The 288,358-nt window shown below is 44.9% G+C and overlaps 1 protein-coding gene and 1 long non-coding RNA gene across 3 annotated transcripts; one reads left to right on the top strand and one right to left on the bottom strand.

The window, feature by feature from the left end:
• Positions 1 to 69,237: 69,237 nt before the first annotated feature.
• LOC137433936 (uncharacterized) lies at positions 69,238 to 99,428 on the bottom strand. The gene is made up of 3 exons (XR_010985759.2): positions 99,228 to 99,428; positions 69,734 to 69,854; positions 69,238 to 69,623 (listed from the first exon to the last, which is right to left on the bottom strand). It is a non-coding gene; the product is annotated as an uncharacterized LOC137433936 (long non-coding RNA).
• AHR (aryl hydrocarbon receptor) lies at positions 99,017 to 274,816 on the top strand. Of its 2 annotated transcripts, none has more exons than XM_078785917.1 (12): positions 99,017 to 99,238; positions 99,401 to 99,489; positions 100,780 to 100,967; positions 170,511 to 170,608; positions 180,405 to 180,494; positions 184,829 to 184,940; positions 189,192 to 189,322; positions 190,081 to 190,283; positions 191,192 to 191,301; positions 220,454 to 220,595; positions 223,206 to 224,826; positions 272,609 to 274,816. In XM_078785917.1, exons 2-12 carry the CDS (start codon positions 99,434 to 99,436, stop codon positions 272,702 to 272,704), a joined length of 2,847 nt encoding a protein of 948 aa, XP_078642043.1. In that variant the 5' UTR covers positions 99,017 to 99,238; positions 99,401 to 99,433; the 3' UTR covers positions 272,705 to 274,816. The 2 variants fall into 2 exon arrangements, with proteins under 2 accessions (XP_078642043.1, XP_078642044.1); XM_078785918.1 differs by having other exon boundaries at positions 99,019 to 99,238; positions 99,395 to 99,489.
• Positions 274,817 to 288,358: the final 13,542 nt, after the last annotated feature.

Below are 288,358 nucleotides of genomic sequence, written 5' to 3'. Positions count from 1 at the left end.
GGACCAGCGGGGATCCGAACCACGGCGGTTTCGAAAGAACCGCCGTACGCGATCCACGCTGTGCCTCGCTTGGAACGGCCGCGTCCGGGCTCCACTAGGCGGAGCGGGCAGCCCGATAGGAAGGGTCGTCATGGCGACCACTTTCTATTGAGACGTGCCGGCAGGTCGAGATCGGGACATTGGATGGCTCCACGCCGAGGTGGTGCGTGGGATCTCGGCCCGGGTAAGCCCCCGTCCCTGCACCGAGTGCCGGACGCATCCAGCCGCCGGCACCAAAGAACCCGCGTTCATTGCTCGGCTGTACGAAGCCGAGCTTTAGAAGGGAATTGGCGCACCGAGAGGACCTAATAAGTAGACGGGTGATGAGGATAGTGTTTTGGCCCAGAAATTAGAAGAAAAAAAAAGCAAAATTTGATGATTGGTACAGTGATTGGCAGATGAATGACAAATTTTTGATTTGTTGGAATTTGGTAAGCAAAATTTATAGTAAGAGATGCCCCATGTGATGGGATGGCCAATCCACCATCCCTCACAAGTGGGGCAAATGCGCTATAGCTTATGGGGTTGATGGCAGTGAAAACTAGCCCGGGTGGGTTAGGATATATCGTGTGTAGGGATCTAGCGAAGATGACATTAGGTAACGTTAAGGTTAGTTAGTGACAAGGATACCTGTAGTGGGGACGCAGGTAGAGTAGAGTGGATTATAATGACGTGGGAGCGCAATAGTTTAAAGGGACGACTGGGAAGCGCAAGTTTCAGAGGGGAGTAGTTAGCTGAGATGATGCCGTGTGTTTGAGGATTGAACAGGTGTGATTGCACAGGTGTGCAACTGAACAGGTGAATGGAGCAGTGTATGAGGGAGTAGTGGTGATTGCATGTTGTGTTGACCAAATGGTCCAGGAAGAAAGGAGGGTGCAGGTGGCACCAGGTGTGAGGGCACAGGTGTGCAACAGCAGGTATGGAGAATGGTAGTATGGAATAAATGGTATGGAGTATTGGAATGGATGGTCGTGGAGTGAGTATGGTGGAAATTGTGGAGTGGAGTGGATGGTGCGAAGGTGTGAATGGGGGAAGAGTGGACCCCCATCACGGATACCTGGGGCGGGTAGTGTAAGTGTTAGGTAGAGGGTACAGGTAAATTGTGGTTGGATATTGGCATCTGTGGTGCGGGTGAAAGAATGGTCTTTGGATGGGTGCATTAGTGTTGTGGAAATGGCTGGGCGTGTAGCCTGTTAGTGTGTGTAGTTGGTTTGGGCGCTCCACCACTGTGAGGATGTTGGCCAGGTGAGGCCGCAGGTGGGCTCTGGGAGCCGGTAGTAGTTGTTGTGGATGGGGCCCGAGGATCCGGAGGACGGACCCGGGTAGCCCAGTGCCAGAGGGCACCAAGGGGTGACAGAGCCAGGAGAGGGCCTTCCCCAGTTAGTTAGGTTAGGGTGAGGAGCTAGGTAAGCTCGGGTGGCAACTGCAGTGGTGGAGGTGTGCAGGTGGGTAGACCTGCTGGGAGAGCTACACGTCGCAGCCCAGAAATTGTGCGAGGGCACCGGGAGATGAATCGGGGGAGTGAGACCCCAAATTGAGAAGCACCACAGTTTGGTCAATGGGAATTGGTTTTTAGAACCCATAGTGTAAGTGGCCAATGGATTGGCAGGGAAAGACCCCGGGTAGTGTAAAGTGTGTTAATGTCATTTAGAAAGTAGTTAGGATGAAGTCTCCTCGCACCATCTGCATCCACTCACCTGAGGTGACAGGTACTCCGCAACATGCCATGTTTGATTATTTTTTACTGTGCAAATGTTTGGATTGTGAGACGCATCATGACGTGGGTGGGACATTGTGCTTTGATGTTCCATCTCTTCCTCCTTATGAGGATTGATGATGAATTTGGTGATGGCAAATTTTGAAGTAGAGGGATTGTGGAGACGCATTTGGTATAGAGGAAATATGGGGAGACGTGACAGTAGTGACGAATTTGTAAATGTGTAGATTTTTGTACATATGGGGTAAGGGCAAGGGTAGGGTAGGTGACAGGGGGGTGACGTACGGTAGGGACGAGCTTTCTCATTTCGCTCTCCGTACGCATTTCGCCTTGCATTGCCTTTTTGATGTGTACCCTTGTGACCTTACCCCTCGCTCAATTGTCTTTCCCCTTTTGTCTCCCACATGACCTGTGCGCCATGGGGCGCCGAGGGGAGCGTGCGTGGGTCGGCCATTGTGCGCCCGGAATTCCCAGAACCAGCTGTCTGCATCGATGCACCACATTATGGACCACATGCGTGTGGCCGAGCACCACTAATGGACCCCATGGGTTGGGGCATGGCCCCTCTGCTGGAACCGGCCATGAGGGCCCGAAATCTTGCTGGCGGACCTTGGCCACAGGGCACCGATGCCACACAGGTGAAGCACACGTAGTCGGCCCTGTGGGCCATAAATAAAGAAAATAAAAAGGACACATTGGGCACACTTTATTGAAAATAGGCCGCCAGTAAGCAAAGCAAAAGAATGACAACATCTGGAAGACCAAATAATAATAACCAGCAGAGGGAGCCGAAGAGCAAGAGACCACCTGCAGGGTTAGGGGTTGTTGATTTTATTTTGATTGAACATTGATGAACAATGGTGACTGCACCGATTGGTGCTTGGGTGTGTATTGGTGCGTTTTTGGGTGCTTTCATGGTGCATTGATGCAGAGCAGACTGTCTCCCCCCAAGAAAGAACAATCACAGGTCCTGGGTTAGTTTTGTAAATAAAAATAGCGTCATTGTAAATAATGCTTCCCACCGTCAGTGTGTAGTTTGAAGACCATTCCGCAATTCGGTTAACTGTGGGCGTAAGTCTGTTAGGCAGGGTGCAATGGAGCAGCGGGACACATTTATTTATGTTTTAAAACTGTCGCACTCAGGGTCAGGTTAAAAATAGAGGGAACTACACCTACGTGTCACACTAAAAATAAAAGTTGTAGGCCCGGGACGTGCCTAAGAGGAGGAGGGTGCAGTGTTGCGGAGATGAGGACTGTATTTTTTTTGATTGTGTGCTGTATTATTATTATTATTGTTTATTCTGCGCCCCCCCTACCTCCGGAGCTGTGTAAAGGTGAAAGGGCATCCCATAATTAGTCCACAAGCATACACGTCAGCCAAGTAATAGAATACCCCTGTTGATAGCTATCTCTTATTCTGTGTTTTAGGGTAAGGCTGTGTCTCCCATTAATTGAAGTACTCCATTGCACCAGTGAAAGAGAATAGATCCCCTTTCATTCCCATCCCCAAAATCCCCATTTCCTTCACATCCCCTTTCGTCATTGCCGAGCCTCGATTGCCCATATTACATCCCCTCCAAAACCACCATTGACCATGTGCTCGAGTCGGGGAAGAAAGGCGTGTCTCCACCTCGTCATAGAGGGGAGGAGGGGCGTGCCCGCCCGTCGTCATCAAGGGCGGAGCCCGAGGGTCGCGCGACCAACCAGGGCCGAGGTGAGCACCCCGATGGGCGTGTCCAAAAGGCCGGCGGCTTAATCGCCGGAGGCGCTATAAAAGGCGCGCACGCAAGTGAGTCGTGAGTCGGTCATCAAGCAAGGAGAGTGGTGAAGAGTCAGTCAGTAGAGTCGGTGGTCAGTTGGTTGCGGTGAGGAGTCGGTGGTGGTGGTCAGTTGGTTGCGTTGGTTGCGGTGAGGAGTCGGTGGTAAAGAGTGAACGAACGCACAAGAAAGAGTTGAGGGTTTGGACCAGACGCGTCAGACGAGGCCCGGCAAAGCACGCGACGTCCACAGCAGCCACAACAGCAGCGTGGGGCCTGAACGGCGGCTGCTAAACGCGCCGGTTGTGCTGCAGGACCCCCCTTGGACCTTCCTCTCCCTCCAGCCATCCACCTCCTGCCATTCCATCCTTCTTGTGTACGTGAGTTTGTTTTGTTTGTTCTGTCCCTGGGTATTTAATTAAGTCTGTAGGTAAGCTAATATTTGCACTGTGTCACCTGCGTCTTATGTGCTTGTAAATAAACGTGACTGCTTTCTTTTTGCTTATGTGTGTAAATAGTCAAAAATTCAGTAGTATTTCCAAACCTTTCTTTGCCTTCGTTTTCCTCTTTGCATTCGTCGTTTTAGTCTTTTCCCTCATTGAGCAGCTGCGGTGCGATCCGGCCAACGTTTGGGTGGAATCGGGTGAGTCGGGGATCCTGTAACGGTCGCGGTCGGACCATCCACTCGGCCCATCATAACATCTAAACCGCGATCAGTAACAATATGTATTACGGTTTTTAGAACCTTCACTTTGTAAATTTTAGTAAATGTTCCCTTATAAATCATCCCCTGTAAATATCCCCATTATTTGGCTTTATTAAAGATCGCACCCGAGTTAGTCCATGCACAACACGTAGAGCACCATAGGACCTCTCTGCAGTTATTTCATTATTATGTGTTTCCGTTAAGGATCTGTTCCCAATAGTTGAATCTGCGTTGCAGTAATCAAATAAGATAGGCCCCTTCAATTTCCCCAATCGCCTCTCCCGCTCTTCAAAGTGCAGTAGCGGTAGGGCAGCGTTCGCTGCCGTTTGCCTTGGGCTGTTTGCTGGCACCAAGCCGCCATTACGCACGCGGTCTCAAGCCGAGGAAAAAGGGGGCGGAACACCAGAACAAGGTGTGGCACGTCAGCTCACCATCAGAGGTGGAGCCAGCGAGCCCTTGCCGGCCAACCAGCGCCGAGGTGAGCCGACCGGTAGGCGTGTCATCGGAGCCGGTGGCTTGATACAAGAACGGACAATAAAAGCGGCTGCGAGGGACTGCTTCAGGAGATGAGGTGAGAAGGAGGAGATGAGGTGAGAAGGAGATGAGATGAGTGAGAGGGAAACGAGTGTGAAGGATCGTGAGGCAGAAGAGTGGGTCCGCTGACATTACGCGATCTATTCACATTGTCAGTACACGTGAAAATATACGTGCAGCTGCCGCCGGGTTTCGCCTAAAGCCCGGAGCGTGGACTGGAGCCAACCTCGACGCTGTGCATTTGCCTGGACCTTTCTGCCCTGCCGTCTGCCTGGACCTTCTCCTCCTTCCAGTCATTCCTTCCTGCCATTCCCTGTCCGTGTGAGTCTGTTTGTTTTGTCCGGGGTTATAATATAAGACTTTTAAGGCTGCCCTGTGTACCTGCTTCTTCCTCTTCCTGTACAGTCCTACCTTTCGTTTCTTCCTTGGTTTTGGTTTTGTATATAATTAATAAATTACACCTGTTCCTTCTTATTCTTTGGGTTTTCCTCTCATCCGGCCGCTTTAGTCTTTTCCCTGATTGAATACCTGTGGCGCGATTTTGGCCAAATGCTCGGAGTCGGGTTAGTCCTTTGTTAATGGCTCGAGCTGCGGATGCTAAACCGCTCGGCAATCTTCCATCTTATCCGCGGTTCGAGCAGGGACTCATTTCCCTGCTTTGCGGAGAGATTGGTGAAGGTATTTGGGAAATCCTTGACCAATCACCCTGGCCAATCTCATCCCGCAAAGGAGCGAGATAGTTCCAGGACTCGGACGGCCAGCTTAAAAGACGAGGGGATTAAACCCCCCTCGGTAAGGGGAGTGCCGAAACCGAGATCCATAACAATTATTGGTAGTCAGGAGTTGGGATCTGGAACCTGGGACTAAATTTATTTAGACCAAATTTTGGACACCAATTGTTACTATTGGCCATAACAATTGGTGTCGAGGAGTCGGGATTTGGACCCAAACCAAAATTTTAAAACATCTTTAAAAATTTGGTCAAAAATTTACAAGCGGCCGAAATTTTATTAAAACATCTAAATTTTAAAATCGTGCCATGGATGATCAAGGCGATCGGGTGCCGGTAGGGGAGAATGAAGAGTTAGAGTCGACCCAGGACCCCAGGGAGGAGAAGGGGGAGGTAGAGGAGGAGGATAAAGGAGGTGTAACAGTGGGGGTTGCAGGCACACAAAATGGCGGCGCCTCGCACGTGGCGGCGAGAGCCGCGCCCGCTGTACCAGCGGGCTTTGACATGCAGGCCCTCATGGCGCAGCTACAGGCAGTCATCCAAATGGAAATGGGAAACCAAATGGGGGGGTTAAGTAGAGAGATGGGAGCAATGAGGGACGAAGCAAGGGGTACCAGTGAGCAATTGAGAAACGAGATGGGAAACCAAATTGGAGGATGGGAAGATAGAATGGGGGAGCGATTAGAAAGCAAATTAGGGGGGCTAGGAAGCAAATTGGAGGGCATAAATGGCCAAGCCAAAGAAATTAACAAGGGGTTGGCGAGGGGGCAAGCCAGGTATGAGATAAAGCAGGTGGAGAGGGAGAGAGACCGCAGAGTGGGCGAAGAGGTCGCGGGGGTACGCGACGAGGTAGCGCGGTGTGAGAAGCGTGGAGAAAGCGAGTTGGCGCAAAGCGCAGGTAACTGGCCCGGAGTAGAGATCGCGACCGGGGTATGGGGAAGACGGCGCCTGCTGAGGTGGAAAAGGAAATTTTATTAGAGCCAGCGGTCGTCGAGGGAAAAGAAGATAAAGGAAAAGAATTAATTCAAATGGGAAAAGAAACCGAACAAATAGTCGAAATTAAAATTGAAAAGACGACGGAGGTAGCCCAGGAATTGAAGGGAGGAATGGAAATTGCCCAAAGTCTGTGCTCGCATCATGATGTTGTGCTGCATAATCCTTATAAAGATTTGCAGGTGCGTGTGGAGCGAAGAAGAAGAACCCCGAAGGTGAGACGGGCTGTGTATGGTGCTAAGAGGTTATGCGGGAAGGTGTTTAGCGCAAAAAGAATTTTCGCGCGTTTGGGATCGAGACGGCACCCGGGCGCTCGTAAAAGGTCCGTGGTGCGCGTTATGAATGGCAATGGCGCGCATGTACGAATGGCGCAGAGCGTGAGTGTGATACCGGGTGCGAGCGAGAATGCACGTCGGAGTGTATGTGTGATGCGAGTGATAAGGAGAGTGAGATGGATGAGGAGCGGGTGCGAGGAGGCACACCTGAGTTGGTTGTGGCACGTGTGCGGGAGGGCACATCGGAGCGCGTGAGTGGGTATGTGCAGGAGTGCACACCCGTGGTGAGTGTTACGGAGGACGTAACAGGGGAAGAAAGGTGTGTGATAAGATAACAGAGTGTGCGAATGGTGGAATGGATGCGCAAGGATGTGCGCGAGTAGAGTGTGTGGAATGCATGAGAGGCGCTGAGACGCCGGGTTTTGCGAGTATGAAAGGGGTAGTGAATGGGTGTGAGAATGCAAAGCGAGCATCGACGTTCACCGGGGCAGCGGTTAGGCCAACGTATAGCCGATGCGAGCTCCCGGTCAGTGCCGGGCGGTGTGGGCTGCGGGAGCCGGCGGGGATCGGTGTCGCGTCGCTCCTGTTTGGAGCGTCATGCACGATTCGCGCCGGGCCCCGCCCCGCACGGTCGAGTCCGCGCTTTGCCGGGCAAGGCGACCGGCCCGGTTCGAGGGGAGGTAGGAGGGGTCGGAACGGCGCCCCCTTGTGGTGGTGGCATTCCACCCGGGCAAGGTTGGCCCACCGCGCATGGGAGCGAAAGGCCCCGCGTAGGGATGGTGCTTTGAACCTTGGCCCAACCAAACCTCCTCCCCTGAATCGAATGCTGGACGGACCCAACCGCAGTAGACAAACCACCCGCATTCATTGCTCGGCTTTGCGAAGCCGCGCTTTGAGAATGTAATTTCCCGCACCGAGGCTCGAAGTTTAATGGACGATGGTAGGGATAGTGAATTTGATTGGCAAATTGGATTGGCAAATTTGATTGGTAAAAATGATTGGCAGTAATGATTGGCAAATTTGACTGGGAAAATTTGATGGGCAAAATTTGATGGGTATATGGTATAATGGGAGATGCCCGATGTGGAGGGATGGCAAATCTGCCATCCTTCCCATCCTACCAGAGCACATGAGCATTAGTTATGGGGTTTTGGCTGTGCAAACTAGCCCGGGAGGGTTAGGTTATTGTTAGGATTTAGAAAGATGACCATAGGTAACTGTAGAGTTAAGTAGCGGCATGTACCTGTAGAGGGGACGTAGCAGATTAGTGGATTATAATGACGTGGGTGCGCTTAGTATAAGGGAAGACTGGGGAGCGCGAGTTTCAGAAGGGAGTAGTCAGCTTAGATGATGCAGGGTGTGTGCAGGAAGTTCTTTGTGGTGAGCATGATGATTGGCATGATTGTGCATTGAGCAGAGTATGGTGAAAGGTGTGATTGTGAGTTGTATTGAATGAATGGTCCTGGAGGAGAGACGGGTGCAAGTGCCACCATGTGTACAGGTGACACCAGGTGTGTGGGCACAGGTGTGCAGGTGAAGCACAGGTGTATGGAGAATGGTTGGATGAAATGAAGGGCATGGAATACATGGAGTGGGGAATAGATGGTCTGGAGTGAATGGAGCATGGAGTAAATGGAGTATGGAATGGATGGTGTGGAGTGAGTAGTGTGGGATATGTGGAGTGGAGTGGTTGGTGCGAAAGGAGTGGATGGGGAAGATGGGCCCCTTCACGAATACCCGGGGAGGGTAGTTTAAAAGTAGGTAGAGGGAGTAGGTAAATTGTGGTTGGATATTGACAACTGTGGTGCGTGTAGTAGAATGAAGTGCTTGGATGGGTGCATTATTGTGAGTGAAATGGCTGGGCGTGTGGCCTGTCAGAGGGATGATTAAATGGGCACTCCGCCACTGTTAGTCTGTCGGCCAGGTGAGGCCGCAGGTAGGCTCTGGGAGCCAGTTAGTGAGTTATCCAATGGGGCCCGAGGATCCAGAGGAGGACCCGGGTAGCCCGACGCCAGAGAGGGCGGTAGTGGGGTAAGGGAGCCAGAGGGCCTTCCCCAGGTAGGTTAGGGTGAGGAGCAGGTAAGCTCGGGTGGCGACATACAGTGGCAGAGGTGTGCAGGTGAGCGGACCTGCTGGTGAGCCACACGACCCAGCCCCGAAATTGTGTGAGGGCACAGGGGGAAAGAATCGGGGGAGTGAGACCCCAAATTGGAGAGCACCACAGTATGTTCAATGGGAGTTCGGTTCTTAGAACCGCATAGAGTAATGATGGCCAATGGTTTTGCAGGGAAAGACCCCGGGTAGTGTAAAGTGTGGTTATGTCATTTAGAGGTATCGTTTAGGATTGGAAATCTCTTCGCACCATCCGCATCCACTCACCAAGGTGATATGACTCCACACGAGGTTTTGCAAATATTTGGTATGTAAGGCGCATTCGTGACGTGGGTGAGACATTGCTTGTGTTCCATCTCTTCCTCCTTAGGAGGGATTGATGATAAATTTGGTTTAAGACGGATTGATGAGGAAGTGGGATTGATGAGGAATTTGGTTTAGGGGAGATATGGGGAAGACAAGACGTAGCGACGGATTTGTAAATTGTGTAGATACGGGGAGGGTCAAGGGGTAGGGTAGGTGACATGGGGGAGTGACGAATGCTAGGGACGAGCTTTCTTAGCTTGCTCTCCCGCGCTCTCCATGTTGCATTATCTGGTATTAATGTGTGCTCTTGCGGCCTTGCCCCGCTGCTTTGCTTGTCCTCCTTCCCCCACTCATGGACTTGTTTCTTTTTGGCCCGGGGGGAGTGCGCAGGTGACTGCAGTTGTGTGCCCACACCTCCGCTGCCTCCGGCCTGCACTGGTACACCACTTATGGACCACACGTTCTGTGGCCTAGCACCACCTTATGGACCCCACGTTTTGGGGCCTGGCACCTCTGCTGGGGACCGGTCATTGCTGCCAGCAGCATCTTGGTTGCGGACCACTGTGTTTTGGGTGGCACCTATGCCATGCAGGTGGACCACCTTAGTTGGCCCTGCTGGCTGTAAAATAAAAAAGTGGACGCGGTTTGTGCCCCTTTTTATTTATTAAATAGGCAGCAAGCCGGAACATCAAGACGCCCAGAAACATCAGCCCAGCAGCCAGCGGCCCAGCGGAGAAGAAGCCATTTGATTATTTGAAATGTATATGACTGTGCTTTTTTTTTGTGCATTTTCTTTGTGATGGTGCTTTATGGTGCTTGTGGTGCATTTTGTTAATTGGTGCATATGGTATGGTGTATCAGTGCAGTGCAGTGCAGTATTTTCCTTCTTTTCAAAACCATCTGCTTTTGTTTCCCAAAAAGACAGGTCCTGGGTTCGAGTTGTAAATAATCAAAATAGTAGTCTTGTAAATAACATGCTCCCCACCGGCTAAATGTGTAGATTTGAAGACCATTCCGCAATTCGGTTAGTCTGTGAAAATGAGTCTGTTAGGTAGAATGCAACGCAGCAGGCGGGACATACTTAATTGTTAAAACTGTCGCACTCAGGGTGAGGTTAAAAGTAGAGGGTTACCACACCTGTGTCACATTAAATTAAAGTTTTTTCAGACTGGGACGGGCCTGGAGGAAAGGAGGGTGCAGTGTTGCGGTTTTAGAACCCCTCACTTGTAAATACTTGTAAATAATTCTTGTAAATAATTCTCTTCATTTAATAAGGTCGCACCCATAGTTAGTCCACGAGCAACACGTAGGACACCATAGGAACCTTATAGTTATTTCCTTAGTCTGTGTTTAGGTAAGGCTGTGTTCCCAATAGTTGCATCTGCATTGTATTAATTAAATAAGATAGGTCCTTTTCCATTCCATTCATTTTGCGGCTTGACTCTCTCCAAATTGTGGTATGCGCCTCTGCTCGCCCAGCAGCATTCGCTGCCTGGCTCAAAACGCCATTACGCACGCGGTCAAGCTGGAGAAGAAGGGCGGAGCGCCGGGAGGAGGCGTGGCCCCCTGTCAACTCATCATCAAAGGTGGAGCCAGCGAGCCCTCGCCAACCAACCAGGGCTGAGGTGAGCTCGCTGGTGGGCGTAGCCCTATGAAGCGCGGCTTAATCGATGCCCGCGTTATATAATGGCGAGCAGAAAGCCCTTTGACGGACTGCGGATGGGGCCTGAAGCTGCGCCACGCTCTCGTACGAACGGCGTGCTGGGACTCGCATGGACTTCTTGGGATTCGGATTCGCACGGCCTTGGTGAAAGAGCACACTGAGTAACATCTGCGCGAGGGTACCCTCTGAGATACGAACAGTACGAAAGAGAGAGTTGAGAGTACTGGTATTACGTACGCATCCCAGTTTCCCCCGCTATATTCTTAAGGTCCGGTCGCGCGCAAATGATACGAAGGCGCCTACCATTCTTCGCCACGGACCTGGAGCTTGGACCGAGGCCGGATCTCGTCGCCTGGAACCATCTACTTGGACCTTCCTCTCCTACCACTACCCTCCCGTGTAAGTCTGTTTGTTCGTCCTGGGGTTAAGTAAGACTGTATAGGTAAGGTTGCCCTGTGTCTGCTTCTTCTTCCTTTGTACATTCTTCCCTTTTGTTTCCTCTTTGATTGTTGTAATAAATCCTGTGTTCTTCCTTACCCTTTTGGTTTCTTCTCCATTCAATCGCTTTAGTCTTTTCTCTCCATTGGGTACCTGCGGCACGATTTGGCCAACTGCTCAGGAACGGGTTTAGTTCCTTTGTTAATGGCTCGGACTTCGGATTGCTAAACCGCTCGGCAATTACCATCATATCCGTGGTTCGAGCAGGAATTATCTCCCTGCTTTGCGGTCGGATTGGCACTCAGGTATTTGGGACTCCATTGACCAACCACCCTGGCCAATCTCGACCGGAAAGGAGCGTTATAATTTCCAGGATCGGGGGGGACGGCCAGCTTAAAAGACAAGGGGGTTAACTCCCCCCGCCCCCCTTGGTAAGGGGAACGCCGACCCCCGAATCCGCAACAATATATATATATATATATATATATATATATATCTATATATATATCTATAATTCCAGTAATCTCTGTGTGTATGTTTGTATGTTTGTATGTTTGTATGTTTGTATGTCTGTGACCGCTGTTTCTCGACAACCACGGGTCCGATATACTTTAAACTTGCCAGGTATATTGCTGGGGACCCGAGGATGTGCCTTTTCAAGGTTCCATATTAATCGGAGAAGTAGTTACCGAGCTATGTCCAAAAAACGATTCAACCAATCAGAGAGCAGCGAGCTATCACGTGTGCCGAACGTGGCGAACAGACTCTGCCTCGGACGGCACATTTGAGAGCGTATTCATTTATTTCACGTTGGAAAACTATGTTGCCGTTAAACTATGTTTTAAAACTAATAAAAACTAATTTGCGATTCATCGTATTCATCGCTTCACATTTGCGACAGTGAAGACTTCACTTCCGGCAGCCAATCACAGAACGCGTTGTTGCGAGCCCGAGAGCCTGCGCCATTACGGTTCGTAATTCGATTTCTTCCGGAGAAAATAATAATTTCTCGATTTCTTATGCGCATTATTTCTCCCAATTCAGTCAGAGCGAAGGGCGGAAGCGAAGAGCGTTGTTTTTTTTGTTTACGGGCGTACGGGCGGGGTAGAGCGTACGGGTAGCGTTTTTTTTTTTTTTTGGCAAGGAACAGGCACCCACGTACGGGCATGCCCTAGTATATATAAAACACAGTTTGTGTGTGTGTGTGTGTGTGTGTGTGTGTAATGTTACCGATAGACTCCTAAACGGAGAGGCTCACGTACTTGATATTTGGCACAAACATGGCCATTGAGCCTGGGAAGAACATGGCCGACCTAAAAATTTATTTCATAATATTTTCTTTACCATATTTTTACCTCAGCGCATTTCAGCGAGGAATATTATGACCGGAATGGCAGAGCAGCGCGCTGATTCGCTCAGAGGGATCACGTGATGTTCCTTGCCACCATTAACTCAGTTACGCGTTCGCACGTATTTCAGAGCGAAAAGCGATTGCGTTTTTTCACATTTCAGCGAGGAACATTGCCATTCACACCACATAGGTTTTTTTCCCTTTCATCTTTAGATCCACATTTTTTGCCATAACGTAGCGCATTATGGCTCTCCCCCCCTCCCCCTACCCCTCCCCCCTCTCCTCCCCTCCCCCCTCCCCCTCTTCTCCCTCACGTTTATACACGGAATGCCGGGTACTTACCCCCCCCTCTTCTCCCCTCCCCTCCTCTCGTTGACCTTGGAGACCTTTAAAAACTGGGAAGATTGAAAAGACCCAAAACACCTCGACGAGCGAAAATACCCCAAAGACTCAAAATACCGAAAAGACACAAAGATCCCGAAGACCATTAAAGACCACGAAGACCCTAAAGACCCCAAAGACCCATTAGAGTTAGACCCTTTAGACCCATTAAACCAGCTTGGACCCTTGACCATTTAGAGCTCTACATCACTCACCTGGACCTTTTTTATTACAAACTAGATGAATGCACCCGGCGTTGTCCGGGTTCTTTTTGAATGAATTTAATCTTCTGTACATAGGTCTGACGCGAGCCCAGTATCAGTTAGTGCTCAACGATTCCTTGTTCTTTCTTCTGTCAGGCCCCACGAGAGAGAATTTTGAAAGCATGTGTTGCAATCAGTCAGATCGTCCTATTAAGTGCATAAGTTGTACTTCAAGAGAATTTTGAAAGAAGAAGAAGATTTATTGCGAAATGGGCCCAGCCCGGCCGAGGTGGGCCTCGACCGGCCTCGCCACCTAGCCTATAACCTTCCCTGGGCCCGTCCCGACATTTTTTATTTCAGAAGTTTCCTCCTATCTTTCACCGTTCAGGAGATTAGCGCGTGAAGACAAACAAAAAACAAACAAACAAACAAAAACTTTCTTTTATATGTATAGATAGAAGATAGAAGACAGAAGATTAAAGATAGATAAAGATAGATATAAAATATAAAAGAAGACAAATTACAAATAAATTTGTACAAAATAAATGTTTGTATTACAATTGGTGGAAATCATGACAACATAGAAACTCAAGTTCAGTCAGGTCATTATCCTCAGTTAAAACAAGCCTGTGCCTCTGCGGTAACGTGTAGTGAGGCAAGTGTAGCGTGCTTACCTCAACTCTATGTTTGCTTCACAATCTAGCTATGAAACTCCCCCTTTCCCCCCTCTTCCACATACAATCTAGGCCTTCCTGAATTTGATCAACATCCTCTTTTATAAACTACCTTCCCTCCAAGCTGATCATCTTGTAGGTAAGGTAGATGACATGGCATCTGCAAACTTCTGCAAATAAGGGACATGATAGGCCATTTTCATGTCATCTACGAATTGTCCTCTCCAAGCTTCATTCAATCTGCAAATTTGGAGAGCCTACTCTTATCCCCACAGGCCAAATCATTTAGATAGATTCTAAAAAATAATCGTCCTAGTTACTAATCACTGAGGTACCCCACTACGGCACTACATCCAACCTCCCATCACTCAGCCAGTTTCTAATCCAGTGAGAGACAACCTTAACAACTCTGCATGCACTAAACATACCTAGCAATCCCTAGCATCATTTTATGTGCACGAACCATACCTGATGATGTTTGATGTTTTGCACATGCGCAAGATTGGAGGTCACGTTTTTTCGAAGCTGTCCATGCGCTCACGCTTTCGAAGTTAAGTAATTTTCACAATTGTGTTTTTGTCGAAACTGTATCTATCTTTCGGTGTGTGTACCTATAGTGTCTTTAGTAAGATTCTCGGTGTTAATTTTTCATACATGTATACAAAATCGTCGGTTAATTCGTGTCGCGTATTCTGAGGCCTAGTAGGCTACCGTGTCCGAACTTGAGGCTTTGTTTTTCTCTCAGCGGTTCGTCGATTGCGTTGCAATTACTTTCGTTCTCTGTTTTTTGTCCCAGTCTGTCACCCTATACTTCCTTGTTTAAAATCTCAACTCAAAAAAGAAAAAATTTTTTTTCCTTCTCTGTTCTTATTCGTTGTTCTTATTTGTTCGTTCGTTCTTCGATCACGTTGTTCGTGATCACGTGATCAAGTTGTTAAAAATGTTTAAACTTTCCCCTGAAGAACTGTATTCTGTCGTATATTATAACACCTTTTTCTTCTTCTTCTATAAAAGGATGCTTTCGACTTGCTCACCAAATCTATTCATTCCAAAAAAAAATTCCATCTCTTACAGTTCCTTTTTTCTACATTCCCGAAACTCTCCTGCACTCCACCCCTCCTTCAGTGTCCTCAAACGTATTTTAGACTCGAAGGTCTCAAGAAACTCATTTTGCAATAAATAGTCAGGTTCACTATGTTAACAAATATAATTTCGTTCAAAATTTTGGTAGATTAGCAAAACTATACATTTTTGGAATATTCAGAGCATGAGGAATCCAAAAATTAATGTTTACATTTGCGTAGACACCTTTGCGAAAATGACACTCAGGACAGTGATGAAGATAGTCAGGTTCACTATGTTAACAAATATAATTTCTTTCAAAATTTTGGGATTAGCAAACCTGTACATTTTTGGAATCTTCAGAGCATGGAGAATCTGAAAATCAATGTTGGCATTTGCACAGACACCTGCATGGCCGCCATTTTGGATTTTGAAAATGGCCGCCATAAAATACATATTTTGCGCAATCTCGGCTTCTAGTCAACCTAGAGACTTAATTAAATATGCTAATCCTATGTTTTCTGGGTCAAGGAATCCAATAAAGGCCTCAAAATAGTGCTCAGGATTATAGAAAAGCAACAATCAAAGGTAATTGAAAACCATTGTCTTTATATTTGTGATATAACTGTATTACATAATACATGATATTGCAAGTCCTTTGAAGTTATAGGTTGTTATAGGAAGTTATAGGTAGTATCAGATTGAACTATAAGTCATATACACAGGATCTACGAGGTCTATACCGTTCAGGAATATGCTTTTACAGATCTTCATCACTGTCCTGAGTGTCATTTTCGCAAAGGTGTCTACGCAAATGTAAACATTAATTTTTGGATTCCTCATGCTCTGAATATTCCAAAAATGTATAGTTTTGCTAATCTACCAAAATTTTGAACGAAAAAACATAGTGAACCTGACTAAAATGTTCGTTTCCCATTAATCGTACCCTTTTCAAAATCCAATCTCACCCCTCCCCTCCAAATCTTCCCCATCACCCCTTCCCTCCAAAACTTCCCCATCACCCCTACCCTCCAAAACTTCCCCATCACCCCTCCCCTTCAAATCTACCCCCTTGCCCCTCCCCTCCAAATCTTCCCCATCACCCATCTCTTTCAAATATTCCCCCTCCACCCTCCCCTCCAAATCTTCCACATCACCCATCCCTTTCAAATTTTCCCCCTTGCCCCTCCCCTCCAAATATTCCCCATCACCCCTTCCCTCCAAAACGTCCCCATCACCCCTCCCCTCCAAAACTTCCCCATCACCCCTCCCCTCCAAATCTACCGCCTTGCCCCTCCCCTCCAAATCTTCCCCATCACCCATCTCTTTCAAATATTCCCCCTCGCCCCTCCCCTCCAAATATTCCCCATCACCCATCCCTTTCAAATCTTCCCCCTTGCCCCTCCCCTCCAAAGCTTCCCCATCACCCCTTCTCTCCAAAACGTCCCTATCACCCCTCCCCTCCAAAACTTCCCCATCACCCCTCCCCTCCAAATCTACCCCCTTGCCCCTCCTCTCCAAATCTTCCCCATCACCCATCCCTTTCAAATCTCCCCCCTTGCCCCTTCCTCCTAAACTCCCCCCACACCCTTCCCCTCCGAGACTCTCCCTCGCTCCTCCCCTCCTAGACTCCCCTCTCACCCCTCCTCCTCAAAGCATCCTCCCCGCTTCTCCCTTCCAACTTTCACCTTCATCTCCCCCAACTTTCTGCCTCGCTCTTCTCCCTCCTCAAATAACACCTCACTGTGCCTCACCCAATCACCATCAAACCTTTTGTCCGCCCCATTCTTCCCTTTCTCCAAGCTATTCTGAAATCTCTGACACACCTTCAACAGCTCTCCCTACCTCTTTCTCCTCTTCCACATCTTACCCTACCCCTCCCCCCCCCCCCCTGTTCTGTATCCGATGCTCCCCTTACCTCTTCATTAACGGTATGGACCTCAAACATCCGGGGCCTTCGCTCAAACTTGACTAATCTCTCCATACAGGTTGCTTCTGACAAACCAGACGTGATTTACTTAACAGAAACTTTCCTCCTTCGTGATGTCTCTGATTCCTTTGTATCTCTCCCAGGTTACTCCCTCCTCCGGTATGATAAACCTGAGCCTCGTCCTGGAGGTGGGGTTGCAATCTTTATAAAAAAAACTCTCTTCCTCACTCGCCCTGCACTGCCCTCTCTCCACATCACCCCCAGGAATACCTTTGGCTACGGCTTCCCCTTCGCTCCCACCTTTTGTTCATATGTGTGTTGTACCGTCCACCAAACAGTGATGATTCCATCTACATCTCGCTGTCTGATAATATGGACCAACTTCTATCTACCCATCCCAACTCTCTCTTCCTCATATGTGGTGATTTCAATTGTCACCATGCCAGTTGGCTGGGTGTGGGCACCTCTCTCACCAGCCATGGCTCTTCAGCAAAGGACTTCTGCGACTCACTGGGACTGACACAATCTGTCAATTTCCCGACCTGGATCTCAGTCAACGGAGCATCTTCTCTTCTGGACTTGGTTATGACTAACTTCGCTGAAAATGTCTGCTGCTCTTCTTCTGCTCCAATCGGCTCATCTGATCATGTGCTTGTTAAAGTGGACATCTCTCTGACCATTCTCAGAGAGCCTCCTCAGCGTCGACGAGTCTGGCATTTCACTCAGGCCAACTGGCACGGTCTTCAAGCTGCCATAAATCATCTGGACTGGTCTCCCATCTCTACCTCCTCTGACATCAACTCATCATGGGAATTCTTCCAAAGTAAATTGCTCTCTCTCATGCACAGATTTATCCCATCTCATCTTCAGTTGTCATACCCTTCCTCCCATCCATGGTACATGGAATCTTGAGGTGAGGCTGTTGCCCAGAAACAACTTGCTTTCGTCTCCTGGAAAGCAAATCCAACGGAAGGAAATCTCATTTCCTTTCACAAAGCCCGAAACAAGTGTGTGTCCACCGTCAGGAGAGCCAGGAAACAATATCTCTCCGTTCTCAAGACCAAACTCTCTATCTGTCTCCCTCTTCCAAATCCTGGTGGCGTCTGGTCAAATCTGTTTCTGGTGTTTGTTCCCCCTCCATCCCCTCCCTCACCTCAAGCGGCTACACGGCTGACACCGCACGTGAAAAATCTGAATGCCTCAACTCTGTGTTTGCCTCTAAATCTTGTGTCCCAAACCCATCCCTCTCTGTACCCACCATACCCAGTCATACCCAGCTGCTCCTGAACTCTGTGTCCTTTCCTCCTGACAAGGTGGAAAAGTTTTCCTGCAACCCTCGACTCTGATTCTGCAACTGGACCTGACGGCATCAGCCCACGGGTCCCAAAATCCTGTTCTTCCGCTCTTTCACTCCCTCTCTCTGTTCTCTTCACCCTCTCTTTTGCTCAAAGTCATGAGCCATCTGCTTGGAAATCAGCCAACATCACCGCTTTGCACAAAAAAGGTGCCAAAACAGATCTTAGCAACTACAGACCAATCAGCCTTCTCACAATTATCAGCAAAGTCATGGAATCCATCATTGCTTCAGATATGAAATCTTTCCTCTTCTCCAAAGGCTTGATCTCTGATCATCAATTTGGTTTCAGACCTGGTCAGTCTACTCTGGACATGCTGCTTCTGCTTTCTCAACAATGAATGGAGGTCCTCAATGCCAAACAGGAAATTAGAGCTGTCTCCCTTGACATATCACGTGCCTTCGATACGGTCTGGCACCCCGCTCTGCTCAGCAAACTCTCCTCCTTTGGTATCCATGGAAATCTCCACGCATGGCTGGCGGACTTCCTCTCTAGTCGTCGTCAACGTGTGGCCCCGAATGGGTTTCTCTCATCTCCTCTTCCTGTTCAGGCTGGAGTTCCCCAAGGCAGTGTTCTGGGCCCTGTGCTTTTTCTGGTCTTCATCAATGATCTCTCTGACTCTCTTGAAAATTCTCTCTATCTCTTTGCTGATGACTCTACTCTCTGTCGCTCCATTCCTCATCCCACAGATTGGCAGTCTGCAGCCTCCTCACTCTCTGCAGACCTGGACAAAATCAAAGACTGGGCAAACAAGTGGAACATGTCTTTCAATCCTGACAAATCTCACACTCTTACGATGTCTCTCCGAAAAGACCAACTGGACAACCCTCCCATCCACTTTCTGAATAATCCTCCAAGAAGTTCTGTCACTCAAGCTTTTGGGTCTCACTATCTGCCATGATCTTTCCTGGGAAAACCACTTTTAAAATCTGGCCTCCAAAGCCAGTCGCCGACTGGGCATCCTCCGTCGTGCGAAGTCCTTCCTTGGCACACCTGAGCTCCTCACCACATACAAGGCTTTCATCCGCAGCTCAATGGAAACCTGTTCTCCCATCTGGGCTGGTGCTCCTGCCTCACACCTAGCTCGTCTTCACGCTCTTGAAACCAAAGCGTTCAGAATCATTGGAATCTCCCGCGATGAAGCTAACTCCAAGGGCCTTTCACTCACTCACCGCAGGCAGGTTGGTGGTCTTTCCGTCTTCTACCGACTCCTCTCTGGCCTTGCCCCCCAGCTCTCTCTGGGCTCTGTCCCCCAAATATTCCTACAGGTCGCACAAGATCTGCCTGCAACCCTCTTATGGTTAAACTGCCAAAATCAAGATTCTCTGCTCACCTTCACTCCTTCATTCCTTTTTGCTCCCGCCTCTGGAACAAACTCCCTCACTCTCTTCAATCCCACTCTACCCTCCAGGTCTTTAAAACAGCTGTTCACCACCATCTCTTATCTTCCCCCATCCAAAACCTTGATCTTTTCTACCCCCGCTAATTTCACTCCAAATCCACTTTTTTGAAATACCAACTTCTGTCCTGGAAGTCCTTGGTGTCCTTGTGTTTTATACTTCCCCCACCCCCTCCCCCCTTCCCACGCCTCCTCCCCCCAAGCCCTCTCCCTCCCACACATCTCCCTGCTCTCAAATGTTGTGTTTGTGTGCTTCCCCTTCTCTCCCCATCTTGTCCTTCCGCTCCCTCTTTTTATATATTTTGTTTGTCTGGTTGATTTGTTTGTGAAATAAATGTTAGCTCTTTCACGAGCCTCGATTCACTATACAAAAAAAAAAAAAAAAATGTGGTAGCTTATCAAATACCTTTACCAGAAAGACAGCCTAGAGACCAACACACATGACTGAGCTGTCTCACCTAGGCTTGAATATCGGCCCACCTACAGTCACATGAAAAAGTAAGTACACCCCATGTAAAGTTTTGACCTTTTCAACATATTTCAACATACAGCTATTTGATCTTCATTTCAACAATATTGATAGATAACGGTGATATAATATAACAAATATCATGAAAAATTTACATTTTGTAGTCCATTGAATAATTTAAATAAACATAAATGCAAATTTCGCATGTGGAATAAGTAAGTACATGCCATGAAATGTTTTTTAAAATCTTTTTAACATATGTGGACATATCAATATTTGATCTTCATTTAAACAGTATCTATAGATAAAGGTGATCTAATTGAACAAAAAACAATGAAAAATTAACTTTGCAATATTTTATTCAACAAAAAATTAACAGAGATGCCATTTCCTTCTGTGGAAAAGGTAAGTGCACCCTTGGCTCTAATAGGTTGTATTGCCCCCTTTGGCAGAAACAACCTCAAGTCGGCGTTTCTTATAACTGTCTACCAGTCTCTGACATCGACTGGGAGAAATTTTTGCCCACTCCTCCATGCAGAATTCTTTCAGCTGTGCGATGCTTGAGGGGTTTCTTGCATGCACAGCTCGTTTCAAATCCCCCCACAACATCTCGATGGGATTTAGATCCGGGCTTTGACTTGGCCATTCCAGAACCCTCCATTCCTTTCTTTTCAGCCATTCCTTGGTGGATTTACTGGTATGTTTAGGGTCATTGTCATGTTGCAAGGTCCACCTTCGGTTGAGCTTCAACTTTCCGACAGATGGCCTCACATTATCCTCAAGCACCGTCTGGTACAATGAAGAATTCATAGTGGATTATATGATGGTGAGCTGCCCAGGCCCTGATGCAGCAAAGCTGCCCCAAACCATAATATTTCCACCACCATGCTTTACAGTTGGTATCAGGTTCTTGTGGTCAAATGCTGTCTTTGGGTTTCGCCAAACACATCTTCTGGTACTGTGGCCAAATAGCTCTACTTTTGACTCATCTGTCCAGAGCACATTGTTCCAGAAGTGCTGGTCTTTGCCTCGGTGTTCATTGGCAAACTTTATTCTTGCCCTGATGTTCTTTCTGGACAGCAAAGGTTTCCTCCTGGCACACCTCCCATGTAGATCAAATTTGTGCAGCCTCTTTCTAATGTTAGACTCATGCACTTGGACATCAACAGTGGCAAGAGCTACCTGTATGTCTTGTAATGACATTCTGGGGTTCTTAGAGACTTCTTTCAGCATCTTGCGGTCTGCTCTTGGGCTGAACTTGCTGGGGCGGCCTGGCCTGAACAAGTTTGCAGTTGTTTGGAATCTTCTCCACTTGTAGATGATCTTCCGGACAGTCGAATGATTGATTTCAAATTGTATGGCGATCTTTTTAAATCCCTTCCCAGACTCGTAGGCATCTATAACCTTCTTTCTGAAGGCCTCAGAGAGCTCTTTTGATCTAGGCATGGTGACGCCGCACTCTTCAACAACAAAAAGCAAACCAAACTAAATGTCTGATGTTTAAATAAGACAGGTTCCTCCAAGATCCTCTCTAACGATGTTCTAATCATTTGCACCTGAGCTGGTGCACCTGAATCTAATTTTAGGTATTTGAAGTAGTGATAAATGTAGGGGTGCACTTACTTTTTCACGTGACTGTATAACTTTTCACCCTGATGATTCACATGCAGGGCGATAACATCAAAGTGTGCATTGTCCGAACGATAAATGTTAAACTGGGTGTCTTGTTTACTGCCATTAGTTGGTGGCCATTGAATATCTCACGATGTCCTTCACCAAAAGTAGGAGAGCTATCATCTGCACGCTGGCCAAATTCCAAATTCCTCTTCTGACCTACTGGGGTCACTGACTGCATTGGCAGCAGAGCCACACTTCTCGCAAACTACAACCACTTACTGCATCTGAAAGAAGAAGAAGAAGAAATGCCTTCAAAAAGTCTAAATATGATGCATCTACCATACTTCCCTCAGCCACCAAATCAGAACCAGCTTCCGAGAACTCCAATAAATTTGTTAAACATGATCTCCCTTTTGTTAAATCCATGATGACTGATGATAATATGATTAGTTTAATGTTATCTCAATGGTTCCCATTTCAATCCTCCATTAAAATGTTTAACATCTTCCCTACAAATTAAGTTATACTAATAGGCCTATAGTACTTGAGTTCCTTTGTGGATCTTTTCTTTAAAGAGTAATTTTTCGCTTCAATTTCATAAACGGATTAATTATATATTTAAAAATCAAGGATAACTTTTTATTTGATTGTAATCAGTAAATGAATAATTTTAACACTTTTTTGCTGGATTGTATTTCTAATAATTAGGCTTTAATAATTGTTTTGCTAAGAGTAGGCATTCCAAATCATAAAATAAAAATGTTATGAGTACTGGGTGGAATATAATATTTTTCTTTCTACTTTAATGATAGTTCGAGTAAAAGTTCGTTTTACAGAATTTAGGGTTCGGGATAATAGAGTAAAGCTATCGGATTTCAAGAAGCTTTGAAGGAGAGAGGGAGAGAGGGAGAGAGGGAAAGAGGGGGAGAGAGGGAGAGAGAGGGAGAGAGAGGGGGAGAGAGGGAGAGAGAGGGAGAGAGAGGGAGAGAGAGGGAGAGAGAGGGAGAGAGAGAGTGGGAGAGAGGGAGAGAGAGGGAGAGAGAGGGAGAGAGAGAGGGAGAGAGGAAGAGAGGGAGAGAGGGGGAGAGAGAGGGAGAGAATGAGAGTGGGAGAGAGTGAGAGGGAGAGAGGGGGAGAATGGGAGAGAGGGAGAGAGGGAGAGAAGGAGAGAGGGGGAGAGAGAGGGATAGAGGGAGAGAATGAGAGTGGGAGAGAGGGTGGGAGTGTGGGAGAGTGGGAGAGAGGGAGAGAGTGGGAGAGAGGGAGGGAGAGAATGAGAGTGGGAGAGAGTGGGAGTGTGGGAGAATGGGAGAGAGGAAGAGAAGGAGAGAGGGAGAGAAGGAGAGAGGGAGGGAGAGAGAGGAAGAGAGGGAGAGAGAGGGATAGAGGGAGAGAATGAGAGTGGGAGAGAGACAGACAGACACAGACAGACACGTGCTATAGTTTTGGATAGGCTGGCAGGACCAGGAGGGCATTGAGCATCACAAAAATGGGCAACCTTCAAGGAGCAAATGAGGAGGGTGCAGAGTAAATATATTACAATGAGATGCAAGTCAAGAAGCAGAAAGAGACAAAGGTGGTTGAACAGGGAGGGTCTATAAGGATGACCTTGTGGGTAAAGCAGAAGGCTGTTTCTCCAAATGGACCATCTCAACAAACCCTAACATCTATTTCCTTGAGGAAGAGGGGTGGAGGAGAAGGAGAGGAGGGGGAGGAGGATAAGGGGAGGGGTCAGGAGGAGAGGAGGGAAGGAGAGGAGAGGAGGGGAAGGGGTGAACGGTAGGATGGGGCAGGAGGGGAAGGGAGGACGAGGAGGAGAAGGGAGGAGGAGGAGGAGGGAAGGGATGAAGGAGAGGAGGGAAGGAGAGAAATAAGGGGGACGGGGCAGGAGAGGAGGAGAGGGGAGAAGGGGGAGGGGCAGGAGGGGAGGAGGCAGAGGAGGAGGGGAAGGAGAGAAGGAGTGGTATGAGGGGGGTGGGGCAGAAGAGGAGGGGAAGGAGGCGAGGGGAGAAGGAGGAGGGGAGGAGGCAGGAGGAGAGGGGAGAGGAGGCGGGAGGGGAGGAGAGGGGAGGAGGAGGCAGGAGGGGAGAGGAGGCGAGGGGAGAAGGAGGAGGAGGCAGAAGGAGAGGAGGCGAGGGGAGGAGGAGGCAGGAGGAGAGGGGAGAGGAGGAGGGAAAGGAGACGTCAAAACGATTTTCTTTTTATAAAAAACACGATTTATGTTCAAATGTCATGAGGAAACACCCACGGCTGCAGGGAAAATGTATGACCGCCATGAAACGACAAAGACAAGGACATTATATGTAAATCTGTGCCAAGTTTCACTGAAGTAGGACCGACCATTGGGTCATGCTGGGGGAAAACATTTCGAACCCTCCCTCCATTTATAACATCAAAACTTCCGCTTCAATCACATGACATTACTGAAGTTTAAACATCATTGCTGTAAAAAAATAAAAATAAAAATCGTTATCAACATATGTCCGTAAGAGCTGCGCTGGACAAGTAATCAGACGTGAAACAAACTTTGATCCTTTCACAAACCGAGAAGTTTTTATCGCAGGTAAAACGATGTGCCTCGGGAGGTTGCCTGAACGATGTGTTCCTCGGGAGGTTGCCTGAACGATGTGCCTCGAGAGGTTGCCTGAACGATGTGCCTCGAGAGGTTGCCTGAACGATGTGCCTCGGGAGGTTGCCTGAACGATGTGCCTCGGGAGGTTGCCTGAACGATGTTCCTCGGGAGGTTGCCTGAACGATGTGCCTCGGGAGGTTGCCTGAACGATGTGCCTCGGGAGGCTGCCTGAACGATGTGCCTCGGGAGGTTGCCTGAACGATGTGCCTCGGGAGGTTGCCTGAACGATGTGCCTCGGGCGGTTGCCTGAACGATGTGCCTCGGGAGGTTGCCTGAACGATGTGCCTCGGGAGGTTGCCTGAACGATGTGCCTCGGGAGGTTGCCTGAACGATGTGCCTCGGGAGGCTGCCTGAGAGTGAGACCATCTGACATTTAAAGGAACGCACTTTGCCAAAAAGTGACCGGAAAGCGATCCGTGCTTACATTGAGCTAAACGCTACATCCTCTATTATGATAAACAGGATTGATGGCCGATTAGGAAAAGACGTTCATTTAAGTTTTGTTTAGTTGCCCGTTGTAAATTTAGCTCTGGGGATATTTGTGTGCCTCCAGTTGGTACATCCTGCTAATACTTTCAACATTTCTTTCGCTTTAATCCTCCGATCATGACTGCAGTTTCCCAACTTTCCCGGAATCTAATTGAACGCGATCGTCTTGCTGGGGAACCACCAGTTTCAAAAAGCAGGATATTTCACTCAATGTCGGCTTCTTGCTGAGCATTCGCTTGTAGCCCAGGAGCATTAGCCAAAAATGAATGGGACACCTAGAAGAAATTAGTAGAAAGCTGATTTTTTTGCACAGAGCTCCAGAATACCATGTGGATACCCACAGTACAAAGTCCCACGAGTCCCACCTTGTGGCATTTTCAAAATCCAAAATTCAAAATCGGCTTGTTCTTGTCACCTGACAAACTCCTCCCCCAAATGTTGTCCAAATCCGTCCATACCTTTTAAAACATCGTGCTGTATGTATTTTTTGGCCCTATATCTCAATGATGGCGAATCACTTTGAAAACTAAAAAAATATCTTCCCGAAACCTTAAAGTAAGGATAATTGAACACAAATTGTCGACGTATCGAAAAGTTTATTCACCTTGATAAAAGGATTTGCAACCCAGGACGTGACATGTGCATTCTCTTTGAAACATCTCTCATTAAAATATCACCTCATTGTTAGCTTTCACATAACTAGGGCATGCCCGTACTATATATATATCTAAAATTATATCCCCCCCCCCCCCTCTATTTACATGAAATGGTTTGGTCCATTCGCAAAGCCAAAGCGAACGGCTTGCGAGTACGGTGACAATCCCCCCCCTCTATTTACATGAAATGGTTTGGTCCAAAGCGAACGGCTTGCGAGTACGGTGACAATCCCCCCCCCTCTATTTACATGAAATGGTTTGGTCCAAAGCGAACGGCTTGCGGAGTTTGGTAAAGAAATCGCCATAGCTCGGTAACTACTTCTCCGATTAATATGAAACCTTGAAAAGGCACATCCTCGGGTCCCCAGCAATATACCTGGCAAGTTTCAAGTATATCGGACCCGTGGTTGTCGAGAAACAGCGGTCACAGACAAACACACAGACACACAGACATACACACAGACACACAGACATACACACAGACACACACACAGAGATTACTGGAATTATAGATAGATGTAGGCATTGTAACACAGCTTTAGCAAAATACCACGACCTTTTAATGTTGCGTTCAGTGCAAACCCTCTCCGAGAGTACTGTATTCCTATATTTTTCCACCCTTCATTACCTCCGCCTCCAAAGGTGTATGGAGGATTGGAGGTCATGTTTTCACCCCTGCCTGTTTGTTTGTGAACAAAATATCTCAAAAGGTTGTGGACGGATTCGGAAGAGTTTTAGCGTTTGTCACAAGGACGAAATGATTCGATTTTGGTGAAGATCCGGATCCGGCTAGTAGAATTTTTAGAGTGATTCTTCATCATTGGGAGATTGGGCCAAAAACGTTACATATCAGGATATCTCAAAAAGTTGTGGATGGATTTGGACAAAACTTGGTGGACCAAGTTTCATTGGGTGTGTGACAAGGATAAATAGATTCGATTTTGGTGAATATCTGAATATGGATTCGGATATGAGAATTATTTAAATTTTGGCAGAGTTTTGTGGCACGAATTGTGGCACGAAAATGCCACAAGGTGGGACTCGTGGGACTTTATATTGTGGGCATCCACATGGTATTCTGAAGCTCTGTACAAAAAAAATCAGCTTTCTACTAATTTCTTCTAGGTCCTAACCTAATGCTCCTGGGCTATTGCGGTGTTAAACCACCTTCTGGGTGATGCGGATTTAAGTCTGAACATCTGCGGTGCTGGCAGAACCAAGCATCTCAAAACAGAAACACTTTCGAAGAAGAAGCTCTCCCAACAAGATGGCGCAGAAACGACGAACTTACCTTCGAGCCGTCCGTTGGCTGGGTTCGATCCCCGACCAGGGAGGGCGTTAGGCTGGGTATTCCGTGTGCTACAGTTAGTTGCTGGGCGTCGAATATCCAAGGGAGTCTTTCAACGAAGAGTAGACAGACTTTTTTCCCGGTGCCCTGGCCAAATTCCTGCCTTAACGTACAGGGAGAACTACATCAGCTGCGAAGCTCTGCTTCCAGACAATGATGCAAACAGCAAACATGTGCTACGTGTGAGAGAAAAAGAAAACTTTCTGGCGAACGGAGCGAACGTCGTCGTCGTTGATTTATCGGTGAGAAGGCAGATAGCTCAGAAGAGGTTCACGCTTTCAACCGGAAATAATGCAACAGTAAAATTAAGGTTAATATTTCCCAACTTGACTTTACCAGCTTACCTGGTCCACTGCCTGATTAAGGCCTCCCTCAACATGGTCCATTCCGTTGCATTCAATGCAACTTAAGGGCATTGCACTGAAGTGTCTCCATTTAGTTTTCGGTCCACATCTCCTTCCTGGGCCTTCTCGAGCTTTACAGTTTGGAATTGCTGTTGTCGACTGATTGTCCCCATTCTTCTTGCTACGTGTCCAGGCCTGTTACATTTTAGCTTTTTGATTGAATCCGTTTCCTTTTGTGTAACTGCCGGTTGTGCCAAGCCGCTGTCTTTCCATGCCTCCATGTGTAGTGATCCAATTTTTCCTCCATGTTCTCTGTTAGAGACCATGTTTCACTGCCATACTCCATTACTAGGAGAGCACACTGTTTGTGTGATTTCAAAACTGTTTATTTGATTTCAAATAACTTGTTTGTTCTCCATTTGCAACAAGCGCAGCTCAAGCAAAGTTATACTTGCACTTTGCAGCAAAACATTGAATCATTCCTCTTTCACAACTAGCTGGTATTACAAGACATCTCAGAGTGGTTTGATTGTGTTTAAATCGGGAGTTTTGGGTGGTCCCTGTGGATTTTCTGTGTCGTTATCCTCAAATTGATTCTTGCCAGGCAGAGCCCCATGGCTGGTGAGGGCAGGAATTTGGAGTTGACTCACGGTGCGGTGATAACTCAACTACTCTTTGCGCGAGTCACAAATGTCACAATTAAGATACGTACTTTTAGAAAGGACTTCCTGCTTTTGGGACGGTTCGGGTTTGCATGTGCTCTCATTAGTTTTGGTCATGTACTGTACTGAACTTAACCTTAAGTTGTGCAGTTGAAGATCAATCCACACCAGAAAGAAGTCCGCCTGCAAATGTTATCCTGTTGCTTTAAAAAGAGTGTTGCATCATAGAGTATACCATCCTTTTGGAGTGGGCATTGCGTTGGCTGTCCTTTGTGCCTAATAAACACTTGTGGAGGTTAACAACCCCACAGTGCTGTCTGAAAACAATGGGCCTCTCTTTTCAGGTATTCTGGCCAAAAATCTAAAGTCCTGCCTCTTGATCTACAGAATTACCGCCATTCTTGGTCATCACAGTCTCTACATTTATTACCCCACGCACGCGAAGCACAAAGCGGGCATGAGCAATAGGTCACACAGTCTGTCTTTCTGTTTGTCTGCAGTCTATGATTGAGGAACTACTTAATTTCAATTCAATTTAACATGTTGAACACTGCAGAACATGAATCGGAACATGATTAGGAACAAAAGCTGCATTTCAGCAGTACTTTGGCTCTGAATTTGGCAACTTGTATGGCATCTCCACCTGAGCAAGAATGCGCACTTGCGGTAAAGCAATTGTTTCAGTCTGTTTGACTGTCTGGCGGTCAAACAAAATTTTAAATAATTCCAAAACAGGAACCTTACTGTTTTTAGGCACGTCATAAAGGACACAGACAACATGCATAACTAAGGTGGTGTTTTTTTAAAAATAAACAAGCATTCTGGGTATTGCGCTGCAATACATGTCCCCGACCGGCAGTCTGTCGTCTGAAAAACTGTTGGGGAAATTACCAAAGTTCAAAGTACCATAACTTTGTCAAAAATGATCGAAACGTCATGAAGTTCGAACTTGATCTGTAACTTATCATGAGGAAACCATGTACCAAGTTTGAAATCATTAGCATTAAAAGTTTAGGAAAAAAAATCCGGAAAACTGTTCTTTGCGTGACGGATGGACGGACGGACGGACAGTGACAGACGGAGGGATGGAGGGACGAAGTGCAAACCTATAGTCCCCTCCGGTGTACACCGGTAGGGGACTAATAAGGTGGTGCAAAATACTCTGCATCAACGGCGGTAAACTTCCGAAAAAAGTATTTTTTCCTCCAGCTATTAAACCTTTATTAGTCCCCTACCGGTTTTGGTTTGCACGCCAAAACAATGGTTTACAACAAACAATGGTTTTGGTTTACAATAGTTTTGCACGCCGTCCCTCCATCTGTCCGTCTTTCCGTCTGTCTGTCAGTCTGTCAGTCCGTCCGTCAGTCCGTCACGCAAAGAACAGTTTTCTGGACTTTTTTTCTAAACTCTTAATGCTAATGATTTCAAACTTGGTACATGGTTTCCTTATGATAAGTTACAGATCAAGTTCGAACTTTACGACGTTTCGATCATTTTTGACAAAGTTATGGCACTTTGTTTATTCTAGAGTTCTCCTCAAGCCGCACCGCACGCCCTCAGCCTCGTCTGTGAACGTCAAAAGCGCGACACAGCGCACGCTTTCGGGAGGGGCAGAGCCAAGCCGAGCAACATATATATACACATCGATCATTGATCGTGAACCGGAAAATATAATAAATTACTGATATTTAGCGACTCGAAAGGTTCTTTATCAACAACTTATTTTCTCGTGCTTCTGCTGACCTGTCTGCAAGGTGTATAAATCGAAGTCCCGAGTGCGAATCACAGGTGAGCCCGTCCTGAGGTAATTAGCGATTGGGAACGATTCAGAACCTGTGGGTAAATAACCCTTGGTAAGTTCTCCAACAGTTTTCCGGACGACAGACTGCCGGTAGGGGACATGTATTGCAGCGCAATACTCAGAATGCTTGTTTTATTCAAAATTGTAGTATATGTTGTGTACCACACAGCAGCTTGCTGGCACTAACAAAAACGTCCAGTTTACCAGTAGTTGGACAAGGCATTACGCCATTTCATACCCTCTCAACAAATCCAATTTGCAACTAACGCTCTCATTGTTGGGGAATATTTACATTGAGTCAAAATTCTGCCTTTTTTTTTGGCATACAGGATCGAGGCTCGTGAAAGAGCTAAGATTTATCACACAAAAAAAATCAAACAGCCACAAAAAACATATAATAAGGGTAGAGGTAGACAAGATGGGGAGAGAAGGGGAAGCACACAAACACAACATTTGAGAGCAGGGACATCGGGAGATCTGTGGGAGGGCTTGGGGGGAGGAGGCGTGGGAAGGGGGGGAGGGGTGGGAGAAGTATAAAACTCAAGGACACCAAGGACTTCCAGGAAAGAAGTTGGTATATCAAAAAAGTGAATCTGCGGTGAAATTAGCAGGGGTAGAAAAGATCAAGGTTTCGGATGGGGGAAGATAGGAGATCGTGGTGAACAGCTGTTTTAAAGACCTGGAGGGTGGAGTGGGATTGAAGCGAGCGAGGGAGTTTGTTCCAGAGGCGGGAGAAAAGAGGAATGAAGGAGTGAAGGTGAGCAGAGAGTCTTGATTTTGGCAGTTTAACCTTAAGAGGGTTGCAGGCAGATCTTGTGCGACCTGCAGGAATATTTGGGGGACAGAGCCCAGAGAGAGCTGGGGGGGGCAAGGCCAGAGAGGAGTCGGTAGAAGACGGAAAGACCACCAACCTGCCTGCGGTGAGTGAGTGATAAGCCCTTGGAGTTAGCTTCATCACGGGAGATTCCAATGATTCTGAAAGCTTTGGTTGCAACAGCGTGAAGCCGAGCTAGGTGTGAGGCAGGAGCACCGGCCCAGAGGGGAGAGCAGTATTCCATTGAGCTGCGGATGAAAGCCTTGTATGTGGTGAGGAGCTCAGGTGTGCCAAGGAAGGACTTCGCACGACAGAGGATGCCCAGTCGGCGACTGGCTTTGGAGGCCAGATTTGAAATGTGGTTTTCCCAGGAAAGATCATGGCAGATAGTGAGACCCAAAAGCTTGAGTGACAGAACTTCTTGGAGAGGATTATTCAGAAAGTGGATGGGAGGGTTGTTCAGTCAGTCTTTTCGGAGAGACACAGTAAGAGTGTGAGATTTGTCAGGATTGAAAGACATGTTCCACTTGTTTGACCAGTCTGTGATTTTGTCCAGGCCTGCAGAGAGTGAGGAGGCTGCAGACTGCCGATCTGATGGATGAGGAATGGAGCGGCAGAGCGTGGAGTCATCAACAAAGAGATAGAGAGGATTTTCCAGAGAGTCAGAGAGATCATTGATGAAGACCAGAAAAAGCACAGGGCCCAGAACACTGCCTTGGGGAACTCCAGCCTGAACAGGAAGGGGAGATGAGAGAAAACCATTCAGGGCCACACGTCGATGACGACTAGAAAGGAAGTCCGCAAGCCAAGCGTGGAGATTTCCATGGATACCAAAGGAGGAGAGTTTGGTGAGCAGAGCGTGGTGCCAGACCGTATCGAAGGCACGTGATATGTCAAGGGAGACAGCTCTAATTTCCTGTTTGGCATTGAGGACCTCCATCCATTGTTGAGACAGCAGAAGCAGCATGTCCAGAGTAGAGTGACCTGGTCTGAAACCAAGTTCATGATCAGAGATCAAGCCATTGGAGAAGGGGAAAGATTTGATATCCAAAGCAATGATGGATTCCATGACTTTGCTGATAATTGGGAGAAGGCTGATTGGTCTGTCGTTGCAAGGATCTGTTTTTGCACCTTTTTGTGTAAAGCGGTGATGTTGGCTGATTTTCAAGGTGATGGCAGATGACCTTGAGCAAAAGAGAGGGTAAAGAGAACAGAGAGAGACAGTGAAAGAGCGGAAGAACAGGATTTTAGGACCCGTGGGCTGATGCCGTCAGGTCCAGTTGCAGAATCAGAGTCGAGGGTTGACAATATATAGGAAATATAGATCATGCTCTGAAACGCAAAGCAAGAGTTGAAAAGACTCTTGCTATGTCCTTTTTCTTAAGACTGTGCAGGGTAAGGTGTTCTATGAACTCTCCAGTTAATATAACAAATAACGATGAGAGAGAGAGAGTGAGAGAGAGAAATTCCACATTGTGGGGTTGGCCATGGGGAATTATTATGCTCTAATAATTTTTCTGGAACCGGCCTGCCAGGGCTGACATTTGAAGTTTGTTCAGGGTGCTGGCGATAACTCATCTACTCTTCACAAAGGATGCTTCTGGAATCATTCAGTTCCACACAACAACCGGTGCTGGTAGATGAGTCATCGGGCTGAACATCCATCCAATGGACGGACAAAGAGATAGAGAGGATTTTCAAGAGAGTCAGAGAGATCATTAATGAAGACCAGAAAAAGCACAGGGTCCAGAACACTGCCTTGCGGAACTCCAGCCTGAACAGGAAGATGAGGTGAGAGAAACCCATTCAGGGCCACACGTTGACTACGACTAGATAGGGAGACCATTGCGGTCCATTGCGGAAGAGAGGAAGTCTACCATTGATGCGTTACCCTGTATGCAAAACAACAGGGTGACAGTGTATGGCTGGATTGGTATTGGAATCCAGGCTAGATAGATCCAGTCTGCACCCCTCTAAGCTATGACATGGGCCATATGTAACAGCACCCAGAGCAAAGAATGCTATCATTTGTACTCGTTGTTGGGTGTCTAATATTGAGAGTTAATTTGTAGATTTGTAATTAAATGAGTTAACTAGAACGGCAATTGCTGGAGCGCATACCTTAGCCAGGCTGAAATTTTTTATCCGACTGATAGGCCGGATCTGGATAAGGACCTGAACCAAAATCTAATCGGCTTCTTCTTGTTGCCTAAACAACTCATCCACCAAGTTTTGTCTTAACTCATCCAAATCATTTTGAAATATAATGCTACATAGCGTTTTATGCTCTATCACTCAATCGGGAAGAATCACTTGGAACTTTTTTTAAATCCTCCTGGCTCCTATCCGAATCCGTATTGGAAACACACCCAAACTGTCCACCAGGTTTCATCCGAATCCGTCCGTAACTATTTGAGATATCCTGTTCACAAACAAACAAAGACGGACAGGGTTGAAAAATAACCTCCGTGCACCTTCGGTGGTGGAGATAACAGGGAGAAAAAGACATAAAATGTCATGGCCCCCGTGGTTTTCATAGTTTTCCTGTACGGAGGGAGTTAACGGCCACCAGCTCGCCAACTTTGGTCGGATTACACAACAAAATCTTCTGCATATGTAAGCCATCATTCCTTCTTTGTGTGCCAAGTTTGAACATGATCAGTAAATGCATGTCCGAGAAACAGTTGACGACGTTTTCAATATTTTTTACAACTAAAATGGCCGCCAGTCTACCAGTCGGCCATCTTTAAGATCGCAAAATAAAGTGAGGTGCACGTGTATGCCAGCCTGTGCTGCGCTGGTGCCAAGAGTGAACAAAATCGGACAACAATCCCCCCCATCCCCTTCCCGTGCCTCCTCCCCCAAGCCCTCTCCCTCCCACAGATCTCTCGATGTATGTATGCTCTCAAATGTTGCACTTGTGTTTCCCTCTCTCTCCCCATCTTGTCTCCCGCTCCCTTTATCTCATGTTTTATGTGTCAGTTTGTCTTTTTGTGATTAATGTTAGCTCTCACACGAGCCTCGATCTTGTAAAAATAAAAGAATAAAAATTAAAATGCATGGTCAAGAAATGGTTGGGGACACGTTTAAGTAACAAAATGGCCGCCAGTCAGCCATATTGTATCTGATCTAGAAAGAAAATGACGTGCATATGTAAGCGATCATTCATTAATCAATGTCATAAGTTTGGACAACATCGGTAAATACATGTGTGAGAAATGGTTGAGGACGTGTTCAACATCCGGGGTTTTTTTTACCACTAAAATGGCCGCCTGCCGGCCATATTTGATTGCGTAACAAAACAAAATGATGTGCGTATGTATACAATCATGTGTTGTCTTCATGCCAACTACCAAGCATGAACAAAATCTGTCCACACATCTCCAATATATGGTTGCGGACACACGGATGGACAGATGGACGGACAGGCGAGACCCAATCCATAAGCCCCCATTCCAAAGTCTAATGGGAGCTAAATAAAATGGTGAAAGCAAAGTATATTTTGGAATACTGTACTAGAGAAATTATTTTCACCATAAAGTGATCCTAATATTATCCTATAACTGTTATATCATCCTAACATGATCATTCCACGAGCATGATATAATCTTGTGAGTGAGTTTACAGCATAGAAGAATGGCTTGATGCATTTATGTCGTATTGAGTGTGGTTTTGATGTTGTTTCATCTGATATTCAATCAAAAAGAATAATGGTGCCTTTCTCTACCCAATCTCACTACCCAATCTCTATGTGTGCCTTTCTCTACCCAATCAGAAATGACCTTTAGGTCAAGAATTCCGAGCAGTTTATGAAATTCTTACCAGCGTGCTCCAATGGCAAAGGCTCCCTCCCACCTGAAATACTTTAAGAAAGACTCCACAAGTAATACTGGAGAGAAAGTTTTGTTATTGTATCCTTTGTTCCAGGATCACACAAGGCTTTGGAGTTTAAAACGTAAATAAGTTTCAAATTATAAGATGTAGATTTTCCAACAACGCAGAGGTTAAGTATCCATCATGGAGCTGCAAAAATCGCTCGTTCATTGTAAGGAGAAATTGGTGCCAAGAAATGACTTGGCGTACAACAGTACACCCAGACAGTGTCTGCTTTTCAGGCCAGCTTGAAGATATGATCCATCCAAGAAGAGTCTTGGCTCGCAGTGATACTGACAGAGTATTCACTGGATCGCGGCCATTGACTAACAACAGCAAATGATGTGAAGATTTTCTGAGAAATCTTTTAGATCTAAAGTGGCGACATGCGAATTAGGAAAAGCTGAAGTTTAAAATCAAAGCTGGAAGTGACCTGGAATTTCTCTGTATCAGCACACAGTAAGTGGCTGAAAAAATACTGCCCAGCACCAGGTAGGGACATAAGCAAGGTGGGTTCTACAGGTTGCCCAAAATGGTGTGTGTGTGTGTGTGTGTGTGTGTGTGTGTGTGTGTGTGTGTGTATGTGTATGTATGTATGCATGTGTGTGTATGCATGTGTGTGTATGTGTGTGTGTATGTGCATGTGTATGTGTATTAGGGTGGACCACAGATATATGTAATATTTAATACTATTAAAACATCCACGCTCCACAAGGCTGCCCTTGTTCCTCTGTTTATAAAGATCATATGAACCAAATATGAGGTCAATTGGAACTTATTTAGAGGCTGCTCAAAAATAACATTTTTTATTTATCCTGTTTTTTTCAGATGGCAGAAACTCGCAGCTCTTCCACAGTTTGGTTGCTGGGAAAGTCTGAAAAGGAAATAATATGTGGTGGACTACCAACCAAAGGACACACATTGCAGAAAATGGTGTACCATCACGTACAAGAACACCATACAGTTCGTGAAAGTGCCAAACTTAGTGTACAAGCTGTGTGTGCATACTGTGAGAAAGCACGAATTCCAGTGCAGAGAGTAGATTCCTGTGAGCGCCAACTTTTGAAGTTGTATGATGCCTACAAACTGGTAAAGAAAAATAGAAGCAAGACATTCAAAAACTATAGAGTGAAGGAGCAGATGTTCAAAGATGATCTTCAATCCCTCTTCGATATCTCACCAAATGATGCGCTTGAGAAAATGACGAATGAAGAAGACAAAGCGTTCCTTATCATGCAGCGTGAGGATCCCTCAAGTTCACGTATGGGATCTGTGGACAACACTCTGGCAGTGAAGGAGAACAGAAAGCGTATCAGGCTTGAGAATGAAGATAAAAGAAAGAAGAAACATGCTGCTGAGACTCCAACAGCAATGCAATCTGTTCCATCAACATCGGCTGTGGTTGATGATGATGATGATGAGTCTGAGATTGAAAGCTCCGATTCAGGGGACAATGAATTCAAACTCCAAAGTCCATCTTCTGTCAAACAGGCGAAAAAGGCTCCCATCAAGGTGATCACTCCAGCAATCGTGGCAACTCTGGACAGAGTAAATCTCTCAGATCGGCGTGCCGTGTTTGTGGCCAGTGCTTTTGCACAATCTCTTGGTCATACCATTGAAGACATTTCTCTGTCACGCAGTGGAATTCGTCATGCTCTAATTTGTGGAAGGGAAATAATGGCCACTGAAGAAAAGGCAAATTTCTCATGTAATAGCCCACTCCTACTACACTGGGATGGGAAACTGCTCCCTGATTATACTGGCAATCACAAAGAATCTGTTGATCGGGTAGCGATACTTGTAACTGGTATGAATACCGAGAAGTTGCTTGGAGTCCCAAAAATTCCCCAAGGCACTGGTGTAGCACAAGCAAATGCATGCATACAACTTCTTGAGGAGTGGAATGTCAAACAGTTGGTGAAAGGCATAGTGTTGACACCACTGCATCCAACACAGGGCTGAGAAACGGCGCATGTACCCTCATTGAAGCAGCTTTGTATGCTAAGCTTGTCTGGATTGCATGTCATCATCATGTGTTTGAAGTAATGCTCTCTGATGTTACAACTAAATCATAGGACCCACTAGCGGACCTGAGGTCAGACTGTTCAAGAGGTTTCAGAAACAGTGGCCTTTAATTGACAAGAAGAGGTTCCAAGTAGAAGATAAAATATTTTCCAATAACCTTGTTGAACGTCAGAATATGATACATTTTTATGCAGCTGCACTCGAAGAACAACACCCACGTGATGACAATGAAGAACTTCTGAGACTATGCCATACATTTCTGGGTGGATGTGAGGCCAGAGGTGAAATTCCATGCCCCAGGAGCTATGCACAATGCCGCTGGATGATGAAAACCATATATGCTCTCAAGATGGTTCTCTTCAAAGACCAAATAAAGCTAACATCATGTGAATTGAAGGGAATCACACAGATTGCTCTTTTTGTTGCACTTGTGTATGCGAGATTCTGGCATGAGGCGCCACTACCCACAAAGGCACCTCTCAATGATCTGCTTCTTCTTTCAACCCTTGATTCTTACCCAGATGTGGTTGTCCGTGAAACTGCTGTCAAAGCATTCACTAGACACCTCTGGTATTTGTCAGAACACCTTGCTGCATTAGCTCTTTTTGATAGCCGAGTGGATGATGAGACAAAGGCAAAGATGGTGAAGAACTTCAAGCGGGCTCCAAAGCCAAACAATCTTCATAGGATAGATGCTTTAGCCTTCAGGCTTTCTGACTCAGTGGACACCTACATCACAAGTCGATCTCTTGAATTATTTGGTGTTGTCATCTCAGAGTCTGACAAAGAAGTATCACTGAGGTTTCTGGAAAAGGAGCCACACCTCTGGAACACAGACAACTCATACCAAGAGCTCGAGAAGAAGATGCGCAGCATGAAGGTTATCAATGACTGTGCTGAGCGAGGTGTTGCTCTCATCCAAACTTTCCATGACACTCTGACCAAGAATGAAGAGCAGAAGCAATTTGTGTTGAGAGTTGTGAAACTTCATCGTGAAAACTTTCCAGTGTCAACCAAAGCCATCTTGTCAAAGAAGTAGGCAATGTTTTGAAACACAAGTTTCTGAAAACAATGTTACGTAAAATCATTCAAATTATGTGTATTCTGATGTTTACTTTGTTTTAATTGTTCTGATAGATTTGTTTTATCGTCTCTGATAGATATTTTATATTTTCTGATGGATGATTTATTTTTTCTGATAAATGATTTATTGTCAAATTAATACATGAATGTTGAATCTACTGTTTTGTTTTTAATCTTAATTTGACTATATGAATGAACATTGAACAATGAACAATGAACAATTGAACATACATGTACATTGTACAATGGTACATTGCCCGTGATGGTACATTGTACATAATTATTTATTAGTTTACAAACAAATAACAACAATAACAATAATAAATAATTTGAGTAATTGAAAATAGATAATTATCAAAAAATTGATGTATGATGCAAAAAATTCTGTATCTTATTATTCATTAAAATTTGTCAACATTTTGAGAAACCTCTAAATATTGTCCAATCAAGCTCCAATTTTAACCACAAACTACTGTCTTCAATAGGAATAGGGGCAGGCTTGTGGAGAAATGAAAATCCAATCTTCAAATTTTTGGACCACACATATGTATGTACAGTCACGTGAAAAAGTAAGTACACCCCATGTAAAGTTTTGACTTTTTCAACATATTTCAACATACAGCTATTTGATCTTCATTTCAACAATATTGAAAGATAAAGGTGATATAATATAACAAATATCATGAAACATTCACATTTTGTAGTCCATTGTATAATTTAAATAAACATAAATGCAAATTTCGCATGTGGAAAAAGTAAGTACACCCTTGGCTTTAACAGGTGGTATTGCCCCCTTTGGCAGAAACAACCTCAAGTAGGCGTTTCTTATAACTGTCTACCAGTCTCTGACATCGCTGGGAGAAATTTTTTCCCACTCCTCCATGCAGAATTCTTTCAGCTGTGCGATGTTTGAGGGGTTTCTTGCATGCACAGCTCGTTTCAAATCCCCCCACAACATCTCGATGGGATTTAGATCTGGGCTTTGACTTGGCCATTCCAGAACACTCCATTGCTTTCTTTTCAGCCATTCCTTGGTGGATTTACTGGTATGTTTAGGGTCATTGTCATGTTGCAAGGTCCACCTTCGGTTGAGCTTCAACTTTCCGACAGATGGCCTCACATTATCCTCAAGCACCCACTGGTACAATTAAGAATTAATAGTGGTTTCTATGATGGTGAGCTGCCCAGGCCCTGATGCAGCAAAGCTGCCACAAACCATAATATTTCCACCACCATGCTTTACAGTGGTATCAAGTTCTTGTGGTCAAATGCTGTCTTTGGTTTTCGCCAAACATGTATTCTGGTACTATAGCCAAATAGCTCTATCTTTGACTCATCTGTCCAGAGCACATTGTTCCAGAAGTGCAGGTCTTTGCGTCGGTGTTCATTGGCAAACCTTAGTCTTGCCCTGATGTTCTTTCTGGACAGCAAAGATTTCCTCCTGGCACACGTCCCATGTAGATCAAATTTGTGAAGCCTCTTTTAATGGTAGACTCGTGCACTTTGACATCAACAGTGGCAAGAGCTAGCTGTAGGTCCCGTGATGACATTCTGGAGTTCTTAGAGACTTCTTTCAGTATCTTGCGGTCTGCTCTCGGGCTGAACTTGCTGGGGGCAGCCTGGCCTGAACAAGTTGGCAGTTGTTTGGAGTCTTCTCTACTTGTAGATGATCTTCCGGACAGTCGAATGATTGATTTCAAATTGTTTGGAGATCTTTTTAAATCCCTTCACAGAATCGTAGGCATCTATAATCTTCTTTCTGAAGGTATCAGAGAGCTCTTTTGATCTAGGTATGGTGACGCCGCACACGTCAACAACAAAGAGCAAACCAAACTAAATGTCTGAGGTTTAAATAAGACAGGTTCCTCCAAGATCCTCTCTGACGATGTTCTAATGATTTGCACCTGAGCTGATGCACCTGATTCTAATTTTAGGTATTTGAAGTTGTGATAAATGTAGGAGTGTACTTACTTTTTCCACATGCGAAATTTGCATTGATGTTTATTTAAATTATACAATGGACTACAAAATGTAAATGTTTCATGATATTTGTTATATTGTTGCGGATCTCCCGAAGCCGGTTCCACATTACAAAGGGGGGATTAAACCCCTTTTTTCCCCTGGGTCTTCATGTCCACGAGGCCAAATCGCCACTTCCGCAGCAAGCGTGAAAAAGGGTATCGGGTCGACGCCGCACATACCTTTAACCCACGCTGCCACGAAAGCGGGGACCGAACCTCGCACAAGCCACGCTTAATCGAGTACACCCGAGCGGTATGCGTATCATGTGACTCGTGCCGTTACTTTTATGGAACCCGATTCGAGCGGTTCTCGTCGTACCATGCGAGGCAAATCAATGGAAGGGACGGGAACGGTCAAATAAGAGGAATAACACAATTTATTTCCACAATGTACAATGGTCAGGATGAAGGAAAGGGGACACAGAGCAGAAGCTTAACCAATTTAACTTATCCCCAGATACAGGGCCCACTCCCGCACACGGGGAGAAGAAGAGAAGAAGTCCGCGCGCCAAACGCGCTTTGCCTTCAGTCGCTCCAGGACAGCTCGCCCGGCGTGGCCCTCTGGCGGTCACGGCACGTATGCAGGAGAAGGCAGGCAGGAGGAGATCGCGCGTATGTGGCCCGGCACGGGTCGTCTTCTCGAACCCGCGATTAATACAGCGCGGAGCGGAGGGCATGGGGCAGTTTCATGTACCGCGCGGCTATTTCAGTGATCAAATCCAACACTCCGATTCTGAACGGAACTCAAACTCATGGGCTGCGCGACTCTTAACTCAACTCAACTGCCTGTGCACACGACTCTGACTCAATCCATCCCTCAACCCAAACTCAGAACTCTCAACTCAGGGGCTCCGACTTGACTCTCAACTGAGGCGGGGGGCTCGGAGCAGGGTTTTATGGCCCCGCCCCACAGTCTCACCCGAATGTTCCATGCTCCGCCTCCCGTTGCCGTGGTAAGCCACTCTCAACTCAGGGGCTCCGACTTGACTCTCAACTGAGGCGGGGGGCTCGGAGCAGGGTTTTATGTCCCCTTGAGCCCTGATTGGCGGCTCGTTGCTTACCGGCCACTCCCTCTGCAGCGCCTCCCTTCGGCCTTGCCAGACTTGTTGAAGGCCTACCACATGGCATTTCCAGCCCAAAAGACCGCCATACTCACGGGCCTGCTCAACGCAAAACGAACACAGGAAAGGACTACGCTTACATTCACTAAGAAATAACTGAACTATCGCGAGGCTTCATGTTGTGGTGCGTCTACCTACGAGGGGGATTATCCTTTATTCCAAAACCGTAACAATATTATATCACCTTTATCTATCAATATTGTTGAAATTAAGATCAAATAGCTGTATGTTGAAACATGTTTAAAAAGGTAAAACTTTACATGGGGTGTACTTACTTTTTCACGTGACTGTATGTGTATTATGTGTGAATGAGTGTATGTGTGTATGTGTACGTGTATGTGTAAGTGTGTGTGTGTATGTGTGCGTGTGTGTGTGTGTGTATGTATGTGTGTGTGTGTGTGTGTGTGTGTGTGTATATGTGTATGTATGTGTAAGTGTGTGTGTGTATGTACGTGTGTGTGTATGTACGCGTGCGTGTGTGTGTGTGTGTGTGTGTGTACGTGTGTGTGTGTGTGTGTGTTTGTGTTTGTGTGTGTGTGTGTGTGTGTGTAAGTGTGTGTATGTACATGTGTGTGTGTATGTACGTGTGTGTTTCTATGTGTGTGTGTGTGTGTGTATGTGTAAGTGTGTGTGTGTGTATGTGTAAGTGTGTATGTGTGTGTGTATATGTACGTGTGTGTGTTACGGATTCGTCACTTCCGCTGTTGTGGTTTTTCTCCACTTGAAAGATTTCTGATTCTAGGTACTATTATTGTCTTCCAAAGGTTTATTGTTTATGAACAGTTATTAAAAGTTAAAAAGGTTAACTTAAAATGATACAGGAAATCGTGCCCCGGAAAACGAGGAGCGAAGAAGAAGAGGTTGTGAGGAAAAGGTCGAAGAAGAAACGTGTCTTGAAGCTCCGTTGCGAGCGTGGTCGAGCGAACGGCGTCGAGGGAACTTTGAGTCCATGAAAAGAATCTCATGCGACTGGTGATATCGCCGGAGTATTGTGGAGCCTGCGTAGTCGGGTATCGGCATTGAGATTCTGGAGAATCCTTGCCTAGAAGCGCCGGCTCGAGTGAGAGCCGTCCGCCATTTCGCCCTGCGCGCTGCCTTCATCGGAAAAGGTTTTTGGCGCTTTGGCTGGGCTTATCCTCCGGTGGTTTGCCGGGGACGGCTGTGCAATAAAGCGGCGTTTGAGGAGTACACGGCGATTTTGCCGATTGAACGGCAAACGTGCATGTCGGCGCGCGTCTTTGGAGATTTTCCATGCTCCCGCGAGTTTGCTGGGTGTTGGACCACGTGACTTCTGTGTCGTTTCGACCGTCTACGCCTCGGTTGCACTTGATCGGACATTGTTCCAACGATTGCCGGAGCGAATCAACTTCGTCTTGAAGGTTATAGAGACATTGAAGATGTTCTTTCCATGTACTGGGAACAGTGAGTTCGATTACTTTAATCGATGGTACTGAAGGAACTGCGCTCCAACGCGAGTCGAAAGAATTGACGCGACCAAAGACGGAATTCGTCCGAGTTGCTTTATTGAAACAAAACAGCTCAGGTATTCTGCCAAGCCCGTTTTTCAGGCAACAATATATATACACATTTATGTCGGGAAGTTTGCCCAGCAAAAGCTATACCGGGCATGCCCGGGTGTCAAGGGCGAGCCTTGGAAAGGCGAGTCTGGACCTGCCCGGGCGTGTTTGGCTGCGGCCTGGCAAGTCGAGGCTGGGCGTGCCCGGGCGCTCTGGGCGAGCACTGGAAAGGCGATAGCGGGCATGCCCGGACGCTCTGGGCGAGCCCTGGAAAGGCGATAGCGGGCATGCCCGGACGCTCTGGGCGTGCCCTGGAAAGGCGATAGCGGGCATGCCCGGACGCTCTGGGCGAGCCCTGGAAAGGCGATAGCGGGCATGCCCGGACGCTCTGGGCGAGCCCTGGAAAGGTGATAGCGGGCATGCCCGGACGCTCTGGGCGAGCCCTGGAAAGGCGATAGCGGGCATGCCCGGACGCTCTGGGCGAGCCCTGGAAAGGCGATAGCGGGCATGCCCGGACGCTCTGGGCGAGCCCTGGAAAGGCGAGAGCGGGCATGCCCGGGAAAGACGAGACCGGGCGTGCCCGGGAGGTTCGGGCGTGCCCGGGAACAGTGAGTCCGGGCATGCCCGGGAGAGGCGCGTCTGGCCGTGTTCTGGCCGGTGCAAGGCGATTATGTACATCCAGCGGTAACCGCTACACACGCCCCTCCAGAATCGACCTGCACCGGCAGGGTCAATTTAAGGGGGGTCCGGATGACCCGGCCGAAGCGACCCCTGGAGGGTCGTGGGGAGGGGTCTGACGTGGTGGTGGGTGGTCGAGCGGGGGGAACTGTGGACGGGGGGCGGCCTCGCCGCGGAGGAAGGGCCAACCGTGGTGGTCGGTCGACGTCCATGTGCGCCGGTTTGAGGCGGTCCACAGAAATCCGGTCCGGCCGGCCGCCGAAGTCGACGATGAAAGACTTGTCGCCCCGTCGCAGGACCCGGAAGGGCCCGTCGTACGGCGGCCGGAGTGGCCCCCGGTGCGCGTCATGATGCACAAAGACGTACTCCGCTGTGCGAAGCGCCGGGGGGACGTAGGACTGGGGGCCACCGTGGCGGGACGTCGGCACGGGGGCAAATCGTCGGGCGGCCTCCTGGAGGTCCGAGCGCTGGCGAGCGGCGGACCAGGGACTGGTAGCGTCAGGCACGAATTCGCCCGGGACGCGGAGTGGCTGGCCGTAGACGAGCTCGGCGGCGGACGCCTGGAGGTCTTCCTTGGGGGCCGTGCGAAGGCCCAAAAGGACCCACGGCAACCGGTCAGCCCAACCGTCGTCCTGAAGGCTGGCCATGAGTGCGGCCTTCATGGAGCAGTGAAACCGCTCGCACAACCCATTGGCTTGGGGGTGGTAGGCCGTGGTGCGGTGCAGCGTGACCCCCAACGAACGGGCGACCGCGCTCCAAAGCTCAGACGTGAACTGTGGGCCGCGGTCGGATGAGATGTCCGCTGGTGCGCCGAAGCGCGCGACCCAGGTGGCGATGAACGCCTGCGCCACGTCGGCGGTGGTGGTGGAGGTGAGGGGCACGGCCTCCGGCCACCTGGTGGTCCTGTCCACCATGGTGAGCAGGTGGGTGAACCCCCGCGAGGGGGGCAGGGGACCCACCAGGTCCACGTGGACGTGGTCGAAACGCCGTTCAGGCACGGCGAAAGGTGCCAGCGGGGCCTGGGTGTGGCGGTGGACCTTGGCTCGCTGGCAGGCCGTGCAGGCGTTGGCCCAGTCGCGGATGTTTCGTCGAAGGCCGTGCCAGACGAAACGCGCCGACACCAGCTGCTGAGAAGCTTTCCGGCCCGGGTGAGAAAGGCCGTGGATGGAGGCGAAGATGCGGCGCTGCCAGGAAACGGGCACGATGGGGCGAGGCTGGCCCTGGGAGACGTCGCAGAGCAGGACGGTGCCCGCGAAGGGGATGTCGGCCAGGCGGAGGCCCGTGTCCGCCACGCGGAGTGCCTGCACCAAGGCGTCGGTGGTCTGGTCGGCCGCCATGAGCGTGAAGTCCACGCCGAGGTGGACCGCGTTCGCGCTGGCCCGCGAAAGGCAGTCGGCCACGGCGTTGTCTTTGCCGGCGACGTGCTGGATGTCCGTGGTGAACTCCGACACGGCGGAGAGGTGGCGCTGCTGGCGTGCCGACCACGGCTCCGTGACCTTAGCCATTGCGTAGACCAACGGCTTGTGGTCGACGAAAACCGTGAACGGGCGGCCCTCCAGGAGGTGTCGGAAATGGCGAACGGCCAGGAATAGCCCGAGCAGCTCGCGGTCGAACGTGCTGTAGTTTAACTCGTTCGGCCGGAGTTGCCGGCTGAAAAAAGCGAGTGGCTGCCAAACCCCGTCCACCCATTGCTCATGGACGGCGCCCACCGCGTAGTTGGAGGCGTCCGTAGTGAGGGCAATGGGCGCGTTGAGCACCGGGTGAGCCAGCAGCGTTGCGTCGGCGAGGGCCCGTTTGGCACTGGCGAAGGCCGCGTCCATGGCCGCGGACCAAACAATGTCATGCTTGGCCGGCTTGCCCCAGAGGGCCTCGTAAAGGGGCCGCATGAGCTGAGCAGCGTGGGGCACGAATCGGTGATAAAAATTCACCATGCCGAGGAACTCTTGGAGGGCCTTGATGGAACGGGGACGCGGGAACGTGGTGATGGCCTCGACCTTGGTCGGCAGCGGCACGGCCCCGGTCTTGATGATGCGGTGGCCCAAAAAGTCAACGGTCGTCGCGCCGAAGTGGCATTTGACCGGGTTGACAATTAAGCCGTGCTCGCTGAGGCGACCGAACAGTGTTCGGAGGTGGAGGAGGTGCTCGGCGCGGGACGTGCTGGTGACGAGGATGTCGTCCAGATAGACGAAAAGAAATGGCAGGTCGCGCAGCACGCCGTCCATCAAGCGTTGGAACGCCTGGGCCGCGTTCTTGAGGCCAAACGGCATCCGCAAAAATTCGAACAGGCCGAACGGCGTGATGACGGCCGTCTTCGGGACGTCGGCCGCCCGGACAGGTACCTGGTGGTAGCCCCGTATCAGGTCAATTTTCAAAAAGATGACCCGTCCCGCCAAACGGGCGGAAAAGTCCTGAATATGCGGGATCGGGTACCTGTCGGGGGTGGTAGCGTCATTGAGACGGCGGTAGTCGCCACACGGGCGCCATCCACCCCCCGGCTTTGGCACGATGTGCAGTGGCGAGGCCCACGCGCTATCGGAGCGCCGCACGATGCCGAGGTGCTCCAACGCGTCGAATTCGGCCTTTGCCATGGCGAGCTTGGCTGGGTCGAGGCGGCGGGCCCTGGCGTAGACCGGCGGGCCCGTAGTGGGTATGTGGTGCTCGATCCCGTGCCGCACCGCGACGGCCGAAAACGTCGGCCGCGTGAGGGCCGGGAATTCCACGAGCAGGCGAGCGAACTCGTTTGTTGCCGGGAGGGCGCACGCCAGTTCGGTCGGCGCGGAGCTGCTCATTGTGCACGCCAGGGAGCTGAAGGTCTCGGCGTGGACAAGGCGACGTCGTTTGACGTCGACCAGCAGCCCGTGCGCGCAGAGGAAGTCGGCGCCCAGCAAAGCCACGGGGACGCTGGCGGTAACAAAAGTCCATTGAAAGCGCTGGCTGCCGAAGCAGAGGGTGACGACGCGTGGGCCGAAAGTGCGTATGGCCGAGCCATTAGCAGCGACCAAAGAGGGGCCGCAAACTGCGTCCAGCCTGTCCTGCTCGGAGGCAGGTATGACGCTCAGTTGGGCGCCGGTGTCGCACAGGAAACGCCGTCCAGACGCTTTGTCCCGAATAAACAGCAAGTTGCCCGAGTGGCCGGCGCTCATGGCTGGGAATGAACGCCGGCCCGGCCGTTTCCCGACCTGCCGAAAGTGCACGGGGGCCGGCACGTCCGAGCCTTGTGTCCGAACCTGGCGTGGTAATAACACCACGCCCGGTCAGGTGGAGGCCCCGGCCGTCGTGTCGGAAGCGGGCGGTGCGGCGTGGCGGCCGCCAGTTGCACCGGCAGTTCGGCCTCCAACCGCGCAGGGCGCTCGGGCGTCGTGGGCGTCGCCTCGGACGGCGGCGGGCTCCAGGTAACCGCGCCGATGTGCTGGCCGCCGAGGAGATCTTATCGGCTTCCCTGGCGAGGGCGCGGGAATCCGTGATCAACGTGCCAGCCAGGGCGAGGCGTACCGGGTTAGGCAGCTGACGGAGGAACAGCTCCTGGAACAGGAATGCCGGAGAGTGCTCGCCGAGCAACGAGAGCATATAGTCCATGCGCTCGGACGGGCGCGTGTCGCCGAGCTCGGGCAGGTCAAGCAGGCGCCGTGCGCGTGCTGCCGGTGAGAGGGCGAAAGCGCCGAGGAGGAGCGTCTTCAGCGCGTCGTATTTGTCAGCAGCCGGCGGGTGCTGGAGGAGGCTCAAGGCGCGGGCCGCGGTGGTGGAACCGAGCGCCGCCACAACATGGTGGAAGCGGGTGTTGTCCGCGGTGATGCCTCGCAGGGCGAACTGGGAGTCCGCCTGGGCGAACCAAACAGTCGCGTGAGTCTCCCAGAAGGTAGGCAGTTTAAGCGTCACTGCCATATCCATGTCGGTAGGTCACCAATGAAGGAACTGCGCTCCAACGCGAGTCGAAAGAATTGACGCGACCAAAGACGGAATTCGTCCGAGTTGCTTTATTGAAACAAAACAGCTCAGGTATTCTGCCAAGCCCGTTTTTCAGGCAACAATATATATACACATTTATGTCGGGAAGTTTGCCCGGCAAAAGCTATACCGGGCATGCCCGGGTGTCAAGGGCGAGCCTTGGAAAGGCGAGTCTGGACCTGCCCGGGCGTGTTTGGCTGCGGCCTGGCAAGTCGAGGCTGGGCGTGCCCGGGCGCTCTGGGCGAGCACTGGAAAGGCGATAGCGGGCATGCCCGGACGCTCTGGGCGAGCCCTGGAAAGGCGATAGCGGGCATGCCCGGACGCTCTGGGCGTGCCCTGGAAAGGCGATAGCGGGCATGCCCGGACGCTCTGGGCGAGCCCTGGAAAGGCGATAGCGGGCATGCCCGGACGCTCTGGGCGAGCCCTGGAAAGGCGATAGCGGGCATGCCCGGACGCTCTGGGCGAGCCCTGGAAAGGCGATAGCGGGCATGCCCGGACGCTCTGGGCGAGCCCTGGAAAGGCGAGAGCGGGCATGCCCGGGAAAGACGAGACCGGGCGTGCCCGGGAGGTTCGGGCGTGCCCGGGAACAGTGAGTCCGGGCATGCCCGGGAGAGGCGCGTCTGGCCGTGTTCTGGCCGGTGCAAGGCGATTATGTACATCCAGCGGTAACCGCTACAGTACCATCCTAAGATATTGATTGTATGGTGGCTGGCTATCAGGGTTGTATCATAATTCCTGTGTGATTTTTAATATATTCTTTTTGTTGATAACCATTGGTGTGGTTTCGATCTTCATTTTGACACGGAGTAATCAATTTCTTTTCTGCCGTGACTCCACCCGGGGTTCGGGGGTATACCGAGACCAAGGGGTCGGGGAGGAGCACATAACAGTGTGTGTGTGTGTGTGTGTGTGTTTGTGTATGTGTGTGTGTATGTATATGTACGTGTGTGTGTGTATGTACGTGTGTGTGTATGTACGTGTGTGTGTGTGTGTGTGTGTGTGTACAAGGATTGTTTGCCATTGGAAGATAGGGCTCATTTTTTTTTTTAACATTATCTTCTGTATATTCTATATCTAACATTGTGATATGAAAATAGTTTTCATATTTGTTGTAAATGTAGTTTAAACTCGTGGTTATGCGTTAGAGCGGTGTATTTTGTTAACAGCGTCGTCTTCAAGATTCTTTTTTTTTCTTTCTAATAAAGACATATTCTGTCATTTTAAAACCACCAAAGTGTGTATTCGGTTTCCACGTTTCATAAAATGTATCGTTTGATACGTATAACGCTTTAAAACTGTTTCTTTTTTTCTTTTTCTTTTTACCTCAGAAGAGATATCAACATTTACCTCAGCGAATGTCAATCGCGGTGTCAGTATTTGATGAACTTATAAAGACTTAGGTGAGTTATAAGTGTGACCAGCATGTGCACGGGATTCTTCCCAGAAGAATGAGTGGTCGCATTAGCTTGTACGACTTAAAATGAGCGAGTTTTGTTTTGACGTTTGGGGCAGTTTTACATGTTGTATCCCTAAGGAATGAAACGACGTTTTCCTGGCTTACAATTTTATTTGAAGTCACACATGCCTCAAAATACACACTTATATAGAATTGAACGCTGAATCCGAAAATGCAAGTGAAATTGTGTTGTTTTTTTTAAACATTATCTTCTGTATATTCTAAATACCGGTATATATCTGTGCAGTGTCTGTCTTGTGTTGTCTTGTCTTGTGTTGTCCCTGAACTACTCCCTCAAACTTTTGTGAAATCGTACTATTCCAACTTGACCCACGGCGGGAGTATGTGCTCTACTGAGTGGCGTTCTACTTTTTTGAAATAAATTCACTTAATGGTGTTGTATTGTGGTGCTGTGCACACACGATTCGTTTGCCAAGAAGGTAGGCCACAACGCGTTGTACAAACTGAAATGCTTTATTAACAGCTCGCACGTAAGCACTGGGCGGGCTCGACTATCGAGCCCGCATATATGTCCCGGGGCCACGCCTTGCCCCCGGGTGTGGCCAGTCGGCCGAAAGGCGGGGCATGTCCTCAGTTCCACCCTGTGCCTCGTGAAGCCTTCGCTCCAGGTGTGGCCCGAGCTGCGCTTCCACGCCCGGACGCTCGCGCCACCCACTGGTGCACGGAATTATTGCCCACTGACAATGTGTCCGCCACACGCGCCCCCCCAGAATTCCCGGGCACCTGAAGGGTGAGCTTGCGGGGAAGCCGGATGACCCGGCCAAAACGCCCTCTGGCGATGCGTGCAGGGCTGGGGGGTAGCGGGGCTGGGGGGTGCCGGGGGTCTGCCCGCCGGGGGGCGGCCTCAACGCGGAGGCAGAGCTGCTGGCGGGGGGTGGTCCAGGTCGAGGTGGCCCGGCTTGAGGCGGTCCACGGAGATACGATCTGGAGTACCGCCGATGTCCACGGTGAAATGTTTGTCCCCGGTCTCCAGCACGCAGAAGGGCCCGTCGTACGGGGGCTGCAGCGGTGCCCGGTGGGCGTCGTGCCGGACGAAAACGTACTCCGCCGTGCGAAGCTCCGGGGTGACGTGGGAGGACGGGCAACCGTGGTGTGCCGTCGGCACCGGGGCGAACCTCCTGGCGGTCTCCTCCAGGGTGGAGCGCTGTTGCGCCGTGGAGTCGGGGATAAATTCGCCCGGTACCCGCAGTGGTTGTCCGAAGACCAGCTCCGCCGAGGACGCGCCAGGTCGTCCTTGGGCGCCGTCCTGAGGCCCAGCAGGACCATGGGGAGCCTGTCGGCCCAGCTGCCATCGCGGAGGCTGGACCGGAGCGCGGCCTTCATTGAGCGATGAAAGCGCTCGCACAGGCCGTTGGCCTGGGGGTGGTAGGCCGTGGTGCGGTGCAGCTTGACGCCGAGCCCTTGCGCCACCGCTTCCCAGAGCTCCGAGGTGAACTGGGGGCCGCGGTCGGACGAGATGTCCGAGGGGGCGCCGAACCGGACAACCCACGTGGCGATGAAGCTTGCGCGACGTCAGCCGCAGCCGTCGCCGCCAATGGCACTGCCTCCGGCCACCGGGTGGTGCGGTCCACCATGGTGAGGAGGTGGGTGAAACCCCGCGAGGGGGGCAGAGGTCCCACCAAGTCGACGTGGACGTGGTCGAACCGACGCTTGGGCACCGTAAACGGGGCCAACGGGGCCTGGGTGTGGCGGTGGACCTTTGCGCACTGGCACACGAGGCACGTCCTGGCCCAGTCGCGGACGTTCTTCCTGAGGCCATGCCAGACGAACTTCGCCGCGACGTGCTTCTGGGAGGCCTTCGTGCCCGGGTGGGACAGGCCGTGGATGGCGTCAAAAACCGGGCGCTGCCAACCAGCGGGCACGATGGGGCGAGGCCGGCCGAGGGAGACGTCGCACAAGAGGGCAGTGCCCACGACGTCGAACGGCACCTCGGTGACTCGGAGGCCCGTGACGGCGGTCCACAAGGCCTGGACGTCGGGGTCGGCGGTCTGGCCCTCCACCATCCAGGCATAGTCGATCCTGAGGTGGACCGCGTGTGCGAAGGACCGGGAAAGGCAATCCGCCACCGGGTTGTCCTTACCCGCGACATGACGGATGTTCGTCGTGTACTCGGACACGGCCGAGAGGTGACGCTGCTGCCTGGCCGACCACGGCTCGGCGACCTTGCCCATCGCGAAAACCAGTGGCTTGTGGTCGACGAAGGCCGTGAACGCACGGCCCTCGAGAAGATGGCGGAAGTGTCGGACCGCCAGGTGGAGCCCGAGAAGCTCACGATCGAAGGTGCTGTACCGGCGTTCGTGCGGGCGAAGCTGCCGGCTAAAAAACGCCAGCGGCTGCCAAGCACCACTCACCCACTGCTCGTGCACCGCACCCACCGCGTAGTCCGACGCGTCGGTGGTGAGGGCGATTGGTGCATCAGGCGCCGGGTGCGCCAGCATGGTGGCGTTGGCCAAGGCCAGCTTTGCGCCCGCAAATGCCGCGGCCATCGGCTCCGTCCAGGCGATGTCACCTTTGCCCGGCTTCCCCTGGAGGGCCTCGTGCAGGGGGCGCAGGAGCTGGGCGACGCGGGGCACGAAGCGGTGATAAAAATTCACCATGCCCAGGAATTCCTGGAGCCCCTTGATCGTGCGGGGGCGCGGGAAACTGCTGACCACCTGCACCTTGGCCGGTAAAGGGATGGCCCCGTGCCTGGTGATGCGGTGCCCCAAGAAGTCGATGGCGGTGACGCCGAAACGGCACTTCGCAGGGTTGATTATCAGGCCATGCTGGCCCAGGCATTCGAAGAGCGTGCGGAGGTGGAGCAGGTGCTCCTCCCGGGACGCACTCGCGACTAGGATGTCGTCCAGGTAGACGTAGATGAAGGGCAAGTCGCGCAAGACGCTGTCCTTGAGCCGCTGGAACGCCTGGGCCGCATTTTTCAACCCAAAAGGCATCTGCAGGAACTCAAAGAGGCCGAAAGGTGTGATGACGGCCGTCTTTGGTACATCGTCCGGTTGTACGGGGACCTGGTGGTAGCCCCGGATGAGGTCCACCTTGGAGAAAATGGTCGTGTTTGCCAACCGGGCGGAAAAGTCCTGAATATGCGGGACCGGGTAGCGGTCGGGGGTGGTGGTTTCGTTGAGCCGGCGGTAGTCACCGCACGGCCGCCATCCACCGCCGGGCTTGGGCACAATGTGCAGAGGAGAGGCCCATGCACTGTTGGAGCGCCGTACGATGCCCAGCCGCTCCAGCGTGGCAAACACCGCTTTTGCCACGGCGGGCTTCGTGGGGTCGAGGCGGCGCGCCTGGGCGTAGACCGGTGGTCCGACGTTGGGGATATGGTGCTCCACCCCGTGTTTGACGGCCACTGCTGAAAAGGTGGGCCGCGTGAGTGCCGGGAAACTGGCGAGGAGGCGGGTAAACTCGTCCACTGCTGGAAGCGTACAGACTAACTTCGCCGGGATGGAACCGCTCAGCAAGCCGCTTGGTAAGCCGCTCGGTGAGCCGCTCAGCGAGCTGCTCAACGAGCCGCTCAGCGAACAAGCGAGCGAGCTGAAGGTTTCGGCCTGGACGAGACGTCGACGCTTAACGGCCACCAACAGCCCATTCGCACAAAGGAAGTCCGCACCGAGCAGGGCCATTGGCACGCTGGCGGTGACGAACGACCATTTGAAGCACTGCCCTCCGAAACGCAGCGAGAGGCAACGCTTCCCGAATGTGCGGATGGGTGTTCCGTTGGCAGCGAGCAAGGCGGGGCCCCGGCCCGTGGCTTGCTTGTCGGACGCGGAGGCAGGGAGGACGCTTACCTGCGCTCCCGTGTCACACAGAAAACGACGACCAGACAAGGTGTCTGTGATGAACAGGAGGCTGCCGGAATAGCCGACGCTCATGGCCGCAAGTGAGCGCCGGCCCGGTCGTTTCCTGACCCGTCGAAAGAACACTGCGGGTGGCACGCTCTAGCCTTGCGGCCGAACCTGGCATGATATTAGCACCAGGCTTGCGGTGGTGGCTGCCACGCCGGCTGTGCCGGCGGCGGTGGTGGTGGCGGTGGCGGTAGTGGGCGGGGCGTAGCAGCGGCCACGAGGGAATCAGGGGGCGCTGTAGCCTCCGCACCGGGATCCACTACGGCAGCACCGTACACCAACTGCGTGTCGCAGGCCGCGAAAAATTTGTCCGCCTCTCCGGCCAGGGCGCGGGGTTCCGTCAAGTTCGAACCAGCCAGCGCGAGCCGCACCTGCGCAGGTAGCTGGCGGAGGAAAAGCGCGCGGAAAAGGAAATCCGGGCACTGGTCTCCAAGAAGGGACAACATAAAATCCATCCGAACGGACGGTCGTGTGTCGCCGAGGGCGGGAAGGTCCAGGAGGCCGTCGGCGCGTTCGGCCTCTGTGAGCCCTCAACGAGCCGCTCAGCGAACAAGCGAGCGAGCTGAAGGTTTCGGCCTGGACGAGACGTCGACGCTTAACGTCCACCAACAGCCCATTCGCACAAAGGAAGTCCGCACCGAGCAGGGCCATTGGCACGCTGGCGGTGATGAACGACCATTTGAAGCGCTGCCCTCCGAAACGCAGCGAGAGGCAACGCTTCCCGAATGTGCGGATGGGTGTTCCGTTGGCAGCGAGCAAGGCGGGGCCCCGGCGAGGAGGAGACGTTTGAGCGCCGCGTACTTTTGGTCACCCGGCGGGCGCCAAAGGATGGACACGACGCGGGTGGCAGTGCCGGGCTCGAGGGCGGCGACCACGTGGTAATACATGGTCTCGTCCCCTGTGATGCCCCGGAGCTGGAATTGAGCTTTGGCCTGAAAAAAACCAAACGTCGGCTTGCGTTTCCCAGAACTCCGGGAGTTTGAAGGCGACAGCGTTGGTAGCCATGGCGCGTTCAGGGGTCAGCTACGGCTGAACCAGTCGGGGTCACCAGTGTGGTGCTGTGCACACACGATTCGTTTGCCAAGAAGGTAGGCCACAACGTGTTGTACAAACTGAAATGCTTTATTAACAGCTCGCATGTAAGCACTGGGCGGGCTCGACTATCGTGCCCGCATATATGTCCCGAGGCCACGCCTTGCCCCAGGGCGTGGCCGGTCGGCCGAAAGGCGGGCATGTCCTCAGTTCCACCCTGCGCCTCGTGACGCCTTCGCTCCGGGCGTGGCCCGAGCTGCGCTTCCACGCCCGGACGCTCGCGCCACCGACTGGTGCGCGGAATTATTGCCCACTGACTGTGTCCGCCACAGTATATAATAAATATGTGATATATATCTATATATATATATATATATATATATATATATATATATATATATATATATAAAAATATATATATATATATATTGTTACGGACACGACTTAGATGTTGCTTGACCGAGCGGAATGGCCGCCGTGTTCGCACAAGTTACCCGATTACACTCGAACGTTGGCCGAATCGCGCTATGCTAAATCAATGAAGGAAAGGACACAACGGCTGGGTTAAATGACACGACACCAGGGGTACAGTTCTCAAGACTTCCGGAGGAGGATATAATATGGGTTATGCAGAACGTTTAGATTACACGGCACAGAGGTACAGCACAGAAAGATAAGCACTTATACACGGTCTTATCTTATTCCCGACAGACCACAGACAAACGGGACAAGACTGACTCACACAGGGATTGATGGCAAGGAAGGGCAGGCAGTCGATGGCTCAAGGTGCACCTTGGCTCAGGGGCAGAATCGACTCGGTCCGGTCCAGAGAGGCGGGAGGTATCTCTCAGCGCTAGGAGGTGGCGTCCTTTCTTCTTCGTAGCTGAGGCGCATCTGACGTCACCTCCGTCTTCCTGCGCATGTCCAGCGGGGAGTGACACGCCCACGGCTCGTTAGCTCCGCCCCAGATGGAATCGGTCCGCCGCTTCTTATTGGGTGCGGGGGGTTACCGGGCTCCGCCCTTGAAGAGGAGCTGACAGTGAGCCCCTGAGTGGTAACCCCGTCGGAGCACATGGTCAATGGTGGCTAACCAAGCCGGAGTGAGGACGCGCACTCCCCGCGCCGCTGTTGTTGTTGTTGGTGTTGTTGTTTCATGAGGAAGAGATGCGGGGAGGTATTGGGAGGTCCTAAACTTACTACTGGTGCCATACAATCACATTCTGGTGCAACGAAGAGTCAGAATTAATGGAAACGAGTCCTTGCCATCAATCCCTGTGTGAGTCAGTCTGACATAGACTAAGAATAACTAGCAAGATGTCCTATAGTTGTCTACGTGAGATGCGGTGAACCTGGGTACGACATTTAATGGGGGAAAAAGGGGAAGGTCGGGGCTACAGAGTGTTGTTTACAGACAATGGGACTAGGGAATGGGGGATTGGGGATAGTTGGGGAGTATTGGAGAAATAGGGGAATATTTACAAGCGGATATGGATGGAGGCCAAATCCCATATCCGCAACAATATATATATATATATATATATATATATATATATATATATATATATATATATATATATATATATATATATATATATATATATATATATATATATGTGTGTGTGTGTGTGTGTGTGTGTGTGTGTGTGTCTGTGTGTCTGTGAATAAAAGAGAGATAGAATTGTGAGGAACAGAAATGGAAAAACGAGATGTGTGTGTGTGTGTGTGTGTGTGTGTGTGTGTGTGTGTGTGTGTGTGTGTGTGTGTGTGTGTGTGTATACTTATTTGAAAATACGTATTTATGCAAAAGTGTTTACTTGTGACAAGGTAAGTTAATTAACATTAAAATCTAAATCCATAACTTGGAGAGGTAGTATTTAATCTGAGTCTTTAAATACCACGATCACAAAAGCCATTCTAGTTTGGAGGTGACGTGTTGGTTCATATATGCGCATGACGTCAGCATCATGCCACTTTCAGAGTCAGAAGAGTCATTTTTGGTTCAACTCATGTTGCTTGACTGCACCCTACCTCCTTGCTGATAATCAACAGGACAGAGGCAATGATCATGTGGGACATGACGCTTTAATTGTTGCTAATAGGTCGTGTAGCATTTACTGTTATGGGACTCGATCTGTGCCTTGCTACATCAGCAAGATAGAGGTTCAATATATATATATGTACAGTGCATTCAGAAAGTATTCAGACCCCTTCACTTTTTTCACATTTTATGTTGCAGCCTCATGCTGAAATCGTTTAAATTCATTTTTTCCCTCATGAATCTACACAATACCTCATAATGACAAAGAGAAAACAGGATTTTAGAAAGTTTTGCAAATTTTTTTAAAAAAAAACTGAAATATCACATTGATATAAGTATTCAGACCCTTTGCTGTGACACTTGAAATTTAGCTCAGGTGCCTCGTTTCTCTTGATCATCTTTGAGATGTTTCTACACCTTGATTGGAGTCCACCTGTGGTAAATTCAATTGATTGGACATGATTTGGAAAGGCGCACACCTGTCTATATAAGGTCTCACAGCTGACAATGCACATCAGAGCAAAAACCAAGCCATGAGGTCGAAGGAACTGCCTGCAGAGCTCGGAGACAGGATTGTGTTGAGGGAAACAGATCTGGGGAAGCCAACAAAAATGTTCTGCTGCATTGAAGGTTCCCAAGAGCACAGTGGCCTCCATAATTCTTAAATGGAAGAAGTTTGGACCAACCAGGACTCTTCCTAGAGCTGGCCACCCGGCCAAACTGAGCAATCGGAGGAGAAGGGCCTTGGTAATTGATGTGACTAAGGACCCGATGGTCACTGACTGAGCTCCAGAGATCCTGTGTGGACATGGGAGAAACTCCCAGAAGGACAACCATCACTGCAACACTCCACCGATCTGGGCTTTATGGCAGAGTGGCCAGACGGACGCCTCTCCTCAGTGAAAGACACATGCTGTTTTGGAATACATTTTAACGGTAAAATTATTGAGCGTTTAATTATTTTATTTACATGCTTATTTCAATGTTAATATTATACATATAAATATATATATAAATAAATATATATATAAATATATGTACAACAACAACAACAACATGCATTTTAAAGGCCATTTTCCCTACTAGAGCGGGGGTTATATATATATCAGAACATATATAGAACAATTATAACATGCTATATATAATAATATCAATTAAATATTTATAATCCTGTTAATTTTAAATATAATTGTTCATTTAATAGCCGGTGAAGCCGGTGTTGTCAATAAACGCGTACGTATTATGTTGAAAACCTGATTATGCCTTGGCTCAAGAATCCGAAGCGCAGTGGAGGCAGCCATCTTGCAGATGCGGAAGTATGCATAACAAATTTAAAACGTCCATTAGGAGTTTCTTTCACCCGTCATCGTTTGATTCACAATCTTATGCACCTCCAATGTATTAATAAAATAATTTAAGACCAACATCGGCCCGCACGGGCCTGGTTATCTTCAGCAAAACGCGTCACCAAACACCGGACCCAATGAGAGTCGAGCATTTGCAAAAATATTTCTAAAATGAAATCACTCAATGGTGGCCGCCATCGACCGGATGCGGAAGTTTGCATAAAACAATTGCGAAAAAGTTCAATAGGAGTTTGTTGCACCCGTCGTTCTTTGATTCACAATCTAATGAAACCTCTAATTAGTAATTAAAATACGTTAAGACCAACCTCGTTATCTTCAACGAAAATCGTCATCAAACACCAGAACCAATGAGATTCGAGCATTTGAAAAAATATTATTACGCGTTTCGGAGGGTGAAAACGGCGTCAAATATTCTAACATTGACGAAGAATTATTTTTTAGAAATCTCGCGGCCGTATGGCATAGTTTTTCACGGCCAGAAATACGGTATAAGCGGTTTACATATTTAGTTTAGAAATACGGATAGTTTTTCACGGCCGGAAATATCCGAAGTTGAGACTGAATTCACCGAATTAATCACTGCAAGCTAATGTCTTCTGGTGGAGGAAGCTGCCGTGCCCGGAGAGAACCAGTCCTGCCAGCGACTGAAGTTAGAAGACTACACACATACTGTGAAAACGTATGTTAAGCCCAGTTAAAATTTCTTAAAATAGGCCTTAAGCTAGCACATCGTATCGTTACTTCCTTAAGCTGCTTGTGACATTTATTGTATGCAGGTATTGGGGAGGACTGTCTGCTCTTCTCTATTACCAAGTCTTACCAGGTACGGTACCTACTACACCTACCTACTACCAACTACCTACCTACCTACTACCAACTACCTAACCTACTGATGCCATGGTGATGGGTAAAATAGTGGCAAGAGGTATGCAGGTATTGGGGAGGACTGTCTGCTCTTCTCTTTTACCAAGTCTTACCAGGTATGGTACCTACTACACCTACCTAATACCAACTACCTAACCTACTGATACCATAGTGATGGGTAAAATAGTGGCAAGAGGCTTTGGCTTCGCCGGCTCATTGCGGCTTTGCAGTCGGTACTAGTATATTTATTATTATTTAATAAATATATTAGGAGCGGGTGGGGGGGAGTGGGGGAGGCAGGAGAGGAAGGGGTTCATCACCTTTTCGTTGAATATATGCTGGTGAATGTGGCGTTCATCACGTTTCTGAGTTGAGTGTGATGCCGATCAGGAAGAAGAAGAAGCCGTACTACCCACTTCGTACACTTCCGGAATTGTTTGATTTATTTGTTTTCAAATGTCTGGTGATTGTAATGTATTTATTTATACCAATGTGTACTTGTATATAACTGTCATTAATTTTAAAAGGCTTCGGCACTATCGAGCGATTTTGTTTTAAAAACTCCAAAAAAAAACGAACTTCTGGTTGCTAATTACTCCCGCCAGGGAGTAACGCATTCGATCGTGTCCGTCCGCGTGTGTGTGTGTGTGTGTGTGTGTGTGTGTTCGTATGTTCGTATGTTCGTGTGTTCGTGTGGTTGTGCACAAGATATCTGGAAAAGTTCTGAACTGATTTGGATGAAAGTTGGTGGGATGATTGCCCTTGGGATAAGGAAGAATTGATTAGTTTTTGGTGAAGCTCAGGATATTATTCCGGATTCAGGAATTATTTTTGGGAATTTTTTTTTTCTGTTTTACTGCGTTAAAGCTTTTATTCTTATTCTTAAATGATGTTTTTCTCCTCTAATTCCGAGATATATCAAAATAAATTCTCTGACAGTTAGGGCCTACTTTCTTTTTCATTTATTGTTTTGGGGAGACGGGATGTTAAACAAAACGTCTTATTCCAACTTGACCCATGGCGAGAGTATGCGCTCTACTGAGTGCCGTTCTAGTTATACTCATGTGATCACAAGTTCGACATAAGTACGCAGTATTCTTTTTTCAGAATTTATGATCTTCATCATTGAAATGCCGAGTAACAAGTCTTTCTGCTTCGCCATTTCAACCACTGAGGTCCTGCTGCCAAAATCAGAATTTTTACTCCCACCAGGGAGTAATGCATTCACTCGTGTTCGTGTGTGTGTGTGTGTGTGTGTGTGTGTGTGTGTGTGTGTGTGTGTGTGTGTGTGTGTTCGTGTTTGTGAACAAGATATCTGGAAAAGTTCTGAACGGATTTGGATGAACGTTGGTGGGATGATTGCCCTTGGGATAAGGAAGAATTGATTCGTTTTTGGTGAAGCTCAGGATATTATTCACGATCCAGGAATTTTTTGAAGGATTTTTTTACCATTGGAAGATAGGCTCATTTTTTTTTAACATTATCTTCTATATATTCTATACTAGCAGAAGTACCCGGCGTTGCCGGGCAGGAGAGGGGAGGGGATGGGGAAGGGGAGGGGAAGGGGAGGGGAACGGGGGGGGGAGGAGAGGGGGGGAGGGGAGAGGAGGGGGGAGGGGGAGGGGGAGGGGAGGGGGAGAGGAGGGGGAGGAGGGTGAGGGGAGGGGGAGGAGGGGGAGGAGGGTGAGGGGAGGGGGGGAAGGGGGAGGGTAAGCGTGGAAGGGGGAGGGTAATGGGGGAAGGGGAGCGGGAAGGGGGAGGGTAAGCGGGGAGGGGGAGGGTAAGGGGGGAAGGGGAGGGGGTAGGGTGTAGGGGGAAGGGAGGGGTAGGGTGCAGGGGGAAGGGGGGATGGAGGGGGGAGGGTAAGGGGGGAAGGGGAGGATGGAGGGGGGAGGGGAGGATGGAGAGGGGGTGGGGAGGGGGAGGGAGAGGGGGGACGGGAGGGGGAGGGGGAAGGGGAGGGATGGGGAGTGGAGGGGGGAGGTGGGGGAAGGGGAGGAGGAGGGGGAGGGGGAGGGTAAGTGGGGGAGGGGTTAGGGGGAAGGGAGGGGGTAGGGTGGAGGGGGAAGGGGAGGGGGGAGAGGAAGGGGGGGAAGGGGAGGATGGAGGGGGGAGGACGGAGGATGGAGGGGGGAGGACGGAGGGGGGGGGGGAGGTAACATTACATTACACACACACAAACTGTGTTTTATGTTCAATGGTCTGGCGGCAGGGATGGAACATCACGTGATCGCTCTGAGCGAATCAGCGCGCTGCTCTGCCACCGGCTCAGATTCCGTTTATAATATTCCTCGCTGAAAAAAAATCTATGTGAAACATGCTACTATTTATGCTAAATCATGCTAAATCATGCTAAATGCTAATCATGCTAAAATCTATGCTACTTGCTGTGAGTTTATGGCGGCAAGGAACATCACGTGATCGTTCTGACCGAATCAGCGCGCTGCTCTGCCACCGCCTCAGATTCCGTGTATAATAATCCTCGCTGAAAAAAATCTATATATATAAAACACAGTTTGTGTGTAAAAACCTATGTGGTGTGAATGGCAATGTTCCTCGCTGAAATGTGAAAAAACGCAATCGCTTTTCGCTCTGAATTACGTGTGAACGCGTAACTGTGAGTTTATGGTGGCAAGGAACATCACATGATCGCTCTGAGCGAATCAGCGCGCTGCTCTGCCACCGCCTCAGATTCCGTGCATAATATTCCTCGCTGAAATGCGCTGGGGTAAAAATATGGTAAAAAAATATTATGAAATTTTTTTTTTTTAGGTCGGCCATGTTCTTCCCAGGCTCAATGGCCATGTCTATGCCAAATATCAAGCACGTGAGCCTCTCCGTTTAGGAGTCTATCGGTAACATTACACACACACACACTCACACAAACTGTGTTTTATATATATAGATTTAACATTGTGATATGAAAATAGTTTTCATATTTGTTGTAAATGTAGTTTAAACTCGTGGTTATGCGTTAGAGCGGTGTATTTTTTTTAGCAGCGTCGTCTTCAATGTTCTTTTTTTTTTTCTAATAAAGACATATTCTGTCATTTTAAAACCACCAAAGTGTGTATTAGGTTTTCCCGTTTCATAAAATGTATCGTTTGATACGTATAATGCTTTAAAACTTTTTTCTTTTTTTTTTAACCTCAGAAGAGATATCAACATTTAGCTCGGCGAATGTCATTCGCGGTGTCAGTATTTGATAAACTTATAAAGACTTAGTTCCAGATTTGTCAATGGCTAAGGTATATTAACAAATGAATAAAACAGATTTGGAAAATTCCAACTTAGTTTTTAAAAGATCGCATATTCACCCAGGGTTGTGAGATGCTGAAGAAGAAGAAACCTCGCATGGCCTTCCCAGACCAAATAAATAATTCTGGTTCTGGCTCTGCGATTTTCAGGTTTATTACTCCCACCAGTACAGGGAGTAACGCATTCGATCGTGTCCGTCCGCGCGTGTGTGTGTGTGTGTGTGTGTGTGTGTGTGTGTGTGTGTGTGTGTGTGTGTGTGTTCGTATGTTTGTGAACAAGATATCTGGAAAAGTTCTGAACTGATTTGGATGAAAGTTGGTGGGATGATTGCCCTTGGGATAAGGAAGAATTGATTAGTTTTTGGTGAAGCTCAGGATATTATTCCGGATCCAGGAATTTTTTTGGGAAAGATTTTTTCTGTTTTACTGCATCTAAGCTTTTATTCTTATTCTTAAATGATGTTTTTCTCCTCTAATTCCGAGATATATCAAAATAAATTATCTGACAGTTAGGGCTTACTTTCTTTTTCATTTATTGTTTTGGGGAGAGGGGATGTTAAACAAAACGTATTATTCCAACTAAACCCACGGCGGGAGTATGCGCTCTACTGAGTGGCGTTCTAGTTAGCATTGAGCTTTACTCCTCTAGGTTTTGACGCTACTTCGTTTGTCCCCTACCCTCTGACCTGCCTGGTTTGGTTAGACCTGTCCAGTATAGCTCATTGGGTCATCGGGGCACGCAAGCCCCTCCACGATCGCCAACGTGATGGCCAATTGGAGCTTATGTCCGATCGAGATCGACCCGATGATGATTATACAGGTACCTATGATGATCCTGGTGTTGGCTTAACCGTTAAGGTGGCTGGCTTGAGATCTCAGCGTCATTAGTTCAAGCCCCTGTCATGTTGTTGAATTAACACCAGGCGGATGGACTCAGCCTGTCATCCTTCCGAGGTCGGCAAAATGAGTACCAGCTCACTGGGATGAATGAGACATTCAAGTATCCTGCATCGGAGTGGTCACCTGTCCAGGATTGTGCCCAATAGTCTCGAAACTGCTCCGGCAGCCATATGCCTCATCATGATGCAAAAAGGCGTGGTCATACCTATGACGGTAGGTGATTGTTCGGTAGTGTATAATGCCAAAACTTCATGATACACAACATTACGTGTCGTGTTAGGTAGTATTCACTGTACTGGCTTAATGGCGAAGCAAATGTTTTTGGTGTGCCCAACCCGAGCAGCAACAACTTAAAGCTACCTGTGGGTAAAACCACACACCAACACACCACATGCCAACACACCAACAGCAACATTCACACCAACATGTTTAAAGCCACACACCAACACGCCACAAAACAACACGTGATAACCACACACCACAAACCAATCAGAACCAACACACAACACATATGCCACACATCAACACGCCACACACCAACACTTTTGAAGATCTGACACTGGCTCTTATTTATAGTTATTGCAAAAGTGACCCAGACAATTGACGTTTCTGACCCTCAAATGGGATAGTCTCCATCAGACAATTGAAGGGAATACGGGGAATGAGAACAATCCTGCCAGCATGATCACTTGAAGAGATTTTGCACTCAAGTAGTCTTACATTGTGTGACTTTATGAAGATCAGTCTTGTACTGTTACACAGGCATTGGTTTGGGTTCCCGTTGCGAAGCACAATCAGTATCATGCTGCCGCTTTTGCTGGTGCTCCTGACTCTCTACAGCTCTGACTTCACGTATTCACTTTGGCCTACTTCTTTTCCTGCCAATATCTTGTTTCTTTGGAGGCATGGTCTTTAACCCACACATGTGAAGCGAAAAGCGGGAATAAGGAATTGCTCCATGCCCGTCTGTCTGTCTGTCTGTCTGTCTACAAACATCAGTTTATGATCGAGAGACAACTTATTTAAATCGAATGTTATCGAGTGCCCTCTATAAGTATTGGAACGGTGAAGTCAAATTTGTTATTGTTGCTATATACTCTGTTTTTGGCTATTCTTAAACGAATCGACCTGGGGCCATGAATCTCATATCTTTATAAAAGTCTTTGGCCGAGGAGTTTTTGGAATCTCGTGACATTGTGAAGGAAAACATCTGTCATGATAAAGGTTTACCGATATGTATAAAGCAAGTCGCTGATTTACATCATGGATGCATTCCTACAAACTGTACATTATTTGAAACCCATATGAATTATATATTTTTTCCCATATATTTAGTGTCGTGTCCGTGGCCGAAGAAAACCGGCCTCAGACGGATAGCCGATCGGTTAACTCAGAGGCAGCAGTTGGAACTTGGCGGTATTATTTTTGGCACGCGCGGGCGAAGAAAACCAGGATCTTACCTGTACGACGGAACCACAGGGCTTATTCCTCGAATCCACAAACAAATAAACACACACGACAAATAAAATGCCAGACAATGATGAATTTAATGAAATAAAGTAATGAGGTAAAAATGAATGTTGAAGTAAAAACTAAATCCTAAATTGAGACGTCTCCAGGGACGCCAGGGGTCTCCAGACACACAAAACAGACAAGGGAAAGATTAAAGAAAATAAAAAGAAAATCCCCCCTTTTATTTGGCACTCAGCTCTGGTCTCGGCGAGCACATTGATGGCGTCGGTCGCTGAGAGGACCGTGCATTGAAGCGCCCGACCAATGGCGCCTGTCAAGCGCACCAGCACACCGAGCCATGCAGCAGGCAGCCAAACGTCCCCCCGCTCGATCCCGGCCCAGCTAGCATAATCCGGTCCTTAGCTCCCTCGAAGAGCACCAAATCAAAACAACACCCCTGGCTCCAACGATGCAAGGTTTTCTGGGCTCCGGACAGTTCTCCTCAAGTGCACATGAGAAAACGTGACCACCAGCTATGAAGTCAGCACCAGAGAGAGCGAGAGGGAGGGACGCACCCACCTTTTTCCTTCACCGACATCACTCCCCAACCAATCCCTGCGCCCATTACATCATTCCATATGCTCTCAACCAATGACGAACTTCGGGGCGTGGCCCATCGGTCACGATCCCTGGGAGGTGGATTCTAGCAGTCATTTGGGAATGTTCGACTTGCTGTAGCCGTAACGGTCCTTAAGTCCGAGGCGCTTAGCTGAAACTGGTGGTTGGTCCATCGCGTGCGAGTGAGGGAACCAAAGCGCTTACCTCAGACAGAAGCCACACAGGTTTATTCTCGAACCCACAGAACAAATAAACACACACGACACAACAAATGAAAGTACCATGATAATGCTTTAATAAAAATAATTGCAATACGAACGTGGTGAAAATGAAAAGTGAGGTAAAACTAAATCCTAATTTGAGACGTCTCCACGAAGACACAAATACACAACAAGGGAGCGATAAAAGAAAATAAATTGTTTTAAGCTGGCTGGCATTCAGCTTTGCTCTCTCCATCCGAAGCGCCAAGAGCCCCGCAAACCGCCGCCTTATTGCTCCTCTTCACGATCGCAAAAGTTCCACAAAAGCTCCGAAAAGTTATCTTCACCAGCGCACCTGAGACAGGAGCGACCGACCGAGAACAAAGACCAGTCCGAGAGACAGCTCACAAGACCGTTCTTCTTCCTTTCCAAACCTTCTCGCTCTTACGTCAATCTGTACAATCGACGAGCTCCGTCAAATCGCCCCATGGTCTTGCTTGACCAATGACAAACTTCGGGGCGCAGCCTTTTCCTTTACTCGGTTGGTGGGCCGGGTTTATTTGCCGATCGGCAAATGTTCGGGTCCTGTCGGCCGTGGTGGGGCAGGGTTTATCCCGATCGGGAATGTTCGGCACTGTCTGGGGTGGTGGTGATTTAATGGACGTTTGGTGTTGTCATTGTTGTTGTAAAAGACATGAGTTTTTATGGCTGGCCTTGTAAATGCAAAATGTAGGAAAAACCACAGGTAACAATTACATACCGGGGAAACTAATCTGAACCCCTATCTAATAAACATAACTCCACCCCCCTCCCCCCCCGCCGCCCCCCGTGTGAAGACATAAACAATCTTAAACTCCAGTCTCCCTCCTTAAATTACATGGCGATGTCTCCTACCCATCCATGGTCCATGCTACACCGATACAATCCTACCTTTACTATGGTATTTCATCCTCTACCCACAAAAACGTAACAATACATACAGTCACGTGAAAAAGTAAGTACACCCCACATAAAGTTTTGACTTTTTCAACATATTTCAACACACAGCTATTTGATTATTTGATCTTCATTTTTTTTTTTTTTTTTTTTTTTTCTATACTGAATCGAGGCTCGTGAAAGAGCTGACAACCGCGAGGGAAAGACAAAGACAGTACATGGGGACCGCGAGGGAAAGACAGTACATGGGGACCACGAGGGAAAGACAAAAACAGCACATGGGGACCGCGAGGGAAAGACAAAGACAGCACATAGGGACCGCGAGGGAAAGACAAAGACAGCACATAGGGACCGCGAGGGAAAGACAAAGACAGTACATGGGGACCGCGAGGGAAAGACAGTACATGGGGACCGCGAGGGAAAGACAAAAACAGCACATGGGGACCGCGAGGGAAAGACAAAGACAGCACATAGGGACCGCGAGGGAAAGACAAAGACAGTACATGGGGACCGTGAGGGAAAGACAAAAACAGCACATGGGGACAGCGAGGGAAAGACAAAGACAGTACATGGGGACCGCGAGGGAAAGACAGTACATGGGGACCGCGAGGGAAAGACAAAAACAGCACATGGGGACCGCGAGGGAAAGACAAAGACAGCACATAGGGACCGCGAGGGAAAGACAAAGACAGTACATGGGGACCGCGAGGGAAAGACAAAAACAGCACATGGGGACCGCGAGGGAAAGACAAAGACAGTATATGGGGACCGCGAGGGAAAGACAGTACATGGGGACCGCGAGGGAAAGACAGTACATGGGGACCGCAAGGGAAAGACAGTACATGGGGACCACGAGGGAAAGACAGTACATGGGGACCGCGAGGGAAAGACAAAGACAGTACATGGGGACCGCGAGGGAAAGACAGTACATGGGGACCGCGAGGGAAAGACAGTACATGGGGACCGCGAGGGAAAGACAGTACATGGGGACCGCGAGGGAAAGACAAAAACAGCACATGGGGACCGCGAGGGAAAGACAAAGACAGTACATGGGGACCGCGAGGGAAAGACAGTACATGGGGACCGCGAGGGAAAGACAAAAACAGCACATGGGGACTGCGAGGGAAAGACAAAGACAGTACATGGGGACCACGAGGGAAAGAGAAAGACAACAATATTGATAGATAAAGGTGATATAATCTATCTATAATTCCAGTAATCTCTGTGTGTGTGTGTGTATGTGTGTATGTCTGTGTGTTTGTCTGTGACCGCTGTTTCTCGACAACCACGGGTCCGATATACTTGAAACTTGCCAGGTATATTGCTGGGGACCCGAGGATGTGCCTTTTCAAGGTTTCATATTAATCGGACAAGTAGTTACCGAGCTATGTCCAAAAAACGATTCAACCAATCAGAGAGCAGCGAGCTATCACGTGTGCCGAACGTGGCGAACAGACTCTGCCTCGGACGGCACCTTTGAGAGCGTATTCATTTATTTCACGTTGGCAAACTATGTTGCCGCTATGTTGGCGTTAAACTATGTTTTAAAACTAATTAAAACTAATTTGCGATTCTTTCGCTTTCCTGCGCGTTTGTGCACGCTATGGCGATTTCTTTACCAAACTCCGCAAGCCGTTCGCTTTGGACCAAACCATTTCATGTAAATAGAGGGGGGGGGGGATTGTCACCGTACTCGCAAGCCGTTCGCTTTGGACCAAACCATTTCATATAAATAGAGGGGGGGGGATATAATTTTAGATATATATATAGTACGGGCATGCCCTAGAGCCGGGCATGCCGGCATGCCCGTACTATATATATATCTAAAATATATATATACCAGTTGCAGAATCAGAGTCGAGGGTTGACAGAAACTTTTCCACCTTGTCAGGAGGAAAGGACACAGAGTCCAGGAGCAGCTGGGTACGACTGGGTACGGTGGGTACAGAGAGGGATGGGTTTGGGACACAAGATTTAGAGGCAAACACAGAGTTGAGGCATTCAGCTTTTTCACGTGCGGAGTCAGCCGTTAAGCCGTTTGAGGTGAGGGAGGGGATGGAGGGGGAACAAACACCAGAAACAGATTTGACCAGACGCCACCAGGATTTGGAAGAGGGAGACAGATAAGAGAGTTCGGTCTTGAGAATGGTGAGATATTGTTTCCTGGCTCTCCTGAGGGTGGACACACACTTGTTTCGGGCTTTGTGAAAGGAAATGAGATTCCCTGCCGTTGGATTTGCTTTCCAGGAGACAAAGGCAAGTTGTTTCAGGGCAACTGCCTCACCACAAGATTCAGTGTACCATGGACGGGAGGAAGGGTAAGACAACTGAAGACGAGATGGGATAAATCTGTGCATGAGAGAGAGCAGTTTGCTTTGGAAGAATTCCCAGGATGAATTGATGTCAGAGGCGGTAGAGATGGGAGACCAGTCCAGATGATTGATGGCTGCTTGCAGACCGTGCCAGTCAGCCTGAGTGAAATGCCAGACTCGTCGACACTGAGGAGGCTCTCTGAGAATGGCCAGAGAGATGTCCACTTTAACAAGCACATGATCAGAAGAACCGATTGGAGCAGAAGAAGAGCAGCAGACATTTGCAGGGAAGTTTGTCATAACCAAGTCCAGAAGAGAAGATGCTCCATTGACTGCGATCCAGGTCCGGAAATTGACAGATTGTGTCAGTCCCAATGAGTCGCAGAAGTCCTTTGCTGAGGTGCCATGGCTGGTGAGAGAGGATCCCACACCCAGCCAGCTGGCATGATGACAGTTGAAATCGCCACATATGAGGAAGAGAGAGTTTGGATGAGTTGATAGAAGTTGGTCCATGTTGTCCGACAGCGAAATGTAAATGGAGTCATCACTGTTTGAAGGACGGTACAGAACACATATGAACAAAAGGTGGGAGCGGAGAGGAAGCCGTAGCCAGAGGTACTCCTGGGGGTGGGGTGAAGAGAGGGAAGTGCAAGGAGAGTGAGGAAGAGAGTTTTTGATAAAGATAGCCACCCCACCACCAGGACGAGGCTCAGGTCTATCATACCGGAGGAGGGAGTAACCAGGAAGAGATATTAAGGAATCAGAGACATCTTGAAGGAGGAAAGTTTCTATTAAGCAGATCAAGTCTGGATTGTCAGAAGCAACCTGAATGGAGAGATCAATCAGGTTTGAGCGAAGGCCCAGGATGTTTGAGGTCCATACCGTTAATGAGGAGAGAGGGGGAGCATCGGGTGCAAGACAGGGGAGGGGAGAGGAGGGGTAGGGTCAGATGAAGGATGAGGGGGGGGGAGTTTAGGAGAGCAGTTGATAGTGTGTCAGAGATTACATAAGAGTTACAAGAAAGGGAAGGATGAGGAGGACGAAAGGTTTGATGGTGATGGGATGAGGCACAGTGAGGGGTTGTTTGAGGGGGGGCAGAGACAGATTTTCAGGGGGGTGCAGATTTTCGATCAGAGGCTGCGGATTGACGGACGGACACACTGACAGACAGACAACACTCAAATATAAACCGCAACCTGAGCCGACACCCGTTTGGGGGTTAAAATGTCTTTTTTTCCCCAGCATTATTAAAATAAATAAAAAAGACTACAACCACACTCTTCGACGCCAGGACGTCGACCAATATGCCTCCGCCCACATTATTACATCATTATAATACTTGTACCAAGTTTGCTTTAAATCCATTCAGTTGTTCTCAAGTTATCACATTTTTACCCGACATGACCTCTGACCTTTGACCTCTTGACCCAAAAAATTAATCAGTTAATACTTACATCGTTATACATATCTGTACGAAGTTTGAATTAGATCACTTCAGCCGTTCTCAAGTTATAGACCTATTACTGGCTTTGACCTTTGACCTTTACCCTTTGCCCCCAAAATCTACTCATTTAATCTTTACATCATTATACGTAAGTGTACCAAATTTGGTCACAATCCCATCACTGGTTCACAAGTTATCGTGGTAACATGATTTTTACCTAACATGACCTCTGACCTTCAGCCTTTGACCTCGTGACCCCAAAATCAAATCAGTTCATCTTTACCTCATTATACATACCTGCACCAAGTTTGACGAAGATCTCTTCGGCCGTTCTCAAGTTATTGCGGTAACAAAACCTATCACTGACGGACGGACAGACGGACGGACAGACGGACGGATGGACGGACGGATGGACGGACAGCTGGACGGAAAATCTGAAAACATAATGCCTCCGGCGACTTCGTCGGCCGAGGCATAAAAAAACGTTTAGTTAACACGAATAATAAGCCAACTTTTCAAGGTGAAAGTACATGTTTTTGTAATTTCATATTTTTGCTAAACAGTGTTCTTTTTCCACCGTGTTAATACAGAAGATTGTGCACAATACAACATCGAATAATGGGAGATGTTTCCCTTGTTCTGATAGCAGGTAAACACAAACGCGTGAGAATGTTGATAAAACCTGAATTTGCAACTTCAAAGTTTGTGTTTAACCATAACACCATTAAAGCATTAAAAAAAACATCACAAATGTTTGTGTTTATATATTATGGGCAACAATTATTGTTCTGAGTATTATAAATGGTTTTACGAGAGGAAAAAAAAAAGAATAAAAGTAAATGTTTCGTTGTTCAAAAACAACACGTGATCCGAAGTACCTTTAACATCATCCAGTAGGGATTATATCTCGATGAAGTATTGCTGTAGAGTGTAGGTAAAAGTTTACCATCTCCCTTGGCCTCCAATAACTCGGCAAAGCGTTACAGCTGGAGAATTTAGAAGCTTTGCTTTCCTTATAAACACAAGCGTTGCAAATGCCTCTCCTTGCAAAGAGTCCAGTGGAGGAAATGAAGGTGCCTGACTGGATTGCCAAGCACGCAACGCCATGTTTTACTGGATCGCTGCGCCCAGGCATTCCTAAATGTGCTGTTCCACAACGTCTGCCTTCAGTGAAAGGGCATATTTCACATGAAGCATGATACTTGGGTGGCTTTCAGTCAATTTCCCTCTTGAGCACAAATAATTCAAAGAAGTACTGTACAAAAAATACTCACATCACGGAAAGTGGTCTGTTGGCTCCCGTGTCGCATCCACCTTTTTTTGGTGTACGTGATCGTGTCTCGTGGAAGAGCTAGAGCAAAGTGGAAAGAGGGAAACGCCGACAGCAGGGTTCAACTGAGAATGAGATCAAGGGCAGGGGAAGAAGGACACATGGTGTTAAACAAGCTACACACAAACTGAATGGAACACAGCAAGAACGACTCTCAATGGAGAGTGCATACATCCGCAAGGCTGAACAGTTTACGTTTTGTATCCCACCGATAGGCCGGATCTGGATTCGGACCTCAGCCAAAATCGAATCGGCTTGTTCTTGTCGCCTAACCAACTCATCCACCAAGTTTTGTCATCGTTCCATAACTTTTTGAGATATCGTGCTGTATAATCACTTTTAGCCCGAACACTCAATGGTGAAGAATCACTGAAGTTTTTTCTGATCGGGATCCGGGTTCAAATCTTGATCAAAATTGAAACAATTCTTCCTTGTCCCACACCCAACCTATCCAGCAAGTTTCATCCGAACTCATCCACAACTTTTTGAGATATCGTAATTTATATTGGTTTTAGCCCGAACACTCAATGGTGAAGAATCACTGAAATTTTTTCTGATCCGAATCCGGGTTCAAATCTTGATCAAAATTGAAACAATTCTTCCTTGTCCCACACCCAACCTATCCAGCGAGTTTCATGCGAACACATCCACAACTTTTTGAGATATCGTAATTCATATTGGTTTTAGCCCGATCACTCAATGCTGAAGAACCACTTAGACATTTAAAAATTATTGGATGCAGATATTAAAATTGAATCAATTAGTCCTCGACACACACCCAATCTGTCCACGAAGTTTCGTCATAACCAGTCCACAACTTTTTGAGATATCGTAATTCATATTGGTTTTAGCCCGATTACTCAATGCTGAAGAACCACTTAGACATTTAAAAATTATTGGATGCAGATATTAAAATTGAATCAATTAGTCCTCGACACACACCCAATCTGTCCACGAAGTTTCGTCATAACCAGTCCACAACTTTTTGAGATATCGTAATTCATATTGGTTTTAGCCCGATCACTCAATGCTGAAGAACCACTTAGACATTTAAAAATTATTGGATGCAGATATTAAAATTGAATCAATTAGTCCTCGACACACACCCAATCTGTCCACGAAGTTTCGTCATAACCAGTCCACAACTTTTTGAGATATCGTAATTCATATTGGTTTTAGCCCGATCACTCAATGCTGAAGAACCACTTAGACATTTAAAAATTATTGGATGCAGATATTAAAATTGAATCAATTAGTCCTCGACACACACCCAATCTGTCCACGAAGTTTCGTCATAACCAGTCCACAACTTTTTAAGATATCGTGATTTATATCGGTTTTAGCCCGATCACTCAATGCAGAAAAATCACTAAAATTATCGGATCCATATCCGGATCTTCACTAAAATCTCATCAATTTGTCCTTGTCACATATCCACACTCTCCTCCAAATTTCGGCTGAATCAGTCCACAACTTTTTGAAATGTCCTGTTCACAGACAAACAAAGAGGTATAAAAACATAACCTCCCACCTTCGGTGGCGAAGGTAATAAACATGAAGATCCATTAAATCATCACGATAAGACACAACATGGTCAGTAACATGTCAACACCAAAAACCTTGTGTATCAACAAATTAAATGAAAAAATCACTCTGAGCAACACTTGGCAAAAGAGAACAAAGTAGAATGGTACTCTGTAGAGCATCCTTTTGACCTCAAAAATAATTTGTGGTAGAATTCAGTGACTTGATTTGACAATTTTAGAAATTTGGCCTAAGTTGACCTTTTGGCCTCTGTTGACCTCAAATGTAATTGGTGGTTGAATTCAGCAAGATGATATGAAAATCCGATTCAAATTACAAGTCAATCAGATGAAGATTGAGGATTTTAGAAATTTGAAAAAAGTGGTCGACCTTTGGCCTGTGTTGACCTTTTGACCTTTTGATCTAAAAAATAAATAGGATTCTGTCGGACCACCAACTCCACCAATTGGTGAAGTTTCGTGAAGATCGGTTTAAAATTGTGACCTGTAGGAAAGTATAAGTGAGCAGACAGACAAACGCGCAAACAGACAAACCAGAGCGATGAACATACTCATCCCAAAAAATTTTTGGCCAAGTAACGATCACATACACTCGTTACTAATTACCACTTCACTGGGTCCCTCATGACACTGGCTAGAAAAACTCTTCGGAACACCAATATCATCATGGTACACGGTCTTTATAAACTTTCTTAAGGGATGACATTGATATTCCTTCTGAGTTAAATAATAATTCTTCGCTGCACATTCAAAAAGTGTAAATACCACAACTGTTCCAACATTTATTTATACACATAGGATGGTGTATTAAAAACCACAACTTAATGAGCCAGAAAGGCAAAAGCAAAATTAATTCAGAATCAGGACCAATGTCAAAACTGAAAAAATTATTATAAGGGATATCTTGTCAAAGCCACAATTTCATGATTATAAATGAAAAGTTTTCTTTTCAATTGCTTCTCCCCTGCATTTTCTTGGCATTGTAGACCATTGCATGGGTGTGCAATGTTTTCTTGCCAACTGCAGGGCAGAAATCCAGGATACCAGGCTATGATGAAGGCAGAATGTTGTGATAAACCAAACAAATCACTTTACAAATCCAGAAGCAAATACCTTTCATGATATTTCAGTAAAAAAATATATTTTTACAGGGCATATTATTCTGCATGTAAGAAATGACAAATGTATAGGATACCAGTGCCTTCAGAAAGTATACACACCCCTTGACTGTGAAAGTATGCACAAAAGAAAAAAAATTCATGCTGATCAGATCAAGCATTGTACTTGTCGAATTATGACGTCATAACTGAAGGCACCGATGACATCATTAACATATCTTATTCTGCATGGGGGGTACTTGACAACGCACCATGTTTCAAATTTTTCCATTGAGCGGTTTCTGAGATAGAGGTGCAATTTTTTCCCCAAGATGGCGTCCGTACGACGTGACCTATGACGTCATAATTATCACTAAACATAGGGGCAATACCCCTGATGCTCACCTGGTACAATAAACGGTATACAACACTGAATAAAGGTATTTTAAACCAATTTCAATGGTTGCTAGAAGACAGGGCAACATGTGATACCAACATAATCATAAGACTTTAAACAAACAAACAAAAAAATCCCATCCTGTATACCTCCTCAGACCCCAATTTTCCTAATGCCTTGAACAAACTTCGGTACGTCACGGGTGATGAAGGCTGTGGTCCAGTTTCATCGAAATAGTGTGTGTAGTTTCAGAGGAAAAAGCAAATTCCTATTTTGGGGGGGGGGGGGGGGGGGGGTAGGGGGGGGGAAGGGGGAAGGGGGGGTCAAAGCTAGATCCACTTTGACCCCAGTAAACCCCCTTAGACCCTGATTTTTTTTTAATGCCGTGAACCAACTTTAGTCACAACACAACAAATATAATTTGTGCCACGTTTGGTCACAATCCCTTCAGCGGTTTCGGAGAAGAAGTTTCACGTGTTTACAGACACTGACTGACTGACGGACAGACAACGCGCCATTGCATAAGCTCCCCTGAACTTCGTTCCAGGTGAGCTAAAAAAACAAACAGGACCAAGATCCAAGGCTTAATTGTTAAACCTTCACGCTTTATTAATCATACCCATTAAATCAAGAGGAACCTTGGAAGGTGGGACTGCATCTTCTTTACCTAACTAACCTTAATATCCCCCCCCCCCCCTTTAGTTTTATAATTAACATTTCACAAATCATATTTAAAATAAAAGTCTCATCATACATTGAACAGAATACATACACACACACACACACACACACACACACACACACACACACACACACACACACACACACACACACACACACACACACACACACACACACACACACACTTTTCTTGCAATGTGTTACTGCAGTGTATATTCTTTCATTTGTAAACTTCCTATAAAGCCAGCCAAGTCCACGTGAAGGGTCTGAGTGAGAAACAAAAGAATATAATACTGTATCATATAAACAGAATGACCAACAAGCCCATTGCGTGCACACATTCGGTTTTTCACACTGCTTTGCCTTGGTAGTTCCAGCGAAGAATAATTACACAAAACTTCAAAGCAACTTCTTTAATACCTTCTGCACTTGCCAGCCACGCGTCTCCTGGGATCGTGAGGGAGCTCAGCCATGTTTGCATTAGCAAAGCACATCCAGCGGTGGAGCGGTTTTGTCTTCTTGACGATTCTTGGTGGAATTCATCTCCATCAATATGTCCACATAACGCTTTATACGAGAACCCTAATTAATTCCTATACACTAAAAACTATATCTGTTAGGAACCTAATGTTTTGTGTAAATGTAGCATAATGTTATGGAAAGACAATAATGTATAGAAGCAAAAATCCAGTGTAATTAACTCCACCATGGAAGGTGAACGGGGTGATATTTTCACCTCTGTTTAGCAGAGGTGAAAACTGCTAAAAAGCGTTAATTTGTTCTCCGGGTGGACAGCACTGATGTAACCACAAAGATTTACCTTCAAATAGTTAGAGGGGTCAATATATGGTTGAACCCTAAAATAATTGATACAAAAGGTTTTTCAATGGACTTTGGTACCATTGGGCATGCTAAATAACATACTAAAAATCTAGTAACATCTGACTTCCGGAAAGTGGTCATTTTCAAGATGGCGTCCAAGATGGCCACCAGGAGCTTAAAATGGCCATACCTCAATTATTATTCAACCTAGAAAGGTGGTTTTGGTGTCTAACCCTGGGTTTTAGGGCCCAAGGAATCCAATTGAATCAATAAAATTATCATCAGTTGATTATTTATTGACAAGTCCAAGATGGCATCCCAAGGTGACATCCTGATCCACTAAAATGGCTCTGTCGAATAGTAGTCAACCTAGAGAGATTTTTTCAGTGTGTATACCTAGGTTTAAGGCACCCAGGAAATCATCAAAATTACTTAAATAAGCACAAAGTAATCAGGTAATCCAGTAAGCCAGGTTTACCAGCCCATTAGGCATTTGTTGTCTTCTACAGTTAGTCGCTATTCATCGTCATCCTCTGACTCACCAGCTAATGAACCAAGTGTGTGTTTCAGATTGGAGATAAGAGTGTAATGTGTCTACACCACTGCCACCTGTGACTCCAGTCCACAGTATTCAGTGATCATTACAGACAAAGGTTTGTACAAAGCTTGAGAGGTTATGGCAAGGGACAGACTATTTTATATTGGGGAAGGGGGGGGGGGGGGGGGACTGAAAAATCTGACAAACAATTTATTTTCATCTCAAAAGGAATAAGTATATTATTTGGTACAAGTATGCATAAACAAAATCCATATTTTTTAGACATTTCCAAAAGAAATGTGCACAACTTTTCCCAGCTATAGCCTGGGGGGGAGGGCACTCCATGTGTTCAGGGTAGGACTATGGACGACCATGTACTACTGCCTGTGGACCGTGCCAACTTGAAGAATGTGACAATCCACATAACAAGTTTCTTCCAGAGGAGTCGGAATAATCCATTAATCCAGTAATCCAGTAATCCAAACCCATTGTGTAGTAATCAAAACCAATATGCGTTGAAGTTAGACAGGATTTCAAACCCTCGTTGGTTAAGGGAAGCCATTTTTAATGAGCCGGTAGGCGTGGCCAAAAGCACGACCCATGTGACCATAGGCGAGCCGGGAACCCGTCGCCATGATGCGACAAGCCTCAGCCAATGGGAGGTTCTGGAACATTTTGAAGGACGTGGGCGGGTCTGGTAAAAGCCCACGTGGAGCACATTATCATTCTCTTTGCCTGGGATTTCGCTGCGCACAGGACGACCTCCTGCTCTGTTCTCTTGCCTTGGATTTTGCCACGTGGACGACATGCTTCTCTTTTTCTGGGATTTTGCTGCACACAGGACGATCTCTCTTGCCTTGGATTTTGCCTCGTGAACGACACGACTCTCTTGCCTTGGATTTTGCCACGTGGACGACACCCTGCTCTGGACTCTCTTGTTTTGGCTCCACCAGACGACACATGTTTTGGCCTTTGTGTTTAGTCGACCACCACCGCCTCTTTTCCGATCTTTTGCGCCATCCGGCTGACCTGCAAGCATTGGCATTTCTACACGACTCACCTGCGCTGAAGTTCATCTACCTGTGCTAAGTTTGTCCGTGCTGACTTCGAGGCGGCGGTTTGTCCTTCAGACATGACCTCATCGAACTGCGAGCCGCGCACACCAGACCACGTGATCACCAGTGAGGCAATTCCAGCACGTACATCGGTACGCCCTTAACCAGTGTCTTTTTCCGTGTGTGTGTGTGTGTGTGTGTGTGTGTGTGTGTCAGAGTGTGAAGGCGCGAAGTCGGGGTTATTATTAGGTAATAATTGATAAGCTGAATCTTAATCTCTGTTTCTCTGTGCCTTCAAAATAAAAGGCTGTACATTTTGTTGTTACTTTCCAACCTGTTCGGTACGTCTTTTCTCCATTGGCCGAGCATCATCCGGGACCACATTTGGCTAGACTCAGGTACATAAATCTCGTGGGGTAACGCCGCTTTCCACACCGTGCAAATCAGCTCGGCACGCAATTGAATAAGGTGTGTGAAAGCGAGGGTTTGATCACGCGGTTCTTCGGTACGCGCGTGCACCTTGATCCATGCACCTTGAAGGTATTCATGATTCTCCGGTATTAACCAAGGGATTCTGTGGTCTGATATAACCAAGATTGAACTGTTTGGCTGCCGTTGTTTGTCGCCATGGTGGCATACTGCGCGGCTGCTGCCTGATGGTTTTTCCTGTCAGTCATTGTAAGGGTGGGAATTTAATTAGTGTGTGCACTAAGGGCCTATTTAATGTCTATGGGAGTGCATTGCCATAAGGGACACACGTATGTTCACAGAGGGAACGACACACAATGGAGTTAGCATATTCTCTAATTCTAGTTACCAAGCCCTGCCGTCTCGTGGCGGGCTGATACGCAGCTTATTCTGACATACGGGCTACAGGTCCCTGACTTGCTTACATCGAGGTGGTTCTTCTATCACAACAGATGAAGCATGATACGTACACAGATCTACCTAGATCTAGATATTCCCCTCTACCCCAAATTCATAACAATATAAACTAGCTTGGTTCGGTTCGCTGCGCTCACCTCAGCACGCGTCGTTACAGAGGAACAGGCTTGTTTTAGATGAGGATAATGACTGTACCTGAGTTGCTGTGTTGTCATGATTTACACCAATCATAATACAAACAATTATTTTGCACAAATGTATTTGTAGTGTTTGTGATATTACATTTTTATAAGCAAATTAGGTTGAAGATTTAGGTTGAAAAAATATATATAAATTCAAAAAATAACCCCTCAGTATACATACGGGAGGGGTAGGTGCAGACTGGAAGTTTGGAACGATTACACCTCACCACCATGTAATTCAAAACACCTCACCACCACGTAATTCAAAACACTTCACCACCAAGTAATTCAAAACACCTCACCACCATGTAATTTAAAACACCTCACGCCCACATAATTCAAATCACCTCACCACCATGTAATTTAAAACACCTCACCACCATGTAATTTGAAACACCTCACCTCCACCTAATTTAAAACACCTCACCACCAAGTAATTTGAAACACCTCACCACCACATAATTAAAAACACCTCACCACCAAGTAATTTAAAACACCTCACCACCACGTAATTCAAAACACCTCACCACCAAGTAATTTAAAACACCTCACCACCACGTAATTCAAAACACCTCACCACCACATAATTAAAGACACCTCACCACCATTTAATTCAAAACACCTCACCACCACGTGATTTAAAAACACCTCAACACCACGTGATTTAAAAACACCTCACCACCACGTGATTTAAAAACACCTCACCACCACGTGATTTAAAAACACCTCACCACCACATAATTCAAAATATCTCACCACCACATGATTCAAAAACAACCACCACGTTATTAAACACACTTCACAACCACGGAAACAAAAGTTTCAGGGAGCAGTTCAATGACAACACAGACACTGCCCAGATATCTATCTATAATTCCACTAATCTCTGTGTGTATGTTTGTTTGTTTGTTTGTTTGTCTGTGACCGCTGTTTCTCGACAACTACCGGTCCGATATACTTGAAACTTGCCAGGTATATTGCTGGGGACCCGAGGATGTGCCTTTTCAAGGTTTCATATTAATCGGACAATTACTTACCGAGCTATGTCCAAAAAACGATTCAACCAATCAGAGAGCAGCGAGCTATCGCGTGTGCCGAACGTGGCGAACACACTCTGCCTCGGATGGCACATTTGAGAGCGTATTCATTTATTTCCCGTCGGCAAACTATGTTGCCGTTAAACTATGTTTTAAAACTAATTAAAACTAATTTGCGATTCATCGTAACTGCGATTTGCGACCTTCCGGACAGTGAGGACTGCACTTCCGGCATCCAATCACAGAACGCGTTATTGCGTAGGCGTGGCCGATGTGAGAGCGAGCTGATGCTGAGCCCAGCGCGTGCGCCATTACGGTACGTAATTCGATTTCTTCCGGAGAAAATAATAATTTCTCGATTTCTTATGCGCATTATTTCTCCCAATTCAGTCAGAGCGAAGGGCGGAAGCGAAGAGCGTTGTTTTTTTTGTTTACGGGCGTACGGGCGGGGTAGAGCGTACGGGTAGCGTTTATTTTTTTTTTTGGCACATTTGAGAGCGTATTCATTTATTTCACGTTGGCAAACTATGTTGCCGCTATGTTGGCGTTAAACTATGTTTTAAAACTAATTAAAACTAATTTGCGATTCTTTCGCTTTCCTGCGCATTTGTGCACGCTATGGCGATTTCTTTACCAAACTCCGCTAGCCGTTAGCTTTGGACCAAACCATTTCATGTAAATAGAGGGGGGGGATTGTCACCGTACTCGCAAGCCGTTAGCTTTGGACCAAACCATTGCATGTAAATAGAGGGGGGGGGATATACTTTTAGATATATATATAGTACGGGCATGCCCTAGTATAGATATATATTGTAACGAATTTGGAAAGTGTAAAGAATGTGAGAACTGGTTTGCTGGGTTTTAACTGACCCTCGTAGAGTAAATAAGGTCGAAGGACGTCCCCCTAGTTAATTCCATGAAACTTACACACAGGCCACGATATATCTTTTTAAATAGCTTATTTCCTTATTCTATGTAGGCTAAATATGTGTTTCCCACTAGATTGACTTTGCATTGTATCAAACGAAATAAGCGTAGGCCCCTTTCAATTTCCCCAATCATCTCCGCTCTCCAAAGTTCCTTTCAAAAGCGGTGCGAGTGGTGTTCAATCCCGCAAGCCGCCATTGCCCATGTGCTAATCTCGGAGAAGAGGGGGGTAGGAGCCGCCAACTCACAGGCGTGGCACGTCGTCATGATCAAAGGAGGAATCGGACAGCCCTAACAGCCAACCAGCACCGCGGTGAGCGACCCGGTAGGCGTGCCCTCGCAGCCGGCGGCTTGATTCCGACCCGAGTAATAAAAGCGACTGGAGGGACTGCTTCGGGAGATGAGAACAGATGAGATGGGAGATGACAGATGAGATGAGAGGAGAGATGAGCTGTGAGCTGAGCTGTGAGCTGTGAGATGAGAGATGAGAGACGCTCCAAACCAAAAAGGAGAGGTACTTGGAGATGAAACAAGCTTTGGAGAGACGTGCTGAGAGGAGGGAGACAGCTCCACCAGAAGGAGAGGAGCAGGTGTGACCGAGCCAGCGCTTGACGTCCACAGCATCAGCAGCGTCGACGCGACCGAGGGTTTTCCCGCCAAAAACGCGAAGAATTGGGAGCGGCTACCTCCAGCCCTGCCGGTTGCAGGGACCTGACCCTGCCTCCCTCTCCAGCAACCCACCTCCGCCATTCCTGCCTGCAATTTCCCTCGTGTAAGTGTGAACGTCGTCTGTCCTAATTGTTGTCCTGGGGTTAAGTAAATTGAATAGTATAAGCTAACGATTCACTGTGTGACTGCTTCTTCCATCCATTGCTTGTAAATAACTTTGATCGCTCCTTCTTTTTGCTTGTGTGTATAATAAATCCTGTTATTCCTCCGTACTCTGTCTTCTTCTCTCTTCCTTCTCTTTCGGTCGCTTTAGAGGTTTCCAAATTGAATATCTGTGGCGCGATCTGGTCAACGTTGGGGGAGTCGGGCCAATCGGGGATCCTGTAACGGTCGCGGTTGACCATCCGCTCGGCCCAAAGTAACATCTTGTCCGCGACCCATAACAATTTGTGTCTAGGAGTGGGATACGAGGCCCGAACCAAATTTTTAAAACGTGTAGAAAAAAATTTGGTCAAAATTACGAGCTGCCGAAATTTTGTTGTTTTATAAAACCCGAATTTTGAGATCGCGCCATGGACAATCAAGGCGATCGGATGTCGGTGGGGGAGATAGACGGGTTAGGGGTAACCCAGGACCTCGGGGAAATGTATGTGGAGGAAAGGGAGGAGGAGAGCAATGGCAATGTGGTTGAGGGAGTATCAGGTGCACAAAATGGCGGCCTCGCGCACGAGGTTACGGGCGCGCAAAATGGCGCCTCGCACATGGCCACGGCACCCGCAACCGTAGCAGCGCCGCTGGTGGATTTGAACCTTTTTTTAATACAAATGAAGGCCCTTATGGCCCAGAATAGCGAACGGTTAGAACAAAGGATGGGGGCCAATAGCCAACGGTTAGAACAAAGGATGGGGTCCAATAGTGAGAAATTGAGGGAGGACATGGGGTCCAATAGCAAGAAATTGAGGGAGGACATGGGGTCCAACAGCGAGAAATTGAGGGAGGACATGGGGTCCAATAGCGAGAAATTGAGGGAGGACATGGGGGCCCAGATCGGAGGGTTAGGGAGTAGAATAGAGGGATTAGGAAACAAATTTGAGGGATTAGATAATAATTTTAAGGGATTAGAAAAAAAATTTGAGGGGTTAGACAATGGGATAAAAGAGGTGAAAAATGGGTTAATGGGGTTAGAAAATAGGATGGAAGACAAATTGCGGGAAATAGGGGAACAATCTGCCCGGGAAATCAAACGAATGGGGAACCAGATAGAGGAGGTGCAAATCGGGTTAGAAAGTAAACTGGATGCTCAGAGGGATGAATTGGGACAGATGAGGGTAGCATCTACAAAAGAGAGGGAGGAGATGAAGGAGGAGATACGACGAGGTGTAAGTGAGGAGGTCTCGGGGGTACGCGAGGAGGTAAAGCGAGGCGAAAAGCATATAGAGAAAGAGGTGAGAAATAATACGGCGAGGTTACAAGGGGGAATAGAAGATCTGACAGAGGAGGTGGAACAGCTGACAGAGGGACAAGCGGAGTTAGTGGAGCAGGTTCAAAGGAACACTGCGGTACTAGGAGGGTTAAAGGCGACACAAAAAGAAATTAAAAATGACTTAATAGCGACACAGAAGCAATGTCAGATGGTACGTGAGGGACTGACAATGAGGGTGGACGAGGTGACAGAGATAATGGAGACGAAGGACCGAGAGGTGAGGATGCACATAGAGACGGTCACGGTAGCCTTAGAGGACGAACTTGAGGAGACGCACCGGGAAATAAAAGAGGTGAAGCAAAAATTAGAAGAAGTGGAAGACGAGGTGAGTGAAATTAAGAAGGGATGGACAGAAACTAAGAGGGAGATAAAGGAGGAAGTAATGGAATATGTACAAGGTCGGTGCTCAACTCATGATGTGCTGCTCACTAACCAAATAAAGAGTTTGCAGGTGGCAAAGGAGGTGCGGAGACGAGGTGCCAAGGTGAGTGGCGATATAATCGGAAATGTACATGATGTGAGGAAAGCTTCAGTCGGCTTGGGGGTTGATGTGGACCCGGGTGTTCGTAAGAGGCCGTTGGTGAAGTGTGCGACAGGTCTGGTGTGCGAAAAAAGAGGTGTGCGAGAATGTCCGACTCTGGGGTGTGTGAGGAAAAAGTGCGCGCCGACCAGTGAGTGTGCTGTCGAGAGTGAGTTGGTTGTAGCGCGTGTGCGTGGGAGCACATGGAAGCGCGTAGTGAGGAGTGTTACAAAGGCTGTAACGGGAGAGTGTGCGCAAGAGGAGGCGCGAGAAAGGTGTGTAATGGACGGGTGCATGGGGAAAGAGCATGCTGTCAAGAGTAAGGGGGAATGCACGCCTGTGATGAGTGTTACAGAGGATGTAACGAGAAAGTGTACGCCTGTGGTGAGTGTTACAGAGGATGTAACGGGAGAGTGTGCGCGAGAAAGGTGTGTAACGGACGGGTGCATGAGGAAAGAGTGTGCTGTCGAGAGTAAGGGTGAGTGCGTTGTCAAGAGTGGAGGTGAGAGTAGTGAGAGTGACACGGAGCATGAGTTGGTTGTGACAGGTGAGCGAGGATGTACACCTGGAATGGAAGGATGCACACCTGGAATGGTAGAGCGTGTATGGGAATGCACGCTGGAATTGGTCGTGACGCACGTGGTTGGGTGTGCGAGTGAGAGCACACCTGTGATAGTCACAGAGGAGGTGACCGAGGAAGGGGCGCGAAGAGGTGTGTTGGTGAGGTGTGCGAGCGACGAATGCGTGCAAAGGTGGTCGGTGGTCAGGTGTGTGACCAAGTCTGTGAGCGGAATGAGTGTACCGAGGTGTGTAAGGAAAGGTACGAGGAGCATGGGAACAGCTGGAGGTATGAGCAAGAAAGGGGTAGCGTATGCGTGTAAGCATGCAGGTGAGGCATCGACGGTAACCGGGTTAGCGGTTAGAGCGACTTTTAGCCGAATCGGGCCCTCGGTGCGTGCCGGGCTTCGCGTGCCGCGAGAACCAGCGGGGATCCGAGCCACGGCGGGTTCGAAAGGACCGCCGTACGCGATCCACGCTGGGCCTCGCTTGGAATGGCCGCGTCCGTGCTCCACTAGGCGGAGCGGGCAGCTTGATAGGAAGGGTCGTCATGGCGACCACTTTTTGTTGAGACGTGCCGGCAGGTCGAGATCGGGACATTGGATGGCTCCACGCCGAGGTGGTGCGTGGGATCTCGGCCCGGGTAAGCCCCCGTCCCTGCCCCGAATGCGGGACGTATCCAGCCGCTGGCACAAAACAACCCGCATTCATTGCTCGGCTGTACGAAGCCGAGCTTTAGAAGGGAATTGGCGCACCGAGAGGACCTAATAAGTAGACGGGTGATGAGGTTAGTGTTTTGGACCCAAAATTAGAAAAAGACAAAATTTGATGATTGGCAAAGGATAGGCAGAGTGATGATTGGTAATGGTACAGTGATTGACAGATGATTGGCAAATTTTTGATTTGTTGGATTAGGTGTGCAAAATTTATAGTGGGACCTCCCCGATGTGGTGGGATGGCAACTCTGTCATCCCTCACACCACCGGGGGGGGGGGGGGCAAAGGAGCACTAGTTATGGGGTTGATGGCAGTGAAAACTAGCCCGGGAGGGTTAGGATATATCGTGTGTAGGGATCTAGAGAGATGACATTAGGTAACGTTAAGATTAGTTAGTGACAAGGATACCTGTAGTGGGGACGCAGGTAGATTAGTGTGGATTATAATGACGTGGGAGCGCAATAGTTTAAAGGGACGACTGGGAAGCGCAAGTTTCAGAGGGGAGTAGTTAGCTGAGATGATGCCGTGTGGGTGAGGATTGAACAGGTGTGATTGAACAGGTGTGATTGCACAGGTGTGCAACTGAACAGGTGGATGGAGCAGTGTATGAGTGAGTGAAGGTGATTGTGTATTGTGCTGACCGAATGGTCCAGGAAGAGGAGGAGGGTGCAGGTGGCACCAGGTGTGAGTGCACAGGTGTGCAACTGTGTGCAACATACACAATCTCCAGGTGTATGGAGAATGGTTGTGTGGAATAAATGGTAGTGTGGAATATCTGGAGTATTGGAATGGATGGTCATGGAGTGAGTAGGATGGAAACTATGGAGTGGAGTGGATGGTGCGAAGGTGTGAATGGGGGAAGAGTGGACCCCCATCACGGATACCCGGGGCGGGTAGTGTAAGTGTTAGGTAGAGGGTACAGGTAAATTGTGGTTGGATATTGGCATCTGTGGTGCGGTTGGAAGAATGATGTTTGGATGGGTGCATTAGTGTTGTGGAAATGGCTGGGCGTGTAGCCTGTTAGTGTGTGTAGTTGGTTTGGGCACTCCACCACTGTGAGGATGTCGGCCAGGTGAGGCCGCAGGTGAGCTCTGGGAGCCGGTAGTTGTGGATGAGGCCCGAGGATCCGGAGGACGGACCCGGGTAGCCCAGTGCCAGAGGGCACCAGTGGGGTGACAGAGCCAGGAGGGGCCTTCCCCAGTTAGATAGGTTAGGGTGAGGAGCTAGGTAAGCTCGGGTGGCAACTACAGTGGTGGAGGTGTGCAGGTGGGTAGACCTGCTGGGAGAGTTACACGCCCCAGTCCTGAAATTGTGCCAGGGCACAGGGAGATGAATCGGGGGAGTGAGACCCCAAATTGAGAAGCACCACAGTTTGGTCAATGGGAATTGGTTTTTAGAACGCATAGAGTAAATTGGCCAATGGATTGGCAGGGAGAGACCCCGGGTAGTGTAAAGTGTGTTAAGTCATTTAGAGGATAGATAGGATGAAGGATCTCCTCGCACCATCTGCATCCACTCACCTGAGGTGACAGGTACTCCGCACCATGCCATGTTTAATTATTTTTGATGCAAATGTTTTGGATTGTGAGACGCATCATGACGTGGGTGTGACATTGTGCTTGATGTTCCATCTCTTCCTCCTTATGAGGATTGATGATGAATTGGGTGATGGCAAATTTTGAAGTAGAGGGATTGGAGACGAATTTGGTGTAGAAGGGAAAGATGGGGAAGACAAGAGGTAGTGACGAATTTGTAAAGGTGTAAATTGTTGTAAATATGGGGTAAGGGCAAGGGTAGTGTAGGTGACAGGGGGGGGTGACGTACGGTAGGGACGAGTTTTTCTCACTTCGCTCTCCGTACGCACTTCACCCTGCATTGCCTTTATTGACGTGTACCCTTGTGACCTTACCCCTCGCTCTTTTGTCTTCCCCCCTTTTGTCTCCCACTTGAGGACCTGTGCGCCATTGGGCGCCGAGGGGAGTGTGCGTGAGATGGCCATTGTGCGCACGAGATTCTCAGAACCAGCATGCATTGCGTTGATGTACCACTTTATGGACCGCTGTTCTGCGGCCAAGTACCACTTGATGGACCCCAGGTTCTGGGGCAGGGCACCTCTGTTGGAGACCGGCCATAGTGGCCAGGGAATCTTGCTTGTGGACCTCGGTAAGGTGGCACCTATGCCAAACAGGTGGACCACCCTTAGTTGGCCCCTGAGGCCCTAAATAAAAATGAACACAAGTTGTGCTTTTTATTATTTCCAAGTAGGCCGCATGAAGCCAGAAGACGTCGGGAAGAACATCGGCCCAGCAGAGAAAGAGAAGACCACCACCAGTTGTTTTGTTGTGTTTATTATGAACAGTGGTGACTGTGCACCGAGTGGTGCTTTTGGTGCGTTGGTGGTGCTTTTGGTGCTTTGTGGTGCTTTTGGTGCTTGGTGGTGCTTTTGGTGCTTTTGGGTGCTTTGGTGGTATTGGTACTGGTGCATCGATGCAATGCGTGCTGTCTCCTCCCTCCCAACAGGAATTTCTTTTTCTTGTTCACTAAAAAGAAAAAAAAACACAGGTCCTGGGTTGCGTTGTAAATAAGAAATAACGTCACTGTAAATAATGCTCCCCACCATAAATGTATAGTTTGAAAACAATTCCGTAAGTTGGTTATCCTGTGGGCGCAAATCTGTTAGACAAGGTGCAATGCAGCAGGGGGACATATTTATTTGTGTTTTAAGATTGTCACACTCAGGGTCAGGTTAAAAGTAGAGGGAATTATACCTACGTGTCACACTAAGTTAAAGTTTTGTAGGCCCGGGTACGGACCTGAAGAAAGGAGGGTGCAGTGTAACAAATTTGGAAAGTGTAAAGAATGTGAGAACTGGTTTGCTGGGTTTTAACTAACCCTCGTAGAGTAAATAAGGTCGAAGGACGTCCCCCTAGTTAATTCCATGAAACTTACACACAGGCCACGATATATCTTTTTAAATAGCTTATTTCCTTATTCTATGTAGGCTAAATATGTGTTTCCCACTAGATTGACTTTGCATTGTATCAAACGAAATAAGCGTAGGCCCCTTTCAATTTCCCCAATCATCTCCGCTCTCCAAAGTTCCTTTCAAAAGCGGTGCGAGTGGTGTTCAATCCCGCAAGCCGCCATTGCCCATGTGCTAATCTCGGAGAAGAGGGGGGTAGGAGCCGCCAACTCACAGGCGTGGCACGTCGTCATGATCAAAGGGGGAATCGGACAGCCCTAACAGCCAACCAGCACCGCGGTGAGCGACCCGGTAGGCGTGCCCTCGCAGCCGGCGGCTTGATTCCGACCCGAGTAATAAAAGCGACTGGAAGGGACTGCTTCGGGAGATGAGAACAGATGAGATGTGAGATGACAGATGAGATGAGAGGAGAGATGAGCTGTGAGCTGAGCTGTGAGCTGTGAGATGAGAGATGAGAGACGCTCCAAACCAAAAAGGAGAGGTACTTGGAGATGAAACAAGCTTTGGAGAGACGCGCTGAGAGGAGGGAGACGGCTCCACCAGAAGGAGAGGAGCAGGTGTGACCGAGCCAGCGCGTGACGTCCACAGCATCAGCAGCGTCGACGCGACCGAGGGTTTTCCCGCCAAAAACGCGAAGAATTGGGAGCGGCTACCTCCAGCCCTGCCGGTTGCAGGGACCTGACCCTGCCTCCCTCTCCAGCAACCCACCTCCGCCATTCCTGCCTGCAATTTCCCTCGTGTAAGTGTGAACGTCGTCTGTCCTAATCGTTGTCCTGGGGTTAAGTAAATTGAATAGTATAAGCTAACGATTCACTGTGTGACTGCTTCTTCCATCCATTGCTTGTAAATAACTTTGATCGCTCCTTCTTTTTGCTTGTGTGTATAATAAATCCTGTTAATCCTCCGTACTCTGTCTTCTTCTCTCTTCCTTCTCTTTCAGTCGCTTTAGAGGTTTCCAAATTGAATATCTGTGGCGCGATCTGGTCAACGTTGGGGGAGTCGGGCCAATCGGGGATCCTGTAACGGTCGCGGTTGACCATCCGCTCGGCCCAAAGTAACATCTTGTCCGCGACCCGTAACAATATATATATATATATATATATATATATATATATATATATATATATATATATATATATATATACAGACTTGGCATTTAATATGGAATTTTTTTTTTTCTTGACTTGGGTGTACTTTCTTAACTCAGTATATCAATCTGGTGAGTTTCTTTTACACTTTGGTGATTTATTTGTTAAAAGAACCATGTCACTGATTGTCTGTCGCAGCAGGAATTCAACAACAGGATTATATCACAGGTGGCGTGGCAAAATGTACGGGCAGGTGCATTTGATGATTGGCTTCACAGTCGGGTATACAAGGGTTGTTGCATTCTGTATGAGTGGAAAACAACTGCTGCACGTCTCCAAAAGTTATTGCCGCTTCCTCTGGAGATGGTCCGTCAACTCGACAATGCTGTTTGTCATGGAGTGGTGGCTTTACGAAATTACGGCATGAAACAGCGTGCTATTGCTCGGCAGTATGGCATCAGTCAAGGTCAGGTGTCAAAGATCCTGAAACGAAATGCTCAGAGGGGTGTCCCTACTCCAATACCGAGGCCAGGACGTCCCCGCAGAACCACAAGGAGGGATGATCGCCAGCTGCACCGGTTAGTCCGCAATGGTCGTACCAAGTCAGCTAATCGGCTTGGGGCTGAGTGGCAGCAACTGACAAATGTGCCTGTATCCAGAAGGCTATTCAACCAACGACTGGTTCAAGCAGGCTATCGTGCCAGGCGTCCCCTGAGAAAGCCACGCCTGACCAGACAACACCGCCAGCGCCGATTGCAGTGGGCCAGAGAGCACCGTCAATGGCAGCCAGGACACTGGAATCACGTGATCTTCAGTGACAAGTCCAGATTTCTGGTCTATCGTCAAGATGGCCGTGTCCGAGTGCGCAGACAAGTGCATGAAGCCGACAACAAAGATTGTATAGTGCCAAGAGTCCAAGCTGGAGGTGGTGGGGTGACCGTTTGGGCTGCTTTTCATGCAGGGGGCAAAACTGACCTGGTTGTTCTGAATGGAAACCTGAACCAGTTCAAGTACAGGGCCATTCTGGAAGAAACATTGCTTCCATTTGCTCGTGCAACCTTTCGAGGAAACTTTGTCTTCCAAGATGACAATGCACGGCCTCATCGTGCTCGCATGATCCAACACTTTCTTGCTGACCGTGGTGTAGAGCGTATGGAGTGGCCTGCCATGTCCCCGGATATGAATCCGATAGAGAACTTGTGGGCAGAATTAACGCGTCAAATCGACCACTTGGACCAGCAGCCGACCTCTGTGCGTGAATTGCAGCAGGCTATTGTCACTGCATGGCAAGCGATTCCTGTCCAAACCTTGGCAAATCTCGTGAACAGCATGCCTCAACGTGTACGTGCTCTCCTGAATGCTCGTGGGGGTTACACGAAGTACTGAACTGTAATTTTACTGTCCGTAATCCCAGTCGTAATTTAACTTTTGTTTTTGTTAAAAATATTTTTGGCTAATGTGCAAAATAAAGAGATACTTCTGGAAAACGCACAGATTGTTAACACTGTACTGTCCATGAATTGAGTTCGATATCAGTTTACATCACTTTCAAGGATCAATTTATTTGTTTTGAAATGTCAAATGTGGTTTTTGTTTCTTTTAAAGGTCACATTAACAAAATGTAGAATAATTTCAACATAATTCCAATGAACTTTTGGTTTTAAGACATCTTGTAAAGTAAGTTCACCCCCAGAAAAAAAATATTCCATATTAAATGCCAAGTCTGTATATATATATATATATATATATATATATATATATATATATATATATATATATATATATATATATATATATATATATATATATACATGACTGTACCTGAGTTGCTGTGTTGTAATGGTTTACACCAATCATAATTCAAACAATTATTTTGCACAAATGTATTTGTAATATACATGATATTACATTTTATAAACAATTGAAATTGAAGAATTAGGTTGAAAAAAATTAAAAAAAAAAAAATTCGAGCATTAAAAAAAACAAACCCTTAGGAGATACCCACGGGAGAGATAGGTGCATACCAGAAATTTGGTACGATTTCACAACATTTTGAGGGAGTAGTTCAGTGACAAAGCAAGACAAGACAAGACAACACAGACACTGCACACACACATATATATATAGATATACAGTGCGTATCAAAAAAAAAGGTAATCCAAATTCAACGGGTTAATATGCATATGTATATATATATATATAACACAGTTTGTGTGTGTGTGTGTGTGTGTGTGTGTAATGTTACCGATAGACTCCTAAACGGAGAGGCTCACGTGCTTGATATTTGGCATAGACATGGCCATTGAGCCTGGGAAGAACATGGCTGACCTAAAAAAAAATATTTCATAATATTTTTTTACCATATTTTTACCTCAGCGCATTTCAGCGAGCAATATTATACACAGATTCTGAGCCGGTAGCAGAGCAGCGTGCTGATTCGCTCAGAGCGATCACGTGATGTTCCTTGCCACCATAAACTCACAGTTACGCGTTCGCACGTAATTCAGAGCGAAAAGCGTTTGTGTTTTTTCACATTTCAGCGAGGAACATTGCCATTCACACCACATAGGTTTTTTTTTCTTTCATCTTTAGATCCATATTTTTTTTCAGCGAGGAATATTATACACGGAATCTGAGCCGGTGGCAGAGCAGCGCGCTGATTCGCTCAGAGCGATCACGTGATGTTCCTTGCCACCATAATCTCACAGCAAGTAGCATAGATTTTAGCATGATTAGCATTTAGCATGATTTAGCATGATTTAGCATAGATAGAAGCATGTTTCACATAGATTTTTTTTCAGCGAGGATTATACACGGAATCTGAGCCGGTGGCAGAGCAGCGCGCTGATTCGCTCAGAACGATCACGTGATGTTCCATCCCCGCCGCCACACCATAAAACACAGTCTGTGTGTGTGTAATGTAATGTTACCTCCCCTCCCCTCCGTCCTCCCCTCCCCCTCCATCCTCCCCTCCCACCTCCATCCTCCCCTTCCCCCCTCCCCTTCCCCCCTCTCCCTCCCCTCCCCCCTCCGCCCTCCCCTCCCCCTCCATCCTCCCCTTCCCCCCTTTCCCCTCCCTTCCCCCTCCACCCTACCCCCTCCCCCCTACCCCCTCCCTTCCCCCTCCACCCTACCCCCTCCCCTTTCCCCCTCCCCTTCCCCCCTTCCCCTCCCCCTCCCTCTCCTCCCCCTCCCCTCCCCCACCCCCTCCCCTCCCCCTCCCCCTCCCCTCCCCAAGGAATATTATACACGGAATCTGAGCCGGTGGCAGAGCAGCGTGCTGATTCGCTCAGAGCGATCACGTGATGTTCCATCCCGCTGCCGGACCATTGAACATAAAACAGTTTGTGTGTGTGGAATGTAATGGCCCCCTCCCCTCCCCTCCCCCCTCCGTCCTCCCCTCCCCTCTCCATCCTCCCCTTTCCCTCCCCCCTCCCCTCCCCCCTCCATCCTCCCCTTCCCCCCCTTCCCCTTCCCCCTCCCTTCCCCCTCCACCCTATGCCCTCCCTTCCCCCTCCACCCTACCCCTCCCCTTCCCCCCTTCCCCCTCCCACTCCCCTTCCCCCACCTCCCCCTCCCCTCCCCCTTCCTCTCCTCCCCCTCCCCCTCCCCCTCTCGACCCCCTCCCCTCCCCTTTCCTCCCCTCCCCTTTCCTCCCCTCCCCTCCCCCTTCCTCCCGACCCCCTCCCCTCCCCTTTCCTCCCCTCCGCTCCCCCTTCGCCCCTCCCCCTCCCCTCCCCCTCACCTCCCCCCTCTTCCTCCCCCTCCCCTCCCTCCCCTCCCCCCCGTTCCCCTCCCCTCCTCTTCCCCCTTCCCCTCCCCTTCCCAAACCCCCGCCCCTCCCCCGCCCGGCAATGCCGGGTACTTCTGCTAGTATATATATATATATATATATATATATATACACACACATAAGAATATATATATATATATATACACACATAAGAATATATATATATATATATATATATATATATATATATATATATATATATATATATATATATATATATATATATATATATATATATATATATATATATATATATATATATATATATATATATATATATATATAATATATATATATATATATATATATATATATATACATATATAATATATATATATGTATATATAATTTTAGATATATATATAGTACGGGCATGCCCTAGTATATATAAAATTAGTTGTCTGCCTGCAACCCTCTTATGGTTATTTTGCCGAAATCAAGACTCTCTATTCACCTTCACTCTTTCATTCCTCTTTTCTCCCGCCTCTGGAACAAACTCCCTCACTCTCTCCAATCCCACTCTTCCCTCCAAGTCTTTAAAACAGCTGTTCTCCACCATCTCTTATCTTCCCCATCCAAAACCTTGATCTTTTCTACCCCCGTTAATTCACCCCAGAGCCACTTTTTTGAAATACCGCCTTCTTTCCTGGAAGTCCTCGCAGTGTCCATGTGTTTTATACCTCTACCACCCCCCACCACCCTTCCCATGCCCCCTCCCCCCAAGCCCTCTCCCTCCCACAGTTCTCCCAATGTCCCTGCTCTCAAATGTTGTACTTGTGTGCTTCCCTCTTTCTCCCCATCTTGTCTCCCGCTCCCTTTATCATGTTTTATGTGTCAGTTTGTCTTTTTGTGATTGATGTTAGCTCTTACACGAGCCTCTATCTTGTATACAAAAAAAAAGACCCTGAAAACCCTATAATGACCAAGAAGACCCAAATAACCCAAAAGACCACAAGGACCCAAAAGATCTTGAAAACCTTTAAGTATCCTGAAGTCCCAAAACACCCAAAATATCTCATAGACCCAAAATACCCCAAAGATCCCGAAGACCCAAAATAACCCAGAGGAGCCCAAATACCCCAGTGGAGCCAAAATACCCTGAAGACCTTTAAAAACCATGAGGATTGAAAAGACCCAAAATACCTAAAATACACAAATATCCCAAAGACCATTAAAGACCATGAAGACCCTTAAGACCACAAAGACCCATAAGACCCTTTAGAGTTTAGACCCATTAAACCAGCTTGGAGCCTTGACCATTTCGAGCTTTAGACCACTTGGACCTTTTTAGATTACAAATAAATTAAAAATAAATAATATCAGCAATATTACAAGTAAATTTGTACAAAAAAAGTTTGTATTATGATTGGTGTAAATCATAACAACACAGAAACTCAAATTCAGTCAGATCATCATCCTCAGTTAAAACAAGCACATCCGTGTCTCTGTAGCAAGGTGTGGTGAGGCAAGCGCAACGAGCTGATCCACCTTAGTGTACATAGTAAATATATGGCCGTTTAAACTAACAAGCCTCCTCCCACCGGAACCGGTGAAACTAAACGAAAATTCTAGTGACTACATGAATTTACTCACATGGAGATTTGACCCTCTTGCAGAGAGCTACATTTGCTGCTGTCCTGCGAGGGCGGTCCGTATGCAGAGCGAGCAGCTTTTTCACCACACCGTGTGGTTTTGCGATAATCCCTCAGACTCGCTATTTGCGTCATAAGCCAATGGCACGTCTCATGTGAACTATAATATTTGCAATACAAATATGGAAGTTTGATGAAAAAAAAACTTTCGTGGTTTATGATGATGCAATTATTTTCCTACCTCATAAAAATAAAGACGGATGGCTTAAAAAAACAACTAAAGCTGAACCGAATACACGAAAGATGTAACAATTGGGAGAGGACAATTTCCTATATAATGATCAAAAGACTTTGAAGGAGATTTTGAATTCATCTCGAGTTGTGAGTCTTATGGTGGTAGAGCATCAAAATTGAAATAAAGGAAATCTGGTAATTTGAGCAAACTGCCAAATCTTGAGAAGAGTCTGTCGTTCGAGCATAGTTGTGAAAATAGGTGACTTCCCAAAGTACATGTGACATCAATTTTATTACCTCCGCCACCAAAGGTGGATGGGGGTTATGTTTTCACCCCTGTCTGTCTGTCTGTTTGCCGCTTATCCGTTTGTTTGTGAACAAGATATCTCAAAAAGTTGTGAATGGATTCAGACGAAATTTGGCAGGAAGGTAGTGTATGTGATAAGGACGAAATGATTCGATTTTGGTGAAGATTCGGATCCGGCTACTACAATTTTATAAGTGATTCTTCACCATTGGGGCCAAAAACGGAGATAGGGAAGGGGGGCAAAAACGACACATAGAAGGATATCTCAAAAAATTATGGACGGATTTGGACGAAACTTGTTGGACAGGTTGTGTGTGTGACAAGGAAAAATCGATTCGATTCTGGTGAAGATCTGGATCCGGATCCGGCTAGTAGAGTTTTTAAAGTGATTCTTCACCATTGGGAGATCGGGCCAAAAACGATACAAAGCAAGATATCTCAAAAAGTTGTGGACGGATGATTTTGATTAAATCTGATTCTGTATTGTGATTTTCTGGTCTACTCTGGGATACAAAACGTAAACTCTTCACCTGGCGGAGGTATGCTCTCTACTGAGTGCCGTTCTGGTTTATAGTGTGGTTGCTTAAAGCAGTTATTATGATGGTGTAATTATTTTAGGTTATGTTTTCACCCCTGTTTGTCTGTCTGTGAGCAGGATATCTCAAACATTTGTGGCCGGATTCGGATGAAATTTGGTGGACAGATTGGGGGTGTAACAACGTCGAAATCATATCGTTTTTGTGAATATCCAGATCCAAATACGATAATTTTCTCAATTGAAAGATAGTGTCAAAAACGATAAGTAGCACAATGTTTCAAAAAGTTGTGTATGGATTTTATATACAGTATATATATATATATATATATATATATATATATATATATATATATATATATATATATATATATATATAGTCGAGGCTCGTGGAAGAGTAAGGACACAGAACAAACCAGGACACAACATAACAAAGGGAACAGCAGAAGAAAGGGGAAACGCCAATATCAGGGCAGAGGGAGAAGGTGGACGGAGACCGACAAATAAGGGATGCAGGTAACGATGAGGAGTAAGGGAAAAGGCAACGGGTGAACAAGATGGATACATAAGTAAGATTTTAAGAGAGGTGGGTGGTGGTTTAACAGGTGTAGAACTAGAAATGGTGGTGAACAGCTGTCTTGAAGACTTGGAGGGAAGATTAATGGATTGAAGAGTGTGGAAGGCGGTTCCACAGGTGGGAAAAGAGAGGAATAAAGGAGTGGAGGTGAGTGTTTCTGGATCTAGGCAGTTTCACTATGAGGGTGTTGCCGGTGGATCGTGTGCGTCCTGCTGATACCTGGGCGGGAGAGCAAGGAGAGGGCAGAGGGCGCAGGACCAGAAATGAGGTGGAAGAAGACAGAGAGACCAGCGACCTGTAGACGATGGCGAAGTGATAGGCCCATAGACTCAGCTTCATTGTGTGAGATTTTTTTTTTTATATATACAAGATCGGGGCTCGTGTAAGAGCTAACATTAATCTCAAAAAAACAAACGGACATAAAAAAAACTTCTAATAAAGGGAGCGGGAGACAAGATGGGGGGAGAGAGGGAAGCACACCAGTACAACATTTGCGAGCAGGGACATCGGGAGATCTGTGGGAGGGAGAGGGCTTGGGGGGAGGAGGTATGGGAAGGGGGGGGGGGGGCAGTGGGAGAGGTATTAAATACAAGGACACTGTTAGGACTTCAAGGAAAGAACCCTAACCGAACCCCATGCCCTAACCCTAACCAAACCCTAATCGAACCACGTGACCGATGACGTCATCATTATTTGTTTTCAAAATTAATTTATTCCTAGATTATGCTCAAGAAATTTCATCTTCATAGGATGTAGTTTTGTAAATGGTCGAATTATGACGTCATAATGGAGGCCTTGGGCCTAGACCTAGAGAGTTAAAAATTGGGCACAATTTATTCCAGGGCAAGGCAAATATGTGTGTAAAGTATGGCGATGCTATGTGCAACGATGTAGACGTAGTACTGCGTACAAACAGACAGACAAACCAACCAACCAACATACTTGCCGGAATCTTTTCCGGCAAGTAACAAATGAAAAATCGGTCAGAGACCGAGGACTTGCCGGAATGTACTTTTTTATCTTATGTACTTATTCTTACTTATTCTTATTCTTCCCCTGTGAATGTACTTATTCTTCCCCTGTGAGGTATCACAAGCAGTATTTCAACAATATCGGACAAAAATCATTAAATTTATTGACAGTTCAGCTCGCCCGCATCATTTTGATATATTTTTGCCGCTAGAGGGCGCGGTGACTAGGCAAACCCCGCAGCGAGTTTCGAATTATAATATGTTTGTATTAATTGCTGTTGTAATCAATCAAGGTAAGTATTCAAATCAAGGCACAGTCTATTCCAGGACAAGGCAAATATGTGTGTAAAGTATGGCGATGCTATGTGCAACGATGTCGACGTAGTACTGCGCACAAACAGAAAGACAGATCAGAGACCGAGGACTTGCTGGAATGCACTTTTTATCGGCCATTTTGGATCAAAATGACGGGAAATCTACATCTATACATGTATACTCTTGAAATCTATACATGTATACTCTTGCCGGCGGTGTATAACTAGCAGCATAACCAGCATAGCTATTTGGGTGGTGTATAAGCTAACAGATCGCTGTCTCCATCGATCTTGCCAAGGCCGTAACAGCTATCAGCTCAAAATACTTTTACATGTTGACTTGGTAGTTTTTACAATGAAGGAAACATGTATCGGGAGTACATACGATATAGCGATTGTGAATGTGACAGCTGTGAGGCGTTTCGCTTCACATCGCAGTGACGGTGATGTGTAACTGCAATGTGTAACCGCGTGAGCATCCTTTGCCTCGTAACCAATGAGTTTCCACGATTTTCACGTTTTGGGTGACCTTGAGCTTGACCTTGGGCATACAGAGTTAAAAATTGGGCACAGTCTATTCCAGGGCAAGGCAAATATGTGTGTGAAGTATGGTGATGTTATGTGCAATGATGTAGATGTAGTACTGCACACACAGACAGACAGATGGACAGACAAACCAACCAACCAACATACTTGCCGGAATCTATTCCGGAAAGTAAGTAGATTATGCTCAAGAAATTTCATCTTGATCGGATGAAGTTTTGAACTTGTCGAATTATGACGTCATAATGGAGGGACCTATGACATCATCATCAACATATTGTATTCCCCATGAAGAGTTCTTTACAATGAGCCATGACTCAATTTTTTCTATTCAGCACTTTCGGAGATATAGAGGTGCAAAGTTTTTCGGTTTTTCCAAGATGGCGGCCGAACCACGTGACCGATGACGTCATCATTATTTGTTTTCTTGAAACTAATTTATTCATAGATTATGCTCAAGAAATTTCATCTTGACCGGATGAAGTTTTGTAAATGGTCGAATTATGACGTCATAATGGAGGCCTTGGGCCTAGACCTAGAGAGTTAAAAATTGGGCACAGTTTATTCCAGGGCAAGGCAAATATGTGTACAGTAAAGTATGGCGATGCTATGCGCAACAATGTAGACGTAGTACTGCGCACAAACAGACAGACAGATGGACAGACAAACCAACCAACCAACATACACACACACACACACACACACACACACACACACACACACACACACACACACACACACACACACACACACACACGAACCGGAGTGATCAACATACTTGCAAATAAACATTTCTTTTTTGCCAAGTAATGAAAAATCACTCATTGCGGGGTTAAATAATGATTATTAAATTAATGATTAAATAATGTTAAATAATGACCAACTAATGGTTAATTTAGAAAAGATTATGACAAAACACGGTGGATGAGTTGAGTAGGTGAGAAGAACCAGCGAATTAGATTTTGGTTCAGGTCAACAGACCCGGCCTAACGGTGGCCTACAAAATGTAAACTGATCAACCGAGCGGAGGTATGCGCTCCACCAAGTGACTTTCGAGTTTCAACCTGTTATTGTCAAAGTTTCCGTTCGTTCTTCTCAACTTAATATTGCAAAGATGGAGCTGCATTGATGATGGTTCAGTTAGAGCGACTTCGGTATAACTATGGCTAGTAAGGTTTAATAATCACAAGGGATTATAAATGAGTGGAGAAGAGGAGATCAGGTAGTGATAGGATGAAGGCAATTGAAAGGTTTTGCTAAAGTATACTGAGGTTTTTTTTCCAAGTAAGATGGAGGGTTTGATAGATGGAGAGTTTGTGTGTGTGTGTGTGTGTGTGTGTGTGTGTGTGTGTGTGTGTGTGTGTGTGTGTGTGTGTGTGTGTGTGTGTGTGTGTGTGTGTGTGTAGAAGATCGAGGCTCGTGTAAGAGCTAACATCAATCACCAAAAAAACGAATGGACACTCAAAACATACAATAAAGGGAGCGGAAGACAAGGTGGGGAGAGAGGGAAGCACACAAGTACAACAGCAGAGAACAGGGACATCGGAAGATCTGTGGGAGGGAGAGGGCTTGGAGGGAGGAGGCGTGGGAAAGAGGGGGGGGGGGGGAGAGGTATTAAACAACGTGACCTGTGACCAAAATGACCCAACTAAGCCAAACAACGTGACCTGACACATGATGTGCTTATTGAGGGGTTTTAGCTCTTTCACGAGCCTCGACTCTGTATACAAAAAAAAACAAAAAAAAAACACATGGACACTGCTCTCGGACTTCCAGGAAAAGAAGTCGGTATTTCCAAAAAGTGGATCTGGGGTGAATTTTTTGCATCACCCCCAGAATTTGAATTGAATTGAACCCAAAAATTGCATCACCCCCAGAAAATGACCCAACTAAGCCAAACAACGTGACCTGACGCATGACGTGCTTATTGAGGGGTTGGCATTGTGGTGGAGATGAACAACACAGGCTGCCACTACACCTTAGAGTTCAGACTAAAAACGAAAGGAATAATGGAGTAAGAACAGAATTGAGACAGGGACTTTCCTTACTCAGTAGTGAGCGTGTGTAACAGCTAAACAGGAAGGTTAGTGGGACATTAAGGACAGTAATCGAGTTCAAAAGGGAATTTGATAAGAATCTAGAGACAGAAAAACAAGGACATACAGATACAGACAGATGGCGAGGAGAAGTAGGCAGGTATCGTTATGCGTATTTTGGCGTTGTGCTTGTGTCCTTGTATTTCAAGATGACACCTCTACTCCTGATTGGGTGATTTCCTTTGAAATGTACTCTGAATGTGTTTTGCTCTCTTTGAGCTGTCTCGTGTGGGTTGGATTCCCGACTAGTAACCGCCAGATTGGATGAAAATACAGTCTTCTGCACGGGAATGAATCAATCGGCAGAGTCGTCTTCTCCCTCCTTCGTAAGGGAACGATTTGCTGCACTGGAATGAATGACATGTCATGTAAGACTTTCCATGTAAGTCTGTCTGGTGTTGGCTGAAGGTGGCTGGCTTAACATCCCAGGGATCTTGAGTTGAAGACCCTGTTGTGCCGTTGAATTAACACCAGGAATTAGCAACTTTCGAGGTTGGCACAATGAGTACCGGGCTAGCTGGTAAGGGTAAGGGGGGCATCACCCCCAGAAAATGACGCAACCAAGCCAAACAACGCGACGTGCTCATTGAGGGTTGGCATTGTGGTGGAGCTGCCACTACACCTATTTAACGGACGATGCCTTCTCGTGGGATCGGTTGAAGGTATTTGGCCCAAATATTTCACCAACGGGCTGCTTCGGCCTGACCTTTGCCTGAAGGTTATTTGGGCGGCCATTTGTAATTTCTCCAGGCTGCAGATGGGATGCCCGGCTTTTAACGTCGATCCGAGGTCATTCCCTCCCTGCTATAAGCACCAATCCACCAGCTTACAGTCAGGAACCCAACCCAGACTCGACATCTCGGAGGTAATTGTGCACCTGCACCGTCCATCCTGTCACCGAAACTTGTCATTTCCGAATCAGAGTTTTTCCCATGGCTGCTACGTTTGTGAGTGGTTGTTGTCGTCATAACCCTGTTTTTGGGGGGGTTTTTGGGGAGAGTTCCCTACATATCGGTCTCCACCGAATTCCCGCCGCTATGACAGGAGCGCGCCCGAGCGCCGCCTGAACGCGGAGTGCGAGGGGAGGAGCAGCGCTCGGTACGCGGAGGAGGCACAAATTGCGTGTGCGCTACTCGTCTCGCTGCCATCGACAGTAGGAAGAAGAGTTCGCAGCGAGCGAGGCCGTCTGTGCTGGAGAAGAAGCCGGAGGGGAAAGCGGATACGCAGACCGTGCGGGAAAGGCGCGCAGCAGCAGCAGCAGCCCATGGCGCCTCTCGTCCCTCGGTGACGTTACCTCAGCCGCCGGTGCGTTTAAAGGCTCCGTCTCGTCAACGAATAACTCCTTTCCGACAGATTCGCTCGTCGGCTCGTCCTGGGTCCCCGTTTCCCGAGCTCTCCTGTCGTCACCACCACCTACGAGGCGAGACCGAGACGCGCCAACCACCCCCCTCCCCCTTGCACTTGCAGATCCTCGGTCGCCCTTCACGGGAGAGGGGCGACATGAGCTCCCTGGGCCTCTACGCGGGCCGTCGCCGAAAGAAGCCGGCGCAGAGGAGGTAAACAGCCCCGTCGGCGCCCCCTCCCACCTCTTTCCACTCGTACCTTACATTGACCTTCGCTGCGGTTTGCGCGCGCGCGGTACTTGTTGTTGCCGACGCCATGCGGCGTCTTGTCGCTGCTCGACCACCACATGCGGCGCCGCGCATCACCCCTCATTAATTTATAAATCCCATTTACTTCTGACGTCCTCCACAAGCATATTGCGTAATCCTTATCTCCGAGGGCGCTCGTTTGGAAACACAAGTTGCGTAAGATTTACTCATCAAATGTTGCTAAGAGTTTGGAGAAAAAATTCCCCAAATCATCAAGTATTTGAAAAATGAGGTTACATGGGTGTAACTTTAAATAAAAAAAATGAGGTGGAATGTCCAAAGGAAGGAACAGGGGGCTCGGGGTGCTGGACGAGATTGACAATGTTTCCGGACAAGACAAACAAAGTAACCTCAAGCCATGCTCGTCCACCTGGGATCATTTTTAAACCACCTGGGATCATTTTTTTTCTCTGCTTTGATCAAAGTATTTTCAATCGATTTTATATCCTGACTCTTGTTGATATCAGTTCCATGACATTCTGGACTTCACTCCGACCGAAGCGCTGGGCCGAAGTTCAGGCGCGACCACAAAAACAATTGCAACATTCTTTCCAAACAACTTGTAAAGTTTTGTTGATTTTGTTTTTCTTTAGTTGGAAATCCGAATACGTAGTTAGACATAAACCTGGTGGATGATGCATGAACAGATTCATTACTACGACTGCTACTGTTTGGTGGGTTAAAGAAAATATTTTGTCCGAGTCTTTCACGAATCGGCCGAACAGGCCTGGCATTCACCTGAAGGTGGCAGCGATACGGAATTTGTTCAGCGTGCCGGTGATAACTTGCCGACCCTTCACGAAAGGCGCTTTTTAGCCGGGTCCTTCGGCTTAACGACCTTGCGAGGAACGGCGCACACCTGCAAGGGAAGCACCGGGTAAGAGTTTATAGACGGGTCGACATTCTAACCCACGCTAGACCGCTCATTGGCGAGTGCGCACATCTCTAAGCTCTCCTGCCAACCGAGTGCAACAATAACTGAGCATTGTTGTATTTTTTTTTTTTTTTGCCTTCTCTATATCCATGCATGCTCGGGCAGGTTCGTTTTTGGATTTGGCAGCATTTCCTATTGGATAGCTTTAAAGGTATTTGCTAAGCTGGTTCACATTTGATGGTTTTTTTTTTGGTTTTTTTTGGCACCTGAGCGGTCCGAGACGAAAGCTGATCATATTATCCTGGTACTCTTCCGTGCAGCATGAAGCTCGAGGCAAGCCAAAATGCAAAGTCCAACCCGTCCAAGCGACATCGCGACCGCCTCAACACCGAGATGGAACGCGTCGCCACCCTACTACCATTTCCTCAAGATGTCATCTCTAAACTCGACAAACTCTCCATCCTGCGTCTCAGCGTCAGCTACCTGCGTGCCAAGAACTACTTTCACGGTGAGGATGTTTCCGTGCTCGCAAAAATAAAAACTACTTTCACGGTGAGGACGTTTCCGTGCTCACAAAAATAAAAACTACTTTCACGGTGAAGATGTTTCCATGCTCACAAAAATAAAAACTACTTTCACGGTGAGGATGTTTCCGTGCTCACAAAAATACTAAATACTTTCACGGTGAGGATGTTTCCGTGCTCACAAAAATAAAAACTACTTTCACGGTGAGGATGTTTCCATGCTCACAAAAATAAAAACTACTTTCACGGTGAGGATGTTTCCGTGCTCACAAAAATAAAAACTACTTCCACGGTGAAGATGTTTCCGTGCTCACAAAAATAAAAACTACTTTCACGGTGAGGATGTTTCCGTGCTCACAAAAATAAAAACTACTTTCACGGTGAGGATGTTTCCATGCTCACAAAAATAAAAACTACTTTCACGGTGAGGATGTTTCCGTGCTCACAAAAATACTAAATACTTTCACGGTGAGGATGTTTCCGTGCTCACAAAAATAAAAACTACTTTCACGGTGAGGATGTTTCCGTGCTCACAAAAATAAAAACTACTTTCACGGTGAGGATGTTTCCGTGCTCACAAAAATAAAAACTACTTCCACGGTGAAGATGTTTCCGTGCTCACAAAAATAAAAACTACTTTCACGGTGAGGATGTTTCCGTGCTCACAAAAATAAAAACTACTTTCACGGTGAGGATGTTTCCATGCTCACAAAAATAAAAACTACTTTCACGGTGAGGATGTTTTCATGCTCACAAAAATAACAAATATTTTCACGGTGAGGATGTTGCCGTGCTCACAAAAATAAAAACGACTTTCATGGTGAGGATGTTGCCGTGCTTACAAAAATAAAAACGACTTTCATGGTGAGGATGTTGCCGTGCTCACAAAAATAAAAACGACTTTCATGGTGAGGATGTTCCCATGCTCACAAAAACAAAAACTGTTTTCATGGTGAGGATGTTTTCGTGCTCACAAAAATAAAAACGACTTTCATGGTGAGGATGTTTCCATGCTAACAAAAATAAAAACTACTTTCATGGTGAGGATGTTGCCGTGCTCACAAAAATAAAAACTACTTTCATGGTGAGGATGTTGCCGTGCTCACAAAAATAAAAACTACTTTCACGGTGAGGATGTTTCCATGCTCACAAAAATAAAAAATATTTTCACGGTGAGGATGTTTCCATGCTCACAAAAATAAAAACTATTTTAATGCTGAGGATGTTTCCATGCTCACAAAAATAAAAACTATTTTCATGGTGAGGATGTTTTCGTGCTCACAAAAATAAAAACGACTTTCATGGTGAGGATGTTTCCATGCTCACAAAAATAAAAACTACTTTAATGGTGAGGATGTTGCCATGCTCACAAAAATAAAAACGACTTTCATGGTGAGGATGTTTCCATGCTCACAAAAATAAAAACTACTTTCACGGTGAGGATGTTGCCGTGCTCACAAAAATAAAAACTACTTTTACGGTGAGGATGTTTCCATGCTCACAAAAATAAAAACTACTTTCACGGTGAGGATGTTTCCGTGCTCACAAAAATAAAAACTACTTTCACAGTGAGGATGTTTCCATGCTCACAAAAATAAAAACGACTTTCATGGTGAGGATGTTTCCATGCTCACAAAAATAAAAACGACTTTCACGGTGAGGATGTTTCCGTGCTCACAAAAATAAAAACTACTTTCACGGTGAGGATGTTTTCATGCTCACAAAAATAACAAATATTTTCACGGTGAGGATGTTGCCGTGCTCACAAAAATAAAAACTACTTTCACGGTGAGGATGTTTCCGTGCTCACAAAAATAAAAACTACTTTCACGGTGAGGATGTTTCCGTGCTCACAAAAATAAAAACTACTTTCACGGTGAGGATGTTTTCATGCTCACAAAAATAACAAATATTTTCACGGCGAGGATGTTGCCGTGCTCACAAAAATAAAAACGACTTTCATGGTGAGGATGTTGCCGTGCTTACAAAAATAAAAACGACTTTCACGGTGAGGATGTTGCCGTGCTCACAAAAATAAAAACGACTTTCACGGTGAGGATGTTTCCGTGCTCACAAAAATAAAACAAGCCAATTTTGCCAACATGCAAAATGGGGAAGGGGAAAAGATCTCCCTTTGTTGTTTCATATTCCATTGAGCCTGAAGATCTGCCCACAAACTATAAGGCCCTGTCCGGACTATCAATAATAGCTGACAAACCAAAGCCTCAGCTGTAACTGGCATGTGTGTTGGAAAATATTGGAAATAAATACCGTTAATTTTTTATTTTAATAACAGTTGTTTAACTGCTGTAGCTTATTTGAGTTTAATTCATTATCAGTTCCCTCCATCAGTTTTGGGAGGAAAGCCAATAGGAGCAGAGCATCTGCCAAAAAACCACGCCCCATGCTCCAGGTGTAATTGTACCTCTCAAATGTGTATCACAATTTGCCAAGCAGGGTTTCACTTTTTTCTGAAAAAGAAATCAAACATTTCTGGAGACACAATGGCATGCAGTCTATGAAGTCTTTAAACTTCTATGCACAATTCCTGAAATGTTTGGATATAACTCCCTTTCAGTCCATCTCTTTAGCCAATTTTCATTCAAATTTCATGAAGATTGTTACCTCCACCACCAATGGTGGATGGAGGTTATGTTTTCACCACTGTCTGTCCGTTTGTCTGTTTCTTTGTGAACAAGATATCTCAAAAAGTTGTGAACGGATTTGGACGAAACTTGATGGAGATGTTGTGTGTGTGACAAGGAAGATTCGTTTCGATTTTGGTGAAGATCTGAATATGGATTCGGCTACAATAATTATTTAATTATTAAGTGATTCTTCACCATTGAGGGATCGGGTGAAAAGCGATATACAACATGATATTTTTAAAAAGTTATTGACGAGTTATGAATAAACTTGATGGACGAGTTGGAGTTGGTCAGATGACAAGAACAAGCCGATTAGATTTTGGTTCAGGTCCGAATCCAGATCCGGCCTCTCAGTGGATACAAAACGTAATCTGTTCACCAGGTGGAGGTGCGCGCTCTGCTGAGTGCCGTTCTAGTTATCCCTTAATTAATAAACATTCTTAAGCAATGAAACAACTTTTTTTTAAGTTTTTGGCCATGATAGGTCATCGCACCACAATCTGACAAGAAAGACGGAGCGCCAACCTGAAGACAGACAGATATCTGAAAGTCTGGAAACCGAATAATAGTTTGGATGAAGCCTGAGTCAATAACACGTTACTATCGGTAAGGCCCTGGCCTGATGTAAAAGTAGAGAGATAAAGGTGATTGTCCAGTTACACCCAGTAATACAAAATGGTTGTAAATGAATTATGTAACAATAAAAACCAATTACATTGATGTCATTCTTGGATTTTTTCCATCAGGTCATGGAATTGCTGATCATCCCTCTTGTATATCGAGTTTTTGTCCCAGTCAAATACTATTAATAGCTAGCAGCATTTCCTTTTATAAACAGATGAGGATGTTGCCGTGAGGTGTGTTAAACAAACAGATGAGGTGTGTTTGTTTAAATAATGCATTAAAAAGCATTAAAAACTAGAACGGCACTCAGTAGAGAGCATACCTCCACCTGGTTGGCCATATCACTCAATGGTGAAGAATCACTTAAAAAATTATACGAGTTGGATCCGGATCCGGATCTTTACCAAAATTGAATCGATTCTTCCTTGTCAGACACCCAACCGGTCCACCAAGTTTCGTCCAAATCAGTCCATAACTTTTTGAGATATCCTGCTATGTATCGTTTTGGCCTTATCTCCCGATGGTGAAGAATCACTTAAAAAATTATACGAGTTGGATCCGGATCCGGATCTTTACCAAAATTGAATCGATTCTTCCTTGTCAGACACCCAACCGGTCCACCAAGTTTCGTCCAAATCAGTCCATAACCTTTTGAGATATCGTGCTATGTATCGTTTTGGCCTTATCTCCCGATGGTGAAGAATCACTTAAAAAATTCTTGTAGCCGGATCCGAATCCAGATCTTCACCAAAATCTAATCATTTCGTCCTTGTTACATACGCAACATCTCTGCCAAATTTCGTCCGAATCCGTCCACAACTTTTTGAGATATTTTGTTCGCAAACGGACAGACAAACAGACAGACAGGGGTGAAAACATAACCTCCATCCACCTTTGGTGGCGGAAGTAAATCGGGCTGGCAGGATGGCCTAGGGGTACGCACACTCGCCTCTCGACTGCCTAGCCTGAGTTTGATTCTCGCCTAAGCTATAAACTGCCATCCTGGTGTTTCACAGGCAGGGTGATTCATCAATGTGTGTGCCGTCCCTCGGATGGACGTTGAGCGGGCGTCCCGTCTGCCAGCATTACTCGGTGGATGTTAAACATCCCGAGGTTTCTTTTGCAAAGAGTAGGCTAGTTATCACCGGCACGACGAACAAACCCCAAAGTCCTGCACCAACTAGTCGAATGTCAGGCCTGTCCAGCTGGTTCGTGAAGACTAAGGCCAAGCTGACCCCACAATACAGTTGGGATAATGGTGGCTATTGCCAAAGAAGAAGAAGAAGAAGACGAAGAAGGTATTATAAAATATGGAGTATCTTCCCTGAGAGCGAGATTGATCTTATATTTTAGCACCGTTTTTATTGCACGGGATTTTTTATTGGTGTACGTTTCTCAGTTTTTGCACAAGCACATTTTACTATACCATTGGTTGTAAATACATTGAGTAACTGTTACAAGGGTGCATTTGGTTCTGTTTTGGATGATGTTATATGTGTACATCAATCAGTAATGGCCCCTTCCCTGCCTACCTTCAACCTGTTCCTCCTCATTACCCCCCACGCTACTCTACCCCTCTGCCCGCTTTACCCAAAAAACGTACTTCGTATTTTATTATTTGATACAAAGACAAGAATGAATGAATGTGATGGTGCAGTTTACAAGGCTCTTTAACATGGCAATGTGGTTTCTGTTCATAGCTAATTCAACAATGGTGAGGGCCTTTTACGTTGGCCTCTATGCTATTCCCATAGCAGTCATGAAGCAGAGACCCTAGGTTCAAATCCCAATGCTATAAATGATTTGTCCATTGTCTTCGAATGTGCATGTGATGCATGTGAAAGTGAGCCAATGTCTCCTGTCCTCGTTTTGTGCATGCACATGGTGTAAAGTACAAGCACATGCGCCTTCAATCAGTGTAAACAACAAACAAAACAAGAAAGAGCAATGAGAGATTGCAGACCCTCGCCAGGATATATTTTCAGTGGTTTTTAAGGCTTTTGTGTTAAAAACAAATATGGCGGCCGAACCACGTGACCGATGACGTCATCATTATTATTTTTTCTAAAATAAATTGTTCCTAGATTATGCTCAAGAAATTTTATCTTGATTGGATGAAGTTTTTTGCTTGTCGAATTATGACGTCATAATGGAGGCACCGATGACATCATTAACATATTTTATTCCCCATGAAGAGTTCTTTACAATGAGCCATGTCTCCATTTTTTCTATTCAGCGCTTTCGGAGATATAGAGGTGAAAAGTTTTTCGGTTTTTCCAAGATGGCGCCCATACCACGTGACATATGACGTCATAATTATTAAAAATTTCTGCAGGTGGAGTTGCTCCTATGGTGGAAATTTCCTGTCAATCGGACCAACGGTTGCAGAGAAAATCATATTTATTCTGTGCGGACAAACAAACAGACAAACAGACAAATGAAAAATCACTCATAGAGCGACACTTGGCAAAACAGATCAAAGTAGAATGGCACCCAGTAGAGCATCCTTTTGACCTCAAAAATAATTAGTGGTTGAATTCAGTGACATGATGTGCAAATCGTCTTCAAAGTTTAAATTAATCGGATGAAAATTGACAATTTTAGAAATCTTTGATTGTTGTTGACCTTTTGGCCCATGTTGATCTCAAAAATAGTTGGTGGTTCAATTCAGTTTGCTGAAATGAAAATCCTATTCAAATTTCAAGTCAATGGAATTAGAATTGAGAATTTTAGAAATTTGAAATTGTTGTTGACCTTTGGCCTATGTTGATCTCAAAAATAGTTGGTGGTTGAATTCAGTTAGCTGATGTGTAAATCCTTTTAAAATTTCAAGTGAATCGAATGAAATTTGAAAAAAGTGGTTGACCTTTGGCTTATGTTGACCTTTTGACCTTTTGACCTCAAAAATATAGAGGATTTTGTCGGACCACGAACTGTACCATTTGGTGAAGTTTCGTGAAGATCGGTGTAAAATTGTGACTTGTAGGCAAGTATCAGTGAGCGGACAGACAAACACACAAACACACAAACAACACACACACACACAAACACACAAACCGGAGTGATCAACATAGTTGCAAATTTTTTATTTTTTTTTGCCAAGTAACATATACAGAAACACACAAACACACAAACCGGAGTGATCAACATACTTGCAAATTTTTTTTTTTTTTGCCATGTAACAAATACAGAAAATACACAAACACAAACCGGAGTGATCAACATACTTGCAAATTTTTTTTTTTTTTGCCAAGTAACAAATACAGAAACACAAACAAACCGGTGATCAACATACTTGCAAATTTTTTTTTTTTTTTGCCAAGTAACAAATACAGAAACACAAACACAAACCGGAATGATCAACATACTTGCAATTTTTTTTTTTTTTTTGCCAAGTAACAAATACAGAAACACACAAACACACAAACCGGAGTGATCAACATACTTGTAAAAAAAAAATATATTTTTTTGCCTAGTAACAAACAAACACAAACCGGAGTGATCAACATACTTGCAAATTTTTTTTTTTTTTTGCCAAGTAACAAATACAGAAACACACAAACACACAAACACACAAACCGGAGTGATCAACATACTTGTAAAAAAAAAATTTCCTTTTTTTTGCCAAGTAACACACACAAACCGGAGTGATCAACATACTTGCAAATTTTTTTTTTTTTTGCCAAGTAACAAATACAGAAACACAAACAAACCGGAGTGATCAACATACTTGCAAATTTTTTAGTTTTTTTTGCCAAGTAACAAATACAGAAACACACAAACACACAAACACACAAACAAACACAGATCAACGTACTTGTAAAAAAATATATATATTTTTTTTGCCAAGTAACAAATACAAACACAAACCGGAGTGATCAACATACTTGCAAAAAATTTTTTTTTTCCAAGTAACAAACGGACTCAAATGCAATACCCTCTCCTCCTGTGAGGGTAACTATGTCTTTTATTAGGCATTAATTACATTTAAATATACAGAACCCCAACTTTCTACATATTGCTAAACATTACAGTTACATCAAACAGGAGACAAACAGAAATTGATGATTACATTGTTGTTGGTGTTCTTCTTCTTCTCTAACTGCCACATTTATGTCCACTTTCTTGTGGGATTGGCCGGTGGAAGCGTGGCCCAAGTCTTTTTTTTATCAACCGGCTGGCCAGGCTTGACGTTCGACTAAGATTAGGCCAGGGATTTGGAATTTGTTCAGGGTGCCGGCAATAGCTCGCCTACTCATTGCGAAGGAACCGTGGGATCTTTAACGTCCACCGACTAATTCCGGCAGACAGGACGCCAAGTTTTAACGTCTATCCGTGGGACGGCACACACATTTATGAAAATTGATGATTACATTGTTGTGCCGGCTACCAGCCAAGAAGATCCAGTAGAACTAACCCACCCTGCCTGTGAAACATGAGGATGACAGTTTATACCTGGGCCGAGATTTGAACCCGGGCTAGATACCTTCGGCCATCCTGCTAGCCTGATTAGGTTGTACAATGAATATGCAAAAAAGGTGCAACAATCTTTCATTAATTAGTATTTTGATGAGCAAAATATTACCTGGTTATTAATATATTTAGAGAATAGTATTTCAGAGTAAAAGATGCTATTTGAATAATAAGCGGAGAGGGCAGGGGGTGAGGGAGGGGAGGTGGAGCAGGTTGTAAATAATGTACAACACAACTGCTTGTATATGTTACTTTTATTTAAAAAATGACTTCAGCATAACACGCATACATCAGATCGCCGCAAACTAAAATATAAATGATTTTTCCCTTGTGTTTTTGTATTCGCTCTTCACATTTCAAAGTTATGTTGTTCTCTTTTACCGCTTCTACCTTCGGCATTCTAATTTCTGGTCCTCTCTGATAACACAATACCATATGTAGTTGTTGATGCGTTCTATTTTTAACAGCGATTTGGTAAGGAAAATTATTTCTAATCCAATAGCAGTCCCATGTGTGTGTGCCAAATGGGAGCACCTTGCCAGGGCAATGTCTCGCTGGAGGGAGGAGTTCATATCAGTAATGGTGTCAACCCTGTGTGGACGTTATAGTAATCGTAACTCGTGGGATTGCTGTGGTGGTGAGGACGGTGAGAGGGGTTAGGCAGGAAATGTACATTTCCAAAACAAAGGAGGCAGCTTTGAGCGAACCCTGAACAATCCTCGTCTGTTTCAGTTATCAATTTAGACTTTTGGACAATCAAAGGCAATCTACATTTTCTTTCAAAAGTGTAAATGGATACAACAAGCGCTTCATTGTTACCTCCGCCACCAAAGGTGCATGGAGGTTATGTTTTCACCACGGTCTGTCCGTTTGTCTGTCCGTTTGGGAACAACATATCTCAAAAAGTTATGGACGGATTTGGACGAAACTTGGTGGACACGTTGTGTGTGTCACAAGGAAGAATCGTTTCGATTTTGGTGAAGATCTGAATATGGATTCGGCTACAAGAATTATTTAATTATTAAGTGATTCTTCACCATTGAGGGCTCGGGTGAAAAGCGATACATAGCGGGATATCTCAAAAAGTTATGTACGGATTTGGACGAAACTTGGTGGACAGGTTGTGTGTGTGACAAGGACGATTCAATTCGATTTTGGTGAAGATCTGAATATGGATTCGGATATGAGAATTATTTAATTTTGGAGTGATTCTTCTTCATTCATTGGGAGATAGGGCCAAAAACGATACATAGCAGGATATCTCAAAAACTTATGGATGGATTTGGCCGAAACTTCTTGGGCAGGTTGTGTGTGTGACAAGGACGATTCAATTCGATTTTGGTGAAGATCTGAATATGGATTCGGATATGAGAATTATTTAATTTTAGAGTGATTCTTCACTATTCATTGGTAGATAGGGCCAAAAACTATACATAGCAGGATATCTCAAAAAGTTATGGATGGATTTGGCCGAAACTTCTTGGGCAGGTTGTGTGTGTGACAAGGACGATTCAATTCGATTTTGGTGAAGATCTGAATATGGATTCGGATATGATAATTATTTAATTGTAGAGTGATTCGTCACTATTCATTGGTAGATAGGGCCAAAAACGATACATGGCGGGATATCTCAAAAAGTTACGTACGGATTTGGACGAAACCTGTTGGACAGGTTGTGTGTGTGACAAGGAAGAATCAATTCGATTTTGGTGAAGATCTGAATATGCATTCGGATATGAGAATTATTTAATTTTAGAGTGATTCTTCATCATTCATTGGGAGATAGGGCCAAAATCGATACATAGCAAGGTATCTCAAAAAGTTATGGATGGATTTGGCCGAAACTTCTTGGGCAGGTTGTGTGTGTGACAAGGACGATTCAATTCGATTTTGGTGAAGATCTGGGTTCGGATCCAGCCAGTAGAATTTTAAAGTGATTCTTCACCATTGAGTGATATGGCCAACCAGGCAGAGGTATGCTCTCTACTGAGTGCCGTTCTAGCTTTTATCCCTGGTTTAATATTAGCAGAATTCGCTTGTGGCCGAATGACCCCATTTAAAGTGACACACGACTGAAATTATGTAAACACGTGCTCATCTGTTGATCAGGTTTGGCAAGACTTTATTGTAGAACTAAGTCAGAAAACAATTATTGCTGGAAGGTGTTCTTCAAATTAGGAGACAAAATGCGGAAAGGACAGAGACAATTTGGATTCTTCACTTAAGCTTTGAAGTGAACGGCCATTACCACAGCAGTTATTTAAACAGAACTGCAACATAACATTATGTGACCCATTATAATTAGTAAACACCTTACCAAAGCCGATTCTGACTAGTTTTTGGTCAGCAATGAAAATTGTGTCCTTCCTGTTTGAAAACAATTTGATTGTCTTTCAATGTTATCTTTCATCTTATGGTGCTTGATCATGATCTTTCTATCATTCGTGGTCTGTTTATATATATTATAATAACTAGAACGGCACTCAGTAGTGAGCATACCTCCGCCAGGTGAACAGTTTACGTTTTGTATCCTACAGTAGACCAGAAAATCACATTACAGAATCACATTTAATCAAAATAATCCGTCCACAAATTTTTGAGATATCGTGCTATTTATCGGTTTTGGCCATATCTCCCAATGGTGAAAAATCGCTTTAAAAATTCCACTATCCGGATCCGGATCTTCACCAACATTGAATTGATTCTTCCTTGTCAAACACACAACCTGTCCAACAAGTTTCGTCCAAATCAGTCCATAACTTTTTGAGATATCCTGCTACAGTCGTGGCCAAAAATATTGGCACCCTTGCACTTTTATCAAATAATGCACCATTTCTTCCAGAAAATTGTTGAAATTAAAAATTCTATGCTATCCACATATGTATTTCTTTGGTTTGCAGTGGAACAAAACAAAAAAAGCTGAATAAATTTCGAAATCTTAAGCTTATTCCACACAGAAATCCTAAAATGGCCCAGACAATGTTATTGGCACCTTTTAGATTTTGTTTAAAATAATTAGATTTCAAGCAGGTGATTCTCCTTTACTTTGGAATTGAACTCACCTATGGTGAGATGCAGGTGCCTGCAATATAAAAATCACTCATTCAACCAGTTTGAATAGAGAAAAGGAGTCATTCTGCTGTTTTGTGTCACTGTGTGTACCACAATGACCATGGAGAAAAGAAAGAACACCAGAGAATTGTCTGAGGAGGTCAGACACAAGATTGTAGCCAACCATGGACAATCTCAAGGCTACAGGTACATCTCCAGAGACCTTGATGTTCCCGTGTCCACCCTATGCAATGCTATCAGTAAGTTAAGGCCCATGGCACTGTAGCCAAGCTCCCTGGACGTGGCCGCAAGAGAAACCTGATCGAAGATTGCAGCGAAGGATTGTTCGAATGGTGGAGACAGCACCTCGATAAACTGCCAAACAGATTCAAGCTGACCTTCAGACACAAGGTACGACATTTTCAACTCGCACCATCTGTCACCATCTATATAATAATAGCGTAAGGACTCGACTTTGTTATCCCTTTTACGCCGCACCCAGTGACCCGAAGCCCACGGCACTAATGGATTTACGCTCTACGAACCGTGCTCTTTGTTTATCACGTACAGCCATACTCGAAAAATCTGAATTAGCCGACGTTGGGGCCCAAAAGCATCCGATTAACTGCCGATACGACGCCATCTTATTGGCGTCTGCTGGGTGAAGGCGAAGCAAGCCGTCCGCTGATTGGACAGTCGAAGGCGACAGCAAGCCGTCCACTGAGTGGACAATCCTGAGCATGCATTTGTGCCGGTGTCGTCGATCGCGGTGTACGCTAACCTCATCAGGTGGGTTTACCATAATTTCTTCCAACCGCGCTCTTTGTTTATCACGTACAGCCATACTCGAAAAATCTGAATTAGTCGACTTTGGGGCCCAAAAGCATCCGATTAACTGCCGATACGATGCCATCTTATTGGCGTCTGCTGGGTGAAGGCGAAGCAAGCCGTCCGCTGATTGGACAGTCGAAGGCGACAGCAAGCCGTCCACTGAGTGGACAATCCAGAGCATGCATTTGTGCCGGTGTCGTCGATTGCGGTGTACGCTAACCTCATCAGGTGGGTTTACCATAATGTCTTCCATATACTGTGAATTGAGTTTCTCAACAGCATAACACCTTCGGGGATGCCGCCCCACCATCTAAGCCTCAAACCAGGGGCTATTATAATGCTTCTCAGGAATCTCGATATTCGTCAAGGTCTTTGCAATGGCACGAGACTTCGCCTTCACCACCTTCATTCTCACGTACTTGATGCAGAAATACTAACAGGTGCCCACTGCCCACCAGGGACAACGAGCTCTTATACCCCGTATCAGACTCGCCCCATCTGATGCCAGTTTACCCTTCGTTCTACAGCGAACTCAGTTTCCTGTTCGCCTGGCATATTCAATGACCATAAATAAAGCCCAGGGCCAAACATTCCGTAAACTGGGTATCTATTTGCCTGCTCCTGTCTTCTCCCACGGCCAGTTATATGTGGCATGTTCAAGAGCACGGTCGTTCAAAGATGTGTATATCATGGTTGATAATACGAGTACGCAAGGAGTCGTCAGAGGCTTGACTATTACCCCAAACATTGTTTATCCAGAAGTTTTTCAATAATTTCAACCTCTGATACTGCGTTCATTGTATTATATTCCTACTGCTCTGCCTTGACATTGACGCTTACCATTGCACCAGTGTGGGGCTAATTCCAGTCGATTTACTAATCCGTTCATTTTTTAAAAGTCTATGGTTCTACTGCTGTTCCTTTCCATTGACACATACCACTGCGCCAGTTTGCCCAGAGTGGTGCTATGCCGATTCCTATTACGAATCCATTCATTTTTCAAAAGTATATCGTAGCGTTGTCATTTAAGTAGATTGCAATAAATACGTTGTTCATATACGCACTCTTCATTCTCATCTTCCTAGCTCTTACTCGGAATCCCCTATGCCATCCATAATGGTACACTCTATCCATACACCACATCCTCCCTTCCGTGGATGTTCCACGGGTTTCGGCTAGTCTCAATGAAAGGGGTTCTATGGTAGAAGATCCAGGAGGACCCCACCACTGCTGAGAGTGGGAGACAGAAGAAAGCCCAACTGGAGTTTGCCAAAACACACAGGAACAAGCCAAAATCCTCTGGGAGAATGTCCTGTAGACAGATGAGACCAAATTAGAGCTTTTTGGTAAAGCAAATCATCTCTATGTTTGCAGAAAACAAAATGAAGCCTTCAAAGAAAAGAACACCTTCCCTACAGTCAAACATGGAAGAGGTTCAATGATGTTTTGGGGTTGCTGTGCTGCCTCTGGCACTGGGTGCATTGAATGTGTGCGTGGCATCATGAAATCAGGAGATTACCAAGGCATTTTGGAGCGCAATGTTCAACCCAGTGTCAGAACGCTCCTCCGTCGAAGGTCATGGGTCTTGCAGCAGGACAATGACCCCAAAAACACTTCAAAAAGCACCCAGGAATGGTTGAAGACAAAACGCTGAACTCTTCTGAAGTGGCCAGCAATGAGTCCCAATCTAAATCCCATTGAACACCTGTGGGGAGATGTGAAAACAGCAGTTGGGATAAGGCACCTTTCAAATCTGGGAGAACTAGAGCAGTTTGCACAAGAAGAGTGGGCCAAACTACCAGTAGAGAGGTGTAGGAAGCCCATTCATGGCTATAGGAAGCGCTTGACTGCAGTTATTTTGTCCAAAGGCTGTGCTACCAAATATTAGGTCGAGGGTGTCAATAATTTTGTCAATGCCATTTCTTTTTATTTTCTGATTTAAAAGCATATATTAAGTTCTGAATAAAAAACAAAGGTTCTGTAATATTAACAGTGAAATAAGGAATTGTGGAGACCAAATACCTTTGTCAATTTCATCTTATTTTTCGAGAAAATTGTGTTATTTTCAAAAAGTGCAAGGGTGCCAATATTTTGGCAACGTGTGTATGTATCATTTTTGGCCCTATCTCCCAATGGTGAAGAATCACTTAAAAATTCTAGTATCCAGATCCGAATCCGAATCTTCACCAAAATCTAATCATTTCGTCCTTGTCACATACGCTACCTCTCTGCCAATTTTTGTCCGAATCCGTCCACAACTTTTTGAGGTATCTTGTTCACAGACGGACAAACGGACAAACAGACAGACAGACAGGGGTGAAAACATAACCTCCATCCACCCTTGGTGGCGGAGGTAATAACTGGAGCGAAGTCATTGGCACGCCATCACAAATCCCCACGCTTCCCACCGAAAGGAAAGTTGAAAGATGGCATAAAGTTCCACCAAAAACAACCCAATATCAAATTCTGAGTTAAATTGTTTTTCCCCGTTTTAACCCATGTGACCCAAAGTCCCTACAGCCTGTGGAATGAACCAGGGTGGGTCAAATCCAAAAAAATCGTTACATATTTCATGTGTCTCTCAATGTTGATCGCATGTCCAAAGTTTCGTTTAAAAATGTTTTAAATGTGCCCGTAATTGTATTTTTCGGTGTTTGACCTTTAGACCCCGCCCCAGGGGGCGGGACCAAAACTGACACTGCTCTTGCACCTTCCTGCCATGTGGTGATCATAACGACTAAGTATGGTGATTTTTTTTTCTTGAACGGTGCAGGAGGAGACAGCGTGACAGACAAACAGATGGACAGACAGACAGACGGAACCAATTACAATATCCCCCGTTTAATTTTTCAAGAAGTGTGGGGACATAATAACTCTATTTGAGTAAATAGATTGTGTAGGATGAAGTTAAGAAGTTTGCCAAATTTTTTAAATAAAAATTCCTTTTTTCTCAAGTGTCACTTGGATAATCATTTCCAGCTTTATCATTCATCGAATGATGATCTCTACTCAAATTTCTCATGAATGAGATCTGATGAGATTATTCTCATCAGATTTCCATTAGATCTCATGAGAAATCAGAAGAGAATTTTCATAAGGGATTGTTATTTTTATATGAATATTGTGATAAAATGCTATTAGCATTCTTCGATACTTGATGTCATTATCCAGTGCAACGTCTTACTCTGATGTAAACAAGGAAATGCCATCTATCTATTTTTCAGTAATATTGAATTAACGCCAAAACTAAAACTTCGCGTTTTTATTCTGTAGTTATACGAGCATGAAGCAAGACCACGTCTGTCAGCAACACATAATATTTATCAGCATTACACAGACACTTGCACGCCACGTCCTTTATGGCATCATCACCTTTAATGTCCTCCACAAAGGGCATCTTTTACAGGCATGCTGAACAATGCTATGTTTGGCCTATTGTATGGGTAAAGGAGCACAGTCCACCTAATCTTTGTGGTGACCTCTGCATTCAGACTTGTGTGATGTCTGGCATTGTTGTGGTGAAGAATGAGTTCTGCATTGTAGGTGTTAGAATGGGTTCTACTAATGAATGTCTTCCATTTATTTAGTGTCTGATACAAGGCTCTGAACCAGACTCAGTGGCATAATGGTTAGAGCGTCGGCTCTGAGTCTGGGGGGTGACCTGCATTAATTTCACGGAAGTAGTTCGTAGTACTTCACCGTTTCAATATATTCTGCAATTATTAATGCTCATAGTCATACATAATAAATATTAAGAATTGTCATTATCAATGGCCCGGTCCCATTCCAAAGCTCAAAATTACCCTGAAAATCTCCGCTAGCCATGCCTAATTGGTAAAGTTGGAGTGGGAGTTGAGGTATCCTGACTGATAAAGTATTTTTTTCTCAGAAAAGTATTACAACAGGTAATTATTATATAAAAAGATATAACTTCACAAAAACATAAAAAATGGATATCCATACCATAGATGGAGATGGCAATGAACAAGTGCAATATCTGGCACTGATTCTCATCTATCTATAATTCCAGTAATCTCTGTCTGTACGTTTGTACGTTTGTACGTCTGTTTGTCTGTGACCGCTGTTTCTCGACAACCACGGGTCCGATATACTTTTAACTTGCCAGGTATATTGCTGGGGACCCGAGGATGTGCCTTTTCAAGGTTTCATATTAATCGGACAATTACTTACCGAGCTATGTCCAAAAAACGATTCAACCAATCAGAGAGCAGCGAACGATCGCGTGTGCCGAACGTGGCGGACACACTCTGCCTCGGATGGCACATTTGAGAGCGTATTCATTTATTTCACGTTTGCAAACTATGTTGGCGTTAAACTATGTTTTAAAACTAATAAAACCGAATTTGCGATTCATTCGCTTTCCTGCGCATTTGTGCACGCGATGGCGATTTCTTTACCAAACTCCGGAAGCCGTTCGCTTTGGACCAAACCATTGCATGTAAATAGAGGGGGGGGATTGTCACCGTACTCGCAAGCCGTTCGCTTTGGACCAAACCATTTCATGTAAATAGAGGGGGGGGATATAATTTTAGATATAGATATAGTACGGGCAATGCCCTAGTAATGGAAATTCTAATAAAAAAATCTTTCTCTTAGTGATATCAATGTATACTTTCTATTTTTAGGAAAAGTAATAAAATTTTACCTTGACTTGTGATATTAACGCATTCACGTGCAAAATTCAATTTGCTGCAACATTTGATGGACGATAAAGCAGCACTGAGGTGCTGGATTTTATGTTTGAATCAGTGACGTATGACTACAACTTGATAAACCTCAATGGCATTCTTTTCAGTGACATGTGTCATGTGTACCTTCATGGAACGAACAAAATTGTCATTTTGGGGAAACAGAAAAACCTGTTTTCTTCTGAATTGCCTCTACGGCAGTGACACAAGTAATTTCAACTGTTTGAAAAACAATTGAAAAATTTGCCACCAATCTTCACATATATGCACAAAATGCAGGAGGACAATTTGAATATACAATATAACAAAATAATTACTGATATGCTTCTTGACATATTGGTGTATCTCGTTAATATCTATCATTGTTAGTAATTTCCCTCGCACTTTCCCTCCATGGCTTCAAGCAGGCATACGCTGGCATCTCATGTCAGAGATCCATACCCATAATCTTGTCTATCCCCCTTAAACCTACTTATGCTAACTCTCTAACTTGCCGGTCACTGTATTTCTTCCTCTCCTCTTTTCCTCTTTTCTTGTTCATTCAATCCATTGCTTGTTGTGTATGACTGTGGTCCCACTGTACCACTGTCAATGCATGACTGTTGTACTATCACTTTCACTCGTCCACGAGCGTAGATCATGTATCCAACACCAGTAAACAGAGAAAATGGTGGTCTATCGCAATTTGACACATTTTTGTGGCCCACCCTTTACATGACTGGATTGGCCTGTTTGGTATTCCCCTCTGAACTAATGTTCATGATGCTTGTGACCCAGGTTCAAATCCCATATTTATGCCTCTTTTTCCACTTCTGTAGATGTAATTCGTGTAAAATGACACAGATGTCTTTTTGCTACTTATGATTTATGTACCTGCTCCTGCATGAGCCTTCGATCACTACTACAACAACAACAACAACAACAACAGGCATTTTAAGGGCATTTCCCCTGCTAGAGCAGGGGTTAGCCTTGCGGTCCCCATGACAATCTTCTCCATTTTGCCCTATTTTCTGCATCTCCCCTTGTTAACCCCTTTGCCCGCATTTCTTCTTCCACAATCTTTTGCCAAGTCTTTCTCGGTCTTCCCCGTCCTCTACTTCCTTCTACATTCATTTCCATCACTCTTCTCAACCAGTCAATTTCATCCTTCCTCAACACATGACCAAACCATCTCAACCTGTTCCTCTTCACAGCATCAATCACAGGCTCTATTCCCATCATCTTTCGCAATTCATCATTTGTCTTCCTCTCTCTCTCAACGATACTCCACACATCCACCGAACCATTCGCATTTCCACCCTTTCCAGCCTTCGTTGCTGCTCTACGTTCATTACCCATGTCTCGCTCCCATAAATCATAACACTTCTCACACATGCAGCATACACCTTTCCCTTCAGCTTCAACGACACTCCCCTCCTCATCAGCATGACACTCAGTTCCCGAAACTTCTTCCATGCACATCTCACTCAAGCAACCGTTGCCGAGTCTGATCCACCTTCTCCATTCAGCATGTCTCCGAGGTAGCAAAATGTTTTCACACCTTCCAGCTTCACGCCGTCTCCAAGATCCAACTCAACATTTCCTCCATCTGCAGCTCCCTCTGTGCACACCTTACATTTGAATGTAGCTGTCACACTGGTTAATGACCCTCTCAGACCACTACATTTTTGATGAACCCACTCAACGCACATTGTACATTGAATGGAGTTCACTCCGACACCCTTCCTGCACACAGCACACGGCCACTTCCCAGTTCTTTCCACCTCACCACATGCTTTACCACTTGCCATCACCTTCGTTTTTCCGATATTCACCTTCAGACCTTTTGTCTCCATACATTCCTTCCACTTGTTCATCTTCTCCTTCAGTCCGTCCATACTTTCTGCAATCAACACCAGATCATCTGCATACAACAACTCTCACGGTAAACCCTCCTTTCCGTTCCGAGCCACCACCTTCATCACAGCTACAAATAGTAGTGGACTTAGTACCGACCCCTGATGCACTTCGATCACTGTTAAATATAAAAAGTTCCCTCACAAGGAAGAGGCCAGTAAGCCCAACAAAGCCTGCACTATGATTGCCAACCTGTTGTTGTTTGTCTGTGCTCCATCCTTTTAAAATGCTAAGTGTCAAGTAAGGAAGCAGCAAGTACCAGTTTAAATGTCATTGGTATGAATCGGCCAGAGATTGAACCACCGCCCTCCCAGACTCAGAACGGACGCTCTAACCATTACATAACCGACCCAGTCCGGTTCAATCTATATTCGATGAATCTGCAGCTCCCTCTGTATCCGTTGTATCCGTTGAGATTGTTGAGTTGTATCCGTTGAAGAGTATCCGTTGAGAAAATAAAAAAGGTCAGCATGGGATTCCTAAAAAATGTTTGATTCCAGAAAGATTCTAGAAATTTTTTGGGATACCGGTATAATGATATTGACTTTTGGTCAATAAACAAAGAACTGAATGTCTTTTTTAATTCAAACAACTTTTTGAGGTGTTACAGTTAAAAACACAAACACGTCGGGTACCGCCCCTAAAAATCGCGATGGTCATGACATCATCTGTGTGACATAATCAAAGGCAAGGTTGTCTCAGCACGCAATGGATAATGGCTGCACAATTCGCTTTAGACTTGTCAGAAAGTAAATTTGATAAAGATTTTTCTGATCAAGAAGCCTCTGATAGTCAAAATCGTCATTAAAAACTACCCGCAGCAAAATTATCCTTGAGATGACGTAGTAATCAAATCACATGGGTAATCAAATCGCCGTTTTGGGTTGGGTGGAGCCAATCAGCACAAAAGGACACCCAAAAGCATTAATATCTTCCTTCGAAGATATCTATTCAAAAAAACTACAGCGATTAAGTGTTAAATGATGCAAGATCTATTCATTAAGAAGAAAACCACTCTTTTTGCATCTTCAGATGTATAGGGCTGCTGGAGCAGTTTCCTAGGCTATTGGGCACAATCCTAGTTAGGTCGCCACTCTGACGCAGGATACTTGAATAGCGCATTCTTCCCAGTAAGCTGGTACTCATTTTGCTGACCTCCGAGGATGGCAGGCTGAGTCAACCCACCTGGTGTTAATTCAACGGCATGACAAGAGCTTGAACCCAGGATCCTGAGATCTCAAGCCAGCCACCTTAACGATTAAGCCAGTTTCTAATCATTAAACCAAACATGATTTTCTGTGTCTGTGGCCCTTTAACACAGAATAAATCAAAGGGTTTTAATAAGGTGATCCTAAGAATGAAGAAACACCAAAACAAAAATCGATCATCCATCGAATGTGGAAAAGGGACGTTCATTACAAAGCCACATACAGTGCTTTCATAGTGGGACAAGATGCATTGAGTTATAATGCGGAATGGACCACATAGCACAAGCGCACATGACTGAGTTACTGAAATTATATGAACTCTGAAATTATGAAATGAGTGACTCTGAAATTATCTATATATATATAAAACACAGTTTGTGTGTGTGTGTGTGTGTGTGTGTGTGTGTGTGTGTGTGTGTGTGTGTGTGTGTGTGTGTGTGTGTGTGTGTGTGTAATGTTACCGATAGACTCCTAAACGGAGAGACGTACGTGTTTGATATTTGGCATAGACATGGCCATTGAGCCTGGGACGAACATGGCCGAACTCAAAATATTTGACGATCCATATTTTTTATTCATATTTACCTCAGCGCATTTCAGCGCACGGAATCAACGGAATCAGAGCAGGTGGGCGCTGATTTGCTCAGAGCGATCACGTGATGACGCTATGAACGCTATGACGCTATGAAAAAAAAAATCGCTATGACGCTGTGAAACGCTATGAACGCTATGACGCTATGAACGCTATGAACGCTATGACGCTATGAAAAAAAAAATCGCTATGACGCTATGAAACGCTATGAACGCTATGACGCTATGACGCTATGAAAAAAAAAAATCGCTATGACGCTATGAAACGCTATGAACGCTATGAACGCTATGAACGCTATGACGCTATGAACGCTATGACGCTATGACGCTATGAAAAAAAAAAATCGCTATGACGCTATGAACGCTATGACGCTATGAACGCTATGACGCTATGGAAAAAAAAAATCGCTCGCTTTGCCAAGGGGCTCGCTCCCCCCTCGTTCCCCTCCCCTCCCCTTCCCCTTCCCCCTCCCCTCCCCCGCCCGGCAATGCCGGGTATTTCTGCTAGTATATAATAATTTAATGTAAAATACGACTCTGAAATGTGTAGGGAGCACTGCATGAAGCACAGGTGTGCAATATTGGGGGAAACAAAATTATCTCACCACCCTCGGCCATTTTATTTATGATCCTCATTACGACTCTTTTGGATCCAGTATCCTGAATAGCACTCTATCCAACCTATATAGTCTAGTAGGAAGACTAGGTCCCCCTGCACCCCCCGGAGATATACTTCTAATCAGTGTTTCTAGATTGGAAAAAATGTGTAGAAAATGACTAGCTATGGCCCCAAGCTGAAATAATGTCCCACATACCATTTTTATGCAAATTACTGCTGCCATTATCAAAAAAAGACTAGGTCCCCCTGCACCCCCCGGAGATATACTTCTAATCAGTGTTTCTAGATTGGAAAAAATGTGTAGAAAATGACTAGCTATGGCCCCAAGCTGACAAAATGTCCCACATACCATTTTTATGCAAATTACTGCTGCCATTATCAAAAAAAGACTAGGTCCCCCTGCACCCCCCGGAGATATACTTCTAATCAGTGTTTATAGATTGGAAAAAATGTGTAGAAAATGACTAGCTATGGCCCCAAGCTGAAAAAATGTCCCACATACCATTTTTATGCAAATTACTGCTGCCATTATCAAAAAAAGACTAGGTCCCCCTGCACCCCCCGGAGATATACTGAAACTGGCAGTGACTGGTGATTGAAATGCGGTGCCTTTTTGTGTTTCAGGTCGAGGTACGTGAACTCCCCACGATCTACAGCAACCAGGAAGAGACTGATACCAGGGTGGTTCTGTACCTCCATCATGCTGCTACCATCGGATACAAGAACGCTGTAGTCAGAACACCGGACACAGACATCCTCCTGATCCTGCTCCACCATGCCCACAACATCAAGCTGACGGTGTACCTGGATACAGGGTCAGGGAAGCATCGCCAACTTGTCAACGTCTCTGAGCTGGCAGAATCCCTGGGAGAGGACTACTGTGCCACTCTCCTGGGGTACTATGTGTTCAGCGGAGAAGACTGCACCAGTGCCTTCAAAGGGAAGGGAAAAGTCGGGCCCTTGAAAAAGCTGGAGAAGAATCCCAGGTTTCACAGGGCATTCGGTGAATTTCACAGGGTATTTAGAAAAATAAAACTTTGTGTTAACGTCTGTGTAGACGGACCTTAATATGAGTCTATTATTTCGTAAAACTGTGATTATTTTGTAAATAAAGCACTAATTAGCATACTAGTATACCATAGACACATGTAATCATGTTATGAATAGTTCTATCATGATCTATGCCCTTCAAAACATGGGTCTAGACACCTTCATTTTTCAATTATCTGCAATATTGGCTGAGATATGTCAAAAATCGTTTTTTTGATAATGGCAGCAGTAATTTGCATAAAAATGGTATGTGGGACATTGTTTCAGCTTGGGGCCATAGCTAGTCATTTTCTACACATTCTTTCCAATCTAGAAACACTGGTTAGAAGTATATCTCCGGGGGGGTGCAGGGGGACCTAGTCTTTTTTTGATAATGGCAGCAGTAATTTGCATAAAAATGGTATGTGGGACATTTTTTCAGCTTGGGGCCATAGCTAGTCATTTTCTACACATTGTTTCCAATCTAGAAACACTGATTAGAAGTATATCTCCGGGGGGTGCAGGGGGACCTAGTCTTCCTACTAGACTAATAAGAATGCAAGCTGCAAACTAAGCAACTGTAAAACAATAAAAAATTGAGAAATACGCTTGAAAAAATTAGAACTGCCATACATACATCTACAATTCAGCGTTCTGGCGCATTTATTTATTTTGTCAGTAAAGAAAAATATAAAGCACGAAGTTTTGGACCAATTCTGCAGTCAGGAATTGTGTCCCCATCAATTATTGGAGTACAGTATGACAAACCATCAAGGATCATGATACAAGCAAATGCATCTGGGGTGTTCTTATATGTACTGTTTGTTGGGGCTCTTGAGTGAGGCAAGCAAGCTGCTTCGTCAGCAAATTGGCTAATAATGACAGTGATGGCTGCCTGGAATTTACTGCTTCGTCATCTAAAGAATGTATGCAGACAATATTTAGATAAACAGTAAACAAGAATGTATCAATTGAATGCAGGTTTATTAGCAACAACGATGAACAATCAATCTGCAAGACAAAGAAAGCGATGGTAGATATTAGAATAAGATAATAGATACAGAATATGCAAATAACAATGTGCAGTATTACACAAGATGAGAACGCAATAGAGAACAGCACCATACAAGAGTTGTCTATCTCCCTTTCCCAAAAACGTTCAATTGTGACACAGAATAGAACGAAACTGGAGACCGAGAAAAAGGATCACATGAGTTTATAATTGATATTCTTCTGAATTGAATCGGGCTGGTGGTTTGATAATTCGCTTCGGGCGGCCCGTCACCACCCGATCAATCGTCGGAGTCCTCTGAGGGCAGTTCGTAATTTCCTGGTCCATTGTGGGAGTCTCCGGTGGGTGGTTCACTATCGCCCTGTCCGACGCCGGAGTCCCCTCCAGCTGGTCCATCATCACCCGAACCGTCAAGGGGGCAGAAATAGGCAGTGACCATGGAGGTGTGGCGGTGGTCTGCACATGTGGTTGGTTAGCGACTCTCGCGGGTGGTGGTGGAGCGGAGTGTCTGTGATGGTAAGCCCGGCGCAATGACATGTTGGGGTTCACCCTTCTGGGGAGTGGTAACAGGATTGAGACAGACTCTTGGAGCGGCGATGGGTTGGGTACCAGACATTAAGTATTTCGGTACGATTGGCATAACACTTGGCATAACGGTTGGCAGCATGCCACTTTTGCCAGTCGTAGTGGGAGTTGTCATGCTGAAAGGCGTAAAACGTCGCAGGAACTTACGATTCCGGAGAGTGATTCTTCCGGAGCCATCCACCTTGACAACGTATTGATCGAATTGTTTTACCTCAATCACGGTTCCGGTCCGGTCCCATTTTCGTGGTTCCAGGCCGGTCTGGTTCTGGATCCGGACATGGTCCCCGACGGCCAGTGGAGGTAGTTTTGTCGTGTGTTCAGAGAGTCTTTCGATCTCCCTGGCATGCCGAATGCGCAAAGCTTCCTCACGATTGTTGCGTGTTTCCCGCCAGGTGTCCGATGGCAAGTATCTGCCTGGGATGATGGGTATGAAGTCCTTGACTGGCCTCTTGAAGATGATCATGGCTGGAGACAACCTAGTGTCCTGATCCGGTGCATTCCGGTACTGGAGTATTGCACGTTGGAACCGATCAGTGTCTAGTTCACCATTGGAAGCAGTGTTATCGGTGATCATTCTTTTCGATGTTTTGACTGCGATCTCGGCACGACAGTTGCTGTGTGGGAAGGCAGTGGATGACAACCGATGGTTAACGCCCCACCGACACAAGAAGTCTTGGGTGTCATGTGCCGTGAATTCTGGCCCACAGTCAGATGCCAATTCGTCGGGGATACCATAAGTGGCGAAGTTCGACCGCAGACATTTCACTAGGCCTTGTGCCCCGCCAGTAGTTAGCTGAATGATTGGCCAATTAGAGTAACGATCAACGGTGACCAAATAACTCCGACCCTTGTGATGAAAGTAATCTGAACAAACGTACTGGAAAGGGTAGGCAGGTTCAGCTGAGGCTGTAGGTGGAGCACTTGGGTGCGATGGGGCCATCCGATTGCAGTGTGAGCAGCGATTGCGCATCTCATGAATCTGGGGAGTGATTCCAGGCCAAAAGATCGAGCTGCTGGCCCGGGTGGTCATAGCCGTGACTCCTTGGTGAGCAGCATGAAGATTCTCAAGGACAAGCTTCCGTAGCTTCGGTGGGATGATAATCCTCCCCTTGTAGACCACTATGCCATCAATAGTGTAGAGGTGTTCACGGAAGGGAAAGTATTCCAAAATGGACACAGGGAAATCGTCCCGACTGGCAGGTAGACCCTGCTCAATAGAATTGAGTAACTGCAGCATCTGAGTGTCACTTGCTGTTTCGTCCCGAACATCGTCCCAAGTGACGGACCGCACAGAATCGAGTGTCTTGATGGCTGCCATAGAAATAGCCATTTCCATGCCAGAGTCGTCATCTGTGGTCCACAGCCCAGTCAAGGTGTGCTGTCTTAGTGTAGTCGATGTGGCCACATCCATAATGGAGGAAATGTCATCCACCAGTGGCAGTCGTTCCGATGGTCTGGCACCCGACGGATGTCGTGAAATCGCATCTGGTACGCAGTGTCGTTTTCCCGGGATGTGGATAATTCGGAAACGATATGCTAGGGTCCTTTCTTTCAAGTTGGCAAGCCGCGTGTTATGGATGTCCTCTAATCGTCTGTCACCAAGAAGCTTGATTAAGGGCTTGTGATCGACGGCAATAATCAGGTTCTTGCATCCCAACACAAAATACTTTACTTTTTCCAGGCTGTCCGCCACTGCTAGAGCTTCACCCTCTATCGGAGCATAGCGCGACTCCGCTGCATGGGTGAAGCGGCCTCCAGCAAGGGTGATTTTCCAGCCATCGGGGCAGCACTGTGGGGTTTCACCAGGGCATCTGCAGTGTTTTTGGAGGAGCCAGAAGCCAATCCCATCCTTCGACCAGTCAGTTGCGAGACATGTTGTCCGTTCCTTGTCAAAGATCCGGACCCCATTTGCGACTTCAGATATGATGAGTCGTTTTGATTCTTCGAATAGGGACTGTAGTGTTGCATCCCAGTAGAAGGGGGTGCATGGTTTTAGGAGGTCCCGAAAAGGTCGCATCCTCTCGGTCATGCTGAAGCAGTATGTTACCTGATTGACTAGCCCAAACCAGGAGCGAATGTCAGTAATTGTTTTTGGTGTGGGGAAGTCCTGTATCGCTTGGAGATACCTTTGGCATGGTCGTACACTGTCCATGGTGATCTCGAATCCAGCGAATTCGACCGTGTCCTGACCAAAATGGAATTTCGTCGGATTTTGCGTAATCCCATTACGGCCGCACAGGTCGAGCCAGTTGCATGTCTGAAAAAAGCTCTCTTCCAATGTGTCGCTCCACATGATGGTATCATCAATACATTTGGACTTGTTTTTGAAGTCCGATACGATTTCGTCAAATCGTCTGGAGTATCCATCACCTGAAGCGATGTAACCTTGGGGAGTGGTGCAGTAATGGTATCGGCCCCATGGTGTGATGAACGTTGTCAGATGGCGGTCACATTCTCTGATTGGAACGCTGTGATAGCCATTCCAGGCGTCTGTTACCGTCTTTTTGGTGTTATGTGGCACCGCCATTGCTTGATGGAAGGGTGACTGGGTGTGGTGGGTCTCACGTGTGCAGTGCGCATTCAGTGGTTGCAGATCAACTGTCCTCCGTGGGGTCCCATCCTTCTTTGGACAGACGACCATTCTGCTGCACCATGTCACTGGTTCACCAATTGGCACCGGTTCCAGAACCCCTAACCTGATGTCGCGATCGATACCAGCCTTGACTTCTGCCTGCCAGTGTAAGGGGACAGGCACTGGGGTGTGCACCGCTTTTGGTGTTGCCTCGGGGTCAACCATCAGTGTGAGAGGCGGACCTTCCATGTGGGGTAGTGGCTGGTGTTCGCAGACATTGAATGTGCTGCTTTTGTAGTACTCCAGTAGCCATTTCTCCAGCCTCTCTCGGTTCTCGTCAGTGGCCGGAAATGGGATAGATGTAGGCAGTGTAGGGGGAAGCGATCTTACCGGGCAGTTACAATTTGCATCGATAACTGCTGCCACTGCAGCACCAACTGTGTTGGATTCGCCAATGGTTGGGAAGCTACTAGACACGAGGCCTAGATCGACGCATGCTTCACGACTGAGATACATGTTCCGTGTGTCAGGTGAGATGTAGCAGATTTGTCGGGTTTCAATAATGTCGCCATTGGCTGTGCGACCAGACAGGTGTAGGAGCATGGCGCCGATAATCCGGACCCTTCCACTGTTAACAGCATTCATCTTCAGGTTGACAGGTAACAGGTCTTCATTACGCAGCCCGAGTTTGTGGAAAATATTAAGTCCTGTGAGGCAGCTTTGACAGCCAGTGTCGGCCATGGCCTGGAGCCTGGCCGATTTTGGTCGGGATGACAGTGGCTGGCCGAAATGGTCATAAGATTCCTTATCGATCCGTGCTATGAGTTTTATGTACGGCTGTGGTTGAGACTTCTTCTTGGTCCAGCCAGAGAGGTGGTCAAATATATGGTGGTCGAGGTGTAGTGGAGTTGACAAGGTGGCCATGGCCCTTTTAATTTGCGGCTTCCAAATGGCCGTTTCTCGTTCCGTGACAGAGCAGAGGAGATCGTGGACCTGGCTGCTTTCATCCACATCATGAGCATCCATTGATTTGTCCGTAGGTTTGTTGTCCGCCTTTTTCGTGCCTCCCCGGCAGACATGTGCAAAATGGCCGCGAGTGGCGCATTTACTGCATGTTTTCCCGTAGGCATTGCAGAATTGACGCCTTTGGTCGATGTTCGGCTGTTTGCCATGACCAGTTTTGCCGCAATAACTACAAATGGCCGCCTGCTTGTCGGTAGTGATCAGGGCTCTTTTGTTCTTCCAGTTTTTGTATTGGCTTGCGCCATGAGCACCTTCACTATCGAGCAAGGCATTCTGGGAACGTTTCCCTGCTTCCTTGGCCTCGACGAAAATGAGAACTTCCTCCAAGCTCATGTTCTGATTTTGATCGCCGAGAATGTCCTGTTGTATATCTTGATCGGCGAGTCCCCGACATAGGACATCGCGAACCATGTCCTTGGTGTAGTTGACATCAGTAGGGGGATTGCATGAGCATACAACAGAAAACTTGCAGATCTCGGCTTGACCAGCCAGACGGGCTGCGTAGGTACGAATTGGTTCTTCTCGGTCCTGTCGCATGTTGTGGAGGTTTACGCGGGACACCATGGTATTCTCCTCTCGGACAGCAAGGGACCGAATGGCTTGTAGTATAGCTGCCTCGTCCTTGATTTCAATGCGTGGGTTGCTGCGGTGGAGGTCACGTCGTAGGTTATCATCACAACATTCAAGGAGTTGAACGCGAACATCATTGCCGATTATCTGGGTCGCTGCCTTGTAACCATCCCATCTTCTGGTGAAATATTGCCAATCTTCGCTGGTACCGCCGGTTTGGATACGAGGACGGCTGACTTTGTCCGGTTTGGCTGGTGCAATGGACGTGTGGGTCATGGCGTGGATGGAGAGCTGGATAGCAGCAACGGCATTGTCAGTGCTGTCAGTAACGTAGACACAGCTCGGGAAGGGGCAGACTGCAGCAGGCATCTTCAGATGAGTTGATTGTTCATAAACAAGAATGTATCAATTGAATGCAGGTTTATTAGCAACAACGATGAACAATCAATCTGCAAGACAAAGAAAGCGATGGTAGATATTAGAATAAGATAATAGATACAGAATATGCAAATAACAATGTGCAGTATTACACAAGATGAGAACGCAATAGAGAACAGCACCATACAAGAGTTGTCTAAACAGGATTTAAAATTTACATTTATGTAACACTAGCCAAAGTATCCGGCATTGCCGGGTAACAATGAGTTGCTTCCTGATGGGAATATGAAGAGAGGAGGGAGTGCGGGACTGCGGGTGGGTGGGAGAGGAGAGAAAGGGAGGAGGGGAAGTGGAGGGGGAGAGAGAGGGAATCGGGAGGGGGAAGGGAGGCGGAGGCAGGGGAGGGTTAGTATATTGCACAAGAATGTTAGTCAATAAAAAAATGGGTAGGCTACGTCAAAACAAAAAGGGAGCTCTGTCTACTGTAACGCCATGGCTTGCAAAAGCAGCCTAAATAGCGTTCACCAAGTGGTGGTTAGGGTTCAAAAAGGGTGTTATGAGTCTTATGACACACCCAAACTTTCCCGGCCTTGTGACTAATTAATTAAGTACAAGGCATTTCTGACTTCATTTGTAGAGTCTTTGCCAAGCGGCTTAAGCACCCCAGCAAGCAATCCAACAAAATGGGTGATAAGGAACGGCTGGCTTAGCAAGCGATAGCAAGCTGATTGCTTCTGGTTGAAATGGCCGAGGAATTTTAAAAACAGATCGCAGGTACAGTGGAGTGACACCCTATCCCATGGAAGTATGAATTAAATTTAAAATTATTATTAAGTTAAATAAAAAACTAACCGCAGAATGCGAATGACAGCCTCGCGTAAATAAATAAATATATACACTTCGTTATAAAAATCGCTATATATGGTAAATTTTGTCAGATTTCTATCCAGATTTGGACATTTATTTAGTCTACAGGGTCCAATCCTCTTATCCGAATATTGTCAATAAACGCATACGTATTATGTCGAAAACCAGATAATGCTGTATCCCTTGGCTTGAGAATTCCGAAGCGCAATGGAGGCCCCCATCTTGCGGATGCGGAAGTATGCATAACAAATTGAAAATCGTTCAATAGGAGTTTTTTTCACCCGTCTTTGTTTGATTCACAATCTTATGCACCTCTAATTGATAATTAAAATACTTTAAGACCAACCTCGGCCCGCACGGGCCTGGTTATCTTCAACAAAAAGCGTCACCAAACACCGGAACCAATGAGATTCGAGCATTTGAAAAAATATTTCTAAAACCAAATCACGCAATGGAGGCCGCCATCAACCGGATGCAGAAGTTTGCATAAAACAATTGCGAAAAAGTTCAATAGGAGTTTGTTTCACCCGTCGTTGTTTGATTCACAATCTACTGCACCTCTAATTTGTAATTAAAATACGTTAAGACCAACCTCGTTATCTTCAACGAAAATCGTCACCAAACACCGGAACCAATGAGATTCGAGCATTTGAAAAATATTTTTGAAAAGCTTATTACGCGTTTCGGAGGGTGAAAACGGCGTCAAATATTCTAAAATTGACGAAGAATTATTTTTTAGAAATCTCACGGCCGTCGGGGATAGTTTTTCACAGCCGGAAATATCCGAAGTTGAGACGGAATTCACCGAATTAATCAAGAAGTAAATTTTATCAATTTTAATCTCATCCAGAATGCAAATGGTACCTACTACACCTACTGCACCTACTACACCAATTACACCGACAGTACCTACTACACCTACCTACTACCAACTACCTAACCTACTGATGCCACAGTGATGGGTAAAATAGTGGCAAGAGGCTTTGGCTTCGTCGGCTCATTGCGGCTTTGCAGTCGGGTACTAGTATGCTTCAATTATGTAATGATCATCGATTGTGTTTCCAAGGCAAGGCACGTTTGAATAGGCCGAAATAAAATGGCGGCTCAAGAACCCAGCGAGTGGCAGTGGGCTGACCAAGATGGCCGGCCGCCATATTGTTAAGGCTTTTTCGGTTTTTTCTTATGAGCACCTGAGTTAATCATCTAAGTTATGAGTTGATCATCTTCAAAAATGGTGTTATAACACACCCACACACCCAGTTTTCATTATTGTAATCTGTTGGAGGTCCAGGTGTATGCATGCAAAGTTTGGGCACGCTAGGTTTCATAGTCTTGGAGTTATGGAGGAGAAGGACGGACGGATGGATGGACACTGCCTTTTATTATTATAGATAGAGACATCATTGATATTTGAAATCACTTTCTGAGATGACGATGTGCTCATTTCATATCCCAAGGTTGCCGTCGCCACATACCAGAGCAAATAAGCCCTCCATGCTTACATGGTAATCCCTTAATGCAGTATTTTCACCACCTTGCCCATGAAGGTTGTCACCATACATCCAGTTTGGATACATCCATACATACATACATACATACATCCATACATCCATCCACCATACATCCTTACACCCTGAGACGTTCATTTTGCAAAGATAGTGTGCATAGACAATTATTAATTCCCCTTCACGTTCATTTATGGTGTCAAACCCATCTATGTCAGTACCCTCTCTCAACCCCCATCTACTTCACCCTCATCCCAACCCCTCTCAGCTTCTTCCACGTCCCACACCATCCCCTTGCTCCTCTCCACATCCCTACATCCGATCAGCAGCTCCTCCTCCCCTGTCCCTAACAGTGTAGACCATAAACATCTGAGGCCTCTGCTCCAACCTGACAGATCTCTCAATCCAGACATCATCTGTTTAACAAAATCCTTCCTCCTACAGTATGTGTTAATTATAAGCTAGTGAAGGAACTGCGCTCCAACGCGAGTCGAAAGAATTGACGCGACCAAAGATGGAATTCGTCCGAGTTGCTTTATTGAAACAAAACAGCTCAGGTATTCTGACAAGCCCGTTTTTCGGGCAACAATATATATACACATTTATGTCGGGAAGTTTGCCCGGCAAAAGCTATACCGGGCATGCCCGGGTATCAAGGGCGAGCCTTGGAAAGGCGAGTCTGGACCTGCCCGGGCGTGTTTGGCTGCGGCCTGGCAAGTCGAGGCTGGGCGTGCCCGGGCGCTCTGGGCGAGCACTGGAAAGACGATAGCGGGCATGCCCGGACGCTCTGGGCGAGCCCTGGAAAGGCGATAGCGGGCATGCCCGGACGCTCTGGGCGTGCCCTGGAAAGGCGATAGCGGGCATGCCCGGACGCTCTGGGCGAGCCCTGGAAAGGCGATAGCGGGCATGCCCGGACGCTCTGGGCGAGCCCTGGAAAGGCGAGAGCGGGCATGCCCGGGAAAGACGAGACCGGGCGTGCCCGGGAGGTTCGGGCGTGCCCGGGAACAGTGAGTCCGGGCATGCCCGGGAGAGGCGCGTCTGGCCGTGTTCTGGCCGGTGCAAGGCGATTATGTACATCCAGCGGTAACCGCTACACACGCCCCTCCAGAATCGACCTGCACCGGCAGGGTCAATTTAAGGGGGGTCCGGATGACCCGGCCGAAGCGACCCCTGGAGGGTCGTGGGGAGGGGTCTGACGTGGTGGTGGGTGGTCGAGCGGGGGGAACTGTGGACGGGGGGCGGCCTCGCCGCGGAGGAAGGGCCAACCGTGGTGGTCGGTCGACGTCCATGTGCGCCGGTTTGAGGCGGTCCACAGAAATCCGGTCCGGCCGGCCGCCGAAGTCGACGATGAAAGACTTGTCGCCCCGTCGCAGGACCCGGAAGGGCCCGTCGTACGGCGGCCGGAGTGGCCCCCGGTGCGCGTCATGATGCACAAAGACGTACTCCGCTGTGCGAAGCGCCGGGGGGACGTAGGACTGGGGGCCACCGTGGCGGGACGTCGGCACGGGGGCAAATCGTCGGGCGGCCTCCTGGAGGTCCGAGCGCTGGCGAGCGGCGGACCAGGGACTGGTAGCGTCAGGCACGAATTCGCCCGGGACGCGGAGTGGCTGGCCGTAGACGAGCTCGGCGGCGGACGCCTGGAGGTCTTCCTTGGGGGCCGTGCGAAGGCCCAAAAGGACCCACGGCAGCCGGTCGGCCCAACCGTCGTCCTGAAGGCCGGCCATGAGTGCGGCCTTCATGGAGCGGTGAAACCGCTCGCACAACCCATTGGCTTGGGGGTGGTAGGCAGTGGTGCGGTGCAGCGTGACCCCCAACGAACGGGCGACCGCGCCCCAAAGCTCAGACGTGAACTGTGGGCCGCGGTCGGACGAGATGTCCGCTGGTGCGCCGAAGCGCGCGCCCCAGGTGGCGATGAACGCCTGCGCCACGTCGGCGGTGGTGGTGGAGGTGAGGGGCACGGCCTCCGGCCACCTGGTGGTCCTGTCCACCATGGTGAGCAGGTGGGTGAACCCCCGCGAGAGGGGCAGGGGACCCACCAGGTCCACGTGGACGTGGTCGAAACGCCGTTCAGGCACGGCGAAAGGTGCCAGCGGGGCCTGGGTGTGGCGGTGGACCTTGGCTCGCTGGCAGGCCGTGCAGGCGTTGGCCCAGTCGCGGATGTTTCGTCGAAGGCCGTGCCAGACGAAACGCGCCGACACCAGCTTCTGAGAAGCTTTCCGGCCCGGGTGAGAAAGGCCGTGGATGGAGGCGAAGATGCGGCGCTGCCAGGAAACGGGCACGATGGGGCGAGGCTGGCCCTGGGAGACGTCGCAGAGCAGGACGGTGCCCGCGAAGGGGATGTCGGCCAGGCGGAGGCCCGTGTCCACCACGCGGAGTGCCTGCACCGAGGCGTCGGTGGTCTGGTCGGCCGCCATGAGCGTGAAGTCCACGCCGAGGTGGACCGCCTTCGCGCTGGCCCACGAAAGGCAGTCGGCCACGGCGTTGTCTTTGCCGGCGACGTGCTGGATGTCCGTGGTGAACTCCGACACGGCGGAGAGGTGGCGCTGCTGGCGGGCCGACCACGGCTTCGTGACCTTAGCCATTGCGTAGACCAACGGCTTGTGGTCGACGAAAGCCGTGAACGGGCGGCCCTCCAGGAGGTGTCGGAAATGGCGAACGGCCAGGAATAGCCCGAGCAGCTCGCGGTCGAACGTGCTGTAGTTTAACTCGTTCGGCCGGAGTTCCCGGCTGAAAAAAGCGAGTGGCTGCCAAACCCCGTCCACCCATTGCTCATGGACGGCGCCCACCGCGTAGTTGGAGGCATCCGTAGTGAGGGCGATGGGCGCGTTGAGCACCGGGTGAGCCAGCAGCGTTGCGTCGGCGAGGGCCCGTTTGGCACTGGCGAAGGCCGCGTCCATGGCCGCGGACCAAACAATGTCATGCTTGGCCGGCTTGCCCCGGAGGGCCTCGTAAAGGGGCCGCATGAGCTGAGCAGCGCGGGGCACGAATCGGTGATAAAAATTCACCATGCCGAGGAACTCTTGGAGGGCCTTGATGGAACGGGGACGCGGGAACGTGGTGATGGCCTCGACCTTGGTCGGCAGCGGCACGGCCCCGGTCTTGGTGATGCGGTGGCCCAAAAAGTCAACGGTCGTCGCGCCGAAGTGGCATTTGACCGGGTTGACAATTAAGCCGTGCTCGCTGAGGCGACCGAACAGTGTTCGGAGGTGGAGGAGGTGCTCGGCGCGGGACGTGCTGGCGACGAGGATGTCGTCCAGATAGACGAAAAGAAACGGCAGGTCGCGCAGCACGCCGTCCATCAAGCGCTGGAACGCCTGGGCCGCGTTCTTGAGGCCAAACGGCATCCGCAAAAATTCGAACAGGCCGAACGGCGTGATGACGGCCGTCTTCGGGACGTCGGCCGCCCGGACAGGTACCTGGTGGTAGCCCCGTATCAGGTCAATTTTCGAAAAGATGACCCGTCCCGCCAAACGGGCGGAAAAGTCCTGAATATGCGGGATCGGGTACCTGTCGGGGGTGGTAGCGTCATTGAGATGGCGGTAGTCGCCACACGGGCGCCATCCACCCCCCGGCTTTGGCACGATGTGCAGTGGCGAGGCCCACGCGCTATCGGAGCGCCGCACGATGCCGAGGTGCTCCAACGCGTCGAATTCGGCCTTTGCCACGGCGAGCTTGGCTGGGTCGAGGCGGCGGGCCCTGGCGTAGACCGGCGGGCCCGTAGTGGGTATGTGGTGCTCGATCCCGTGCCGCACCGCGACGGCCGAAAACGTCGGCCGCGTGAGGGCCGGGAATTCCACGAGCAGGCGAGCGAACTCGTTCGTTGCCGGGAGGGCGCACGCCAGTTCGGTCGGCGCGGAGCTGCTCATTGTGCACGCCAGGGAGCTGAAGGTCTCGGCATGGACAAGGCGACGTCGTTTGACGTCGACCAGCAGCCCGTGCGCGCAGAGGAAGTCGGCGCCCAGCAAAGCCACGGGGACGCTGGCGGTAACAAAAGTCCATTGAAAGCGCTGGCTGCCGAAGCAGAGGGTGACGACGCGTGGGCCGAAAGTGCGTATGGCCGAGCCATTAGCAGCGACCAAAGAGGGGCCGCAAACTGCGTCCAGCCTGTCCTGCTCGGAGGCAGGTATGACGCTCAGTTGGGCGCCGGTGTCGCACAGGAAACGCCGTCCAGACGCTTTGTCCCGAATAAACAGCAAGTTGCCCGAGTGGCCGGCGCTCATGGCTGGGAATGAACGCCGGCCCGGCCGTTTCCCGACCTGCCGAAAGTGCACGGGGGCCGGCACGTCCGAGCCTTGTGTCCGAACCTGGCGTGGTAATAACACCACGCCCGGTCAGGTGGAGGCCCCGGCCGTCGTGTCGGAAGCGGGCGGTGCGGCGTGGCGGCCGCCAGTTGCACCGGCAGTTCGGCCTCCAACCGCGCAGGGCGCTCGGGCGTCGTGGGCGTCGCCTCGGACGGCGGCGGGCTCCAGGTAACCGCGCCGATGTGCTGGCCCGCCGAGGAGATCTTATCGGCTTCCCTGGCGAGGGCGCGGGAATCCGTGATCAACGTGCCAGCCAGGGCGAGGTGTACCGGGTTAGGCAGCTGACGGAGGAACAGCTCCCGGAACAGGAATGCCGGAGAGTGCTCGCCGAGCAACAAGAGCATATAGTCCATGCGCTCGGACGGGCGCGTGTCGCCGAGCTCGGGCAGGTCAAGCAGGCGCCGTGCGCGTGCTGCCGGTGAGAGGGCGAAAGCGCCGAGGAGGAGCGTCTTCAGCGCGTCGTATTTGTCAGCAGCCGGCGGGTGCTGGAGGAGGCTCAAGGCGCGGGCCGCGGTGGTGGAACCGAGCGCCGCCACAACATGGTGGAAGCGGGTGTCGTCCGCGGTGATGCCTCGCAGGGCGAACTGGGAGTCCGCCTGGGCGAACCAAACAGCCGCGTGAGTCTCCCAGAAGGTAGGCAGTTTAAGCGTCACTGCCGTATCCATGTCGGTAGGTCACCAATGAAGGAACTGCGCTCCAACGCGAGTCGAAAGAATTGACGCGACCAAAGACGGAATTCGTCCGAGTTGCTTTATTGAAACAAAACAGCTCAGGTATTCTGACAAGCCCGTTTTTCGGGCAACAATATATATACACATTTATGTCGGGAAGTTTGCCCGGCAAAAGCTATACCGGGCATGCCCGGGTATCAAGGGCGAGCCTTGGAAAGGCGAGTCTGGACCTGCCCGGGCGTGTTTGGCTGCGGCCTGGCAAGTCGAGGCTGGGCGTGCCCGGACGCTCTGGGCGTGCCCTGGAAAGGCGATAGCGGGCATGCCCGGACGCTCTGTGCGAGCCCTGGAAAGGCGATAGCGGGCATGCCCGGACGCTCTGGGTGAGCCCTGGAAAGGCGAGAGCGGGCATGCCCGGGAAAGACGAGACCGGGCGTGCCCGGGAGGTTCGGGCGTGCCCGGGAACAGTGAGTCCGGGCATGCCCGGGAGAGGCGCGTCTGGCCGTGTTCTGGCCGGTGCAAGGCGATTGTGTGCATCCAGCGGTAACCGCTACACTAGGATGTTTAAAAGTAAGTATGTACATTATTCAACTCAATAATATGGACAAATAATATGCTGCTGTTTTTCTTTACAACTACATCTCCGCTTTTTTTTCCATATATTTCCATTTCCTGGTTATAAAAACCACTCGTCTCACAAATTAACATCCTGAACCCCCACCATTCCCCTCCCCATGAATTTATATTGACAATTATAGTTTTGATTCATCCATAACTAAAGCATTTCAATTTTGTTATAATTTATTTGATATCTTCCAATACCATGACAAAAAGTTACTCTTCGGAGGTATCTTTCCCAGTCTCTGTACTACTTCTTGAAAAGCCCCAATTTATCCCATTTTCCTATGGGGCGAGTTGGGAAAAATAGTTGAATCAAGTCTTTCATGAACCACCTGACCAGTCCTGATGTGCACCTGAAGGTGAATTGGGCTGCAGGTATTTGTATCAAGTTGTTCAGAGTACCATTGACAACTCGCCTACTCATCGTAAAAACATGTGGTGGAATCTTTAACATCCATCAACCAATGCTTGGAGATGAGACATACAGATTACTATGCAGCTAAGGAACAGTATACTTTATGATGCAACACTACGCCTGTGAATCACCATTCTGACATTTTATAGTTGGGTCTGGAATCAACCCCAGATTAAACCGCTCAAAGGCACTTCCTCTGCACCATTCCATCAGACCATCCTTCGTAAAGTACACCTTTACATTTAACATCTCAGGCCAGGTAGTGGACTGTCAGGCTTGAGCAATAATAAATGTTCCGTTGGTCCATATGCTCTGCCACACCTTGCTATGGCGCCGCTCTGCCTGTCCGATGGGTGAGCCATTTGGGTGCGTGGGTGTACGGGTCGCAGATTTCCTGCATACTTTGTCACACAACGGTCCCTTTGTTTGCACTTCCAGCGTTGTGGTGTGCAGTGAGACAGGAAGTCAGCCTTACCGACCCCCCTCCAGTCCAGCTTAAAGGGGGCCCCTTTGCTGCCAGGCCTCTAATGTTGGTTGCTTTGTCATTGTTTGGAATGTCTGTTCCTATTTTGCTTTCTGCGCAGATTAAACAGTGAAGATTAGATGTGATCTTTTGCAATGCAGACAACTGGAGCCAATGGTTCCTGAATTTTTTTCCCTTATTAAATCCACTTTTACAGTAATACTTTGTGTGTTTCCCTTTTATTATAAAAAAGTAATCTCTTAATTTTTGCAATCAGAGAAACGGAACCCGTAGTAAATGGAAATTTTTGAAGGGGAATGTCTTTTCCTAATTTTCATTAAATATGCCATTTTCATTATTGATGATCTAAAAAAAAATTGTCAAACTTGAACCAAGAAATAACATAACAAGAAATAACACAAGAAATAACATCAAACATACAACACTGTATGTTTGATAAACATGATGTCAGCCCTATTAGTTCAGTGGTGATGTGAAAGCTAATTTTACTTCTTGCTTCGTACAGTTAGCAAATTATTCTGAGCCCTTCAAAGCTATTCCTTGCTATGAGTACAGTACAATGTGTGGACATGCTTTGTCTGAAAGAGAAACTACACTGAAGTCAAGCAGGTTTGACTAGAATTGGCTGACTGATACCCTGTAAGTGCTATTGTATAATCTTCTGCAGCTTCAGAATGTTTGTGGCTGCGGACGAAGGATAAAAAATATTGCAGAATGCTCTAAAGTAGAGGTACATTGAACATAAAGATTGTATGACCTCTATTTTATGGATATTATATGAAAAGATACTCTGAAGGAGCTGGGGCTCCCACGTCGATCGGAAGAATGGACGCGACAAAAAGCTGGAATTCATCCGAGTTGCTTTAATCAAACCAAACACTCAGGCACTCTGAAAAGCCCGTTTATCGGGCAGCAATATATATACATATTATCCCGGAGCGTTTGCCCAGGAAAGGCGAGAGGGGGCGTGGCCCAGCGTCCTGGCTGCGGCCTGGCAAGTTGAGGGCGAGCCTGCCCGGGCATGCCCGGGCATGCCCGGGCGTCCCGACCGAGGCCTGACAAGTTGAGCGCGGGCCTGCCCGGGCGTCCTGGACGAGCCCGGCATGGTGATCGCTCCGCGTCCTTGATAGGTGCAAGGCGATTGTGAAAACCCAGCGGTAGCCGCTACAGTATGACCTCTATTTTATGGATATTATATGAAAAGATACTCAAAGATTCTAGCAGCGGATCACTTGCATATTCCTGTGTTTCTATGTTTTTGATGCCTTTGCCACAGCTGAACCCATAGTTTAAGAAAACAAGAAGTAGGTGCACCCAATGATGCTAACATAAGTACACTTGAAAGTAAAACTGAACATCAAAGTCGGTATGGCAATCCCACCCGTCCCTAAAACAACACCACTCCCCTTTCCCCCTCAACCTCCTCAACGTCTTCCTTCCCGATGGTGAATGGCTGCTTTTTAGCCAGTGTTTTCAGAAACGATGACATTAATTCAGCTTGCAGTCTTGCTATAAACCTGCCCAGAGTATTCGCCTTCACTCTCAAGTGAGGTTTTTGGTATCACTCAGCGCTTCCATTGCTATTTTTATCCAGAAGCCACAAAAAACTCCATTAGAAAAACTGCAGTATGTGTTCGTTAATCGATTCATTGTGTTTAATGATATATGGTGGGAGCTGTAAATACATTTATCTTCCCGGGCCTTTCTTCTCGCTTTTATCCTTTTTAAAATTTATTTATTCTTTCTCTACTTATTTTCTAACTTATCTTCATTTTTTATTTATTTATCTTATTTATTTTTGTTTTATCCTTTCACTTTATTTTTATTTGATCATATATTTAATTATCTCTTTATCTATTTGTTTATTTCGTCTTTGCCAGTGGAGGCTTTTTTGTACTTTTAGCTCCCTTCCATTTTTAGTTTCCGTTTAGTCTATATATGTATATATACATGTATACTGTATATATCAAATTTTTTTACAGCCACGGGTTTCGGGTGTACTTCGAGGGGAATCCCTGGTACCCCTCAAACTTACCAGGCCTGAGGCTACCGAGCACAAATAACATTATACCACGGCAGGTTGCTAGACAACCACAAACGACAATTGGTCCACCACGTGGGCCCAGGATTCTCTGTCTGACCACCGTTTACCTGTGTCCCACGGCTTTCCAATTGGAGGATGCGCCCACGGCTATTCACCAATCTTATATAAATTGGATCTTAATTAGAGCGGCCAAGCTTTACCACTGATGTATGCCGGACTGTAAAGAGGCAATCAATTGTGGAATTATAACCTCCCAGTGTTACATAGTGTGCGAACAGCGCTGGATCAATGGAGGAAATGAGGGGGGGGGGGGGGGGGAATCTAAAATTTACAAGCGATCACAAGCTATGGAGAGTGCAGTGATATTTACAAACCAAAGGCTATGGACAAGATGCAGACTTAATCCTATGCCTTACCTACCAGCTATACACAATACAGGGTACCCATCAGACCTTCTGCTGAGAGAGAAAAGAACAGAAGATAGAGAAAGTACTGGAGTTAACAGCCTCGTGCGTTCATGCTTCCATGATGCAAACGCTAAAGGAGGGGGTAAGGGGGTGGGGGAACAATACTTGTGGTGTCTTGAGTGCGTGACCATAGAGAGTGCAGGGTGTCATGCGTGTCATGCGTGTAAATGTGTGCGGTGCAAGAGAAGCTGCAACGGTGCATATCAGTGGTGGGTAGGGCGGTGGCGACGCCACCAGTCTTTGATGCCCTCTTTACTGATGGTCAGTTTGTGTTCAAGGGAGAACGATGAGGTTAAAATGGCTGAGAAAAGAATGCAAGAGATAAATAACCTACTGTGGAAGAGCCTAAAAGATATGTGTAAGCGTGGCTTGGCTTCAGCCCTAACATGCGCTTCACAATGCGCGCGCTTCGTCTGTCCAAATGCTTCGACTCCAAGCTCGACCCCGTCAACACCAATGCCACCACTTGAGTCTCAATCGCCACTTGTCAAGCACCACAGGACAAGCCCCAACCCTGAGCCAATGTAGGGCCAAAGCCAAAAACCAACGCGCAGGACCAAAGCCAAGAACCAATGCAGTAACAGAGCCGAAAACTATGATTGGCACAGCCACACGTAGCCCCACCCTTGCCAGACCTTCACAGCCGATTTCCACCAAACAGTCCTACAGCCATGGAACTTCGTACAGTTCGTATAGCTCTGCGATTAACTTCGTACTTCATGCGTACATACTTCGTACAGCTCTGCCATGAACATGGGTGGGAGGGTTAGGACATGTTATTTGCATGGTTCGGCTACTGGGAGCACATAATTGTTTGTAAAGGCAGACGGAGCGATGAAATTCCCACAGAAAGCTAATGGCCAATTAGCGCCTGTCTGTTTTCAGGGGTAACAAGTCTGGCTCATGAAGGCGCTCACCGCTGTTTCCTACGATCCCCTCTCCATGCCTAATTCCTAAATGAGGTAAACTAATTCCTAAACTAAATAAACCAATTCGTCCTCTTGAGAACCAATCCCCGGACTTCCCTCCCAGTTCGCCCCGCCCACAACCTCTGGGCTAATCATGTCCCTCAGGGGTGTGGCCTGTTTCCTATTATGTCCCTTTAGAGGCGAGGCTTTGTCCAATCTGCTCTTCCTTGGCTTTTGTTGGCGGTTATTGTTGTTGTGGAATGGCGGCTTTTATGGCCCGCCTTGTCAGCAAAACGTAAAGGGAAAGTTCCAGGGGGAAAATCACGTACTGGGGAAAATTAGTGTTAATCCCTACACTAATTAGCACTGCTTTACCCCTCGTGTAAAGACACATAAACAATCTTAAGCTACAGTTTCCCTACTTAAGTACATCGAGATTTATCCTACGCATCCACAGTCCATGCTACAATTATACAATCCTACCTTTCCTATGGGATCTTTTTACCTACCCCCCCACAAACGTAACAATATATATATGTGTGTGTGTGTGTGTGTGTGTGTGTGTGTGTCCCTATCCAGCCCTACAGTTTGATATTAACCATCTAATCTTGCTGATAAAGTCTGCAGGCAGAAATAGCAAGTGCAGCTTGTAACACCATGTATTTTATCGTTTGGGCCAACATACATGTGGTTATTGTGTGATCATGCATTGCCATGAATGCAAGGTGCACGTGTTTTGCTTTGGCAAGCTTTTGCTTGAGCGGACAACTTGGTCTTTGGACTAAATTTTGGCTTTTTTGTAATGTTAAGAGGGTTTTAATAACTTTTTTTGATTGATTAAAAGACAAGATTTCATGTTTCAATAGAGAAACAGCAAGTGTAACTTGTATGACCATACATTTTTTCCTGAGAACTGAAGGTTCATTTATTTGCTTTGTGTGTTTGTTTTCTTTCCAAGCCTTTTTATTGAAGTTATTTCTGAACAGAGAATAAGGAAGATAACTCCCAAATTCAAACGATCTTTAAATCATATTGCTTTGGTAGATCTATGAACCAGATGTGGAATGTTAAAAGGATATGCTACAATGTATAATTGCAGTACATTTTCCTGTTTATGTTTGGCAAGCAAAGTGATTACACAACCAGCAGAGCTGGTTTGTTCACGAGATCTTACAGCATGGTAAATCCATCTAAAGTTATCAAATATATATGAAGCACTTCAGTAATGCAACTCCACAGAAGCTTTTGAAGCGATTTTGGCCTATACAGTATTTGTTGGAAATAGCACGAGAAGGATTGTGAAACAAAAATTTAAAGCAACTGAAAACTGTGATATACCTAAGTGTGCAAATGTGACACCACTGCCCCTTTGTCAGTTCATTGCCTTATTACTCATATCACCTCACTCTTACACAAACCTCCATCTTGTACTATAAAAAAGGTTGTGATTGCTGAGCTAACCTTTTAACCGTTGATGCGCTCGTTTTGGTGGACGACAGCTGTTCTAGTAGCCACTGGCTGGTGAAACATCTCATGTTGCACAAACGGAAGTACTACTCAGCATACAGAGATGACTCACCCTCTTGTTGAGTGCAGTGATCAGTTGGTGAGAATGCCATTTTGTAAGTCATTTGAGTGTATCCTGTTTTATGGTCTTGGGTTTGATGTTGCAATCTCACAACAAGGCAAAAGTTTGTTTAACATTGATAGAATGCGAGTGCAAACTACTTGCATACAGTCAGTTTCCATTTATAAAAATAGGAAGCGTCAGCGGTGACATAGATGCTGTATGTAGTAGGTAGTCAGGTTCACTATGTTTTTTCGTTCAAAATTTTGGTAGATTAGCAAAACTATACATTTTTGGAATATTCAGAGCATGAGGAATCCAAAAATTAATGTTTACATTTGCGTAGACACCTTTGTGAAAATGACACTCAGGACAGTGATGAAGATAGTCAGGTTCACTATGTTAACAAATATAATTTCTTTCAAAATTTTGGGATTTTGTGTACTTTGTGTACTACCACGTATATTATATATTGTATATTTTGTGTACTACCACGCAAAGTATTGACATGGGCATTGAGGAAGTTAGGAGTGGAGGAATGGTTGATCAGAGTAGTGATGGCAATGTACAAAAGAGCACGCACAGCTGTAAGGACGAATGACGGGAACAGTGGTGAGTTTGAGGTGAAGGTGGGAGTGCATCAGGGGTCGGTACTAAGTCCACTACTATTTGTAGTGGACTTAGTACTACTATTAAAAAACAGTGAAACTGAAATTAAAACACTTTTGCTGAGAAAAAAGTGATAAGAATAGGGAGAATAAGTTATATAAAGTAAACAGAGTGAGAAATACGTAGACAAATAAGGGGAAAAACAACATTGTTAAATACATTAACAAACAATTTTACCTAAGAGACATCTCCATGATATGACGATGCAGGCCGAAAATGGGAAACTAATTTTCAACCTTCATCAGCTCACCCTTTCCACGACCAAACGTCTACCCCCACTCACCCTCACACCCACCTCTTTCCATTCTCCTCTTTCCATTCCACTCCTCCCAAGCATGTCCTAAACTTGGATCGATTTGAGTCATCACTTCATATTGGTTTAAGTTTGGTGACTGTCGTTTGCAAATGCTTACATCAACAAGTCTGTGTCATATGTTCTGACTTTATTTCATTATCAGCAAGATAATTTAATTGATTAAATACAAATGCTAACTCGTCTTTTATCAAGCAATTTATAATTAGCTAGAAAGATGCAAACAGCTGATGTGAACAGATCATAATTATAAATGCAGATTGGTGAGTTGAGACCGTTTTTAAAAGGTTTATATTTAATTTGAAACTTTACCTTTTACCAGAAAGGTGAGTTTAACTTACAGGTGTGTTGGTAAAATAAAAATATTTTTTAAAAGTGAGTAGCATGACGACAGGTTGCTTTATGTTACACAACAATTGTAATATGAAGAAGTAAAACTTAAAATCATGTGGTGGAGGATAAACGTTGGCCATAAGGTTAAGGCTTTCGGAATGGATGACAGAGGAGTTGACTGGATGGAAAACTGACAAGGTGATAAAGGAAGCAAAGAGTAGCTGTGAATGGAGGATGTCAGGCTGGGATGTTGTAAATAATGGGGTACCTCAAGGAACAGTATGAGGGCCGTTATCAATAATAAAAAGCAAAAGTATCCAATCTCGAGTATATGGAGAGGTGGATCAGGAACTTAAAATCAAAGTGGTAAACAAACAGTAATTGTCCTATCATTTTAGCTGTACCACGTTGCACATCGTTAACAGCAGAGCCAATTTGAGTTATCAGCATGTTAGGTTAGCATCTTCCCTTTTTGCTACGTTGATTGAATTCTGATTTGTAACGATTTATGTAATAGGCTGCAAGAGAGATTGTCATTCTATGTCTGATCTGGGTTCAATTTCCGAAGAGAAAATAAATGAGGTACAGTACAGTATGTCATTTTCAGTGCTTTTAAACACGCAGGGATGGGTAAAATTAGTTTATTTTCATGTTCTGGATAATTGATTTAGGCAATCTCATCTGTAGTCCGAGGATTTTCAAACGTACGGCCTTGCATCTGCGTTCAATTTGTCAGGACAAATGATCTTATTTACGGGTGAATTCCCAGCAACAAGGATTGTGAATACAGAGAGTTATGCATTGACAAAAATATGTTCTTAATGTGTGTTATAACCACAATGCCTGATACAGAGGTCTAACTAACAAATCTCACACTCTTACGATTTCTCTCCGAAAAGACCGACTGGACAACCCTCCCATCCACTTTCTGAATAATCCTCTCCAAGAAGTTCTGTCACTCAAGCTTTTGGGTCTCACTATCTGCCATGATCTTTCCTGGGAAAACCACATTTCAAATCTGGCCTCCAAAGTCAGTCGCCGACTGGGCATTCGCCGTCGTGCGAAGTCCTTCCTTGGCACACCTGAGCTCCTCACCACATACAAGGCTTTCATCCGCAGCTCAATGGAATACTGTTCTCCTCTCTGGGCTGGTGCTCCTGCCTCACACCTAGCTCGTCTTCACGCTGTTGAAACCAAAGCGTTCAGAATCATTGGAATCTCCCGCGATGAAGCTAACTCCAAGGGCCTTTCACTCACTCACCGCAGGCAGGTTTGTGGTCTTTCCGTCTTCTACCGACTCTTCTCTGGCCTTGCTCCCCCAGCTCTCTCTGGGCTCTGTCCCCCAAATATTCCTTCAGGTCGTACAAGATCTGCCTGCAACCCTCTTAAGGTTAAACTGCCAAAATCAAGACTCTCTGCTCACCTTCACTCCTTCATTCCTCTTTTCTCCCGCCTCTGGAACAAACTCCCTCACTCTCTTCAATCCCACTCCTCCCTCCAGGTCTTTAAAACAGCTGTTCACCACCATCTCTTATCTTCCCCCATCCAAAACCTTGATCTTTTCTACCCCCGCTAATTTCACCCCAAATCCACTTTTTTGAAATACCAACTTCTGTCCTGGAAGTCCTTGGTGTCCTTGTGTTTTATACTTCTCCCACCCGCCCCCCCTCTTCCCACGCCTCCTCCCCCCAAGCCATTTCCCCTCCCACACATCTCCCAATGTCCCTGCTCTCAAATGTTGTGTTTGTGTGCTTCCCCTTCTCTCACCATCTTGTCTTCCGCTCCCTCTTTTTATATATTTTGTTTGTCTGTTTGATTTGTTTGTGAAATAAATGTTAGCTCTTTCACGAGCCTCGATTCTGTATCCCAAAAAAAAAAAAAAAAAAAAAAAACGATATGTGAACATGCAACGCTTTCAAATATATGCTGTAACACTTGTTTGCCATTGTACATCATCTGTAAATGATAGATGTTTATGACTTCCTATCATTCACTGTACATCATCCGTAAGTGACACAAACCTACAGGCACTTCTCTAATCGTACCGCCATAAAACCGAGAAATACCAGATTCCCCAGGAAGCAATTTTGCCCGTGCAAAATCATGTGACATCCCATTGTCGTGGGTCACGTTCCTCACCAGGAGTGAAGCTGCGCCAGATGACTTTTAATTATGGATACGTTTATTTATTATATCAGAATCAGAATATACAAGGTGTTTCAAAAGAAACAGTGGAGTAGAAACTTCACATCTCTTGTGTAAAAAGACAAGCCTTTCAGAGAAAAGTATTTCATTGTCAAATAGCATGCAACAAAGTCCTACCAAAGGTAATGGAAGATTTGGTTTTGAAAATACAGCACTTGAAAGTTTCAGCAAATTTATAGCAATACTGGACTTTTGAAATGACCTATGAACGCAAACGGGGCATTTTCTGCATCTGCTTCATGTGCGTTTTCAGCAACTTACTTCCTCTAGATGGGGAGCTTTTAACCTGTCGATGCTAGGGTAAAATCTGAAAGTGAAATATTGTTTGAAACTATTTTCAGGATTTAAATGAAAGAGTGGCAATTTCAAAATACTGTAGTTATATTTCTCTTGTGGCCCCGGAACCAAGCAAAAAATATTTATAACAGCCTACATAGCTCCCTCAGCTTCCACTCACCCCACCCTCCTCCCTGAACATGATTAATAGTAAATATAATCTATATATATAAAATAAAATTTTTGTTTGTTTGTTTGTTGTCTGCACGTGCTAATCTCCTGAACGGTGAAAAATAGGAGGAAACCTCTGAAACAAAAAATGTTGGGACAGGCCCCGGGAAGGTTATCGGCTAGGTGGCGAGGCCGGTCGAGGCCGCTTCGGCCGGGCTGGACCCATTTCGCAATTAAAAGCTGAGATGAATTATAGTAGTCAATCTTCTACGGCCGCGAGTAAAAGCTGAATTATAGTAGTAAATGAACGAAATGCGGCCGCGGCCGGATAGTCAAACTCCGCTGCTTCGCAAGGCCGCATTTTATTCCTTTTTTAGTACAGAAGATTAAATTCATTCAAAAAGAACCCAGGCAATGCCGGGTGCATTCAGCTAGTCATTTATAAATTTCATTTGAAACTTACCCTGTGCATTCACAAGCCCTACATATGATCTTCCCATTGCTATTAAGAAGCACCAAAAGCATATAAGGTGTCTACCTCAGGGAAGTCTGCCTGGTACATCTGGCTGTCATGTAAACATAGCCGGCACAAGCTTTGTGTATTTTCCTGTTGTGAAGATGTCCTTTATCGAAAAGTTGGTAACCATTACTTTATTGGTAATGATGCACAGCATCATCTGTCCAGTTGCAGGCATCCATTAAATAAATCAGCAAGCCTACCATGTTCACCATGGTTGAGTGTTTGTGTAGCACATGCCCATCCAAAGTTCAGGCCTTGCACTGGTTCACATCATCGGGAGTCTGCAGCATGGGCAACTGTAAGAACTCGCCCAGTCAACGAACTGAGAAAGTATCCATCTCTTTCATTGTGCAGAGGCACACCCCTTTATCTCAGGTACTTTCCCAAGTATTTTTGACTTATTTGAGAAGCTTTGTGAGCCATTTTACTTCACAATCCTTGTCTCACACAAGATATACATTAGCTTGCCCCGATGGCTGCTATTGCTATAGGGTTTCTGCGTATGTGTGCGAAGCATTCTGGGATGGATCATGGCGTTTCAAAAGACCCGATTGCTGAAAGTGCGACCTGTTCATTTGTAGGCAAAATTGTATGCCTTTACACATTTTTTGAAACACTTGCTGCAGTTCTTCAGCCCGGATGCCATGTTAGCCATCAACTCTTCCATTGTATTGGGATTGTTTGCAGAGACCCTGTTTCTTAGCTTTCCCGACAGATAAACGTTTGCAGGGGTTAAGCCGGGAGGACGACGTGACCATAAACCATGAGAAATTGTGCGATTTTCATAAACTGCAATGACTGCATGCATGCTTGCATGTGCTGTGTGTGCAGTTGCACTGTCTTGATGGAACCATCCATCTCATTTCTCTTCGGCGGTTAGTGAATTGAAAAATTGTTTGAGAATATAATTAATGGGCGGTTCTGAATTATGGTATCATCAAATTGTCTGGGTGCAATAACGTGCCTTCTGGAAAGGGCACGGCATAAACCAATTTTACCTGCGATATGTTGCTTGGTTTGTCCTTGGTTGCGACACACACACACGCACACACACACACACACACACACACACACACACACACACACACACACACACACACACACACACACACACACACGTTCTCATGGAATCAGACCACTATCCTTGGCACAGGATCAAAAAAGGTGAACCGCGAGTCTATCGAGGCCTGGTAATCCGATGGAAACTCCATCAACCGACATATTATTGACTTGCATCCCACATACAAAGCACTACACAATCAATTACAACGTCAACAAAACAGCAGTCATTTGAATGCAGAAAAGCCCTGTGATTGGAAAGGACTTCGACCAATCCATTCCACGAACTGTCCCCAACAGAACTTGACGTCATTACCACCACACCGCTCTCAACGCCTCTAAGAGAACCAGTTTGTTCTCGAACCGTCAGGCTCTTAATAAAGAATTTAAAAATAAATTATTTTACTACTCAGTGTGCTGTTTCTTTCTTTTGCCAATCTATGTATATATAAAATTAAAAGGCTAATGCTGTCTCTCTCCAACTCTGAAACACAGAAACGCTCCTCGGAGAGAAAAAAAATAATGAAGTAAAAGCTGCTTCAAATTCATCCAAACTTACGTGAAAATTAGAATTTTTTTATCCGGACCAAATATTTAATCTGGACGGTGTATAAGGAAACAGACCGCTACATCCAACATTCCTGAACGTTTTCAAAAAATATATTTGCTGTTAAGAAATATGATGATTTTGTAATTTCACAATACTCTATAGTCTATACAGTGGATTTAATAGGGCACGTAATACTGTTTGTCTATTCCCCTCTGAAACACGAAATTATCCTCGGAGATAATAAATTATGTAAAGGTTGCGACTAATTAATCCATACTTGTGGGAAATTTATAATTATCAAGTAAAGGTTTCTTCAAATGAATGCAAACCTACGGGAAAATTATAATACTGCCTCAATTTGGTGAACGGTAAAGAAATAAAGCCGTGCTAGGCGGAATAGGTGTTAGACCACGTGACAACATTCTGCTGCATTCAAAATGGTCAGTTAAACACTTGTTTGAAGAATGACACGCTTTGGAACGATTGCGTCATGGGCCTTTGTAACGGTATGGATCTCAGGTTTCAGGGAGGCATCTGGTATAAAGTGTGGCAGTGGGGAGTTGGGAGGTGTGGGGGCAGATGCGGGTATTGGGAGGAGGGGAGTGGATGGAGGCATGGGAGTCTGGGAGCACAGGGTGATGATGTGGGGATGGGGTTGAGGGTCTGGGAGGGGGGGAGGGGTTGGGTGAGGAGGGTCTGGGGAGAGGGTTGGGTGAGGAGGGTCTGAGAAGGGGGTGTCCCCCCTTCCAGGGTAGGGAAATTTTGGAATCCAATATGAACCAAACATGGGCATTTTAATTGTGTGAAATTAACTGAGGTACCAATATCAACCGAGGATGTGCTGCGATATATTTGTTGTTAAGAAATGTGATTTTAATTTATTGAGCTCTTTCAATCAGGGCAAGAATAAAGTGTCCTTTTTTCTTTCTTTTTTTTCTATTGTGGTACCGGTATTTTACATACTAGAGCGAGTGAGTGCTACGCACGGGTGGGAGGCCAGAATCAAACAGGCAATGCAGATATGGCGAATGCTAAAGCATGAAACCAATAAATTCCACATTCCTGTAGCACCCTCAGTCGCACGTCAGACGTGGACAGCAAGTTCGTGAAAGACTTCCATGAAAAACGTACCCATTCGCAAACAAACGGGTACGTTCATGTATAGAAACATCGATCGTGGGTCCATGGCGAATCTGCATATGGCGATCCGCGAAGTTCATGTTTAGAAAGGAGAAACCATCACGGCATGTCGTCATTTACTTGAACTCGATATCTCTTTTTTCATTCCAAACAACATAACTCCAATCACAAATTAATCACAAAATAAACTTTTAACAACATTGTTAATGTTTCCTTCATTGTAAAAACTACCAAGTCAACAGTTAAAAGGATTTTGAGCCGATACATGTTACGGCCTTGGCAAGATCGATGGAGACAGCAATCTGTTAGCGTATACACCACCCAAATAGCTATGTGGAATTCTCTCATGTAGAGATTAAACTCACGTCGTTTGAACTTTGGCTGAGGTCATTATTTACTTTTAATGATGTTTATATATGAATCAAAAAGAAGATAATTGGTTTTGGGTCGTCCTTTCCGCATATCTCGTGGGATTGTGAGTTCGAGAGATGACTGCAATGGCGGGGAGGTGGCATCTATGTATATATATATATATATATATATATATATATATATATATATATATATGTTTTTTATAAACAGGAATCAAATTCCTGCGAGGGGCTAAGTGTGAAAAAATTCTGACTCGATGCAGGGCTCAAAGCACGGACCTCTGTTGATAACGCGTCAACAGCACACTGCGTCATTACATATATATATATATACATTATTGGTGTCATTACATATATATTACATATATATACGTCATTACATTACATTACATATATATATATATACATAGATGTCTCACCTAACATTAGCAATTTTTTGGGAGTGTGTATTTGTAGAAACGGGAATATATTCAGTGAGTGTAAATATTCAGTGAGCAGATATATCACAATGGGTGTAACTGGGTAACCTTGACAACCCATTCCATTCTACCAGATAAGATCTCCAATTCATGCTTGCTGTACCTCCGATTTACTACTTGTGAGTTAGGGGGATATTATGAAAGCTCAGCTGGGAAACGGGTTTAGGCATGTTTTGGGCCTAGCGCCTGACGAAAGATCACCAAAGTTCTTTCCATACAAAACGACAACCTCTAGGCATCAATTCCTCTTCACATTGCTTCACCAGCTCCCGACCTTCTCCCTCTCTCTATACTCCCCATAGCTTTGCTTTAAACACTTTCCCACAGCATTTCATTCTGGTTTCCCTTTCGATGATCCATAGATCAGTAGTTTCAGTTTCACTTTTCAGCATCAGTTTCTCTTTGAGATAGCAGTTTAGATTCGTCATTGCAACTTGTGATGTGACACAAATAGTGCCCTGAAAAGGTCGTCAAAACCGATTTTGGGGGGATTTTTCGACTTTTCTAAGGGGTCTAAAGTGTTTTAAAGGTCATAAAGAGGTCTAAAGTGTTTAAATAGTGTAAGGCTCTTAAAAGGGCCTAATGGTGTCTAAATGGGTCGAAGGGAGAAAGAGCAAAAGGTGTCAAAAGTGTCCAAAGGGTCTTAAAGTGTCCAAATGGTCTTGAATTGTCTAAAGGGTCTTAAAAAGTGTATAGGTGTGAAAAGAAAAGGTGTAAACGTCTCAAATGGGTCGAAATGGGTATAAAGGGGTCTAAAGGGTGTGAAGGTCTATGGGGTGTAAACGGTCTAAAGGGATCTATAAGGGGTGTAAAGGGTCTGCAAGGGGTATAAGGGGTGTAAAGGGTCGAAATTGGTCTGAGGGATGTAAAGGGTATAAAAGGTGCAAAGGAGTGAGGCTGTTGTAAAGACATTCCCTCGGATTCGTAATGAAATTTACTCGTGAGTGCAACACGGCAATAACGGACCAAATGACCTTCTCATGACTGTTTCAAACCGCTATTCATCGTATAAAGTTTTGGTGTGATTAACCTTGCGAGCTCAAAGCAGTAAGGTTAAAAACAAACGGCAAAACAACTCACCTTATCGTGAGGATGTGGTAATTGTTGGAGGTTTACACATCGATATGTGGCAGATTGGAGATGGCGGTACCGGTACCGTGAATTGCACGGCAGGCATTGCATTTCCGGATCGACCTGAGTTGATGATGGTACAACTGCACCACGTGTGCTGTAACAACTCAAAATCTCGTTTATTGGCCCTTCTCGCTTGTATCATTGAATGCGTGGCTGGGCTGGTTTTAATTGAATGTACTGTATTTGTTTTGACCTGCACGACTTGTTACAGCCAATGGGAACCTATAACGGCCTCCGTTAAAAATGCGCTAATTGTCCCGATCATTCACATTGTGTAACAGCAACGGAAGCAAAAAAATCTCCTGGTTTGCCTTTAAATTAACTTGTCTTTTTTACTTTTACAAATTGTTAATAGTTGCCTCGACAACCGAAGGTGGATGGAAATTGTGTTTTCACCCCTGTCTGGCTGTTTCTTTGTGAACAGGATATCTCAAAACGTTATGGACGGATTTGGACGAAGCTTAGTGGACAGGTTGGGTATGTGACAAGGACAAGTAGGTTACATTTTGGTGAAAATCCGGATCCAGATACGATAATTACTCCCGCCAGGGAGTAATGCATTCGATCGTGTCCGTCCGTGTGTGTGTTCGTGTGTTCGTGTGTTTGTGAACAAGATATCTGGAAAAGTTCTGAACGGATTTGGATGAAAGTTGGTGGGATGATTGCCCTTGGGATAAGGAAGATTTGATTACTTTTTGGGGAAGCTCGGGATATTATTCCGGATCCAGGAATTTTTTGAAGGATTGTTTACCATTGGAAGATAGGGCTCATTTTTTTTAACATTATCTTCTATATATTCTATATTTAACATTGTGATATGAAAATAGTTTTCATATTTGTTGTAAATGTAGTTTAAACTCGTAGTTATGCGTTAGAGCGGTGTATTTCTTTTAGCAGCGTCGTCTTCAATGTTCATTTTTCTTCTTCTAATAAAGACATATTCTGTCATTTTAAAACCACCAAAGTGTGTATTAGGTTTCCCCGTTTCATAAAATGTATCGTTTGATACGTATAATGCTTTAAAACTGTTAATTTTTTTATTTTTTATTTTTTTTACCTCAGAAGAGATATCAACATTTACCTCAGCGAATGTCAATCGCGGTGTCAGTATTTGATGAACTTATAAAGACTTAGGTGACATAAGTGTGACGAGCATGTGCACGGGATTCTTCCCAGAAGAATGAGTGGTCGCATTAGCTTGTACGACTTAAAATGAGCGAGTTTTCTTTTGACGTTTGGGCCAGTTTTACATGTTGTATCCCTAAGGAATGAAACGAACGTTTTTCCTTACAATAATTACTTACAATAAAGGCTTACAATAATTTAATTAGAAGTCACACATGCCTCAAAATACACTCACCTATATGGAATCGAACGCTGAATCCGAAAATGTAAGTGAAATTGCCTTGTTTTTTTTTAAACATTATCTTCTATATATTCTAAATATATATCTGTGCAGTGTCTGTCTTGTGTTGTCTTGTCTTGTGTTGTCACTGAACTACTCCCTCAAACTTTTGTGAAATCATACTATTCCAACTTGACCCACGGCGGGAGTATGCGCTCTACTGAGTGGCGTTCTAGTTTTTTCATGCATTGAGTGATTCCTCACCATTGAGAGATAGGGCCAAAAACGATATTAAAAAATGGTATTTCAAAAAGTTATGGACTAATTATGAAAGCTAAAAAAACTAGGTGGATGAGTTACTAAGGTGACAATAACAAGCCTATTTGATTGTGGTTCAGGCCTGGATGCAGATCTGGCCTATCAGTGGGATACAAAACGTAAACTGCTCAGCCTGGTGTAGTTATAGTGCCTTCAGAAAGTAATCGCACCCCTTGACTTTTTCACATTTTGTTGTGTTACAACCTGAATTTAAAATGTAATAAATTGAGATTTTTGTTGTCACTGACCTACACATTGTATCAATACCCCATAACATCAAAGTATAATTTTTGTTTTTTAAATTTTTATAAAATTATTGAAAATGAAATACAGAAATATCTAATTTACAAAAGTATTCAACCTCCTGAGTCATTGCTTCTTCGAAGCACCTTTTGCAGTGATTACAGCTGCGATTCTTCTTGGGTATGTCTGTGTCAGCTTTACACATCTGGATATAGGGAGTTACTCCCATTCTTCCTTACAGATTTTCAAATTGGATGGGGAGTGTTGGTGAACAGCAATGTTCACGTCTTTCCACAGATTCTCAATGGGATTCAAATTTGGACTTTAACTGGGCCACTCAAGGACACTCACATTCTTCTTCTGAAGCCATTCCAGTGTTGCTTTGGCTGTATGCTTGGGGCCACTGTCCTGTTTGAATGTAAATCTTCGCCACAGTCTTAGGTCTTTTGCAATCTAAAGTAGGTTCTCCTCAATGGTTTGCCTGTATTTGACTCTATTATTCATTGTTTCCTCTATCCTTACAAGTCTCCCAGTCCCTGCCACTGAAAAGCATCCCCATAGCATGATGCTGCCACCACATGGCTTCATGGTAGGGATGGTGTTAGATGGGTGATGAGCTGTGCTCGGTTTCCACCAGACCTAGCACTTTGCATTCAGGCCAAAGAGTTCCATTTTCATCTCATCAAACTACAGAATATTTGGCCTGCTCTCCAAACTCTCCTCTTATGGTATCCATTGAAACCTCCACACATGGCTCGTGGACTTCCTCTCCTGTTGTAGTTAAGGTGTGGCTCTAAATGGAATTCTCTAATCTCCTCTTCCCTTCCAGGCTGGAGTTCCTCACGGCAGTGTTCTGGGCCCTGTGCTTTTTCTGGTCTTCATTAATGATCTCTCCAACTCTCTGGAAAATCCTCTATCTCCTTGCTGATGACTGCACTCTCTGCTGCTCCATATCCCAACCCTCAGATGGGCAGACAGGAACCTCTTCCCTCTCTGTAGATCTGGATAAAATCACAAACTGGTCAAACCCGTGGAACATGTCTTTCAATTCTGACAAATCTCACACTCTCACTATGTCTCTCTGAAAAGACCGTCTGGAAAACCGTCCCATCTACTTTCTCAAAAATCCTCTTGAAGAAGTTCTGTCGCTCAAGCTTTTGGGTCTCACTATCTGCCATGATCTTTCTTGGGAAAACCATATTTCCAAACTGGCCTCCAAAGCCAGTCGCCGAGTGGGCATCCTCTGTCGTGCAAAGTCCTTCCTTGGCACTACTGAGCTTCTCACCACATACTGTACAAAGCTTTCTTCTGGAGCTTGATGGAGTACTGCTCTCCCCTCTGGGCTGGTGCTCCTACCTCATACCTAGCTTGGCTTCTCGCTGTAAAAACCAAGGCTTTTATAATCATTGGTATCTCCTACGATTAAGCTGATTCTGAGTACTTTTCACTCTCACTGTAGGCAGGCTGGTGGTCTTTCTGTCTTCTACTGACTCATCTCCGGCCTACTTCTACTGAGTCGTTCTACTGACTCCTCTCTACTGCACCCCCTGCTCTGTCTTTGCTCTGTCCCCCAAATATTCCTGCAGGACACTCAAGATGTCAGCAATCATCTTCTGTTGAAACTGCCAAAATCAAGACTCTCTGCTCACCTTCCCTCCTTGAGTCCTCTTTTTTCCTGCCTCTGGAACAAACTCCCACATTATCTTCAATCCCACTCCTCCCTCCCTCCAGGTCTTCAAAGCAGCTGTTCACCACCGTCTCTTATCTTCCCCCATCCATAACCTTGGATCTTTTCGACCCCCGTTAATACATCCGAAGTCCACCTTTTTCAAATTCTGTTTTCTTTCCTGAAACACATTGTAGTGTCCATTTTATTTATCCCATGTACCCCACCCCAGCCTTCTCCCTTCCACAGATTTCCTGATGTCCCTGTTCTCTACTGTTGTTGTGCATCCCTCTGTCTCCCCCTCTTGTGTCTAACTCCCTTTATCATGTGTTTTATGTGTTAGCTCTTACATGAGCCTCAACTTAGTACACACAAAAAAAATCTGAGCTCAATTTGGAGTGTCATAGCAAAGCGGTTGAATACTTAGTGAAGACATTTCACCCTTTTCATTTTTAATTATTTTGGATAATTTTCTTTAAAAAAAACAATTCCACTCTCACATAATGGGGTATTATGTGTCGATCAGTGACCAAAAAATCTCAATTTTTAATTCACGCTGTAACACAACAAAATGTGAAAAAGTCAAGGGGTGTGAATACTTTCTGAAGGCGTTGTATGTGCTGTACCGAGTGCCGTTATAGTTTCTTGCTGTTACCCTTAATGTCAAATGACCATAGCCGTCCATATCAGCCAATTTCTGAATAACGTAAGGTTTACAGTGAGGAAAAGTTGGGCAAAGAGATAATTGCAAAATAATGGAATTTTCTTCATCACCGACAGTCATCGCATGCTCTGTTCTGTGAGATTGTGGCGTGTGTGTTTTAAAAAAAATCAATGATCCAAAAATGAATTTAGTCAAACTGCCTCATTGACCTTTATATCCTACCCTTCCATGAAGCTGTACTGGAGCACAGGATTTTGCTCATTCCTGTGCAGGTTTGTAAACTTTCAATCACATTGTTGGACATTTTCCCTGGAAAACCTCTGCACACTCAAGGTTAGAAAGGTTTGTTTATAATCTGCGATTGACTTATATAGGGTTAGTTTTCTAAGGCTGTAGGCCGCACCTCATTTTGTCGAATAAAGTGGTATTCGGGTGGTTCCGGTATTTGGGACCGCAGGGACGGAAAGTGCAGGTACGGGGTGCTTGGTACTCCCCAGCCGGCCCGCTCTGAAGGTTCGGATCGGGACACCGGGATTCATTCCGGTCGCCCGGTCGGCCCGGAGGTGGGGGTGCGGGGCCTGTCACAGAACGTCAAAACAAACGGCCTGCCGGGGCCGCCCAAAAGTCGGGCGTGAGGGGCGCGTCCACTAATGGAACGCCTCTCGCTTCCCAGATCGAGGGCCATGTGGTCAGGAGAACCTCGTCCCTTCTGGTTGCCCTGCCGTCCCACCGGGAGCGCTGGCAGGGTGTACTTCAAACTAAGCTTAAGTGTCAAGTGTTAAGTTCCTCCTTGCCCTCGCAAGGGAAAGGCTAGGGTCAAGCTCTTCCAAATTTCCAAACACTAGAAATCGGACGTCTCAAATTAATCAACTAATTTGTTAATACATCTCAGTCGCCCGCGACCTCTCTAGCACGGGCGTCGGACCAGTTCATTTCCGGGCGACCGGGCCGAGTATCGGCTCGGCCGTGGCTGAAGCCGTTGATTCCGCCGTAGCCCGCTAACGCATAGGCTCGCGCGTCCCTGGTCCGCCGGGGCTCCGCGGGTGTCCTACCGTGCCCACGTCGCCATGCTCCCTGAATAAGAGAGTCAGACGTGGTGCCCGGGGACGGAGTTCGCTGTCTAAACATGGTAGCGCTAGGCCAGTGGGACCGCCGGGACCCATGTGCACTCACAAGTTGTTCTGCGCGTGGGCGGCAGTATCAGACCGGGGCGCCCAAACGCTCCCCGGCTAAAGTTCATCCTGAAAGCGCCCACATTGTGCGGACAAACCAGGTCAAGGGCCACGTGGTCAGGAGAACCTCGTCCCTTCCGGTCACACTGTGCCTATCGGCCGGCCTCGAAGACCGAAATTGTGACGGTGTCACCCGAGCCCACCTTTCATCCTATTCTCACTGTAAAACCCGAGCCGTGCTCGAGACTTCATTACAATGAAAACACACTGTGTGAGTGAGCTGCAATTATTGGAGAGCTTATTCCAAAGGAATGCCTGGTAAATATTTCATGGACCATGTATTTTTCTGGCTTTGCAATAACCCCTTATTCGATTATAATAGCCTGCATCCGGAGCTTTAATCAATAATGAACATCTACATGGTACATCGGGAGGGTTTTTGAAGAATAATTAAGGCATCTAGTTGGAACCCCAAAAAGGTGAACCAGACTCAAATGTAGTTAGGGTACTAGCATACAATGGCTTGATTCAACTTGATGTCTAATACACCTTCAGCTTCATGAAGCAGATGGCGCAGGGAGCTGTATACTCGATAAAAATGAATAGTGATCGTTCTTTGGATCTATGCCTAAAAAAAAAGGAGAAATAAACATTTCAATATTCTTGCTTCTCATCTCCACACACATGGATCTCACTCTGTAAACAAATGGAAGCACCATGTATAAAAAGTATTGGAAACACTTTAGAGGACACCGAGCCTTGTATTACATGTGATCACTGGGCAGTCATGAAGTAAGAGGCTTGTTTTGTCTTCGTTTTGTTAAAATATAGACACAAATTATGTCCATCGGTGTTAGTTAATATCTTCAAAAGATTCCGTGGTTGATTGATGATACAATTGAAATACACATTGAAATTATAGTTTAAATAAAAGATTACAACTTAATACCAATCTCGTGTTCAGTGTGTGGTTTTCTTCTGTGATAGATATCTCCTTTTCTTTTGGTTATTTGATTTTCTTTGTTTGCTTACAGAATTTGTGCAGGGTTACTTTTCGGCAGCATTAAATGCCCATCATAAGTTGCCATGAGCATATGGTGGTGGGCCTTCTGTTGAAACTGCTGTAGTCCTTCATGTGGTGACAACTCATTTGTGATGGCACTTGATTGGACTTTCCAGAACTTTGATCTGACAATTATGATGATGATGATGATTACCACTCCATTTTGCATATTCAGATGCATCGAGCTGCCAAGGTAGTTTCTTGGCTATGGGGCACAATCCTGGACGGGTCTCCACTCCGATGCAGGATACTCAAATAGCTCATTCATCACAGTAAGCTGGTACTCATTTTGCCGACTTCAGAAGGATGACAGGCTGAGTCCATCCGCCTGGTGTTAATTCAAGGGCATGACAGGGGCTTGAACTCTGGACTTTGCGATCTTAATCCAGACACCTTAACTATTGAGCCAACACCAGGATACTTAACAATGCTGAAGGAACAGTATTATATGTGAAATAGTGGATAATGTGTTACCTTAAATAGAACTTGCAGGTGGTGAGGTTCATAATATGAAGCCATTATCATGGTTCTTCAAGGTCTACACGACTCACAATAAGTTAGGGATATTGTGGGAGTGAGTTGATTTTTCACCCCTCAGCCCAAATTGGGCTAAGGGGTATTGTCGTCACGGGCGTCGTCCGGGCGTCCGGGCGTCCGTCAACTTTTGGTTTCCGTCAATTTCGAGCAGAACGGCTTGTCCGATTAAATCCATTTGTGCATTGTGTGTTGGGGTTGAGTAGAGGAAGGTTCCTTTCGAAAATGGGCGCGCTGCGATTTTCAATATGGCCGCCACTGCAGCCATCTTGAAATTGGTTTCTGTCAATTTCGAGCAGAACGGCTTGTCCGATTAAATCCATGTTTGCAGTGTGTGTTGGGGTTGAGTAGAGGAAAATTCCTTTCGAAAATGGGGGCGATGCGATTTTCAATATGGCCGTCACGGTAGCCATCTTGAAATTGGTTTCCGTCAATTTCGAGCAGAATGGCTTGTCCGATTAAATCCATGTTTGCAGTGTGTGTGTTGGGGTTGGGTAGAGGAAGGTTCCTTTCGAAAATTGGCGCGCTGCGATTTTCAATATGGCCGCCACGGTAGCCATCTTGAAATTGGTTTCCGTCAATTTCGAGCAGAACGGCTCGTCCGATTAAATCCATTTTTGCAGTGTGTGTTGGGGTTGAGTAGAGGAAGGTTCATGGGCACGCTGCGATTTTCAATATGGCCACCACGGCAGCCATCTTGAAATTGGTTTCCGTCAATTTCAAGCAGAACGGCTTGTCCGATTAAATCCATTTTTGCAGTGTGTTTTGGGGTTGAGTAGAGGAAGGTTCCTTTCGAAAATGGGCGTGCTGCGATTTTCAATATGGCCGCCACTGCAGCCATCTTGAAATTGGTTTCCACCATGCATGGGCTGAGGGGTTACGCCCGCTTTGCGGTGCTATTTATTTTATAGGGGTTAGGGTTATGGTATTTAAATCAAGAATGCTGTGTTTTTTCACACTCATTAATAACCATAGAATTAGGACCAACAACTTTTTTCAACATAATTAATACACAAAATCAACCACACCGAAGAACCTGCCAATATCCCTAACTTATTGTGAGTAGTGTAGGTTGTGGCAAGTATTTGTTTAAACAAGGGTGTTATAAGTATAACACACCCAAACTTCCATGGCCTTGTGACTAATTAATTAAGTACAAGGCATTTCTGACTTGATTTGTAGAGCGATCGCTCATCGCTAAGCGGCTTAAGCACTCCAGCAAGCACTCCAACAAAATGGGTGATAAGGAACGCCAGGCTTGACAAGCGAGAGCAAGCTGATTGCTTCTGGTTGAAATGGCCGAGGAATTTTAAAAACACATTGCAGGTACAGTGGAGTGAGGAATTTTAAAAACACATTGCAGGTACAGTGGAGTGACACCCTATCCCATGGAAGTATGAATTAAGTTAAAAATTAATAGGCCATGGGCTACAGGGGATCCACATGCACCCCCCTCACTATTAGGTTTCTTTGCTATTTTCATGTAACCCTGGGTCTATTGAGTTGGAAAAATGATGTTAACAGGAAAAAACTTTGGTCTCAAGATACCCCCCATGGACTTTTTGACCACGCCCATTTTTCTAACCACGGGTTAGGGGAAATTGAAATGGCTGTAATTTTGCAACCAATTATTGTAGAATAACAAATGACCCCTTAAAATGTTGGCCATAGCTAGGCCTACAATTCGATGTATAGCTTTTGCAAATGCATTCAGTAAATAGGTCAACAGAGGTCAAAAGGTCACGAAATTTGACCCCTGCCTAAAATCACGCCCCTTCTCAGAAAATTCATCACCCATACCATACCAAAGGGAATTTCTCAGCCAAAATGGGTTCAAATGGAAGCCAATAGGTACCCAAGTTGATTATACGTTTGAAAATGTAGATGCTCTTATTTCTTAAGCCATGGTATACAACGGTTTTTGACCCATTTTTAACAAGGCCGTTTTTGCGCAAACAAACATGCAAAATTGCACAAACCCAATCAAAGTCTAATTACGTCACTTCAAACGATCCAATTTTGACAAATTTGGTATCAAAATGTTGGTATTGATGATTCCTACCCTTAGATGCATCGCAATGCCCGATTACATCATCAGTGACGTCATCCGAGGTTAAAAGGCCACACCCATTTTGCAATAAGTGGAGATTTTACTATGTAAAATTTTCTGTGACTGTGTTGTATTTCCCATTGGACGAAATTATAAATACCAACGCTTACAGCAGCACATGCAATTGGATCCATAATTATATGCCTTTTTAACCCATTTTAACCTTGGTACTATTTATCAGATTGACTGAATTCATCGTGATAAAGCTGTGTTCACCTCACCAATGTCTTGTAAATCCTGCCTACGGTCACCCCTTCAGGCGTCACTGTCACTTTCACTATCACTGTCTGATCCCATTTCTTCAATGAGGTCACTTTCATCGAGTTCACTGTTACTATCACCGTCACAATCTGATTCATCCATGTCGTTCTGAATCGTTTCCTCGAGAATGTCCACCAACTGCCATGGCATCCCCTCACCATCAGTCCACTTTGGCTGCATGATCCCGGTTTCAAACGTCCACCCATGCCCGTCATTTGGGTTGGGTACAGAAGGCTCTGCAACATGCGCCAGCTTCCATATCCTAACCTGGTAGTTGCACCGACACAAATGCTGCTCAAGGGCGCTTCGACACGGTGGCAGTGTGGCCAGATCGAAATGGCTGGATTTGCTGAGGACGTTCTTTCCGCCGCACTTTCCTTGCATGACTTTGAATCGGAGTTCATTCACTTGTTTTGACCTTCTGTTGCCGTATAGCATACAAGTAAACCGTTCCAACTCCTCCATTACCTTTTCATCCACTTAAAAAAATTTTTTTTTTAATTAATACTGAATCGAGGCTCGTGAAAGAGCTGACAACCGCGAGGGAAAGACAGTACAGGGGGACCGCGAGGGAAAGACAGCACAGAGGGACCGCAAGGGAAAGACAGCACAGAGGGACCGCGAGGGAAAGACAGCACAGAGGGACCACGAGGGAAAGACAGCACAGGGGGACCGTGAGAGAAAGACAGCACAGTGGGACCGCGAGGGAAAGACAGCACAGTGGGACAGCGAGGGAAAGACAGCACAGAGGGACCGCGAGGGAAAGACAGCACAGGGGCACCAAGAGGGAAAGACAGCACAGTGGACCCGCGAGGGAAAGACAGTACAGGGGGACCGCGAGGGAAAGACAGCACAGGGGCACCGCGAGGGAAAGACAGCGCAAAGGGACCGCGAGGGAAAGACAGCACAGGGGGACCGCGAGGGAAAGACAGCACAGAGGGACCGCGAGGGAAAGACAGTACAGTGGGACCGTGAGGGAAAGACAGCACAGTGGGACCGCGAGGGAAAGACAGCACAGAGGGACCACGAGGGAAATACAGCACAGAGGGACCGCGAGGGAAAGACAGCACAAGGGCACCACAAGGGAAAGACAGCACAGAGGGACCGCGAGGGAAAGACAGCACAGTGGGACTGCGAGGGAAAGACAGCACAGTGGGACCGCGAGGGAAAGACAGCACAGTGGGACCGCGAGGGAAAGACAGCACAGAGGGACTGCGAGGAAAAGACAGCACAGTGGGACCGCGAGGGAAAGACAGCACAGTGGGACCGCGAGGGAAAGACAGCACACTTCCCAAGAATCCCCCAATTTGGAGAATGCCCTCTGAAATGATTCATTTGTTTCAATGCCTTTTATTCCCTTCACTTTTACTTTGCCTTTAAAGGCGCTGGTACTGTCACAACCCGTGAATGCATGTAGGCCTAGCAGTACAGTACAAAAGAGAGATGTGCGAGACATAGCCAACTTGGTCACATCGATACAGCGCCTCGTGCTGCCCTTGCCCGTTTCAAATAGAATATGGATTCCTTCCAAGTATCTCGCGTAATGGAGTAGGATGAAGAAGATGTCTGAATCGGGACTCCTCACACGAACAAATATGAACCCCCTGTCCTTGGCATACACGCAGTACAAGCACACCCGAGAATCAGTTTCTTCTCGAGAGGATGCCAAAGACTGGATCTCCTGGCACTTCGTAGTTTGTCCATCCGATGTTAACCGATAGGCTAGTCCTTCACAAATGAGTATCACCTCATGACCATTGAGAATGTCGGCTGATGCATCACTGTTCCATGTTGTCAGCAAAACCTGAACGAACTGCGTCTTGTTCTCATCATTGGAAAGAAACAGTTTCCATTCCTTGGGGCGCTTTGTCTTTTCACCACTGATGATGAGTTTGTCACCACAACCTCTCCTATTCCGTTCCACGGCTTTCACAGAGTCCTCCCTGTAGATATCAGTGCTGAAAATAACGGCTGATTAGTGTAGCGTGGAACCTAATATTTTGCGAGATATTTCAGCGAAGTTCCCCGGGACTTCACATAATCAGTGGGAAATTGCATTTCCATCTTCTGTAAGGAGGCTCTCCTTCGGATTACTAGGCAAGTCCGCATCATCACACCCTTTCACAACGTGTTTGAAGCCTCTGGATTTGTCTGTTTTGGCAAGAAATCCATCAGCCTTGCCAATGCTGTAGGGGACAGGCATTAGTGGGTACGTAAGCAACTTTTCAAGATCAAGTTTATGATCAGTCTGTGTTTGGGACTTCACTAGTAGCTGGAACATGATGTTTCCTTGCTGCTTGTACTCAATGGTTTTGTTCTGTGAGGTGGAGAGCTTAACGGACTTGTGCATGTTAGCCATAGTTTTCAAGTTGAAGCATTTGATTGGCTCGAAGAACCCATCCTTCTTCATCAGTCTATTCTCAATGAAGTCCTCCTTTGCTTGCTTACCAGCAGCCTCTACACGCAGAACATCCTTCTCGACTTCTCCTGATGCTGGGGCACCGGATGAAATGTTGTACAGCTTTTCAGTATCGGGAACGCTGAAGGGGTTCTTGAAGCATTTGATTGCTTCAATTGCCCTTGCCACCTGCTTTTCTCCACGTCGTATTTCTGCTGCCCGAACATCACGATGTCTGATGCCATTGTCCTCCTCATCGAACATGTCTGCCAGACAGTAGGTAGCCTGGAGGAATTTCACTCGTTCCTTTGCTGATTTGGTCCATCGTTGGTAGGCGCTGTAGCTGGTCTGAAGACCACTCAAACCCGCTCCAGTTGAGCCACTGCCACCTTTCGATTTGGCATGTTTCATGAAGGTTTCTTCGATGGTTTTGTCGACAGCACACCTACTACCAGGGACAAAGGACCTAGCAACGCTGATGGCCCCTCTTCTTAACAGCTCCACTGCATCAGGGTGTGAATGTTCAATGTTAACGATAAACATTGAAAAGTATGTTAGGTATCGGGCATAGTTTTGTCCCCCGAAGCTGAAGAATAGGTCAGGCATGATGCCAAGACATTGTGCGTATACTGTGAAATTGTTCGTCTTAACAGCCTGTAGAAGGATAGTGTCACTGATGACATAATCGGGCATTGGGATGCATCTAAGGGTAGGAATCATCAATACCAACATTTTGATACCAAATTTGTCAAAATTAGATCGTTTGAAGTGACGAAATTAGACTTTGATTGGGTTTGTGCAATTTTGCGTTTTTTGGCGCAAAAACGGCCATGTCTAAAAATGGGTCAAAAACCGTTGTATACCATGGCTTAAGAAATAAGAGCATCCACATTTTCAAACGTATAATCAACTTGGGTACCTATTGGCTTCCATTTCAACCCATTTTGGCTGAGAAATTCCCTTTGGTATGGTATGGGTGATGAATTTTCTGAGAGGGGGCGTGATTTTAGGCAGGGGTCAAATTTCGTGACCCTTTGACCTCTGTTGACCTATTTACTGAATGCATTTGCATAAGCTATACATGGAATTGTAGGCCTAGCCAAGGCCAACATTTTAAGGGGTCATTTGTTATTCTACAATGATTGGTTGCAAAATTACAGCCATTTCAATTTCCCCTAACCCGTGGTTAGAAAAATGGGCGTGGTCAAAAAGTCCATGGGGGGTATCTTGAGACCCAAGTTTTTTCCTGTTAACATCATTTTTCCAACTCGATAGACCCAGGGTTACATGAAAATAGCAAAGAAACCTAATAGTGAATGGGGTGCATGTGGAACCCCTGTAGCCCATGGCCTATGAACAGAACCACCTTTGGAGGCCATTTTTCCCCGCAGAGAAAAAGGTTGGACCTTTTTTGGGCACCGTGGTCCCCTTTTTGAAGCAATGTTTTATGGTCCGGATGCCCTTCCTGCCACCAACCCTGTTAGTCGACTCTTGCTACACACAGGGGATTACCAGTAAGCTGGTACTCAATTTGCCGACCTTGGAAGGATGACAGGCTGAGTCAACCCCCCTGGCGTTAATTCAGTGATTGACCGGGATTCGAACCCAGGATCCTAGGATCCCAAGCCAGCACCCTTACCGCTAAGCCAACACCAACCTATGGCCTATAAGTTAAATAATAATAAAAAAACCCAGAATGAGAATGATAGCCTTGCTTAAATAAATAAATATATACCTTAGTTATAAAAATCGCTCGATATGGTAAATTTTGTTAGATCTCTCTCCAGATTTTGGACATTTATTTAGTCTACAGGATCCAATCCTCATATCAGAATCTCAAGCCAAGTGAGACCCCAACTTATTTTATTTTACCCTGACTCACGCCAAGCAAAGCCAGCAGGCCATGCCCCAAAGTTCGTCATTGGTCATGGAGATAGGGTCATCCAATAGTGCTCGGCCATTCGTCAGTGTGACGTCAGAGCTAGAAGGTTCGAGATCAGGAAGAAGAAGACTGTCTCTCTCTCAGTCTGGCTTTCGTCTCTCTCGGGTGGCTCGGCTGCTTGTGGCCCGTGTGTGCTTGTGAAGAGAGTTTTCAGAGCCTTTGTGGAACTTTTGAATAGTCGAAGGAGGAAATGTTGCTGGTCGTGGTGCTCTTCGGTTGAGCTGCGGGTCGTGTTGTGCTGGCTGGCCCGAGATTGAGCGGGAGACGTTTGGCTGCCTGTTGCATGGCTCAGTGTGCTCGCACGATTGACCGGCGCCATATTTGGGTGCTTCGACGCGCGGTCCTCTCATCGACCGACCCCACCAAAATGCTCGTCGAGACCAAAGCTGAATGCCAGCAATCTAGAAAGAACATTTATTTTATGTTCTCTTTCCCCTTGTCTGTATTTGTGTCTGAGAGGAGACGTCTCAAAGTAGAATTTATTTTACCTCAACCGTTATTTTTCCGTGCTTGACTTTTATTAAGCCATTATTGTGTTGCATTTTATGTGTCGTGTTTATTTGTTGTGGGTTTCGGGAATCAACCCGTGTGATTTGTCCAGGTAAGCACCTTGGTTCGATCATGCCCCGAGTCTAAATCCGATGAGCCCATGTTTTTTGTCGTGAAAAGTTACCCCGTCATGGACCTCCTCTTCCCTCTCTAAGTCATTTCCTTAGGCTGTCCATGAGGCACAACCGAACAAACAGACGTTCACAAATAGGGTTACAATAACGATATATATACAGTCACGTGAAAAAGTAAGTACACCCCATGTAATGTTTTGACTTTTTCAACATATTTCAACATACAGCTATTTGATCATCATTTCAACAATATTGATAGATAAAGGTGATATAATATAACAAATATCATGAAACATTTACATTTTGTAGTCCATTGTATAATTTAAATAAACATAAATGCAAATTTCGCATGTGGAAAAAGTAAGTACACCCTTGGCTCTAATAGGTGGTATTGCCCCCTTTGGCAGAAACAACCTCAAGTAGGCGTTTCTTATAACTGTCTACCAGTGTCTGACATCGACTGGGAGAAATTTTTGCCCACTCCTCCATGCAGAATTCTTTCAGCTGTGCGATGTTTGAGGGGTTTCTTGCATGCACAGCTCGTTTCAAATCCCCCCACAACATCTCGATGGGATTTAGATCCGGGCTTTGACTTGGCCATTCCAGAACCCTCCATTTCTTTCTTTTCAGCCATTCCTTGGTGGATTTACTGGTGTGTTTAGGGTCATTGTCATGTTGCAAGGTCCACCTTCGGTTGAGCTTCAACTTTCCGACAGATGGCCTCACATTATCCTCAAGCACCCTCTAGTACAATGAAGAATTCATAGTGGATTATATGATGGTGAGCTGCCCAGGCCCTGATGCAGCAAAGCTGCCCCAAACCATAATATTTCCACCACCATGCTTTACAGTTGGTATCAGGTTCTTGTAGTCAAATGCTGTCTTTGGTTTTCGCCAAACATGTCTTCTGGTACTGTGGCCAAATAGCTCTACCTTTGACTGATCTGTCCAGAGCACATTGTTCCAGAAGTGCTGGTCTTTGCCTCGGTGTACATTGGCAAATTTTAGTCTTGCCCTGATGTTCTTTCTGGACAGCAAAGGTTACCTCCTCGCACACCTCCCATGTAGATCAAATTTGTGCAGCCTCTTTCTAATAGTAGACTCGTGCACTTTGACATCAACAGTGGCAAGAGCGCCCTGTAGGTCCCGTGATGACATTCTGCGGTTCTTTGAGACTTCTTTCAGCATCTTGCGGTCTGCTTTCGGGCTGAACTTGCTGGGGCGGCCTGGCCTGAACAGGTTGGTAGTTCTTTGGAATCTTCTCCACTTGTAGATGATCTACCGGACAGTCGAATGATTGATTTCAAATTGTTTGGAGATCTTTTTAAATCCCTTCCCAGACTCGTAGGCATCTATAACCTTCTTTCTGGAGGTCTTAGAGAGCTCTTTTGATCTCGGCATGGTGACGCCACACACTTCAACAACAAAGAGCAAACCAAACTAAATGTCTGAGGTTTAAATAAGACAGGTTCCTCCAAGATCCTCTCTGACGATGTTCTAATCATTTGCACCTGAGCTGGTGCACCTGATTCTAATTTTAGGTATTTGAAGTAGTGATAAATGTAGGGGTGTACTTACTTTTTCCACATGCGAAATTTGCATTCATGTTCATTTAAATTATACAATGGACTACAAAATGTAAATGTTTCATGATATTTGTTATATTATATCACCTTTATCTATCAATATTGTTGAAATGAAGATCAAATAGCTGTATGTTGAAATATGTTGAAAAAGTCAAAACTTTACATGGGGTGTATTTACTTTTTCACGTGACTGCATATATGAATGTGATAAGCGGCTATAATTTGTCGTGAAAAAACTGCCTAAACGTCCACAGTGAAATAACATGTTATACATTTATAGATTTCGCCTTTGGAGAGTCCTTCCAATTCCTCTCCCCTCTTATTTTTTATTTCCATTGCACAAAATGAAATAACCATTGTATTTTACATTATAAATCCAAACTTTATATCACCCTTGCTTATATTTCAGTATAAAAACGTTGGTGTGTTGAAAAGCTTGTTTCACAGGTTTCCTAAAAACACAGTCTGTATGTTTGCCCTTTACCTCTATATTGGCTACAGAAGGCAGCATCACTCAAAAATGTAATCTTGAGAAGGGATTATTTAAATTAATATGTGATCAGATAAATCTTGTGCAACTTTGGAAGCATTTATATGCAAATACGTAAATGTATTGCTTCTTTAATACACAATGCGTGGTGAATACTATGGGTCATGGAAAGAAGATATATCACAAAGAGGTAAATGTAATGCTTCATCACGTTTGCAACCTTGGTTGTGTGATAAAATGCCAATTCCTACAAAAACATAGCCCTGAGCTTCTTACATCACTTTCTCATATGTTATGTATCAAATGACATGCACTTAGAGATGTTTATAAATGTTTGAGGGGATAAAATGAAAAGAACAGCTAATTGGTATTGGGCCAGTGTATGCAATGCAGATTCCTTGGGAACAGTTCGCGAGAATAAACAATGGACTTTGAATGAAGTGTTGAAATTTCATCCAACACAGCAGGTATTGTGCTGATGCGTCAATTGTTTATCTTAGAGCTTGGTATTACGCCATGAGAAACAAGAAATTTAATATGTGAATGGAATCCTGTGTTCGTATTAACTCGGACCTTTTCCATTCATTCATTCAGATTGCTCATTCTGTTCAATAAGTTATTTCCCTTGTATCCTGTACTGACAGTTGTCTTACTTTTTTTTTTTTCATTGTTGTCTGTTGGAAGCTATCACCACTCACTTGCATTTTTTAAGAAAAATAAAAAGTTTGATTCATGGGTTGTTGACTGTGATAAGTGGTGTCTCAGAGATGGCTGAACGGATCTTCGGAACTTCGTCAAACTTTCAGAGGTTCATCAGTGAGCGCCGGGAAGTGTTTTAGGGGGGAAATAATTTTGAAAAAAAAAGGTGTGATTTTTTGGATATTTTTAAAATCGCTCAATATGAGATTTGGGCAGAGTTACCTCATTTGATTTCCTTTCCATTTCCCAGAATTTATTGCATTTTATTTTTAGCGATCTAATGCTCATGGAGACAATAATTGTACATCAATCATTGATAGAGAAAGATACCAGGAGACATCAGTGTATTTTTATGCCTCCGGCGACTTTGTTTTTGGGTTGTCTGTCCGTCCGTCCATCCGTCTGTTCGGGCTAAACTTCGTTTTTCTCAGCAAACATATGTCCGATTGAGAAGAAACTTTCAGGGTAGGAGTGACACCCATGCAGAATGTTTTTATGATAATTGTGACGTCATAGGTCACGTGGTATGGCAGCCATCTTGGATTAAAAGCAAATAATTCAAAAATTATTTCTCGGAAACGGCTGAAGGGAAAAATTTCAAACTTGGCACATTGTCAAGTACTCCCAATGGGACTCTCTGAAACCGCTCACCCTATCGATGCAAAATTTTACAAATATCATCTAACAGCACTGTTGCATATAGGTTGAAAATGATGATGTCATCGGTCACGTGGTTTGGCAGCCATCTTGGATAGAAAAACAAACCCTATCTGATCAACACGAAACTTCACAAACATGATCCACTACCCATACATATGCAGAGTGATGGCATCTACCCGTTGTGGGACTATGCGGAGGCATATTGGCGACAGTCACGTTGTTCTAGTTTGTTTCATGAATTACAAAAGTCGACAATAGTAAAATCAACTGAACATAGTAGATGGGATTTTGATCTGGAATCCCAGTTACATGAGTAATGGGTGCAGAACGATAGACAGGTGTTTAACACATGTTTAACATGAGATGTGTCATTTCCGGGTTTTGAAAGCATTTCGGCTTTGCCTTCTACCTGTTGTACGTAATTGGGTGTTTGGAGTTAGTTTGTAGCCAAGTGATGTGAAGAGTTTATCATAGAAAGGTGATGAGATTAACGATTTCGGGCTTGGTCCCCTAAGCCATTCGTCAATTTTTTATCTCTTTAATTTCCTTTTCCTTGAAAGTTTTCATCCTCATTACTTTTGAGTATGATGTGCTTGTTTTATGTGAACCTTTTAAAATTTGGTTAATTTTATATAAAATGTCAACGACAGACCTTGTAACGTCAGCATGATAATCAGCCTGCGTGTACGACTTCATGCCTCTCTCTCTCCCCCTCTCTCTTGAGATACCAGTTTAAAGTTCTGCATTAGCTGACACTCTTGAAACTGAAGAGTCGTTAAACATGACCCTCCCAAGGGACACAGGGCATGACACTCTTCAGAAAGAAGAGGCTGGATCTGTTTTCTCACACCGCTTTTCCTTTCACAGCTGTGGTGCAGAAGCCAAGTGGTTCTCCCGATGCCCAAACTGCGGGAAGTCGTGTCATCAGTTCAGGTCCGTTAAAAGAAAGTGAACTCCTCCTGCAGGTGCGTAATGCTATACGAATAAACTGCAATAGCATGCTTAACCTGCACAAACGCAGTTTGAAGAAATCCATCACTAAGTTTGTACATGTGAAAATTTAAAATCTCAAACCGTTTCAGGCTTTTTAAAAAAATAAAATCTTTAAGAATGTCCCTTTTCGTGGCTCCCTGCCATCAACGACGACCCTCATTTCCTTAGCATATCCCCACTGGTAGCATGATGGCTGATGAGATAAAGCAGCCTTTGCGTGCCTTATCGGGAGGAAGAACAAATTAAGCCATGCATGCACTCTCAGGCTGAAGAAACGAGAAAGCTTTGGAAAGACAAATCGTATCTACTTGTCCAAGTAGTTTTGGCCAAATGTTTGACAACGCCTAGCTCTTTTCTTTGTAGCATTGAACTTGCATCGTGAAGATTACTTTAGCGTCGAATAGGATGTATGAACTCGTGGAATAAAGTACACTAGTCAGGGCCCTTAGGGATATTTTGGTTCAAATTCTTCCAAAAGCATCAAATTTGGCGCAGATGTTGCCCATGCCATACTCTTTCGATTTTTGACGGGCGCCAAGGGTGGTATGATCCGGGGACCATACCGGTCCATCCCGCCATGTCACCTGACCTATGACGTCATAATTATGATATGCATCCAATCACATGGCGTACTATAAGTGGTCAAAGTTCAAACTGAATCGATCGAAAAATGAAGGCAGGGATCCATTTTAAAGGTTTTCATAAAATCCAATATGGCCGCCAGGTCACATGACCTATGACGTCATATTTATGACATGTATACAATCATGTATAGATGAACCCGGATCATGATCGCACAAAAATTTAACACAAGGATATGGCATACAGTTCATAAAACATCAAAATCCGTACCTTTGTAATTAGACAGTGGAACAGTGGACAGTGTAACAAGTGGAACATGTCTTTCAATCCTGCCAAATCTCACTCTCTTACTATGTCTCTCCGAAAAGATCGACTGGACAACCCTCCCATCTACTTTCTCAACAATCCTCTCCAAGAAGTTCTGTCACTCAAGCTTTTGGGTCTCACTATCTGCCATGATCTTTCTTGGGAAAACCACATTTCCAAGCTGGCCTCCAAAGCCAGTCGCCGACTGGGCATCCTCCGTCGTGCGAAGTCCTTCCTCGGCACACCTGAGCTCCTCACCACATACAAGGCTTTCATCCGCAGCTCAATGGAATACTGTTCTCCCCTATGGGCTGGTGCTCCTGCCTCACACCTGGCTCGGCTTCACGCTGTTGAATCCAAAGCTTTCAGAATCATTGGAATCTCCCGCGATGAAGCTATCTCTGAGGGCCTTTCACTCACTCACCGCAGGCAGGTAGGTGGTCTTTCTGTCTTCTACCGACTCCTCTCCGGCCTTGCTCCCCCAGCTCTCTCCGTGCTCTGTCCCCCAAATATTCCTACAGGTCGCACAAGATCTGCCAGCAACCCTCTGATGGTTAAACTGCCGAAATCTCGGCTCTCTGCTCACCTTCACTCTTTCATTCCTCTTTTCTCCCGCCTGTGGAACAAACTCCCACACTCCCTTCAATCCCTCTCCTCCCTCCAGGTCTTTAAAACAGCTGTTCACCACCATCTCTTATCTTCCCCCATCCATAACCTTGATCTTTTCTACCCCCACTAATTCACCCCAGATCCACCTTGTTTGAAATTCCAACTTATTTCCTGGAAATCCTGGCAGTGTCCATATGTTTATACCTCTCCCACCCCTCCCCCCTTCACATGCCTCCCCCCCCTTCACATGCCTCCCCCCTTCACATGCCTCCCCCCCAAAGCCCTCTCCCTCCCACAGATCTCTCGATGTCTCCATGTCTCTCGGTCCCTGCTCTCAAATGTTGTGTTTGTGTCCTTCCCCCTCTCTCCCCATCTTGTCTACCGCTCCCGATGTTATTTGTTTTATGTGTCTGTTTGTCTTTCTGTGTGATTAATTTTCGCTCTTTCACGAGCCTCGATCTTGTATACAAAAAAAAAAAAATAATAAATAAAAATAATAATAATAATAAAAAAAAGACTGATGAACTGCATATGCCTGAAAATTAGGAAATAGACATGTAAATATCAGAAACATAAAATGGTGAACGTCGCGTAAATCTTGACAAAAAACTCAAAAACCGACATGTTTGACTCAAAAATGACCTTTAAGATGACCTTGAGGGTTGACCTTGACCTCGAATCATCAAAATAACATCATAATTGGATTCCTCGACCTCGAAAACCCCTGAAAAGTGGTATCATACATGATTCCAACCCTTTTGGTTATTTAACTGATTTTCCTCTAATCCGGGTGGCGGCCATTTAGTATTTCGCCAATATGGGGTCCCCGGGGGGGGGGGGGGGGGCCCGTCTTGGCGCCCGTCAAAAATCGAAAGAGTATGGCATGGGCAACATCTGGGCCAAATTTGGTGCTTTTGGAAGAATTTGAACCAAACGGCCCCAAAAGATCCCTAAGGGCCCTGACTACACGCATGATGGGCCAAATGACTTCCTCCTCTGTCCCAGATCCTTGTATTTCCCTTTTCACGATGATAAATTATGCCATCAGCTTTGTTTTACCTGTTTTCATACAACTTCACGTTGTAAGTGAAGTGTTGTGACATGATGAAAAAGACAAAGAATTTGTCTGCAACAGCAACATTGATTGTAATCGTTGTGGGGCACGCTATGGTGGGTGAAAGGAAGATATGATTCCATTAAAAACCGAATTTGCAACCATTGTTCCATCGCCTGAGCTTTACAGTGAAGTTATCAGCTGTGTGATGATAACTTGTTCATAAACATATGCATTTACTTTTCTTCGTTTATGAGTGAGTTCATATCATTATTAAGAAACTATAGTTAACTGTTTCTATATTATTTTACTCTGTAGACTCGGCATTTGCTTCCTTTTCTAAAATCCTTTACTCTATTCTTTTCAGACTGATCTATCCGTTCATGTGAATAGTTTAATTACAGAAGAATATTATTACTTGGGAAAATCGAAGATTTTAAAAGTATATTTGTTGGTCTTGTGCGTTATTCTGTCTATTTGTCTGTATGTCTGTATGTCTGTATGTCAGTCGCCTATAGGTCACAATTTTCAACCGAACTTCACGAAACTTCACCAAATGGTAGAGTTGGTCATAAGCAAGAAGTCTATTGTTTTTGGGGTCAAAAGTTCAATGAGTCAACATAGGCCAAAGGTCAACAACTTTGTCGAATTTCTAAAATCCTCAATTTTCATCCGATTGACTTGAAATTTGAAGAGGATTTTCATATTTGGTCACTGAATTCAACCACCAATTATATCTTCGGTCAACATCGGCCAAAAGGTCAACATAGGCCAGATTTCTAAAATCCTAAATTTTCATCCGATTGACTTGAAATTTTAAGGGGATTTGCATATCTGGACACACTGAATTCAACCAAAAAGTATTTTGAGGTCAGCATAGGCCAAAAGGTCAACATAGGCCAAATTTCAGAAATCCTCAATTTTTATCCGATTAACTTGAAATTTGAAGAGGATTTGCATATCTGGTCACTGAATTCAACCACCAATTATATCTTCGGTCAACATCGGCCAAAAGGTCAACATAGGCCAGATTTCTAAAATCCTAAATTTTCATCCGATTGACTTGAAATTTTAAGGGGATTTGCATATCTGGACACACTGAATTCAACCAAAAAGTATTTTGAGGTCAGCATAGGCCAAAAGGTCAACATAGGCCAAATTTCAGAAATCCTCAATTTTTATCCGATTAACTTGAAATTTGAAGAGGATTTGCATATCTGGTCACTGAATTCAACCACCAATTATATCTTCGGTCAACATAGGCCAAAAGGTCAACATAGGCCAGATTTCTAAAATCCTCAATTTTCATCTGATTGACTTGAAATTTTAAGAGGATTTGCATATCTGGACACACTGAATTCAACCAAAAAGTATTTTGAGGTCAGCATAGGCCAAAAGGTCAACATAGGCCAAATTTCAGAAATCCTCAATTTTTATCTGATTAACTTGAAATTTGAAGAGGATTTGCATATCTGGTCACTGAATTCAACCACCAATTATATCTTCGGTCAACATAGGCCAAAAGGTCAACATAGGCCAGATTTCTAAAATCCTCAATTTTCATCCGATTGACTTGAAATTTTAATAGGATTTGCATATCTGGACACACTGAATTCAACCAAAAAGTATTTTGAGGTCAGCATAGGCCAAAAGGTCAACATGGGCCAAATTTCAGAAATCCTCAATTTTTATCCGATTAACTTGAAATTTGAAGAGGATTTGCATATCTGGTCACTGAATTCAACCACCAATTATATCTTCGGTCAACATAGGCCAAAAGGTCAACATAGGCCAGATTTCTAAAATCCTCAATTTTCATCTGATTGACTTGAAATTTTAAGAGGATTTGCATATCTGGACATACTGAATTCAACCAAAAAGTATTTTGAGGTCAGCATAGGCCAAAAGGTCAACATAGGCCAAATTTCAGAAATCCTCAATTTTTATCCGATTAACTTGAAATTTGAAGAAGATTTGCATATCTGATCACTGAATTCAACCACCAATTATATCTTCGGTCAACATCGGCCAAAAGGTCAACATAGGCCAGATTTCTAAAATCCTCAATTTTCATCCGATTGACTTGAAATTTTAAGAGGATTTGCATATCTGGACACACTGAATTCAACCAAAAAGTATTTTGAGGTCAGCATAGGCCAAAAGGTCAACATAGGCCAAATTTCAGAAATCCTCAATTTTTATCCGATTAACTTGAAATTTGAAGAGGATTTGCATATCTGGTCAATAAATTGAAGCACCTAGTATTTTTGAGGTCAACATAGACCAAAAGGTCAACATAGGCCAGATTTCTAAAATCCTCAATTTTCATCTGATTGACTTGAAATTTTAAGATGATTTGCATATCTGGACACACTGAGTTCAACCAAAAAGTATTTTGAGGTCAGCATAGGCCAAAAGGTCAACATAGGCCAAACGGTCAACATAGGCCAAATTTCAGAAATCCTCAATTTTCATCCGATCGACTTGAAATTTGAAAAGGATTTGCATATCTGGTCACTGAATTCAACCACCAATTATACGTATCTTCGGTCAACATAGGCCAAAAGGTCAACATAGGTCAAATTCCTAAAATCCTCAATTTTCATCCGATTGACTTGTAGTTTAAGAGGATTTGCATATTTGGACACACTGAATTCAACCACCAAGTATTTTGAGGTCAGCATAGGCCAAAAGGTCAACATAGGCCAAATGGTCAACATAGGCCAAATTTCAGAAATCCTCAATTTTTATCCGATTAACTTGAAATTTGAAGAGGATTTGCATATCTGGTCAATAAATTGAAGCACGTAGTATTTTTGAGGTCAACATAGACCAAAAGGTCAACATAGGCCAGATTTCTAAAATCCTCAATTTTCATCTGATTGACTTGAAATTTTAAGAGGATTTGTATACCACGTTACTGAATTCAACCACCAATTATTTTTGAGGTCATAATAGGCCAACAACTTATTTTAGGGATTTCGCAAGTATCGTGCTATGCACAACATATTTATTGTTTGTTTGTCAATATAAACAAATTGCACGGTCTTGTTTATTAACTGTTTAATTTGCTTCCTGAAATGTATTTAAAGTAGCAATTTGCTGTGTGCAAGTTTCCTTTAAAACAGGTTTACAGTCAATCCTGCTTCATGTGGTCACTCTTTTTGCGAAAAGCTGACAGGATGACCTAGAAGTATGCACACTCACCTCTAAATCATCTAGCCTGGGTTAGAATAATATCGACCCAGCTAAAAACTGTCATCCTGCAGGTGCGTAATGCTGCAATGAGGTTCACCTCAGTGTCGCCACGAGGCGATGTTGGGTCGACCCTCGCCTTCTCCCCCCTCCATCCCACTCCAGCAAAGGGGAATGGGGCCAGGGAACTCCCTAACTCTCCCTAAACACTTATCTCAGGCCTGACCCAGACAACAGCTTGGGCCTCGAGGCCCATTGTGTTTAACAGGTAGTGTGATTCATCAATGTGGGCGCTGTCCCTCGTATGGACAGTAAACTGGTGTTCCGTCTGCCGGCATTAGTTGGTGAACCTTAAAGATCCCACAGTGTCTTTCGTGAAGAGTAGGCGAGCTATTGCGGGCCACCATGAACAAATTCAAATTCCTGCCCCAACTTCTGCTGGGAGATGGATGGCAAACACCCTAGCATGACCCAAGGCCAATAAATCACTACGCTGAAACCTACGCTGTGTAACACATATTATGGTACAAAAGATAGTCATTTGCCAGACAAAACATGCTGAAAGTACAAAAACCATGATCTTGGGTGAAGGAGGTTAAAGTAACATTGATATCTAAATGTATTTAGTATCGTGGCTGTATAGCCAAGGGACCACTGGGAAGGCAAAGGTCTTGTTGCATTCATCAAAAAAGAAAAAAAAAAAATCGGGGGAAGAGTTTTCGTCTCAAAAACATTTTGTTGCCAGTTGCAAATAAAAGCAATATAGCTGCTTCCTCATTTTGTTTTTGCGACATATTACTATGTAGTAGAATCTCGTGTCTGCCATTTTTCTTCCTCAGCTTCGACCTTGCTATTTTATCAGGGCTACAGAATGTTATTGGATCCATAGGAGGTAAATCCACCTGTGAGACATGTTGTTTCTTTCTTTTACTGCAGAATGCTCATTATATGCCTATGAATTGTCACTATACCAATTCGATTTTAAAATAAGTTTGAACAATGATTCGTTTTTCATTTATTTACAAGGATTAATCGGTAATAGAATACTGTTACTTAAAACTGAAGTTGAAAATTAAAGGAAATAGGTCATCTCATAAGTGAAATGGTTTTCAAATGACTTTATGTAAGAATAGCAGTTTTGATAAGGAGTCGTCTGTCTAGCTATTACGTACACATACAGTAGGGGGACTGGCTATTCTAAAATAAAACAATTCAAATTGAGAAAATGGATAAGGAGGAACATAGAAGAGAGAAAGGAGGTTATGTGAGTGTGGGGTAAATGGGGAGAGAAGGGAGGGTAATTGGGGGAGGGGGAGGGGAGAGAAAAGGAGTTATATAAGGGGCGAGTATAAGACAGCAATTCACCAATTCTGCAATTTTGCATACATAAATAGGTGGCCCAACAGGATGGTGCAGATGTAGCATACTTCCTCTAAGTTGTCTAGTCTGTGCTCGATTCTCATCCTGAGTATAAAATGTTAAACCAGGTGTTAACACGCCGGTTAGGTTAAGGTTAAGGTGGCTGGCTTGAGATGTTAGGGTCCTGTGCTTGAACCCCTGTCATGGCGTTGAATTAACACCAGGTGGGTTGACTCAGCCTGTCATTCTTTCGAGGATGGCAAAATGAGTGCCAGATGACTGGTTATAGAGAGGTATTGTATCACCGGCAGCTGCACCCCCCCCCCCCCCAGATAATGATGCAACCAGCAGCCACAGGCTGCACAAAAACTACCACTATAAACTGTTGGATTTGTACTTCGCAGGCATGGAGTTGTATCGCAAAAATGTACCGTTCCTCAAATGGACATTAACCTGGGTGTCCCATCTGCTAGCATGAGTTGGTAGACGATAAAGATTCCACGATATCTTTCATGGATTAGGGGAGTTATCACTATCACCCAGCTGGCTAAATTACAAATTGCTGCCATGACCTCAGCTGGGAAGGCAAAGGCAAACCATCCAGTGCAAGCCACTGGGGCTGAACCTGACGTCCAGCAGAACCCAACAGGGAAAGAGAATAAACAAGCATTCTGAGTATTGCGCTGCAATACATGTCCCCTACCGGCAGTCTGTCGTCCGGAAAACTGTGTGAATTATATAATTACCAACTCACGGTCTGAGGTAACTCGGCTAAAAATTATACGACTTGCACCAAATAAAGTTTATGAATGGTTGCACAGACACCTACTTCTCACTAAAAGGGGAAAAATAATGTAAATCGGAGTTAAATAAGCCCGCAAGGTCGCTCCGTGGAGCAGCCTGCACGTATTGCACTGTGTGAATTATATAATTACCAACTCACGGTCTGAGGTAACTCGGCTAAAAATTATCAAACTTCAAAGTGCCATAACTTTGTCAAAAATGATCGAAACGTCGTGAAGTTCGAACTTTATCTGTAACCTATCATGAGGAAACCGTGTACCAAGTTTGAAATCATTAGCATTAAGAGTTTAGAAAAAAAGTCCGGAAAACTGTTCTTTGCGTGATGGACTGACAGACTGACAGACTGACAGACGGACAGACGGAGGGACGGCGTGCAAACCTATAGTCCCCTCCGGTGTACACCGGTAGGGGACTAACAAGCATTCTGAGTATTGCGCTGCAATACATGTCCCCTACCGGCAGTCTGTCGTCCGGAAAACTGTGTGAATTATATAATTACCAACTCACGGTCTGAGGTAACTCGGCTAAAATGTATCCGACTTGCACCAAATAAAGTTTATGAATGGTTGCACAGACCCATACCTCTCACTAAAAGGGGAAAAATAATGTAAATCGGAGTTAAAATAAGCCCGCAAGGTCGCTCCGTGGTGTAGCCTGCACGTATTGCACTGTGTGAATTATATAATTACCAACTCACAGTCTGAGGTAACTCGGCTAAAAATTATCCGAGTTGCACCAAATAAAGTTCATGAATGGTTGCACAGACCCCTACTTCTCACTAAAAGGGGAAAAATAATGTAAATTGGAGTTAAAACTAGGAATATTAACAGCTTTGACTTACCGCACTCCAAATTATAGTCCGGAAAACTGTTGGGGAAATTACCAAAGTTCAAAGTGCCATAACTTTGTCAAAAATGATTGAAACGTCGCGAAGTTCGAACTTGATCTGTACCTTATCATGAGGAAGCCATGCACCAAGTTTGAAATCATTAGCATTAAGAGTTTAGAAAAAAAAGTCCGGAAAACTGTTCTTTGCGTGACTGACTGACAGACTGACGGACTGACAGATGGACAGACGGAGGGACGGCGTGCAAACCTATAGTCCCCTCCGGTGTACACCGGTAGGGGACTAATAAGTGGTTCCTAATGTCTTTGAATAACTTTTAAATGTCAGGGCAGAATCTTATTGATCACACCTCATTCATAGTTTTGAACTTGTTTTTACTCCAAACCAACAAATACCTTTGTTTCAGTAAGTATTTTGTCATTACTCTGCACATGCAAATATATTATTCTTCCTTTCTCTTGTAACCTTCATTATAAAGTAAGAGAAGAAATGTGGCAGGTACAGCCTGCTTGAGATAGCCTGGTGTTGGCTTAGCGGTTAGGGTGCCGGCTTGGAATCCTAGGATCCTGGGTTCGAATCCCGATCGATCGCTGAATTAACGCCAGGGGGGTTGACTCAGCCTGTCATCCTTCCGAGGTCGGCAAATTGAGTACCAGCTTGCTGGGATGAATGATCACGGTGTGTATCCCGATTTAGAATAGGTGCACCGTATCCCTGCATGTCATAAGAGGTGACTAACGGGTTGGTGCCAGGAATGACATCCGGACCATAAAAAAAAACATTGCCTCAAAAAGGGAACCATGATGATTGTCGTGGGGCCTGCAAGGCTAACCCCCGCTCTAGCAGGGAAAATGGCCTTAAAAAAAGGGAATTTGTTTACAGCCTGCTTGAGATCTCACCAAAGATTTTGTTTTCTTTAAAATCGCAAAAGCTTTCGAGATTCTTTTGTAAATTATGATATGTGAAATCATCATGCATGGTGTAGAAATGCTCAAATTTTGTTTTCTTACAGGCCCTCAACGGCTTTGTTCTCGTGGTGACGTCGGATGGTCTGGTGTTCTATGTCTCCCATACCATCCAAGATTATCTTGGTTTCCATCAGGTCAGAACAATATGAGAGACTTTGTTTATATTATCATATTTTCCCATTGTGATTTTGTTATTGTAGTGCAAATTATTTAAGCAGTATCGAATCTCTTGATTTTCAGAATTCTCCTTCCCAGCAACACACAATGGTCGATCAGATTGGTGATGCAAATGCTTGTGGATGCAATAGATTCCATGATATGTTTCACAAAAAGTAGGCCTTTAGAGCATTTTTGTCAACTTCCAGTATTTGTTGGCATGGGATCGACCTCCGTTTCCCTTCCCTGTGAATTATTGCCACACAGCTGCCTGTCCAGTCTTATGAGATTTCAAACAGTAGAGCAGATAATCCAACATACATATATTCTTATTTCCTTTCCTCCTGGCTCTCAGGTATACATCTGTTTCTCCTCCATAAATCAATTTCCCAACACCGAGAGAAAGCCAAATGGCCTATATCAGACCGGAAAGAAACTACAACTAACCCATATAATTTTTTGCTTTTTCCATAAGGCACCAGCAAACATTGATCATTGTATTCCCCCCAAAAAAGAAAGATGCAAAATCGGTTTCCTGCAAAACATCTGTGTGGATTTTACACTTTCTGAAACCATGCCAGCTGAAAACTAGCTGTCGACCAAAAAGAGATGTATTTCATCAGGATGGCTTTTCTTCATAGCAATGAAAACATAAAAAGAGGGCAATCCCTTACACATCTATCTCATGGTATTCCCATGGGAATTTAGTGATGTTTAGGCCCAGTGATGAATCTTCTTCAAGGAAATTGCACAAAATCAGATCCTTAAAAAGGGTTGCAGCAGGGTAGACTCTCAGCCAACCAATTTGTGGATATTGCATCGACTTACATTTGTGTGATGGCATGCTTATGGGTGGGAGGAGGGTGGGGGCGGGTCGTTATGATGTGGTCATAACAAAAACCCTGCTAAAGGAACGTACAGTGGTCTCGGTGATCCCAGAGTCGATGCCACCCTGCCCAATAATGGGAGATAATTTTGTAGAATTCTCAAGCAGAAGATATCCCACCAGGCCAAAACCCCTCTAAATTCCCATGGGAATTTGGTCTTACATTTGCATAAAGGAATCATTAGTTTTTCAGAAGGACTGGCTGGATAGCTTCGGTGTATGCTGCGCTCACCTTTGAGTTGTTGAGCCTGGATACGAATCTCGACCCAGCTATAAACTGTCACTCAAGTGCTTTGCAAGTAGGGGCGACACATCGATGAGGGGACATTAATGGAGGTGTGAAAATAAGTTATCAATCACCTTGTTTTATCATCGTGATATGAACTTGGTTAAAAAAAACAAAAAAACACCTTTAGAGGCCATTTTTCCCCGCAAGCGGGGGTTGGCCTTTTTCGGGAACTGTGGTTGTTGTTGTTTTTCGGTCCCCTTTTTGAAGCAATGTTTTACGGCCGGATGCCCTTCCTGACGCCAACCCTTTTTGCCGCCTTTAACGACAAGCAGGGAATTACCAGTGAACTGGTACTCAATATAAATTGAATAAATTTTGTGATAATATAAATTGAAGCAATCCCCTTGTCACACATGTCGTGTAAAATTGATGAAAATCAGACAGGCCTTATTCACACAATCGATGGAACATGAATCAAATGTAAAATAGAGCAGTATGTATTTAGTGTAGAGAAGTAAGAGTGTCCTTTGAGTGTAACTTAACCACTTTCATACAAAACACTGCAAGCTTATGCCAAATGTTTCATCAAGAATTTCCAAATTCGAGATATCAACTGAAAAAGTAGAAACAGCTTTACATTGCAGATGGACATGCAGCAAATTTTTTTCCTTCTTTTTTTTTTTTACAATGGTTATTGTTCTTGAATGGCGTCGCGCATTTATTTCAGAAAGTACAAAGTTGCGAGAAGATGGCTGTAATTGGGATGAACACTTTATGGGATCCGAACTTAGGGTCAAGCATCATGGGACACTTTTCCCGTTAATGTAAAGCTCATGGAGGTTGAACATAAATAATATGCAGGCCAAATAAATTAGTAAAACACCATTATACTTTTACTTGAAGTTCAAGGACACAAGTAGACAATGGACAAACACATATTTAGTATACAGAATTTTAAACTGCGTTCCCAGCATCATGAGCCGTAGCTTAAAATGGAAATGTTAAATACTTTGGCCTGAAGTTCATTCTACTTTCATAAAAACATTGATAACTAGAACGGCACTCAGTGGAGAGCATACCTCCACCTGGTTGGCCACATCACTCAATGGTGAAGAATCACTTTAAAAATTCTACTAGCCGGATCCAGATCCAGATCTTCACCAGAATCGAATCGATTCTTCCTTGTCACACCCACAACCTGTCCACCAAGTTTCATCCAAATCCATCCATAACTTTTTGAGATATCCTGCTATGTATCGTTTTTGGCCCAATCTCCCAATAGTGAAGAATCACATAAAATTCTCGAATCCAGATCCGGATCTGGATCTTCACCAAAATTGAATCAATTCTTCCTTGTCACACCCACAACCTGTCCACCAAGTTTCATCCAAATCCATCCATAACTTTTTGAGATATCCTGCTATGTATCGTTTTTGGCCCAATCTCCCAATAGTGAAGAATCCAATAAAATTCTCGAATCCAGATCCGGATCTGGATCTTCACCAAAATTGAATCAATTCTTCCTTGTCACACCCACAACCTGTCCACCAAGTTTCATCCAAATCCATCCATAACTTTTTGAGATATCCTGCTATGTATCGTTTTTGGCCCGATCTCCCAATAGTGAAGAATCACTTTAAAAATTCTCGAATCCAGATCCGGATCTGGATCTTCACCAAAATTGAATCAATTCTTCCTTGTCACACCCACAACCTGTCCACCAAGTTTCATCCAAATCCATCCATAACTTTTTGAGATATCCTGCTATGTATCGTTTTTGGCCCGATCTCCCAATAGTGAAGAATCACTTTAAAAATTCTCGAATCCAGATCCGGATCTGGATCTTCACCAAAATTGAATCAATTCTTCCTTGTCACACCCACAACCTCTCCACCAAATTTTGTCCAAATCTGTCCACAACCTTTTGAGATATCCAGTTCACAAACAAAAAAACAAACTAGAACGGGCACTCGGTAGAGCGCATACCTTCGCCGCAGCTACTTTTGTTGCCAAAATAAAAGACTACAAGATCTGTGTAGCAAGATTCGAGGGAATGACACTCGATGACTACAAGATCTCGGCGCTGATTCGTTGTCACTGTGCCATAGTCCCGTTGATTTGCACGGAAAGAACCATGTTTACGGCTGCTAATCCAAGTTTATTACATGCATCCTTACAACTGTAAAATATGCATATATATATATATGTTCTGTTTTTCATCTCTTCAAATTGCACCAACAGTCGAAAACATCATGACACATAAGAATGACACATCTACTTTCATCCAATTTGGATCCGAATTGACCGCGTTATGATTTTTTAAAAACCGCACATTTTGCAAGGGCGTGACCCCCCTGACCTTTGGCCCCCAACCGCTAACAAGGGTTATGACGTCAGAGTGTCATGTCGCATATCACAAGATTGGGCATTGAATTCTGAACATTTTGGCATTAGTTTCATACAAATTGGACACAAATTGACCGCGCTATGGTAAAAAGACGATTTTGACCTTTTCATGACCTTGACCTTGACCTTTGACCCGATCGATTCCAAAATCTAATCAAATGGTTCCCGGATAATAACCTATCATCCCACCAAATTTCATGCGAATCGGTTGAATACTTTTTGAGTTATGCGAATAACATACACACACACACACACACACACACAGACATACAAATAAATACACAGCGATCAAAACATAACCTTCCGCTTTTGCGAAGGTAACAAACACAGACATGGATGCAAACATAACCTCCATCCACTTCCGGTGGCGGAGGTAACTAGAGAGTTCATAGAACATGATGCCCCATGTAGTGTTCAAATTTACACTTTATTTTTTTTATAAAATGATGATTTTAAAGATGGTTTTAAAAATTCTAGAAGATTAGCGCTACTGAAGCAGTTTCACCCTTATACACCACCCTATTTAACATGTTCAAGTACTGCTAAACGGAAGGGTTTTGAAAGTGCAAAGAAGGCGATTAGTGTTCTAGAGCGTCCAAGTATATTATTTAATTTGAATTAAATAAAGATTGTAAAAGTCATATAAATAAATTAATTCCAGAATTTACGGCCGCTGACACAGTATCTATTACACGAGTTGGAGTGTCCGCACGAGTTGGACTGTAACATTTCCCAATAAAGTTGCCTGACTTGAGCTTTGCTCTTCCCTTTGCTGCACATTTTCCCTCCAGTGTGATGTAATTCAACAAAGCATTTATGAGCTTGTTCACAAGGATGATCGTGAGGAATTACGGCGCAATCTTCACTGGGCGATGAACCCATCAAGCACTTCAATTCATTCCGGTGAGGCCTGATATAAAGATTATTCTCAAAAATTCATCAGCTTCTCAAGTATGAATCCGTATACATTTGAGGCTACTCCATCATAGTACTGCCAGCCCATTGTGCGACATACTGCCATTCATTTGCAAGTGATGTCGACATCAAAGATCTGCAATGACGGACATTAACAGACAGCAATCCAGTACTGTATATTGAATATATATTTTTGAAAAATGTTGTACTTGTTTTTTATGGTTATTGCACTTGTTCTACAATCTACACTATAGACTATAGAGATTGAATAATGTAAACCCATGAAGAATGTGCTCCTTATTATCCCATATCCCCGCACAGTAAGAGACAGGATTTTGCAGACACATGTGTGTGTGTGTGTGTGTGTGTGTGTGTGTGTGTGTGTGTGTGTGTGTGTGTGTGTGTGTGTGTGTGTGTGTGTGCGTGTGAATGAAAGAGAGGGATAGAATTGTAAGGAACAGAAATGAAAAAACGAGATGTGTGTGTGTGTGTGTGTGCCCATATGTCCAGGCCATAATGTTTTTACAATTTGAGCATTTGTCATCAAATTTTCAACAAACCATTATTATGAAAATATGGAGAAAATAATTTTAAAATGAGTCAAGATGTGATAGGGCAAAGTCATAATGACTATGAATAGCCATTGACCTTTAGTGTGTTCAGGCCATAACAATTTTACCAATTGAGCTTTTAGCATCAAATCTTCAACAAACCTTTATTATGAAAATATGGAGAAGTCAAAAATAATAAAATGTACATTTTTAAACTGCTGTTTTGGTCCAGTTTAGTTTGAGTACAAAGTGGATGCGGACAGGCTTTGCATTTTTAGATTCTTTCTCGTTGATGATGTTGAAGTCATATTTATATGTGATTCAAACATTATGAGGATGACGAAATAGTAAAGCATAAACATATACAACACCACTGGCTGATGCTTTGGATGTTGCATCATGGAGTATGCTCTTTAGATTGGATTTTAAGTTGGTTGTTCAGTCTGCAGGGTTGACATTGCACATCGAGTGTATGCCACGGTATGTGTCACAAAGATTACCCAGGCCAATTTAAAAATTCACTCTCAAGGTTGAATGGAGGATTGACCACCTCATTAATGCCTTTCTCAATAATAAACTATGAAGGAATGGTGGAATTTGGGATTTGGGGGATAAGATGATATGATGGTGCGCCACTATTTGAATCTGTGGAGGGAAGAGTCGGTGTGAACAAACACAGGAAGGAGTTTCCACAAATGGGAGAAAAGATGAACAAAATAGTGGAGGTAGGCAGTAAGCCTGGGTATTGGGAGTTTCACCAGGAGAGGGTTACTGGAAGAGCGTGTGAATCTTGGAAGAGTTGCGAAAGGTTAGGGCGTGTTGTGTGTGAGAGAAAGATAGACTGAGAGGAAGAGAGAGGGCATAGGAAGCTATACCAGAGAAGTGCTAAAAAGCAGAGATCACTGACCTGATTGTGATCAGAGATCAACATACCTGTGCTTCAACTTAATCACAGGAGATGCAATAATGTTGAAAGCTTTCAATTCAACAGAATAATGTAGACTGTGTGTAGCTCTGACTTATCCAGGAACTACTTGGAACTATACAGGATGCCCAGAATGTGGCTGGCTTTACAGGCCAGCTTTGCGATATGATCAGCCCTGGATAGGTCATGGCTGATGGCGGCTGGTGATTTCACCTTTCTTTCACAAAGAGGCTTTCTTTCTTATTTAAGCGTCTTTGGGCTTCCTGAAAAGCGCTATATAAAATAAATGCATTATTATTATTATTATTATTATTATTATTATGGAGACACCTTAGTTAGGAAATGCATCACGTGATTAACAACAAGGGTAGCATAACAGTTTTTTCCCATAATATTATATTTTTACACGATGCAAAGTATGGCGTTATCAATCACTGCTTACCAACCTGCAAATAAATTAAAACCATCATAATTTATTGGGATACTGTGTGTACATGTGTATATGATTCTGAAATCAAAATCATACTGTACATAATACTGTGCATGACGTTTCATGTTGTTTATAAATTTGACAACAAATGTGCTTCAAAAGTTTTGGATTGTGTTTATCAAACTACCATCTCCATTGAAAAACAGGAAACTAATTTGGAGTAAAAAATGCACAGCACACAGAAATATATTTTGTTGTAATTGCAACCAGAACATGGGTACGAGCCTCTGCTTTGGTCGAGCGCTTACCATATATCTCCCCCCAAGTCTTCACCGGCTGCTTTGCATTAAAATAAATTGGTAAAAGTTCTCCTGAGAATTTATATTGTGCTGCATGTTGTATTGCGAAAGCATTCCAGAACACAATCACTTTTCTCAGTACCACATTGGTCTCCATAATACTTGTGTAGCAGTTTCACTGGGCTATTTGACAAAGGGATCTTGTGCATATTACATGTAGTATGTAAGTAGAAGGCCGTCAAGGATGGGATTGTTTGAGAAAATGAGGGGAAAGAAAGCGATCGGGAAGATAAGAGGGTTTGGGAATTTGGGAGGGGACTGGAAAGAATTGTAGGAAGAGTAGAGAGGAATAATGGGGCATGCACGTGGGAAAGAAAGAGAGACTGAAAGGTCATCACGGGACCTCATCACGGTCATCAGAATGTCATCACGGGACCTACAGGTAGCTCTTGCCACTGTTGATGTCAAAGTGCACGAGTCTACCATTAGAAAGAGGCTGCACAAATTTGATCTACATGGGAAGTGTGCCAGGAGGAAACCTTTGCGGTCCAGAAATAACATCAGGGCAAGACTAAGGTTTGCCAATGAACACCGAGGCAAAGACCAGCACTTATGGAACAATGTGCTCTGGACAGATGAGTCAAAGGTAGAGCTATTTGGCCACAGTACCAGAAGACATGTTTGGTGAACACCAAAGACAGCATTTGACCACAAGAACCTGATACCAACTGTAAAGCATGGTGGTGGAAATATTATAGTTTGGGGCAGCTTTGCTGCATCAGGGCCTGGGCAGCTCACCATCATAGAATCCACTATGAATTCTTCATTGTACCAGAGGGTGCTTGAGGATAATGTGAGGCCATCTGTCGGAGAGTTGGAACTCCACCGAAGGTAGACCTTGCAACATGACAATGACCCTAAACATACCAGTAAATCCACCAAGGAATGGCTGAAAAGAAAGAAATGGAGGGTTCTGGAATGGCCAAGTCAAAGCCCGGATCTAAATCCCATCGAGATGTTGTGGGGGGATTTGAAACGAGCTGTGCATGCAAGAAACCCCTCAAGCATCGCACAGCTGAAAGAATTCTGCATGGAAGAGTGGGAAAAAATTTCTCCCAGTCGATGTCAGAGACTGGTAGACAGTTATAACTCTTATAAGAAACGCCTACTTGAGGTTGTTTCTGCCAAAGGGGGCAATACCACCTATTGGAGCCAAGGGTGTACTTACTTTTTCCACATGCGAAATTTGCATTTATGTTTATTTAAATTATACAATGGACTACAAAATGTAAATGTTTCATGATATTTGTTCTATTATATCACCTTTATCTATCAATATTGTTGAAATGAAGATCAAATAGCTGTATGTTGAAATATGTTGAAAAAGTCAAAACTTTACATGGGGTGCACTTACCTTTTCACGTGACTGTATATTCATCAAATGCACAATAACATGGCATATCTGCTCCCACTCCCACCCTTTCCTCTACCTTCCTTGCATGCACGAAATATTTTTGCCACAATTTATTTTGTCAATCATAACGGTGGCATAAGATTGTTATTGTCGTGTCTCAGACTCACAGAGGAGCTTGACATATCACATGTCAGGAAAGGACATTATGAGACATATTCGTTCTTTTCCAAGAATTACATGGATATTTGGGGAAAATCAACGAATCAACCATATTATGGGGACCAGCATTATGAGCTATGTTTTTGGATGGGAATTCCAAATACATCAACCTGATTTGGATTTACGATTACGCCTCCCTGTTTGTCGTCTTTTTTATGCTTAATCTTTACAATTTTGTTGGACTATTGCAGCTGTGTTCCACTTGGTTTTAATACCCAGACAAAATTGCAAGTTTTCACATTTGTCAGCATTAGGTTCTTCAGAAAAGCCATTCCTAGCATACCTCTGAGACTATCACAGTCCAGTGAAACCATGTGCCAATAAGATCCCCATAATAATCCGTCCTTCCCAACCCATTGGAATGCACTAATGCTTAAATAAACATCTGTTCCTACATGCAGGTGAAGCAGAGGCAGGACTACCTGTCACTACCTATGTTCCTCAACAACTTCCATTGGAGAATTCATCCTTTCTGGAACGACAGTTTGTCTGCCGCTTCCGTTGCCTTCTCGACAACTCCTCTGGCTTCCTGGTGAGCCTTCAACTCCGATCAATCCCAGAGTACATTCCTACACCATAACATGAACCACTTCCTTGTTGCACCATCACTGACAGACTTCCTCTAATAGTATTGCTTTGAAATGCAATTTGACTCGAGATCAAACTTACAGGGTCCATGTTTTCTTGCTTTTGCTGAAAAACGATTTATTGATCTCACTTGACTTTTATTAACATCAGAGCAAATTAAAGTACAGTATTAGTCTATTTATTTGCAAAAGATATTTGTTCATGGATATGCAATGCTTCCACTCAATACTCACCACATCCTGTGAACTTTGATGTTCTAACTCATATTGTCTGCAGTGTGAAGGTGTTTACTTTGCATACTGGCATTTTATCTCTGTTCATCTGTGTATAGTGAAAATGCACTGAAATGACTTTTTCAAAGAGTACTAAGAATTAGGAACTGTAACCTAATTGCTGGTGATTGTTTGTGCCGTTGTCAAGTCAGCCATGTTTGTTTTTCTGTGGGATGGTGTCAGGTTAGTCAAGCAAGTGTTTGACATTACAGTGGATTAAGAACTGGGAAATCTTACATCTCTGGATAGAATGTGCCTAAATAATCCAGCAGAAACCGGTGCGGTTAATTACACATCGTACCATGGACAATATGCAATCCACTGGAGGTTAACCTTGATGTTCTCACAAATATATATCTAAAATGCATATTCTCTTGAACATCTGGGTCACCTTTTCAATCTTTAATGTGAACTCACCTTTGACCCACAGCTCCTGCAGATCCAGGGTCGTCTAAAGTTCTTGCGTGGACAAACCAGGCACACAGACGACAAAACCCAGGCCTCTCTGCAACTCGCCCTCTTTGCCCTAGCCACACCTCTTCAACCACCTTCAATCCTTGAGATCCGCACCAGAAATACGATCTTCCGCACAAAACACAAGCTTGACTTCACCCCTGTCGGCTGTGATGCCAAGTATGAATTGTATATTATTTTTCTTTCCTTTCATCGATGTGTTGATATCAATTTTCCAATTAAATTGGGAACATTGGCCATTTTTATTCCTTCATTGTCAATTCCTACATTAGTCACTTAAGTCAATGAAATTTGAGGACAGATGGAAAATTCACTAGTAGATTGCTTGCCCCCATGGATACCAACTCACGGAGCTTACCCGTGCTCTATCCAATAAATGCTGAGCATTAAGTGAGGAAGCAGCATGTATTATTTTCAAAAGTCTGGTATGCTAGGGTCACCAACCTCCTCCCAGACTCAGAGCAGATGCTCGCATGTTACTGAGTCAGGCTCTGGCACGTCTTGAACTATAGTGAGCTAAGTACCTTGTTCTTTCAACTTTTGAACCCTTTTCATGATTATCAAATTTGGAATACTCCTGGGCCAATTTTAAAAAAATCTGATTATTTAAAAACTGAATTGAGAGAATAAACCACGAGGCATGTTAGATAATGAAGCAGAACACATTCACCTTTCAGGAAAATATCATAAAATTCACCAAAGTTACATCTTGTGATTGGCAGTGTATTTTCTGATGATCACATCGATGAATAACATATATAAAAAATTTTTAATTGACCTTTGTTTCACTTTAAATAAACATGGAATGCAAGTTCAACAAAACAAAGTTTGAATATAATTTTGATGTTGAATAATACCAAGTCCACTAACTATAGATGTCAATGAAGAATCTGAGTTGGATAAATTAAATGTACATGCAATAATGACATGATGAGCTGTTGTTCTTGCATGCAGCTTTCCCTGATAAGAAAGTAATTTGGTAATTGAGTCTTGATTTGGTGTGGTAACTCTCATGATCGTTACCATGCATTTGTTGTGTAAGACAGGTGGATACGTGTTTATTGCAGGGCAGCTATCATACTGGGATATGATGAAGTAGAGTTAACCATGAAAGGAACCGGATACCAGTTCCTTCATGCTGCAGATATGCTCTACTGTGCTGAGAACCATGTCCGCAGTAAGTGTCATGGAGCAATCGTTTTTTTCCACTATGAGTTCACACATCTTGATCATTACCTGAGATTAATTAATTAATCAATTCAGTATTATCAACAATTGCAATTGGTTTTCTAATTTTGCTGGGTTTGATAGCTTGATACAGATTTGATAAAATGAAATACAAGCAACCTTAAGGAGGCGATGGAGCTCCTCGTGTCTGTGCCACTTCAAAACTAAGACAATACAATGTATCAGTGTATTGACTCAATCCCTTTAAAAGGGTGGAGGAAGAGGATTACTGAGGAGAACAGTGGAGGTAGGCACAGGGATATAATGACGGTGAAATACAAACAAAGGGAGAGACAAAGTCAGCAAAAGTTTTCTGGCCGCTGCACATTCATTGAAGCAACGTTGCTCTGACGAAGAAGAGCGACACTAGATCAGCGGGAGGGATAGGGAACATGAGGGAGGTTGTTACAGATGTTAGCTTGTGTTGATAACACCGCCCAGTGTACTGTGCACATGTACTTCCGGAGTCACCTCCAGGCCGGGAGTGCCGGATGCGGAACATGGATTGCTTGAACTACTAATGGCTCCGTGTCGTTTTATACGAGCGTCTGAAACAGAAACGGAGGTGGAAGGACTCATACAGGGGACAGAAGGACTGACAATAGGGCAATAAAGAGGGAGTGAAGCACACGGCAGGATGAGGTGACAAAGACAATCAAAGAGATGGGCGAAGTAATGGACGTAAAGGAACGGGCGATGAGTGAACACAAGCGTAAAGGAACGTAAAATGGAAACGGTTAAGGTAGTGTTTGGAGGGGGAACTCGTAGAGGCACACCGGGAAATAACGAGGGTAACAGAGGAGGTCAAAGAGGTTAAAAACGAAGTCATCATAATGATGAAGGACGAAATAGAGCTCCATGTGTTTTTTCTTTGTTTGTTTGCTTTTTTGTGTACAAGATCGAGCGAGGGTCGTGTAAGAGCCAACATTAATCACATAAAAAGAACCTGACACATAAAACATGAGATAAAGGGAGCGGGAGACAAGATGGGGAGAGAGAGGGAAGCACACAAGTACAACAGCAGAGAACAGGGACATCAGGAGATCTGTGGGAGGGAGAGGGCTTGTGCGGAGGAGACGTGGGAAGGAGGGGGGGGGGGGAGGTATAAAACACATGGACACTGCTAGGACTTCCAGGAAAGAAGTCAGTATTTCAAAAAAGTGGATCTGGGGTGAATTAGCGCTGGTAGAAAACATCTAGATTTGGATGGGGGAAGATAAGAGATGGTGGTGAACAGCTGTTTTAAAGACCTGGAGGGAGGAGTGGGATTGAAGAGAGTGAGGGAGTTTGTTCCAGAGGCGGGAGAAAAGAGGAATGAAAGAGTGAAGGTGAGCAGAGAGTCTTGATTTTGGCAGTTTCACCACAACAGGGTTGCTGGCAGATCTTGTGCGACCAGTAGGAATTTGTGGGACAGAGCATATACAGAGCTGGTGAAGCTAGGCCGGAGAGGAGTCGGTAGAAGACAGAAAGACCACCAACCTGCCTGTGGTGAGTGAGTGAAAGGCCCTCGGAGTTAGCTTCATCGTGGGAGATTCCAATGATTCTGAAAGCTTTGGTTTCAACAGCGTGAAGCCGAGCTAGGTGTGAGGCAGGAGCACCAGCCCAGAGGGGAGGACAGTATTCCATTGAGCTGCGGATGAAAGCTTTGTATGTGGTGAGGAGCTCAGGTGTGCCAAGCAAGGACTTTGCATGATGGAGGATGCCCAGTCGGCGACTGGCTTTGGAGGCCAGCTTGGAAATGTGGTTTTCCCAAGAACGATCATGGCAGATAGTGAGACCCAAAAGCTTGAGTGACAGAACTTCTTGGAGAGGATTGTTGAGAAAGTAGATGGGAGGTTTGTCCCGTCGGTCTTTTTGGAGAGACATAGTAAGAGTGTGAGATTTGTCAGGATTGAAAGACATGTCCCACTTGTTTGACCAGTCTGTAATTTTGTCTAGGTCTGCAGAGAGTGAGGAGGCTGCAGACTGCTGATCTGAGGGATGAGGTATGGAGCGGCAGGGTGTGGAGTAATCAGCAAAGACATAGATAGGATTTTCCAGAGAGTCGGAGAGATCATTGATGAATGAAATGAATGAATGATAGTTTTAAGGCCATTTTCCCCCGCTAGAGCGGGGGTTAGCCTTGCGGGCCCCATGACAATCATGGTTCCCTGTTTGAGGCAATGTTTTTATGGCCGGATGCCCTTCATGACGCCAACCCTTAGTCACCTCCTACGATGCGCAGGGATACAGCGTACCTATTCTAAATCGGGGTACACACCGGCCGACAGAGAGATCATTGATGAAGACCAGAAAAAGCACTGGGCCCAGAACACTGTCTTGGGGAACTCCAGCCTGAACAGAAAGGGGAGATGAGAGAAATCCATTCAGGGCCACACATTGACTACCACCAGAGAGGAAGTCCGCAAGCCATGCGCGGGAGATTTCCATGGATACCATAGGAGGAGAGTTTGGTGAGCAGAGCAGGGTGCCAGACCATGCCGAAGGCACGTGATATGTCAAGGGAGTCAGCTCTAATTTCCTGTTTGGCATTGAGGACCTCCATCCATTGTTGAGACAGCAGAAGCATCATGTCCAGAGTAGAGTGACCTGGTCTGAAACCAAATTGATGATCAGAGATCAAGCAATTGGAGAAGAGGAAGGATATGATATCCGAAACAATGATGGATTCCATTACTTTGCTGATAATTGGGAGAAGGCTGATTGGTCTGTAGTTGCAAGGATCTGTTTTGGCACCTTTTTTGTGTAAAGCGGTCATGTTCGCTGATTTCCAAGCTGATGGCAGATGACCTTGAGCAAAAGAGAGAGTGAAGAGAACAGAGAGAGGGTGTGAAAGAGCGACAGAGCAGGATTTTAGGACCCGTGGGCTGATGCTGTCTGGTCCAGTTGCAGAATCAGAGTCGACGATTGACAGAAACGTCTCCACATTGTCAGGAGAGAAGGACACAGTGTCCAGGAGCAGCTGGGTATGACTGGGTACAGTGGGTAGAGAGAGGCGGGTTTGGGACACAATATTTTGAGGCAAGCACAGAGTTGAAGCATTCAGCTTTTTCACTTGTGGAGTCAGCTGTGTAGCCGTTTGAGGTAAGGGAGGGGAAGGAGGGGTAACAAACACCAGAAACAGATTTGACCAGACGCCACCAGGATTTGGAAGAGGGAGACATGTTCCGTGTTTTGTGAACACCATGTGCCTTCGGTTCACGTGAGATTGCGGCAGATGACGTCACAGCATACGTTGTGATGAATTAAGCAGTAATTTTACAAACTGCATGTAAAATGTACCTCATTTTTCTCTGAGAGCCAGAATACTGTGAGTCCATCTTTGAAATGTGAAAAAGATTGACCTAACGGACACTTTGATGCATGCCTGGAACTTATGACGTCAAAATGTACTCTGCCAGGAAGTCAGGAAGAGCCATCGCATTTTGCATGGTACAGTAAGAGCCATCGTGGTTTTCTTTTTACTCGCAGCTGTTTCTAAAGTAAAAGGGAAAACGTTGTTTTCTTCAATTTGATTTTTGAAATTCGCTCTAAACAAGGGTGAAAGCTACTCAAGGTTTGGGGGTTTTATAGAGTACAGTACAACTATAATCGGTCATCGGAAGTGTACACCGATTGTAATCTGCCGGTACAGATTACCGAAAAATGGCCGATATCTGCTTGTTCCGATTGCTGGTTCCAATATCGGCCCAGTTCCGAGATATATATATATATACACACACACACATTGTGTTGTGTAAGCAATAACAAGCCGTGCTTCGTACGTAGGTGCATAAAAAACAGCTTCATGATTATATATCGGCAAGCATCACCGACCTGCTGCTAGATATCAATTGATGTTGTATTTATTTATTTATTTCACAAATGAATTACGGTTTTTACATAAATTTTCATTAACATTTTTGAGTAGAGATTCCGGAGAGATGGACGGACTGACAGGACCCAAAATATAAACCCCCAGCCGGGCTGACAACTGGCCGGGGGCCAGAAAGCATCTCACTGAAATGGTGACCATGAACCCATGAGTCACACCAACATTTGCTGCAAGGGTCCTGGTCAACAGAGTATGCCTACCTCTGGTGGTTCTTTATTTATTTTATTTTATTTTATTCAATATGAGTGAGGCTCATGGAAGAGGAAGGTCGAATTGACAGTGGGACAAAGATCAAGGGAAAGAACAAAGAGGAAGAGAGGAGGGGGAGAAGAGGAGGAATCATTGAAACTCGCAATTAAGATGGTTGCGTTAGGTAAGGTTAATGGGGCCAATAAATATCATGGGTCTTTTTTCAAACGAAGGCTTCTAAAGCCGCCTGTGCAGGCTGACTAATGCTGCAGGTATCAGTGTAACAGGTGACACTGCTTTTAGCAGTAGGTTGTTCTATGTCTATAGACTGCAACTAAAGCCAGAGGTTCCATTTTTACTGTCATATCTTATTTCCTGCCTCCAATTTAAATTCCTCATCAACATTGTAATGGATGCCGAACCAGGATGGATGCATGGCAGGCGCCCCCTCTTGGTCAGGACCCTTGCAGCAAGTACTGGTGTGATTCATGGGTTCACGGTTGCCATTCTAGTAAAGAGGTGCTTTGTCGACATGCATCTTTGGTACATCTCGAATTTGAGGTAACGTATGTCTGCAGATGGCTTGGTTTGGTCTTTTTTTAAATCCTTGGCTGAAAATGTAATTGCTGGATTGGCAGTAACATCAATGGATGCGGCATACGTTTTTGTCATTGTTGGCATTTTTCATGACTGCCGGTGTACCAGCTCTGTTTTTCTGCTGAGTTTGTCTGATGTCATGAACCTGACGCAGCTGCTCTTATGTTACGGAACTGTCTGTATTTTGGCCTGGCGATTATGTTTGACAAAAACGAATGGGTGGAGTCGAAATGTGAAGAAGAATCCTCCTTTATTATTGAAACTGAATGGACAGGAAATGTTACCGACATACTTTTTCTGGCTCAATGTGGTCGCCATAGCCATTCCTTTGGAACCTGCATGAAGATCGGACGTAAGGATTTTCAAATGTTTGGAAGTCTGACGGATGTCATCAGTGAATGTGGGGGTGGTCAGCGATTGCCAGAGTTCTTGAAAATCTTCATCTGAAACGAAACCATCTCACTACATTCAATGAATAGTTCACGTCTTACTTCCCTAATCCTCCAGAAATGAACACAAAGCTAGTTTGAAACCCCTTTTCGATTTGGTCACCTGATTTTGCTACCTGGTCCTGTCCAGGAGTCTTTCATTTATCCTCTTCATGACATCTAAACTCCGAGCAAGACTGAAACCTGAATATGACCTTTGCTGTGTCCAATTAAAAACTACGTATCGTATTGATAATCTGGTTGATAATAAGCAGGACTAGTGTTCACATAAAGATGAAAATGGCAAAACACACATTTGTGAAATAGCAATGAATTATCTACATGAGACTCGATGGTGTAATGGTTAGAGCGTCTGCTCCGAGTCTGGGAGGTCAGTGGTTCCAACACCGGCTGTGTCATACCAAAGACTTAAAAAATAGTACGTGCTGCTTCGTTGCTTGACGTTCAGCATTGAAAAGGATAGAGCACGGACAATCTCCATAGGTTGGCATCCATGAGAGGAGGAAATTCTTCCTTCGGAATTACTCCGCAAAGTGCAGTGAGAAATGTCGAGCCATTGTTGTGACGCTGCTAGTGCCGACAGGGCTAGTCCTTCCACCTCCTTTGTCACCCCGGGAAGTGACGGCCTTTCCCCCAAGGCCATTGTCTGCTTGTCTCGTGTCTCGTTCCCCCAAGGCCAAACTTGGACTTGTCTCGTCCAACAGTGCTGTGTTGGGTCTCGTATATGTGTGTGTGTAGTGTGTAGCTTCATCCACCATTGCAGCAAATAAGTGGTTGAAGTGTCAAATCCACAACATATCCTTGCTTTGCACCACTGGTTACAACTAAACCATCTGACATCTCACCACTGGAGCAGGCACGAGCCATGCTATTTAATCAAACAGTAGTTGTATAATCTTAACAAACCTGATAGGACATATCAGTTTTGAAAGTAGATGTCATAACCCAGGTCGCTATTCACCGACAAAGGCTTTGATGAGATGATGAACAGCAAAATAGAGGTCTCGATGCTGTTCTTTGCCCCTTTTTGTACTTGTCTGCCTGAGAAAACTATATCTGAAGTGCCCCTGGAGGCTCTGAAGCAACACTGGAATTCTGGAACGATGCCATCTACAATGTCGTTCAGTAGGCAATTCAGCAGGATTATTCTCAGGATTTTTCCTGTAATGGGAAAATGGCTTATTCCTCTGTAGTTTCTACATGCTTTTTGCCTTATTTTGCATTCAAATGGAGACTGTGTTTATGTCTTTGAAATTCTGTGGGACCTTTCCTTTACATATAGTTCAGTTCAAACAGCACAGTAACTATTTTGATCAGCTCCTTGCTCCAACAACAACAACTACAGGCATTTTAAAGGCCATTTTCCCGACGAGAGCGGGGGTTAGCCTTGCGGTCCCCATGACAATCTTCTCCATTTTGCCCTATTTTCTGCATCTCTCCTTGTTAACCCCCTTGCCCGCATTTCTTCTTCCACCATCTTTAGCCAAGACTTTCTCAGTCTTCCCCGTCCTCTACTTCCTTCTACATTCATTTCCATAAATCTTCTCAACCAGTCACTTTCATCCTTCCTCAACACATGACCAAACCATCTCAACCTGTTCCTCTTCACAGCATCAATCACAGGCTCTATTCCCATCATCTTTCGCAATTCATCATTTGTCTTCCTCTCTCTCAACGATACTCCACACATCCGTCGAACCATTTGCATTTCCACCCTTTCCAACCTTCGTTGCTGCTCTACGTTCATTACCCATGTCTCGCTCCCATAAATCATAACACTTCTCACACATGCAGCATACACCTTTCCCTTCAGCTTCAACGACACTCCCCTCATCATCAGCACGCCACTGAGTTCCCGAAACTTCTTCCATGCACATCTCACTCTAGCAACCGTTGCCGAGTCTGATCCACCTTCTCCATTCAGCATGTCTCCGAGGTAGCAAAATGTTTTCACACCTTCCAGCTTCACGCCGTCTCCAAGATCCAACTCAACATTTCCTCCATTTGCAGCTCCCTCTGTGCACACCTTACATTGAAATGTAGCTGCCACACTGGTTAATGACCTGCTCAGACCACTACATTTTTTATGAACCCACTCAGCGCACATTGTACATTGAATGGAGTTCACTCTGACACCCTTCCTACACACAGCACAGGGCCACTTCTCAGTTCTTTCCACCTCACCACATGCTTTACCACTTGCCATCACCTTCGTCTTTCCGATAATCACCTTCAGACCTTTTGTCTCCATACATTCCTTCCACTTGTTCATCTTTTCCTTCAGTCCATCCATACTTTCCGCAATCAACACCAGATCATCTGCATACAACAACTCCCACAGTAAACCCTCCTTTACGTTCTGAGCCAGCACCTCCATCACAGCTACAAATAGTAGTGGACTTAGTACCGACCCCTGATGCACTCCCACCTTCACCTCAAACTCACCACTGTTCCCACCCTTCTTCCTTACAGCTGTGCACGCTCTTTTGTACATTGCCATCACTACTCTGATCAACCATTCCTCCACTCCTAACTTCCTCAATGCCCATGTCAATACTTTGCGTGGAACCATATCGAATGCTTTCTCCATATCAATAAACCCAAGAAACAACTTCTTCCTCTTCTCCATGTACTTCTCCTACAACTGCCTCACAATGAAAAGCACATCTGTCGTTCCTCTTCCTGGCATAAATCCAAACTGCATTTCGTCGATCTTCACTTTCTTCCTTATCCTCCTCTCCAACACCCTTTCCAATACCTTAATTCCATGCTCCAATAACTTTATCGCTCGGTACGAGCCACACTCCAGAGGGTCACCTTTCCCCTTGTATAGAGGGACGAGGGTACTCAGTTCCCAATCCACTGGAATGCGGCCTTCTTTCACCACCAGATTACAGATCTCTGTCATTCTCTTCACACCCCAACTTCCTACTGCCTTCAACATATCTCCCACAACTCCCGTCGGCCCTCCCGCTTTTCTACCCTCCATTGCTTTTATCGCTTCCTCAACTTCCTTCTCAGTTATCTTCTCTGCCGTTCATAAACCTGGGTTACTCTCTATGTTGCCATTCCATTCATTCTCTGTATTCAACAGCATTTCTATATATCTTTTCCATCTTCCTTTAATTACATCTGGGTCGACAACGATTTGTCCCACTTCATCCTTCAAGCAACTCACCCCCATCACATCACCCCTCTCTTTCGCTATCTGCTTTGCAATCCTGAATACTGCTTTCTGACCCTCTTCCGAATCCAAGCGTTCTCCGAACATTTTCCTACACGCCTCCTGCGCCTTTGCTACCTCTTTCTTTGCAGCCTTCCTGGCTGCCTTATTACTTTCATGCTCTGCTGTTTCTGCTCCCGTACTGCTCCCGTAAGTTCCTTGCTCCGATGCTTCCAAATCTCTGAAGAAATACCATCTCGTCCTGAGGCTTTACCCTGCCTAGTTGTTTTAATTCCTGTCACATTTTCATGGATGGAGGGTGAGACATATTCTCTTTCAATTTCCACATCATTTTTGCCTTCTTTTTCTTCCAAGTGGAGACTGTGTCTTTGAAATGATGAGGGACCTTTTCTTTTTATTTTGTATGTCTCCGCCAACAAAGTTGCCGGAGGCATTATGTTTTCGGGTTGTCCGTCCGGCTGTCTGTCCGCCCGTTCAGGATAGGTTTTCATTACCACGATAACTTGAGAACGGCTGAAAGAAACTAAGTCTGACTTGCTACAGGTATGTAAAATGAGGTAAAGATGAAATGATGAGATTTTGAGGTCAAAGGTCAGAGTCTGTAATAGGTTTATAACTTGAGAAAGGCTGAAGGGATCTAGGTCAAACTTGGTACAGGTATGTATTATAATGCAAAGAGGAACTGATTTGATTTTGGGGGCAAGACGTCAAAGGTCAAAGGTCAGAGTCTATAATAGGTTGATAACTTGAGAAAGGCTGAAGGGATCTAAGTCAAACTTGGTACAGGTATGTAAAATGATGTAAAGATGAGGATTGTAATGGACCTTCCACTCACACATCTCACACACACATGTACCTACTGACAAGACCAACACAGCCACTAAGCATGGGAATAGACTAACATGTGCAGGAACATGTGCATGTGCAGGAAGCCAGAATGTGCAGAAACATCTTTAGATTCATTGATGATTTATTGGCAATTAATCATGGGTTTGTATTTGATCTGCTTCATGGTGATATCTATCCAAAAGAAATTTAATTTAAAAAGGGAAACCAAACTCCCACTTCAGTTTATTTTTTTCGAATTACAAATCGATATCTTTAATAAAAAAAAATGTTTTTTTTTCTTTTTTGTATACTGAATCGAGGCTCGTGAAAGAGCTAACATTTATTTCACAAACAAATCAACCAGACAAACAAAATATACAAAAAGAGGGAGCGGAAGACAAGATGGGGAGAGAAGGGGAAGCACACAACCACAACATTTGAGAGCAGGGAGAAGTGTGGGAGGGAGAGGGCTTGGGGGCAGGAGGCGTGGGAAGGGGAGGGGGGGGGGGGGAGAGGTATAAAACACAAGGGGACCGAAATTAGCGGGGGTAGAAAAGATCAAGGTTTTGGATGGGAGAGGATAAGAGATGGTGGTGAACAGCTGTTTTAAAGACCTGGAGGGTGGAGTGGGATTGAAGAGAGTGAGGGAGTTTGTTCCAGAGGCGGGAGAAAAGAGGAATGAAGGAGTGAAGGTGAGCAGAAAGTCTTGATTTTGGCAGTTTAACCATAAGAGGGTTGCAGGCAGATCTTGTGCGACCTGTAGGAATATTTGGGGGACAGAGCCCAGAGAGGGCTGGGGGGGCAAGGCCAGAGAGGAGTCGGTAGAAGACGGAAAGACCACCAACCTGCCTGCGGTGAGTGAGTGAAAGGCCCTTGGAGTTAGCTTCATCGCGGGAGATTCCAATGATTCTGAACGCTTTGGTTTCAACAGCGTGAAGACGGGCTAGGTGTGAGGCAGGAGCACCAGACCAGAGGGGAGAGCAGTATTCCATAGAGCTGCGGATGAAAGCCTTGTATGTGGTGAGGAGCTCAGGTGTGCCAAGGAAGGACTTCGCATGACAGAGGATGCCCAGTCGGCGACTGGCTTTGGAGGCCAGATTTGAAATGTGGTTTTCCCAGGAAAGATCATGGCAAATAGTGAGACCCAAAAGCTTGAGTGACAGAACTTCTTGGAGAGGATTATTCAGAAAGTGGATGGGAGGGTTTTCCAGTCGGTCTTTTCGGAGAGACATCGTAAGAGTGTGAGATTTATCAGGATTGAAAGACGTAAGAGTGTGAGATTTATCAGGATTGAATTTCACACCAAATTATCTGATACGCGACATGCTTTTCCATTCCACATTGTCCGAATGCCTTTCTTCGACAGAAACATTCATAAGAAGCTATTTTATGGTACGGTTGCAGGTGAAATAATTAGGACTGTGAGAGCAACCACGCACAGCACTGAACTTATCAGTAGATTGAAACAGCTAGTTAGACGTATACTAACACAGGTGGCTTACATCTAAGTAGTTGCTCAGGTGGTCGTGAACAGTCAGAGAGATCTAAATATCTATAAAGCTCAGTTGACTTTTTGCTCCACCAAATAACAGTGAAACGGAGTTGAGTAAAAGGGTGAAAATTCTACAGATGCTGTGATAAATAACTACCTCTGTAGGTTTGAAGGTTGGAAAGAGAATAGACGTCTGGATCAATTTTTGAATTAAATTTAAATCCCGATTTATATATAGATATATATATATATTGTTACGGTCCGCGGTTAAGGATGTTGTTTGCCGAGCGGAGGCACCGCGGCCGAACAGTTTTCCCCGACTAAACCCAATTCCCGAACGTTGGCCGGATCGCGCCACAGATATTAAATTTGGAAACCTCTAAAGCGACCGAATGTAAAGAGGAAGAAGAAGACGTACAGAAGAGTAACGGGATTTATTATTTACACACACAAGCAAAAGGAGCAGTCAAAGTTATATACAGGGAACATGGAAAAAAGCAGGTGACACAGTGAAAATACTAGCTTATACAAACTTAATTAAATACCCAGGACAGAACAAACAGAACAAACTCACGTACACAAGAAGGATGGAATGGCAGGAATGAATGCTGGAAGGAGGAATGGGAAGGTTCGGCTGGGGCAGATGGTTCGGGCTTGATCCCACACGGGACGTCGGCTGGACCTCGACGGCAACCGATGCCACCGCTATCTGGTTCCCGCGGGGTAACGGGTTGAAGCTGCCTGGTGGAGTCAACGCTGCTTGTGGAGCCAAAGCTGCTTCTCTGGCTCACCTCAGGACGCGTCTGCCGTCTCTGGCGCAACTGCTTGTAATTGACCTTGAACCTTCTCTCTCTTCAAAGCTCATCTGGATCTTCTTACGCAGTACCTTGCGCGCGCGCTTTTATAACGCCTCCGGCGATCAAGCCGCCGGCCTTCAGGACACGCCCATCGGTGTGCTCACCTCGGCCCTGGTTGGTCGCGCGACCCTCTGGCTCCGCCCTTGATGACGACGGGCGGGCACGCCTTTCTTCCCCGACCCAAGCACATGTTCAATGGTGGTTTTGGAGGGGATGTAATATTGGCAATCGAGGCTTGGCCATGACGAAAGGGGAAATGGAGGTTTTGGGAATGGGAATGAAGAATGAAGGGAATCTATCTTATTTCACTTGGTGCAATGGAGTGTCATTTTAATGGAAGACAACGCCTTAACCTAATACACAGAATAAGGAAATAAACTACTGAACAGGGATATTATAGTGTCCTTCAATGTATGCTTTATGGAATTAACTACCAGAACGCCCTTTGACCTTTATACACACTGGAGCAAGGAGGGCTCAGACTAAAACAATAATTCACAACCATTTACTATACAATACAACACAATCAAAAAAATACAATCCTCATATCCGCAACACTGCACCCTCCTCCTCTTAGGCACGGCCCGGGCCTATAACTTTAACTTAGTGTGACACGTAGGTGTAGTTCCCTCTACTTTTAACCTGACCCTGAGTGCGACAGTTTTAAAACATAAATAAATATGTCCCGCTGCTCCATTGCACCCTACCTAACAGACTCACGCCCACAGCTAACCGAATTGCGGAATGGTCTTCAAACTATACATTGACGGTGGGGAGCATTATTTACAATTGACGCTACTTTTATTTACAAAACGCAACCCAGGACCTGTGATTGTTCTTTCTGGGGGGGAGACAGTCTGCTCTGCATCGACGCACCATGAAAGCACCCAAAACGCACCAACACACCCTCAAGCACCAATCGGTGCACAGTCATCACTGTTCATCAATAAAAATAAATCAACAACCCCTAACCCTGCAGGTGGTCTCTTGCTCTTCGGCTCCCTCTGCTGGCTATTACTATCTTCCTGGTGTTGTCATCTTCCTTTGCTGGCGGCCTATTTGCAATAAAAAATGCACCCAATGTGTCCATGTCTATTTATTTTATTTATGGCCCACAGGGCCGACTATGTATGGTTCACCTGTGGGGCATCGGTGCCCTGTGGCCAAGGTCCGCCAGCAAGATTTCGGGCCCTCATGGCCGGTTCCAGCAGAGGGGCCATGCCCCAACCCATGGGGTCCATAAGTGGTGCTCGGCCACAGACAGGTGGTCCATAAGGTGGTGCATCGATGCAGACAGCTGGTTCTGGGAGTTCCGGGCGCACAATGGCGGACTCACGCACGCTCCCCTCGGCGCCCAGTGGCGCTCAGGTCCTCATGTGGGAGACAAAGGGGGGAAGACAGATGAGCGAGGGGTAAGGTCACAAGGGTACACATCAATAAGGCAATGCAAGGTGAAGTGCGTACGGAGAGCGAAGTGAGAAAGCTCGTCCCTACCGTACGTCACCCCCCCTGTCACCTACACTACCCTTGCCCTTACCCCATATGTACAACAATCTACACATTTACAAATTCGTCACTACGTCACATCTTCCCCCTATTTCCCCTGCACCAAATTCGTCTCCACAATCCCTCTATCCAAAATTTGCCATCACCCAATTCATCATCAATCCTCATAAGGAGGAAGAGATGGAACATCAAGCACAATGTCACACCCACGTCATGATGCGTCTCACAATCCAAAACATTTGCATCATAAAAATAATAAAAACATGGCATGGTGTGGAGTTACGTCACCCCAGGTGAGTGGATGCAGATGGTGCGAGGAGATTTCAATCCTAACTATCCTCTAAATGACTTTAATACACTTTACACTACCCGGGGTCTTTCCCTGCCAATCCATTGGCCAACTTACACTATGGGTTCTAAAAACCAATTCCCATTGACCAAACTGTGGTGCTTCTCAATTTGGGGTCTCACTCCCCCGATTCATCTCCCGGTGCCATTGCACAATTTCTGGGCTGAGACGTGTAGCTCTCCCAGCAGGTCTACCCACCTGCACACCCCCACCACTGTAGTTGCCACCCGAGCTTACCTAGCTCCTCACCCTAACCTATCTAACTAGGGAAGGCCCCTCCTGGCTCTGTCACCCCTCGGTGCCCTCTGGCACTGGGCTACCCGGGTCCGTCCTCCGGATCCTCGGGCCCCATCCACAACAACTCTACCGGCTCCCAGAGCCCACCTGCGGCCTCACCTGGCCGGCATCCTCACAGTGGTGGAGTGCCCAAACCAACTACACACACTAACAGGCTACACGCCCAGCCATTTCCACAACACTAATGCACCCATCCAATCACCATTCTTCCACCCGCACCACAGATGCCAATATCCAACCACAATTTACCTGTACCCTCTACCTAACACTTACACTACCCGCCCCGGGTATTCGTGATGGGGGTCCACTCTTCCCCCATTCACACCTTCGCACCATCCACTCCACTCCATAGTTTCCACCATACTCACTCCACTACCATCCATTCCAATACTCCATATATTCCATACCATTTATTCCATACAACCATTCTCCATTCACCTGTTGTTGCACACCTGTGCAATCATACCTGGTGCCACCTGCACCCTCCTTCCTTCCTGGACCATTTGGTCAGCACAATACTCATCACCATCACTCACTCAAACACTGCTCCATACACCTGTTCAGTTGCACACCTGTGCAATCACACCTGTTCCTCACACACTTTTCACAATACACTTCTGATTACACCTCCAACACTCACACAGCATCATCTAATCTACCTGGTGCCCTGCTAACTTAGTGCTCCCCATCTTCCCTTTAAACTAAGCACATACCACGTCATTATCATCCACACTAATCTACCTGCGTCCCCACTACCGGTATCATTGTCACTAACTAATCTTAACGTTACCTAAGGTCATCTTCTAGGTCCCTACACATTATCCAAACCCTCCCGGGCTAGTTTTCACTGGCATAAACCCCATAAGTCTAGTGCTCATTTGCCCCCGCTGTGAGGGATGACAGAGTTGCCATCCCACCACATCGGGTATCTCAAACTATAAATTTTGCACACCAAATTCCAACCAATCAAAATTTTCCAATTACTGCCAATTCTATTCACTTTTCTAAATTTCGGATCAAAAACACTATCAGTATCATCATCATCACAGTCCGCTATATCCTAGCCTCGGTGCGTCATGACATCATTAAACTCGGCTTCGTAAAGCCGAGCAATGAATTCGGGTGGTTTGGTCGCCTGCAGGTTGAATCCGTCCGGCTTTCGGTTCAAGGGAGGTGGTTTGGTCGGGCCGAGATTCCACGCACCATCTCGGCGCGGTACCTTGCGGTCCCGGGCCCGATGACCGAGGCTCGCCCGATCGGAACCCCGCCCCCGCCAGGGGGCGCCGTACCGCTTCCTCCCACTCGCCCTTGAATCGGACCGATCGCCTCGCCCGACAAGGCCCGGACTCGACCGTGCAGGGCGGGCCAAGCCCGAATCGGCAACGACGCTTCGAAGAGAAGCGACGCAGCATCGATCCGCGCCGGGCCTCGCATCCAACAAAGCACACCGCGACCCGAGTGCTCGCATCGGCTATCCGTCGCCCTAAACGCTAACCCGTCCAACGTCGATGCTTTACTCGCATGCCCACACGCACACGCGACCCTTTTGACACTCACAAAACCCGGCGTTCCAACGCCGTCCGTCCACTCCACCAACGCACTCCCTGTTACACACCACACCTCTCACGCACACTCGCCGTTCGCACACTCCCTTAACACACCTCGCGCACCGTCTTGCGCACTCTCCCTCGGTACGTACTCCGTACCACTCACCATGGGCGTGCACTCTTGCATCCACCCACTAACGCGCTCAGATGGGCTCTCCCACACTCGCGCTACCACCAACTCAGGTGTGCTTCCTCGCACACGTTCCACCACCACCTTACTCTCCGTGTCACACTCCGTACACCCCGACGTGCATTCTTGCTCGCACTCGGTATCACACTCGTGCTTCGTAACACGCTCACCCATTGACGCACACTTTTTTTTCACACGCGTGCTATTTCCACTCACACCGGACCCTTCACCAACGCCCGGGTGCCATATTGACCCCAATCGTGCGACTATTCTCTTCGCGCCAAACCCCCTTTTACAAAATCTCCCGGCACCACATGCAGCCCGTCTCACCTTCGGGGTTCTTCTTCCTCCCTGCACCAACACCTGCAAATCTTTATGAGGATTAAGCACAGCATCGTGATGTGAGCACGGACTTTGAGCATAATCCATTTCTTCCTCCGATTGTTTCTCTTTTAAGTCCCCGGTCTCTCCAATTTCAACTACTAGGGCATGCCCGTACTATATCTATATATCTAAAATTATATCCCCCCCCTCTATTTACATGAAATGGTTTGGTCCAAAGCGAACGGCTTGCGAGTGGTGACAATCCCCCCCCTCTATTTACATGCAATGGTTCGGTCCAAAGCGAACGGCTTCCGGAGTTTGGTAAAGAAATCGCCATCGCGTACACAAACGCGCAGGAAAGCGAATGAATCGCAAATTCGTTTTTATTAGTTGTAAAACATAGTTTAACGCCAACATAGTTTGCAAACGTGAAATAAATGAATACGCTCTCAAATGTGCCATCCGAGGCAGAGTGTGTCCGCCACGTTCGGCACACGCGATCGTTCGCTGCTCTCTGATTGGTTGAATCGTTTTTTGGACATAGCTCGGTAAGTAATTGTCCGATTAATATGAAACCTTGAAAAGGCACATCCTCGGGTCCCCAGCAATATACCTGGCAAGTTTCAAGTATATCGGACCGGTAGTTGTCGAGAAACAGCGGTCACAGACAAACAAACAAACGTACAGACGTACAGACAGACAGACAGAGATTACTGGAATTATAGATAGATACCCATAATTTCTTTGTTCACCTCGACGACCGCTGGCTTTAATAAAATCCCCTCTTCTACCTCAGCGGTCGCCGGTTGCTCCATACCCCGTGTCACGATTTCTACCCCCGTCATTGTACCCGCGCTTTCCTCCACTTCGCTCAACCAGCGCTTCTCGACCCGCGTTACCTCGTCGTGCACCCCTGGGACCCTTTCGCCCAACCTGCGGTCTCTGTCCCTCTGCTCCATTTCCTCCCTATCGGCCCTCATTCCGTTCGTTATTGCTTCCATTTGGTTTCCCAATCGCTCACTGTTAGCCCTCCTTTCATCCCTTATTACCCCCATTTGGCCCTCCAATTCGCCCCCCATCCTATCCATTTTTGCATTCAGTTGGGTCAAGAATAATCTGATGTCAAACCCGGTTTGCCCAGCGTCCCCAGCCGCCACCGCGGGCTCGCCCTCCGCGGCGCCGCTATTTTGGGACCCTTCAACCACGTGCGCGAGCGCGCCATTTTGTGCACCTGATACCCCCTCAACCACATTGCCAATGTTCTCCTCCTCTCTTTCCTCCACATACATTTCCCCGAGGTCCTGGGTCGATTCTACCCCATCTATCTCTCCCACCGACATCCCGTCGCCTTGACCAGCCATGGCGCGATTTCAAAATTCGGGTTTTGTCTTTAAAACAATTTCAGCAGCTCGTAATTTTGAGCGCGTTACGCGCGCTTCGGGTCCGTTCCCGCTCCTGACACCAATTGTTACGGTCCGCGGTTAAGGATGTTGTTTGCCGAGCGGAGGCACCGCGGCCGAACAGTTTTCCCCGACTAAACCCGATTCCCGAACGTTGGCCGGATCGCGCCACAGATATTCAATTTGGAAACCTCTAAAGCGACCGAATGTAAAGAGGAAGAAGAAGACGTACAGAAGAGTAACGGGATTTATTATTTACACACACAAGCAAAAGGAGCAGTCAAAGTTATATACAGGGAACATGGAAAAAAGCAGGTGACACAGTGAAAATACTAGCTTATAGAAACTTAATTAAATACCAAGGACAGAACAAACAGAACAAACTCACGTACACAAGAAGGATGGAATGACAGGAATGAATGCTGGAAGGAGGAATGGGAAGGTTCAGCTGGGGCAGATGGTTCGGGCTTGATCCCGCACGGGACGTCGGCTGGACCTCGACGGCCACCGATGCCACCGCTATCTGGTTCCTGCGGGGTAACGGGTTGAAGCTGCCTGGTGGAGTCAACGCTGCTTGTGGAGCCAAAGCTGCTTCTCTGGCTCACCTCAGGGCGCGTCTGCCGTCTCTGGCGCAACTGCTTGTAATTGACCTTGAACCTTCTCTCTCTTCAAAGCTCATCTGGATCTTCTTACGCAGTACCTTGCGCGCGCGCTTTTATAACGCCTCCGGCGATCAAGCCGCCGGCCTTCAGGACACGCCCATCGGTGTGCTCACCTCGGCCCTGGTTGGTCGCGCGACCCTCTGGCTCCGCCCTTGATGACGACGGGCGGGCACGCCTTTCTTCCCCGACCCGAGCACATGTTCAATGGTGGTTTTGGAGGGGATGTAATATTGGCAATCGAGGCTTGGCCATGACGAAAGGGGAAATGGAGGTTTTGGGAATGGGAATGAAGAATGAAGGGAATCTATCTTATTTCACTTGGTGCAATGGAGTGTCATTTTAATGGAAGACAACGCCTTAACCTAATACACAGCATAAGGAAATAAACTACTGAACAGGGATATTATAGTGTCCTTCAATGTATGCTTTATGGAATTAACTACCGGAACGCCCTTTGACCTTTATACACACTGGAGCAAGGAGGGCTCAGACTAAAACAATAATTCACAACCATTTACTATTGTTACAGACGTGGCTTGGATGTTATTTACCGAGCGGTTTTGGTATGACCACGTCTGCACAAGTTACCCGATTATACCCGAACGTCGACTAATCGCGCTGCGCTAGGTCAATAAAGGAAAAGGACACCACGGCTGGGATTCAAATGACACGACACCCAGGGTTCAGTTCTCAAGACCTCCGGAGGAGGTTATATTAAGGCGGAAGGTTAGATTACAAGGACGAGAGGTACAGCATAGTAAGGTGGGCACTTAAACACAATCTTATATTATTCCCAACAGACGACAGATAAACGGGACAAAAGGCTGACTCACACGGGGTTTGATGGCTAGGAAAGCGGGTATCGATGGCTCAAGGTGCACTCTTGGCTCAAGGACAGGGTCGACCCGGTCCGGTCTAGAGATGCGGGGAGGTCGCAGCGCTCGGATGGCGTCTTGTCTGCTCAAGCTGGGGGCGCATCTGACGTCACGTCCGCTACGTGGCCGCGTATATCCGGCGGGGAGTGACACGCCCTCAGCTCGTCAGCTCCGCCTCGTGGAATCGGCACGTTGCTTCTCATTGGGTGCGTGCGGGGGGGTTACCGGCTCCGCCCCTGACGAGGAGCTGACAAGGAGCCCCTTCGTGGTAACCCCATGGAGCGCATGGTCTGGAGCGCATCGTCTGGAGCGCATTGCCAATGGCGGCTAACCGAGCCGGTGTCAGGACGCACACTCCCCCCCGCGCAGCGCCGTGCCCCTCTGTTGTTGTTGTTGTTGTTGTAATTGTTGTTGTAGTTGTAGTTGTAGTTGTTGTTGTAGTTGTTGTTTGGGGAAGAAGATGGAAGGAGGTATGGGAAAGGTCCTAAACTCACTACTGGTGCCATATAATCACATTCTGGTGCAACGAAGAGTCAGAATTAATGGAAAGGAGTCCTTAACTGACATAGACTAAGAATAACTAGCAAGATGTCCGAAAGTTGTCTACGTGAGATGCGGTGGACCTGGGCACGACATTTAATGGGGGAAAAAGGGGAAGGTCGGCTCTACTGATTGTTGTTTACAGACAATGGGACTAGGGAATGGGGGATTGGGGATAGTTGGGGAATATTGGGGAAATAGGGGAATATTTACAAGCGGATATGGAGGCCAAATTCCATATTCGCAACATTGCACCCTTCTCTACCCTCGGGGCGTCCCGACCCGATAAATTTTTACCTACTTTAGTGTGGCACGCAATGTAGTTCCCTCTACTATTAACTCTACCCTGAGTGCGACAGTTTTACAGATATTCACAAATGAGTAAATATGTCCCCCTGCGACGTTGCACCCTTCTCCTCACAGAAACACACCCACAGGATAACCGAATCCGGAAAGAATCCTCAAACTAAACATACAGCCGGTAGGGAGCATTATTTACACAAGACTACGCTGATATTTACACTACGATCCAGGACCTGTTTTTGGAGGAACACATGCAGATGTTATGCATAGAGAGAGCACGCATGCTAGCATCGATACACCAACCCACGAGTGCTCTGTGGCCTACGGCCTTTAATAATGTGCAGAGCACCCCTTCCAAGCATCAAGCACCACCCCATCACACAGTGAGCACCATCCGGTGCACCAATAAAGTGTTTATGACTCATTGTGTGGTGTCGCAGCCGGCCGATGTTCTGCCGCTGGTCTTGCCTTCGTGTGGTGCACTTGGCCTTCTTACTTCTTTTAAACAAAATAAAGAAAGGCGCCAACCGCGTCCATTTCTTTATTGTGGCCGTCAGGGGGCCAACTATAAGTGGTTCACCTGTATGGCAAAGGTGCCACGTTGACCCATAGGTCCATCCACGGGTGGTGCTTGGCTGCAAAAGAGCTGCGGTCCATTGTGGGTGGCCACAAACATTGCGGTCCATATGGTGTATCGATCCAAGCAGCAAGCAGCAAAAGTGCAGGCCCACAACTGCGTAGCCAGCACCTCTCTCTCCTCTCTCTCTACCCCAAAGCCAGATCCTCGGAGGTGGGAGACAAAAGAAAAGACAAGTGAGTAAGGTGGTAAGGGCGCAAAAGTGCACGCAATGCAAGGTAATGCACACTGGGGGCACATGGGAACCAGGTGAGACAGGTACGTTCCTACCGTACGCTCCCCCCCCCCCCCCCCCCCCCCACCAGGTAACCTACATGGCCCCTCCCTTACCCCTTACTGTATCCACACAACACAACACTACCCATAAACATCTACTTTACAAATCAACAAACATCCCTACTGTCTTCCCCGTTCCTCCCATAAACCAAATTCGTCTTCTCTCCCTCCTAACCAATCAAATTTGCCATTTTCAACTCTCATCAAAATTTGCCATCTCCAACTGCACATCAAAATTTGCCATTACCAATTCATCATCAGTCCCTCCTAGGGAGGGAGAGATGGAATCACCCCAATGTCTCATCCACGTCGTGATGCGTCTCACAATCCACACAGCAATTTCATTTCCTGCAACAAAACAAAGAAAACACAGGTGTGGAGTCATCATCATCACCACAGGTAAGTGGCTGCGTATGGTGCGACAGGTTCATCAATCCTAACTATTTCCTAAATGACTTTAACAACTTTACACTACCCGGGGTCTCTCTCCGGCCAAACCATTGGCCCTCTTACACTATGGGTTCTAAAAACCAATTCCCATTGGCCAAACTGTGGTGCTTTTCAATTTGGGGTCTCACTCCCCCGATTCATCTCCCGGTGCCCTCGTACAATTTCTGGGCTGCGACGTGTACCTCTCCCAGTGGGTCTACCCACCTGCACACCTCCACCACTGCAGTTGCCTCCGAGCTTACCTGCTCCTTACCCTAACCTAACTACCTGGGGAAGGCCCTCTGGCACTCTCCCCACTCGGTGCCCTCTCTGGCACTGGGCTACCCGGGTCCGTCCTCCGGATCCTCGGGCCCCATCCACAACTCTACCGGCTCCCAGAGCCCACCTGCGGCCTCACCTGGCCGACATCCTCACAGTGGTGGAGTGCCCAACCAACTACACACACTAACAGGCTACACGCCCAGCCATTTCCACAACACTAATGCACCCATCCACAACACCATTCTGCAACCGCACCACAGATGCCAATATCCAACCACAATTTACCTGTACCCTCTACCTAACACTTACACTACCCGCCCCGGGTATCCGTGATGGGGGGTCCACTCTTCCCCCATTCACACCTTCGCACCATGCACACCACTCCGTACCACTTACTCCCACTCTCTCCACACACCTGTACTTGCACACCTGTGCTCTCACACCTGGTGCCACCTGCACCCTTCTCTCCCCAAGCGCATTCGCGCTGATCCACAACACTCACTACTCACACACTGCTCCACACACCTGTCCAGTTGCACACCTGTGCAATCACACCTGTCCAGTTGCACACCTGTGCAATCACACCTGTTCAATTCTCAACCACACGGCATCATCTCAGCTAACTACTCCCCTCTGAAACTTGCGCTTCCCAGTCGTCCCTTTAAACTATTGCGCTCCCTCGTCATTATCATCCATACTAATCTACCTGCGTCCCCACTACAGGTATCAGTCACTAACTAAACTTAACGTTACCTACTGTCATCTTCTAGGGCCCTATCAATATAACCTAACCCACCCGGGCTAGTTTTCACTGCCATACACCCCTTAATCTAGTGCTCCTTTGCCCCCCACATGGGAAGGGTGGCAGGGATGCCATCCCACCACATCGGGGGTCTCTCACTACCAATTTTGCACATCAAATTTCAACAAATCAAAAATTTGCCAATCACTACCCATCATCTGCCAATCACTACTGCCAATCCTTTGCCAATCATCAAATTTTATTTTTCTCTAATTTTGGGGCCAAAACACTAACCTCATCACCCAGTCTACTCACTAATGCCTCTCGGTGCGCCAATTCCTGTCCAAAGCCCGGCTTCGTAAAGCCAAGCAATGGATGCGGGTTGTTCTGTGCCAGCGGCTGGATGCGTCCGGCATTCGGTGCAGGGACGGGGGCTTACCCGTGCCGAGATCCCACGCACCATCTCGGCACGGAGCCATCCAATGTCCCGCTCTCGACCTGCCGGCACGTCTCACCAAAAAGTGGTCGCCATGACGACCCTTTCTATCGGGCTGCCAGCTCCGCCTGGTGGAGCACGGACGCGGCCGTTCAAAGCGAGGCCCAGCACGCACCGAGGGCCCGATTCGGCTATAAGTCGTTCTAAACTCTACCCCGTCTAACGTCGATGCTTCACCTGCATGCTTACATCCCGCAGCCCGTTCCTTGCTCACACATCCAGCCGTGCCCATGCTCCTCGTACCTTTCCTTACACACCCAGGTACACCCATTCCACTCACAGCCTTGGTCACACACCTGACCACCGAACACTTTGGCACACATTCGTTGGTCGCACACCTCACCAAAACACCTCTTCGCGCCCCTCCTCAGTCACCTCCTCTGTGACAATCACAGGTGTGCCCTCATTCGCACACCCAACCACGTGCCTCACCACCAACTCCAGCGTGCATTCCCACTCACGCTCTACCATTCCAGGTGTGCATCCTTCCATCCCAGGTGTACATCCTCGCTCACCTGTCACAACCAGCTCACTCTCCTTGTCACTCTCACTACTCTCACCACCACTCTTGACCACACACTCACCCTTACTCTTGACAGCACACTCTTTCCTCATGCACCTGTCCGTCACACACCTTTCTCGCGCACACTCTCCCGTTACACCCTCTGTAACACTCACCACACCGCGCTTCCATGTGCCCCCTCGCACACGCGCTACGACCGACTCACTCTTGCCAGTACACTCACTCCTTGGCACGCACTTTTTCCTCACACACCCCAGAGTCGGACTTTCTCGCACACCTCCTCTTTCGCACACCAGACCTGTCGCACACTTCACCAACGGCCTCTCACGAACACCCGGGTCCATCTCGACCCCCAAGCTTCTTAAATCCCCTGGCGCATCATACGCACGACCATATTGGTCACCACTTACACCGGGTCCTCTTCCTCTTCGCTTCTCCTCCATCACCTGCGAATCCCTCATCCGGTTAATGAGCACATCATCACGATCCAAACACAGACTTTGGACCAATTCTTTTATCTCCTCTTTTATCTCTTTCTTATCCCCTCTCCGTCGCTTCTTAATTTCGCTCATCCCTTCTTCCACTTCTTCTAATTTGTGCTTCACCTCTTTTATTCCCCGGTACGTCTCCTCAAGCTCATCCTCTAAGGCTACCTTGACCGTTTCCAGGTGCGTCCTCACCTGCCGGTCCTTCGTCTCCATTACCTCTATCACCTCGTCCAACCTCGTTGTCAGTCCCTCACGTACCATCTGACATTCCCTCTTTGTCGCTATCAAGTCGTTTTTTATGTCGTTTTGTGTCGCTTTTAAACCTCCTAATACCGCAGTGTTCCTTTGAACCTGCTCCACTAACTCCGTCTGTCCCACCGTCAGCTGCTCCACCTCCTGCGTCAGGTCCTCTATGCCCCCTTGTAACTTTACAGTCCCCTTTCTCACCTCCTTCTCCATGTGCTCCTTACAGTGCCTCACCTCCTCGCGCACTCCTCCGACCTCCTCACTCACTCCTCTTCTGATCTCCTCTCCCATCACTTGCATCTCCTGCCCAGATGCCACCCTCATCTGCTCCATTTCCTCCCTGTGAGCATCCAGTTTGGTTTCTACCCCCATTCTGACCCCCTCTATCTGCTGCCCCATTTGGTTAACTTCCCTTTCCGCTTGGTCCCTCATGTCCCTCAATTTGCCTTCCATGGTGTTTTCTAACCCCTCTAACCCTTTTTTCATCCCTTCCATTTGATTCTCTTGAGCGGCCATTCTGTTTTCTACCCCCGTTAACCCATGTTTCACTCCCTCTATCTGATTCTCTTGAGCGGCCATTCTGTTTTCTACCCCCATTAACCCATGTTTCACCCCTTCTATCCCATTGTCTAACCCCTCTAATTTCTTGTCTAATCCCTCACCGGTACCCCTCGCTTCGTCCCTCATTACCCACAATTGCTCACCCTGAGCATCCATCCGGTTCCCCATTACCCCCAATTGCTCATTCTGAGCCTCCATCCGGTTCCCCATTTGTCCCATACTGCTTTTCAAACCTCTAATTTGGTCTCCCAATTGCTCACCCATTTGTTCCATAAGGGCCCTCATTTGCAGGATAAAAAGGTTCGAATCCACCAGTGGCGCCACTACGGTCGCGGGCGTGGACGCCGCGGCCACCTCGTGCATGACAACGCTATTTTGCGACCCTGCCGCCCTCACTGCTTCGCTCTCCTCTTGTCCCTCAATTTGGTCCTGGATCGACCCTACCTCACTCTCCTCTACCGGACCCCAGCTGTCTTGGTCTGCCATAGCGCGACTTTCAAAATTCGGGTTTTTATACAACAAAACAAATTTCGGCCGTTATAATTTCGCGCGGGAAACGCGCTCCGAATCGATTCTAATTGTTACAAATTTGGGCCTAATAACGCGCGGAAAACGCACTCCGAATCGATTCTACTTGTTACAAATTTGGGCCTAATAAATTTAGTCCCGGGTTCGAATTCCACTCCTCGACACCAATTGTTACAGACGTGGCTTGGATGTTATTTACCGAGCGGTTTTGGTATGACCACGTCTGCACAAGTTACCCGATTATACCCGAACGTCGACTAATCGCGCTGCGCTAGGTCAATAAAGGAAAAGGACACCACGGCTGGGATTCAAATGACACGACACCCAGGGTTCAGTTCTCAAGACCTCCGGAGGAGGTTATATTAAGGCGGAAGGTTAGATTACAAGGACGAGAGGTACAGCATAGTAAGGTGGGCACTTAAACACAATCTTATATTATTCCCAACAGACGACAGATAAACGGGACAAAAGGCTGACTCACACGGGGTTTGATGGCTAGGAAAGCGGGTATCGATGGCTCAAGGTGCACTCTTGGCTCAAGGACAGGGTCGACCCGGTCCGGTCTAGAGATGCGGGGAGGTCGCAGCGCTCGGATGGCGTCTTGTCTGCTCAAGCTGGGGGCGCATCTGACGTCACGTCCGCTACGTGGCCACGTATATCCGGCGGGGAGTGACACGCCCTCAGCTCGTCAGCTCCGCCTCGTGGAATCGGCACGTTGCTTCTCATTGGGTGCGTGCGGGGGGGTTACCGGCTCCGCCCCTGACGAGGAGCTGACAAGGAGCCCCTTCGTGGTAACCCCGTGGAGCGCATGGTCTGGAGTGCATCGTCTGGAGCGCATTGCCAATGGCGGCTAACCGAGCCGGTGTCAGGACGCACACTCCCCCCCGCGCAGCGCCGTGCCCCTCTGTTGTTGTTGTTGTTGTAATTGTTGTTGTAGTTGTAGTTGTAGTTGTTGTTGTAGTTGTTGTTTGGGGAAGAAGATGGAAGGAGGTATGGGAAAGGTCCTAAACTCACTACTGGTGCCATATAATCACATTCTGGTGCAACGAAGAGTCAGAATTAATGGAAAGGAGTCCTTAACTGACATAGACTAAGAATAACTAGCAAGATGTCCGAAAGTTGTCTACGTGAGATGCGGTGGACCTGGGCACGACATTTAATGGGGGAAAAAGGGGAAGGTCGGCTCTACTGATTGTTGTTTACAGACAATGGGACTAGGGAATGGGGGATTGGGGATAGTTGGGGAATATTGGGGAAATAGGGGAATATTTACAAGCGGATATGGAGGCCAAATTCCATATTCGCAACACTATACAATACAACACAATCAAAAAAATACAATCCTCATATCCGCAACAATATATATATGTATGTATATATACTAGGGCATTGCCCGTACTATATCTATATCTAAAATTATATCCCCCCCCCCTCTATTTACATGAAATGGTTTGGTCCAAAGCGAACGGCTTGCGAGTACGGTGACAATCCCCCCCCCTCTATTTACATGCAATGGTTTGGTCCAAAGCGAACGGCTTCTGGAGTTTGGTAAAGAAATCGCCATCGCGTGCACAAACGCGCAGGAAAGCGAATGAATCGCAAATTCGGTTTTATTAGTTTTAAAACATAGTTTAACGCCAACATAGTTTGCAAACGTGAAATAAATGAATACGCTCTCAAATGTGCCATCCGAGGCAGAGTGTGTCCTCCACGTTCGGCACACGCGATCGTTCGCTGCTCTCTGATTGGTTGAATCGTTTTTTGGACATAGCTCGGTAAGTAATTGTCCGATTAATATGAAACCTTGAAAAGGCACATCCTCGGGTCCCCAGCAATATACCTGGCAAGTTAAAAGTATATCGGACCCGTGGTTGTCGAGAAACAGCGGTCACAGACAAACGTACAGACGTACAAACGTACAGACGTACAAACAGAGATTACTGGAATTATAGATAGATATATATATATATATATATGTATATATATATGTATATATAAACGTGTTTTATTTTTTGTTTGTTTGTTTTTTGTATACAAGATCGAGGCTCGTGAAAGAGCGAACATTAATCACACAGAAAGACAAACAGACACATAAAACAAATAACATCGGGAGCGGTAGACAAGATGGGGAGAGAGGGAGAAGGACACAAACACAACATTTGAGAGCAGGGACCGAGAGACATGGAGACATCGAGAGAACTGTGGGAGGGAGAGGGCTTTGGGGGGGAGGCATGGGAAGGGTGGGGGTGGGAGAGGTATAAAACATATGGACACTGCCAGGACTTCCAGGAAAGAAGTTGGAATTTCAAACAAGGTGGATCTGGGGTGAATTAGTGGGGGTAGAAAAGATCAAGGTTTTGGATGGGGGAAGATAAGAGATGGTGGTGAACAGCTGTTTTAAAGACCTGGAGGGAGGAGTGTGATTGAAGTGAGTTTGGGAGTTTGTTCCAGAGGCGGGAGAAAAGAGGAATGAAAGAGTGAAGGTGAGCAGAGAGCCGAGATTTCGGCAGTTTAACCATCAGAGGGTGGCTGGCAGATCTTGTGCGACCTGTAGGAATATTTTGGGGACAGAGCACAGAGAGAGCTGGGGGTGCAAGGCCGGAGAGGAGTCGGTAGAAGACAGAAAGACCACCTACCTGCCTGCGGTGAGTGAGTGAAAGTGAGTGTCCGCGTTTTATTTAGAGATGGCTGAACGGATCTTCATCAAACTTTCAGAGGTTCATCAGTGAGTGCCTGGGAGTGTTTTAGGCAACCAAAAAAAAAAAAATTGAAAAAAAAAGTTCGTTTTTTTGGATTAAAAAAAAAAATCGCTCGATAGTGGTCGAAGCCTTTTTAAATTAATGACAGTTATACATAAGTACACATTCGCATAAATAAATACAAAACAATTACCAGACATTTGAATACAAATAAAGCAAACAATTCCGGAAGTGTACGAATTTGGTAGTATGGCTTTTTCTTCTTCCTGATCGGCATCACACTTAACTCAGAAACGTGAGCCACATTCACTCAGAAACGTGAGCCACATTCACTCAGAAACGTGAGCCACTCCCCTTCCTCTCCTGCCTCTCCCCTTCCCTCCCCTTCCCCCCCCTCCCCCCCTCCCCCCTCCTTACACCCTCCCCTTCCCCCATCCCCTCCCCTGCCCCCCATCCCCCTCCCCTCCCCCTCCCCTTTAAGATATAAATTCTCTGTAAAAGAGCTTCCACCACTTCTGACTGCTCCCCTTCCCCCCCCCCCCTCCCCTCTCCTTCCCCCCTCCCCTCCCCTTCCCCCCTCCGCTCCCCTTCCCCCCCCTCACCCCTTCCCATTCCCTCCCCTCCCCTCTCCTCCCCTTCCCCCCCCTCCCCTTCCCTCCCACTCCCCCCCCCCCCCCGCCGTTCCGTTCCCCTCCCCCGCCCGGCAACGCCGGGTACTTCTGCTAGTCATTTATAAAGATCAGTATCCTCAGTTAGCACATTAAAATAAATTTTCTTTGAAATAATAAAACGACACCAAATATAATTAGTGAATTGCAATATGAATAGTAAAAATAATATTAATGAGGCATTTATATAAATACATTATTAAAAGAATACATATATATATTTAAAACAATTTCAGTAGGTGTTAGGAGACAGTGTAGCATGTAGAAAATCTGTTATGAATACCGTTTGAATATTTGAATAACGGTTCGATTCAGAGGTAAGTCGGGTGGACGTACTGGATAGCGAACGTGGTATATTTAAGGTAAGATATGCAACATGCATGATTTAATGCATTACCATATAATGGAATATGTGATGAGATTTATAAATGTGATAATACATTAAATCCTCTAGCGAGTAAAGTTTGAATAGTGTTGTTGCATTGATGGGTTGACTGACTGCCTGGACGCAACTAAAGTTGTGGATCTACTGATGTAGGTAATCTACCGATGCGGATCCGTGACCAAGGTAGTGGATCCACCGTTTGGAGAGGTTCTGAGCTGTAAGGGCTATGCATTTTGAGATACTCCCTGGTTTTGTTTTATATTTCTATTTAGACCCTTTTATATACATTTAGGACCCATTTTCTTGCACACGTGTACTTCAAGGAAGCAGGATAACGTTGCATCTTCTGCTTGCAATTATGTAAGGTGCCTTGCAGTGCCTTACATGATGAGCCAGATGGCCTTTCTTTTTCTGAGTTTCCTTGTATTTTTTGCAAGGACTAGCATTTCCACAAAAAGACTCTTGACAAACACAAGTTGAATTTTTTGGGGAAGAGCTTAACTTTTATTTTTCTTTTCATTTGCTTTAACAGTGCCTAATATTAATTTCACTCCTATGGCTTTAAAATGTCTGAAGTAGAATGTTTGTTTTCTAGAGAGCTTTTGTTTTAACTCATTGAAGAATCTGTTCCTTCCACAATCTATGTTCACACTACTTGGCTTGTCCTCCTTCTATACAGTGATGAAAACGGGTGAAACCGGAATAACCTTTTTCCGTCTACTCACCAAGAGCAACTGCTGGTCTTGGGTTCAGGCAAATGCAAGACTTATCTACAAGAATGGGCAGCCTGACTACATAATTGCCACACAGCGCCCTCTCAGGTTCGTCTATGTAATTATTTTTAGGTCATCTCACCTCAATCTCGAAGAGATGACCTTGTAAAATGGGTCGTGATATCCAGATGTCTGTCCGTCCGTCCGGTCATCTGTTACCTTTTTGCTATTTGTTGCTACTCCTCCCTTATCACCAGCTGATTGTTCTGACATTTCAAACGTGAATACAAGACAGTAGCGCGCACAATCGCACATGCTTTGATGTTTCGATTTTGGATCATGGGGGATCCTGGGGTGGGGGGTTACCCCCTGAATCTTCGGATCGTCCTTTATTTACCAAACAATTGCTCGGAAACCTGATACAGCCCTTCTACTCGATGGTCTGCAGGATCGCTCGATCTTAGATTTTTCAATTTATTGTCAGGGGGGTTCCCCCAAATCAGCAGAGGTCTGAACTACAACTTCAAGAGATGACCGTCAGCCCACGCAGGGCTCTTTTTATATTAGGTTAGAGGAATTTTCTGCAGCACTGCATTTTAATAAGTAGCACTTCAGTGATTTTTTTTTGTATACAGAGTCAAGGCTCGTGGAAGAGCTAGAACACTGAACGGATCAGGACGCAACAGGTAAAAAAGGAACAGTATAGAGAGTTGAAGGATAAAATAAAGGGAGACTTGAACAAAACAATGGGTGTGCAGAGGAATGAGTGGTCAGGGAGGATGCATGGGATGGACAAGATAAATGCAGTAGGAAACTCTCAGGAAGGAAAAACTGGAAATTTGCAAGGAGGAAGGCTTGGGGTGGAGTGACCAGGGGAGGTTGGATGGGGGTTATTGAGGGCAGAAAAGATCATGGTTTTGGATTGGGGGTGATCTGAGGTGAGCATTTACAAATGTATTAAAGACGTGGAGGGAAGAGTGAGATTGAAGAGAATGTGGAAGTTGGTTCAACAAGTGGGAGAAAGAAGAATAACCTAGTGGAGGTGAGCAGTGATCCTGGAATTTGGGATTTTCCCCAGAAGAGGGTTTCTGACAGTTCTTGTGCATCTGGTCCACCAACAACTCCCTTCTGGGGAAAATCCCAAAATCCCTTCATGTTCCTGCAGAGGGACTTCATGTTCATGTTCCTGCTTTATTCCCTTCATGTTCCTGCAGTGGGTGCCCTGCAGAAACATGAAGGGAATAAAGAACGGAAAAAGCAGAGGGTGCCATACCATGAAGAAGGCAGTAGAAGACAGAGACCACTGACCTGTCCGCAATGTGAAAGTAATCGGACCATCGACTCAGCCAGCTTCATCATAGAGGATTCCAATAATCTTGGAGGCCTTGGTTTCCACAGCATCAAGCTGAGCAAGGTGTGAAGCAGGGGAGCCAGCCCAGGGAAAAGAGCAGAACTCCATCAACCTGTGGATGAAGCCTTGTCGGTGGATAGTAGTTCAGGTGTGTCAAAGATGGGCTTTGTATTACGGAGGATGCTCAGTCGGCAACTGGCTTTGAAGGCCAACTTTGAAATGTTGTTTGCCCAAGAAAAGTCTTGGATGATAGTGAGACCAAGGAGTTTGAATGAATGAACTTCCTCAAGAGGATTGTTAGGAACGTAGATGGGGGTTTGCAGATGGTCCTTTCAGGGAGAGAATGTGAGTGTGTGAGATTTGTCAGGATTGAAAGACATATTCCAAGTGTTTGACCAGCTTGTGATTTTGTTAAGGTCTGAAGAGCGGGAGGAGGCTGCAGCCTGCTAATCTGAAGGATGAGGGATGTCATGGCAGAGGATGGAGTCATCAGAAAATAGCTAAAGAGAATATTCCAGAGAGTCAGCTCATTTATTAAGATCAGGAAGGAAGGACTGGGCCCAGAACACTGCCTTGGGGCTCTCCAGCCCTGACAGGTAGAGAAGATGAAAGGATTCCGTTGAGTGCCACATGTTGGCTGCAGGAGTAGAGGAAGTCAGTAAGCCATGTGTGGAGTTGGCTTTCGATGCCTTAGGCAGAGAGTTCAGAGAGCAACACAGGATGCCAGACTATCAAAAACACAAGATATGTCCAGAGAGATGGCCCGAACCACATTTCTGACATTGAGGACCTCCTTCCATTGTTGGGAGAGTATAAGCAGCATGCCTGATGTAGAATGGCCTAGTCTGAATCCAAATTGATAATCTAAGATGAGGCTATTACAGAAAAGAAAGGATTTCATATCAATTGTGATGATGGATTCCATAACCTTGCTGATGCTTAGGAGTAACCTAATAGGTCTGTAGTTAAGAGGATTGGTATTTGAAATCTAGCAGTGATTATCCTCAACTTCCCTGAGGGCATTAAGACTCAACCACAATGAATGGACTCGCACTACACATTGACCTGACCAGACAAGAATGCAAAAATCTTGCTGTGTAACGTGCTTGTTTCTTGCTAGATGTTGAATATGCTACCTCGTTTTACCACTTATTTTGCGCAACAAACTGAGATCATTATACCACCCCATTATGAAAAGATTTCCATTAATTATCATGGGATTTGAAAGAAGGTTGATGAAGATCTCATAAGAAATTAACTGTGTGGAAATTCTTGTAGTTGTTTTGAATGTGTTTTCATTGATTGTTTCTTTTGAACCTAAATAATCCAGCTAATTTGTCTTTATGGTCTCCTTTTTGGCCTTACAGTGATGAAGAAGGTGAGGAGCATTTGCGCAAGCGCACCAGGCAGTTTGCATTTGCCCTCACCACCGGTGAAGCTTGTCTGTATGAGGGAAGCACAGGGCCACCAGGAATGCAGGTTGGCCTTGAAAGGTGCAACCATGATTCAAAGAATCACACCGTTGATCCAAGTTCACTCCTGGGAGCAATGATGCAACAAGATCATTCCATTTACGTGCGTCCTGCTGCAATTGAGCCAAAACCAAGCATTTCCCACCAGATGCTGGGATTCAGTTCCTCATCGGTATCCTCTTGCGTGAATCCTCAAAGTTGGCAATCACCCAGGTCTATGGAAAAATCTCTGCTCATCAAACAGGAGTCATTGGTCAATGACAATTTGGACAGCAGTGCTGTAATACCAGACAAGCTATGTGAGGTACTCGAGATCTTGGGATTGAAATCAGAAGATGTGGAGAACTTGAATGCGGTGGAGGACAACCAAATTATGCAGATATCAGACTTTTCCAATGAACTTCTGTCCAATGATGACATTTTGTCATACATACAGGACAGTTTGATGAAATCTGACAGCCCTTTCTTGCCAGGGACTAATCTGCCCGATGTTAGCATGCAGGAACTGGAGGCATCTCTCGGACAAAGCAAACTCGCAGAAGGACCTACACAGGTTGAGGTCTTGCATGAATCAAAATCATTAGCTGGTCCTACAACAAGTCCAGCGCAGATTCCACAGGTTGAACACTTCGTAGATGGAAATACCTTTTGGAGTAATACACAGTTTGAAACCAAGCAATGCAATCTAGCTAATGTGAATCCAAGTATTTCCACTAATACTATTGCTTATAATGGAAACAAGCAGTGTGCAAAAGGGGTATCTGGGAATATCCCTCAAGTCATTGGTATGCAAGGCCCGTTCTTGCCACCCGATTATGGTTACTGTCAGTTTAACAATCCAGCTGAACATAGCAAGACTATGTACTTTGCACAGAATGAATCTTTGCAGAGTAAACCCTTCCAGAGGGCAAATGAATGTGGAACTATCCATCAGATGGCTTGGCCCTCACAATCACACGGTAAAGTATCTATGAAGTCGGTGAATCCCGTTAACAGGCAAACAACACCCCAAGGACGTTGTGCTCAAAATACAAATCCGCCATTTCTTCCTGTTCCTTCTGTGCAGCCTGATTTGGACCAGACCTCTCTGTTTGCCGCACAGTGTACCCCAGTTCATGCATTATCCCAGAGATTAACATTAGGTGAATATCAAGAACCTTCTCAGTGGGCAGAGCAGATGCAGTGGCAAAACACAGTTGGGCCTTCACCTTTAGCTCCGCTATACTATACAAATGAACAACCCATACAAAACCAGTTCTGGTCCAGAGTTGCAAATATTATCCCCAGCCCTGTTGAAGCCAGCACCGTTTTTCCATCGATGCTTTGCCACCAAACTCCTACAAATACACCGGCTTACAACTGGACCAACATACCTGCACCAGGAGGCCAGAATATGCAAGCCACAGAGATGGATGCCCATCCGAGCTGCCAGTTTGTTAGCCAGGAGCCTGGCAAGATGAACAACTACATGTCCTGCCCACAAGCATTTCCGCAACAAATGGTGGAGCCCATAGAGGTGAGGTTAATAACAAAGTCTGCACAAGGTTATGCTATTTTTGTACAAAAAGACTTTGACAACCAAAATTATTTGTTTGCAGTTCTACAACACTACTTTTGAAAATTTTATATCTGATGTTTCTTTCGATAAATTAATGCTATTTCCTCTTTTTTAACTTCCATTTATCTTCGAAACCCCACAGGCAACTATCTCAAATTGATATCTCATCTCAAGGGAAGAAACTAAGTCGATAATGAATAGCAAGAATAAACAAGCAAAATTGCTTTTTCTTTGAGTATGTGAAGTTGACAATACAACAGCTAAACAACAGTTTCAACAGATTCTTCATTTCCAACGTGATAATTGCTTCTTTAGCAAAACATTATTTAAGTCCCTCTGTAACTGCAGAGTTGGTGTGTGTGTGTGTGTGTGTGTGTGTGTGTGTGTGTGTGTGTGTGTGTGTGTGTGTGTGTGTGTGTGTGTGTATGTGTGTGTGTGTATGCGTACTGCATACTGCATATACTGCTGGGAGAGTGTGGTTGGGAGAAAGAAAGAGAGGGAGAGAAGTTTGGGACATGGAAACTTGGCAATGCATTGGTCAGCTTAACTTTCAAGGAAGGAAACATCTTCTGTAAAGGCCTAGAGTTTCCGTTGAGAGATTGCTCCCATGGCTGACTTTCAAGCCAAATGGAGAGAAGGCAAAGTTCATTGGAAATTCTGACATTTAAAAGTCACCCGATGACACTTGGCTGCTTTCGTCCTTCTGGGACCAAAGCTGTGAAATACACTTGGAAAGAACATGTGAAACGCCTATCTGAATCTTTCTTCCTTTATAGAGAAAGTTTGGGTAAAGTTATTGTTGTTGCAATGGTTTTTCTGGCTGAATGATGTTTGTTACATTGTGAGATCATAGTGTGTAAGCAAATAGGAAATACAAATTCTGGACCAATATTATGAAGGTCAATTGTTTTAAAGTCTTTCACTTTAAATGACCCAAAAATCCCCAGTGAAAGTAATGTAACAATATATGCAAAATTATGGAGGATATATGCAAAATTATGTTTGAACAGGCAAAGTGCGTTAGCTTTCAAAAATAGTGTGTATATATATATATATATACACACTATTATATACGCATACATACATACATACATATATATATATATATATATATATATATATATATATATATATATATATATAATATATTATTTATATATATATATATATATATATATATATATATATATATATATATATATATACGCATACATACATACATACATACATATATATATATACGCATACATACATACATACATACATATATATATATATATATATATATATATATATATACGCATACATACATACATACATATATATATATATATACAGTCACGTGAAAAAGTAGGTACACCCCATGTAAAATTTTGACTTTTTCAACATATTTCAACATACAGCTATTTGATCTTCATTTCTTCATTTCATGCTTTACAGTTGGTATTAGGTTCTTGTGGTCAAATGCTGACTTTGGTTTTCGCCAAACATGTCTTCTGGTACTGTGGCCAAATAGCTCTACCTTTGACTCATCTGTCCAGAGCACATTGTTCCAGAAGTGCTGGTCTTTGCCTCGGTGTTCATTGGCAAACTTTAGTCTTGCCCTGATGTTCTTTCTGGACAGCAAAGGTTTCCTCCTGGCACACCTCCCATGCAGATCAAATTTGTGCAGCCTCTTTCTAATGGTAGACTCGTGCACTTTGACATCAACAGTGGCAAGAGCTACCTGTAGGTCCCGTGATGACATTCTGGGGTTCTTAGAGACTTCTTTCAGCATCTTGCGGTCTGCTCTCGTGCTGAACTTGCTGGGGCGGCCTGGCCTGAACAAGTTGGCAGTTGTTTGGAATCTTTTCCACTTGCAGATGATCTTCCGGACAGTCGAATGATTGATTTCAAATTGTTTGGAGTTATTTTTAAATCCTTTCCCAGACTCATAAGCATCTATAACCTTCTTTCTGAAGGCCTCAGAGAGCTCTTTTGATCTAGGCATGGTGATGCCGCACACTTCAACAACAAAGAGCCAACCAAACTGAATGTCTGAGGTTTAAATAAGACAGGTTCCTCCAAGATCCTCTCAAACAATGTTCTATCATTTGCACCTGAGCTGGTGCACCTGATTCTAATTTTAGGTATTTGAAGTAGTGATAAATGTAGGGGTGTATTTACTTTTTCCACATGCGAAATTTGCATTTATGTTTATTTAAATTATACAATGGACTACAAAATGTAAATGTTTCACGATATTTGTTATATTATATCATCTTTATCCCTCAATATTGTTGAAATGAAGATCAGATAGCTGTATGTTGAAATATGTTGAAAAAGTCAAAACTTTACATGGGGTGTACTTACTTTTTCACATGACTGTGTATATACAGTATATATATATAAATATATATATATATATACATATGAATGAATGAATGAATGATCGTTTTTTTTAAAGGCCATTTTCCCCCACTAGAGCGGGGGTTAGCCTTGTGGGCCCCATGACAATCATGGTTCCCTGTTTGAGGCAATGTTTTTATGGCCGGATGCCCTTCCTGACACCAACCCTTGGTCACCTCTTACGATGCGCAGGGATACAGTGTACCTATTCTAAATCGGGGTACACACCGTGATCATTCATCCCAGCAAGCTGGTACTCAAATTTGCCGACCTCAGAAGGATGACAGGTTGAGTCAACCCCCCTGGTGTTAATTCAGCGATCGACTGGGATTCGAACCCAGGATCCTAGGATCCCAAGCCGGCACCCTAACCGCTAAGCCAACACCAGGGATATACATATACATATGCACTGGATATAAAGGCAGAGCTCTGATAAGACAGTGCTACACAAGAATAGAGACAAAAAAAAAAACTCAGAACCTGTCCCCATTGCCAAAACAGTCGGCCTTTATTTGCAAAATTTTATTTTTCATATAAGATGAGATTCTCATCAGATTTCTATCAGAACTCGTCAGAAATCACACGACATTTGTTGTAAATGCTGTGCTTTAAATCAAATTGTTGTTCTTTGTGGGTGAAACCACAGAAGAGGAAAACCACGACTGCCCTAAATACATGTGCCAAGGTCTGACCTTACCATATCCAACCCTGAACCAGAAAAGTAGGAGACATAGTACCAATCCAAACGCCTACCTTTGTTTCAAAGGAAAATAAAATACCATCAGATGTGGTCCAGCTGTATTGGTTTCAAAGAAATAATAAACCATGGCTTGGAAGTGACTGATAACCTTTTTTTGGCAATTATGTTGGACAAAATCACCAGTTTTGAGCTAGATGGTAAAAAAAATTGTGTATTTTAACACAGGTGTCCATCCACGTTCCTGGAACGTTTTAATCTACTTGTGACATTTTGTTTGGAAGTATATACTATTTGGCCATCAATGATGTTTTAGCTTCAGATAAAAATAGATTGGTGTAAACAGTTGCTTATCCTCTTTTATTAACGGATTACAAAATTTTGATTCGGTATTTTAAGCTAATCTCTGTCAAGCACGTTAATGACACAGCAGCCAAGAGTGATATATCGAGAGATAGATAATAATTATATTAGTCAAATGGGTATTCTGCATGATAATAAAATTAAAGGTTGGCTTGTTTGGTGTTCCCATCTGAACATTTGTTCCTGATGTTCTGACCCTGTCCCTGCAAAAAAGTTCCACAGAAATCCATTAGAAAATTTATATAGACATTCTATAGAACCTGTCTATTGAAATGCAATAGCATTTTAGGACCGAGGTCTATAGAATTGTTCGACATATATTTTCTATAGAAATTCTGTAAAATATAATCGATAGTAAAAGTCGATAGTTTCGAGAGAATTTTATATATACTTTCTGTGGAACAGTTCAATAAACTTTGGTCCGATAGAATAGATTTTGGTACTATATAATTTCCATAGACAGGTACTATAGAGCATCTGAAGAATTATATAGAACACCCATTCTCTACATATATATATATATATATATATATATATATATATAAATAAATAAATAAATATATATATATATATATATATATATAAATAAATATATATATATATGTATAAATAAATATATATATATATATATATATATATATATGTATGTGTGTATATATATATATATATATATATATATATATATATATATATATATGTATAAATAAATATATATATATATATATATATACACAAAGAATTAAGTTAAGCACCCCTACACAACGAATTAAGGTAAGCACCCCCTAATATATATTCTTTGTGTATATGTATACATTGGCATATATTCTAAGGTATGTGAGATCAAATAATGATTGGTATGACATTAGCAATTATCCATTGATGAAATGCAGATGAGTGCACTCATCTGTGACGCCCATCGCTCGTGCAGCACGTGTTATCATCCACGTGGTCGTGATTTTCTGTAAATGCACTATCATCACGGGTTATTGCAAGTCACGCCTGAGCTCGTGTGGGGGTTACATGGTCATTTTCTCGTAATGGTGGCTCGTAGACGGTTGTCGGACGGAGAACGATGGCGGATAATAGGCATGATCGAGTCCGGAATGTCCAGAAAAGCTGTAGCTCGAACGTTTGGTTACCACCATTCGGTGATCAGTCGGTTGGTGCAGAAACACCAGGAAACGGATGCGGTGAAGGACCGCCCAAGGTCTGGAAGACCTCGCGTGACAACAGTCCGCCAAGATAGAGCGCTTTTGAGACTGGTGCGACGATATCCCTTCGCCTCGAGCCATTTCCTGAAGGACAACTGGCTGCCCAACAGAAGGCTATGTCACCGTACCGTGAGGAACCGCCTGAAATCGGCCGGTTTAAGGTCAGGACGAGTGATCAAGCGTCCAAGGCTACTCGAACGACATCAGAGGGAGCGTTTGGCATGGTGCCTAGCGCGACGTGGATGGAACATCCGGTCTTGGAGGCGAGTTCATTGGTCGGATGAAAGCCGGTTCTTGCTGTACGTGACAGATGGGCGTGTTCGGGTGTGGCGCCACAAAAACACCGCGTATGCACCTAAAAACATTCAACCAACGGTACCCTTTGGTGGTGGCTCGATTATGGTCTGGGGATGCTTCTCCCATGACTGTAAGTTGGACCTGATAACTGTGCGAGGTAAGCTCAACGGAGAGCGATATGCCGAGGAAATCCTGAATACCACCGTAATCCCGCACTTCGATGACCACACCCTCGCCAGCAGACCCATCTTCATGGATGACAACGCCAGGCCTCACCGTGCGAGACGCGTCCGAGCCTTGCTGGAGCAAGGTGCTGTGACAACCATCCCCTGGCCTGCGTACAGTCCTGACCTGAACCCCCTCGAGCACGTTTGGGACATGTTGGGACGACAAATTGCGAAGATGGTCCCTCCAATAGCCAATCTGGATGAATTGGAACGTGCATTACATCGGGAATGGAACAACCTGCCACAGCAACGCATACGACGGCTTACAGGTTCTATGAGACGTAGGGTTGAGTCAGTGATCCGATCACGTGGGTCCTACACACGTTATTGACGCAAAGATCGCTAGAGGTCTTCTCAGAACAATGACTGTACGTTAGAAAACATAAACGTCATCCACACTGTCCGTGATGGACCTATAGCTCCATACTTAAATTGAGGTGAAAATATGCCTAAAATTCCCAAAAATTTTCACCTTAAATTATTCAGAATAAAATATTGAAAACGGCATGATTGTTATGTTTTTATGTGACCATAATATCACTTCTCCAGAAAATATAGCAATATCATGGGTATATTACACTGTTTTGACGACAACAAACTTGTAATGTGCGAGGTTGTAAAAAAACGGGGGGGGTGCTTAACTTAATTCTTTGTGTATATATATGTATGTGTGTATATATATATATATATATATATATATATATATATATATATATATATATATATATATATATATATATATATATATATATATATATATATATATATATATATATATATATATGTATATATATATATATGTATATATATATATATGTATATGTATATATATATATATATGTATATGTATATATATATATATATATATATATATATATATATATACATATACACATATACACGAGGGCCAGTCAATAAGTAACCTAAAAATGGTGATATAAATTCGAGAATGTAATGTGTGTAGTTGTAAACGACATATGTTATATCGATGGGTATGAGTCATGTTTTGCCTGTTTTAGATCTGGCAACATTGAGCGTATGACATCAGTAGAACAGTTCCAAGATGGCGGCTCCATTAGAAGCATGCACCAGGGAGAAGCAACGTTCTGTCATCCGTTTCTTGGGAAGTGAGGGTGTGAAATCCATCGCAGAATGAAGATTCAATATGGTGACGCATGTTTATTGCTGCAGCAGGTGTATGACTGGGACAGGAAGTTTAAAAGTGGAGGAGTGTCCAGTGTGGCAGACGCTGCTCGCTTGGGCCGGCCTCACATAGCTGACACACCAGAAATGGTTGCAGGAGTTGAGCACGTGCTAAGGGAAAACCATCGCATTACACTGGATGAAGTGGTATCCGTATTGAACATTAGCCATGATTCAGCACACCATATCATTCACAACGTGCTGGGGTACCGCAAAGTGTCTGCAAGGTGGGTGCCTTGACAATTCACACCCGAACTTAAGGAACGGCGAGTAGACGCATGTGAAGAACTTCTGCGACGTTATGAAACAGAAGGCGACGTTTTCTTACTGCGTGTAGTGACTGGGGATGAACGCTTGGTCCACTACGTTCAGCCAGAAACGAAGAGGGAAAGCAAAGAGTGGCGCCATTCAACTTCACCGAATCCCAAAAAAATCCGCACACAGACATCTGCTGGAAAAGAGATGCTGATACTCTTCTGGGATAACCGATGCCCACTTGTAGAGCATTACATGCCCAGAGGGACCACATTCACCAGTGCATCATATTGCGACCTCCTTAAAAATCATCTGAAACCAGCAATCAGATGAAAACGTCGTGGACTACTCACTACCGGTGTTTTGCTGCAGCATGACAATGCTCGGCCCTATACTGCCCGCGCTACCGCTGCAAAAATCGAGGACCTGCATTTTGAGTGTCTTCCACATCCACCCTACTCACCAGACCTCGCCCCTTCGGATTACCACATCTTTGAGCTACTTAAAGAGGCGCTTGGTGGAACCACTTTCTGATCCGACGAAGAGGTCTAAGAGGCGGTGCACAAATGGCTACTCAAGCAGCCAAAATATTTTTTTCCTAGAGGAATCCAGGCCTTAGTAAAGCGCTGAAAAAAATGCAATGAACGCAATGGAGATTATGTTGAAAAACAAACATTCTGAGTATTGCGCTGCAATACATGTCCCCTACCCGCAGTCTGTCGTCCAGAAAACTGTTGGGGAAATTACCAAGGGTTATTCACCCACAGGTTCTGAATCGTTCCCAATCGCTAATTACCTCAGGACGGGCTCACCTGTGATTCGCACTCGGGACTTCGATTTATACACCTTGCAGACAGGTCAGCAGAAGCACGACAAAATAAGTTGTTGATAAAGAACCTTTTGAGTCGCTAAATATCAGTAATTTATTATATTTTCCGGTTCACGATCAATGATCGATGTGCATATATATATGTTGCTCGGCTTGGCTCCGCCCCTCCCGAAAGCGCGCGCTGTGTCGCTTTTGACGTTCGCGAGATGAGGCTGAGGGCCCGCGGTGCGGCTTGAGGAGAACTCTAGAATAAACAAGAGACTAGCGGGGTCACCCGTGGGAATCCCACGGGCATGGACGTGTGTGACATTTCGACATATTGAGTTAGATGCTGCACCTGCACATTCAGTTATATAAAATGGTTACTGGTAATTGATCACATCCACAAATGATGTAATCCACACAATTTATGTACTTTACATAACGTTAATAGGAATACATGCCCGTGTAGCTGGGAAATACAGTTTGTTTGAAATAAATCACAAATATCAGAAGAAAGTTTTTTAAATTTAGAACTATTCTCAGAGTTAAACATCACCGTAATATTATGCGGTTGCTTCAACGTTTTCGGTGAATTATATGTCATTCCCATCTACACGGGCATGTATTCCTATTAACGTTATGTAAAGTACATAAATTGTGTGGATTACATCATTTGTGGATGTGATCAATTGCCAGTAACCATCTTATATAACTGAATGTGCAGGCGCAGCATGTAACTCAATATGTCGAAATGTCACACACATCCATGCCCGTGGGATTCCCGCATGGATGTGTATGGCGAATTTTAAATATATGTCGACTGTTATTTTAGGCGGTGTATTTTCGTTTATCATCATGGCGCGATTTAAAAAAATATATCTCTGCATTTCCTCTCCAATACCTCCTCACACTTTACACACACACCAGCCCATGTTTACATATACACACACACACACATATACACCCACACACATATACACATACACACACACGTACATCGACACACATGCACACACACACACACACACACACACACACACACACACACACACACACACACACACACACACGTACAGACACATATACACATATGCACATATGCAAATATGTATACACATATGTATCCACATATACACATATATACACATATATACATCTCCACACACACACACACACACACACACACACACACACACACACACACACACACACACACACACACACACACACACACACACACAAAAACAGACACACACACACACACGTACAGACACATATACACACAAACACACACACACAGACATGTATATACACATACAACAACAACATGCATTTTAAGGCCATTTTCCCTGCTAGAGCGGGGGTTAGCCTACATACACATACACACACATATATACACACACACACATATTCACGCGCACACACACACACACACACGTACACACGTACACACGTACACACACGTACACATGTCCCACATGTATATATCCCACATCCCACATGTATATACATGTTTAAAGTGTACGTGCCCTTCCCCCCTCCCCCGCCCGGCAACGCTGGGTACTTCTGCTGGTAACGAATAAAATAAAAACGAAGAAATAGGTGGAATTGGCTGAAATTCGCTCGGTGAATTCACGCGGTGTATTCGGTTCGGCTCGGTTCACTCGGTTTAAAGAAAAAGCGATAATGTCGACATGTTGCTGTCTGTGTCATGTTGGGCGGTGTATGATACTCGTTGGCTGTTGGGCGGTGTATGATACTTGTTGGCTGTTGGGCGGTGTTGTGCGGTGATATGGTGTATTTAAAAAAATATATCTCTGCATTTTCCCGCGTTGGTGACACCGAGTCGTTCTTCATCGATCGTCTCATTCATTTTGGAAATGGAAGTTTCCACGCAACGCATGAATTGTCACGATCCTCAAGAGGAATTTGTCTCGTAATCATCAAATGATAAATGGCAAGTAAATTATATTGTGGAAAATTAAAGATTTCAAATAAACCTATTTAAAGTGTATGCGCACATAACTAATAAAAAAAACGAAGAAATATCTCTCGGTAATTTCCTGAAACATATTTTACTTCCGGCTAATATGTTGAATGAAATAAAAACGAAGAAATATATGTCGGCATCATTGTTGACGTTTTTGTGACGACTATCATCAAACGAAATAGTAATATATCATAACGGAAAAGCAAAAGCGAATTTTTAATATATATCGACACATTGCCGGCGGTGTCATGTTGGGCGGTGTATGATACACCATGATGCGATTTTAAAAAATATATCTCTGCATTTTCCCGCGTGTGTGGATTGTTCTCAATTATTGCTGACACCGAGTCTAAAAGTAAAACCATCGATAAAAATGAAATCATATGGTGAGTTAGATTGGAGATAAAGGCGTGAGAGAGACTCAATGGCCTTGAAGTTACAGGCCTTTGAGAATTCATTTCGTTCTATAAACGGCAACTTTCATCGGATTTTCTTCCCGTTTTTTTTCAACCGAGTCTAAAACTATGTTAGCGACTGTGAAAAATGAAATGATTTATCGAATTTGATTTGAAATAAAACTGGGGGAGAGCAAGACACCACGGGCCTACAAAACAGGACTCAAAGCTATGCGAGTTAATAAAATGGTGGATATTTGTTTATAGCCACTCCCAGAATGGGTGGAGCTATGGGTGGAGCTACTCTGCAAACCGAGTAAGCCACACCCCGGACAGACACCCAACAGATAGACAGACAGACAGACAGAATCATCTACGGCTATTATAATATAGACTAGCGGGGTCACCCGTGGGAATCCCACGGGCATGGATGTGTGTGACATTTCGACATATTGAGTTATATGCTGCACATTCATTTTTACAAAATGGTTACTGGCAAGTCATCAGATCCAGAAATGGTGTGAATTTAGTTATTTCACATAATATGTGACCCCTCACTCCTCTCCACCTGACACTCTCCTGTCTCCACCTGACACTCTCCTGTCTCCACCTGACACTCTCCTCTCTCCACCTAGCACTCCTCTCCTCTCCAAACCCTCACATCCCTCTCCTTTCCAATCCCTCACCTCTCCAATCCCTCACACTCCTCTCCTCTCCAATCCTTCACACGCCTCTCCAATCGCGCCTCACACTCCTCTCCAATCGCGCCTCACACTCCTCTCCAATCGCGCCTCACACTCCTCTCCAATCGTGCCTCACACTCCTCTCCAATCGTGCCTCACACTCCCCTCCAATCACTCCTCTCCAATCGTGCCTCACACTCCTCTCCAATCACGCCTCACACTCCTCTCCAATCGTGCCTCACACTCCTCTCCAATCGCGCCTCACACTCCTCTCCAATCGCGCCTCACTCGCCTCTCCAATCGGCTTTCCCCGTCTCGTTTCTCTCCTTTTTCTCCCGTCTCGTTCTTTTTCTTGCTCCAAATCGGCCCGTCGGAATCGGAAATCGGCCCGTCTCGCCCGTCGGCCCGTCGGAATCGGAAATCGGCCCGTCTTGCTTTTGTGCTTGTGCGTAAATAAATTGTGTTCATGACACCATTTCTGGTGTTGGGCTAGCGGCTAGGGTGCCGGCTTAGGATCCTGGGTTCGAATCTCGGTCGATCGCCGAATTAATGCCAGGGGGGTTGACTCAGCCTGTCATCCTTCCGAGGTCGGCTAATTGAGTACCAGTTCACTGGTAATTCCCTGTTTGTCGTTGAAGGCGGCAAAAAGGGTTGGCGTCAGGAAGGGCATCCGGCCGTAAAACATTGCTTCAAAAAGGGGACAAAAAAACAACAACTACCACGGTCCCCGAAAAGGCCAACCCCCGCTTTGCGGGGAAAAATGGCCTCTAAACGGTGGTTTTTACACCATTTCTGGATCTGATGACTTGCCAGTAACCATTTTGTAAAAATGAATGTGCAGCATCTAACTCAATATGTCGAAATGTCACACACATCCATGCCCGTGGGATTCCCACGGGTGACCCCGCAAGTTTGCATTGACGTTCGTCGATGGACTCGTTCGCCCGTCTCATTCGTTTTCTTGCTGCATCCTGTTCAAGTCTGCGTTCTTCATCGATCGTCTCATTCATTTTGGAAATAGAAGTTTCCACGCAGCGCATGAATTGTCACGATCCTCAAGAGGAATTTGTCTCGTAATCATCAAATGATAAATGGCAAGTAAATTATATTGTGGAAAATTAAAGATTTCAAATAAACCTATTTAAAGTGTATTCGCACATAACTAATTTTAAAAAACGAAGAAATATCTCTCGGTAATTTCCTGAAACATATTTTACTTCCGGCTAATAATGTTGAATTAAATAAAAACGAAGAAATATATGTCGGCATCATTGTTGACGTTTTTGTGACGACTGTCATCAAACGAAAAAGTAATATATCTTAACGGAAAAGCAAAAGCGAATTTTTAATATATATCGACACGTTGCCGTCGGTGTCATGTTGGGCGGTGTATGATACACCATGACGCGATTTTTAAAAATATATCTCTGCATTTTCCCGCGTGTGTGGAATGTTCTCAATTATTGCTGACACCGAGTCCAAAACCATCGATAAAAATGAAATCATATGGTGAGTTAGATTGGAGATAAAGGCGTGAGAGAGACTCAATGGCCTTGAAGTTGAAGTTACAGGCGTTTGAGAATTCATTTCGTTCTATAAACGGCAACTTTCATTGGATTTCCTTCCCGTTTTTTTTCAACCGAGTCGAAAACTATGTTAGCGACTGTGAAAAATGAAATGATATATCGAATTTTTAATATGTATCGACACGTTGCCGTCGGTGTCATGTTAGGCGGTGTATGATACACCATGACGCGATTTTAAAAAATATATCTGCATTTTCCCGCGTGTGTGGAATGTTCTCAATTATTGCTGACACCGACTCTAAAACCATCGATAAAAATGAAATCATATGGTGAGTTAGATTGGAGATAAAGGCGTGAGAGAGACTCAATGGCCTTGAAGTTACAGGCATTTGAGAATTCATTTCGTTCTATAAACGGCAACTTTCATCGGATTTTCTTCTTCGTTTTTTTTCAACCGAGTCTAAAACTATGTTAGCGACTGTGAAAAATGAAATGATATATCGAATTTAAAATAGATATCGACACATTGCCGTCGGTGTCATGTTGGGCGGTGTATGATACACCATGACGCGATTTTAAAAAATATATCTCTGCATTTTCCCGCGTGTGTGGAATGTTTGTGGAAAATTAAAGATTTCAAATAAACCTATTTAAAGTGTATGCGCACATAACTAATAAAAAAAACGAAGAAATATCTCTCGGTAATTTCCTGAAACATATTTTACTTCCGGCTAATATGTTGAATGAAATAAAAACGAAGAAATATATGTCGGCATCATTGTTGACGTTTTTGTGACGACTATCATCAAACGAAATAGTAATATATCATAACGGAAAAGCAAAAGCGAATTTTTAATATATATCGACACATTGCCGGCGGTGTCATGTTGGGCGGTGTATGATACACCATGACGCGATTTTAAAAAATATATCTCTGCATTTTCCCGCGTGTGTGGATTGTTCTCAATTATTGCTGACACCGAGTCTAAAAGTAAAACCATCGATAAAAATGAAATCATATGGTGAGTTAGATTGGAGATAAAGGCGTGAGAGAGACTCAATGGCCTTGAAGTTACAGGCCTTTGAGAATTCATTTCGTTCTATAAACGGCAACTTTCATCGGATTTTCTTCCCGTTTTTTTTCAACCGAGTCTAAAACTATGTTAGCGACTGTGAAAAATGAAATGATTTATCGAATTTGATTTGAAATAAAACTGGGGGAGAGCAAGACACCACGGGCCTACAAAACAGGACTCAAAGCTATGCGAGTTAATAAAATGGTGGATATTTGTTTATAGCCACTCCCAGAATGGGTGGAGCTATGGGTGTGGGTGGAGCTACTCTGCAAACCGAGTAAGCCACACCCCGGACAGACACCCAACAGATAGACAGACAGACAGACAGAATCATCTACGGCTATTATAATATAGACTAGCGGGGTCACCCGTGGGAATCCCACGGGCATGGATGTGTGTGACATTTCGACATATTGAGTTATATGCTGCACATTCATTTTTACAAAATGGTTACTGGCAAGTCATCAGATCCAGAAATGGTGTGAATTTAGTTATTTCACATAATATGTGACCCCTCACTCCTCTCCACCTGACACTCTCCTGTCTCCACCTGACACTCTCCTGTCTCCACCTGACACTCTCCTCTCTCCACCTAGCACTCCTCTCCTCTCCAAACCCTCACATCCCTCTCCTTTCCAATCCCTCACCTCTCCAATCCCTCACACTCCTCTCCTCTCCAATCCTTCACACGCCTCTCCAATCGCGCCTCACACTCCTCTCCAATCGCGCCTCACACTCCTCTCCAATCGCGCCTCACACTCCTCTCCAATCGTGCCTCACACTCCTCTCCAATCGTGCCTCACACTCCCCTCCAATCACTCCTCTCCAATCGTGCCTCACACTCCTCTCCAATCACGCCTCACACTCCTCTCCAATCGTGCCTCACACTCCTCTCCAATCGCGCCTCACACTCCTCTCCAATCGCGCCTCACTCGCCTCTCCAATCGGCTTTCCCCGTCTCGTTTCTCTCCTTTTTCTCCCGTCTCGTTCTTTTTCTTGCTCCAAATCGGCCCGTCGGAATCGGAAATCGGCCCGTCTCGCCCGTCGGCCCGTCGGAATCGGAAATCGGCCCGTCTTGCTTTTGTGCTTGTGCGTAAATAAATTGTGTTCATGACACCATTTCTGGTGTTGGGCTAGCGGCTAGGGTGCCGGCTTAGGATCCTGGGTTCGAATCTCGGTCGATCGCCGAATTAATGCCAGGGGGGTTGACTCAGCCTGTCATCCTTCCGAGGTCGGCTAATTGAGTACCAGTTCACTGGTAATTCCCTGTTTGTCGTTGAAGGCGGCAAAAAGGGTTGGCGTCAGGAAGGGCATCCGGCCGTAAAACATTGCTTCAAAAAGGGGACAAAAAAACAACAACTACCACGGTCCCCGAAAAGGCCAACCCCCGCTTTGCGGGGAAAAATGGCCTCTAAACGGTGGTTTTTACACCATTTCTGGATCTGATGACTTGCCAGTAACCATTTTGTAAAAATGAATGTGCAGCATCTAACTCAATATGTCGAAATGTCACACACATCCATGCCCGTGGGATTCCCACGGGTGACCCCGCAAGTTTGCATTGACGTTCGTCGATGGACTCGTTCGCCCGTCTCATTCGTTTTCTTGCTGCATCCTGTTCAAGTCTGCGTTCTTCATCGATCGTCTCATTCATTTTGGAAATAGAAGTTTCCACGCAGCGCATGAATTGTCACGATCCTCAAGAGGAATTTGTCTCGTAATCATCAAATGATAAATGGCAAGTAAATTATATTGTGGAAAATTAAAGATTTCAAATAAACCTATTTAAAGTGTATTCGCACATAACTAATTTTAAAAAACGAAGAAATATCTCTCGGTAATTTCCTGAAACATATTTTACTTCCGGCTAATAATGTTGAATTAAATAAAAACGAAGAAATATATGTCGGCATCATTGTTGACGTTTTTGTGACGACTGTCATCAAACGAAAAAGTAATATATCTTAACGGAAAAGCAAAAGCGAATTTTTAATATATATCGACACGTTGCCGTCGGTGTCATGTTGGGCGGTGTATGATACACCATGACGCGATTTTTAAAAATATATCTCTGCATTTTCCCGCGTGTGTGGAATGTTCTCAATTATTGCTGACACCGAGTCCAAAACCATCGATAAAAATGAAATCATATGGTGAGTTAGATTGGAGATAAAGGCGTGAGAGAGACTCAATGGCCTTGAAGTTGAAGTTACAGGCGTTTGAGAATTCATTTCGTTCTATAAACGGCAACTTTCATTGGATTTCCTTCCCGTTTTTTTTCAACCGAGTCGAAAACTATGTTAGCGACTGTGAAAAATGAAATGATATATCGAATTTTTAATATGTATCGACACGTTGCCGTCGGTGTCATGTTAGGCGGTGTATGATACACCATGACGCGATTTTAAAAAATATATCTGCATTTTCCCGCGTGTGTGGAATGTTCTCAATTATTGCTGACACCGACTCTAAAACCATCGATAAAAATGAAATCATATGGTGAGTTAGATTGGAGATAAAGGCGTGAGAGAGACTCAATGGCCTTGAAGTTACAGGCATTTGAGAATTCATTTCGTTCTATAAACGGCAACTTTCATCGGATTTTCTTCTCGTTTTTTTTCAACCGAGTCTAAAACTATGTTAGCGACTGTGAAAAATGAAATGATATATCGAATTTAAAATAGATATCGACACATTGCCGTCGGTGTCATGTTGGGCGGTGTATGATACACCATGACGCGATTTTAAAAAATATATCTCTGCATTTTCCCGCGTGTGTGGAATGTTTGTGGAAAATTAAAGATTTCAAATAAACCTATTTAAAGTGTATGCGCACATAACTAATAAAAAAAACGAAGAAATATCTCTCGGTAATTTCCTGAAACATATTTTACTTCCGGCTAATATGTTGAATGAAATAAAAACGAAGAAATATATGTCGGCATCATTGTTGACGTTTTTGTGACGACTATCATCAAACGAAATAGTAATATATCATAACGGAAAAGCAAAAGCGAATTTTTAATATATATCGACACATTGCCGGCGGTGTCATGTTGGGCGGTGTATGATACACCATGACGCGATTTTAAAAAATATATCTCTGCATTTTCCCGCGTGTGTGGATTGTTCTCAATTATTGCTGACACCGAGTCTAAAAGTAAAACCATCGATAAAAATGAAATCATATGGTGAGTTAGATTGGAGATAAAGGCGTGAGAGAGACTCAATGGCCTTGAAGTTACAGGCCTTTGAGAATTCATTTCGTTCTATAAACGGCAACTTTCATCGGATTTTCTTCCCGTTTTTTTTCAACCGAGTCTAAAACTATGTTAGCGACTGTGAAAAATGAAATGATTTATCGAATTTGATTTGAAATAAAACTGGGGGAGAGCAAGACACCACGGGCCTACAAAACAGGACTCAAAGCTATGCGAGTTAATAAAATGGTGGATATTTGTTTATAGCCACTCCCAGAATGGGTGGAGCTATGGGTGGAGCTACTCTGCAAACCGAGTAAGCCACACCCCGGACAGACACCCAACAGATAGACAGACAGACAGACAGAATCATCTACGGCTATTATAATATAGACTAGCGGGGTCACCCGTGGGAATCCCACGGGCATGGATGTGTGTGACATTTCGACATATTGAGTTATATGCTGCACATTCATTTTTACAAAATGGTTACTGGCAAGTCATCAGATCCAGAAATGGTGTGAATTTAGTTATTTCACATAATATGTGACCCCTCACTCCTCTCCACCTGACACTCTCCTGTCTCCACCTGACACTCTCCTGTCTCCACCTGACACTCTCCTCTCTCCACCTAGCACTCCTCTCCTCTCCAAACCCTCACATCCCTCTCCTTTCCAATCCCTCACCTCTCCAATCCCTCACACTCCTCTCCTCTCCAATCCTTCACACGCCTCTCCAATCGCGCCTCACACTCCTCTCCAATCGCGCCTCACACTCCTCTCCAATCGCGCCTCACACTCCTCTCCAATCGTGCCTCACACTCCTCTCCAATCGTGCCTCACACTCCCCTCCAATCACTCCTCTCCAATCGTGCCTCACACTCCTCTCCAATCACGCCTCACACTCCTCTCCAATCGTGCCTCACACTCCTCTCCAATCGCGCCTCACACTCCTCTCCAATCGCGCCTCACTCGCCTCTCCAATCGGCTTTCCCCGTCTCGTTTCTCTCCTTTTTCTCCCGTCTCGTTCTTTTTCTTGCTCCAAATCGGCCCGTCGGAATCGGAAATCGGCCCGTCTCGCCCGTCGGCCCGTCGGAATCGGAAATCGGCCCGTCTTGCTTTTGTGCTTGTGCGTAAATAAATTGTGTTCATGACACCATTTCTGGTGTTGGGCTAGCGGCTAGGGTGCCGGCTTAGGATCCTGGGTTCGAATCTCGGTCGATCGCCGAATTAATGCCAGGGGGGTTGACTCAGCCTGTCATCCTTCCGAGGTCGGCTAATTGAGTACCAGTTCACTGGTAATTCCCTGTTTGTCGTTGAAGGCGGCAAAAAGGGTTGGCGTCAGGAAGGGCATCCGGCCGTAAAACATTGCTTCAAAAAGGGGACAAAAAAACAACAACTACCACGGTCCCCGAAAAGGCCAACCCCCGCTTTGCGGGGAAAAATGGCCTCTAAACGGTGGTTTTTACACCATTTCTGGATCTGATGACTTGCCAGTAACCATTTTGTAAAAATGAATGTGCAGCATCTAACTCAATATGTCGAAATGTCACACACATCCATGCCCGTGGGATTCCCACGGGTGACCCCGCAAGTTTGCATTGACGTTCGTCGATGGACTCGTTCGCCCGTCTCATTCGTTTTCTTGCTGCATCCTGTTCAAGTCTGCGTTCTTCATCGATCGTCTCATTCATTTTGGAAATAGAAGTTTCCACGCAGCGCATGAATTGTCACGATCCTCAAGAGGAATTTGTCTCGTAATCATCAAATGATAAATGGCAAGTAAATTATATTGTGGAAAATTAAAGATTTCAAATAAACCTATTTAAAGTGTATTCGCACATAACTAATTTTAAAAAACGAAGAAATATCTCTCGGTAATTTCCTGAAACATATTTTACTTCCGGCTAATAATGTTGAATTAAATAAAAACGAAGAAATATATGTCGGCATCATTGTTGACGTTTTTGTGACGACTGTCATCAAACGAAAAAGTAATATATCTTAACGGAAAAGCAAAAGCGAATTTTTAATATATATCGACACGTTGCCGTCGGTGTCATGTTGGGCGGTGTATGATACACCATGACGCGATTTTTAAAAATATATCTCTGCATTTTCCCGCGTGTGTGGAATGTTCTCAATTATTGCTGACACCGAGTCCAAAACCATCGATAAAAATGAAATCATATGGTGAGTTAGATTGGAGATAAAGGCGTGAGAGAGACTCAATGGCCTTGAAGTTGAAGTTACAGGCGTTTGAGAATTCATTTCGTTCTATAAACGGCAACTTTCATTGGATTTCCTTCCCGTTTTTTTTCAACCGAGTCGAAAACTATGTTAGCGACTGTGAAAAATGAAATGATATATCGAATTTTTAATATGTATCGACACGTTGCCGTCGGTGTCATGTTAGGCGGTGTATGATACACCATGACGCGATTTTAAAAAATATATCTGCATTTTCCCGCGTGTGTGGAATGTTCTCAATTATTGCTGACACCGACTCTAAAACCATCGATAAAAATGAAATCATATGGTGAGTTAGATTGGAGATAAAGGCGTGAGAGAGACTCAATGGCCTTGAAGTTACAGGCATTTGAGAATTCATTTCGTTCTATAAACGGCAACTTTCATCGGATTTTCTTCTCGTTTTTTTTCAACCGAGTCTAAAACTATGTTAGCGACTGTGAAAAATGAAATGATATATCGAATTTAAAATAGATATCGACACATTGCCGTCGGTGTCATGTTGGGCGGTGTATGATACACCATGACGCGATTTTAAAAAATATATCTCTGCATTTTCCCGCGTGTGTGGAATGTTTGTGGAAAATTAAAGATTTCAAATAAACCTATTTAAAGTGTATGCGCACATAACTAATAAAAAAAACGAAGAAATATCTCTCGGTAATTTCCTGAAACATATTTTACTTCCGGCTAATATGTTGAATGAAATAAAAACGAAGAAATATATGTCGGCATCATTGTTGACGTTTTTGTGACGACTATCATCAAACGAAATAGTAATATATCATAACGGAAAAGCAAAAGCGAATTTTTAATATATATCGACACATTGCCGGCGGTGTCATGTTGGGCGGTGTATGATACACCATGACGCGATTTTAAAAAATATATCTCTGCATTTTCCCGCGTGTGTGGATTGTTCTCAATTATTGCTGACACCGAGTCTAAAAGTAAAACCATCGATAAAAATGAAATCATATGGTGAGTTAGATTGGAGATAAAGGCGTGAGAGAGACTCAATGGCCTTGAAGTTACAGGCCTTTGAGAATTCATTTCGTTCTATAAACGGCAACTTTCATCGGATTTTCTTCCCGTTTTTTTTCAACCGAGTCTAAAACTATGTTAGCGACTGTGAAAAATGAAATGATTTATCGAATTTGATTTGAAATAAAACTGGGGGAGAGCAAGACACCACGGGCCTACAAAACAGGACTCAAAGCTATGCGAGTTAATAAAATGGTGGATATTTGTTTATAGCCACTCCCAGAATGGGTGGAGCTATGGGTGGAGCTACTCTGCAAACCGAGTAAGCCACACCCCGGACAGACACCCAACAGATAGACAGACAGACAGACAGAATCATCTACGGCTATTATAATATAGATAGATATATGTATATATATACTATATATATATATATATATATATATATATATATATATATATATATATATATATATATATATATATATATATATATATATATATATATATATATATATATATATATATATATATATATATGTATGTATACAGTCATCCCTCGTTTATCGCTGAGGTTACGTTCCAGAACCCCCCGTGATAGATGAAAATCCGCGAAGTAGAAACCATATATTAATTTTATTATTTTTATATATTTTAAGCCTTTAAAAACCCTCCCCATACTCTTATAAACCTTTCCCACGCTCTTATAAACCCTTTCTACACTCTTAAACACACTTTTGAGACCCATCCTTACGTATTAGAAAAATATTTGTATGTGTATATATAGCTGTACAGTATATTTGAAAATACTGTAATAGATACTGGGTAAGTATATCAATAATAGTTTTTACTGTACTGCACAGCAAAGAAGAGCATTACAGCTCTTCTGAAGGCGCCACTTCAGCAGGCGCCTCGTCAGGTGGTGCAGTATCTTCGGCGTCGTCCGGAACTGCTTTTCGTGCTGAAGACGTAGGCGTGTCTTCTTTCTTTTTTCGGGTGAGGAACATAGTGATGGGCAGTTGCTGGCGCTGCCTTTTCTTCTGGGCGAGGAGGTTTTTATAGACTTCAATGCCTCCGTCGATTACATTTCTGAACTTCAACGAACGAATCATCTGGGGTCCCATTCTTCAGCCCTTTCCTTAAGTTCTTTTGCCATTCTCACTAGGGTTGCGAGGCGTTCCAGTGATAGGCCTTCTTCTTCTTCATCCACTGGACCCTCTGCTTCCTCTTCTTCTTCCTCACTTGCTGACTTCGTCATCTCTGCCAGGTCTTCGTCCGTTAACGGATCTGAGTGGGTCTCGAGCAGCTCCTCAACATCATCGGGAGTCATATCGTTGAAGCCATCTCCTCCTAGTAATTTTGCCAGCTTCACTGCCTTATCTACTGCAGAGTGGTGGACTTCGTCAGGAGAGAAACCCTTGTACACGTAATCGTGGACTACTTCTGGCCACAATTTTTTCCAGCAGGCATTCAAAGTTTCTGTCTTCATCTCCTTTATGGCCATCTGAATATTTTGCAGACACGTTGCAATGGTGTACTCACGCCAGTACGCCTTCAACGAGAAGTTTTCGTCCGAGTCCATAGCCTCGACCAGGTGCTGCAGGGTGTTTCGCGTATAAAGTGCCTTAAATGCGCGAATGACGCCTTGATCCATGGGCTGTATCAGCGATGTGGTGTTTGGCGGTAAGAACTCTATTTGTACGCCATCATACGACAGGTCGAGCGCGTGACCTCCTGCATTATCCATGAGCAACAGCACTTTGAACTCGAGTCCTTTTTCTGCGAGATAAAGCTTGACCTCGGGAATGAAGCACTGGTGGAACCAATCCGATGTGAGGAGTTTTGTAATCCAGGACTTCTGGTTGTGCATCCAATACACTGGCAGCAGGTTCTTATTTTTGTTTTTGAGGACCCTTGGGTTTTTGGACTTATAAATAAGACCAGGCTTTATCATAAAGCCCGCAGCATTCCCACACATTACTAAAGTCACCCGATCTTTGTGGGCCTTAAATCCAGGGGCTCTGGCTTCCTCGATCATGATGAAAGTGCGAGACGGCATCCGTTTCCAAAATAAGGCCGTCTCATCCATATTAAAAACTTGTTCAGGCTTATAACCCCCTTCCTCGATGATCGTCCTGAACGTCTCGTTCACGTACCCCTCGGCGGCGGCTTTATCAGCACAAGCAGCTTCTCCATGCAGGACCACGCTCTTTAGCTTAAAACGTTTTTGAAATTTTTCAAACCAGCCCTTGCTGGCATTGAATTTGGTTGGTTTGGTGGGAGATGCGGTCGATGGTTCGGATTCGGGGTCGTCGTCGCCAGCGCCTTCAGCAAACTTGGCGTAAAGCTGCCTGGCCTTCTCACGGATAACGTTGGTATCCAGTGGGATATTCTTCTTCCTGCAGTCACTGATCCAAAGGGCCAATGCAGACTCCATCCTTACAATGGCCTTATTGCGTGAAGTTACCACCCTTTTCGCTGTCTGGTTAAAGGACACTGCTGCCGTCGCCCTTATATTATTTTCGTCCTTCTTAATGTACCGGACCGTAGATTCATTGAGCCCGTAATGGCGGCCTACAGCCGCAAAGCTTCTCCCTTCATTTAACATGTCGAGGAGTTTCACCTCTACAATATTAAGCATCTTCCTCTGGCGCTTAGGTTCAGTGCCAGAACCCTTAGAAGACGCAGAACGTTTACCCGTCATCATAGGGCTTGAAACAACTTCACAATTTTACACAAAATTCACAAAAACACAACACCGCAGGATACTGAACAGCGTGCTCTGATTGGTCGCGTCTCATCCATCTGCCAATAGTGTACCGCGTACGAAATCATCTGAGCAAACTAGCGCAAGCAACCCAAGCTTGGTTTTCCATACGCGCGATTCTTTGTCTACTCATTTATAATGCGTATTTTATTTCGATTTACTGTAATATTCTTTTAATATAGGTTTTAATTAATGTGTTATATTTTTATTTATATTATTATAAATTTTTTAGGCTAGAAAATGCTTATTTTACCGCAAAAATAATTAAAATCTAAAAAAATTAAAATACCTATGGGCCGCAGAATCCCGCGATATAATGAAAAATCCGATATATAATTTTACATATACCAGCGAGAAAAACCCGCGATGTACCGAAGCCGCGAAAAGTGAAGCGCGATATAGCGAGGGATGACAGTATATATATATATATATACTTGTGACCAGGTGTGTTTTGAACATATATATATATATATATATATATATATATATATATATATATATATATATATATATATATATATATATATATATATATATGTATATATATATATATATATGTATATATATATATATGTATCTCTATTACATGTATAATTTTTTTATGGCAAACCCTGTGTTTTAAATAGACATGTTGGTTGAAGATATTTAAATAAAACCAGTCCTGGGTACACATAGATCTTTAGCGCAGTGGGCTGTTGATGCGTTATCAACGGAGGTCTGTGGTTCGAGCCCAGCATTGAGTCGGAATTTTTTCACACTTAGCTCCTCACAGGAATTTGATTCCTGTTTATAATAAAAAATTGATTGAATCTTCAATGCATTTCTGCATATACACACATACATACACATATATATACTTACGCTAACATTCGAGGTCTGCCTCGCAGGCACGTAAGACATCGGCCAATGTAAAGCTCGCCGTGTTGAGTGTGGAAAAGTTCTGAGGAGATTGCGGCTGGCTCAATCGCGCAGTGGGCTGTTGACGCGTTATCAACGGAGGTCCGTGGTTCGAGCCCCGCATTGAGTCAGAATTTTTTTACACTCAGCCCCTCGCAGGAATTTGATTCCTGTTTATAAAATGTATATATATATATATATATATATATATATATATATATATATATATATATATATATATATATATATATACAGTATATTTATACTGCATATATATTTATTTAGATATTTATATGTGCGTGTGTGTGTATATGTGTGTCGCAACCAATGACAATCTGTCTTATCGTCTTACAGCACATTGGTGTTCAGTTAGCCTTGTAACTTGTAAGTTAACATCCAAACTCTTAACCACATCTGAATATAACGTATGAGGCACATCTGAATATAACAAACGCTTAACTACATATATATATATATATATTCCGGTTCACGTATTTCTAAAATAAATAGATATATGTATTTATTTATTTATATATATATATATATATATATATATATATATATATATATATATATATATATATATATATATATATATATATATATAATCGTTAGATTAAATAAGACGCGGACGTAGCTTCAGGACGTCGATCTTTAATTGTCGACAAGCTTTCGACCAACAAAGGTCTTCCTCTGAGTCTACAAAAACAGCAGGCATGTATATCAGTCAAGTATGTATGGTGATATGTGTGTGAGATGTGTGATGTGTGTAGAAAATGCATACAGAAGGAAGAGCCACGCCAAAGTTCACTCACCAGCCCCAAGTTCAACGGAAGTGACCGTTTGCGTTACAGTTAGGGTGCACGTGCATATACAAATATAGAGATATACATACATAAACATACAAGCATATATTCATATCCCATTTATATTCATATAATATATTTATATATTTATATAAATGACATATAAAGGTAGAATGAATGAATGAATGAATGATGAATGAATGAATGAATGAATGAATGGGTTACGGTTAACAATTTGATTGGGTTGATGTGGGAACATGCTTTAGTCATCAAAATTTATGCCATGAGGGACTTTTGTCCGAAGTTTGTGTATCCAAAAGGACTCACGTTTCAGAATCGTGGTGTGTGATCGATTTGTGATTGATTCAATGGCAGAGATCTGAATGTCATTTATAGAGTGATCCGGTTGATTAAAGTGTATCGTGTAAGGTAGAGATTTGCCCTGACTGGTGTGGAAGTTATTGATTTCTGACCGGGTGTTATTAAATCGTGTGTAGAGTGTATTTTCAGTTTTTCCAACATATTGTTTGGTGCACTTTTGGCAAGTGATTAGGTATATGACCCATGTAGATTTGCAGTTCATATAGGAGGTGATGGGGAATTTTTGTCCAGTGCTAGAACTACAGAATTTGTTTCCTTCGAGTAAATGCTTGTGAATAATGCATTTGTTTGCTGTGCATTTATAGAAGCCAGGGATCCTAGTTTCTTTGTTGTGGGGCTGTGGGTGCTTTGCTTTTACCAAGAGGTCCCTGAGTGTCCGACCACGTCGAAATGATGTTAGTGGAGGTTGAGGAAATGTGGTGCTGAGTGTTTCTGATTGATGGAGGAGAGGAAGGGCCTTATTCAGAATACTTGGCAATTGGGATGAGGTAGCAGAGTAGGTGGTCACCAGTGGGACACGGTTAGTTGCAGGTTTGGGTTTGTAAGTCAGAAGGTCTGCTCTCGGTAAGTTAACATCCAATGACAGACCGAGAGCAGACCTTCTGACTTACAAACCCAAACCTGCAACTAACCGTGTCCCACTGGTGACCACCTACTCTGCTACCTCATCCCAATTGCCAAGTATTCTGAATAAGGCCCTTCCTCTCCTCCATCAATCAGAAACACTCAGCACCACATTTCCTCAACCTCCACTAACATCATTTCGACGTGGTCGGACACTCAGGGACCTCTTGGTAAAAGCAAAGCACCCACAGCCCCACAACAAAGAAACTAGGATCCCTGGCTTCTATAAATGCACAGCAAACAAATGCATTATTCACAAGCATTTACTCGAAGGAAACAAATTCTGTAGTTCTAGCACTGGACAAAAATTCCCCATCACCTCCTATATGAACTGCAAATCTACATGGGTCATATACCTAATCACTTGCCAAAAGTGCACCAAACAATATGTTGGAAAAACTGAAAATACACTCTACACACGATTTAATAACACCCGGTCAGAAATCAATAACTTCCACACCAGTCAGGGCAAATCTCTACCTTACACGATACACTTTAATCAACCGGATCACTCTATAAATGACATTCAGATCTCTGCCATTGAATCAATCACAAATCGATCACACACCACGATTCTGAAACGTGAGTCCTTTTGGATACACAAACTTCGGACAAAAGTCCCTCATGGCATAAATTTTGATGACTAAAGCATGTTCCCACATCAACCCAATCAAATTGTTAACCGTAACCCATTCATTCATTCATTCATTCATTCATCATTCATTCATTCATTCATTCTACCTTTATATGTCATTTATATAAATATATAAATATATTATATGAATATAAATGGGATATGAATATATGCTTGTATGTTTATGTATGTATATCTCTATATTTGTATATGCACGTGCACCCTAACTGTAACGCAAACGGTCACTTCCGTTGAACTTGGGGCTGGTGAGTGAACTTTGGCGTGGCTCTTCCTTCTGTATGCATTTTCTACACACATCACACATCTCACACACATATCACCATACATACTTGACTGATATACATGCCTGCTGTTTTTGTAGACTCAGAGGAAGACCTTTGTTGGTCGAAAGCTTGTCGACAATTAAAGATCGACGTCCTGAAGCTACGTTCACGTCTTATTTAATCTAACGATTATTTATTCAATACAAATGAGACGCCCTGCTCGTACTTTGGAGTTTCTACTATTTCTTACAGTTATATATATATATATATATATATATATATATATATATCTATATATATATATATATATATATATATATATATATATATATATATATACATATATATATATATATATATATATATATATATATATATATATATATATATATATATGTATGTATGTATGTATAGATAGATATAAATATATTCACACACACGCACATATGCTAGCACGGTACCTGTTACTGACGGGTTCATCGATATCTCACTTCAAATGAACATTTGTTTTTTTGGAGTGTGTATTAGTTGAAACAGGAATTCAGTGTAAATATTCAGTGAGCAGATATCACAGTGGGTGGAACTGGTAACCTCGACACGTTCCCATCCCATGTGTTAATTTGTTTTAAGAAGTGCACTTATGTCTCTGTCCTTTGTGAAATAAAAGTACAAACTCTATGATCCCTCGACACTGTTTAAGGAACGTTCAAGATATTGTATTTAAAAATGAAGGTAACACTAACTGTTGTACATTCACATTCGGCAAGGGTGAGATCGGCCATTTTGACCATCGAGTCAGTCTTCATCCAGCACAGGATGACTATCAATTGATGGTCAAAATGTTGAACCTGAGCCTTGTCAATTGGGCAGCCATACTAGTTTGCAGTGCCTTCATCTACTATAAATGGATGAGGTGTGTGTGTGTGTGTGTGTGTGTGTGTGTGTGTGTGTGTGTGTGTGTGTGTGTGTGTGTGTGTGTGTGTGTGTGTGTGTGTCATGTTCTTTGTGGAGTACTGCTGGAGCTTTCTGATGTGGAATGTGATACACCAAAATGATCGTCATGATCTCCTGAGGTGATTTAAGCCAATTAAGTAAGCATAATCCAGGACAATTTCATTAATTCAAATGCACGCTATGTTAAGGTGTGTAGAGCAGCTTAATGTGTCCTTCCACTCCATGGCATTCTAATTACAAAATGAACAACAAAAAATTATAAATAAATAATGATGACATTGTAACAAAGCATATGTTAATTAATCTATATTATACTAGGCGTAGGTGATTCTGTCTGTCTGTCTGGGGGTGTGGTTTACTCCGTTTAGAGAGTAGCTCCACCCATTCTGGGAGAGGCTTCATATAAACAAATATCCACCATTTTATTAACTCGCATAGTTTTGAGGCCTGTTTTGTAGGCCCGTGGTCTCTTGCTCTCTCTCCCAGTTTTATTCCAACTCAAATTCGATATATCATTTCATTTATCACAGTCGCGAACATAGTTTTAGACTCGGTTGAAAAAAAACGGGAAGAGAATCCCATGAAAGTTTCCGTTTATAGAACGAAATGAATTCTCAAAGGCCTGTAACTTCAAGGCCATAGAATCTCTCTCACGCCTTTATCTCCAATCTAATTCACCATCTGATTTCATTTTTATCGATGGTTTTAGACTTGGTGTCAGCAATAATTGAGAACATTCACACACACGCGGGAAAATGCAGAGATATATTTTTTTAAATCGCATCACGATGTATCATACACCGCCCAACATGACACAGACGGCAACATGTCGACATATATAAAAAATCGCTTTTTTCTTTTTCGTTAAGATATATTACTTTTCCGTTTGATGACAGTCGTCACAAAAACGTCAACAATGATGCCGACATATATTTCTTCGTTTTTATTTCATTCAACATTATTATCCGGAAGTAAAGGTTCACGTGTTCATTTCACGTGTGCATGGACATGAAACACAGACAGGAAATTGCTGAGAGATATTTTGTTCGGAGCAATTATACACCGCCCAAATAAAAAAATTCACCGATAAACCGAGTGAATTCGCCGAGGGAATTTCATCGAATTTCACCGAGTTTCAGGAAATTACCGAGAGATATTTCTTCGTTTTTATTTTATTAGTTACTCTTAGAAGTACCCAGCGTTGCCGGGCAGGGGAGGGGGGAAGGGCACGTACACTTTAAACATGTATATACATGTGGGATGTGGGATATTTACATGTGGGACATGTGTACATGTGTGTGTGTGTGTGTATGTGTGTGTGTGTGTGTGTGTGTATGTATGTGTGTATATATATATGTGTGTGTGTGTGTGTGTGTGTGTGTGTGTGTGTGTGTGTGTGTGTGTGTGTGTGTGTGTGTGTGTGTGTGTGAGTGAAAGAGAGAGATAGAATTGTGAGGAACAGGAATGAAAAAACGAGATGTGTGTGTGTGTGTGTATGAATAAGAGAGACAGAATTGTGAGGAACAGAAATGAAATAAACGAGATGTGTTTGTGTGTATGTGTATATGTGTGTACGCACATGCATTCACATGTTATCAGAAGTAAATACATTGTGTAGATGACATCATTTGTGCATCTGATAAATTGCCAGTAACCATTTTGTGAAACTGATTGTGCAGGTGCAGCATCTAACTCAATATGTCGAAATGTCACACACGTCCATGCCCGTGGGATTCCCATGGGTGACCCCACTAGTACTGATAATATTAACAACAATGAATGAATGAATATGAATGATCGTTTTAAGGCCATTTTCCCCACGAGAGCGGGGGTTAGGCTTGCGGGCCCCATGACAATCATGGTTCCCTGTTTGAGGCAATGTTTTTATGGCCGGATGCCCTTCCTGACGCCAACCCTTAGTCGCCTCTTACGATGCGTAGGGATACGGTGTACCTATTCTAAATTGGGGTACACACCATGATCATTCATCCCAGCAAGCTGGTACTCAATTTGCCGACCTCGAAGGATGACAGGCTGAGTCAACCCCCCTGGCATTAATTCAGCAATCAACTGGGATTCGAACCCAGGATCCTAGGATCCCAAGCCGGCACCCTAACCGCTAAGCCAACACCAGGCTAATACTAACAACAATAATAGTCGTATTTTCCTTTGGCAATAATAACAAAAGTAAACTTCGCTCCCACCCTACACCCTCCCTCCTGCCCTGTCGCAAGCACATCTGGGCTTTGTGAAAGGGAAGCTAATGCTCAAACAGTATAGCAAGAAGGTATACTACAAGGCTGTGAAGACCAATGGGCACACTTCTTTTTTTAAAAATCTGGATCTTCCCAACTACAACCAATTTTTTCAAGATATTGTGGTAGGGCAATTGACATAAAAGAGTGCAATTAATGAAAAGGTCTGCACTCGATAAATATTGTTAAACATAAGGCTTCACATCAAATTTTGACGAAAAAATGTATTCTCATTTTTAATGCCCAACATTTAAACAAGGCACATTCTTCAGCCTTTTACTTTTAATGCACGTTACTTTTTTCTGCTTTTTGTGAGAAGGTTATAATCGCCAGTCATGTGTGAGTGACGTTATGAGTACTTATATGCACTCATCCCAAACTTGCACCACCCACTTGCTGACCACAATTTGTTTCATTCCTTTTTCTGTAGTTTATAACGGCAATGAAGGAGTCTTGGACTATGTTGCATGAAAGTCAAGGACATGGACGTCATTACACAGTATAGATTAACTAGTCTAAGGTATTAGATTATAACCAGTGGTCCCTTTTGTGATGAAAGCGGCATTCACACTGCGATTCTACTCATTTTCCCATTTACATTGTTTCGCTGAATCTATTTGATTTATGTCTTTGATAAATCTAGTGAGTACGAGGTTTAACATAGGAGTCGAAAAATAAAGTAAGGGCGATTGTTTAATTAAAATCTTTACACTTAGAAAAACAGGCCTCATACAAATCATGGTTGCTTTGTGAAGCTTTGCTCTCAGCTTTTGCAGATGACCTCTGATATTAATCGTGTGAAGCATCCATTACATGCATGCGTTCCTCAGTTCTAATCCACTTCTAAATTCTGCTCACTGACGCACTATATCATAATTCCCAGCTGGGCTACCCAATCATCTATATAATAATAGCGTAAGGACTCGACTTTGTTATCCCTTTTACGCCGCACCCAGTGACCCGATGCCCACGGCACTAATGGAATTACGATCTACAAACCGCACTCTTTGTTTATCACGTACAGCCATACTCGAAAAATCTGAATTAGCCGATGTTGGGGCCCAAAAGCATCCGATTAACTGCCGATACGACGCCATCTTACGACGCCATCGTATTGGCGTCTGCTGGGTGAAGGCGAAGCAAGCCGTCCGCTGATTGGACAGGCGAAGGCGAAAGCAAGCCGTCCACTGAGTGGACAATCCAGAGCATGCATTTGTGCCGGTGTCGGCGATCGTTGTTCATATACGCACTCTTCATTCTCATCTTTCTTCCTAACTCTTACTCGGACAAGCAAATCCCCTATGCCATCCATAATGGTGCACTCTATCCATACACCACATCCTCCCTTCCGTGGATGTTCCACGGGTTTCGGCTAGTACTCCACTAATCCTATCCCCTGCAGATTTTCCCTGACTCATCAGCACACTGTTTGCTGCGGTCCTTTTAAGCAATGTGATACACCTTACCACCGCTCAAGCCCAATCAGCAAAACAACTTTTATTACTTGCAAAATCTAAGATTTTTCAAGTATATTGGTCGGTTCCGTTTGTGGTTCTGTCTGTTTGTCTGTCTGTCTGTCTGTTTGTCTGTCTGTCACCGGCCTACAGGTCACAATTCTAAACCGATCGTCACGAAACTTCTCCAAGTTGTATAAGTCGTCCCAATTGAGAAGCCTATTGATTTTGAAGTTTAAGGTCAAAGGTCATCTGGAGGTCAAATTTCTAAAATCGCCATTTTTAATCCGATTGACTTGAAAATTGAATAGCATTTGTATATCAAGTCACTAAATTGGGAAATCTTGAGGTAAAAAGGTCAACGTAAGGTCAAATTTTAAAAATCATCAATTTTCATCTAAAATGCCATCAATTCTCAACCGATTGACTTGAAAATTGAACAGCATTTGCATATCGAGTCACTAAATTGGGAAACATACTATTTTTGAGGTCAAAAGGTCAAAGGTCAACTCAAGGTCAAATTTTTAAAATCATCAATTTTCATCTAAAAAGCAGTCAATTTTCATCCGATTGACTTGAAAATTGAACAGCATTTGCACATTGAGTCACTAAATAGGGAAACCAACTATTGAGGTCAAAAGGTCAAAGGTCAACTCAAGGTCAACCTTCCAAAATCATCATTTTCATCTGAAAAATCGTCAATTTTCTTCCTATTGACCCGAGCTTTGATCAAGATTGTCAGTTTTAATTTTGATGAAATGGACAATTTGCTGTATCAATGGAATTTTTTTTCTTGGGGAGGGGGGGGGGGGCGTATTTTGCAAGTATCATGCTCCGCATGATGCTTTCTTGTTTTAATTATTCAAAGAATGACGTGATTGTTCTTTAGTATGTTGATAGTGTGATATACGTACATGCCGCCCTATCCTGTGCCATCTGAATTACATTATTAATGCAATCAAAGGGAACTGTATAATAAAACATAGGGGCAATACCCCTGGCGCTTATCTGGCAGAATAAACAGTATACTGAACTGACTAAAGGTATTGTAAACCAATTTTAATGGTTGCTAGAAGACAAGGCAGCATATAGAATCATACTAACATAATCATAAGACTTTAAACAAACAAACAAAAAAATATTTATTTTTGGGGGCAACTCTTTCGGAGAAGAAGTTGCAAGTGTTTACGGATGGACGGACGGACTAACGGACAGACAACACAACACGCCATCGCATAAGCTCCCCTGGAACTTCGTTCTCCGTTTCAGGTGAGCTAAAAATGAGTAGTCCCCACATAATAAATTGATACTTTATGAAGGGCATCCGGCCATAAAAACATTGCCTCAAACAGGGAACCATGATTGTCATGGGGCCCGCCAGGCTAACCCCCGCTCTAGCAGGGAAAAATGGCCTTAAAATGATCATTCATTCATTCATTTTTTATACCTACTTAATATGTGCGAGTGCTCCTTATGATTCCTATATCTTAAATTTTGTACGATCTTTGCCTTTCTCCACAAATCTTGTAGGCAGTTTATATTATTGTACTCTTTTGACAGTTTTTTTTTCTTTTCCAAAATCACATTTAATAAATTTAATTTGCATTATTACTTCAGGGAGATTATGAATGGATGAATGAATGAATGATCGTTTAAAGCCCATTTTTCCCTGATAGAGCGGGAGTTAGCCTTGCGGGCCCCATGACAATCATGGTTCCCTGTTTGAGGAAATGTTTTTATGGCCGGATGCCCTTCATGACGCCAACCCTTAGTCGCCTCTTACAATGCGCAGGGATACTGTGTACCTATTCTAAATTGGGGTACACACCGGGATCATTCATCCCAGCAAGCTGGTACTCAATTTGCCGACCTTGGAAGGATGACAGTCTGAGTCAACCCCCCCTGGTGTTAATTCAGCGATCGACCGGGATTCGAACTCGGGATCCTAGGATCCTAAGTCGGCACCCTAACCGCTAATAACACCAGGCTCAATTACTTCAGGGAGATGCACAATCCAATTGGATTGACTATATATAATTAGGTGGCAAGACAACATGTCGTGAACATATTGGCAACAAAATGAAGATTTGCAGCATCCAGAAAAATGTCCAAATTAAATAGTATCTCGAGATTCTTTATCTGTATGGTGTTATTTATTTTAGAAAAACAGATTCTACCTCATCATAATGACTATAGCTCAGGTTTTTTTGCTCAGGCAACTTACCCAACTTGCCTAAACTAACAAATCGACAATATCACCTACAAGTCAATATTGAAGTCCTGCAATGTAATCACATCAAATGGACTTGCGTGGACAAGAAAATCTTGTGCTTTACAGGAGGCAGTGGGAACCTTCGGCTCGTGGTCCAGATCCAGCCCGTGACATGTTTTATTCGGTCCGTGCAGTGATATTTTGTTCAATATTTTATGGAGGCGATATTTTGTTCAATATTTTAGAGACGATATTTTGTTCAATATTTTATGGAGGCGATATTTTGTTCAATATTTTATGGAGGCGATATTTTGTTCAATATTTTATGGAGGCGATATTTTGTTCAATATTTTATGGAGGCGATATCTTGTTCAATATTTTATGGAGGCGATATGTTGTTCAATATTTTATGGAGGCGATATTTTGGTCAATATTTTATGGAGGCGGTATTTTGTTCAATATTTTATGGAGGCGGTATTTTGTTCAATATTTTATGGAGGCGGTATTTTGTTCAATATTTTATGGAGGCGGTATTTTGTTCAATATTTTATGGAGGTGGTATTTTGTTCAATATTTTATGGAGGCGATGTTTTGTTCAATATTTTATGGAGGCGATATTTTGTTCAATAATTTATGGGGGTGATATTTTGTTCAATATTTTATGGAGGCGATATTTTGTTCAATAATTTATGGAGGTGATATTTTGTTCAATATTTTATGGAGGCGGTATTTTGTTCAATATTTTATGGAGGTGGTATTTTGTTCAATATTTTATGGAGGCGATATTTTGTTCAATATTTTATGGAGGCGATATTTTGTTCAATATTTTATGGAGGCAGTATTTTGTTCAATATTTTATGGAGGCGGTATTTTGTTCAATATTTTATGGAGGCGATATTTTGTTCAATATTTTATGGAGGTGATATTTTGTTCAATATTTTATGGAGGCGATATTTTGTTCAATATTTTGTGGAGGCGATATTTTGTTCAATATTTTATGGAGGGGATATTTTGTTCAAAATTTATGGAGGCGATATTTTGTTCAATATTTTATGGAGGCGATATTTTGTTCAATATTTTATGGAGGCGATATTTTGTTCAATATTTTATGGAGGCGATATATTGTTCAATATTTTATGGAGGCGATATTTTGTATATATGCATATATGGGTGTTTAAAGCGCTAGTACATCACTATGCATAGAAGCAGCCTGCAGTAAGTTTAACAAATTAGCTGTTACTGCCCCTCCGACTAGGAAAGGTCCTCCCTCCCCCAACTCCCCCCCCCCCACCCCATCTGCTTTACAGTTTTTCAACCAGAACTGCCCGATTAAAAAAAAAAATTCGAATCATATACCAATGAAAACAAGATGTTAAAATGAATCATCTGAACAATTCACACTCACGCTTCACACTAGACATGGTGCAAGACATTGTCCTTTTGGGCAAATGTTTAGGAAATGTAGCAATGTCCGCTTGAAGATGACTGCTTCTGTAGTTAATGCCATGTTCTTTTGAAAGAGAAAACAGCGAATGCAGTGCAGTGCTGTATGCTTTAAATTTCTTATGGATGCCATTGGCAGTGAATGCAGACAGCCTGTTGTAGCATTTGGCAACACACACCTCTGGGAATGGCGTCGAGGAAACCGATCCCTTTCCGAGAAAAATGGAGAAAAAAGAATGTTTTTATTATTCTTATTCGTATTTTCCATTTTTCTATTTGATTCATTTGAATTTTTTGTAAAGATGGCTTTGTGAAGAACATATTTTCTAAGTACCTATCTTTGACTTGTGTATTTTATGAATTGCATTTCTAGCTCATGCCACAAATTCTATCTTGGGCAATAGTGGTGTGACTGTTTTCCTAAAATGTATTAGAATCCACCAGTCCTTCAAATTTCAGCGGCAGTTCAGTACAAATGCTGCACCCATAACTTGGCAGCAGTTTGAGCAACAGTCATCTGGTACTCAACCTTTGTTTAGCTAAGGCCTCCAGCTATTCCAACAACTATGAAACACACATTCTATGAGATGAGGAGTTGATGTTGCTTGATCTTGAATCAACACGTCTGTAATATGAAGTGCTGCACTTTTGTATGTCAGTTGAGCATAGTATAAAGACCAAGCCATCGATCTGGTCTTTCCAAGATGAATGCAGCGCAGACCAGCACAGGGTGCGTTCACACAGTGTAATTCTCCCTTCACACATAGAGTGTTCAACTATATCCAGCACGCCTTAGATCACCACACCCCAGAATCCCCTGTTCTTCTTCTTCAGTTTCACTACACATGTATATATGTATGTAGTGCCTTCAGAGTAATCACACCCATTGACTTTTTCACATTTTGTTGTGTTACAGCCTGAATTGAAAATTGGATTAAAGTGAGATTATTTTGTCACTGATCAACACATATTATCTCATAATGTCAGTGCATTTTTTTTTTTTTTTTTTTTTTTTACAAAATAATTGAAAAGAAAAGCTGAAATGTCTTGAGTCAATAAGTATTCAACCACTTTGTGGTGACACTTCAAATTGAGCACAGGTTCATCCAATTTCCATTGATCATCCTTGAGATGTCTCTACAGCTTGATTGGAGTCCACCTGTGGCCAATTCAATTGATTAGACATGATTTAGAAAGAGAAACACCTTTCTATACAAAGTCCTACAGTGGACAGTGCATGTCAGAGCAGAAACTCCACCATGAAGTCCAAGGAACTGTACGTAGAACTCAGGGATATAATTGTGAGGAGGCATAGATCTGATGAAAGGTATAAAACAATTATTACTAGAATGTTGAAAGTTCCCAAGATCATTAGGAAATGGAAAGAATAGGGAACTACCCAGACTCTGCCTACAACTGTCTGCCTGACCAAACTGAGCAATCAGGCAAGAAGCACCTTGGTCAGGGAGGTGACCGTGGTGACCGTTTGAATTACGTGGTGGTGAGGTGTTTCGAATTACGTGGTGGTGAGGTGTTTTGAATTACGGGGTGGTGAGATAAATTGAATTACGGGTTGGTGAGGTGTTTTGAATTATGGGGTGGTTTGGTCTTTTGAATTATGTGGTGGTGTGATTTGAATTATGGGGTGGTGAGGTTTTTTAAATTACGCGGTGGTGAGGTGTTTTAAATTATGTGTTGGTGAGGAGTTTTGAATTACGTGGTCGTGACGTGTTTTGAATTACATGGTGGTGAGGTGTTTTGAATTACGTGATGGCGAGTTGCTCTCAATTATGTGGTGGTGAGGTGTTTTGAATTACATGGTGGTGAGGAGTTTTGAAATATGTGGCTATGAGCTGTTTTGAATTACTTGGTGGTAAGGTGCTCTGAATTATGTGGTGGTGAGGTGCTCTGAATTATGTGGTGGTGCGGTGTTTTGAATTATGTGGTGGTGAGGTGTTTTGAATTATGTGGCTGTGAGGTGTTTTGAATTACGTGGTGGTGAGGTGTTTTGAATTACGTGGCTGTGAGGTGTTTTGAATTACGTGGCTGTGAGTTGTTTAAAATTACGTGGCTCTGAGGTTTTTTGAATTACGGGGTGGTGAGGTGATTTGAATTACGGGGTGGTGAGGTATTTTGAATTACGTGGTGGTGAAGTGTTTTGAATTACGTGGTGGTGAGGTGTTTTAAATTACGGGGTGGTGAGGTTTTTTGAATTACATGTTGGTGAGGTTTTTTGAATTACTTGTTGGTGAGCTGATTTAAATTACGTGGTGATGAGGTGTTTTGAATTACGTGGTGGTGAGGTGATTTTAATTATGGGGTGGTGAGGTTTTTTGAATTACGGTGTGGTGAGGTGATTTGAATTACGGGGTGGTGAGGTGTTTTAAATTACGAGGTGGTGAGGTGATTTGAATTACGGGGTGGTGAGGTTTTTTGAATTACGGGTTGGTGAAATGATTTACATTACGTGGTGGTGTGATTTGAATTACGTGGTGGTGAGGGATTTTAAATTACGTGGTGGTGAGGTTTTTTGAATTATGGGTTGGTGAGGTGATTTGAATTCGGGGGTGGTGAGGTGTTTTGAATTACATGGGGGTGAGGTGTTTTGAATTACGTGGTGGTGAGGTGATTTGAATTACGGGGTGGTGAGGTGTTTTGAATTACGGGGTGGTGAGGTGTTTTGAATTATGGGGTGGTGAGGTTTTTTGAATTACGGGGTGGTGAGGTGATTTGAATTACAGGGTGCTGAGGTATTTTGAATTACATGGTGGTGAGGTGTTTTAAATTACGTGATGGTGAGGTGTTTTGAATTACGTGGTGGTGACTGGTGAGGTGTCTTAAATTACGTGGTGGTGAGGTGATTTGAATTACGGGTTGGTGAGGCGATTTGAATTATGGGGTGGTGAGGTGTTTTGAATTACGTGGTGGTGAGGTGATTTGAATTACGGGGTGGTGAGGTTTTTTGAATTACGTATTGGTGAGGTGATTTAAATTACGTGGTGGAGAGGTGTTTTGAATTACGTGGTGGTGAGGTGATTTGAATTACGGGGTGTTGAGGTTTTTTCAATTATGGGTTGGTGAGGTGATTTAAATTACGTGGTGGTGAAGTGTTTTGAATTACGGGGTGTTGAGGTGATTTGAATTACGTGGTGGTAAGGTGTTTTGAATTACAGGGTAGTGAGGTGATTGAATTACGGGGTGGTGAGGTGTTTTGAATTACGTGGTGGTGAGGTGTTTTGAATTATGTGGTGGTGAGTTGTTTTGAATTACGTGGTGGTGAGGTGTTTTAAATTACGGGGTGGTGAGGTTTTTTGAATTACGTGTTGGTGAGGTTTTTTGAATTACTTGTTGGTGAGGTGATTTAAATTACGTGGTGGTGAGGTGTTTTGAATTACGTGGTGGTGAGGTGATTTGAATTATTGGGTGGTGAGGTTTTTTGAATTACGGAGTGGTGAGGTGATTTGAATTACGGGGTGGTGAGGTGTTTTAAATTACGAGGTGGTGAGGTGATTTGAATTACGGGGTGGTGAGGTTTTTTGAATTATGGGTTGGTGAAATGATTTAAATTATGTGGTGGTGTGATTTGAATTACGTGGTGGTGAGGTGTTTAAAATTACATGGTGGTGAGGTTTTTTGAATTATGGGTTGGTGAGGTGATTTAAATTACGTGGTGGTGAGGTGTTTTGAATTACGGTGTGGTGAGGTGAAGTACTTCATACACTCTGCATATATATCTGTGCAGTGTCTGTCACGTCACTGAACTACTCGTTCAAACCTTTGTGAAATTGTGTGTATGTGCTGAAGAACTCCTTTTTGAATTCTTTTTTTTACATTTTTACAACCTAAATCTTCAACCTAAATTGCTTATAAAAATGTAATATCACAAACACTACAAATATTTTTGTGCAAAATAATTTCTCGGGTACAGTCATTATCCCCAGCTTAAACAAGCCCGTCCCTCTGTGGTGATGAGTGGTGAGGCGAGCGCAGTGAGGTGAGCCATGCTCGTGTATATATATATATATATATGTATATATATATATATATATATATATATATATATATATATATATATATACATACATATATATATATATATATATATATATATATATATATATATACATATATATATATATATATATATATATATATATATATATATATATATATATATATAAATATATATATAAATGTATATATACAGGCAGACCCCGCTATTCGTGGGGGAAACGTTCCTGGAAAATCCGCGAATAGTGAGGCATTGTTTCAATGGAAAAAGGGGGGATATGTTCCCGAGTCGTGAAAATCCGCGAATATGGAGGAACAAACCGCGAACGGCGAGACAACGCCCACGAATGTCGACGGAAAGCCGCTTAGGTCGATGGAAATCCCATGAATGTCTGCCGCTGCATTGTTTCAATGGGGTTAAAGGAGGATAGCTTCTAGGTTCCCGGCGGTTCCTGATTCATAGAGGACAATTTTTAAAGTTTAAAATGTTTTCGACTGCAAATGCACATGAATACAGTTTCACAAAAAATGCTTCCAAAAAAAAAAACGACAACACGAGGAATGTGCTCACATGATCTCGATTTGCAATTTCTGGGAGGAATGTGCTCACAGTTTATTAAAAGTGCTTAACCATACCGTACCGTGTAAGTGAAAAAAAACACAACACCATCATGTATCGTTTAATATTTAAACAAGGTAGGGATCCATCCCTACATCATGTGAATCCAAATGATCCAAATGATCATGTGAATCCATCCCTACATCTTTCTTTGATGACATCAATGTAAAGGGATGTAAAGGGATGTTGGGATGTTACTCCAAAAGGTATGTAAACAAGGTAGGGATGATCACAAGAAATGATCATGTGAATCCATCCGACATCTTTCTTTCCCCTAGCCAATGAAACTCCCTCACCAGCTTTATGTCCTTAATGGCATTCGGAGGACAATATTGAAAAAACAAAATGTTGTCAGGCATTCTCTATGGAAATGTGTATCGTGTTGCGCAGCTACACGGTATACATTATTTTATTTTATTTTTACCAAAAAACATTTTTTCCAAAGGCAGTTTACCCCACTAATATTGGAAAGGTTCCATATGATCGAATCTTTAATATTCCTTGATGGCTGTCTGGCCGGGCTAGCACTTTTGCTTGGACCTTTTGCCTCTGCTGCTTTTAATTGCCTCCAGATGTGATATCCAGGTCATTTCAGGCCAAAGTTTCTGTAACTACCAAACTGAATTCTTTTCATGTAGTTATTTTTTTTATCAGTGTTTAATGATAAATTGATTGAGAAAAATACAGGTAATTATAAATTTTATAAGAATTCACATTGGAGTCGCTTCCAAATAAGTAAATACTGTGGGAACACCAACATGTCCATCATTCTCGGTTTTTTTAACGTTATTATTTTTCAACCGTAGTCAGTTTTTCAAGTTTAAGGAATCACTTCATGGCTACAGAACTTTTTTTAGGCACTGCTGTTATGTAGCTAACATGTATGTATACACAGTAGCATTGCAGTTTACTGTACAGTACATTGCACTATACAGTACAGTATAGAGTGGCATGTGGCATGGAGAAGTGTCAGAAGTGGCAAAGTTCCAAACCCAATATAAGCATATGACAGAGCATGCAACAATGCAGAGCTTCATCTGAGCATATAGATTGCAGTAGATCTGAGAACCAGTGCAGACTTATTCACTGACATGCACAGCTTGGATCATTTGAACACAATCTGAATTCAACACTTCTGGTTAAATTAGATGTAAATGTGAGGTTGAGATTGGACAACTTTGTCGAACTGTGCATAAGGCTCCCCGTCGGCTTTGCGCACCGCAGACAAGATCATTTTTCTCCACGTGTGGTGTGAAACCCGATGCAAAATAGCATGTGTTATGGTGCCAAATGCTTCCTGAATGCGTTGTTTCAGTTCATAAACAGATGTCATGTGATATTCTGCAACCTTAGCTTTGACGTACCCCCACAGAGCATTGTCACAAATGGTCAGGTCAAAACTGTGCGGTGGCCACGGAAGTGTTGGCGAAAACATGTCAATCCAACGGTTGGGAACATTTTGATTGAGGTAATTTTGTACCACATACGCATGATGGCAGTTGCCCCATCCTGCTGGAAATAAATCTCATGGGATAGGCACATCGTTCAAGTTCAGGTGTGAAGTAATTATACAACATATGCAGATATGATTGCTGGTTGACCGACGCATCAAAAAAGTAAGGACCAATAGGGTGGTGGACAGATAACGCTGCCCGAACCATAACATGTGGTGGGATGGTTTTGCACTTCTTCAACATAATGTGGATTAGCATCACTCCAAAGTAAACATTGCGTGGAAATGAACTGAGGTAAACAGCACACTCATCACTAAACATAACCTTTGATATTTTAGAAATTGTATTGAAGTGCTGTAGTAGTCTGTCACAAGCTGTCAGTTGTCTGTCAACCTGTTTTCATGATCTGCATCTGACAATTCACAAATGACAGTTGGTTTATATAGTTTCATGTGAAAGACTTCTTCCATTGTGCGACGTAACGATGAATACGAAACACCCAACTCTGCAGAACGTTTCCGTAATGATTTTTAGGAGATCTGAGAACAGATGTTTTAGTGTTTTGAATTCCCAAATCACGAATTTTTGGTCATCTGCTGCGCTTGCTGTCGAGTACACTTCCATGCCTTTTTTCCCCAAAGATGAAGATTTGATTTTGACAGTACTGGCTTTCCAAAACGCTCCTCCAAGTCTTTTTGTACCTGTTTCATCTGCGTGTGAATGTTGGAGAATAGAGTAAAGTCAAATGGCAAACTGCAGTGCATTATTCAAGAGACATGCATTGTGAAAATTGAATCCTTTATTATTGTTCAGAGTGGGTTGGGTGGGAATAAAGGAGGTGTGGGGGAGGGCGCCCATCCTTGACTTTTGCCCAGACCCTGGAATCACTAAGACCACTCCTGAGGTCAAGACAATTGATTGGTCTTGTCTTGATTACAACGAGACTAGAAAATCCAGCCTTACAAAGATATGTAGTTGAAAAAGGAAGCAGAGCTTTCTCTGCCTCATGGGACAGAGCAGGTTTATCCTGAAGCCGCGCCCAGAACTGTGACCAAGAAACTTGAACAAATTTCTTTCACAGCACTCGATTTTTCCTAGAGATCAAGGAGTTCTTCCTGGAATCCATCAACATCATTCACAACTTCATGGACATCCAAATCAAAATGAATCTCTGCAAGGTCTTTGATAAGAGACCTCTGCAGCATCTTCAAAAAATTCATTCAGCTTCGGAAATGCTGCAGTTTTTCTCTTTGACATACAGTATATTGCCACCAAAAGGCTAATTTCCTTTTGAATGAAGAGATTGTCTCACCAATATCAATGATGGTCTGTCTTTGCCCCTGCATTTCAGTGTTCAACTTGTTCAAGTGCTGGAAAATGTCACTCAAGGAAGATAGCTTTGCCATTCAGGCAACCAGTCAGGTTCGGAGATACCTCCATACAATATTGTGATTTTGAGTTTCCACCCGTATGAATTTATTTTTTTTGAGATTTTGAGCTCCGATATGTGCGTAGCATGCATACCTGGTTAGTAATATATAAAGGAGGAAATTTGTTTATTCTTTTTTAGTTTATGCTTTGGGAACCATCCCTGTACTGTATGCGTCCCTGCAGGAATCAGTGCAACCAAACATTACATGGCCGCCTCTTTCATCCAGAGGAAGGTTGAGGGCTGTGGTTGGACAAAAAAGAATTGACCTCAGATAAAACCAGATAATTGACCTTCAGGTCTCGATCGGGTATTGTGCTTATCCACTGCCTGGGGTTTTACCAGGGAGTGATCGGGTAATAGGGTTTGTGAAGATAGTATGTTGAGGTTCTAATGATTTGTTTTCAAAAACACATTTATTTATTATAGTGTTTACACATGCACATTGCACCTGTTATTAAAAAGATTGCTTTACACCGGTTTGTTATAACACCTCCATGTTCAGGCCTTGACTGAGTATTTTGCTAATATACTGCCTGGGTTTTTCCCAGAAGTGATCGAGTTATATGTTTTGTGATTGTCATGCAGGAAATATTTAAATACATATTTTATTGAATTTTACCAGGCAATGCTTGGTACTTCAGCTAGTGTAAGTAAGTAAGTAAGTTATTGTAAGCTAGAAAGTAAGTTATTGCTGAGCTCCAGAGATCCTGTGTGGAGATGGGAGAAACTTCCAGAAGGACAACCATCACTGCAACACCACACTGATCTGGGCTTTATGGCAGAGTGGCCAGACGGAAGCCTCTCCTCAGTGAAAGACACATGAAAGCCCGCTTGGAGTTTGCAAAAAAGAACCTAAAGGACGCTCAGACTGTGAGAAACAAGATTCTGTGGTCTGATGAAACCAAGATTGAACTGTTTGGCTTCCGTCTGGCCACTCTGCCATAAAGCCCAGATCGGTGGAGTGTTGCAGTGATGGTTGTCCTTCTGGAAGTTTCTCCCATCTCCACACAGGATCTCTGGAGCTCAGCCAGAGTGACCATCGGGGTCTTGGTCACCTCTCTTACCAAAGCCCTTCTTCCCCGATTGCTCAGTTTGGCCGGGCGGCCAGCTCTAGGAAGAGTCCTGGTTGTTCCAAACTTCTTCCATTTAAGAATTATGGAGGCCACTGTGCTCTTGGGAACCTTCATTGCAGCAGAAATTTATTTGTAGGCTTCCCCAGATCTGTGCCTCGACACAATCCTGTCTATGAGCTCTGCAGGCAGTTCCTTTGACATCATGGCTTGGTTTTTGCTCTGACATGCATTGTCAGCTGTGAGACCTTGTATAGACAGGTGTGTGCCTTTCCAAATCATGTCCAATCAATTGAATTTACCACAGTTGGACTCCAATCAAGGTGTATAAACATCTCAAAGATGATCAGGAGAAATGGGAGGCACCTGAGCTAAATTTCAAGTGTCATAGCAAAGGGTATGAATACTTATGTCAATGTGATATTTCAGTTTTTTCTTTTTAATAAATTTGCAAAACTTTCTAAAATCGTGTTTTCTCTTTGTCATTATGGGGTATTGAGTGTAGATTGATGAGGGAAAAAATGAATTTAAACGATTTCAGCATAAGGCTGCAACATAACAAAATGTGAAAAAAATGAAGGGGTCTGAATACTTTCTGAATGCACTGTACATTCGGATACGAGAATTATTTAATTTTTAAGTGATCCTTCACCGTTGAAAGATCTGGTGAAAAGCGATATATAACATGATATTGAAAATTTTTATAGAAGAGTTATGAATAAACTTGTTGACGAGTTGGTTCGGTGACAAGAACAAGCCGATTAGATTTCAGTTCTGGTCCGAATCCAGATCCGGCCTATCAGTGGGATACAAAACAAACTGTTCAGCCAGGTGGAAGTATGTGCTCTACTGAGTGCCGTTCTCGTTTCTTTTGATTTTCAGATGTACACGCACACAGAGAATAGTCTTATTTTATATAATAGGATGACATGATGAAGATGTAAAATTTTTGAAATATAGTATACTAAAAAGGTACAACTATCTGGAAACCAATCTAGCTGGCAACAAACAGTGCATATCCTAAAACTCAGATCATCAATTGAACTGGCAAGGAACTTCACTGTATACACATTGCACCAGAGGTGACCAACCGCCCTTACATTAAAATAGTTCTGTGTTCGGTCTCACACACTAAAACAAATCCCAATTGTTACAATAGCCTCTCAAGTATGTTTGGGAACGTCTGTCTCAATTACAATAGCCACTAACGTCCCTCTCACAAATCCAACATCATTGTCACAATTGAAATAGCAATTTGTAGTGCTACACGTTTGGAAACTTCATGGGAAGGAATTAAATAGATTGTTTTACGTATTCCTCCCAAAATCCCGGTTATGGTGCACCTCAGAGTCTCGAGAGGGAATGCGGCAGAAAGATTTTTTCTTTTGCGTGTTCTAATAAACCATGGTAAAACTACACCAATGCAATTGTAGAACAAAACAAGTGATTGTATTAAGAACTCTCACATACACAAGAATAACACTCTTAAAGAAAGTACAATGAAAATGTCACTTGCATCAAACAAACAATACCTATGATGGTACCATCATTCCCCCAATGCTCTCAAAGCAGTAAACTCACAATACGACAAACGTGAGTGGAATGTAGCATTCCCCCAAGTCCGTGCACGGATCCCCATGCTGGTTGAAGCCGTGCAGAATGATGAGAACAGGCAGGTATCGGCACGACGGCAGATAAGGAGTTACGAGGTGAGAGGTCGATATGGGAATTAAACCGATATGGGAACCAACGGCAATCCACACGATGATGTCGATATGGGAATCCCAATGACAAAACAAGATGCACCAAGCGGACAATCTCTTCGAGGACAAAATGGCGTACTAGCCTATAATGGAGGCACTTTATTTCTCTTAACAATAACTCACTCATGGTGATAAAACCTGAGATGCAGGTTTAATTGCACTCGCAATATAGGACGATGTCGCAGGCAATCCCTACCCCGGGAAGCCTCAACTCATTCGTGACCAATATCAAAAAAGTCCGCTCGCAGCCTCGTTGCGACTCACGGTTGTATCTCTCTCATGGCCGTCTCTTCCTCTCCCTGCTCTTCCGGTTCCTTTGCCGCGTTTTTCTTTTTCCTTCACAAAGTTATTTTTACCTTTTACTAAAGTCATCTCCATTTCACACAAAAATCTTAACAACAATATTACCTGAAACTAAAAATATTCTGCAAGTATATAACAACAACAAAGGCGAAAGGGACGGATCCGTAACAATTGGCTCCATGACAACTCATTCAAAGGGCCGGCATAAATTGTCTGTGAAAGGCCCATGTTGCAATCAAAATAGAAACTAGAAAGAAACTTGAAATGCAAAGCCCGTCCACATCCGCTTTGTATTCAAACTTATTCTTCCGTATGCTAAGCATGATGAAAACAGCAAAATAAAATACAAAAAATTTCCTATTTTAGGCGATCTTGACTTTTTGACCTCAAAAGCAATACGCTTTTGCCAATTTGCAAACCTTGCTCAAATTTCAAGTCAATCTGATGAAAATTGATGATTTTATGTAACCTTGAACTTTGACCTTTTGATCTAAAAAAAACAACTGGCTTTCTACCCTTTGATTGGTGAACCAATTCAGTGACCCAATTTGCAATCTTAAACTTTCAGGTCAATTGGATGAAAAAGTGCCAATTGTGTGATTTTGACCTTTTGACCAAATTATTCATTTGTCTTCTCCATATTCTCGTAATAAAGCTTTTTTGAACATTTAATGACAAAAACTCAAATGGTAAAAAAAGTTTATGGCCTGGTATGGTAAAAAATATTGTGTGGTAAAAATGGTAAAAAGAAAGGCACATACAGACAGTCAGACAGACACACACATGGTGTTACGGATTTGTCACTTCCGTCTTTGTGGTTTTCATCCACTGGAAGCATTTTTAGTTTCATGTAATATTATTGTTATAGTTTGAGTGAAATGGAGATAACTGTCTTGAAAAGTAAAAATTAGTGTTTCAAAAGAAAAACGAAATGGATCGGGAGAAACCGGAAGAAGAAGAAAAGGAAGAAGAAGCGGATCAAGTGAGATCGGGAAAGAAAGGTCGATCTGCTTCGAGGTGTCGAGCGGACGCGGGTGGACATTGGTCACAAGCGAATATTGGTTTCCCCGGGAAAAGGATTCCTGTGACAGAGTCGTCATTGCTGTGGCAGATAAACCTGCGTGACGGGTTTTGGTGTTGGTTCCGAAAGTGAATCATTGTTGGAGAGCAGGTATGCCTCCATTACAGGCCCGTCCGTCATTTCGCCTCACACCAGCCATTTCACCTCGCACCAGCGATTCGCCTGGTTCTCGTGTGTGTCATGGATTTCGCTTGGGAATTCGCGGTTCTCCGCTTGGGAGCCGCTGCTTGTTCATGTCAGCGTCATTGTTTGGTGAACCGAAGGTGTGAATTCCCAGTCGCCTTTTGGGTGAACTTTTGCCTGACCGACGTCGGCCCGACACCTCACCAAGCGGCTCTTCGGCAGCGTCGACTGTCAGCCGTCCTGTGTTCAGGTCTCAGTACGACCTGTTTTCTTGTGATCACCGGAGCGTGGATCGACTTTGGCCTGGTGTCGTGACAGTGACTTTGGGGGTGTTACAGTTCGCTCATGTGGAGTACCGTGAGTTATTGAGTTAAGAAACTGGTGGTACCATCATAGGAATTATATGGTGTTTGTTGTGCAATTGAGGTTTCATTGTACTTGTGCAATTTGTTATTATTGTGTGATATTAATACAATACTTTGGTTTTGTAACAATTGATTGGTGTGGTTTCACCATTGGTCATTGGCACACATAATAGCACTTCTTTCTGCCGTGACTCCTTTCGGGGCTCGGATGTACACCGTGACCGGGGTTTGGGGAGGAGCACTTAACAATGGACACACAGAAGTGATTGCAAAACCCTGTCTCCCACTGAGCAGGGGACGGGCTAATCGTAAATGAATTTGCTTACCAGCCAAATTATCTAGATGGAGATTGTGATGGATGCATTGGAATGGCTTGAAGTGAGTATCAGGAATTCAAATAGCATGGTCCTACAGTTCCTGCATTGAATGATACTACAGTTGGAAAATCCCCTTGTTCAACCTAAAATGTAGAACAGATTGCCAAACTATCAGGAAACTCTTGTCCTAATTGTTGGGTGTTTTCAGCATGTTCTATAAAGTGTTTACCTTATCTAAGTCCAGGGTGCTGACACGTATTTCAAAGTAATTACTAAAAAAAATAATTGTAAACTTTGCATAGGATGAATGTTCATAACGACATATCTGTGGATATCTTTTGGAACACGTTGAACATACAGTATCTGCTTGATTTGGGGAGACAGAATGCAGAGAGGTGTGTCCTGCACTTTAATCTTCCAATTTTAATACTCCAAATCAATAATTCCTTGTGAATTCAGCCTGTGGCTGCTGGTTGAATCATTGTCAAAGGGGGTGGGGAAGTCACAGCTGTACCACTGATGTAATGCCCCTGTAGGTTTGAGTAGGAATTTGTTCAGGGTGCCGATGATAGCTCGTCTACTTTTCGCGAAGAACACCATGGCATCTTTAACGTCCACCAACTAGTGCTGGTGCCACGCCCAGTTTGTCGTTCATCTGAGGGACGGTGCACTCGATGCATTGCCCTGCCTGAGAAACACCAGGGTGACAGTTTATAGTTGGGCCATGATTCAAACCCAGGCTCGGATGCCTCGCAGGTGAGTATGCATACCTCTAGGCAATCGTGCAAGCCCAATCTTCCAATGAAAACATACTTGTACAAGTATTTATGTTTTGCAGGCTCATTTGCTTTATATAATTTTCTTTATTCTCTGATTGTTTTGCTGTCCCTTCTCCTCTGAACTGCATGACCAACTTCATCGTTTCTGGTTTTACAGGCAAACAGCATCCTTGGCTTCCCAGACAACATGCATCAGAACTTGGAAAAGCGGGCGGTTGTTTCATATTCATTCACAAGCAACCAATGTGGATGAACCGGACTGGCCTACTGGTTTGTCATGGTCATGTGAATGGATGCTCCCTGAGGCTCAGGAAATCAAGCGTTATAGTGTCATTTTTCAGGAGTAACTGCCGAGTCAATGGGCCTTGTGTTCTTCAGCCACTTTCAAAAATGTGACGAGCTTGTAATGTGAAGGTGTTTGATTAACTTTCTGTGCCTTACCTGTCGAGTTCAATCCATGGATATCTAACACTACGTCTATATACTCTGTGAGCAGAAACGGATAATGTATTCTTCGTTTAGAGTTTTGACTGTTCCTTTGATGCTCAGCACTTAATATGCTGTGTGGTCTTTCAAAACCCAATGTTATTCATTAAAAACCCATTGGATTGTTTTGTGTGTACATAATGTATCCTAATGTATGTCCAGCATTCGTATAAGTAAGTATACAGCACACCAGCACTTCTTGAGTTGCATGTGATTCTGCCTCCAGACAGTAGCAAAACTGTGGATATGCAAATGCATGGTGGAATGTGCATATCATAATTGTTTTTAGAGTTTATAATTACATTGTACATATTGCATTTTCATACTCCCATACCTATATGGGCATATATGTCTTGATTTTTCTCTTTTTCACTTGCTATGAACTTTCAAAGATTATGTAGTATCAACTGCTCCTCATATTGATGCATATTGTGTGTTGCAGTACTGGCAGTTATAGGACCTTAACAGGGTATTGGAACAGATTCTCTGCACATGATGATGGAGCATGCGGTTTGAACTTGATTCAGAGACCACGACTTACATGGCAACTTATCTGATGTGGCCTTCGCGGATAATCTGCAAAATCATTGTTTTTGACAGGTTTATTTTAAATTTGTAAATCTGCAACAATTCGAAGACGAGCCTGTATTAAAACGAAACGAGACAATGCAATTCCGTACAAAAGCGCATTATAGTGCAAAAAACCTGCATCATGCAGTGACTGGCTTACGTAGCCTCCTATCTTGCGTGGCCAAAATATTGTTCAAGATTAAGAATTTTGTGATTTTTTTTTTTTATCTCTGAGCCGGCAGAATTTTTTGTTTGGCAGGATTCAGCGACACCGCGTCAAGGTTTTCTTTTCGTAATCTGCATTTCTATGGAGTACGTTTCAAAGCCCATTCAGGGAAAGTCCCCTCTCTAAGTCCAATCTTGCAGTTTAACCTTCACTCCCTCTCATTCTTTCATACGTGGAACCATCTCTCGACATCTGTTCCATCAAGCTATTCCCTCCACTATTGCAAGGCAGCTGTTCGTCACCCTCTCCGGATGTCTCCCATTCCCACTGACAAGCTTTTATACTCTCACTGAAACTGCCACTACCTTCCTCGTACTAGTACCGCAAGTACTTGTCCGCATGCCCCTTGCCTGCCTGTTCCCATCTGCCATGCTGTTGGTGCGTTGCCGTTATGATGCCTTCATCCAGCTCTTCCATACATAACCACCTCCACCAAAAGTACTATGAAAAAAATACATTGGTAAAAATAGTATAAAGTATTTGTAAAACGATCACAGATGCGATTGAAGTTACATGTAGTATAGCAGAGGCACCATCCCATTATGACACATACTGTTACTGAAGGAGAAATTTCTGACATATTTTAACATTTTGAACTCCAGCCATGCTCAATGATCTTCAGAGGACAGTTGGGAAATGATGGTTGTAGTTTGAATTGATAAAATTGATTTAAAAAAACAAAACAAACGTGCAACCTTCGTGCTTCACTATGTGAGAAAGAATAGAGCTAAGTATGAACATTTAATTGCACATTACAACGCAAACTGCTGTAAAGCATGCGCAAGCTATTCTTCAACGTCTAAAAGTGATTTGTGCGCAATTTTCTGGCATTTTGGTTTGATTTTTTTTTGTGGGTCAGGAAAGGGTGGGAATTTGGGGGGAATAGGGGGGCTGGGGTTAAGCATGATTATATCTGTTTGTAATTCCCTCTCCATTTGTATTCAGATGCTTTGTACATTATGCAGTTGTGAAACACTGCCTCTGTTAACATTTTATCATATTTTCTTGGTACTATATAGGAATAAACCTGTACTTACCATGTAGGATCACATTGCAGTATTAAAATGTTCACTTAAACCACAATATGGGAACTTTCCTTCGTACTGATTACTTTATTTATTTATTTATTTCTCTGTGTGTGAATACATTCAGCATGAAAACAAACTCTTCAATGTGTATTTAGAGTGCAACGTGGTATATTGTTTTCAGTAAACATCACACCTTGCACATCACTCATATAATTAGTACATTGAAGGTCAAATGTGCACGAGGAAGAGGTTCAAGATTGACGTGAGCTTTTTATTGCAGAATTGCAGAATACTAAAGAGAACAGCTCGATGTTGAAATTTTGTGCAATGATATGATGCACCTTGAGTAAGTCAAACAGGAAGTTAAATCAATGCTACTCAAAGCATTCTGGGTAAAGCCAATTTTTAGCAGCCAACACAGTCAATGAGCTGCAATTCGCAGTGAGGTAGGAATTTGTGATTTGAAGCGAGTGTGCATACTTCTAGGCATGGAATACGTTTTAAACTAGAACAACACACTTCGACATCACAACGTCGACCGATATGCCTCCGCCTACATTATTACATCATTATAATACTTGGACCAAGTTTGATTTAAATCCATTCAGCTGTTCTCAATTTATCACATTTTTACCTGACATGACCTCTGACGTTTGACCTCTTGACCCCAAAATTTAATCAGTTAATGTTTACATCATTATACATACCTGTACCAGGTTTTAATTTAAATCCCTTCAGCTATTCACAAGTTATCACATTTTCATCTGACATGACCTTTGGCCTTTGACCTCGAGACCCCAAAATGTAATCAGTTAATGTATACATATCTGTACCAAGTTTGAATTTGCTCCCTTTAGCCGTTTTCAAGTTATAGACCTATTACAGACTTTGACCTTTGAACTATTCACCCCAAAATCTAATCAGTTAATCTCTACATCATTATACATACTTGTACCAAGTTTGAATTAGATCACTTCAGCCATTCTCAAGTTATAGACCTACTCGTATAAAGCCCGTCAAAAATGACGGGTTGGAACAGTTTATTTGATGGTGCAGCCGCGTGAGCGTGCCAAAGTCTGAAGCCTGGGCCTAGTGTCAGGTGTGCTTATATCTTCTTTATTGATTAGATATCTTACAGATGCAAATGAACAAATACTCAGTTTACTCTGCACACTTTGTACGTCACGTTCAGCGAATGTCACCTCCCTGTGCCTTGTATTTATTGTGATTTAAAAAAAACCCCATCCATACACTGACCTTGAGGCTCGGTTTTTGCAAGCCACCGTCTACATTTCCAATGTAAGAGATATAATTACTCTTATTTTGGGTCTTCAGAGTCCTTAGGGTCTGTTGGGTCCTCTGGTTCATTTGGGTCTTTTGGGTGCTCAAGCTCTTTTGCATCCTTGGGACTTTCTGGTTCATTTGGGTCTTCGGGGTCTTTTGGGGCATTTGAGTCTTTTGAGTCCTCTGCATCTTTGGGGTCCTTGGGTCTTTTCAGTCATCTAGGTTTTTGGGGTATTTTGGGTCTTTGGGGTAATTTGGTCTTTGGGTTCCACTGGGTCCTCAGGGTATTTAAGGGTCTTTGGTGACTTTTTGGTGTTTTGGATCGTTTGGTTCTATGGGGTCGTTAAGGGTCTTCAGGGTATTTTGGGTTTTCAGGGACATTTTGGTTTTCTGGGTCTTTTCGATTTTTTTTTAGGTCTTTGGGGTGTTTCGGGTATTGAAGGGTCTTTGTGATATTTTGTGTCTCTGGGGTCTTCGTGGTCTTTTCAGTCTGTTGGGTCTTTGTATTTTGAGTCTTTGGGGTATTTTGGGTTTTTTGGACTTTTGGGTCTTCATGGTCTTTTGTGTCTTTAACAGTCCACAGGGTATTTTTGGTCTTCGGGTATTTTGGGTGTTTGGGGCCCATTGGGTCTTCTGGGTCCTTGGGGTATTTTGGGTCCTCAGTCTTTTTGGTCTTTTGGGTCTCACCAAAATTTTGGGTATTTGGGGTCCATTGGGTATTTTGGATCTTTGGGGTATTTTGGGTCTTTGGGGTATTTTGGATCTTCAGGGTCTTTTGGGTCTTTGGGGTATTTCGGGTGTCTGTGGTCCATTGGGTCTTTTTGGTCTTTGGGGTATTTTGAATCTTCAGAGTCCTTGGGGGTCTTCTGAGTCCTTGGGGGGTCTTCTGAGTCCTTGTGGTCTTTTGGGTCCTCTTTGTCATTTGGGTCCTTGGGGTTGTTTGGGTCTTTTGGATCCTTGGGGTCTTTTGGGATTTTGGGGTCCATTGGGGTCTTTGGATCTTCAGGGTCTTTTAGGTCTTCAGGGTCTTTGAGGTATTTGGGTCTTCGGGGTCTTTTGGGGCTTCGTGGTCTTTTGGGTCTTTAAGGGTCTTGGCATGTTTTCAGTGTTTTGGGTCTTCAAAGTCTTTATGGGTATTTAAGGGTCTTGGAGTCTTTTAAGTGTTTTGGGTCTCGGGGTGTTTTGGGTCTTTTGGATATTTAAGGGTCTTTGGGGTCTTCTGGGTCTTTAAGGGTATTGGGGGGTATTTTGGGTCTTCATGGTCTTTGGGGTCTTTAAGGGTATTTTGGGTCTTTTTGGTCTTTAAGAGTCTTGGGGTCTTATCAGTCTTTTGGGTCTTTATGGGAATTTGGGGTCTTCAGTGTATTTTGGGTTTTTGTGGTCTTTGGGTATTTAAGAGTCTTTTGGGTCTTTAACGGTCTTCAGGGTCATTTTAGTATTTTGGGTCTTCTGGGTATTTTGGGTGTTTGGGGTCCATTTGGTCTTCAAGGACTTTTCTGTACTTTGGGTCTTGAGTCCTTGGAGTCTAATGGGTCTCAGGGGTCTTTTGGGTCTTCAGGGTATTTTGGGTCTTCAGAGTCGTTGGGGAATTCTGGCTCTTCATGGTCTTTTGTGTCTTTAACAGTTTACAGGGTATTTTTGGTCTTCGGGTATTTTGGGTGTTTGGGGTCCATTGGGTCTTCTGGGTCTTTGAGGTTTTTTGGGTCTCACCAACATTTTGGGTCTTTGGGATCTATTGGGTCTTTTGGATCTTCGGGGTATTTTGGGTCTTTGGGGTATTTTGGGTCTTCATGGTCTTTTAGGTATTTAGCAGTCTTCTGGGTTTTCAGGGCATTTTGGGTGTTTGTGGTCCATTGGGTCTTTTTAGTCTTCTGGGTATTTTGGATCTTCTGAGTCCTTGGGTGTCTTCTGAGTCCTTGGGGTCTTTTGGGTCCCCTTTGTCATTTGGGTCCTTGGGGTTGTTTGAGTCTTTTGAATCCTTGGGGTCTTTGGGGTCCATTGGGTATTTTGGGTCTTTGGTGTATTTTGGGTCTTCAGAATCCTTGGGGTCTTTTGGTTCTTCATGATCGTTTGTGTCTTTTAACCGGTGGACACAGTCGTGTTCAAAGATTACCCATTTAAACCCGCCCCCCTCCTCCCCCCGCCCCACTCAAATCCCTCCAAAAGCACGACTCAAAGCCTTTAAAGCCTACCCTTATGATGACACACACACACACACACACACACACACACACACACACACACACACACACACACACACACACACACACACACACACACACACACACACACGTTGTGTTTTATATGGTAGATTACAGACTTTGACCTTTGACCTCTTGGACCCAAATTCTAATAAGTTCATCTTTCCATCATTATACATACCTGTACCACGTTTGAATTAGATCACGTCAGCCGTTCTCAAGTTATAGACCTATTTATTGACTTTGACCGTTGCCCCCAAAATCTAATCAGTTAATCTTTACATCCTTATACATATCTATACCACATTTGAATTAGATCGTCAGCCGTTTTTTTTTTTTTTGTATACAAGATCGAGGCTCGTGTAAGAGATAACATTAATCACAAAAAACAAACTGACACATAAGATGGAATAAAGGGAGCGGGAGACAAGATTGGGAGAGAGGGGGAAGCACACAAGTACAACATTTGAGAGCAGGGACATCGGGAGATCTGTGGGAGGGACAGGGCTTGGGGGGGGGGGGGGAGGAGATGTGGGAAGGGGGTGTAGGGTGAGAGGTAAAAAAAAAAACACATGGACACAGCTAGGACTTCCAGGAAAGAAGTCTGTATTTCAGAAAAGTGGATCTGGGGTGAATTAACAGGGGTAGAAAAGATCAAGGTTTTGGATGGGGGAAGATAAGAGATGGTGAACAGCTGTTTTAAATACCTGGAGGGATGAGTGGGATTGAAGAGAGTGAGGGAGTTTGTTACAGAGGAGGGAGAAAAGAAGAATGAAAGAGTGAAGCTGAGCAGAGTCTTGATTTTGGCAGTTTCACCAGAAGAGGGTTGCAGGCAGTACTTGTGCGCCCTGCAGGAATATGTGGGGGACAGAGCCCAGACAGGGCTGGGGGGCTAGGCCGGAGAGGAGTCGGTAAAGGACAGAAAGACCACCAACCTGCCTGCGGTCAGTGAGTGAAAGGCCCTCAGAGTTAGCTTCATCGTGGAAGATTCCAATGATTCTGAAAGCTTTGGTTTCAACAGCGTGAAGCCGAGCTAGGTGTGAGGCAGGAGCACCAGCCCAGAGGGGTGAACAGTATTCCATTGAGCTGCGGATGAAAGCCTTGGTGCCTTGGTCAAAGAACGAATGAACGAAAAGTACAAAGAAGGAAATGTTTTGTTTGTTTGTTTTTAGTTAAGATTTTAAACAAGGAAGTATGGGGTGGAAAGACTGGGAAAAAACTGAGAGAACGTGAGTAGAAGGACCACTATCGACCGCTGAGAGAAAACAAAGCTTCAAGGTAGGAAGCTTAAATAACTAGCCCGCAAACTACGCGGCACGAAATACTCGACTATTTTATACAGGTATGAAAGATTTCCACCGAGAATCTTCTTAGGGATACACTATAGGTACACACACGTAAGACAAATACAGTTTCGACAAAAATCCAATTGTGAACAACTAGCAACGGTACATGCCCTATGGGCGGGGCTTAAATTGGGAGGCCCAAATGAAAAGGCTAAATATCAGAAATTGAAGGCTTTTTTTCTTTTAAACGATTTATATAAACATCCTTTAAATCTCGATCGGTGCAGCCGTTTGTGCGGCACTCGGGGAAAATAACGTCATGCGGGAGCAAGTATCAGCAGGATGTGGCAGTGTGGGAGTCCACGTTTCTGGTTCTCCTTCATGCCGAAGTAGCCCACCACTTCTCCAAGCATTCCGCTCTTCAGATCCGCCATGACAGATTTAAGCTTGATACTGAAGACGCGTGCAGTTAGTACTCCCGATGTCGTATGTACTCCTGATACGTGTTTCCTTCATTGTAAAAACTTCCAAATCAACAGTTAAAAGGATTTTGAGCCGACAGCTGTTACGGCCTTAGACCGATGGAGACAGCGATCTGTTAGCGTATTCATTGCCCAAATAGCTATGTGGAATTCTCTCATGTGGAGATTAAACTAATCGTTTTCATAATCGCTATGTCGTATGTACTCCCGATACGTGTTTCCTTCAGTTGAAATGGGTTAGAATTCTCTCAAGCGGGGATTCAACCCATGTCCTTATAAAAGGACCGCATTCGAATTTGGTGTGTGGGTGCAACCCACGTCAAAATCCAAGATGGCCGCCGCCATGTATGTCTGATGCCATGTATGTCTGAACCTTGTGAGCGGAATATCTTGAAAAATAAGCGAAGGACCAACTTCTAATCTGGTGTGTGGGTGTATCTAGTCATAAGGAAGAACCCTATTGCAAATTGGGTCGCCACGTCAAAATCCAAGATGGCCACCGCCATGAATGTCTGAACCTTGTGAGCTGAATATCTTGAAAAATAAGCGAAGTACCAACTTCTAATCTGGTGTGTGGGTGTATCTGGGCACAAGGAAGAACGCTATTGAAAATTGGGTCGCCACGTCAAAATCCAAGATGGCCGCCACCATATATATGTCTGAACCTTGTGAGCGAAATATCTTTAAAAATAAGCAAAGTACCAACATCTAATCTGCTGTGTGGGTGTATCTAGGCACAGGGAAGAACCCTATTGAAAATTGGGTCGCCACGTCAAAATCCAAGATGGCCGCCGCCATGTATGTCTGAACCTTGTGAACGAAATATCTTGAAAAATAAGCGAAGTACCAACTTCTAATCTGGTGTGTGGTTGTATCCAGGCATAAGGAAGAACCCTATTGAAAATTGGGTCGCCACGTCAAAATCCAAGATGGCCGCCACCATATATATGTCTGAACCTTGTGAGCGAAATATCTTGAAAAATAAACGAACTACTAACTTCTAATCTGGTGTGTGGGTGTATCTACGCATAAGGAAGAACGCATTGAAAATTGGGTCGCCACGTCAAAATCCAAGATGGCGGCTGCCATGTATGTCTGAACCTTGTGAGCGGAATATCTTGAAAAATAAGCGAAGTACCAACTTCTAATCTGGTGTGTGGGTGTATCTAGGCATAAGGAAGAACTCTATTGAAAATTGGGTCGCCACGTCAAAATCCAAGATGGCCGCCTCCATGTATGTCTGAACCTAGTGAGCGAAATATCATATCATAGCATGATTTCTGCGTCTTCCACTTTGTCAACTCACATCACTTCCCCGACGGGGGACCTAGGCATAACGCTTGTTTCCACTCTGTTCTCGCCATAACTATTGGGGCTGGTAGGACTTCCTTCTTGGGACTACAGTGCAGTAATTGGTCTTTATTTTGATTATGCCATTGTTGAGATTGCTCTAATCTTTACTGTTTTACCGTTTATCTACTTCAACCATTGCCCATTCACTTAATTGGCACTTCACAAAGGATCTTGGTATAATGCTTTTCAACCACTCACATCTCCCTATAATGTGTACAACAGTATACTGTATATATTGTTACGGATGCCCCACCGGTTGGGAACACAAGGGGAGTTCTCAAATCCAGTATCTGGCTGACGATCCTGAATCTGGCGTTTCTCAGATAACTCCCGGTGGTGGTGGATTAGTGACGAACCAGGGTGATGTTTCATTCAGACAGGGTCCAACGTCTGAATCCGCTTTACCTTCCCGGCTAATTAAACCCCCCAGATAGAGTACCGTGCTCTCAACGTCCCACTGTGATTATCAGATGGCTGAGCGATACCGTAAGTGGAAACGTTGGCTAAAAGCTACCCATAACGGGATGTAGGGGGTGAACGCTACACACACTATGTGAACCAAGAACTTCTCTTCTCTTTAGAAGTTCTCTTCCCATTGGACTGCTCTGTAATCCGGCTCATGCCATTGGATGCTTGAAGCATGGCAGTGTGGTCGGGGCTGAGACATAGCAGCACTGCAGTGCATCTTGTGACCAAGTATGCATTGTGTCACCAGGTGTTGTTTCATTGCCGTTGTGATGGCAAATAACCCTAAATAACCTTTTGGAAATCAGCCAACATTACCGCTGTCCAAAAAAAGGTGCAAAAACAGATCCTTGCAACTACAGACCAATCAGTATGCTCCAAATAATCAGCAAGGTCATGGAATCAATCATCGCTTCTGACATCAAATCCTTCCTCTTCTCCAATGGCTTGATCTCGGATCATCAATTTGGATTCAGACCAGGCCATTCTACTCTGCACATGCTGCTTCTGCTGTCTTAACAATCGATGGAGGTCCTTAGTGCCAAACAGGAAATCAGAGCTGCCTCCCTCGACATACCACGTGCCTTTGATATGGTCTGGCACCCTGCTCTGCTCACCAAACTCTCCGCCTATGGCATCCATGGAAATCTCCACGCATGGCTTGCGGACTTCCTCTCTGGTCATAGTCAACGTGTAGCCCTGAATGGATTTCTCTCATCTCCCCTTCCTCTTCGGGCTGGAGTTCCCTAAGGCAGTGTTCTGGGCCCTGTGCTTTTTCTGGTCTTCATCAATGATCTTAACGACTCTCTGGAAAATCCTCTCGATCTCTTTGCTGATGACTCCACTCTCTGCCTCTCCATACCTCATCCCTCAGATCGGCAGTCTGCAGCCACTTCACTCTCTGTAGACCTCGACAAAATCACAGACTGGTCAAACAAGTGGAACATGTCTTTCAATCCTGACAAATCTCACACTCTTACGATGTCTCTCCGAAAAGACCGACTGGAAAACCTCCCATCTACTTTCTCAACAATCCTCTCCAATAAATTCTGTCACTCAAGCTTTTGGGTCTCACTATCTGCCATGATCTTTACTGGGAAAACCATATTTCCAAGCTGGCCTCCAAAGCCAGTCGCCGACTGGGCATTCTCCGTCGTGCGAAGTCCTTTCTTGGCACACCTGAGCTCCTCACCACATACAAGGCTTTCATCCACAGCTCAATGGAATACTGTTCTCCCCTCTGGGCTGGTGCTCCTGCCTCACACCTAGCTCGGCTTCACGCTGTTGAAACCAAAGTTTTCAGAATCATTGGAATCTCCCGCGATTAAGCTAACTCTGAGGGCCTTTCACTCACTCACAGCAGGCATGTTGGTGGTCTTTCTGTCTTCTACCGCCTCCTCTCCCGCCTTCCTCCTCCAGCTCCATCTGTGCTCTGTCCCCCAAATATTCCGACAGGTTGCACAAGATCTGCCTGCAACCATCTTATGGTTAAACTGCCAAAATCAAGACTCTCTATTCACCTTCACCCTTTCATTCCTCTTTTCTCGGACCTCTGGAACAAACTCCCTCATTCTCTTCAATCCCGCGCCTCCATCCAGGTCTTTAAAACAGCTGTTCACCACCATCTCTTATCTTCCCCATCCAAAACCTTGATCTTTTCTACCCCCGTGATTTCACCCCAGATCCACTTTTTTGAAATACCGACTTCTTTCCTGGAAGTCCGAGCAGTGTCCATGTGGTTTATACCTCTCCCACACCCACCCCCCTTCCCATGCCTCCTCCCCCCAAGCCCTCTCCCTCCCACAGATCTCCCGATGTCCCTGCTCTCAAATGTTGTACTTGTGTTCTTCCCTCTCTCCCCCCATCTTGTCTCCTGCGCCCTTTATCATATGTTTTATGTTTTATGTGTCAGTTTGTCTTTTTGTGATCAATGTTAGCTCTTACTCGAGCCTCGATCTTGTATACAATAAAAAAGCCGGGTTTTTACGTGTAAAATTCATGTAGTATCTTCTGGGACAAAAATAAAAGCACCTACATAGTAGGGTCAATATACGAAAAAAACTCACCTAACCCCCAAAAAATTAATACAAAAGGGTTTTCAATGGATTCTGGTACCATTGGGCATGCTAAATAACATACTAAAAATCTAGTAACATCTGACTTCCAGAAATGGGTCATTTTCAAGATGGCGTCCAAGATGGCCGCCGGGAGCTTAAAATGGCCACATCTCAATTATTATTCAACCTAGAAAGGTGGTTTTGGTGTCTAACCCTGGATTTTAGGGCCCAAGGAATCCAATTGAATCAATAAAATTACCATCAGTTGATTATTTATTGACAAGTCCAAGATGGCATCCCAAGGTGACATCCTGATCCACTAAAATGGCTCTGTCGAATAGTAGTCAACCTAGAGAGATTTTTTCAGTGTGTATACCTAGGTTTAAGGCACCCAGGAAATCATCAAAATTACTTAAATAAGCACAAAGTAATCAGGTAATCCAGTAAGCCAGGTTTACCAGCCCATTAGGCATTTGTTGTCTTATACAGTTAGTCGCTATTCATCGTCATCCTCTGACTCACCAGCTAATGAACCAAGTGTGTGTTTCAGATTGGAGATAAGAGTGTAATGTGTCTACACCACTGCCACCTGTGACTCCAGTCCACAGTATTCAGTGATCATTACAGACAAAGATTTGTACAAAGCTTGAGAGGTTATGGCAAGGGACAGACTATTTTATATTGGGGAGGGGGGGGGGGGACTGAAAGATCAGACAAACAATTTATTTTCATCTAAAAAGGAATAAGTATATTATTTGGTACATGTATGCATAAACAAAATCCATATTTTTTAGACATTTACATTTTAGACATTTTAGACATTTTAGAAGGAGGAGGTCCTGTCAAGAGATATCAATAAACAGAGACTGATCGGGATGATAAGTGATGAACTGAGAGAAAGGTATTGCACTGTGGTCAATGCACCTGGAGATGCTGACGTAGATATAGTAAAGGCTGCAGTGGAGGCATCTCTTCTACACACCACTGCACTGATTAGAGAAGATACTGATCTCCTTGTCTTACTCCTTTACGCAGGGAGACAGTAAGACCCTTTATTTCAGATCAGACAAGTCCAAAGCTGATGGCAGTTTTAAAGTGTATGACATCAACCGTCTAAAATATATCCTCGGACATGACATGTGTTCTCAGTTGATATTCATCCATGCCATGACTGGTTGTGACACGACTTCTCGGATTTTTGGTGATGGCAAAAAGACTGCTTTCCAGAAGCTTGTAAAAGGAGACCCTGTCCTTCGGTCTTGTGCCAACACATTCACCATCCCAAACCAGACCACAGAGGCGATCGATGACCTTGGATGCCGAGTAATGGCTATCCTCTTTGGTGGCAAGTGCAAAGATTCCCTTGCAACAATGCGATATAACACCTTCAGCAAGAAGGTTGTCTCTGCTTCGTCTTTTGTAACACCCGAACGTCTGCCCCCAACTGAATCTGCTACCAAACTTCACTGTCGAAGAGCGTACTACCAGATCATGGTGTGGATGGGAAAAGAAGAGGGTATGGATGCCATGAAATGGGGGTGGAGCCTGCAGGATAATCAGTTTGTCCCACTTATGTCAAGAATGAACGCTGCTCCAGACAGTCTCTTGAAGGTCATTCATTGTAACTGCTCCACTGCCTGCAAGACACTCCGCTGCTCTTGTAGACGATATGGACCACCATGTACTACTGCCTGTGGACCGTGCCAACTTGAAGAATGTGACAATCCACATAACAAGTTTCTTCCAGAGGAGTCGGAGGATGACGATGAATAGCGACTAACTGTATAAGACAACAAATGCCTAATGGGCTGGTAAACCTGGCTTACTGGATTACCTGATTACTTTGTGCTTATTTAAGTAATTTTGATGATTTCCTGGGTGCCTTAAACCTAGGTATACACACTGAAAAAATCTCTCTAGGTTGACTACTATTCGACAGAGCCATTTTAGTGGATCAGGATGTCACCTTGGGATGCCATCTTGGACTTGTCAATAAATAATCAACTGATGGTAATTATATTGATTCAATTGGATTCCTTGGGCCCTAAAACCTAGGGTTAGACACCAAAACCACCTTTCTAGGTTGAATAATAATTGAGATATTGCCATTTTAAGCTCCTGGCGGCCATCTTGGACGCCATCTTGAAAATGACCCCTTTCCGGAAGTCAGATGTTACTAGATTTTTAGTATGTTATTTAGCATGCCCAATGGTACCAGAATCCATTGAAAAACCTTTTGTATCAATTTTTTGGGGGTTCAACCATATATTGACCCCTCTATACAGTGGTAAACATGATGATGTTGCATGTCACTGCAAGGCTCACCGGCGGAGTAGCCCGATGGGGGGGGGGGGGGGGGGGGGGGGCGTGCCGTCCCCTGCACTACAAATTTGGTGCCCAATTTAGTTTATAAACGTCCCCTACAAACATTATATATTAGGCGTACCGGAAAGTAATGTCGGATTTTAAGCTGTGTATTCCTCTTTGAAAAACGACATTAATTTCCGGTACGCCTAATACTACGGAGATAACTATACGAGGGTTTCTTCATGTGTCTTGGTATGTGCTTCCCCGGAGTCTCCAAAAACCGTCACAATATCAAAGTCAGGGAAGGTGGGATCTTTATGCCTGCAGAACCACAACCATGTAGGACCTTCTATTTATTACGTACGCACAATGATGTAGTCTTTCATTCACCAGTTCCATCCCGCCCCTCTTCCTCCTCGCCCCTATCCCCAAATGCCTCGTACATCACCCACCCTTTCCCTCTTCTTACAACCATTTCATATTAACCTCCTTTCCCTTCTCTCCCCACTCCTGCATCCCCTACCTTGCCTCCCCTTCTGTCTTACACTATCTTTGGGCTGGCAGGATGGCCATAGGTACGCATACTCGTCTCTAAGCTGTGTAGCCTGGGTTTGAATCCCAGTCTGGTTATAAACTGTTATTAGTGAGTGGTGTGTCCCTCCGATGAATGTTAAACGGATGTCCCTTCTGCTGCCATTAATTGGTGGACGTTAAAGATCCAATGGTGTCCTTTGCAAAGAGTAGGCAAATTCCAAATTCCTGCCCTGCCCTAATGTATCAACTGCACAGCCACGCTCCCAACAGTGAAGGCTCCACGTCGAAAAATATTTATAATGCAATTATGGACATTTGTGCCAAGTTCCATGCTCTTGTGAAAAATGGCACAATTCTTCGAAAATCTGCACATATCGCCTGGAATAGAGGCTCAAGAGCACCGACATCATGCCTCTAATACGTAGTTGTAGCATCAGGACTGGGAGTGGTAAAGAAGAACCTCACTGAGATCTTAAAAACAATACCGGGGAATATTACTACAAACGAACTACAATTGGAGGCTGTCTGGGGTTCAGTGACGATACCGAAAAAACTCTCAGAACAAAAACCTTGAGAACAACAAAAGTTCACAACTTCGCTGTTGAAATGCGATCCCTTACCGAAATGGATTTGGAAACTTTGAGTCTTTGGAGGATTCCGTTCCAGCTTCTGAAATCCACACGGAGAGATTAAAACGAAGGTGAAAGACGAAGTTTGGGTGTCCGCTCAACTTTTAAGGAAGATTTGTAGTTTTTAAAAGTTCTAGGATCAGGGAGAGAATCGTCAGTCGGGTGGCGATCATGAAGAATTTTTTTTTTTACGTGATATAATTATATCAAAATTCCAAAAGATGATTCAAGTTGGTTGAGCTGCAAATGCTGGTGTAGGGTGACACCATGTGGGATTAGATGCTTTTGGCACGGCTTTGTACAAAGGCCTCACCTGACCCTCGAGCATTTGTCTCGGCGACCTTTTCACACAACTAGATGTAGGTGTGAAAACAACAACTTGAGGCAACAACAAAAAAGCAGCCAACGAAACAACAACAAAAAAGGCAGGCAACTTGGACAAAATCCTCATTGAAGGTACCAAATCAACTTATGGTTTAATTAGACAAGTAGATATTTTTATTTATTTATTACTTAAATAATTGAAGAAATAATTTTCCCCATTTTTATTTTGCCACGCTTGGAATATCCATGGGCGTGCCACATTGTCTTATCCACATTCACCCAAATGGTCAGGGTTCACATGGAGGTGGGATAGTGGGAAGCGAGTGGAGAAAGAGTGGTCCGTATGTGTGTGCGTGCACAGGATTATGCTAGCAGACTAGGGTAGTAGGTCCAGGAGGTCAGACCGGACAGCGCTGCTGAATTATGACCAGGGTGTCCCAAACTGGTCAAGGTGGTACTGGCTCTACCAGGTGGGCAATGGTTCAGAAGCGAGGTCCGGCTGGGTAGTTTGAATGTGGGATCAATGGAGGGGATAGGAGTCGAGGTGGTCGAGATGATGAAGATAAGGAGATTGGAAGTGTTGTGTGTGCAGGAGACCAGATGGAAAGGAGACAGATTGAGGAGGTTAGTAGGACGATACAAGCTGCACCGTGGGGATGGAATGAGTAATGGCAT

The sequence above is a fragment of the Myxine glutinosa genome, chromosome 10 (genome assembly GCF_964187855.1).
Source record: "Myxine glutinosa chromosome 10, kmMyxGlut1.1, whole genome shotgun sequence".
In the NCBI taxonomy this organism is placed as follows: domain Eukaryota; kingdom Metazoa; phylum Chordata; class Myxini; order Myxiniformes; family Myxinidae; genus Myxine; species Myxine glutinosa.
Note: the sequence above shows the minus strand (reverse complement) of the source record. Positions and strands in the feature narration are given on the sequence as shown.

Excerpts from the sequence above, each read along its gene's own strand:
- AHR (XM_078785917.1), top strand. The coding sequence starts at position 99,434 with ATGAGCTCCCTGGGCCTCTACGCGGGCCGTCGCCGAAAGAAGCCGGCG. Across the intron at positions 99,490-100,779 it reads AAGAAGCCGGCGCAGAGGAG|CATGAAGCTCGAGGCAAGCC; the intron begins GTAAACAGCCCC and ends TCTTCCGTGCAG. Across the intron at positions 224,827-272,608 it reads AAATGGTGGAGCCCATAGAG|GCAAACAGCATCCTTGGCTT; the intron begins GTGAGGTTAATA and ends CTGGTTTTACAG.